The sequence below is a fragment of the Ruditapes philippinarum genome, unplaced genomic scaffold, assembly GCF_026571515.1.
Source record: "Ruditapes philippinarum isolate M1 unplaced genomic scaffold, ASM2657151v2 ctg1919_1_1_1_1, whole genome shotgun sequence".
Classification (NCBI taxonomy): Eukaryota; Metazoa; Mollusca; class Bivalvia; order Venerida; family Veneridae; genus Ruditapes; species Ruditapes philippinarum.
In genome coordinates, this window is record NW_026863336.1 from 1 (window position 1) to 247,512 (window position 247,512).

At 33.1% G+C, this 247,512-nt stretch overlaps 3 protein-coding genes across 9 annotated transcripts; 2 read left to right on the top strand and 1 right to left on the bottom strand.

Annotated features, from left to right (window-relative positions):
* Window positions 1-4,964: 4,964 nt before the first annotated feature.
* Window positions 4,965-27,805, top strand: LOC132721861 (protein FAM135B-like; the record flags this gene model as incomplete). Its single annotated transcript, XM_060706231.1, is given in 16 exon segments — window positions 4,965-5,104; window positions 7,820-7,890; window positions 8,493-8,669; window positions 9,728-9,821; window positions 11,096-11,243; window positions 13,728-13,933; window positions 15,227-15,300; window positions 16,053-16,210; window positions 17,354-19,040; window positions 19,620-19,673; window positions 22,917-23,032; window positions 23,732-23,921; window positions 24,427-24,578; window positions 25,426-25,536; window positions 26,714-26,830; window positions 27,296-27,805. Coding segments are annotated over 16 exon segments (3,701 nt in total), but the record flags the coding sequence as incomplete, so codon positions are not given.
* Window positions 27,806-39,158: 11,353 nt separating this feature from the next.
* On the bottom strand, window positions 39,159-189,176 carry LOC132721862 (neuronal calcium sensor 2-like). 7 transcript variants are annotated; one of them, XM_060706236.1, is made up of 5 exons: window positions 189,152-189,176; window positions 97,305-97,396; window positions 59,403-59,550; window positions 56,350-56,622; window positions 39,159-48,128 (listed from the first exon to the last, which is right to left on the bottom strand). In XM_060706236.1, the coding sequence occupies exons 3-5, from the start codon at window positions 59,511-59,513 to the stop codon at window positions 47,928-47,930; spliced, it is 585 nt and encodes a 194-aa protein (XP_060562219.1). In that variant the 5' UTR covers window positions 59,514-59,550; window positions 97,305-97,396; window positions 189,152-189,176; the 3' UTR covers window positions 39,159-47,927. The 7 variants fall into 7 exon arrangements, with proteins under 7 accessions (XP_060562219.1, XP_060562215.1, XP_060562216.1 ...); XM_060706232.1 differs by lacking the exon at window positions 189,152-189,176 and adding an exon at window positions 164,684-164,843; XM_060706233.1 differs by lacking the exon at window positions 189,152-189,176 and adding an exon at window positions 151,954-152,238.
* A 51,049-nt stretch (window positions 189,177-240,225) lies between these two features.
* Window positions 240,226-242,391, top strand: LOC132721860 (vesicular inhibitory amino acid transporter-like). The gene is given in 6 exon segments (XM_060706229.1): window positions 240,226-240,480; window positions 240,888-240,914; window positions 240,917-240,945; window positions 241,159-241,221; window positions 241,615-242,086; window positions 242,089-242,391. Coding segments are annotated over 6 exon segments (1,149 nt in total).
* The last annotated feature ends 5,121 nt before the right edge of the window (window positions 242,392-247,512 follow it).

Genomic DNA, 247,512 nt, shown 5'->3' on the forward strand with positions numbered 1-247,512 from the left:
CCCCCCAAACCCCCTATGGCTTAGTGGTTAAGAAGTGTTGACTATCTCACTACTGTGGGTACAAATCCCACTAGTGACAAGATTTCTTCTTGCGAGGAAGCTTATAATCCAGCTGGTTTAATTCAGAGGGTTGGTTAGGTCGTCTTATATACATGAAATAATGCATGAAAGGGCATATCAGAACTTGCGCCTACCTTTCACACACTGGTAAAATTACCAAATGTCTTCATAATTCATAAACAGGTGCCAGTGAACATTATAGCCTGTACACCAGTTACATGTCCATATTGAGTAGAAGACCTCTATTGATTTTTAGGTCACAAGGTCATGGTCACTGAAAACACTTAAAACTGAAAACAGTTTCCGCTCAGTAATTTAAGTACAGTAAACTCCGCTTATAACGATATTCAGGGGACATACAAAACTTTATCGATATATCCGAATATCGTTACAACCGAATTTCTGTACGGTGTGTAGCTTACTGACGATGCACTGCATCGTTCAACATGTATAAGCAGTAGCATTATATACTAGACATGTGACAATCGTGTACTTACGACAAAACTTTATTCTTTTTATGCATATCAATGTTGAATGCATAAAAAATCAGTTGCAACATCAAATAAAACACAAAACTGACATAAACCGAAAGTAATATGTACACAGGTACTGGTAACCTTACATTGGCTTAAATTTATACACTGGAAAAAAAAAACGTCAAAATTAAATTGCTTTTTTAACTATTTACACTCATGGGTAAATCTTGTTGAAGTTTTGTTCATGTACAAAGACATTCACTGTCGGAAAAAATCAGTTAATTTTGTCTGCTTTTTGGCTTTCCCTATTTCAACTGAAAATTCTCAAGTTCATGTAAACATCCGAAAACAGAATCACACGAATCAGACTTAGAAAGAACAAAGCGTCTGCAAGTGTCTATAGCATTAAGAAACTCATTCATGGTGGGTGGGGGCTCATCAACAGTCTCAGAGTCACTCTCTTCGTCACTCTGCGACAGGGTTTTAGCGGGTTTCAATTTTTGCTGTACCTCCGCTATTATATCGCTATCGGACTTCTGCTCAACGGAGACAACATTCTCATCGGCATTTATGTAATCATCAAAAGAAATGTTTTTGTCTATGTCACTGAATACTCTAAGGCGATGCCAATTCAGCCAGCGGAGTGTCATCGTCCTCGAACTCGTCTGTGTCAGACGAATCGGAAACATGCCCCTGCGGGGTCGCATTAATTTCATGCTGTGCTTGATTCATAAATCCAGCCTTTCTAAAACAATTCTGGATACACGTCGGTGTTACATCTTTCCATGCCGCATAAAACCATTGTATGGCTTTTAGAATGTTAATCTGTTTATCGATATGTTTGTCTAGACATGAAAATAATATGGTCAAGGACACGTGACCTGTAATGCCTTTTGAATGAAAAGATAATCCTTGATCACAGGGCTGTAACTTAGATGTAGTGTTAGGTGGAAAAAACAACAGTTTTACAGCTTTTAATCCCTCGATTTTCGGATGGGCCGGCAATTATCAACAAACAATAGAATAGATCTTTTCTCACGTGTCATACGTTTTGTCAAGTTTTTTCACCCAACTGATAAATATTTCTGAGTTCATCCAAGCACGACGATTAGCTTCGTAATCTACCGGCAAACTTTTAACATTTTTAAAACATCTAGGATTTTTGAATTTCCCGATTATCAAAAAGTTTAAGTTTATCAGAACCGTCCATATTTGCGCCGATAAGCACTGTGATTCTGTCCTTGCTTTGGTTGCCTCCAAAACATTTTGTTCCTTTACCTCTAGTGTTTTATTTGGGTCATTTTATAAAAAACGCCAGTTTCATCGATATTGTAGACATTTTTTGGTTCATAGTCCTTGATCAAACTTGGAAGTTTTGACTGCATCCAATTTTCAGTTTGTGAATTATCGACGGAAGCACCTTCACCGGATAATGTTTTGCTCGATATGCCATGACGATTTTTGAATCTTTCAATAAATCCGTTTGTTGCCTGAAAATTTTCCATGCCCAGCTCACATGCCAGAGAATTAGCCTTTCGTGTAAGCAATAGGTCCATCAATAGGCACATTTTGGGATCGTACAGTCTTAAACCACTCAAACAGCGCCATTTCAATGTCTCTATTGCATGACGCATTCGTTTACGGGCTGGGCTGAACGACGTAGTCTCGTATGCATTGATGACAGAATTTTTTTTTTCCAGATTGAACTTAATGTGTTTTGTTTTAATTCCAAAAATCGTTTGCAATGTCCTGTTTTTTACGTTTACCAAGATTAATCTCTTGAATTAATTTATATTTAGTTTTCAATATCCAAATTTTTTTCTTTTTCGTTTTTCTGACATGTTCACTGTTTTAGCTACTTGTACATGTATAACTTATTTACAACGAAAATTGTTATTGAAAGGAAACAATAAAAGGACAAACCATGCTTTTATTTTTTGAGATGAATTCACCTGTATGAGAACAAAACGGTAGTTACGTACGCACAGAACATGTTCCGCGTCATTGTATTTAATCGAGCAGATATTTATGCATTAAAACAAGCGGACCGAGACCGCTCTTCCACAACAAACTTGTGCAGCAAATTATCGTTTTAAGAGGTAATATATGTGCGTTGGGGTTGAAAATCCACATCGATATATCCGAAATATCGATACATGCGATATCGATATATGCGAGGATGCTTCCGTTAGGTTATTATGGAAGTTGGCAGGGACCAAGACAAACGTATCGATATAACCGATATATCATTACAAGCGATATCGATACAGTTGGAGTTTACTGTATTGGTACTTTGTCATGATCTTCTATATAGAAAGTTAAATGATCTCAATATTACGGTGAAACAGATATTTAAATCTTCTCGGAAAATAAACATTGAACTCTGAATTCTCGACTGCAATATTTGTATTAACTTGTTCTATTTTCTGGGAGAAAGGTTTCTACAGGATAAGGTTACTGGAGTAAAATGTATCTTGTTTATTGTGAAAGTGAGATACTGTTTCAGTAATGAGTATCATGTTATCTCATTGTTAAGTCTGAGATATTATTTTTTCTCTGAGATTCATAAAAATAATTGGTGTCATAAAGTTAATATCCCTTGAAATGATATGAAAATTTTTATTTTTTTTATCTATTGTTTTAAAAAGTTGAATGATTTTAATGGAGACATGGAAAATAATTTATGATGTGTAATATACAAATATGAAAATGTGTCCCACATATTAAAACATGTCTTGAAATATGAAATTTGTGATAGTTTTAATTGTAATATGTTAAATAAAAAAAGATTACTGAGTTTATGTTAATATGTTATATATGGTAAAAAGAAGGCAGGGGTAGACAAGAATTTTTTTTTATTATTTCATCTTCATACTTGGCCACAACAACCCTTGGGACAAGACCTTCAAGTACACCAGACTAACCTTGACTTTCATTCATAAATGACCTTGACCTTTAAGGTCAAATGTCTGAATTTTGCTTGATTTTTACAGCTAAGTAGCTTATTATTAATGATAATTAATAATTAAAGGTGGTAAAATAGAATTAATATGAATAGGGCCTAAAGGGGGTATTAACTAAAAAAAGACTTGAACATAGCAAACTGCAGTCATAGTCACAGTCTTAATGTTAGTGATATGATACTGTATCGTGATACAACCAAGATATGAGCCGTGTCATGACAAAACCAACATAATGGGTTTGCGACCAGCATGGATCCAGACCAGCCTGCGCATCCGTGCAGTCTGATCAGGATCCATGCTGTTCGCTTACAAACCCTATTACAAGTAGAGAAGCTGATAGCGAACAGCATGGATCCTGGTCAGACTGCGCGAATGCGCAGGCTGGTCTGGATCCATGCTGGTCGCAAACCCATTACGTTGGTTTTGTCGTGACGCGGCTCAATTATTATTACAATATCATGATACATTTTCAGCATCAATATACCCAACTCTATAAGTCATGCTGTCTTACCAGATAACAGAATCTATCCTGTTGTTCTCATTGCTTTAGTTACTAAGTTTGATATATTGATCTTTGAATTTTTACAATCAATAAAGGTTTTGTCCATATATCATGGCAGACAAGTCCATTTTATAATAAAAGTGTTGTCAGACTTATCAATGAATGATATAGGTCTTTTTTAGAGGTATTAATTATACCCCCAAAACGAAGTTTGGGGGTGGGGGGTATATAGGAGTCACTCGGTGGTCGGTCTGTCCGTCCACCCGTCTGTTGCATTTTCCTTTTCCGGAGCATAACTTGAAGACTAATGGTTGGAATTCAATACAACTCAATACAATGGTCAAGCACAATAAGGGGAAGTGCAGTGCTCAAGAACCATTACTCTATCTAAAGTAATTACAGAGTTATTTCCCTTTGTTACTAGTAACTTCTTTTCTGTTACTAGTAACTTCCTCATTTCCGAAGCAGTCTTGTGGGGTATTAATCACATTTAGTTACAGTTCTAGTTTAATATTATTTAAGGAACATACTTATTAGGACCATAACTAACTAACAGAATTAATAGAAAATTATAGATACGTGCATGAGCCTGAGTTGCAGTCAGAATGACTTATTTTAGTTGCATCAATTGTCAATAAATTTAGATGGTATATCTACTTTAGCGACTAGTAACTAATTTAAATGCATAGTTATGACCCATGATAAAAAGATTTTTTTTGAACTTAATGAAGAAACCTGAATTATACAGGTATGTGATTATAACAAGTAGTAAACATTTATTCATAAGTGCTGAGGTAATGCATGAAAAGAAGTTGTTCATACTTTAGATTATATTCAGGCATGTGAAAGATCTTAGAGCGAGAGAATCAGGTAAGTTGAGTTAGTCCCTGACAGGAGTTATACATAAATAGCTAGCCCTATTGACAGTTAATGGTACAATATTTTCCTGGTGTTTTTCTTCAGGTGATGACAACGAAATTCCCGCACATGTGATAAATGATTGGGCCGTCAGTCGGACATTCCAGATACTGTACCGTAGTGAAGATATTGCCATTAATGATGTGATATTATACAGGTTCCATACACTGGTTAACAGTGCTCATGTAAGTAATAATTAATAGAGAATGTATTTTGAGGCTTCGACACCTTCCCGAGGCAGTAAAATTGACTGACGTTGGAAATTCAGAAATGGTCCCATTCTGCACAATCAATCAGATTGTATAATCTACTAAATGTCCGGCACTTTAAGTTTGGAAATATCTACTATTCTTGAATAAAAACAATACCTCCACTTTGACCTTGAACTGCAGAGACCGAGGGATGTCCGTGGTTTAGTCCTTGACTTCAAAGCACCAGTGTCTCTCACCGCTGTAGGTTCAAGCTATGCAAGTGCTGTCCAATTCTACATGTAAGACTATACAGCTAGCTTAAGGAATTTCAGTGGTTCTACTCAGGTGGGTGTTTATGCATGAAATAATGGACAGTGGGGCACCTGAGGTCTTCCTCCACCAGTAAAGCTAGAAAGTCGCCATATGACATATACTATGTTGGTGCAACGTAAAACCCAACCAAAACAAAAAAGCTTGCTACTCAGGTGCCCACTTGTCCTTGTAGTCATGTACAGTAGAGCAAATTTACATGTTCGGCTTGCCTGTTTAAAAGCTCAAAAATTATCGGAGAAATTGACTTTAAATGCAGATATTTAGTCTTCCCCTTCCCCACACCCCTGCAGAAATGTTCTCTTCCCCCACCCCCTCCAAGTGTAATGTAATACTCCTGTTTTAATACAAAACCTGAGTTTCTAGTTTCTCTCAGATCTATACATGTTTTATTCTTGCGTTTAAGGAGGTGATAAAATTGAACGTCTATTAATTTAACCCATGCAAAAGTAATATTGCTTTTAATTACTTCAAACTATTGAACACTGTAAAATTTCAACTGTTTTGTTTCCTATAAAACGAAGTGTCACCTTGTGAAATGTTGATTTATTGATGTAAAAGAGAATAAAGGATTGGGATTTTGTGCGCAGAATGCACGCATTTCAGATATGATAGGAAGCCAGTATTGCAGGAATGAATATTGATATTGAACTCATAAACATATGGTCGTAAATTCTTAATTAATGTTTAATCTATATTTCATTACTCAATTGCTATTGAATGCAATATTGTAAGGATTTTCTTGGTTTTTAGCTCGACAATTCGCAGAATATTCGAGCTAATGCAGTCATTTATTTGTTGGCATCGGCATCCCTGTGGTTAAATTTTTAACGTGTAAAGTGGTATCTCCATAACTACTAAAGTGAATGGATTAAAGCTCCACACACTTGTTCTCTTTATTTATGTTACATGATTGGCACAAGTCCCATAACTCTGATTTGCTTTTTTGCATAATTATGCCCCTTTTTCAGCTTTTTGCATGTAAGCTGGTATCTTCATAACTACTGAAGGGTTTGTGCCTTTTTTTTGTGACATTATTTTATGCATTCATAATAATCAAGCAGTGATTTAGTCGATAAAACATCTTAATAACAAGCCTTTGTACCTTTTTGGGACAATTTTATGTATTCAAATAGGTAAGCATTATTATACACTATGACACACCCTTGTGATAACTTTTTCAAATTGACAAGCATCTCTGTCCTCCAACAGCTCTTGTTCGATAATGCACTAATTTTGTGATATGTTTAATGTGTTTCATACATTGATCAAGCACAAATTCAAAATTCAGTTTGTTTGAAATTTATTACATTCTTTTCATTGAGTACTGTATTTGTTATAAACCATGTTTTAGTGCTTTAAAGGCCCAAAATCCCTCAGATATTTTTATTTCTCAAAAGCTTTTTTATTTTTGGTATACTTTTATAGTTTCCAAAATGTTACTCACTACACCATTTTTTTCATCTGCTGCTTTTTGGCAGCTTGTACAGTTTCAGTGATTTAGTATTTTGTATGGAAGTTAAAAGACAAGTTTGTTTACATTTTGCTACTTTAATGACACATTATTTTACATTTATCGCTACTCTCTTCAGGTTACAAGCAATTAACTTGCTCTAAAATCATTATTTAAGCATTAAAAAATTCATGTTTCCCCATTTTAAAGAAGTAAAAACCTATTTGTTTTTGGGGCATAATGTGCCTTTAATTTTAACACACATGTTTAACTCTTTATAACCTTGTTAGATATCTTAAAAATAAATTTGCTCATCTTTCAATCTAGAAGAAAACCATTCATCATTTTAAAGAAAATTACAAAATATGTGCTGACTGTTTAGGGAACAGTGCAGACCATGATCAGACAGCACAAGGCATAGATGTGACAGAAGTCAGTTAAAACATATTAAAAGAATTATTATTAATAAATATAAAGTTGGTTTTACATTTAAGTTCAAATTATATTTCACGCTGAATACTAACTGCTATATTTTCATGTATGGCCACACCATTTGTGAAAATATAGCATCTGGTACTCATTCAGTAAAATATATTTTAGTATTTGGCCGAGTGGTTAAGGTCGTTGACTTCAAACCACTTGCCCCTCACCGCTGTGGGTTGGAATCCTGATAAGGACTTTGAATTCTTTCATGTGATGAAGCTATCCAGCTAGCTTATGGAACATCTGTGGTTCTACTCTGAGGTACCCATTCGTGCCTGAAATAATGCACAGAAGGGCACCTGAGGTCTTCCTCCACCAGTAAAGCTGGAACATTGCCATATGACCTATACTGTGTTGGTGTGACGTAAAACCCAATAAAACAAAACAAACAAAAACTGCAACAAAACAAACAAACTTACAGTAATGTATTTTAATTATTACAGTTAGAAGATGAAATATCCAAGTTAGAGATACAGCTGATGGTGGAATTGTGGTTCTCAGAGGAACAAAATGGGTAGGTCTATAATTTTACCATTCTGTATTGTCTATACAGCACTGTAATTTGAGACACATGTATGCATGGTAATTTTGCTGGGCTTTGGATTACTCATTTGTGGCTTATTTACACTTAATAATCTCAAAACAAAACTTTGCTGTGAGTTTGAGGTTGTTGACCTCAAATCACTTGCTCCTCACCACTGTGAGTACAAATCCCACTAGGGACTTTGGATTCCTTCATGTTGGGAAAGTACCCAGCCAGGTTACAGGATGTCTGTGGTTCCACTCAGCTGCCTGTGGCTGAAATAATGCACTTAGGAGCACCAGAGGTCTTCCTCCACCAATGAAGCTGGAAAATTGCCATATGACTTATTCTTGTTGCTGCAACCTAAAATGCAATAACAACCTTAGAAACCTTTTGTCAAGGGGCTGTTGTAATGGTGGTTCTCAATGATTTCAAAGAATTTTATAAAAATGTGTTTTTTTTACCTTTGTTAATCAATTTCAGGATCATATTTAATAATTTTGTTTCATGCAAATGGTCTCCTCTTGTATTTTTGATTACATTTGTACCAAATAGATTTGGCAAGTTGTATATGTTAGTTTTATTTATTTTAGGACAGGAGCGGTGCTTGCAAAGGCTGAATGTGCCAGTCAGAGGCAGTTAAACCTTCATATCAACCCAACTAAAGGTTTACACCATCATGTACCACTACTGTTTGATTACTTCCATTTATGTTGTGTAGAACTGACTGTACATGGTACACTTATTGCCATACATCAACCATTTCTTAGGTTTGTATCTTCTTAGTTACGTAGGGAGCCCCTCCTATCACAACTGTCCCAATGCTTGTACATTGCCACAAGGGACGTCCGTGGCCGAGTGGTTAAGGTTGGTGACTTCAAGCCACTTGCCCTCATCGCTTTGGGTTCAAATCCCGACAGGGACATCGGATTCCATCATTTGAGGAAGCTATCCAGCTAGCCTAGGGAATGTTGGTGGTTCTACTCAGGTGCCCATTCATGCCTGAAATAATGCACGGAAGGGCATCTGAGGTCTTCCTCCACCAGTAAAGCTGTAACGTCGCCATATGACCTATTCTGTGCCGGTTTGACGTAAAACCCAATTAAACAAACAAACAAAAAACATCGCCAAGTAACTGTAAAGGTAGTAAGATGTGTGACTGATCTAATGGTATATTATGAGTGAACAGATGAAAGTCAGAATAAGTTGACATTTGCCATAATTCCTTTCAATTTTATAATTTACATGGCATGAACTAACTCACTTGGCCCAAGGAAATTTCTATACATATCCACCACACTTTACCTGTAACATTCAATTGATAAAAAGAGTAGGGCAGTCTTTTATATCTAAGGCAAATTTATATTTTTACCCTTTTTATTGTAAACATTTTCCAATATCAACTGTTGGTCAATCACCATTATCACATTCATTCTTTTAAAATATATATTTAATTTAGCTCAACTTGACAATGAGAAAAAGAGCATAATGTCACTATTCAGACTGTTGATAATTTTATCTAGTACAAGTAGAGTTATGGCCCTTGTACTAGTCAAAGTTACATATTAGACATTAACCTATTGTTAGGTGAACCAAATTTCCATAAAGTTTCAATGTCCTGACAGTCATTTAAAAATAAAAAGCAAGTCAAATGATCAATGACTGAATTTTTCATAAATTTCAATGATGGTCTATGAATTGATTAAAATTTAAAATAATCATGTAAAACAATGAAAAATCTATGATATTTTAGTTATAATTTCATGTGTTTCATGTGCAAAATAAAATAGTTTCTGTTTACATGTATCACTATTTTTGTATTTTTCAGTGTACCTAAGCAGCCAAAAACAGCTTGGTCAAGCAGAAATCCAGAGTTATCTACCATAGAGACTGTGTATTTTGGTGACAGACAAATCTCTAGTGTAAGTCTTGAATAAATGAATATATGAGCCACGCCATGACAAAACCAGCATAATGCGTTTGCGACCAGCATGGATCCAGACCAGCCTGCGCCAGTCATGACGCCGCTGATGCTGTTCGCTTACAAATCCTATAACAAGTAGAGAAACTGATAGAGAACAGCATGGATCCTGATCAGACTGCACGGATGCGCAGGCTGGTCTGGATCCATGCTGGTCGCAAATGCACTATGTTGGTTTTGTCATGACGCGGCTCAATTATATATGTCAATGGTTAAAATGCCAGTGATGAGCTTGTCATTAAATGTCACCAGGATATAGATTTTGACCAGATTTAATGATGTTTGATGTTTTGGTTAATTCTGCATACCTCCAGATGAGCCAGATTATTTCAGTAAAAACAAACCTGATAAAAATGTACTCAGATTTTAGGAAAAGTAAAAAAATGATTAAAGATTTAAGTAATAATTATAATGTTATGTGAAATTAATGATTGATTTTTCAGTATTTATAACCATATTTCTACTGTGTTACTGACACAGTAAAGGCTATTTGCGAATATTTTTACCTCATTTTGGTAATTTACTTGAGTTATGTGTAAATTACTTCCCTTTGGTTTCATCAGAATATTTTACCTAAATACATTTTCAAAATTTTCATGAAAATAAGAATAAGTCTGGAGGCTTGCTGTTTTAAGAGCATCTAAATTGTTTTATTGGCACGAGAAATTCAAAGCATAACAAATCAAGTTATGTTATAAAAAAAAAAAAACAACGAAAAAAAAAAAGAAGATTGAAAGGGTTTGATGATCCCCCATAGGTACAAGTACTGTGGTACTTAATTTTCTATCAAATTATAAAAAGAAAAAAAAAGAAAACGCAAAACAATTTGTTTCTTATTTTACACTACACATGGGTACCAAAGTTTAAGTCTATTATTTATGGGAATAATATGTTGGTCAATTTTCATGTTTCAAATCCTCTATCTTTCTGTTATTCTTAAGAATATACTTAAATGGCATTGGAATGTGTATAGTGAACACGCCACATTTCATATTTTCAATGGATTCTTTGTTTATGTTAATCATACATGTAATGTATATAGGATGTAACAGTGTTCAAAGTGGTGTGGTAACAGTCCTATGTACACACTCGGTAAACAATAATTTTAAACAGAATTTTTTGTGTATACACGAACATGCGTCAGACTTGTATTCATAAGGAGATGTAACAGTTTAGCACCAATTAATGAAGGAATATATAAATAATTTATTTCAGGACCCAGAGAAATGTTTGCCCATCAATTTACATGCAGCTTGGCAGATGCACCATAGAATATGTAACTTACTGTTGTCAGCATATGAAAGTCTCCAAAGTACCTTTGAGTATTACCTCAGTGATATTTGCGGATCTCACTCCAAACTTGGTATGTCCTTTATATACTAGAACTCCCAGCTATTTTATTGACAAAATTCAGGTAGGATAAACCAGTGGTGGGGCAATATCGTGGCCGTATTGCCGGGTTTGCCCCACAGCTACTGTAGGGAAAAGTAAAAAATTTTTAAAAGAATTTACGTTTATAATATCATACAGTAATTTAAAAATCTTTTTTTTGATAAAAAGGGACAAAGTAAAAAATAAAATTTTCAGGCTGGCAGCAAATTTTTGTTTTTTTTTAATGATATTTTATCAGCACTTTAGGTATGGAAATATATGGAAGTTATTCATAAAAGTGTTCCATCATATTATGTTGAATCATGCAAAATACAGCTTTTTCAAGATTAAAATATTTTGTTGTATTTTGGCAGTACAGGATAGTCCAGTTTGCTAAATCAATGGCAATTTGAATAAACTTACACCTTTTGGTAAAAATACCTTCACCTCATGTTAACACAGTTCAAGAAGAGACCGGGTAAAAACAATTCAAACTTCATTGCAACTAAGTTACTTGAAACATTGCAAAACAGCTGTGTAAAACCTCAGTCACACTAGAGCTTACGATTACTTGCGACCACCGACGACTTGTAAAACTGACGATCATAAGCAACTGTCTGCAACCAAAACCATTTTTGCATAGATAAATTTACTTCTGCGCCTATCGTAAGACAAGTCATCATTGACAATCGCACGACAGGTCATAAGCAAACATACAATGGTCTCAAGATTGTGTGGGATTACTTACGACTACCTGTGACCTGTCATGCGATCACCTACGACTTGTCCTACGACCATCGCACGATAACTCGAGGTTACTCAAGATTATCAGTGACTAGTGGCAATTTGTAAAGACTGTCGTAAGATTGTCGCACTTCCGAACGACCATCGTGCGACAGCCTAAGACCTTATAAGATCACTAGCGACCTGTTTGATCGCAAGGAGGTTGTTGTGCAAGCTCAAAAACCTCTCTACGACTGAAATTGGTCGTGGGACCTAAATAAGATAACCTGCGACTGTCAAAGATCACCGATGACCGTCATAAGACGTTTTAAAGATTGTCTGCGACCAGAGGTTACTGGTGATCGTGAACTGGTCTTCACTGGTCGTAAGCTCTAATGTGACTGGGGCTTAAAACAACTATACAGGGACATTTGACCCCTGACATGAAGTCTTATGGTCATTTGTCTCTCACCACTGATTCAGAAATTATGTGGGATCAGTAGTCTGTCACTTGCATTAAAACTGGTTAAGCTGGTGGACCGACTGCCGAGATATGGCCAAAAACGTGTTGAAATTGGATAAAAAAGCGTACAGGAAACAAACAAACAAATACAACTGAAATAATCTTATTAATGTTTGTTGAGAGAGACTGCTATTTGTTTTTCTGTCTTAAGTTTGATAGCAAGTATCCTAGGTAGTAGATTTCATGAATTTAAAGGCACATTTTGCCTCAAAAACAAATAAAGTTTTATTTCATTAGGAAGGGCAAACATTAATGTTATTTAAGAAATAATATATCCCAAACAGTGATTTTATTGCTCAATAACATCACTGTTTGGAATTCGGATGCGAGGAATTATATCACGAGGGCGTATCACGAGTGATATAATGATGCTTATCCGAACGACAAATAGTGATGTGATCAAGCAATAAAATCACCGATTTGGATATATTATTTCGTTTCTATCACAACATCAACAAATAAATGCTGCCGTACCTGATACTTAGCTAAATTGCGCCTGATTTGTTTCCATGCTTACTTTTTTGCGTCAAATTTCTAATGGTTACGTCATGTGTATAATGATTAAGTCACATGTTTAAAAGTTGAACGTCAAACTGTGATTTTATAGCATAATAACACACACTTTCGGTTCACCTATGTTCAATTGGGGAAAATGTGGGTTGTGTTAGAATATTAAATATTTAGATAATGATTTAGAGAATGCTAGTTGCTTGCTTCCTGAAGAAAGTAGCAATAAATGTGAAATAATTTGAGATAAAGGTATCAAAATGTAAAAAATGTAGTATTTCGATATACATACAAAATACTAATTCGCTATAACTGTACTTATTGCCAAAAAGCAGCAGATGAAAAAAAAATGGTTCAGGTAATTGCCCAATGATTAACTTTTTGGATAATGTCAAAGTATACGAAAAGTGAAATAAGAATAAAAGCATTTCTGAGGCATAATGGGCCTTTAACCATACTTTATATTTGAGCCCTGTCACGACAAAACCAAAATAGTGGGTTTGCGACCAGCATTGATCCAGTGTAGCCTCCGCAACCGCGCAGTCTGATAAGGATCCATACTGTTCCCTTACCAACCTTATTGCAAGTAGAGAAACTGATAGCAAACAGTATGGATCCTGATCAGACTGCGCGGATGTGCAGGCTGGTCTGGATCCATGCTGGTCGCAAACGCATTATGTTGGTTTTGTCATGGCGCGGCTTATTTTGTTTTACTATCTACAGAACATATAGACTGTCACCAGAAACTACAGAAGATTATGGACAGTATAAGATTGATAGATAATGAGGAAGATCTGATACAAAATGGAACAAGGGACATAACTCAGTTGTGTGCAGCTAATGTGATACTATGGACCCAGTTTTTAGAGACTGTTACACTTGATCAGGGCATTATTTTCCATCTAGCCAAAGAGCATCACAGTATACGGGTATACAACTGTTGTACTTTTCGATGTGTTTGTTTGTTTATAAAACTGCACATTTCATTTGTAACTTTGCTTTTGAGTGGATAATAGTGACGTTGATATAGTTTTACATACATAGCTGCTGTCAATTTATGAAGAAATTACATCTTTGCTTTTAAAACAGGAAGTTTGCTATATTTTGTTATAAAGATTTTTCACATGTTATATGACCGTATGTAAATATTTGTTTGAAATATAACCCTCTTCACTATTCAAAAAATGTTTATATAGGGCCATATAACTTGTCAAAAATCCTTATAACTAATAATATATACTTGAGCCTCTAGGCAAATGTAATTATGCAAACAATTGTTTATATACGGCCATAAAATCTGAAAAGAATGTTTATGACAAATTTTTAAAACAGGGAACTTGCTTTATTTTGGGGATAGAAAATATTTATTCATAAAAGGAGTCGTGTATATAGTTAACGAAATCATCAGGATTATCCAATGAAAAACAATGTTACAAGCGTACAGCATTATGAACATATATGTGTTAACTACAAAATATGATTGCTATTTTGAATGATATTAAGTTAGTTATATTTAATTTAGTTTGATTGTGAATCAAGTTCTTGCAACTTATTATTAATTATTTTGAGTTTTCCTTCTGGAACTTACCACTAAGGAAATGTATTAAAGTTCATTAAGAGAGGAAATTTATAATATTTAACTTATTATATGAAACAAAAACAACAAAATAACCAATTTGCTTATGACCGAATGATATTGATTGCTTTTGTTCATCACAATTTATTAGTTAAGTACACCAAGTGGAAGTCATATTTATGTAGAATGAGTAATTTTGTTTCTAGATATGTTATAATGACAGGGCATATCAGTAACGCACAAATGCCTTATTCTGATGTGTTTGTATCGCGAAAAAAATTGATTGCGAAATAAATTGTATTCTCAAAAGCTGGCAATGCGAGTGTGATTACAACTTTAGGCAATCAATGAGAGTGCTACTGTCAGGCAGAATGATGGCAACCATGTAATTAATTTCCCATTCTGTAAAATGCATGATATTAAGCGTATCTGTTAAAAAAAACAAAAGCAATTATTTTTCTGCTGAATAAGCATATGAATGTATAACATCAATATACATTTGTGATGTAATTAATAGAGCAGTATGAAACATTGATCTGGGTATATGTTTTTTGCTCAGTTGAAAATGATGATATTTTCATGACGATATTTTCATCAGAAATCATCATATATATATGATAACAGAATGTATTGTTTATATTTGTAGGTGAAGAGACTAGCTGAGGGGTTCTTTATGCATGAATATCCAAAGAATGAATGTTTATCTTGTTATGAACCTAGGTAAGAAGACTTTATTAATTGTATATAACTTGCTGTATTTCTTTAATGGAATTTCCTTGCTGTCAATTTGGAATTTAAGGGAATTCAATATTAATAATTTAAAAATAATGAGTTATAAACAGTATAGAACCTGGTCAGACTGCTTGGATCAGCTGGCTGGCCTAGTTTTATACTGGTGGCAAAGGTTTATCACTTGCGGTTCCAGCAGGACAAATTTTACTTGGTCTTGTCATTTCAAAGTGGGTCATAGACAAGGAGTGCATCCATGTAAGGAAGCTATCCAGACAGTTTACAGGAAGAGTTTGTGGTTATTATAGTGCCTGAAATAATACACAAAGGTGGCACCTGAGGTCTACCTCCACTAATAAAGCTAAAATGTCACCATGTTTGCTTTACAGTTTTAAAATGACCTAAAACAAAATTTACCAAAGTGACTCGTTCTATAATGGAAGGTCTTAATACAATATCGGTAGCATTTATATATGGAAGTTGTTGGTATGTGTGAGATACAAGATCCGATGATACATATTTTCATATTGCAAATTATAAATTGTTCTAGAACAGAATATTACTATTCATCATATTGCAATGTTCATACTGAATATGAAAGAAAGTCATGAACGGGAAATTATACATAGCAAAATCGCATGAAATAGGCAAGCCACAGCCAGGATTACAAAATATGATTTCTATTTTGTATGTTAATTTAGTCAGTTATATGTAATTTATATATAACCATGATAATGTTTCAGTTACCATGGACACAGTGATTTAGCGGCAATGGTACGTAGTTCGATGTATCTACAGATGCTACCACCACTTGATCTGGAATGTTTGGAACTGGACGGTGATCAAACATCACTACCTGTCATATTTGAAGATATCTATTTTGATCAGGCTTCGAATTCAGGTATATCCATCCACTTTATAAATGTTTTGTTTATTTTACTTTGTCCTGTATTCTAAGATTTGACTTACCTCATTTTATAACCTTGTACCAACTCATTGTTTTTAGGTTTAATAATCTTATGTTCACAATTATAACGTTTGGCGCGGTATGGCCAGTTATGTGTCAATGTGCCGTTAAACCCAAACCAACAAACTAATTGTTTTACTTTTTGCATTATTGGGTAGTTTTGGTTAAACTGCTTTTGAATCATCAGTTCAAGGTCTGTCTTTTGTTTGCCTACCTTTTTTCTGTGATATTTGTAGACAGTTTTGTTAGGCTAGCATTAGAATTTCATCTCAGGTGCCCTCTTATGCCAGAAATAATGCAAGGAGGTGCACCTAAGGTCTTCCTCTACCAGTAAAGCTGGAAAGTTGCCATAGTTATGACAATGTCAATGTGTTGTAAAGCCCAATATAAACAAATAAGAAAGTAGCTTTTCAAAATTATAAAACATGTTTTTGAGAAAGAAAAAAAAAAACAAAACAAACAACAACATGTATTACATATTCATATAAAAAGTAAGTTCTAGTACATTATAGTCCATAATTGTAGTGCATTTGACTGCTTTGGATTTGGAGCAGTCATATTAAAAAAAAAGGGATTTCAATAACAAAATACAAAACCTGAGCTACTAACAGTAAAGGGTAAAATCAGATTGCACAGATGTGCTGGAAGTCTAGCCAGGCCCCTGTCTTTATGGCACAGGTTAGGAAAGTTTAGAAGCTGGTTTGTTCATCAGAAATTTTCTAGTGATGCTGTCAATATTAATCAACATTTGTTGGTGTTTTACAGAGGTCAGAATTAGTTTAAATTTTATTTATTTGATAAATTGTACATATACAAGACATAATAAGTAAGTATTTACATTTTACAACAAAACAAGACTGGAAAGAAAAACACATTTAAATTGTTAAATCCTCTCTTGTGAAGGTAAAATTTTTAAAAATAAATTTAAAAAAACATTATATTAAGATGTAAACTGGTGCGAAAATATTAAAGTATCAATTATGATTATCAGGGTAAAAGCATCGAATAACAAGGTTTTTAATTGATATAAAGTAAGAAGAATGGCTAACTGTTAGTAACCCTTGTATCACATTTCAGATGATAACAAAAGGAGCTCAAGAGCCAGTTCTATATCCCCAAATTTCACACAGAAACATTCTCCGGAAATACGACATAAACAGAAGCGTAACTTCATTAAGAATATTCGACCCGATACTTTTAAACGTCCGTCATCCTTCAATCTCAAGGAAGCTGAAGAAGCTGCAGCTAAGTCTAGAGGTCCTAAAGACGTTACTCTTGTTGGATATCGTAAAACAGTGGCGTCGCCAAACGTTCACAGCAGGATGATTGAGGACGAGACTAATCTTGGAACGTTTAGTCCGCTAACCTCTACATCCTATACACCACAAGTGCCTGGCTCAATGTCTAATTCCGTGTCGTTACCTACACTTGAGCGAGCAGAATGGAGTCGAAACAGTGACGGAACTTTACCGGAGTATATGAAAGTTGCCAGACGATCATTACGGAAACAAAGAAAAAAGAAATCTTCATTGATAACGGTGGATTTTGTAGGAGGTTCAGATCCAGAAATGAGTATTGATGAAGAAAATTCAGAGGAATCTGAAGTTCCACGTCGGTTAAAAAGAGCATTAACTGATCCGGTAAGGCATTCAAGTGTTAGAAGTACTTCAAATGAAACTGGTGCAGACTCTAATATTGCTAGTGATGATACTGCAGATGGGAATAGTAAAACAAGTATTCATAAAGATATAGTTGAATCTCATTTAGCTAGGAAAGAAAAAGAAAATACGAATGAGCAGGATTTAGTGAAAAAACAGCTTGACTTTAAAGATGAAATGCACAGAAATTTATCCTATTGTCTAACTCAGGCTTTAGGAGAAGACGGTTTACATGACAGTGATAAAAGTGATGATGAAACGTGTATACAAAATGGTTACGATGAATTTCTTGAGGAAGAATTAAGACAAAGAGCGCGGCATTCTGGTCATTCACATTATGAAGACAGTATTAATTCAGATAATAATCATGACAGTGATACTGTTGAAAGAAAGGGAGATAATTCTGAATCTGCTGATGAAAATGTTCATAGTTCGGGTCATCAGGGTCTTACGGTTAGGGATATTCTCAAAAACAATGTTTTGCAATTGACTTCCCCGGGTGCTAGATCTGACACAGAAAATAGGGGAGATTCTCAAGTAATGTTAAATGGGGATGCGGATTCTCATTTAGACATTCTTAGTATTAGTGAAGTTAATATTACTAAAGATTCTGCAAGGTCAGAAGAGGGTTCAATAGGCGGTACAAGTCGACAGTCTGTAGCTAGGGCTGAATTGACTGGTACCGCTGACTCAGGAGTTGTTATGACTGGTTCCCAGACTACTTTAACTTCTAAAAATAGCTCAACTGTTGAAATTGTTTCAGAACACGATCATAGTTTTGAGAATGAGGCTGAAGTGACAGTTATTGAACTTCTTCGAGAAGAGTATAAGAAAACACCGATAATTACAGGTCCGGATTTAGATAAAAGTATTTCCGATTTTAGTGATTCTGGGGTTTCAGTAATGTCACACAAAAATCACAAAGCTTCGAGCGATTCAAATTTACTTCAGTCCGTAGAAACACTCGATATATCAGACGGCATGGACACTAAAAAAACACCCGATGTAATGGTTACGTCGGCGTCTTTTCCCGACATCACTAAACTATCTGAGGCGGTTAAGGATCGCCCTAAACTTGTTGATAAAGTGGGACATAGTACAGTAAAGTGAGTTTGTCTTTTTTTTTCTTCTTCTTCAGAAGTGGTATATTTTAAATAAGTAATAAATTCATTTGAATTTTTTGAATTGGTTTAAACATTTTTTATTCGCCATATACAAGAACAAATTTTACATAACATTTACAATCTATACAAAAAATGGATAAGACGGAAGCCTTTTGTATGTTAGGTTAATTTCAACACTTAGTACATAAATGAGCCGCGTCTCAACAAAACCAACATAATGGGTTTGCGAACAGGATAGATCCAGACCAGCCTGCACATCCACGCAGTCTGATCAGGATCCATGCTGTTCGCTATCAGTTTCTCTACTTGTTATAGAGTTTGTAAGCGAACAGCATGGATCCTGATCAGACTGCGCGGATGCTTAGGCTGGTCTGGATCCATGCTGGTCGCAAACCCATTATGTTGGTTTTGTCGTGACGCGGCTCAAATGTTAAACCTTCAGTGCATTTCCCCACAATATAACTATTGTTTCAAATTTCAACATTTCTGTAGAAAGAATTGTGACAATGTTAGATAATGTATTGTAGATTTATTACTTTAATTTTTGTTCATTTGCTATAGTTTCATTACAATGAGGGAAAATCTGAAGTCTCGGATGAAGTATCAGGGACATCTGTAAAAGGTTTTTGGAAATTTCTTATATCATTTTTTTTTCAAATTACTCTCCCAAAAGTAAGCTTTCCTTTTTGGGTTTATAGAAATCACAGAAAAAATAAAATTAAAAAAAACTACTGATTATCTTTTTAAAAAAATTATAAAATTATCATTTTAAATTACAGGGAATTTTTTTGGTGTTTTTTTTGTTTTTTTTTCATTTTAGTGGAAATTGACTTAACAAAAGTTTGTTTTTAGAGTGTGTGAGAAAGTATTTTTTATGCATGGGCAGATAATTCTGGCAACTGTAGTAAATAAGATTTGCATATTTTATTATTTATATTAGTCACGATTGTATTCTTGATGTAACTGATGTCATTTTCTGTGAATACACAATAATTATATTTTAAGTATGATGTAATTTGTTTAGGCTTTTGCTGCAGGCCCTCTCTGGCCTAAAGGTTAAGGTCACTGACTTCAAATCACTTGGCCCTCACCACTATTGGTTCAAATTCTGTCAGGGACTTTGATTTCTTTATTGTGAGGAAAATGTCTAGCTAAGTTACAGAAGGTCAGTGGTTCTACTTGGCTTCTGACTTTTGCCAGAATTGCCCAGAAATAATGCACAATGTGGCACCTGGAAATCTAGAAAGTTGCCAAAGGACCTTTCCACAGTCTGTGTGTATTAAAAGTCCAGATAAAAAGATTTTGCTTCTTCTGGTCAAATAAAGGTTCTTGCCAGTATATTGTATATAACAGACATATAGAAATAGTTTTCACAATGATTGTAAACCAGTTTACTTATTTATGAAGTAAATTTATAGATAGAAGCATGTTTGGACAATTCATTTCTTTACTCTTTCCCTCATTGACAGTGTTGAATGGATTTTAACTTTGAAACTAATTTTAATGCTAAAATAAAGTTGGTAACTGTGTTTTAAAAATTGGTTGAACTGCATAGACAAAGGCTTTGCAGGTTAACCTAGACTTATACTTATGAAAAGTGCATGTTTTTGTTGTTCTTTGTTTTTGTTTTTTTCATAAATAATAAATAATATGCAAGAAATATTTTATTTTGAGCATGTTTTATACTGATATTTTTTTTACAAAATGTTAATAAGTAGAGTGTATTTTGATAATAGATTCTTTAGGTAAGTGTTTGCTGCTTTTTTTTTGTTGGTAAAAATAGAATAAATAATTTGTATAATTGACAATATTATAGCTTTAAAATATCAGGAATTCCTAGCTATAAAACTAATGCCATATAGATTTTTATATAACCTGGGATATGTTAATATATGAGGTGCAGTGATTTAAAGTGTTTATCTAATCAGAAACTTACTTTTTCCGTATAAATTGTAGTAAGGAAGGTTCATGGGAAAACTTATCTTTTCATTACAGTTTAATTTTAGAATTTTATTTGTAGGTAACTAACTCCACATAGAAATAAGTATAAATCTAGTATAAAAGCATTCTACAAAGATGTGTGAATGAAATATTCAGTGATATCGTGTGAATGAAATATTCATTTATTTTCTATTCCACTCCATGTCAGCATTTGATATTCATATGCATTTGCAAAAAAAGTAGGGAAAATCAGAATTCCTAAAGAATGCCCAAAATGGGCAGTATTGAAAATGTTTCGGGTTCGGTTTGATTGAGCCTGTTTAGTGAGTATGAAATTCTGTAAAAATTTAAAGTATGGTCCTAAAGTAAAATATATATGAGCCGTGTCATGACAAAACCGACATAATGGGTTTGCGACCAGCATGAATCCAGACCAGCTTGCGCATCCGCGCAGTCTGATCAGGATCCATGCTGTTCGCTATCAGTTTCTCTACTTGTTATAGACTTTGTAAGCGAACAGCATGGATCCTGATCAGCCTGCACGGATGCGCAGGCTGGTCTGGATCCATGCTGGTCGCAAACCCATTATGTTGGTTTTGTCGTGACACGGCTCATATGTATCCCAATATGTAGTCAGTGTCAGCCTTACATACTAAGTTAGGTGTAAATTATTTTACATGAATAAGTTAGGTGTTACTTATTTTACATAGGAAATTTTTTTAATTTTTACTATGATTAAATGGTAAGTAAACGAAAATTAATGGATCAAAATGAATTTTAATTTTTGTAGCTTAATAGAAGAAGGGTAGGTAGATTCCACATTTGACTAGCACTTCGTTATATATCATATACATGTATATAATCAACAAATAGTGTGTGTGTGCGTGATACCTCTGAAAGCATGGAAAGTGAAATAGGGGTTTATAAACACATTGTTCAAAGAAATGAAATGTTAAAGTCAAAACATGAACTTGCTTACAGGATAATTAAGTTTCCTAAGAAAACAAAAATTCAAGCAAAATAAATTGATTTCAAAAGGCAAATGTAATAACTTAACTGTATAGGTAAACAGAGCAGAAATAGAGTTATTTACGTTTTTGTCTCTGTCTGAATCTAGGTCTCTAGCTCCCACATGGCGGAGGGACAAGGGATATAGTTTTGCTTTTGTCCGTCATTTTTTGGATACATGTAATAAATGTGTCTGTCTTTTGTTAGAAACAGGTTAAGAATGTGTTAAGTAATTTCTTAGTTTTTCAGGAGTTTTTGCACCTGAACTGAACACAATTTAATTCTTTAAATTGGGTCCAAATATTATTTGGAAGGGGATATCATGTTTATGTCTTGAATTTGAATAGAAAAAGAGAAGAGAAAAAAATCCATTTAAGATCATCAGGAATTTTTTTTATATAAAATAATAATCAGATTTTAAAGTTACTTAGATTTAAAGGTGAGGTGCTGATCTTTATTAGTATGTGTTTGATTTTACTATTTTCTATGGTGGTACTTGATTTTAGTGTTTGTTTTCTATCACTGAGAATATATTCTGTATGTTTGACGTGTTTTTCTTACCGAGTGATTTTTTTTCCTATACCATGTACTCATTTGTGATCTTAATTTTGTCCATTTATCTTTTTCAGTCTTATATTTTAATGTATTTTAAATGTTATTTTAATATTGTTTCGGTTTAAATCTACTCACAACTTATTTCCTTTGTCTCTATAGCATGATATATTGTAAACTGAATTTGTTCAATCTATTTTTGAGAGGTAGCCAATTTGCAAAAGATATGTCAGATTTTAACTCTTACATCATATGCACATAATTTCAGCTTTTATGATACCAACAGACAATATTTTTTCTATACATTATTTATGTGGTAAAAGGTTTGTTTGATCAAGTTGGCATTGTTTGTTATTATTACAGTGAATTCCCGACATTAGCATCACAGATTCCGTATTTTCATGTCCCAGATACTACGGAGGATGAAAATCAAGATGGCTGCCATATGATTGTTTGTGTACATGGACTTGATGGTAGGAACTCTTTCTTATTACATTGCTATTTATTTATTCATTTGCAGAATTTTAAGTCACTCACATGCTTTATGAAAATCATACAGCATTTTTCCAGCTTTACAAGCACAGCAAAGGTTGTCACTCGTTGCAATATTTTCATGTTCAAGCAGGCAGCAGCTTGCCGGATAGCTTCTTGACATGAAAAACATGAAAAAATTACAAAGTCCCTGGCAGGATTCTAGTAATTGGATGTGAGAGGCAAATGATTTAACATTAGGAAATTTAAGCATTTGCCAATGAACGTATCCCCCACCTCCCCCTCCTCCTCCTGAGTTACATAGATAAAATGTTTACATGTATAAGGAAAACCGTTTGATCCTAAAATGTTTACATTAGTAAATTATATGCAACAATGTGATAAGAAATTATGGTTCTAATACTAAGTTTTGTTATGTTTTATCTTCATGATCATTGATAAGAATACAGAAAATTGTATCCATTGATACTTTAGTCATTGATTTTTATCTATGTATTCAAATAAGAACATTTAACAAAGGAATTTTTTATGGTTAAATCATATTTTATGGAATTATGAATATATTAATATTTTTCACTGACCTCAAACGTTTGTGAATCAATAAAATATCTTAGGACTTGTTATAAAATTGTTAACAATTTTTATGAAAATGGTCTTTTACTGTCTGGAATTTCTTGTAGGAAACAGTGCCGATCTACGACTAGTAAAGACGTACATGGAGATGGCGTTGCCGGGATACAGACTGGAGTTTCTGATGTCAGAGAGGAACCAGACGGATACGTTCGCCGACTTTGAGGTTATGACACAGAGGCTGGTCAATGAAGTATTACATCATATAGAGATGTATTCATTAAAAGTGGCTAAACTAAGGTAATACAAACTGCTGTTTTCTAGTCAGTAAAATTTGGTTGAACCATACACTCATAATAAAAGGCATGTAGGTCTGTAGAGGCCAGTCATCTGTAATTGGACAAAGATTTTTGTGGGAATCTTGGCATCATTATGATCTTTTCAGTGTTGAGTGTGACTTTAAACCAAACTAAAAAGAACAAGAAATATGTTTTGATGATGCTGTCAATCAGTAAATAAATCACTGAGTTAGCTATGCCTGTTATATTTTATTGTAAGATAATGTTAAAATTGCTTTGCTGTAATGTAAATATGAAAAGATGTTGCAAATGTGTATGAATATATCAACCTTTAGGTATGAAAGAATAAACAGTATCATTGTATTATGAGGAAAATTCCTGTTTACATTGCAGTGAATTTGTTCTTAATGTAATGTCTGTAATAGCATAAATATCTTCTGGGGAAAATGCTTTTTGGAGAGAAAATCAATACAATATTTAAAAAAACAAAACTTTTTTTGTTTCAGTTTTATTGGTCATTCCCTGGGTACAATCATTATTCGGTCAGCACTGACCAATGTAGAGATGATACCACTGTTACCTAAACTTTACACCTTCCTCTCACTGTCAGGACCACATCTAGGTACTCTCTACAACAACAGTGGACTTGTTAACATGGGTTTGTACTATAAACTCTATATTTTTCATAACCCTTATTTAACTTGAACATATTGAAAGGACTTTTTTAGACTTATCCAGATTTTGAAGTTTTTGGAATGTATTTCAGTATTGAAGTAAATCATTCTGGAAACATTTGAATAATAATTATCAACTTCACAAAAAACAACAACAGAAACTCCATGATAAAGAGGAGTTTATCCCCTCAAAATGTTGGAGGTTTAAACTTTGTGAACTTGATAATTAGTATTGAAGTAATAACTTATGAGAGAACAGTACAAATGTAGTCAGACATGGTAGTCAGTCATAGACATAATCAACCATTGTAGTTGTCAAGAATTCCAGTTGTCAGCCAAAATAGTCAAACATAGTAGTCAACCATAGTACTCAGTCACCGCAGTGCTTACTAAACAAGTCTATTTACTGGTGTAAAAGACATAAATTACCTTTGCAAAAAGTAATGGTTAAGGGTAATTTAGGAATATGTCAATCATTTTTTTAAGGAAATCTGTTACTTTACTAGCATTACCTGAAATATTGTGTGTACTTGGGGGGTGGGGGGATCTTCCTATTGTATGAAAATTGTAAATATGTCAAATGACCTTGTTTTATTTTTAATCTATCTTATATACAATGTAGTTTCAATAATATAGTTTCAAACATATTCATTTGTAGAACAGTTATAGAGTAATGAAAGTGCAAGATAATTTGCCACATAAGAAGGTGTGAGAGATACCATTCTTAAATAATCTCCATTGAATACATGTACATGGTGCAATCAAATCTTTGCTGTCTTGGCATATCTCTATTTCAGAATTTAGCAGACAGTTTATGTAATTCTTATTCAGGTATGTGGTTTATGCAGAAATGGAAGAAGTCTGGCTCCCTGCTTCAGTTGTCCCTAAAAGATGGTGTAGATCCTAGACAGTCATTTCTGTTTAAACTGAGCCAGAAACCAGGTGAGATGTTGTTCTTTTGTTGTGTCTCTAACTGAATTATCCACAAAATGAAACAGTATATTATATACAGAAGTTTTATATCATGGCACGAAACATATTTGAGCCGCGTCACGACAAAAGCAACATAGTGGGTTTGCGACCAGCATGGATCCAGACCAGCCTGCGCCTCCGCGCAGTCTGATCAGGATCCATGCTGTTCGCTTACAAACCCTATAACATGTAGAGAAACTGATAGCGAACAGCATGAATCCTGATCAGACTGTGTGGATGCGCAGGCTGGTCTGGATCCATGCTGGTCGCAACACATTACGTTGGTTTTGTCATGGCGCGGCTCATTTATTGTACAACAATATGATGGAGAATAATATTCATTATGTAAGTTACTTCTGTTTGACAGTTGCATTGCAGCAGTTGACATGTGGAAAAAAATGGTTTATAATAGTACATTAGCCATGATAACTCATGATAAATTTTTCATAAGAAAAACATAATTTGGCACCAGACCATATCATATACTTAAATACATTGAATAGTGTTGAAAGTAGAACTGTCATGACAAGTTGAAGATGATGGATGAATTGGTTTAAAGTTAGATCTAGTCACCCAGTATTATAAAATGATTAAAAAAACAACTAATAATAAAGCCATTGTCTCATAAAGATTTTATAAAATGAATTATAAGAATTAGAAATTCCTGTATTGTCCTTACAGATATAAAACTACTTAAGAATCTTAAGAAGTTGTTAGCAGAAAGTCTTGTATTGTCCTTATAGATATAACACTATTTGAAAACATTAAGAAGTAACCGATTTTACATACTGGTTTCATAATGTATTTAAAATCTAAATTTTATAAACACACTGTGCAGTGGAAAACGGACATTTCATCTTTATCAGAAATCTTTTCATAATTCTAGTTTTAACTGCCTGATATTGTGTAGGTTTCAATTTATTTTATTACATTTTCAGGCTTATGACTTTAATTTAGATTGATTCAACAGTAGAATCTATGAAAACAAGTCCCTATGGATAAATATCAGCTTCAAAAATTGAATTGTCCCGGATTTATTTCGCATTATCTCAGAATTTCATTTCTGTTGAGTTACTCTGTGGGAATAATAATCTTAAAGTGTCTATACAGGAAGAAATAAACAGCACGATTTTGTTCTTATTTTCAGGTTTGGAATTTTTTTGTCATGTGTTACTCGTGGGTTCCTCTCAGGATAGATATGTTCCTTACCATTCCTCTAGAATAGAAATGTGTAAAGCTGCCCAAAGGGAGAGCACTGGACTTGGTATAAGTTTTTAGTTAATACAGAGTTATCTTAACAAAATAGTTTCCCCTTGGAAATATGACCTTGAAAAAGCATGTCCTTTGAAATTGTTATTGGTTTTTAGATTTTTTTATCATATCTTTGAATTCAACATAATTGAATATCATATTAAATCACTTGTGTATAATTTCTGTGCAATGTTATTTTATTTAGTTTTTAATGTTTAGTCAAAAATTTTGGAGAATTCGTATTTTAGTGCAATATTATGATATTAAGTTACTGTAAAATATTAGCAAAGTTGTTTGGTTTTTGAATCTTGAAAAACAGAAAAAGCTCTTGAGGAAGCTTTTAACATAAGGGAATCACAAAATTATGCCTATCTAGTGATTCATATCTGTGATAGTTTTTAGAAGAAAAAAAAACAACGAAAAACAAAAAAAAAAAACCCTAAAATATCAACTCAATTCTATGGTATTTCATTTTCAGGATCTGTGTATGCTGAAATGGTGGCAAATATTTTACAGCCGATAGTGAATAATCCAAAGTGTAAACTAATTCGTTATGACATATTTCACGCTCTACCTAGCACGGCAAACACGATTATTGGAAGAGCGGCCCATATAGCTGTTCTAGACTCGGAAATCTTCATCGAGAAATTCCTCATGGTGTGTGGACTGAAATATTTCAAATAGAATCAAAGTATCTAATAGTTAAGGTATTTTCGCATTGGTGTTAAGGACATAAAAACAACAACAAAAAAAAAACAACATTTAATCAATTGACTTTACAGGATAATCAGTAGAAATTGTTGACACATGTGCAAACTTAGTTTTATTGTTGAAAATACATTTTCAGATGTATTCATCCCACTGTGTCATAAAGGCATTTAGTTATCTTCAAATGGTCCTTAGGGAGATATTTGATAGATATACATGTTGATATATAAGTCATATTGTGTGGCCAATGAAGTCAGTCAGTCAATTCCTAGATTATTGACATTTTTGTGCCCCCACGTTAGTGGCGGGCATTTAGATTTACCCTTGTCCGTCCGTCCTTCCGTCCGTCCGTCCGTCCGTCCTTCCGTCCTTCCGTCCGTCCGTCCGTTCACTTTTGTGTCGCACGTAACTCAAAAAGTATTTGACCTAGAGTCATGAAACTTTACAGGAATGTAGATCAGCATGTGTAGTTGTGCCCCTGGGTATTTTGGTCGGGATATTTTTAGTATTTTCAGAGTTATTGCCCTTGACTTAGTAAAATTTTGCAATTTTCAACTTGTGTCGCATGTAACTCCAAAAGTATTTGACCTACAGTCATGAAACTTTACAGGAATGTTGATCAGCATGTGTAGTTGTGCACCTGGGTATTTTCGTCTGGATATTGTTAGTATTTTCAGAGTTATTGCCCTTGACTTAGTAAAATTTTGCAATTTTCAACTTGTGTCGCATGTAACTCAAAAAGTATTTGACCTAGAGTCATGAAACTTTACAGGAATGTTGATCAGCATGTGTAGTTGTGCACCTGGGTATTTTCGTGTGCATATTTTTAGTATTTTTAGAGTTATTGCCCTTGACTTAGTAAAATTTGGCAATTTTTAACTTGTGTCGCACATAACTCAAAAAGTATTTGACCTAGAGTCATGAAACTTTACAGGAATGTTGATCAGCATGTGTAGTTGTGCACCTGGGTATTTTCATCTGGATATTGTTAGTATTTTCAGAGTTATTGCCCTTGACTTAGTAAAATTTGGCAATTTTCAACATGTGTCGCACATAACTCAAAAAGTATTTGACCTAGAGTCATGTAACTTTACAGGAATATTGATCAGCATGTGCAGTTGTGCACCAGGCATTTTCATCTGGATTTATTTAGTATTTTTAGAGTTATTGCCCTTCACGTAGAAAATTTTTGCAATTTTCAACTTGTGTCGCAAGTTTCTCAAAAAGGATTTGACATACTAAGTCAATAAACCTGATGGGCAGGTTGCACAGCATATTTTAGATCTGCACCTGGGGTTTGGCTTGTGGATTTATCCAGTATTTGTAGAGTTATTTCCCTTGACTTAGTAAAAAGATTGACAGAACAGTGTCGCGGTGGGGGCACCCGTGTCCTATGGACACATTTCTAGTTTATATATATTTAGACGGCTACAAATTGTTATGTCTGATTTACATGACCCCTCCTTAATCAGATATATTCAAAAATTTAAAAAATCAGTACTCATTTTAGTTGGAATAGTAACTTAGATTGTAAGAGTTGTATGCTGATTTAACAGTAGGAAGGGAAATTAACAAAAGTACTGGAACTGTGTTCAGTTGAAAACAAAAGTAACCCTTGTCAGCTTATTTTATTCTGTGTTTTATCAAAGGAATTAGAAAATGACAATCATCTTTGATAAAATGTCTTTAAAAGAATAAATAAAAACTTCTTTAAAATGTTGTACATGTCTATGGATGTTAACACTGACCTTTTTCAAAAGTCTTTCATTCATAAATTACTTCCATGTCTTTAAAAAATATGTCTAACTTATGTCTATGTCAATATATATTGTACTATGACAAAGATTTTATCATTTTTAGGTCAGCAATGACTGTATCTATATTTGACCTTGTCAATGTGAAAGTATGACCTATTTATGTCACTTTTGTTCATAGGCCACAACCTTGACCTTCTTCTGATCAGGCAATGCAATGACCACATGACCATATTTTGAAAAGGTCATGACCTTGACATTTTTACAAAAAAGTGATGTCATGTAAAGATGACCTTGAGAGATCAAAGGTCATGACCTTGGTATAATTTCATAATTGTTTAAGGTGGAAATTAGTGATATAGTTTGTATTTTAATATATATATCATAAAAGATCATCTTTACATTAAACATGTATCGTTTATATTTAATTTCTATTAATTGCTGCAATATTTAAATATATAAATCCTGCTGTATATAGGAACTTTGTAAACTGAAGTGTGGTTTTTAGGTTTTTGTTTTTTTTAGGTGTAAATTTAATGTATTGATTAATTTATTGGTTTTGTCATAAATGTATGTACATGTTTATACACCAGCTAATGTTAGAATAAATATGAGTGTTAGATGAAATTGTTTTAGCTGTGTCCATATTTGTGGATTGTGAAAGTTTAAAACTTACAGATATTTACACTCAATCGTGAACAATTTCTTCTCTGTTTTTTCCCTGCTTGCTCAGTTTTCATTATTTGTACTCATTTTTTTTACCAGATGATTCCTAACAAATAATATCTGATAAAATTGATTAAGTTTAAAAACGTTATTTGGATTTTGGAGCTATTTTTAGTGTTCACATTTGAGCAATTTCATTTCTGTTAAAGATAGTGAGAATGTAAAACTTGATAACAATTATAATTATTATCAGAATGGTATGTAAATCTTGCATGTTGAAAAATTTTAATAAGTTGTTTCTTAACTCATTTAGATATTTTTTAGAAGTTTAGGGGGTGGGGTAAGGGTGAGGAGTGGAGATTTAAGGTTGACTTGTAGCAAGTTATCTTAACAGTATCAATAAAAGCACAAAAATTTAATGTTTGTACCTTTGAAACATTGTCAATGAGTCATCTGTAGAAGAATTCCTACACAAAAACATTTGCAGAAAATTCATTCCTTTTTCACCACAAAAACATAAAGCACTGTTTCTTTTCTTCCATTTTATATAAACTTGTTTATTCTTCCATTTCATATAAACTTGTTATTGAGTAATTTGTGAGCTCAGGAGGGCATTTTTGTTTCTATGTTTGTTTACACTTCTTGGCAGGGCCTTTCATGTTTGTTTTCCAAAACACATCATTTATTTATTTGTTTATTTATTCTTTTTTACTTTTCTCAGTTTGATAAATTTCTTTCTTATTTAATAGTGTGACTTGTATCATTTTAACTTTCATCATTCCAGCATTAGTGTTTATGTTTTCTTGTGTACACTACATGTCAGTCTGTACATTTCATGTCAGTCTGTACACTACAAGTCTGTCTGTACACTACAGGTCAGTCTGTACACAACAGGTCATTCTGTACACTACTGGTCAGTCTGTACACTACAGGTCAGTCTGTACACTACAGGGCAGTCTGTACAACACAGGACAGTCTGTACACTTCATGTCAGTCTGTACACGACATGTCATTCTGTACACTACAGGTCTGTCTGTACACTACAGGTCTGTCTATACACTACATGTCAGTCTGTACACTACATGTCAGTCTGTACACTACATGTCAGTCTGTACGCTACAGGGCAGTCTGTACACTACAGAGTAGTCTGTACACTAAAGGTCTGTCTGTACACTACAGGCAGTCTGTACACTACAGGTCAGTCTGTACATACAGGGCAGTCTGTTCACTACAGGGCTGTCTGTACACTACAGGGCAGTCTGTACATTACAGGTCAGTCTGTACACTACAGGGCAGTCTGTACACTACAGGACAGTCTGTACACTACAAGTCTGTCTGTACAATACAGGTCAGTCTGTACACTACAGGGCAGTCTGTACACTACAGGGCAGTCTGTACACTACAAGGCAGTCTGTACACTACAGGAGAGTCTGTACACTGCAGGTCTGTCTGTACACTACAAGTCTCTCTGTATGCTACAGGTCAGTGTCGGTCAATGTTTTTACTTAAGTTGTCAATTTTGTATTTGAATTGTGATTTGATTACTTTAAGCAGAGTTACAGCCCTTTCTAAATGAAACAATAATACATTTAAAGACAGACTTTTGAGGTATTTATTTATTTTGGATTATAATACATTAACAAGGATATTTCTTACATATAGCAACATACAATAAACCATGCTATGATATACTTTACTTTTTCTCATTACTCCAGAGTACATTATTTACTGATTCCTGTACACATGATTGGCCAAAGGGTGATACCTATTGTTGATAAGAAATGATGGCAGTTTTGATGCCAGATTAACATCTTGCATCCATTTTATCCCCTTTGTTTTTCAATTTGAATATATAGGGTGACAATATTATAACACTTGTTTAATTTAAGATATTTAGCAGTCTCTGCAGTCTAATCATGGGGTACACTAACTTTTCTTTTATCAGACATTCTCCTTAAACTGGATAAATGGTCTTGACCAGATTGAAAGATGGACGAGTCCATTTAGGATATTTAGTGTGGTCAGGAAAAAAACATTCGTAAATTTGATCTGGTTATCTCGACCAAACTTAATAAAGCTTTATGTCAATTACAGTACAAAATCTCATATGTATTATATCTTAATTAAAGAATTGTTTCCCCTGTTATCATTTATATACAATATATATATTAATGCATAAATGGGTTGTTTATTAATTTATCTATGTTTTATTTATTCTGCATGTTCTTTTGTTTGTTTTTATAGACATTTGTATTCAGCCTTGTTTACTTATTATTTTGATAACATGTTTTTGTTTTGTATTTTACCTATAACTTAAATAAAGGTGATAAAATTAACACTTAATTTATAGGGTATATAAAGGTGTATTTTTTTGAAATTGTTTTGATTATTTCTGAAAATATTGTTCGTTTTCTCTATAACAACTTTTGGTATTAATATCAACATACAAATTAATGATAGGCTTGGTGGTATTTTATATTAAAGGGACTCTACTGATCTTTTTTTACATGACAGGACTGGAAATATTTTTTTGAGATTAATGTTCCATTTGATGTAGGTCTAGACCAATAACTTATGTGCAAAATTCAGACCAATCACTTGCTTCGTTTTCCAGAATAATTATTCCAAATGTGGAAAATGACCTGGAATTCAAAAACTGTGCATGGTAGCCACATACAATCTGTTTTGTAGTTGGGAGGGGTTTTTAAGCTGAGAATAACTTTGTTACAATGATTTACACTAGAGATTATAGAATACAGTAACAATAACCAGAAAGAGATCTGTATATCCATATTTTATCATTCCATATTGCTCCTGCCTAGTAAAGTCTTTCTCTTCTGATATGAAATAAAACCCTTGTCACTTTCTTAGACTTCTTTTGTGTAGTTATAGCCCTTTGACTTCATTAATAGTGCATACTTTTGTGTGGTTGGGTTCCTGTAGGAATATGATGAGAATTTCAGAGAATCAGTAGTGTTATGTGATATATTTACAGTCAAACCTGTGTTAAAGACCACATATAAATACAGATAACCCTGCAAATAAAGGCCACTTTTTGATAACCCTTCTTCGAAATATTGGAATAAAAAAACCTCCAAATAAAGACCATTTGTCTAGGAAGACCATTTTAGTGTCCCTCACAGGTGGTCTCTGTACAGAGGTTTTTAGTTGTCATAATCCCAGTAATACAGAATTTTTATGTGAAAATATTTGCCTGCAGACGGCAACTGATATACCCATGCAGCCAGTGCAGACCAAGATCAGCCGGCACATCTATGCCATCTGATCATGGTCTGCACTGTTTGCTTTTCAGTCAGTATGCATTTCGGAAATTTTACCCTAAAATTGATGAATGGTTTTGTCGGGATTGAAAGACGGACAAGTCCATTTAAGATAATTAGGGAGGTAAGGTTTAATTATGACATTAAATTTCTGCTGTTTATGAAGGATAGAATTGTTAGTACAAATTTTGATATGATTTATTCTCATTTGATAGGAACGTATTTAAATCATTTGTCTCAAAAATAATTCTTTGTTTTATGAGTGTATGTTAAATATAAGATTGGTATGAAGAACTTGGTTTATTTGCAAGAATTGAACCATTTTTTCAGCACTTGTTTAAAATTTCTCACCTTTGTTTTTTTGAGCATATTTAAGATTTAATTAACTTTGTAGATTTGTTGATACTTTGTTTTAACAAATTGTATCTGCAGTCATTTTGAGATTAAAATATTTCTGGAATAATAAGTTGTTTAAGAATAAGATATTTATAAAAGGGGAAAAAATGTAATCCTTTATATGCAACCACATCTATTGTTTGACCTTGACCTCTAAACAATCATGGCCATTTAAGGTCAAATTTTCAGAATTTTAGAATTTAACAATGATTAATTTTTTAAAGTAATATTTTTGTGATATTAAAGGTCTGTAATGTTTTTTCTGGCTTGCATAAGTTTGATCAATTTGAAAATAATAAAAGCTGTGGACAGTGAAATGAAAATATTGTTATTTGTTTAACAAGTATTGTTATGTCTTTCTTTAATGAGAAAAGAAATCCCCCTTTTTAAAGAAATACTTATCTTTTATAACAAGAATAAAGTGCAATTTTGTGACGTTTTTGAAAGTAGATGATCCCAATCTTTTACTGTGGTTCTATTTTTTCTATGTGCAATTATTTTCAACTTCGTGATGTTAGAGTACAAATAAATTTAGTTATTTTTTTCCAGTATATAGATATAGATTGCTTGCATGCAATATTAGATTAATTTTTGTAGATATTTTTGTTTGCTGTAAACTGGAATAAGTTATATGGTACTTAAGTTGTGAACTACTTATATTTTGGTATACCCTGATTTGATATACATTTTAGCTATATTTTATATACATGGAATGTTTGTTAAGATTTTTGTAGCTTGTGATTACTAAACATTTAGTATGATTTTTTAAGGTAAAGGGCATTTTCTGGCATTTAGTATGAAAATTCAGTTTGAGAAGATTGTGTGCAAGATAATTAAAGTCTTACACTAAATATTAAAGACTTACACTAAATTGTAAAAGCCAGATGAAATAAATTTTAAGAAGTCAGATAAATTAAAGACTTACACTAGATTGTAAGAAGTCTTATACTAAATTGTAAGGAGCCAGATAAATTAAAGACTTACACTAGATTGTAAGAAGTCTTGCACTAAATTGTAAGGAGCCAGATAAATTAAAAGACTTACACTAGATTGAAAGAATTAAATCAGATAAATTAAAGACTTACACTAGATTGAAAGAAGTCAGATAAATTAGAGACTTACACTAGATTGTAAGAAGTCTTGCACTAAATTGTAAGGAGCCAGATAAATTAAAGACTTACACTAGATTGTAAGAAGTCTTGCACTAAATTGTAAGGAGCCAGATAAATTAAAGACTTACACTAGATTGAAAGAAATCAGATAAATTAAAGACTTACACTAGATTGAAAGAAGTCAGATAAATTAGAAACTTACACTAGATTGAAAGAAATCAGATAAATTAAAGACTTACACTAGATTGAAAGAAATCAGATAAATTAAAGACTTACACTTGATTGAAAGAAGTCAGATAAATTAGAGACTTACACTAGATTGAAAGAAATCAGATAAATTAAAGACTTACACTAGATTGAAAGAAATCAGATAAATTAAAGACTTACACTAGATTGAAAGAAATCAGATAAATTAAAGACTTACACTAGATTGAAAGAAGTCAGATAAATTAAAGACTTACACTAAATTGTAAGAAGTCAGATAAATTAAAGACTTACACTAGATTGAAAGAAGTCAGATAAATTAGAGACTTACACTGAAGTGTAGGAAGTCAGATAATTTTAAGACTTACACTAAATAATAAGAAGTCAGATAAATTAAAGACTTACACTAAATTGTAAGGAGCCAGATAAATTGAAGACTTACACTAAATTGTAAAAAAACCCAAAAAAACAACAGATAAATTAAAGACTTACCGTGAGATACATCTGAATTGTAAGAGGCCATCATATACAATGAATATATTATCAATATATATATACCATACTATATTATTCAGACCAGAAATTATTTTGGATGGAAAAAAATACTACATGTATACAATAGATCTATAGTATTATAGATGTCAAAGACTCTTATTTTAATTTTGCTATTGAATACTTGGATCACTTTTTACCTAAGCTGAGTCACAATTAGTGTAGTACATGGGAGTTTCCCTTTCAAATGACACTATTACACTAAAACTACTTTTCTTTTATTGCTTTTTTTGTTTTGTAAAAGAATCTGGTAGAAAATTCTTCTTGAGAGACTTTCTACATAGATCAGTTTAATATTTTCTGTCAACTGGCAACAAATTGTTCTGGCACTAAGTCTCAACATAATTGCCAATTAAAAATGTTAAAACAGTTAAAGAAGAAAGTTAAGTGCAAAGATACTGGTTTAATTTTCAAAACTGTACTAATTGTTTTTACAAAGTGCCGACTTCTTGGCATAAAAAATTGCAATCAATTAGCTTTATAGGTTTGGGTTTTGCTTTTTTAATTTTGTTTGTTGATAGTTGCAGAGCAAGCTTTCCTTCGTGGGTTGTAACACAAATATTGTAGTTAACTCTTAAGTTCACTGTGTTAATAATATAGTGCAATAAAACCTCGGAAATTGGGAACTTGTGATTTCTTGAAAAGGGATGGAACTGTTTTACTTTTTTGATTGTTTTTTTTTTTTTAGGGCAGTGACTATTTATTGTATCATCTTAAGGGATGGGTTGATTTCAACTAATAGACTGGAAGGTCAAAATAATTTTCTAGATTTGTGGGGGATTTTTTTCTTTTTAGATGGTTAAAAACTTTTTTATTAGGAATATTCATTATTCCTTTGAATGGAAAAAATGTTTTACTTTCTTTCACAAATTGTTTTTTATTTTAACCATTTGGATAGTTTGCACTATATTTACTTTCACAATTGAAGATCAGAATGTTTTCATATTAAACCATTTTTGTAATGCAGTGGAAAAAGAAAACACTAAAATTTACACATAGTATTGTAATTTAAAAATATCTGTTGCTTTATTATGTAATGGTGCAAGTACCAATATTATGAACTGGTGCAAGTACAGCATTATATACTGGTGAAAGTACGATAATATATTCCAGTGCAAGTATGGTATTATGTACTGGTGCAAGTGTGGTATTATGTACTGGTGCAAGTACGGTATTTTGTACTGGTGCAAGTACGGTATTTTGTACTGGTGCAAGTACGGTATTATGTACTGGTGCAAGTATGGTATTATGTACTGGTGCAAGTACGGTATTTTGTACTGGTGCAAGTACGGTATTATGTACTGGTGCAAGTACGGTATTTTGTACTGGTGCAAGTACGGTATTATATACTGGTGAAAGTACGATAATATATTCCAGTGCAAGTATGGTATTATGTACTGGTGCAAGTGTGGTATTATGTACTGGTGCAAGTATGGTATTATGTACTGGTGCAAGTACGGTATTATGTACTGGTGCAAGTATGGTATTATGTACTGGTGCAAGTATGGTATTATGTACTGGTGCAAGTACGGTATTTTGTACTGGTGCAAGTATGGTATTATGTACTGGTGCAAGTACGGTATTATGTACTGTGCAAGTATGGTATTATGTACTGGTGCAAGTATGGTATTATGTACTGGTGCAAGTACGGTATTTTGTACTGGTGCAAGTACGGTATTATGTACTGGTGCAAGTATGGTATTATGTACTGGTGCAAGTATGGTATTATGTACTGGTGCAAGTATGGTATTATGTACTGGTGCAAGTACGGTATTATGTACTGGTGCAAGTACGGTATGATGTACTGGTGCAAGTATGGTATTTTGTAGTGGTGCAAGTACCGTATTTTGTACTGGTGCAAGTATGGTATTATGTACTGGTGCAAGTACGGTATTATGTACTGATGCAAGTACTGTATTATGTACTGGTGCAAGTACGGTATTATGTACTGGTGCAAGTATGGTATTATGTACTGGTGCAAGTACGGTATTATGTACTGGTGCAAGTATGGTATTATGTTCTGGTGCAAGTATGGTATTATGTACTGGTGCAAGTACAGTATAATGTACTGGTGCAAGTATGGTATTATGTACTGGTGCAAGTACAGTATAATGTACCGGTGCAAGTATGGTATTATGTACTGGTGCAAGTACGGTATTTTGTACTGGTGCAAGTATGGTATTATGTACTGGTGCAAGTACGGTATTATGTACTGGTGCAAGTATGGTATTATGTACTGGTGCAAGTACGGTATTATGTACTGGTGCAAGTACGATATTATGTACTGGTGCAAGTACGGTATTATGTACTGCTGCAAGTGCCGATATTAAGTACCGGTTATAGTACAGTATAATGTACCTAATGTACCGGTGCAAGTACAGTATTAATGTACCGGCAAAAGTACATATTATGTATTGATGCAAGTACGATAGAATGTACTATGGAAGTACAGTATTATGTACCTGCAAAAGTACGGTATTATGTACCATGGAAGTATGGTAATGTTCTGGTGCAAGTATTGACCAGTCTTTTTTTGGAAGTTTGTCTTTTGTGAGTTTGTTTTCCGTGGGGTGTCATTGTTAAATGTGCTAGAGTTTTGACATATCTATAACAAATATTGCATGCATATTTTATAGTTTTGTTAAGTGGTATACTTGTTTACAATAAAATCTAATAAAATGATTTACTATAACAAAATATTCATACAGTTTTGTATGTGTTCTCCCAGCAATTCACTTATATGGACTGGCATTAAATAAAGCCACTGCAGATTTCTTTTATCACTCCACTCTCCAGTGATTTGTGATGCAGCGTCCAAATTTATTTTCAAACAGTAATTATGCTACTGATTGCAGATTTTGATAAAATATTCAGAAATTTGTTTGTACATGAATAACAGAACCTTTGCAGAGAAAAGTTCTCATAACTTCAACTGAACACGATTCTAGCCAAAAACACAGAAGGAACAGAATCAATGTAGATCATTTACTGCGAGCCTATACAATGCAATGTGTATGGGTTATTGTGATGCCAAGCACCTTATATTACTGATCAACATCTCATAACTATATTATTAGTTTTGTATTATTTTCTTGAACTCATAATATGAAAATGCCTTTCTTATACAATAGAAAACTTGTTTCTTCTTTACCCAATTTTATTGGCATGGAGTTTCTAGATGTCAAGGTCAAACTTCATCTCCAATCTTCATTACATTTTGCTGATTGTATTAGATTCTCCTGACAATTATAGCAAGTGTTTCTGGACTAAAGGTTATTTGGGTAATCTATAAAAGGTCAAAGATTATCTATCCATGTGAACCTTTGTAACAAGTCATCATCAAGGAAGTGGGATTCAATGAAAAATAGGTTTTCTAGACTCGCTCCTCTGAATCATTATTATAAGAAGTATTTTCAGGTCATATGGCAACTTTTAAGCTTGTAATCTGGCTGAAGGCATCAGGTGGTCCTTGAAGACAGTGACTTTTATGAATGCTGTAACTTTCCAGCCAGTAATTTTTTACAAAAGGTCAGAGGTTACGGAAGGATACAACAAAAGTAAAAGTTGGCAAGATCGCTTGGCCATGAAGACTCGAAATAAAGGGGCGATACAGCTTGGCCAAAGAAACTCGGAATAAAGGACGGCTACATTAAGAACAAACACAGTAATGATATTATAGAATGAAATTTTCTATTGCTATACAGACTTACATGTAATAAGTGTACCCAGGAAGTGTGTGATGAAACATTTAATAATTTCACAAATTTCTTTTACATACATTTACAATATCTTTCCTATACTGATGAAAAAAATCTAGGCAACATTTTGAAAATAGAATAAAAAATGCCAAAAAAGCTGAAATTGACAAATAAATGCAAGCTATTTTGTTTCTGAATCAGATTTTTACAAATTAGTAGTATAATTAATATATAAATTCAAATTTAATACTTTTATTCAACGAGAAAAAAAAAATCATATTAATTTTTTTCCAGAGCTCTCAAAAATGATTGAATTATTATTTTTATGATTTCTTATTTTCTCACTCAGTCATGCCGTGTGCCCTAAAAAACGACAACAAAATAAAAGTGACACAAAAAAGCAGCACTACAGATTCGGACTTTTGACCTTTGACCTAATAAATATCTCAGTCTACATGGAAACTATATATGGATATAATTTTGTTATGCTTAAAATCTATCAACACTTTCATATACATACAGATCTTGTGTTTCCTTTCATAAAAACATTTTTGTTGAAAATTTCATGGCGTCATTTTACATACATGTATGCTTATCAAATCACTGTTGTGATAGTTGTACAGTGATTTTTTTTCTTCAAATGTTTTGTTCTTAATAAACTGTAAGAAAAATTTAATATCTAAGTACAATGTAATCACATATAAACATACATACTTAAAAATGCAAGTAGAAAACTTTCTAACAATTCTTAATTTCATTGTTTCTTAATAAATATGATGATTTACATCTAAAGATTATGATTTATAAAACAAAATCACCATTTGCACGAGGCATCACTCAAAGTGTAACTCCTAAAATTTATACTATGATTCTCTTTAAAACATGCCTGAAATAACCTTTTTTTTCCCCTAAACTTTTATTTTCAATGTAAATGAATTGATAGATCATGATTACTGAAATGTTTCCCCTGCACTAGCATCACAAGATGCATCTTAATGAACCTAAATGAACCAATTCAAACCAAATAGAAAAGGTATGTAATGGTCCCCTTCTTGTCTTAGATCCGCATGTAGTTTGGCTCACATTCATGATGGTTTAAATGTCTACTTCTCAAACTTTGGTGTAAATTCATTAAATTTTCAAATTTCCAAAAAATTATGATAATAATAAAAATGTTCCGAATATCTGACAATAATGTTTCCAGAGGATAATATTTCCAGATGAACTTTGATAAAAATGAATGGTTGTTATGAAATTTTGACCCAAGTTTTCATGAAAATCTTCAACAAATACTGGTAAACAAAAGTTAGAATTTGGCATATTTGGACACTGACAAATACTGACCGTGAAAATGACGTTAAAATTGATTCTATTCAATCTACTTATTATTCAGCGATTCTTTTAAAATGATCTAAATATTTTATTCTGATTTTCATTGAAAGTTCACTTATTAAAATGTAATATGAAATATTTGATGTACAATTTCTATTGAAATTACAACAAGAACTACAAGTGCCTCTTAAACATTACTCATATTGTTATTCAAGTTATAATATTGTAAAGTGTAGATATTACCTTTTTCAAAAATATATTTCACAATGTATGCAAAGAATATTTTCTTTATTTTAAAGGGACTCCACTGAGGTTTTTGACAAAACAGGACTGGAATAATTTTTTGATTGTTTCATTTGATGCAAGTCTAGACGTACAAAATTTGACCAGAAGTTTTTCCAGAATATTCATTCTACTTGTGAAAAATCAGTGTTGCAACCTTTTACAATCAAATTGGGCTAATAATAGCACAAAAATACAATTTTGAAATTATTTCTGAGAATATTTCCTAATTATCTGTTGCATTACCTTGCTGTTTTAATGCCCCAGTTGATCTATGTAAGAAATTCCAATTTTATGTTTTTATGCTTTTGGACCTCAGTGGAGTTCCTTTAAAATAAAATGATGATGTAACTTTTTTGTATTTTGTATAATTTAATGTCCATCTTTACAATGTAATTTTCACACTAACTGAAACACACTGTTATGCAAGTTCGCAAAATAAAATAAGATACTAAAAATACACGTATATAAAGATATCTTGCTTAAAATAAACTTAACATAGTGGAATTATGACGATTCATTGGCAAAAAAAATCTTTTCCTATGTACAAAAAGATTAAGTATAACAGTAAAGCGATAACTTGACATGCATTTGACTATCTCAATAAATGACCAACCAGGCAAGAATTAGTTCTTAATAACAGTTCAAAATGTATTTCGATTTAAGCAACTATTTTGACTTGATTGAATAACTAATTAATTTTTCAAAAAACTAAGATAATGACACTGAAAAATAAATTGAATCATTTTAGGATAGCCATTTCCAATTATTTTTACACATTATTAAGTTGCTAAGTAACAATTAATAACAACAATATTTATAACAAGCTTAACAACACACAATAAAAAAATTTACTGGATAAAAAATCGAAAGAAAAACGAAAAAATTAATATTTAACTAGTAGCTTAGCCAAATTGAATACTTTCATACTTTCACTAAAATCCAAATTGTCACATTTTACTTATACCTTCAAATATACCACCAGATAATTAAAAAAAATGTTTAAAAGGTCACTTTTAATCAAAATTATTCCATTCGCAAGAAATAGATGTAAATGTAAGTGATAATAAAGCTTGTGATACAAAGATGTGGATTCAAGCAAAAAAAGAAAAGAAAAGTAGGTCATAATTATATAAAGTGAGTACAACTTTCATTCTGAGAACCAGTCAAAAACAACAAAAAAAACCCAAAAAACATACACCATACTGTTGTTACTTTAAAGTTCAGTACTTCTGTGATAAATAGAGACTATATTTATTGAACGAGTTGAATAAAATCATTTTATGCGAGCCTTTGGCCAGTATAATATTGTTTTATTCAACAAGTTCAATAAATTTAGACTAAGTATTGAATCTACACGAATATAATATTTATTTATCAAATTTATTTGGTATTTAGCTATGATAAACAATGGTAGTTAAACTTTGTAGCTATAGTTTGTTCCAGTGGTTAACTAACTGTCACCATATACTGAGAATTATCCACAAGATTCACAAGTTACCTTACTGGCTGATGTTCTCGGCAAAGCTGGGTTTGTAGCCATGATACAAGATGAACTTTACTAAACAGCTATGAATAACAGCAATATAATCACTTCAAAGCTTTGATCAATTTTGAAAATAATAATCATAGCTATGACGAGTGTTATTCCATAGCTATAACCAGGAAAGTAACTTCATAGCTATAACCATAAATTTAACCATATAACCATAATTTACATAGTTGTAAATTACCATAAAGTAACTTTATAGCTATGAATAACAATGAATCACTTTGTAGCTATGATTAATGAGAAAATTTTCTTCATGGTTATGTTTCACCAAAGATCTACATCATAGCCATATATTAATAAACATGGCACTTGCTTGTCTGCTATGAATGATAGTTTTATCTACACGCCTTTCGTTTTTTACTCGAAGTACTGTACCGACAAAGTAACAATAGTTTATATGTATGTCAACACTTTTACACAGGTCACATTTGTTACCCCATAAAAATCACATTGAACAGCGACATGAGCATTGAAAATTCTGCATATGATTGTAAAAACAATAATACATATAATATAAAAGAACAAACAATTGTTCCAAATTGTGAAGAATACAAAATAGGTATAACACAATGCTTTGTGAACCTATGTGCCATGTACAACACATTATGTGGAAAAAATGCTTTTATACAACATTGGTTTTGAAACTGGTCACGGTGAAACTAATGTCTAAGGAACACTAAACTGGTTTTCTAAATGCTTAAACAATACTTCAAACTAGCTATTGCAAAAATGATACAGACTGGAATCGTTTGGTTCGGTTTCAAAATGGCTGACCCTTAACATGCTGAATTTGTATAATGGACTTGCCCTGCTTTGAATTTGGAACAGTCCATTCAAAATTTGAGATTTCAATTTCAATATACAGAAAATTGGGCTACCCGCAGTATTGGGCCTGGTCAGACAGCACAGAATGCACCGTACAGGCTGGCCTGGCTCTATACTGGTGGTAGGGGCTAATTTACTTACAGTTCCAGCAGATTAACTGTTGGTTATCTAGGTTGGAATTAAATGGATTATGAAATGGTTTAATAAATGCCGATGGGTAGTAAAAATGTGAGCCAAAATGTTAGTTTCTTGTAGAAAAATGGTGGGTACTTGTGATAAATTTTATGGAAAATTTGAATTACATGTATATAACTAATATAGTGAATAAATCTGAATAAATAATACAGCTAAAGAATCTGGCAATTTATACCTTGTTTTCTAAAACATTTGTGTACAGATTTGCCATTTTTACAGAAAATAAACTATTTCAGGTCATGTGAAACTTTCAAATTGTGACTATCTTATCTGGAAAATACTTGTTCAAACCGGTTCAATTGAAGGCAATTGTTCCGACATGGTTCACTAAATATTCTTTTATTCAACTACATATTGGAAAAACTTCAATTTTGGAGACAAAATTTTGCATTAAATGGTCATAAAACTGAAAATTCCAGGGTCTATACAAAAACAGACAGTATTTATTGTGAATTATTACTTTATTGTATAGATGATGTCTATACACAGATCTCTTAACAGGAAGTATTGTACGCTGTCAACTTTATCGGGTACAGTCTAATTTCAGACCAAATCCTATGTACTTAGTCATCCTCCAAAACTCTTTTCATCAAAACATGTCATGGAATGCAATGATCTATTAACTTTTCTCAGGGGGGGAATTTTTTTTTTCCAAAATAAGGAATATTATTCACTGCATTATTAATTCTTGTCACAATAAGCTCACCCACCATCAAAGAAAAAAAGATCTCAAAATGCTACTTGTCCAAAAAAAATGTCTATTTTCTGTTGCCAGTCAATATCAATTTGTACTTAACTTCAATTTTGTCTTGCATTTTATTTACCTACATAACTGATTAAAATACATTTTTCGTCTGCAGTCATTTCTTTGTGAAAATATTTCATGAACCTTCCTTCTATTAACTAAAACTTCCTCGACTCGACAAAATAATATCAAGTAGTTCTCACACAGTTAATTAAAATACATCATCATTTCTAATATTTGTTTACAAAACATAATATTTAATAATATTTCATCATAAATAAAACAAGATTGCATTTGATAAAAATGCTATGCCACCGCATGGTTCAAATTTCATAGCTGTACACCAAAGGACAAGAAAGTAGGTCACATCATCAAAATCTAGGTCACCTGATATCAAAGTTCAATTTTACAACTAAAACTGTGCACATGGTCAAAATGTCATTGCTGTACATCAAAGGACAAGAAAGTAGGTCACTGTCCCCTTGGGCAAGGCATAATTTTGACCCAAGGGTTTAATTCAAAACAATTTTGATACAGGTCCACCAAACAACATTTCAAGTCAAATATCTAAGCTATAGCTTTCTCCCATTCAGAAAACATTTGTTTTATTTTCTGTTTTTACTATGTGTACATAATGAGAATCACTGCCTCCGGGCAGGGCCAATTTTGACACCAGGGGAAAATTTTGAACAACTTTGGTAGAGGACCTATAAATGATATTATATATCAAACATCAAAGCTCTATGCCTTGTACCTTCAGACAAAAATATTTTTTATTTTTTCACTATATGTACATAATGAAAATCAATGACCCCCCGGGCGGAACCAATTTTGACCCCAGGGCTATAATTTGAACAATCTTGCCAGAGGTTCACTACACAATGTTTCATGCAAAATATCTTAACTCTAGCCTTGTAAATTTAGAGAAGATGATTTTTTAAGTTTGTACTATATACATATAAGGAAAACCTATGGCCACCAGGGGGCGGGGCTAATTTTGACACAAGAGGCAAAATTTGAATAAATTTTGTAGAGTACCTTCAGATGATATAATTTAACAAATATTAAAGCTCTAAGCCTTGTACCTTCAGACAATAAGATTTATTTATTTTTTTACTATATGTATATATTGAAATCAATGACCCCAAGGGCGGGGGCAATTTTGACCCCAGGGCTATAATTTGAACAATCTTGCTAGAGGTTACTACACAATGTTTCATGCAAAATATCTAACCTCTAGCATTTGTCAATTGCTAGATGAATTTTTTTTGAAGTTTTTACTATTACTATAAGTTTTTACTATATACATATAAGGAAAACCAATGACCCCCGGGGCGGGGCCGATTTTGACCCCAGGGCTATAATTTGAACAATCTGGGTAGAGGTCTACCAGACAATGCCTTACGCAAAATATATAAGCTCTAGGCCTTTTGGGTCTTTACAAGAAGGTGTTTTAAGTTTTTACTATATGTACATATAGTGAAATTCAATGACCCCGGGGCGGGGCCGATTTTGACCCAAGGGCTATAATTTGAACAATCTTGGTAAGGGTCTACCAGAAGATGCCTTATGCAAAATATCTAAGCTCTAGGCCTTTTGGGTTTTTACAAGAAGGTATTTTAAGTTTTCACTATATGTACGGGGCGGGGCCGATTTTGACCCAAGGGCTATAATTTGAACAATCTTGGTAAGGGTCTACCAGAAGATGCCTTATGCAAAATATCTAAGCTCTAGGCCTTTTGGGTTTTTACAAGAAGGTATTTTAAGTTTTTACTATATGTACATAGTGAAAATCAATGACCCTCGGGGCGGGGCCAATTTTGACCCCAGGGCTATAATTTGAACAATCTTGTTAGAGGTCTACCAGACAATGCCTTATGCAAAATATCTAAGCTCTAGGCCTTTTGGGTCTTTACAAGAAGATTTTTTAAATTTATTCTTATAATTCCTTTTGGTTGCCATGGCAACCAGATTTCTGCATGGAATGAAATTCTTTGAACAACTTTGGAAGCCCTTCACCCAAGGAACAATCCTGCCAAGTTTGGTTGAAATTGGACTAGTGGTTTTTCACAAGAAGATTTTTTAAGTTCACTATATAATCTATATAACACACACACAAACACACACACAAACACACACACACACACACACACAGGTGAATCGCTATATGCCACCGCATCGCAGATGCTGCGGTGGCATAAAAACATCTGTATACTATAATATTTTTATTTAAATATCAATATTAATTGACACATGTTAAAATGAAATTAAATTTTCCCATATATTTCCATAATGTCATCTTGTAATCCAATTGTGAGGCCATAATAAAATGAAATTCGTGTTCAATACTAACTTAGCAAAATTTCGATAATCATAATTTTCACTGATTTATTCAAATCACAAATAAAATGTCACCGAAAATCATTTGAGAGGAAATGACGTTAGTAGGAATGAGGTTACAGGTTGATGGAATGTCTGCCTACACTATCTGCTGCCAATTAGGAAAGTAATTATAACTTTTTTTTAACAAATTCAGAAATGTTAGTAAAAATTTAAAGTATAATTTTGTTGATCTTTCTGGAAATCATGCACCCATTTTGTTTTGAAAAAAAGTAGCATAATGAGTTATTGCCCTTGAATATTAATATTTCAAATATTAGTATTTCAAATAACTGAAATTTATGTTCACAACAACAGTTCCACGCAAAACAGAAAAATTTTACTGCAGGTGTATATCTGTAATTATAAAATTGGTTTTCAACAGGTATTAAGCAATAAAAATGTTACAGCAAGAAACTAAAAATTTAGGGGAAAGAGAAAAAAAACAGAACACAACTGGTATTATGAAGTAGGACACAACATGATGAAATTTTACTGGTATGGGTAATTTTATCTTCAAAAAGCTTCCTTACTTATTTTTTATTATATTATAAAAAAAAATATTTGATAAAAAAAATTGTATGGATTGATAAATAAGAATTGTTTTTACATCTATTTTAAGCAAGTAGAAAAATGGGAAAAAATGGAGAAAAAATGTGCAAAATGGTGAAACTATTCACAAATGAAATAATATGGCATGATTCAAAAAATTACAATTTAATCATAATCCTAGGAATGTGGGATTTAATGGCAAATACATGTTCTTGGAAATTAAAACATCTCCTAAATAAGCTTCAAACATGACCTTGATCTTTGATTAATGTATATTTACACTTAAAAAGTTTTGGTAATTGGGTTTACAATAGTAGTTATACATTATGCCCAATTCCCAATCACAGTTTCAAACCAGTCTAAACTTTTGGTTCTTTAAAATTCTTTTACCTTATTAAATATGAACACACAAAAAATAAAACCCATGCCAGTCAGAGACCTGAAAAATCTGTACTGAATGACCATGGAATATATCCTGACCTGCTATAAATAACTGTTTCAAGTATTCTGTCAGTTCTCATAGACCTCATAAAACGTAGATGCTCTTTTATTGCATTTTGTCACACAACAATTCTCAAATCTTGCAGAAATAGAACAGAAATCCATTTTCTGGTCCGCATGTACTTTTCCTATCTTTACATTGAAGAGTAAACAAGGGACATAAAAATGTACCTTCTTAGTAACGCCTTTCATTTTCCAAACATCAATACAAAACTATTAAAAAAGGGTATTTTCTTATTTAATCAACTCTATTATTCTTGCAAAGTTCTCATTTTACATTCTGCATATCCGTCTGCTAAAGTATGTCCAAGATTTAAAAAGAACACAAATGTATAAAAATGAAAGAATGAACATGAGATATAAGTGTTTATAAAGTTTATTCCTGGTTACAACCCCCGGCGTCTGCTGTCAACATCTGGTATAGGAACTGGTCTTTCATGCATCCATCAACAAACTCGGAACGCGTTAAGACACCATCATTGTTAACATCCATCTTGGCAAAGATTTTGGTCGTTCGATCCTCGGGGCTGTCAGTATCTTGGTTGGTCAAGGCATTTCCCAACATGGAATATATGGCCTAAAAAACAACATGAAATAATAAAATTGATTGTTGATTCATACAGAATTATAATATCTATTCTCTTACAAACAAATTCTATACAATCAAGTCATGATGGTGAATGCTATTCCACTACATTATTATGCTAAAGACAACCAAAGAGGAACAAAACTTGGACAAGTTTTATGCTAAAGACAACCAAAGAGGAACAAAACTTGGACAAGTTTATCATTCTGCAGTTGTGGAAAGTTTATACTGATACAGACATACATTCTCACAAACTAAAATTTTTTTTTATTGTACTCCAGCTTAACCAAGTGACAAAATATGGGGTTAGTCACAACCAGTGACAAATATGAGATAAGACCATGCTCCAGCCTAAACCAGTGACATTTGGCATAAGACCACACACCAGGCTTAAACCAGGGACAAATTAATTTGGGGTAATACCAAGATATTTAAACAATCAAGATTTTTCTCCCATTTAAATGATAAAGTTAAGCCAGACTAATTAAAGCATGTAATTTTAAATGGAAATGTTCAATCTTCAAATGTCTGGGCAATCAATATTAAACCATCTTTAATTTTCTACTTTGATTGGTTGAAATTCTGCACTGATTTGATTTTAACCAATGAGAGTTCCTTTCTCAAATTCACATACAAATATGTGCATTTTTTTTACCATTATGCCAATAACTTTTGACGTTGTCGTTTTAAAAAATGCATTTCAGACCTTAAAAAATCTTCTTTTCTGCATATTCTGGATTAGCAATTCTTTTATGTTGGCTTGGATTATTAATGTAAATGAGCTTAAAATATCTTTCATCAAAATCTTGACACTCAAGGACATTAATAACATCTAAACATTTTGTCTCTAAAACATTTGCACTTTATCTTGTACCTCAAGATCTTAAAGTGCAGTTTTAAAATTAAAATTTCACCAAAAGTGCTGATCGTTTACACAACATGTTTGAGAAGCATTTCAAACTAAAACCCCTCAATTCAATTACATGTTTAAAGAAACAGTTTTAAACATTCAGGATTAATCAAAAGTTGTCTTAACTGTAATGAGTACAAGTAGTATGTTGTAACTTTCCGCAAGGTAATAAACATAGGCGATAAACGTAACATGATAATTGTATTACAGCAGACGTCTTTTTTGTCTCTTAATGGATCGGAACTAGGGCGATATTTTCACTTCCAAGACAAGAGCAGTGTAAACATTCATCTAAAGGGACCCCAATTCCAAAGAAATATTGACCCAAGTGTGAAATTTCCATCATATAATAAAAGCAAAGTGATTGATTGCAAACAAAATCGCAAGTGAAATGATATTCTGTACATTCTCGCTGACTTGACGGGGAACAATTAGATCAGTTTATTTTTGGCAAAGCTGTACAGATTATGATGGTAAGATGACAATGTGCTTATTTGGCAAACTGTTTACTCTAGGGCGATAAAAGGCTTGAAAATGATATGTAAGCTTATATAACAGTCTGTGTTATATATGATTATGAAGTACAAGTCAACAGTTAGATTTCAATAGCTTATATAGAAGACAGATGAACATGAAAACCTTAAGGAACGCAAAACACTTCAAAATTGAAAATGTGCCTGTGCATGGTAATTGCTAGCTTGTAACACTGGTTTAAGTGGAACTCCACGACAAACAAATATGAAATAGTGTTTATAATTTAGAATTTAAGATAGAAATTAAAGATCTCTAGAAAAGTCTGAATTTTAACAACAATATATAAAGATAATTGATATTTAATAATATCATGTTTTGTAATTATACAAAACAACAACATGAGGAATGTCAAGATGGTGCCTATACAAAAAGAAAGCCCAAAAACAATTTAAGGCCAAGATTATCTAAAAATAGAACTGGGAGGAGCAAATTTCCAATGGTGTCCGACTTTTACAATATTTTTGACAGGAGACACTTAATTCAAATTAACTCATGAAAAAAACACAAAGTGTCTTCAAGTACACATTGCTTTATGTACTTGATCATTAAGTACATGTATTTTCACAAGAATATCAAAAGTTAATCAGGCAACAGGTATATTACAAACATTAAAACAATGATCTACGTAATAGAAAGAGCACCGAAACACGAGGCTATCTGATTTGTACGAGGGGGCGTAGCCCATGAGTATAAATCAGATTGCCGAGTGTTTTGGTGTTCTTTCTCTTTTGTATCATAGTCAAACATGACAGCACGTTCCCTGTTGTCATAATACGAAACCCCAGAAAAAATGAACCAATGAACGAGCATCTGAATATGACATTTCTGCCCCTTTCCCTTTCTCTGCCGTCACAATATGTAAACCCCAGCAAAAATGAACCAATCAACTGGCATTATCTGGAGTGCGGGTAACTGATACCTGCACTCCAGCTACCGCACTGTGCATGTATATGTATACGATTTAACTCTGACATTTTTTCAACAGAAAGGTCCCCAAACTATGATACAATTGATTGAAATCAAAACAAACAAAAAAATCAAATTCTCGACAAAAAAAACTTAATCATAATGATAAAAAAACTGATTAAATGTTGAACATATACTATCGTCAACTTTATGAGAATTTTTTTTTCCTATTCCTTTGAAATAAACAGAGAAAAAAAAACACCTTAAATTCTCACAAACAAGGCCATTAGATGATGTACAGACTCGTTAAATGTTATTCGGTTAAGTTTTAGTACTATCTAACAAATCTGTAGAACATAAAACAATGAGCTTTAATAGCTCTGGAAAACCCTATCAGTTACTAATGACATCTCTAATGGAAAGACAGAACAGACAAATAAAGTTGCTGGTCTCCAGGGAGACGGCTGCCTAACAACCACCCTTTGCTTGATTTATTATCGACAACCATCTATCACATAAAACATCAAATGTTTTATTTTTAGAAAACTCTAGTTCATTTTCTGCAAATAAAAAAGAACTATGTACATTTTTAACAGAAAGATGCTACATAGGCATTTTATTTGACACGTTTTAATTCCCATTAACTCCAAAAAAGGAAATCTTATTAATTAATGATGTTTCCAAGTAAATATTCCTAAATGTAGATATCTTCACCAGGAATGCCTTATAAGCAGTGATGCACAAAGGTCAGATACCTTTAAAAAGACTTGTTTTAAGAAGAGCTAAACCTACCATATTATGAAAAATATATACCAAACTGTTCAAACCGTCCTAAATCAGAAATATATACCAATCAGACATAAGTTATATAGCTGGTATTTACCAAGCTGTCCGAACTGATCTATATGAGAAAATATATACCAATCAGACATGTAAAATAGCTGGTATATACTAAGCTGTCCGAACTGATCTATATAAGAAAATATATACCAATCAGACATGTTAAATAGCTGGTATATACCAAGCTATCTGAACTTACCTATATGAGAAAATATATACCAATCAGACATATTGAATAGCTGGTATATACCAAACTGTCTGAACTGATCTAATTCAGAAATCAGAAATATATACCAATCTGTAAAGACTTTACTAAGTTGTCCGAACTGACCTTCATGAGAAAATATATACCAATCTGACATGATAAATATCCGGTTGGAACTGACATAATTCAGAAATATATACCAATCTGAGATAACAAATACATTGCTAGTCAGCAACGATAAATACATACCAAGCTATTGATCAGAAATGACCTTATCGACTTAATGAGAATCAGATACATATCTGCAATGACATAATTATATATGCCGTCAAAACCCACACAATACATACACTTTTGGGTATTATAAGTGAGTGGGACTGATAATGATTCAGTGAATGTCCTTGCAAGGTTTTGTGTTACGGACACAATCATCATATATAATATACCAAAAATATTTCCATCAACTAATTGCTCTTTAGAGTTTATGACATATAACCCTTTTCCAATCAATAGACAACATCTACAACAATCCTTGGGGACACATTCTCTGCTTTTTCCCCAACTTAAGGCTCCACTTGTCACATGATATCATTATATGTGGGTTAATAAACAGCCCTTGAAATATGACTTACAAAATAAACAAGCAATTTACAATGTTCCCCAACCTGATTTTACTGCCAAGACTTTTTTCACGCAGTAATTTAGTTTCAGAATTGATGGATGTCACATCGAACATATATAGACAAACCCTGTCATAATACACTTAAAATGCTGATTTTTAAAAAGAGAAATCAGCGAAACAGATTTCAATGAACAATTAGTTAATCACTTATCTGCCAATGTGGCCAATTAACAATCTTCCATATCTGCCCTTGGAGACCACTTTACCACATATCTACCCTGGGTAGCCAGTTAACCACTTATCTCCCCATCGAAGCCAGTTAACCACTTATCTGCCCTTGGATGCCAGTTAACCACATATATACCATTGATAGCCAATTAACCACATATCTACCCTTGGTAGGCAGTTAACCATCTGCCACCAGAGACCTGTTAACCACTCATCTGTCCCTAAGGGACCAGTTAATTAATCACTTCTCTACCATCAAATACCAGTTAACCACTTATCTAATGCATAGACTAGTTAACCACTTATACATATATGTGCTCTCAGAGAGCAGTTAACCACTTGCTGACCAAAAAAAAGTTTTTGAAAAGAAAAATGTGACTGAAAGAAGTAACCTAGCCTTACTTTAAATTCATTCCATATTTTCCATTTACAGCAACCCATTCAAAGAAAATGTATATAAACTTTATGGAAATGAGCAGGAACTTTAAAAGATTTTCAAAATGTTATTTTGTACTGAAAATTGACTTAAGACTTATCATATAACACTAAATAAAACTGAAAATTTGCAAAATGTAGAAATCTTGAATATATGAGAAAATCAATATTTTAGGTAAAGCTATTCTTCAGTATTTAACAAGAATTGCTTCCAAACAGCTGTTTCTAAGGTAAGTTAACATGAATTGATAATTCTGAAAGTTTTCTTCAATACTAAACAAACAAGAATCAAACAAGAGCTGTCCGAGGAGTGATCTCAGTGCAAGATAGTAAACTGGTTACAGCATGGGTAGTATTGAAGTTATGACCATAAATGAAAACTTTACCAGAAAGCCAGAAAAGATTCACCAAATAAATTTACCAAATGACAATATCTCTGCATTTTCTTCCATTTTTTTTTAACCCAGTTTAGTGAAAATTAACTCAAAGTTTTCTTCCAATAATTGTTTTTAACCCAATTTAGAAACAAGAGCTGTCGGTAGGACAGCAACGCTCGACTATTCTTAGTGCTTGATAGTAAAAAAAAAATGCTTGATACAGTTAACTCCTCCTGTTTACAGGTTGCGGTCATGATGGTGAACAAGTGTGCAAAGTTTCAAAGCCATATGTCAATGGACTTTGAAAATATTTGAACTATTACAAAAACTTTAACGTAAATTCTAAGTCGAAAAAGGGGCATAATTCTGTCAAAATGCTTGATACAGTTACCTCCTCCTGTCTACAGATTGGGGTCATGATGGTGAACAAGTATTCAAAGTTTCAAAGCCATATGTCAATGGACTTTGAAAATATTTGAACTATTACAAAAACTTTAACATAAGTGGTTACGCGGACGCCGACGCTCGGGTGACTACAATAGCTCTACTTATTCTTATCGAATAGTCGAGCTAAAAATTAACCCAAAGTCTGAATAAGTAACCAAATGTCCACAATATAGAATCAAAGCACAGAAGGCGCTGAATTTGTTTGGGTCTCAGAATGCAAGAAAGGTGCAGGTTGTGAGATTATATGTATAGTGCCACCAATGCTTTCCAGCGTTTTAATTGTAGTAAATTGGCTATAAGACTTATTGCAACACTGATATGCAATCCAATGTTTATTTGACTTAAACAATTTGAAAAACAAATGAGTTGCCTTTACTGGGATTTGAACTCCAGACCTCTCGCTTTATAGGCGAGCGCAAAAACCCTTCAGCCACGGTGAATATATGTGGACGGCCTGAAGAAAACCTTATTATTCTAAATTAGGGCTTGTAACGACTTTAACTGTTGTTTAACACAGATGTAAATAATCCTGGAGCTTACTATAAGCATGTATATTTATAAAGAATCAAAGGGATGCAAGTTCTGTGGTATTTTCTGATCTTTGCAATCTTAATCGTACTGTATATCTGTATGCATTTTCCTGTATAAGTTTATTTTTATGTATTATAATTCATTTTGCAAGGCACCAGAGTTTGATACATACGGAATTCTGCATAACAAGAGATGCATCAAAAATTATTTATGTTCATTTTTTACGACAGTCACACTTTATCCTTGCATATCATGGCTACTTCCTTAACAAAGACACTTAAAAAAGAATTTAAAAAAAAAGTTTCCTCGACTTGGTTTTGAACTCCAGACCTCTCAATCCTGAAGCGAGCGCGTTACCCCTGCACCACGGAGGTGTTATACAAATAACACCTGAATAACATCAAGTCATTCTAGATTTAGAACTTCCATTGCATTTCGGGTTTGTTATCCTTATTAATTTCGAGGTATTTTGTTCAGGATAAACCTGTTGTTTGAAATTGAAGTAAATAATTTAGCGAAAATCTTCTCGCCCAAACAGTCCGACATGTAGAATCTATATATTCCACTACTCGGTTTGTGTAGTATTCGGTAATAGACATCGCTAAAAATAGTATTTTCATTGATAAAATCATATTTCATCCGCGTAATTTGTGATTGTGCATTTATTGACAATTCTATTAGCCAACGCTATTTTTAAACTTTGAATGCGTTGTTATTTGTTGGATACTTGTAACAAAATAAAAAATATATTTCTTTCTTTTAAATCGCTAGTTTTAAGCTGTTTTGAGAACTACTTGTTGTTAGGTTTGTTGTGAACTTCTGTGTCAGAGATTGAATGTCCGCTTTGTATTTACTTAATTTCGATCAGAAAATACAATAAAACAATATTAGAAATCTTCGACCATTCGGGAATTATTTTGCTTGAACATTAATTCGCCTGTCTTTGACCATCTTTACGCAGTGATCTCCCCTGAATTTTTCGGCGTTAGTGTACATATAAAGGGAAGTAACCGCTTCAAAAAAGTGGACTACTTTCGGCGTTTGCAATTAAGAACATTAGACTCTGAAATTTCGCTACCATTATTTGTTTGGTCTGACGACCCAAACAAATAAAAATAAAATTTTATGTTTTAAAAAAATTGTTTTGGACATAAAAGGGCGCAGGCTGTTGTGCTTTTATTATCAGGATTTTAGAAAATCCTACGGCTCTGTAAAATGATGTATTTCCCCGACTAAGAAGCTAAGAAATACAAAACATATTTTTTTCTGATTTTCAATGCCACGAATTCTTACGAGATAAGCTGTAGTTTTGCGAGGAAATTAAAACATTCTCAGGGAGGTCAAAATGATTGACACTTAACATAGAAATCTCTTCCTATAATTGTATAAAAGGCAAATGATAAAATCAATCAAACATTACGGAAAAAATGGCATGACCACTTTACTCTTTACAGAAAGTTTCCTGGCACTAATGCTCAATTGCCCAAAAGGGCTTAAATGACTGAAAAGATAGGAAAGAAGAAAATGACAGTTTGTAAATATAAAACAGGTTTACGACTTGTTGAACAATTTGTTTAATAATGTCAAAGATATTATGGTAAGTGGAAAAGACAATTTCGATACAATAACAGAACCTTCTTCAAAAGAAAATCAACTTAAAATAATTGATTTTAATTGGGTTACTCTATTTCAAGTGCAGTCCTATTTACCAAAGAGCATCAAAATCAATAACTTTAACATTAAAACCACAAACTGAAGGAAAAACAAAAAGCAACCTGGTATAAATGCTACTAAGTATAAGGAAAGTATATACATTGTACAATGATGGCCTGATATGGTATTGTTTAAAAGGTGTACATGTGTAAATAAGCAATTAATAGGTATGAAATACAGCCAGAAAAGTTTCCGTAACCAGAAAGAAATAAAACATTTATGAAGTAATAGGTTAACTCATAATGTGTTTAAAATATGAAGAAAATACTGTGATATAATAAAAGTTAAGAAAACAATACGTTAAACAAAGTTGAAAATAATGTCCATCAGAGATTCGATACCTTAACTGTTTCATGGACGATCATTTAAAGTAATAAACAATACAAAACCTCTCATTTTTAATCTTTAACGAACTTACAAATGAAATGCTCAAAGAAACACAATAATGGCATCACAATACTTACTTTAATAATTTCAACCATTTCGTTCTTTTCTATAGTTCCGTTTCCGTCGATGTCGTACATGGCAAAGGCCCAGTTGAGTTTCTGAGAAGGATTACCCCCTGATGTGATATTTATAGCTAATAGGAACTCTTTGAAGTCTATTTTACCACTATTGTCTTTGTCAAAAGATCGAAACACATGTTCACAAAACTGGTCGGGATTTCCCGCAGGAAAAAATGTGGAATACACTTCTAAGAATTTCGTCTTTGATAAAAGGCCGTCTGGGCAATCTCGCTGTGAAACAAGAAAGAAAATTGTCTTTGTAAAATGATAATCATAAAACAAATAATTTTCTGAACCACATTAGGACCAAAAAAACAAATGATACTCTTTTCTATTAAACATTTGTTAAGCATTATGTATATATTATAGCATGTTTGTTGGGGTTTTTTTTTAAATGTATTTTTTCACTAATAAATTTCTTTAAATGGCCATAATATTATTGACATCTTATCATACACAAGAAAATTTTTAAAAAATGTAAAGAATTGACCCGTCATAATGCAAATTTGATAATTTTTCTTTTATTAAAAATAAAGTTATTAAATATTTTGTGTGAAAGTAAGTAGAGAACAGCTAGCAAACTCGCTCTATTTTTCACCAATTTTTATTTTTTTGATTTTTGATTTTTTAATAAATTTCACAATTGAATATTACTCCTACTTTTAATACAATAAATGAAAGTAAGGTACAGTTAGAGCTGGTACTGACAGAAAAATCTACGCATTTCTTCAGAAATGTTGTTTATACATTGTTTATTTATTAAACAAATGCAAAAATATGTTGACATATTTTACTTATTTTCTTGTTCATGAATTAAATATAGTTTTCATTATTTTATACCAAATCCTTTTTTTATTGAACATGTTACACAAATAACAAAATCAGATAATCTTTTTCTAATTTTTTTTTTCTTTAATATGAATGACAGCATAGCAGAAGGACAGTTAAATTATGACAGAAGATACTAGCAAAAGATACAAAAGCAGGAGAAACAAGCAAAAGTTACAAAATCAGAAAATACAAAAGCAGACAATACAAAAGCCAAAGATACAAAAGCAGACAATACAAAGCCAAAGATATAAAAGCAGAAGACATAAAGGCAGAATATGCTAGCAAATAATACAAAAGATATGAAAGCAGAGGATGCTAGCAGAAGATACAAAGTAGAAAATACTAGCAGAAGATATAAAAACAGAAGATACAAATTTAAAGCAGAAGATACAAAAACAGAAGATACAAAAACAGAAGATACTAGCAAAAATACAAAAGCAGAAGATACAAAAGCAGAAGATACTAGCAGGAGATACAAAAGCAGAAGATATTAGCAGAAGATACAAATGCAAAAGATACAAATGCAGAAGATACTAGGAAAGGATACAAAGCAGAAAATACAAAAACAGAAGATACAAAAGCAGAAAATACAAAAGCAGAAGATACAAAAACAGAAGATACTAGCAGAAGATACAAAGCAGATGATACAAAAGCAAAAGATACAAAATTAATGCAGAAGATACTAGGAGAGGATACAAAAGCAGAGGACACTAGCAGAAAATACAGAAGATATAAAAGCAAAAGGTATAAGAAGCCATGGGAGGCATAAATTGCTGTCTATATTATATTGTTGTCCTGAGATTACTGTTCTCCAATAATTTAAAGAAATCTCTTTATTTAATTTAGCATTGGTAAATACAAAATATATTTGTCAGGTTGTGACTTATCCATCCTGTCTTGGATTGAACAATTGTTGTTTTTTTCATGGATTTTTTCTGGTAGATTTTTGATATTCTGTGCTTTATGATGTTATACAGTACAATCTCTGCAGAACAACACCTTTTAGGGTTGTTGCATAGAAGTGTTGCTCTAGATAGGTTAAATTCATAGTGGAATCATACTCATTGCGGAAGTTAAATTCATTGTTGTACTGTGGGAAAGTTCTAGAAGAGGTTATTGCTTTATAGAGGGTCACACTACAGAGGTTGCACTGTAAAAAGTCATTTAGGTCAATTCTTGCATAATCTTATAAGGAGGGAAAAAAATAAATTAGAATTTTAGATCTTATACAATTTGTATGAATAGAAAATAAATCAAACACAGTTCTTCTCAGGCTGAATTGATGAAATGGGTATACAGAACAGGTTCCACATAAGATGCTATCATTGATTAGATTTTTAATATGCTAAAAGTATAAATCAAAAGAAGGCTTTATATGGCTTGCTTGAAGATATGAATACAGAACAAGTTCTAACTTTGATGTCCGATTACACTATCTTAATAACATCAAATCTGACGAAAACAAAACAAGAGAATAAATTTCCATGATTTAACTTACATTTGACTTCATGACATTAAATAAGACTATTTATAGCAAAGTAATAAACCAACTACAAGAATGTCCTTGAAATTTAATAATTCCATTTAAACTACTCCAAATAAATTCATTCAGATTTAAGGTTACTTTTATAAACTTTCTAAAATCTTCATGCCTCCAGATGAGCCAAAATATTTAAAGAAAATCGATCTTAAGAATAGTGTTACTTTAAGAATAGTGTACTGAGATTTTAAAAAATGTAAAAAGATTAAAGATATAAGTAATAATTTCAATGTTATGTGCCATAAATGACCAATTTTGCAGCATTTTTTTTACCTTTTTCTACTGCGTTATTGACTAACATGGTAGGGCTATTTTTGCATAATTAGACCTCTTTTCGGTAAATAAAATGGGTTTTAAGTGCCATTTGTATGTTTAAATTATTTTCTTTGTTAACTTTACCATATTTTACTTTTTATTACATTTTTAAAATTTTCATGAAAATTAGCAGGAATTAATTAAGGGTAAGTAAATGATAAGTAATGAACCATAGTACTCAGCAGAGCCTGTCTTACTTCTGTTCATTTTGACAAGTTTTTAAATAAATTGCTCCAGATTGAACATTGAAAAGTTCGGAAGTCAAAGCTGACCAACTCCTGGTGATACAACAAATTAAATAGTGTAACATCATTCTGTGACTTACCATAAAGCCCCTGTACCAGTCTTTAATCTCATTCTTGGAGAATTTTGTATTTTGTGTGAGAAAATCTAGATCTTCCTTTGGAAGCTTCTTTTTTGAAGATTTGTTTCCCATTTTGTTATTTTACTATCTGTCTTAATTAGCTTTCTACCTGAAAATAGAAAAGTGGAACAATACTGAAAAAGCTGTAAATATAGGGGAAACAACCCTGGAAAAAAACTGTACAAAGGGGAGTAACTGTGAAATATACAACCTGAAATTTTAAAGGGGAATGATTCTGCAAAACATTTAAAATGAGAATAACTCAGAAAACAGTTAGTTTCTTCTAATACTTAAAGGGGGAACAACTCTGAAAATGGTAAACTTGGGAAAATACTGAAACATAGTAATTTAATTAGATTCTACCTAAAATTATAAAGAAAAGACAACTCTTAGATAAAGCTTAGAAATATAAAAGGGTAACAACCTTTAAAAAAAGAAATGTACATTCAGACAAGCACTTATAATATACACACATACACATATGCTTGTTTCAGCTTGCTTCATGTCAGAAAATAGTCAGGATATGTGATGACATTGAGACAATAAACATAATTCATCTTCCTTTGCACAATAAAATCGGTCTAGACAACCCCTGATCACTTTAACTCATTTTCTAAAAAGCATTTTCTGCGATGACAATGGCTGTATAATTGATATTACATATATAAAAACAGCTTCGATAATTATCACATGATCCCAACCCTGATAACAAATAGCAATAATAACACTAAACCTATATTTCACACAAAAATATCAAATTTCCATGCACGCATATCAAAGAGCTTAAAGCATTATTATGCGTTTTAAAATCAACATTTATTCTTAACCAGAGATGTTATCTGAATTTTAAAATCGCTTTATACAAGTATTATAATGTATTAAGTCTCTATCAAGTATTTCCAACAAATAATTTCAGTATATTTCAGTAATAAACATCGGAATTATGACAGTTGATATTGTAAAATCGTAAAATATTTTTTAAAAATGCGTCCTCGATCAATATATTCCGGCAGGGAGAACTTCCGTCATTTGTGTTTTAATGCGATGTTTGACATTACCAATGCTGCTATGATGTATCAGGCTGCTCAGATTATAAGTGCGTTGTACTCCATCTTGACGAGCTTGTAAGAAGAATGAGGCATGAAATTTTCTCGCTTTTATAATTATACGAGTCAATATTACAAGAAAACTGTGTAAACTGGTGTAAATATACCTTTGATAAAGTGTTGAAGTAAATGTCAAGTGTTTAAGAAAAAGTTATAAACAGTACTGAAGTAAAGTTATTAAACAGTATAAATGGACTGATTTAATAATTAAAGCACTCCACGTCATTTTTTTGTCTCAAAACAGCCTTACAATTGTTGCAAGCATATTCTAAAAATCATTCAAAGATAATCCCTAATAACAGTTGCCAGAGCACACAGAGATAAATTAATACCTTAACAATCATTTCCAGACCCACATAGATAAATACCTTATCAATCATTGCATGACCCACAGAGATAAATACCTTAACAATCATTGCAAGAACCACAGAGATAAATACCTTAACAATCATTGCATGACCCACAGAGATAAATACCTTAACAATCATTGCAAGACCCACAGAGATAAATACCTTAACAATTATTGCAAGACCCACAGAGATAAATACCTTAACAATCATTGCAAGACCAACAGAGATAAATACCTTAACAATCATTGCAAGACCCACAGAGATAAATACCTTAACAATCATTGCAAGACCCACAGAGATAAATACCTTAACAATCATTGCAAGACCCACAGAGATAAATACCTTAACAATCATTGCATGACCCACAGAGATAAATACCTTAACAATCATTGCATGACCCACAGAGATAAACACCTTAACAATTATTGCATGACCCACAGAGATAAATACCTAACAATCATTGTAAGACCCACAGAGATAAATGCCTTAACAATCATTGCAAGACCCACAGAGATAAATACCTAACAATCATTATAAGACCCACAGAGATAAATACCTTAACAATCATTGTAAGACCCACAGAGATAAATACCTAACAATCATTGCAAGAACCACAGAGATAAATACCTTAACAATCATTGCAAGACCCACAGAGATAAATACCTTAACAATCATTGCAAGACCCACAGAGATAAATACCTTAACAATCATTGTAAGACCCACAGAGATAAATACCTTAACAATCATTGTAAGACCCACAGAGATAAATACCTAACAATCATTGTAAGACCCACAGAGATAAATACCTAACAATCATTGTAAGAACCACAGAGATAAATACCTTAACAATCATTGCAAGACCCACAGAGATAAATACCTTAACAATTATTGCAAGAACCACAAACATAAATACCTTAACAATCATTGTAAGACCCACAGAGATAAATACCTTAACAATCATTGTAAGAACCACAGAGATAAATACCTTAACAATCATTGCAAGACCAACAGAGATAAATACCCTAACAATCGTTGTAATACCCACAGAGATAAATACCTTAACAATCATTGCAAGACCCACAGATATATTTCTCTTTTTGACTAAAATTAAACTAAAAATTTATATACAAACAAATTACCAACCAAACAATAGCCAAACAATAAGTATAATACATATTTAAGCATCATTTAACGGATATGCAACACGTGGCTTGTGAAGATGGTAATTAAAGCTGGCATGACAGCTTCTAATCAAATACACTTTAATTAATATTTAATTATGTTTGCATATTTTCAATCATAAAACTGAGGATAAATTATTAATTGTGATAGGTAAATAATTACACACAGAGATTAAGCACATATGGTTGTACATAATCTAACAACATTGCCCTCAGATATGTTAAGGTGCCAATAACTACTTCAGTGTGTGTGTGTGTGTGTGTGTGTGTGTGTGTGTGTGTGTGTGTGTGTGTGTGTGTGTGTGCCACATGCATGTGTAGGGTCTTATTAAGCTTGCACTGATCTTTATGTGTTTGTGGGGGGGGGGGGGGGGGAGTGGTGGGTCTTGCACTGACCCTAATGTGTGTGTGGGGGAAGACTGGTGGGTCTTGCACTGATCTATATGTGTGTGTGGGGAAGACTGGTGGGTCTTGCACTGATCTATATGTGTGTGTGGGGGGGGGGGGAGTGGTGGGTCTTGCACTGATCTATATGTGTGTGGGGAGAGGGGAGTAGAAGGTCTTGCACTGATCTGCATGTGTGTTTGGGGGGGGGGGGGAAGAGAATGGTTGGTCTTGCACGGATCTGTATGTGTGGGGGAAGTGGGACAGTAGTTGGTCTTGCATTTATCTGTATCTGATCTGTATGTGTATGGGGGGGGGGGAATGATTAACTGATTAAACAAGGGATGACGGCACACTTTCATCATTAACTTGAATAAAGCATCATAAGTAATTCTTATAAGATCATTCTAGAAACATTACTCCCATACATCTCTTATGCAACTTTTCTATTGAACTAATTTAAATATGAAAATGTGAATATGAAAAAATCTTAGCGCAGCCAAAAATAAGAGTCACTCTGGCCAGAAGGCACAGGTTTTAGAGATGTTTCTGCTTAATATCAAATTTAGCAACGATGTAGGAGGCTTTTCATCTTTGTCTGCAAAAGCTTTCACTTTTTCTACTCTTTAACTAAATGAATTTAAAATATTTAAAATGATGTAGTACCGACAAATCGTTATGACATCATCATAGAATGCAGGTAACATGGCTACTGCGTTCTTTCAACAACACAATTTCATGACATTGTCACATTGAAAGATTACAACAAAACATATTTCCTACCATAACTTTAAACAAATTATACAGAAGTATTGCCATGGCAATGGCACTAAATGTGTATTATAAAATGTCACTGCTCATTTTACTCTGGGAAATTTATTCTCGGAGGACCAATGTAGACCTGATACAGTGCTAAATACGAGTTTAGAATGTTAGACAAATATGAACCCATAATCAGTAGCGGCATAAATTTTGTAACCATCCTAGTCTTGCATTGTATTCATACACTGTTGAAGGGTTCCTTTGGGTTGTGATTCAACTTCATCAATTATTTATTCTTTAATCAGTTTGAGTGGATTCTGCCAGCTGCCGGCATTTATACAAGTTCCTGACGATTTACCGATTCAAACTTTGACACTATATTTTTATAATTATAGTTATATAAAGTAATATGGTTGAATGAAAATATAATTAGCATTAATGAAATTGTCAAGCGGGATATATTTCTGCATCCTAATTACCATAATTAGATTTCTATATCATAATTATATCATAATGTTAAAAGTGTAACTTTCAACTCTGTTGAGAGACCACTGAAGTATTTAACCCTTATACCACTCTCAATATCTTAAATGAACTTGTCCATGTTTCATTCTGGACAAAACCATTCATCATTTTTAGGGAAATTTTATATGTTTCATTCTGGACAAAACCATTTGTCATTTTTAGGGAAATTTTATATGTTTCATTCTGGACAAAACCATTCGTAAATTTTAGGGAAATTTTATATGTTTCATTCTGGATAAAACCATTCGTCATTTTTAGGGAAATTTTATATGTTTCATTCTGGACAAAACCATTCGTCATTTTTAGGGAAAATTTCAAAATTAGTTAAGTAAAGCAAACAGTGCAGACGGTCGTTCTTGTCGGGCACTGGTTGCATGTGGGTAGAATCTTCTGTTATAACAGGGAAAGTTTAATGCTCCCAGGATATAATGGAAAACCCTCATCTGCCGAGTTCCGGACAACATTTTATTGAAAGGAGGACAAGCCCATTACTAAAACTAAGAATTTCTTTAATATTAAAATATACAAATTAAAATTATAATCGTGCCCTGTCTTAACAAAACATAAGCTAATTATAATACAAACATGAAAAAATGTTAGAATCGTAATCTTTTATTTAAACCATCAAACAAAAGGGGATATAATTATGTCTCGTATGAAAATTTCTACCAGATGATATTTCCCGAATCAATTTGCTACCACCACGACATTTCGATATCTCATGTCAGGATTATTTCTTAAAATGACGAAAATACAATGTAAGTTTATTTCATAACACCTGCGTCCAAGTTTCTATAAATGTTCACAAGTTGAAAAACCTTCCTCTCCTTATTCAGATCACCTCTTAAAATAAAAGTATAAAGTTAGGCCAAGAAAAAAGAATGTTTGTTTCTCATTTTTTTAACAATCTGCTGTTGGTACAAAAAACTTTTGAATGCCTATTATAATAGCAATTCATTCAAAGAGACAATATGCTTATTTTTTCGTTGTCGAGTTGAGTTGAATTGGTAATATATTTCAAAAGATTGACTATTAAAATGGCTACTGACCATTAATTGATAATGAAAAATGTGTATGATACAATATAAAAACTACCTAAATTTTAACAACAAATATCTTAAAGAAGATACTCGGATGAGGTAAAACTGCTTTTACTTGCATAGGTTACTAATAAGAGTTTTGTAATAATTTTTAATCTTTAGATCTAGGAAACAATGCAAGATATAAGTGTTTCCTTAAGTGTGTCTTAAACTTGTTCATGTACATATTTATATATGCTTTATTTGTAAATTGCTTATTTGGAGAAACTTCACAGATCTCAAATATATATTTGTTTGGCCTGTATTTTTTTAAGACGTTATTACAAGCTTTTGCAAGTGTTCAAGTATTATATATAAACTGCCTTGTACAGACATCCTAATTTAACTTTCAAAACACGTGTCATTAAATAATGCAAAATATTTTATTGTTTGAATTTGGAATTTATGCTAAATGCGCAGACAACATATTTTCACACATTTTAAAGTAAAGACAAGAACTCCTCATTTCATTTTAACAAACAAAACACTTTGTGTCATTTCCACCGACCACTTACAAGTCTACACCCTTTATTTGGCATATTTCTTAGTCAAGGGCCATAACTCAACTCTTTATTATTTCAGAAATTTAAGAAAGATGAATTTTTATCAGATATACGTGCATATAAACACCAAAATGTGCTCTTTTTCTGATGTTTTGGATGCTATAAGCGTAACAGACCTCTTGAAGGGAGACTGACACAACAGTTAAAATTAATATGAAAAATTCTGCCGGTTCGGTTTGATGGAGTCATAAACGCTTTGGGACACGTTAAGCGCCATTTGTAACAACTTTTTTTCACATTAAATATTTCTGGCTGATCTTTGTTATTACACTTAAAGGCATTTAATTATCTATATCACATCCTGTATATCATGAAAACGAGCTTTCTATTTCAGACAAGAGCTGTGTAAATTCGCAGCTGCAGTGCCAAATATGAAAACGTCATGCAAGAAATAATGCAACTATCAATGTTCCTTTATTTTTTAAAGCTTGCGAACACATTTTAGGAGGCTGCTCTCGTGTCATTTCATCTTTATACCAGAATTTTCATTCTGTTCAGAGGCAACGGTTTGTTAGAAATGCATATTAAGCATTAATAAGACATTACTATATTAATCAAACAGCTCTCGGCAGTATGTACAGGCATTACATGATATTCTGGCATTTTGCATGATGAAGAAATGATCGGAAAATTTACACGTTAATGAGTTTTATTAAAGAGATGAATATTGATGTGGTACATACAGTTGTATTAATATGCTATCCTTGCAGATATGTTGTCTAAAATACAACGTCTCGTCTGATTAGCCGATTTATGATCAAATTTAGAAATTAACCAATGGAAGATCATGTGACTCTTTTTTTTTTTTCCTCAATCATCACTAAAAATTGTATTACTTTGAAAACTGTTAATCAATTTCTATCACCCTTTAATTCATTCATTTTTCATTTGTTTGTCCATTCATTCATTCATTCATTCACTGGCTTATTCATTCAATTATTTGTGTAAACATTCTGATATGGCAATTGTTATGGACATATTGTGCAATAGTACACTGAGGTGTTCCTTAAAACAAGTGTTTCTTTATACTTGAATTTCCTGTTCCATTTGAGAAATGCCTACTGTCAATTTTAAGAAACTATCCAGCTAGCTTACAGAACATTGGTGGCTCTACTCAGATGCCAGTTTGTGCAAAGGGACACTTAAGGTCTGCTGGAAAGTTGCCATAATTCATGACCTTTACAGCATTGGTGTGAAACCCGACCAAAAACGAAAAAGAAAAATATTAAGATTGCTGACCAGTAATCACTTAAGTCACTTCAACAACTTTGTCTTTAAATTCTACATATGAGCCGCGTCACGACAAAACCAACATAGTGCGTTTGCGACCAGTCTGATCAGGATCCATGCTGCTCGCATACCAACTCTATTACAAGTAGAGAAACTGATAGCGAACAGCATGGATCCTGATCAGACTGCGCGGATGCGCAGGCTGGTCTGGATCCATGCTGGTCGCAAACCCATTATGTTGGTTTTGTGGTGACGAGGCTCATATAAAGTTCTAGGATAAGGAAGCTAAACTTTAATAAATATACAACTCTCTCGACAAACAGTATCCAACACCGTGTCTGTAAAACCAAATTTAAATAATGGGCGAAAAAGACTTAACTGTAGCATTACACATTTTATCAAAATTTTTCATACTTTGACAAATTTTCATGGGTATACCCTCTCAGTAAATAATGAGTATGTATATAGAAACTAATCAGTTGTTCTAATTTGTCTGAATTTACGCCACACTATGACACTGTCCGACCATCATCTATAATTCAGTTTTCAATTTACCTGGGACACAGTCTGTTGTCTACGGTGATAATTGCTATGTGCTGAACCAGTCCATTTTTGGATCGTAATTATAGTGTGCTGTTTAAGGGTCTTCCCACGTTAGATGTGAGGACTAACAGCCCGTTTGTTATCCTAGAATGTTGTAAATTCATTCCAATACCAAATAGGTTTATCTTCTGATAAGTGTAATAGTTAAAGACAATATGTGAATATTTATTTACAGAAGATATACATGTAATGATGTAATTAAGTAACGTCTTTAAGAAATTACGCTTATAAGTTTGTTTTTTCCACAATTTCAAAGTGAGACAAGATATTTTTGTTTTTTTGGTTTGGTTTTACAGAGCACTAACATAATTTAGGTCATATGGCGTAAAAAACAGAAAAGATGATTTTGGCTAACCTCTGATGTTACAAACTTAATCAAGCAACACAAGTGGTCAAAACCACCTGACCAGCTGGAAAGACTCCAGTTTTTTTAACTCTAACAATAAGTTGCCTCTAACGATTGGTCAATATTTAATTTTTCGCTTACTATATATAAAATACATCAAAATTTAAATAAAAAGCTTTTGAGAAAATTAAAATAAAAGAATTTCTGAGGCATAATGGGCCTTTAATATTGTTACCGAAAAACGACGACAACAAAAATACGATTGTCTTTAAGGAATGGAGACATGACATTGTCTGGTAAGCTAAACGGAAATCTGCCAAGACAATTGCTCTAAATTTCAGTTTGTATGAAGACAATCGGAAACGTCCCGTCTCCAAAACATTCAATCTGCTGCCATTCTTGACTAAAATAGGTCCATCTTTCCATGTAAGATCTTATCTGCAGACAGAAATGGTTAAATTAATCATCGGACCAGGAACAATGAGAAGTAAAAAAAATGTCGCAAATTCAATTGACTTTATTTGCGACCATTGTCAAAAGATCATTACTTAAATGTTCAAGAAATTGCATCTTTTCAGAGTACCCTTAAGTTATACTAGGATATGAATTAAAAAAAGAAATTGTGTGACTGAAGAGTGCATTATGGGTCTCTTTGACTAAAAGATAAGAAAATCGTATATTACAAATGTCTGAAAAAATAGTGAATAAATAATAATAGAGTTAGTTTTTATTGGTATTGTTTGTTTTGCCCCTGCTATTTCATCTAAATATTATTATATTGATGTGAAACAGTGTCACTGGATTTTGAGCATTTAAAAACATCACTTTATTTTCCAATCTTGTTTGTTTCATTTTGTTTGGTTTTACAGTGCCCCAACACAATTTAGGTCATATGGCGCCAACATAGGAAAGATGGTTTTGGCTTAAATCTCAGGTGTTTTGAACTTAAAGCAGCACCAGTGGTCAAAACCCCCTTACCTGTTGATGCTTAGACTCCAGTAATTTGATCCCATTAATTTAGTGGTTTCTTACAATCGCGCACGGATAAACAGTGGCTGCAATTCCGAGACCTCAAGCCTTAAAGGCAAAGTCCCATCAAAGAGGAGGACTTTTTCCCCATCTAAACCAGCAAAATGCAACAATTATATGTAATGACAGAGCAAATGTCAACATAGACAATTTTTTCATTGTCTATAATGGGAAATTCTTCTGTTTCTAATAAAATACATTTCAGTAACCCTTGGTAACAGGGATAAAATTGCTGAAAAACTTTGATGAATGATCATTCAGACATATTAATCATTGCTGTCTAGATTGATCAGAACTATAATGGCAGTAAGTTGAATTGACAATTAAATAAACCATTGTCATATCATATAAAATAAATATGATCAATAAATATTGCACAGTCTCTATTATTAAACAATCGGGAATAGATGTTATCCGGAACTCGGCAAATGTGGGTTTTTCCCCAGCTAATCTGAAGGTACAAACAAAGTTTACCGTTATGGTTTCACTTGCACTACCGCACTTGCACTACCGGTCACAACAGATAAGTCAACCTATGGCACTTATTTTCGAAACTGTAACAGTTTTTTTTTACTGTAAAAGTTTGTTTGTACCTACGGATAAGCTGGGAAAAAAACGAAATATTTTTAATTCCAGAAGACTATTTGACAATAAAACAAGAATTTTCTTTCCCGCATATATAACTAATGTTTCTGTAGTTCCACATAAGCTCTAAAAGTTCATCTGGCATGAGGGAGGGGGGTCGGGGGGAAGGGGGTGCCAGAAGAGTTGAGTGCTCCTAAACTATGTCTTTTTGATGCATTCAATAATAATAACGTAAGATGACATCATTTTGTTGTTAATGAATAATTGTAAATTCATACGCTAGTTCGTAGTTTCTTGTCTTGTTATAATATGTGCCAGGTTTTAGGCAGATAATCACAAATAATTCAAAGTGTTTTAAGTGAAATTGAAATTTAGGAAAATAATGTTCCCGAAGTTTCATGTACTAATTGCGAATTACAAATCATAAGAATTTTTTTCCTTTCTTGGGGTTTAATTTCTGTATTCAGTGTAAGCAGATAAGTGTTTTGCATTTTAATGTTTCAAGGTTGCTAAAATAAAAGGCTCTTAAAACACACCATCTAAGATGTTTCTGCACAATTGCCGATTATTTGATCATAAGAACACTTTCATACAGACATTTCATCTTAAATCTTCTTACTCAATTACCTCAAATTTCTTCTTTTAAGATTTGGAGAAATTTTCTTCATTATTTTTGGGTTATCTCAATCAACATTTCACTATTACAACTTTTTGAATCCTATCTCTGACAAAAATTGATCCAACTTGAACAATGGAATCCTATTTTTCAAGGAAAACTTTTTAGAAACCATGTATTAGACATAATTACAGTTTAAGATCCTCAGAATTCCTTGGGGATCTATTTATCATGATCGTGAAATAGTGGTAACACCTACTTTTGCTGTCTTTAACTGACATTTATGAGGCAGCAGTCTACAATTCCATATATCACAAGAGCAGCTGCAAAATATAGCCATAGAAGAAACGAAAAAAAAAATGAAATTGTCCCGAAAACTTAACAATATACAATCTCGCTCATTTCCAACAATAAGCAATGCCCTTCAAGTTCAATATAGAGACTTGAAGAGGCCGAGTAAAAAGCAATAAGATTTTCCTCTTTTTTGGCAGATACATGATCACTGTTAAAGCGGACAAACTCCAGCAGAGTTAAAGCAGCTTTCAGCTTTTCTGAATGTTAAATACATGTATGTTATTTTTAGATAAATCGTTTCTTATAATATTGTCTAATCAAAAGATGAAATTTAATGACAATAAAGTAAGGAAATGCCTTGATACCTCAAATCTACTGGACCACTCTCTATATTTAAATTAGTAAAGCGGCCAATTTGTTTTTGGATCTTCTATTTTTAGAAACGAAAATCACTGACAGTTACAGGATGCCATTTTGAAGAATGCTTAACAGTGGTACGATGCATTTTTCCAAGATAAAATTACTGAAATACTTGGTTTGACACAACACAGAATTATTTTTCAAATAGAAAATAAAAGCTGAAGGCCGCTTTAAGTAAATTGTCAAAAAAATCAAACATATGAAAGCCTTAAGGCCATATTGAGAATTCCAGCTTTGCTCATTTTATAGAAAAAAAAAGCTTTGGTGACTTTCAGCGCATTATTTCAGGCTCCTAAAAGAAAACTAGTGACTTTTTCAAAAGCTATAAGCTCAATTTTTTTCTCTTATAAAACATTTCAATGTAATATCCTCGATTTTGTATGAAACAAAGTCAATACATTTAAGATGATTTTACCATGAAATAATTCAAGGTACTAAACTAGAATTTTTTTCATGGAGCATTTTTATAGAGTACAACTCAAAATCGATAATTTTCATAAAATGTCAAAAATTCACATACAATTTTACAGGAACACGTGACCTGTCAAAAGGACATCTACTTAAAACTAAACGTTACCTTATTTTGTTAATTTACTTATTTCATGGCATTGAGAACAAAAGATGGTCAGGAAAAAAAATATGCAGACGGCATTAAAAATCAATACATAATATCATAATGTTATGCACAGAACACTGGTATGACAGTGAAATATAGATAAATAATTCTCTATTTTGTTTGAATCGTTGATAAACTCGATATTTGTCGTCAGATACTGATACAGCATCAACATGCTAAATGGACCGAATTAATGAAAACTAGTTTTCTTCCTAAAAAATGTGGCTGTTAATTGTACATATTTAAAAATGGTTTTAATTCAATAATACTAAACAGTTTATACATATAGTAATACGTACATAAAATTTGACAGACAACTTGTGAAACACCAAATTGAACTATCAATTTTTTCGCGCTGTTAAAGAAATTATCGCTGTATATACAGTTCACAGACAAAATATTTGATTTTCTGGGTCGGTCATGTTTGAATAGATATACAACAAACATACAGATTCTCAATTCTCCCGAAGTCTGATGGGGTAGCCCTATCAATAATTCATACTCCCCGTGAATGATGAACTTAATTTCACCTAGAAACTTTCTTTCCTGTTCTTCTCATCAACGCTTTCTTTTTTTGCGTATGCTCATTTCGATGGTGCCGTAGTTAGCTTTTTCGATTGATTAAAAAATTATACACACTTAGACGCCAGGAAAATAAATAACATCAATAAGTTAACTGTTTTGGAGAAATTTACCGTAAAGGCCATGAAAATACATATTTTCTATTTTCACTAATATATATTTGCGCTCTGAGTGAATAACGTTCACATGTCATATGGTTGGCATGCAAGGCTTTATTATTATTAAATTTTGCAAGTATTCTGATTTTGAAGTGCCAATATTGGTTTATATAAGTATTTGTTAGTTAATTTAGCACTGCTACACCGATATATGTAATTTGGTACTGCTGTACCTTTTAGTTGCAGGGTTGCTTCCCTTGCTTTTCAGTTTGCCATTTAAATCATTAAAAGTTAAATTCAGAATAATGTTGTTTGTTGGAGTTTCCTTCCTTTAACAAAAATTGACGATTCAAAAACGAATGTGAAATAAATAACAAAAACATTTTGTAACTTTTGATACAAAAGTCTTGTGCTAAAAGAAATGTATTTTATCGATTAATTAATTTGAGTTAACGAGAAAATATGCGTTCTGCTAACAACAAAATAAAACAAAAGAAAAACAGTTCTTATTGCTATCAGATATGTATCACAAATATAAATATGATTATGATTGAATACAGTATACTCCATCATTGACATAATCGTAACTATAATAAAGCATCTTACCGAAGAAAAAGCCTTATACCAAGATTTATATATAATATATAATATACAACTCTTACAGGAACAGAAATAAATACGCGAATTCGCACAAAGTTTCTGTTAATGTGCTAAATCAGTTCGAGTTAGACATTCTGCTTTGCAAGTCCTTGGTGTGGCACAGACTTAGTCTTTCAATTATGATTAGACTCAATGCGTTACTTTAAAAGTCATTTCACCTTAATTACAGATTCACTAAGATTATATTATAAGTTTGCATGTATGTAAGTAAGTTAATACTAAGTGCAGAAGCACCAGGACACTCTTAATATTAACGACACTCATAAACTACTTGTTACAAGAAATTAAGACACCTCAAATTTAAACTACTTGACACTCTAAATCAAGAGATACTCATATAAACATAAACAAGTTGATACTATAAATTGCTAGACACTCGTAAACTTGTAAACATTTAAATGACACTCGTATAAACATAAACATTTTGATACTAAAAATTGCAGGACACTCGTATGAAGGTATACATTTCAATACTATAAATTGCAAGACACTCGGAAGATATACTGAAAAACTAAAATATAATTATACAAAATACTTATGAATTCTAATAAGGACATAGTTACACTCAATAGTAAATGCGTTCAAATACAAAATGTTATAATTAACATAATATTACTACCTAAAAGGAGTAATCAACATACTAAAACGGAAATAAACTTTTACCTACGTTCGTCAATAACGATCACTTTATAAAATCAGTTCCGATGGAGTATAAACATCACAGATTTATCTATGAAATTTACTTCCTAAATAAACCGTCACATTAAATACCATGGCACATTCTAACGTAATATCCAGTATAAGTACTGAATATAAAACATGCATCAAAAGCTCGGAAACAGAAAACTTTATGTATTATTCATTGCGTTCTCTCCACAATGACTTAATGAGACTGCCTAAATATTCTTAATTAGTCCCTAGTGAAATGTCGAGTGCATTAGCGTAACAAATTTTATTTCTGTGCCGTTTATTTATGACAATTAAACAAAAACCGTGTAATGAGCAATAGTATAAAAGAAAACCTTTAATGAACTCCAGTCTGCCATTGAGAAATGTTGTTTTTTTCTTATTCAAATTATAGGGACTACATCGTGAATTCCTAATTTCACTAAAGAAAATGCTTACTCGACATTTTCTTGAATACCAAACTCGTCATACTAATATGGTTTAATATAATTAACTCTTAAAGGAACTCCACCTACAACTATAAAATTTGAAAGTCTTCCACACATCAGCTGGAGCTCTTAAAACAAGAAGATATGCGAAAGATATGAAGAAATAAATTGAAAAATCGTATTTTTGTGCTATTCTTAGAAATGTATTGCAACACTTTTCAATTTTGGCCACTTTTCACAATTAGAATAATTATTCTGGGAAAACTGAGCGAGTGAATGATGTGAAGTTTTGCGCACAAGTTATTTGTGTAGACCAGTACATCAAATGGAACATTCATCGCGAAAAAATATTTCCAGTTCCTACAAGTCAAAAAACCTCAGTGGAGTCCCTTTAACTTCCTGGTGGCACATGTAATGCAACCAGTCATTTGAACTGTTTTCTATTCAGTTAGTACATATTTTTTAATTTTTGCTAATAAAGATGAATGATTTGCCATATTTAGAATGGTACAATATAAGGGTATGTAGCTGTATTCATAAATAACATAACAAATTAATTAACTAATAAATTAATTGCAGAACTACTGCATCACTTGCTAGGTTATGTTCTGTACTTTACTTTATTCTTCTCTTTATAAAACACACAAGCATGTAAGTGTCCAGTCAGATTGCATTAGTAGTAAAAGAGTAGTAATCCTGACAAATCTTGAAAACTCTGACACAAATCACTGAACCAGAAAATCTGTAGTTTTTGAGGAAAAGTGACTGGACAAGTTTTGTGACAGACAGATGAAGGGGAAGTGATCCCTATATGTCTGATCCCTATATGTCGCCGCTACCCTATTGTAGGCAACACAAAAATAGTATTTTTCAAATGAAAGAACAAAGCTGAAACTTATACTTATGTCAGTTAAAATTGAATGTAACATTTTTCTATATTGGATTAGAACTTTTAAAACAGATTTGTAACTGCACAAATATTATAACAAAATTAATATACAGCCCCTCATTTACAGATAATTTGCAACCTTAATGTTCTTATTCACCTGCCAATCTATATTTTTCAGATTAAAAAGTTATCTCTTATTCACATGAGAATGTCATGGCCTTGATACAATAGTTTATCATTACCCCCATCAATATTTCTACAATTTCACACTGGTATCTCAATTAAAGACCAACCAGAACTTTCTTATGTTGTATTGATCTTAATATTTCTAAATGCTTATTGTAAATTTTAGAAACTAGAAATAGTCGTCTCCAAGCGATACAGATGACATCACATTCCACTGGTTTGCAAATTTATGGATAAACAGCATGACAGACAAAAGCAAATTTTAATACCATTCCACCCCTCCCCCGTCCCTGGGTGCCCCACCCTCAAAGCAATAATTATTGCTGTTATTTTAAATATCTTGTTTAAATTCAACAGGCTTCACTCACATACCCACACAATCATGTTTTGTATGATTATATTTACAATATATTTTCATGAAACTAAGTTATATCTGTGTGAGGTCACCTGAATAACATTTACATTTTCTGTATATCTCTGTAAAAAAAACTCAATCTTAGTTACTGAGTTAACAATATTCTCAGATCTGAGCTGAGATTATGACTTTAAGAACGTCAATGAAAGCCAGACCTGTACTATGAAAATAAAGTTTCTTATACATGAAATATTAAAAGTTGGTAGCGAAGTTGGTAGTGCCGGGTCTTTAAATCATATATTCTGCTTATCAATATATGCAATCATATTGCCTCTACAGTATCAGAATTTCTGCAAGATAATCAATTCTGTAACCACAGAGTAAAAGCCTTAATTTCCATCAAAATAGATAAATCAATCGTATCTCTTTATCAAGGTCTTTTCATACTTTAACCACCAATTTTATAATCTGCAACTATATGACACAAAATGCCTTAAGAGAGCTATATATATTCTGGAGCTTTTTTAGCTTATTTTTAAAAATATTTCTGAACAATTATTCAAATGTTTCAAAATGAAATAAACATAACCAGAAACCAACACGTCTAAATGTATTTATATCATGAAATATATTACTGAAACCAACACACCCAACAATGTTACACTAAAACTAACACACCCAAATGTATTATACTGAAACCATTTTACACACCCACATGTATTCTACTGAAATCCAACACAGCCAAATGTATTAAACTGAACCCAACGCCCAAATATGTTACACTGAAACCAACACACCCAAATATGTTATACCAAACCCAACACTTCCAAATATGTTATACTGAATCCAACACACCCAAATGTTATACTGAATCCAACACACCCAGATGTTATACTGAATCCAACACACCCAAATGTTATACTGAATCCAACACACCCAGATGTTATACTGAATCCAACACACCCAGATGTTATACTGAATCCAACACACCCAGATGTTATACTGAAACCAACACACCTAAATATGTTATACTGAATCCAACACACCCAGATGTTATACTGAAACCAACACACCCAGATGTTATACTGAATCCAACACACCCAGATGTTATACTGAAACCAACACACCTAAATATGTTATACTGAAACCAACACACCCAGATGTTATACTGAATCCAACACACCTAAATATGTTATACTGAATCCAACACACCCAGATGTTATACTGAAACCAACACACCTAAATATGTTATACTGAATCCAACACACCTAAATATGTTATACTGAATCCAACACACCCAGATGTTATACTGAAACCAAAACACCCAGATGTTATACTGAATCCAACACACCCAGATGTTATACTGAAACCAACACACCTAAATATGTTATACTGAATCCAACACACCTAAATATGTTATACTGAATCCAACACACCCAGATGTTATACTGTAACCAAAACACCCAGATGTTATACTGAATCCAACACACCCAGATGTTATACTGAACCCAACACACCCAGATGTTATACTGAAACCAACACACCTAAATATGTTATACTGAAACCAACACAACCAAATATGTTATACTGAATCCAACACACCGAGATGTTATACTGAATCCAACACACCCAGATGTTATACTGAAACCAACACACCTAAATATGTTATACTGAACCCAACACACCCAAATATGTTATACTGAATCCAACACACCCAGATGTTATACTGAAACCAACACACCCAGATGTTATACTGAATCCAACACACCCAGATGTTATACTGAAACCAACACACCCAGATGGATGTTATACTGAATCCAACACATCCAGATGTTATACTGAAACCAACACACCCAGATGTTATACTGAAACCAACACACCCAGATGTTATACTGAAACCAACACACCTAAATATGTTATACTGAACCCAACACACCCAAATATGTTATACTGAAACCAACACACCCAAATATGTTATACTGAAACCAACACACCCAAATATGTTATACTGAAACCAACACACCCAAATATGTTATACTGAAACCAACACACCAAAATATGTTATACTGAACCCAACACACCTAAATATGTTATACTGAAACCAACACACTTAAATATGTTATACTGAAACCAACACACCTTAATGTGTTAATTACTGAAACAAACACACCCAAAATTAATGTAACCATTCACACCCAAATATGAACCCAGCACATCCAATTAAGTTATACTGAAACAAACACACCCAAAATTTAATGTATTATACTGAAATCAACACATCCAATGTGTTATACTGAAACCAACACATCCAAATGTGTCAAAGAGGAATCAAAGAAACAACAAGAAATGTGTTCCACTGTTGTGTCAGTCTACTGAGAGGCATTAAGGCAAATCTATATGCCCCTCGATCCTCTCTTCTAGTAAAATGGTGCATCATTTTCAGCAGTCATTCAATTGAAACCTATATAATGTTATATAAAGTATTAGATTCTATTTCCTAGTAAATTCAATCCAAATCTGACCCAGACTCAGCTTATCTGGTCTTGTAGGCACCTTAACCTGTCTGGTTAAACAATTTAGTGTCACCTAACCTGTCTAGGTCAACAATTTAGTGTCACCAGACCTAAACAAAAGGTTCTCAACAGACAATCTTTTTCAGATTACAGAAGATATAAGCAAAACTTGATATCTTCCGAAGCCAAACAAGATTTTATCCATTTAGCATTGGTACGAAATCTATCAAAAGGATTTCTTGGCACAGACTGTGTTACAAGCTTTTATGGAATTGACAACTTGTAGGCAGATGGCCAGTCAAGGCATTATCGGAACATTTACACCTTCAGTTGCATTATGAAAACGTAGGACCAAACGTATTTATGAGTCTGAACTTTACTTTGCTACCGCTTTCAACTCAATCAGTCTTTCTCCGGTCTTTAAATTAATGAATAATCAACAAAATGGGAAAAAAGCTTTCAAAATTTTCTGAAATATTCCGATTGGCATATCAATCAACAATAAAAACCAGATTTTAAAATTTCTCAAGAATTTTTTTTAACCATGATTGATTTATATACATTGTTAAAAGCAGCTGTCTATAATGTTCCACAGTAATTTATTGAATATCTTAATTGTATAGTTATTCTGTAATTTAATAGTTCCAGGAAATTGATTATATTATTTAGAATACCTAAAGGTATTATCATTTTTCATCACATCAAACATTACTCTTTTAATTAACTGGGAATGTACAGTACAAAATTTGGTGTATTTTTAAGTAAAGGGAGGTTACAAAATCAAATTAAGTCAGATGTCAATAGTACAAATGGTGCTTTTTAAGCAAAGGGAGGCAACTTAAAAATGTTAATCATTCTATTACTATTATTGCATATTTTAATTGTATCATTAATTTGTAATTCAATAATTCCAGGAAATTGAAAACATTATTTAAAATACCTAGAAGAATTTTTTTTTTTCATCATATCAAATTTTACTCTTTCAATTAACTGGGAATGTACAGTACAAATTTTGCAAAATGATGTAAATAGTGCAAATGGTGATTATTTAGCAAAGGGATGCAACTTAAACTTTAATCATTCTATTACTATTTGTTGGGCTTATTTTCTTTTCCTCTTATTGATATTAAATATACAAATTAATGGAAATAATACATATAGGTACAAAAGTTCCAATTTAGAAACTTATCTTCAGTTTTTGAAAATAACAAAAATGACACAAGTTCGACTTGGTGTCAATGGAGTTCATTGCTTTTGTCAAGTGCAATGATTGACCTGGAAAAAATGTAATTCTAATCATGTATAATTAAAGATACTTGGCAGACCAATTTTCAGTACAAAGCCTAAAATCTGCTTGGATTTGATTCCAATTTATTTCCTGACAAGACCATCACTGGAGAACCAAAGAATCTGGAATGATCTACCAGAAAACTATGCAATATCATGAAAATATTTATCACAACCAAGCGTGCCATAAATACATTGTACAATAGAATATGTTCTGAATTTTTACCACATTTTTAAACTGAAGCCCAGACAGAAAAATAAAAGAATTCAAATTTTGCTTTTTCTTGGGAATGTACTTGTATTCAATTCAATTAGTTTCTCTTAATTTGATTGTACGCTACAATGAATTAGAGAATTTTGTAAGAGTTAAAGCTAGACAAAATGGCCAATCGAACATGATTCCTTTTGTAGACAACAATACAATTAATGATTATTCAAAGACCTCAGTTCCTGAGAACATGAATCAAGTGCATCCAGGCATATTTTACTTGCAGAAGACGCTTTTCTTTTCTGCATCTAATTCTTATTGAATGTTGAATAATCCTTATTGAATTTTAGGAATGTCTACTTCAAAAACTATACATCATGGAAGGTTAGCATTTAGTCTCATATAACAATCCTCTGATCTACTATTTTATTATCTTTTTATGAATCTTTTTACTCTTATAGGAAACCTATAATGCTAATTGCATTAACAAATAATTCAAAATGTACCAGTTCTTGCTGAACAATGATGAAATTATAACTGACAGGTCTGCATTAAATTTTCATTCCCTGGATACATTTTTACCCCTTAAGTAACTATTCTTGTTAAACTTCCTACAAATCAATGGATTGAATCAGAATAAGTTCTTCGACTTAAGCCATAAAAGTTATTGCTTCAAATTTTTTTCCAATCAAAACCACCCCATAATCTGCATCGGTTATAAGTTAAAGTTCCTGTTTCAATTTAAAAATCAATCAAACACAGATAAATCAAATCACAGTATGTCAGTAGCTCTCCGTATTGTAACCGTAATCAATCGTAGTAGTCCTGGTATATCCGTAGCGATCCTTGACAATTTTTGAACATGCACAAAAATTTGCTACGGAAAAATCAACCGTAGCGTATCCCTGCTAGTCCGTATTAAAACGTACCGATACTTACTGGTCCGTACGAAAACCGTACTAGTCCGTACTGATTCGTAGCCCACCAACTTGTCAAGGATTTCGACGGTTTGGTACGGATAACCTACGTTTAAGCTACGGCTTTAATACGGATTAATACGGAAAGGCACGATCGTAATACGTTGTACTACGGAGAAGCAGGGATTAGCACGGTCTTATACGGTTTATTGCGTTGCAACACGGACTTGTACGGTCCACCACTGTTTAGAACGGATGAATTAAGTATCATGTACTTTCCAAGGGTACTACCTTCTTGTTAAAAACAGACATATTTGCGGGAACATTCAATAAATGATAATTGCCATTTACTGGCTGCAATTTTATATTGAAATGGCTCAGAATGCGCAGGCAGTGGTCGAGTTGCTAGATGACATGCATAGAGGTAAAATATATTAATATCGTACTACAATTCTTAAGTAATAGAGTAATAACATTTAATGTTACACATTTTACAAACATTGGATCGTAAAATTTGAGTAAATATGTACATAAAACGAAGTGTCTCATAAGCCTTGGATACTGACCCTTGAGTTATAAGAAGATTAATTAACAAGCTTTTTACATATTTTTAAAACATAAACATTCACGATAATAAATATTATTGTAAAAAAACGGCACATTTTAAAATTAAAAGAGAAGCAGTTTTGATCAACACCTTTTTTAATGATTACTAGTCCATATCTAATCAGGTAAGAGAGGACAGGCAAGATGGTGGACTGGAGATGGGCTTTTACGAAGACCCCTTCATGTTTAGTATGAAGGTCTCATGGCCGAACTTGTTGAGGACCCAGCGTCCTTCAAGAAATTCACTTTTATCGGACCTGATGTGTCTCGGGGGTCAGACGCGATCAGGCCGAATCCTCTCCGCCGAAATCATTAAACTCTGCAATTCGTTTTCCAGGTGTTCTTTTCTTGTGGGGCATTTATGCAAGAGATTGTGGACGGATGTATTAGGTCCGTATAGATCCGTGGCAATTCGTTCTTCTCCGTATCAATTCGTTCTTCTCCGTATCAGACCGTACTTATTCGTACTAACCCGTGCTTATACCGTAGCAGACCGTAGTGTATCCGTAGTGCGTCCGTCCTAATTCGTGTCGCTCCGCATCAAACCGTGTCGGTCCGTAACAATCCGTGTCTCTCCGGTGGATTTTGGTGGTAAATCCGTCGGACTCCGTACTTATACTGTTGTGTGTCCGTACTGGAACCGTAGCGGACTACGGAATTTCACATTTCCGTAGTAATCCGTGAACGATTAGACCGTAGCTCTTCCGTGGCATTATCCGTGAATATGTGACCGGGGCTTAATCAATCTCTGTAACCATTGAAACACTTTCTCCCAAAGATCATTTATGAAGATGAATGGAACAATGTAAGAGTGTAAATCAATATTGTATGGTTAACTGCACCTAACAGAGACATTTCAATTATATATATGACACCCTACGACTTATCATACAGCACTAATAACAACGTGTAATATTATACAATCAATAGGTTTTAAATTATTAGATAAAAGTGTGTCTGCTGAACTCAGTATAGCTGGTTCGATCCTCAGACAAGGCGTTATTTCTCCGTGACAATTAATCTTGGGCATCAAGTCTAATGATCATTTGACTTTCACTGCTGATTAAGAATTTTTTAAATCATTTGTGATAAGTAGTCAGTTACTTTCATAGAATTTAGTTATCTAGAAAAGCCGGTTACATGTATCAACAACAGCGATATGACAAAAAATGTGTGTTAAAATCAGCAAACAAACAAACATAAGATAATAGCATTACTGTATTTCCTGATTTCTTATATGATCAGTCAGACATTCCTCTATTATGACGGATTAACATGGAACAGTCAAATCTTAAATCTTAGTTCTTAAACAAGAGTTGTCAGACCTTTCCTAATGCAAAAGCCTTGCAAAAAATCGTTCAAGTCAACAACCAGTCACAGTGCCAGTATAGGACACAACCAGCCTGCATCTGATATCCTTAGAATTGATAATGAACTGCCCCAAATATGGAAGCTGGACTGTTTAAAAATTCAGCTGGTTGAGAGTTAAAGCAGGAAAACTTGTCATGTGACCTAAATACTTGTGTAGGTGTACTTAACGAAATAAATTCATAAACCGTATCCTTGGGCCATGGAATTCAACAGTAGAACAAACTATAAAATGATATTCAGCAAGAAGTGCAATGATACAACTTTGCAATATTTCTCAACAAAACAACTGCCAGAAGATTATTCAGCCCTGAAGTGTTTTAATCTTACACATCAACTAGCAAGAAATCAGGCACAAAAATGTTTATTTGAAGGAAATATCACAGTCTTCCAACACATAAAACAACCCAAAAATGTTGCTTTTATGAATAATTAAACATGGTAATATCATGTGAAACGAATAACGACATAAGGCGGAAAGTGGGATCACATCTCATCAGATCAATCTGAAAGTTGCGAATGTCATAATTTTATCGGAGATGGATTTCTTACTGAGAAAAACATGCGTGAGCGTCACAAAGAATTTTAAACAATGAATGGGATCCTCAGCCCACGCCACTACACACTGACACACACTTATACATATTTCGTCTAAGTACGCCTTTAATTCTTGCCTGCAGCCGATCCTTAGTCTACTGGGTGGCAAGTGAATATACAAATACAACTAGTGACTGGTCTAACATGCTGTCACTGTTCCCTATTTAGTCAGTACTGATGTTTTCAAATTTTCCCTAAAAATGATGAATGGTTTTGTCCACACTAAAAGATGGACTAGTCCATTTACGATATTTAGAGTGATTAGGGTTAATAATACCATGCCTTTGAAATTATCAACAGGACAGTTCCATTATTTTTTGTAACAAAGCATTAAAAGCAGGACAAATCCATTTGACATAAATTCAGCATTGTAATAGTCATGTCGTTTAAAATAAAGGTCTATATCACTACTTTCTAAAACAATTATATAGAAGTTTATTTATAGCTTTAAGATTAAAATACAGTTTCCTTGAAAGACAAGTTAAGTAGTAAGAAAGTTAAATGGCATTATATCCAAAATTTCGCAACAAAATATACGTTATATTGATTTCCGTCCCAAACATTCGTAATTCCTCAGGAGAACACGAAACTAGCAATCAGACCAACTTCTGGGACCCTAAATCTTTGCCACGTTTCCTGCTTTATCAAATATATTTGACAAGTTCAGCTCCAAAATGAGGAAGTTTTTCCAGTATTCTTTTACAATCCCCATAAGTAATGGTAGCTTTTCTCAGATTTTCTATTTTCTCTACAACAATTCGAAGAATTCTGACGAGAGAACATTGCAATGCATTGAATGATTTTCAATTCATGTAATTGATGACATTACTTCAATAATAAGTTTGAAATATTTAAACCTTTTGCCTTCTAGCGTCAACTAATTCTGGGCATGCGTCCAGTGCAGACCAAGATAAAATTGCACATAAAATGCCGTCTGCACTGTTTGCTATTCAGTAAGTACATATTTGAAAATTTCCCTAAACATTATGAATGGTATTTAATGAATTTGTCCAAATCGAAAGATGAACATGTTCATAAAGATATGTTGCCTAAAAAGGATGAATATGACAGTAAATTGTGAAGAAAGATCTCAAATTTGCAAGTTTGAGACTTTGGGTCAAATGTTGAGAACGGTTATGCCTTTAAAATCTATATGTTGTTAAAAAAGGACTACTTCATTAAACATGTCTTATTATAAGGATAATTGCTTTTTTCAGCCGGACACTGTGTGATTTCTAATTGACTTCCTGTGAAATACACAGAGGAGAACTGAATAAAAGAAGAGTTTTCATTGGTCATTTTAAACCTTTATCTTAATGAAAAACTCCCCAAGAGTGAAAGTTAAGAGTGCCCATTGATCCTGCGAATTGTTAAATACTTGCTCATGGTGCGGGACTGATAAAATATGTAAATAACCTATATTGATATGATTAATCGAACATCGTTTTTTAATTATTTCCTTTCATGAATGATTTTTCAATCAAAGGTTCACAGGTTTATTTCTACAATTCAATTCACTATAATTCAACCTTTAATAATAATTGCAGTATTGAAGTTAAATAATTCAGCGATATGTCCGAAGATGGAGTGTAATAACACAAGCGTTCATGTACATGAGGAAATATTTAGTTTTCATTTCTGTTGTTGATATTACATAACAACAGGGTATTCTTTTTTTCAAGCATTTTAAATTCTACAGGCTTCAAAATTATTAAATTTTTAAATTAGTGCTGCAGTTCCAATATCAATCAATTACGATTCAGAAATAATGCCAAACTGACTTAGAAATGAACACAATACTATCTACCACAACTAAGTACCTTTAAAGTACCTTTTTCAACAATACTTCTTGTTAATCAGATTTTTTTCCCAAATATTTGTGTTATTTTTCATTCCTGTTGTTTTTTTTTCTCTGAAAGTTCAAATTTTCCATGTAAATTATCTAGAACTATTGTCGGAATAAATAAATCTGATCAATAGTTAAAATTGTGAACAGAAAGGAAGTTCAGAAATATAGAAATTCAGTGTTTTTTAGTGTGTGGAAAATGACAAATAAACTCATTTAAAGTTTCTCAGTAAACATATTTATTAAACATGTTAAACTAGTAATTTTTTTTTACAAAATTTCAACAGGGAAAGTGGAGTAAATGTGTGGTTTTCAACCTAGCATGGGTTCAAGTCTTTTCACGAACAAAAAATGACACTGGCCCTGGTAACTTTCAAGAAGTAGACTTAAACAGTGGTTTAAAAAAGATTCCAAGTTATACAGTGTTCAGGCAATAAACACTGTTCCAAGTTTTTTGGCAGCTTTTGGAAATATTTTTAATTGAAATTGGTAAAGAAAAGGTTATTTTGGATTGGGAATGAGGCCTTATATATATAGGCCCCTGGTGATAGTGCAGAATTTCCCCGATATATTTCTAAAACAATACTGCAATACTATGGGCCTTTCATGACAAAGGTTACGTTTTGTTCATAACAAGGTCAACCACAAGTCATGAGACGCGCCACGACAAAACCAGCGGTCTAATCAGGATCCATGCTGTTCGCTTACCAACCCTATTACATATAGAGAAACTGATAGCGAACAGCATGGATCCTGATCAGACTGCGCTGATGCGCAGGCTGGTCTGGATCCATGCTGGTTGCAAACGCACTATGTTGGTTTTGTCGTGATGCGGCTCATATAGTTTTAGATGAAAGTCTAAATATTTTATATTATTTTTCCACTAAAGAAGATGTCAACTTTTTAATTATTTTTTCTTTATGTCTAAAAAGCTGGAAATTGAATGACATCATTTTGTCAATCAGGGTTTTCATGATTTCATAATTTTCTCTTATTATTTCACTTTAAATAATGTCTTTTTAATCTTGATATAATTTCATTTGTAAGAGTTCATTTCGCCAGTTAAACATTTTTTTCTTTCTAAATATCACTAACTGAAAATGAAATAATCTCTAAGCTCTGGCAATCAACGTTTTCAAACTAATTCATCTTGCTTTGGGTTTGAGGCTATAGAAAAAACATATCAACACATCATTTAAAGTGTTGAAACAATTCAATGACAATCCTACAAAAGTAATTTGCACAAATCTTTCAGAAAATCGTCTCAAACCATTTATATTCCTCTTATAATGAATGCAATGGATTTAATTCCATTTTCTGTGAGATTTTTTCAATGCTATTTTCTTTAATTTCATCACGAAAAACACCAAATAGAAACAAGAGGACTATTTCAGCGTAACATAGTTCAAGATTTCCGTTAAAAGCTTCTGCCTTTATAATAATTCCTATCATTATTTTGTAACATTAACATTTCCAAAAAAATAATCATGTTTTTAAGCTATAATTATCCCAGTATCCCAACAGTTTTTGCTCTCATTTTAAGTATGGACTACCATTTTCCCCATGAGAGAATTATTTACTGAAACATTAAAAATTTTAAGAGAAAAAAAAAGAATTCAAAACACAATATAGTTTCTTAGAAAATTTTAATAATCATTTTAGATGAATGTAAAAGTACACTATTATATGATTCTGAAATTATTTCCTTTGTGAGACTTTGCTCTGTTTTGTGTTTAATTTTATAAGTTCAATTAAGATATATCTGGTTTATTACACCTAAAAAAACTGTTAGTCTAATTGCCAATTTATTGGGATAATTGACAGTTTAATAATAATAATACTTGATTTTATTTAATCAAAAAAGGTAATCTTTTCTTTGTGTGTGTATGTGTGCAAGCGCGCGCATGTGTATTTTAATAATAACAAGGAGTATGAATCAAAGGTCCAGCCCCCTTGTGGCTGCATGAGGGGCTGCCTCAAAGAAGCTCCCTTGTGGTTGAGGGGTGACGCCTTAAGGGGACATCAGAATTGCAGCCACTATTTATCCAATCATGATTGTAAGGGGCAAATAAATGAATGCGAATTACTGAAGTCTATGTATCACTTTGCTCTAACACTCAGGTTAGGTGGTTTTGACAACTGGACTGTTGCTGCAAGTTTGTAACACCCAAGGTTAGCCAAAGCCATCTTTCCTCTTTCCTGTTTCGGCACCATTTCATATGAGCAATGATGAGAATCGTTGAGTAAAAGTCCATGCTAGAGTTATTGGTCTTGATCAGTTACCTAAAAATCTTCAACAGGTTAAAATTCTAACACTTATACAGCCAACCTTTAAGCTGTTTAAGGTCCCATTTTTTCATATATTTTTTCATTTCTCAAAAGCTTTTTATTTTTTGTGTCCTTAAAAGATTACTCATTGGCCAATTACCTTTACTACCTTTTGCTTCTGTTTAATTTTGGCAATAAGTAAAAAATATAGTGATATTTTGAATGGATATCTAAATATGAGCCGCGTCACAACAAAACCAACATAATGCGTTTGCGACCAGCATGGATCCAGACCAGCCTGCGCATCCGCGCAGTCTGATCAGGATCCATGCTGTTCGCTATCAGTTTCTCTACTAATGTAATAGGGTTGGTAAATGAACAGCATGGATCCTGATCAGACTGCGCAGGCTGGTCTGGATCCATGCTGGTCGCAAACCCATTATGTTGGTTTTGTCATGACGCGGCTCATATTACTTTGTTTACATTTTGCTACAATGACAAATAATTACACATTCAGCAAAACTTACTTCAGGTGATAAGTATTTTAAATGCTCTATAACCACTATTGAAACCTTAAAAAACTCATGCTTGCCTATTAAGAAGAATTTGATTCTGTGGCATAATGTGCCTTTAAATAATTTTTTTCTCTTACATATAAGTCTATTACAAAATCTTTCTACAAATTACAAACCAAACAATCAATTTCCAATTAAAACTGTAATTAATATAAGTATATAAAATATAAATGATATATAAAAAATAAATGAATATACAACAAACTTACCAGTAAATAATGTAAGTTATGATATAACACCGCTATAAATCCTATAACAGAACAAAATGACCAACACAAATGTCCCTATTTATCTAAAATTACCATCAATAATTACAATATGCCGACAAATTAAGCTACATTAACTCCTAGTAAACGTTGGGAATAAAATAATTTCCTCTACCTACCCTAACTGATAATATCATTATCTTACATTCCATGCCATTCATGGCAGCAATTAAAGCAACAACAACAAAAAACTACTTTTCTCGCCCCTTCGAGCAAATTCTTTCAAACTTCATTACTTGAATAGACATCATTGATTTTGAGAATAAAACTTCTTAATTAACCTCCAGGCTACAGTTGACAAAAGACCAGACAATTTCTCACACATATGTTTGTGTTACATTATGTTGAAATATTTGTGCTCTATTTACCAATTGTTTCTGAAAGAAAACAGTAGGGATCTATCTATGCAGTGGTATTTAAAGAAAATAGTCTAATGGTTAACAATGGAATGTGAAAATTCTTTTGTGTTTTAGAGAGCCCTTGATAAAAACATTGCTTTCTTTGACATTATGTAATGTAATTGTTATACAATTATAAAGAAAAAATCCCAATTTTGTTTTTTGATGAAATCTTTATTTTTTTCTGTGATTTTGATGAAATCTTTAATTTTTTTCTGCAATTTTGATCAAATCATTATTTTTTTCCACAATTTTGATGAAATCTTTATTTTCTGCAATTTTAAAGTAATCTATATTTTTCTGTTATTTTGAAGAAATCTTGATTATTTTTCCGCAATTTTGATAAAATCTTTATTTTCTTGAATTTATGAAACTAAAAATTCTTTTTTAATAATCCAAAAAAAAAAATCAAACTTTACAACCTGTCTCCCTTTTATTAAAATTATCAAAATATGCAGCATTTTGAAATATACATTATTTTTGGCTTGCAACAGTTTCTCATTTAAATACTATACATACATTGTACTTGCACACTTCAGTATTGCTACATAATTATTTGGACTATAGTTAAATTAATAACAATGGAAATAAATCTCATACATTTTTCCTTCTAACTAATGCTGCCCTCACACATAAACCACGACCTTACTGCGACCTGAAAACTAGTAAAATAGCATTTTTCTTTCGAAAATCGTTGGTTTTCTTTCAAATTTCCAAATTTCTCTCGCAGACGGTCCGGGGCTCTGCAGTCTTGTGTTAAGTACGTTTTCTCTATGTCCTCAATACGACCCTTCTACGTCCATGGCGTTTCCACAGCGACTGTATTGCGTCCCCAAGGCGACCCCACGGCGATCATCGGCGACCCAGCTGCGACTGTGCTATGTTCTCTGCGTCCTTACGGCGACTCTACGACGACTATTGCGTTTGTCCGGCGACTGTCCTGCGACTGTACGACGACCCTACTACGTTCTTGCTACGTCTATAAAAAAAAATACTTTTTACCAGTAAATTTCATTCTGAGTCTGACCTTCAACGAGTGAAGACGTATATTTAATTAGTATTAAGTTAAATCATCCATATTATTCCAAAGATGAGAGGCGGACGAGGCAAAAGAGCGAGGGTCTCTAAAGTGCTACAAGTTGACCCAGTCGCCGCTTCAGATATGCAGTTTGGTAGTGGTTCACAGTGTGTAGAAATCGCGGCTTCATCCACTGGCGGAGACGCATACAAACAGTCTTCTAGCCTAAGCTCAGGTACAAGACGGCTGTAGTGGCCGAACAGTTCTCTCCGTACTTCCCCTAGCCATGGCCTCACCCAACATCGTCTCCGCCTGGCCCTTCTCCTTTGTCTAAGCACACTTAAAACAAGCTGATGGTCAATATCATGTTGCTCCTGAACAAGAATCATGTATTGAGCCAGTATTACATTATCCATTTTCACACACCGATGTTAAAGCACTGACTGCTGAAAGCGAACTGAAATTCTAGATTTTTAAGCAAAAGTCTAATGAAAATGGTAATCGTACTAGGGTCGCACTAGAAACGCAGTGCAGCCGTACAAAGGTCGCCATAGTCGCAGTACAATCGCCGTAGAGTCGCAATGGACGCAGAAGGGACGCACTAAGGACGTAGTAAGATCGCAGAATTTTTCTTATTTTCTGTTCTAACAGCACTGAAGTCGCACCAAGAACGCCAAGGATGTAGTAAGGACGTGGTAAGGACGCAATAGTCGCAGCAAGGACGCAGTAGCGTCGCCAAAGGTTTCCGAGCAATTTCTTGTAATTTCATCGGTGACTCTACGGCGTCCTTAGTACGAGTGTACTACGTCTATTGCGTTCTTATTGCGTCCTTACTACGATGCTGCTGCGACTATGGCGACTCCACTGCGATCCCACGGCGACCTAACCAGGACTCAGCAAGAACGCAGACTTTCTGCGACTGTTTTGTGCATGTCCAAAATAGTCGCCAACGGTCTGCGACCTTGTGCGTCCTTGGGTTCCTCGCTACGACCTCGCTGCGTCCCTGCTGCGTCCATGGCGACTGTGCTGCGTCCTTGGTCGTAGCAAGGTCGCAGTAAGGACGCAGTAAGGTCGCGAGGTATGTGTGAGGGCAGTATAAGTAGGATTGTTTTTCAATTTCATGTATCACTACATTATAATTATAATCATGTACTAAATGTGACAAAATAAACAAGTTTTTCAATTAAAATATAAATGTGAAAAAAATAAACAAGTTTTTCAAAAAAATGAAAATATCACCATTTTTAAGGCTAAATGGGCCTTTAAATAATTAAATCAATAAAAAACAAAAAAACAAGTACATTGGTTAAACATTTTTAATCCTTTTTAAATTTAAATTGTGTCACTGTAACACACACAGGCCTACAGCAAAGTTAATTTATTATTTATATGCTAATTTATAACGCATACTGACTGTTAATTTCCTTAAATATGAAAAAATTCGACATAAAACTTATGTAAAAGAAATCATAACAAGTACATAATATACTGAAGTAGTGAAGTCAGCACTTTCTGTTATAAGCCTAGAATATCTTAATAATGTTGACTTATTTGTTTGTTTGTATGATTGGGTTTTATGTCACGCCGACACGAATCCCGGACAATCCCCCTCCCGGACGATTCCCCTTCCATATTATTTTCACAACCCGGACATTTCCCCTCTCGTTATTTTAATAGGGTGGACTTTTCCCCTCCCGTTAATTTTATAGGACGGACAATTCCCCTCCCGTTATTTTAGCAGAGCGGACAATTCCCCTCCCGTTTTTTCACAGAGCGAAACGTGACATTATACGGCCCTAAATCATAGCCGCCACTGCGTATAAAAAAATCTTTAACCATTCTTATTAAAGATAACAGTTTTTACTCTTAACAACAAATTGTTAAAGATCGGAACTTTTAAGAATCATTATTTCACAAAAGTGACATTATACCGCCTTTAATCTATAATAATAATAATAAAAAAAAAATAAAAAAATTTGACATTGCCGCCGCTGCTTAAGATAAACAAACTGTCAATAAAAAAATCTTTAATCAATGCTGCCCTTAATTAAACATGTCCTTGATTGCAAAACCAATTATTTATAATTATTTTACCGCTGCAGAAATGTATTGACGAAATAAAGATTATCTTAACAAAAAAAATGCGTTTTGTTTTGTTTATATTCATGTCAATATAGAAAAGCAAAATGTATTTAAAGTCAATTGAAAATACCTTTCAAATAAACAATATTATAACGTATGTATGTTCAACAGCCATGGGAGGGAAATTGTCCGCTCTGACAACAGCCGGAGGGGAATTGTCCGCTCTGCTAAAATAACGGGAGGGGAATTGTCCGTCCTATAAAATTAACGGGAGGGGAATTGTCCGCCGTAAAAAAATAACTGGAGGGGAAATGTCCGGGTTATGAAAAAACATTCAAATTAACTGGGAGGGGAATCGTCCGGCAGGGGAATTGTCCGGATACCCGCCGACACAGTATATGTCATATGGCGACATTCCAGCTATACTGGTGGAAAAGACCTCAGATGCACTTCTGTGCATTATTTCAGGCACGAACAGGCACCTGAGTAGAATGACCGACATTCCGTAAGCTAGCTGGATAGCTTCCTCAAAGTCCCTGTCAGAGATTAGAACCCACAGCGATGAGGGTCAGGTGGTTTGGACCACTCGGCCACAGACTCTCCAATATAGACTTAAAAGAATTTATAACCAAATATAAATGCACTGACTGTGTTTTTAGTTTCAATTTAATTATAAATTTATATGACTATAATTATGCAATTCTTTATAAATCATTTCATTTTTTTCATTCTCAGAATGTGACTTTTTCAACATACGTTTAATTTAATCAAATATATACATTGTAAAACTGAAAAATGAGATCTGCCAACTCACAATTGCCTAAGTGAATTTTTCTACAGTAATTTTTTCAAGAAATTGTTTTGCTGAACCTTACAGACAAATTCAAAACTCATTAATTTCATCTTTATAAGGTTTCCAATCCACTATTGAATAAAAGTTATGTTCCAAGGAAATTGCAGTCTTGGGCAAAAATTACAGAACATTATTCCAATAAATTTCATAGCAAATCTTAATCAAACAGTCTTGAATAATTTTTTAAAATTTCATTCGGAACTTCCCATATACAACCATTAACGATTATTGAACCCAGGAAATTAAATCCATATTAAAAACAATGAAGGCTTCATGGAATCTCAACGAAAGAAAACAGGAAACAATTTGAAGGTAATAAAATGGCATAAGAAAGTACCTGCCAGGTGCCATTACTCATTTAAGTCACCTGTAATTCTGCTATAAACACAAAAGCTGTCCTGTTTGCTCAATAGGTAGAGACTGTTGGACTGTAAATCGGACAACCCGGGTTCGATTCCCGGATGGTGCAGGTCACTTTCATTGTGATTGATTATGAAATCATTTCTACAGTCATTCACACTGTACCAGAGACTGCTCTGGCATGTACAGAAATTTCAGTTCCTTGCAAAAGTGAAGGCAACGTTAAATAACTGGTAAACTGATTGACATTCTGCCCAGAAATGGTGCTGTGGCTGAACTGTGCTCTAGTAAATTCAATGTGGCTTATTGCAATGATCTGGAGAGAAAACTACCAATCCCACCACCAATGTTTTAAAATATTTTCATTTAACCAACAAAATTGCTTACATTCAAAATAACAAGCAAAAAGCAGAACTTTAAAACTTACTATCTAAATTTAGCATAGAGGTAAAATCAAAATTTATCTGAATGGAAAGGGTGGAAAATAATTAAACCAAAATTTTGCCCAAATTTGAAAATAAACCTATTTCTTCGATGTTTTTACCATTTCATAATACTGTACAATTAACTTTAAATCAGTTAGCCAATGATTCCAACAAAATTTTTTGCATTTATTTCAATTTATACGAGACAAATCGATCAATAAATAAAAGCTAGATTCTTATGTTTCCGGCACCTAATGAGCGCTTATTTATTCAATTGTGCGAGAATTTCACTTAACGAGACTTTCATAACCGGTGAACATTAATACTGCACCGCTGGTTTCAGATATTGGTTTTTGTAGAAAAACGTTACAAATAATACACGCTGCCACTGGGTACTGTTTGTAGAAGAAAACTACAAAATTTGACGAGTTTTTATGATTTATACTTTCAGAAATCTTTTTCATTGCTAACGTTTTTTTTTTGTAAAGAACTTGGCACTACGGTCCTTTGCTAAATCCCATAGAAAATTAATAATAGCATCAGTTTTAAAAGGAGTTAGTAAGACTTTTACGTTAAATGAAAGCAACTTATTACTTACATTGGAAGAAAAAATACGTGATCAATTATTTTATCTTTTGAAAATCATGTCTAAATTTCCAACAACCTGTGAAATACCACGAGACTGATAAAAGCCAAGATAAAACCTTGACAATCAAAATGCCCCCTTTTCATATCATTATGAAATATTGCAATTAAGTTTCTCAGCTTCTAAATGTAAAGCTTTATTTTGTGTAGATATTATAAGATTATGTTGTAACTATTAGGTAACATTTAAAATAAAAATGCCTGCAGGTGGTCAAATCAACTAGGTCTGTATTCATAGCAAAAAATTTAATTTGCTGGAGGGTTAGAAAATAATCTACATTGAAGGTAAATTAACAACAAACCTGTATCTGGCATTGAAGTAACTTCAATGATATAGATAAATTATTAGAAGATTCCCCTCAATTCATTGAGCTTCATTAACAGGTAACCAGAGTAGAACCAAAAATTCTTTTGACCTGGCAGAACAGTTTCCAAAATATAACAACCCTAAGCAAGAACCAAACTCCCAGCTACAACCTTAACAGATTGTGATTTATTTAATGATTCTATAACAAATATTGCAACAGAGGTCAACTGTCAAGATTTTAGTTATGCATTAGTCTTTTGTAACATCATCATCACCTTCTTATCAGCCCTAGGATTACTTGGACCTAGCTTGGACTTGGGGAGCAACAGTAAATCCGCTACCGCATTATTCTAAGCTTCTTAACTTAATGTCATGGCAAGTCGTTACGTTGGTATAATTGATATTTAGCAGTTAAATAGGCAATTTTATTGACATTACTAATATTTTGATAATTTAAATGGTATAGAACAATATTAAAACAATTGTTTTATCCAATAATGCACAAGAATTAATGAAGGAAAGGGTATTTGCAAATGAAAAATAAAATTATATCAACATGTTATGTTATTCTGGTTAGATTTCATAACGGTTCTGATCTAAAATCAGATGAAAATCAAAAATGTCAAAATGCCACTTAGCCAGAACTAGAGTAAAGCTAGTGTTACAAATGTCTTGTGCAAAATCTACATTTAATGAAAAATGTCTTTGGATTTGCCTTGAACTATCTTTTAATGGCATCCTCTGCAGAAATTGCACTTTCATTTCGATTCAGAAATGAATCACACATAATAAACATGGGTATAACAATGTCTTCACCCTATGTTATTTGTTTGTGAAGCAGACGAGAAAAATTTTGTATTTCCCATAATGCACCTGCTGCAACAAGAGTGCAACGACAAGAAAATAAATCATCTGAATCCGGACATAAGCTGACATTTAAAAGTTGGCAAGACATAATTATGGCTAAAGGAAAACAAAATACATTAAAACCCGTGTTGAAGACCACCTCCAAATAAAGATCACCCTGAAAAGAAGGGCCACTCTTTAACAAATATTTATTGATTGAAATAATAATACAGAGAAACCCCCAAATATAGACCACTTGTACACAAAGGTCATGTTCAGTCCCTTCTGTAGATGGCTTTTGTTCACAGGTTTGACTATATGTAGAAATAAACAAAACTGTAAGACTGTCATGAGAAAATGTCACCAAAGAAGTATGACTGAGGCCATAGATGACAAGTAAATGTTATGAAAAAAGTTCATACAGAGCTGAAGAAAAAAATGGAGAAAAACGCTAAAAAAATTCTCGAATCTCTTGTCTTATTTCAACGGCAACAACCATTTGTTTTCTAACATTCTTCACAATTTAGCGTCTTCATACCTCACAGCAGTACTAGGATAGTGTCGGAGACAACTGGAGGTGTCGTAACTCACAACGATCAAGTATCTTAAACATCTTTCTGTCTCCTCTAAACATCGCCTTCCCACAAATCATAACACGCAAAAAACGGCTTTGGTTTCATACAGACTTTTAAGCTTTTAGGATGTCACTTTAAACAAGAAAAAAACAGTTTGCACAGATTTTAAAACAATTTCATTGAGATAACTTTGCCTTTGCAATCCAATAATATAAGAACCGAACAAATTTTCTGGAAATACAAGACATGGTGTACAGGAAGATCTACTGATATTAGAATATGGGTCGTAAATGATTTAAGACTTAATGTCTCAAGGATTCTCTTAAAAAATTGGTCTTGTCTACAGACCTAGTAACCAGATAACTGCTGAGATGACCCTGTAAATCTGTTAACTGATATATGTATTTATAAATCCCACAAAAATAAAAAAAAATATCGGCACTTTTTGTAGTATAATTTTTGATGTAGTTTTCATGACACTCTATCTGTTTTGTCCGTCATTGTCTGCAAAGATAGATTTAACCTTAACACCTACATGTTATGACATTGACTTTCAAATTCAAATTTGCAGCAAACGGGACATTTTTCCAAGAACTTTCTTATATGAATTGATTAAGATGCATTATTTGTGTTACACCAAAACTTGCATCATGCCTTATTGATTTCTCACATAGTTGAGGACATACAAAAGATAAACAAATTCCGAGGACATACCAAAAATAAACAAATTCTAACAAAAACTTTGAATAAAAATTAAACCGCTCTAAATTTATACCATTTTTGTTTGACAAACAGATGGTCCCTACCTAGATTTTTATCAACAAACTTCCGTTTTGTCCTATTGTAACAAAAACAAAGTAACAGAATTCTTTTTATTCTGGCATAAAAAAAACACAACACGTTATTTGTTATCTAAACTGGATTCTGTTAGGAAATTACTTTCTCCCCGTATCTGATTATGGAATATTTAATGAAAGGTTTTGAGCATGTTGGAATATTTTATCAAATATCTTGTGTCAATGAAACATTAATATGTCACGAAACACTGAATCATAAATGATCCATATTTCTATAGAGGTTTTCTAAGCTTTCGTGTAGAGATGTTATGATTGGTAATAAATATGGTTGCAAATAATATTTCAGCTAAATTAGACATTTCTTATCAATACAAGGGCTGTATCTCCATCTCCACACATACCCAGTCACCCACCAACACACATATACAAATGTATAAAATTCTTAGCTTATTTGGTCAATTGTATAAGACATTTTATTATTCGAACTCTACCATCAGACTTACCACTTGTTAAACATAGTTCAATATTTTCTAATTTTAACTACAGTCACAACTGTGCATAAAGGCCATCTAAAAGAGAGATGGATTTTATAAACAAGTAGTCTTTATTTGGAGATTACTCTGTTGTATTTTTATGTTTGTTTGTTGGATTGGGTTTTACGTCACACTGACACAGTATAGGTCATATGGCGACGTTCCAGCTTTACTGGTGGAGGAAGACCTTTGTGTTTTTATCAATACAGGTTTGTCAGAGTGAATTTTAATTACTGGGTGGTCTTTACTTGGAGGTGGTCTTTAAAACAGGTTTGACTGTAATTTTTATGACATTTACAAAAGTTATGTATATTCACAGTCTGGAACAATCTAAAAGTAGTTCCCAGTTACTAACAAACAATTCTATTCCTTAACCGACTATGCTGATTTTTCACCATTCTGGCATTTCTTTGACATATAATGGACAGCCTACTTAGCAAGAAGGCTATGTTAATGTTCACACTATATGACCTATCACGGTATATATGAGATATACCTAATCTGGGTCAAATAAAGCTTTTCAACAACTTCTATAAAACTACTGACATCTGAAACACAACTTAAGAATTAATAAACAACTGGCAGTACAAAATAAATTAAATAAAATGTCCTGTAAGAATTATTTCAATTCATTTATTTGTCACAATTCATCATTCAGGATCTGTTGCAAACATAAGCATCTCATTGGCTCATTCGAATCACACTGATTTAAAATGGACCAATGATTGAGCTGCAAATGGATGGTAGATGTAGATTTTTTATTAGCAGTTCAACGACAGACAAAAAGATGTAAAAATTAACATGTCTTCAAATCGATGACTGTGAAAGTTGTAGGAAGTTTGGCCCATTCTCACAAACTGACGGGGGAATGGATCAGGTACGTCACCCATAGCTATGCAAGGAACAAACATTTCATACTTTCCTTCAAACAATTTCACAAAATCATCTACAAATAATAGATAGTAAAAAAGTAAAAACTAGTTAAAAGAAATGACATACCTAGACTACTAGTGGTTATCAACGTCACAAAATATTGTCTTGTGTAAAGTAAGACATCCACAGCATGTATATCTTAGATCCTTACGTCTATTCTGAAAGAATAAAAAAAAGCAAGTCATTTACCACATTATGCCTTTTATAAACATCAAAATGCTAAAAAGAATTTAAATATTAAACAGATTTATTCTAAAGATTATACAAATCTTGAGAACTTCACACGAGAGTAAATTATTAAGTCATTACATAACCCATATTGTCCTGGCACAGGTAAAGTTAAATTTGTGGTGAAGGAAAGAACAATATCACCATCATGTTTGTTGTTTGTTTCATTTTACGCCTTTTCCCAACAGTATTTCAGTCATATAGGCGGGTAGTTTCCTAACCATTGTTCCTGGACAGTTACACCAGTACTAGACTACCTTCCTCCATGCTAAACTACCAAAGCATCTCCAGGGGATCGAACCCACACCAGACAGGTAACTGGATTAGAAGTCACCGACTCTAACCCCTCGATCACCATCATAGATGTGGCCAACATTTTACAAGATTGACCTTTCACTTCATGTTTTTATTATACGATTCCCAAATCATTAGAATGACTTGAAATCTTATACATAATGATGTCACACAAAAACTAAAAAAATGTGACAAGGACTTCAAACTTGCAAATCATAGCTCCAATTATTACTATAGGTGCCAAACGCTTTTAAAACCAAGCTACATTGCAACATAATGTTTACGTCTTGAGCCAAGTTTTCTTCACAGGCAGCTTTATTTACCAGTGTCTCTACGTCGTAAAAATACACACACGACAGCGTAAGATTGTCAATTATAATGACAGTATCAACTAACTGTACACACAACGGAATAAAACCGTTTTCTTTTACAGCTTTATTCTTTATTCATCAATACTAATCTTGTATTCATACGCTCTTTTATCTCTTCATTTCACAGAATGGAGACTGTGTCCCAAGATGATTTGATATTATCACTATTTTACAAATAAAAGCATAGAACCAGACTTGCTTTAGAGATAATGATGAAAATTACAAAATGTGAAATATTCATGAAATTGAATTTGTCAAGCCTTACTAAGGAAAATGATTAATTTGAAAACACAAAGAACGAGAATATTAAAATAAAATTCCTTCCTTCCTTCCTTCCATTACTTATGACTACATAATTATAATTAAATAAATCTTTCTTTCTTTCTTTATATCTATCTTTCTTTCTTTCTTTCTTTCTGACTATCTATAATCAAAGAAATCTTTCTTTCTTTTTCTAGTGACTAAACAATTATTATAAATAAAAAAACCTTTCTTTTATAACTTTCTTTCTTTTATTTGTGACATATATATTATGAAGTAAATCTCAATTTTAATGTTCAGTATTGCTGAAATTGACAAATTGCAACTTAAATTGGCTTCCTGAAAAATCAAGTCAATAAGAAAAAGCTCTAAATGATTACAAACAATTCTTTCCTACAAAAAATTCTTCAAGTTTTCAGACAACTGTAACAAGTCTCATTCTAAAAGAGGAAAGTAAAAAATTGCTTTTCTGAGTTGAAAAATAAGTATCAGTCAACTTGAAGTAAAATGAAGTGATATTTTATAGAAGTTGGCTCGAGGTGAAATCAAGCAATTGATAGTTCCAATAATGTTATGTTTAAATCTAAAATCCTGTTAGCAGTTGCCGAAAAATTGAGAGCTGAAACAAAATTAATGTTTCTCTCAATACATTCTTTATAACTAATTAGGGGACATAACTCTTGAACAGAACGGTCCGACCATGACCTGTAAATTGGAAGCGTATTTAATGTTCCTACAAAGTTTCATTGAAATCCAGTCAGTAGTTGCAGAGAATATCATGGAAATAAAATTCAGACTGATGGATGGACAAAAACAACACTTGAGAGAAAAACCAACAAGTTGAGTTATTTTAGTAATCCGCCATCAATAGAAATGGGAGGGAGTATTGTTTTGGTATCCAAGCATAAATCAAATCTGTCTATTTATGACAAAGTTATGGCAATTTTATCAAAATTCCATAATTTTAAGGTCAAGGTCATTTCAAGGTTGTCACAAATTATTCAACATATCATTTTAGTAAAGTGTTGTTTTGTCCAAGCATTTATCAAATCTGGTTTACAAAATTAAAGCCAATTAAAAATAAGCAAAATTCAATAATTTGACCTTTAAGGTCAAGATCAGTAAAAGGATCAAGGTAAGATTCAACTCTAAACTCCTTACAGGTGCTCTTCCAAGTGTTGTTATAACCAAGTACAACGACAATCAATTTATTGATAACAAAGTTACAGCCAATAGTAACAAATTTCCAGCAAACAACAACAATCTGATCTATTCAGGGGCCATAACTCTGTTTTAAATGGTCTGAATGGAACATATGCTCATATGGTTTCCAAGTTTGATCCAAGATGCAGTAGCCGAGAAATAGTGCAGAAATAAAGGTTTCACCATATTCTTACTGCAAAACTAATCAGGGGCCATATTTTTACTAAGTGTTGAATGGTCCAACCAGGACATTCGGAGGATATGCACATCTCCTATTGATTTCAATGGTTCCTATGATGATGGGCATAATACTATTTTTGCTTATCAAGGTTCAGGTAAATTTTTCAAATGTATGTACACCAAGCTGGTGGTCACTAATTTCATGATAATCCTAAATTCTAACTGGCAGAGGACAATTATTGATAAATATAGAGCTAGACAATGTCAACACCATATCAACTAACACTTTCAGAGAAATTGGTAATTACTGGAGAACTATCCAGGAAAGCCGTTCCGGTGGACCTACAGCCAGGATATGACCAAACGACACGTTACCCAGGTAACTAAAACATAGAAATATGGACTTACCTGAGAATTAAATATATCCTGTTTAACACAAAAGAACTTCTGTATATTAGATTTGAATTATTTAAATCCGGTTATTTAATGTCATAAAAAAAAATCCATTTAAAATAAAATCTTTTTGTGATTTAAGATTATTCTTGGATAGCTGGACAATAATTCGTACTTGAGGAAAACCTATTGAATCATTTAACACTTTTCCGATTTTTATCATAAAACGTGCATTTTATCTAAATGAGGCACAATGGTGATATTTCAAGCATATAAAATGCAGAAGATAACTGCACCAACTGTTATGAAATACCTGTTAAACCGCAAAGTTATAAACTAATTCAACTTCATAGGATTGCCAACTTAAATTTATATATTATCTTAAAACAAAATCATCATTAAAATATATTTTAACAACTGTAAATCTAAAAATGATATAATTTATTTATAAAAAACAACATCAACGACAACAAAATACTTGTTATTGACACCGGAGTATCTTACTATTATTATTATTATGGTTTCTTTAATAAAAACATTCTGTTGTTCAAAAATATACTTGTTACTTTATGACTGCAAGTTTTCTTTTTTTCTTCTTTTTGGAATCCTTAAAAAATCCTTTACCTAATTTGACATTTTATCAAATTTATTTTGAAAAAGATCAGAAAAATGTAGAAATGAAATTATTACACATTTTTCTCCAGGGTTTATGGAAAGCAATGCCATGAGAGATATAAAATATTAAAATTTGCCTAGTATTGCAACTGTTTTTCTTTCAATGTCAATTTCTTTCGTAAATTGTTTTACCACAGTCCCTAAAGTAATATCAAAATATACAATGACATCATTTATTCTGACAATATCTTTTTTTTTCAGAAGAAAATTTGACAATATCTTTTTTAAAGGAAACATTTTGACATAATTATTGTCATTCAAAATGATCAAATAAAAAATTTAAATTAAAATTTTCTTTAAAATTTAAATATTCTGAGTTCAAAGCCCTAAAAATTGCTTAAATCTTATATTTTAAAAAAAAAAAATTTTCCTGCAGAAAAACAATATTCTCTTTAAGTTTCAGCCGCATCTTGGTGTATTTCCTGACCAAAGGTTTAGGTTTCTGCCAAGGTGTACAGCAAGCTCGTGATAACAAATTCTAACCATTGGACCAGTAGAGATCAAAATCCATGTCTTCAGATCATAAATTATGCACTGTTTGTTACTCAGCAGGTAGTGAATAAAATTCTCCCAAAATGTGATGAATGGTTTTGCCCATATTGAAATTTGGACATGTCCAAACATAGAGAGCAAGGGATGGGGGTTCTTCCTATACTATATAAAACAGATGGTAAATTTTCATATTACTGGGACAGTTTTAAGAATGACCTCAGCTAAAACCACCCATAGCTATTTTTCCAAAATTTCTTCCAATATCAACACCCAGACATAAGGGAGGACATTGTTTTCTCCATATTCTATAGACATATGGGAGGGCATTGTTTCCTCCATATTCTATTTTGGTCATCTTGCATATTTCAGTATCAACTATGGATTACAATTATGACAGACTGATGTGAACATTTTGGTGAAGGGACTTCAGACCAGATGATTTCCATGACCTAGGTAACTTCCATGACAAAATTAACCTCCATAACCCAGATGATTTCCATGACCGACAAAGATGATCTCCATGACCTAGATATACTCCATGACCCAGATGTACTCCATGACCCAGATGTACTCCATGACCTAGATATACTCCATGACCCAGATGACCTCCATGACCCAGATGACCTCCATGACCCAGATTGATCTCTAAATACAATTCATAATGACAGTCATGCAAATGAAATTAATAACCACTAATTTCTGCCTTTCACAACTCCTCCCAGTTATTTCCCGGACTTCGCACTTAATTTGTAACTTGCATTAGAAATGTTTTGTTTCTATCTAGTGTCTAGAAAATCTGTTTTTGCTGCTTCAATGTGTATATTTTATCTTAAAGTAATTTGAAACTCATAAATAACTTCCAAAAGCCTGTATTAAAACAGATTTACTTCTGCCACACTTATCTTCCAGATCCTCAGACCAGAATCAAGTTATCAATTTCAAAAAAAAAAGAAGATATGTAACTATCTAGCACTGTACCTAAAATTTTCTCTAAAATACTCTGTGGTAATCAATACCTAACTGTGCTTAATTTATAATTTAACATGCGCTTCCAAAAGCAATTACGTCTCATTAAAACCTTTGTAATACTATGATATAAATTTATGAGTTCTTAAATACTGAAATTTCTTTTTGAAGCAATATCTAGCTCTGCAAACCTCTGACATTATTATAAAGAAATACAAAGATTATGAAAGAATTATTTTAATAAACTTCAAAAAGAAATTTCATACTGCTTTATGGTAAAAACCTGTTTCCAGATAAAATCATCTTGTGAGCTGACACATTCCGGGTACCATGCTGACATATGCCGGGTACCAAAGTTCCACATCTGTCAGGTATTAATTGATTCTTGTTAATAAACAATTTAAATGTGAAATAACACATACTGTTTACCTGTTTCACATTTTCACTAATTGAGGTAACACATGGTAAAACACCTCTGTCTAAACATGTTTTTCATTTTTATTGAATATCAGCAAGACTTTGCTATATGTTTTTGCATGGGCTGGACTGGCCTTAAAATGAAATAAAGTATTGCATTGTATTGTGTTGTTAAAAAGAATACCAAACGGTAATCCATAGGTGATCATTAATCACATATGGATTTGGTTCCATGATTAACAAGAAGGGGGCCAATTTGAAGTTTCTTTCTGTATATTTAATCCAGTGTTAAGCCTCTTCACAGAAGCTATTGCCATCCTTTTCCAAATCTCTCCCGAGGCATGCAAGTTGCAGAAAAGGCACAAAGCAGGTCAAGGTCAAGTCATCTTAAGTGTCAGGGAAGATTGGTTGACCTGACGGGAATAACTCAGGTGGGCGGGGTTATGGTAGGGTCATTGTTATAAAACATTGATGACCTTGAAAGTATTGTCAAAATTCATTACCATCGACAAACAAATATAATTTGAAGAAGATGTCCTGAATGTGGCTACAATCAGGAGAACGAAATGGTTGTCGACATATAGTTAATTCGGGCGCCAAGTATAAATATAACAAAAACAACAACTAACCATTGTTATATTAACCTTGACCCTGCTAAAAACAGAAAGGGATTACCACCAATAAAGAGCCAGACTGGCCAGCATAATTAACCTAGGATTTGAACCCATTGATTTGAGACCTGTAACATATTTTTGTCACCAAAGCACAACTGGTGGTGGTGATGGTAATTTACCCTACGGATCATGGCAGTAAGCCACTCTGAGCCAAATCAATAAAACTGTACACTACCAAAGCATGCAGACAAAGAACATTCTTCAAAATCAAATATTTATAAGAAAAAAAAAGTTATGGAAGGACTTTTAACAGTCAGTAGAATCTGAATAGAATTATTGACTGCAGACAACCTGGTTTAGTTTGCTATATCATACTGGTTAATAGATACAAACTATTGAAGCTTAAAGGTTTTTGCTCATCTTAATCACTATTGCAGACTTCTCACATTTTTGTTGCTTTTTTTTTTCTTTCGCAAATTATGTTTCCGTTTTGCAACCACTTTGCACCATGGAGTAAATTGCCAATTAACAACCAATCAGAGGTTCAGTGGCAATGATATTTGAAACAACTCTTATCGGAACAAATATTTAGAAATTGCTTTGAAATGTGTAGCAACTGATAATATGTAACTAATTAAAAGATCATCAACAAAGTGTTTAAGATAAAGTGTTTTGAGTGATTAACTAATTAGAAGCCATTCCAACAATCAGTGGCTGCAATATGTTTTAGTGATTCAACCAAATTCATGAGGCCATTTTTATTAAAGATAATGCCCGACAGCACTTCCCTTGCATTCATTTTTATCACATACCCGTGCCGATTTTGGGACTCTGTAAAAATGGTATTGCACGGCCGTGCATATATTTTGCTGTGACGTCATTTGTGTTATACAAACAGTGTGGTGATGAGGAAAATGTAAGCGTTATACTATAGTCATGCCAATGAACAATGATTCTTCAGCATTTATTTTGGGTAAGTGATAAATAGAATATTATATACGTGCAAGTTCATTACTGAATTTACAGAACTCGTTGAATAAAATAAAATTTTGCTGGCCAGAGGCGCGCATATAAATATAATCTATTCAACTCGTTCAATAAATTCAGTATGGAACCTACACTCATTAGAGGATATTGCTCAACATATTTATTCTGAAATAGATGCTATCCTTAACTCAGCAAATGTGGGTTTTTCAAAGCCAATCCCCACCCCCTATCCGGTACAAACAAACTTTTATCATTATAGCATCACGGTGCTCTACCTGTGTCACAAAAGATTTGTCAACTTTTTGTGCTTATTTTTTGAAGCTGTAACTGTAAAAGTTTGTTTAAATAAATAATTTGATAATTACAAAACAATAAACCTGTACAAATCGAATTTTTTTAATCGTCTTCAAAATTATGCTTTACATGTGTCATTCTAAAAATAATTCAAATTAAAAATACATACTTTATCTCCTTTTGTATTCAAATATTTTTCTTTTTACTGAGTCAAATGAACTTCAAATTAAATCACATCATGTTAATGTTTATTCCATATAATTCTCAAGGGAACTATCCACAAAATAGAGATTTAGAACTTAACCAAATTATCCTTCACTGTTTTTTCTTTTAATCTGCGCTAATCTTTCTGGAAACTTAGAAACACAATTTAAATCAAAAATTTTAAACCAAACAGATATGCAATTTTAATCTTTTAATCCTCATTATAAAATCTCCACGGAAGCTCCTGGACAAAAAAAAACGAAAATAAAATTAAACAAAATCATGTCTCAACTCCCTAACAACACAGATTTACAAGATATTTTAAAGCCAGTAATTTAATAGAACACCAATAAAATGCCAGGAAAAACATTTCCCTATGATATATCTACAATTATCTGGATCATTTCAATCAAACACACTGCCTCAAAATGTAATGCTGCCAATTTTACTACCTAGGAAATAATTCATATGGGTATTACATGAACTTTTTTCACTAAGTAAATCACTCATTTAAATGTAGAAAAACTTCAACAAATGTCATACATTCAAGGTATAAATTTTTTTTATGTTTTGGTACTGACCCTGAACAATTTAGAGCTCTTTCTCACTTATATTACATTGAATATATATTTTCTTTCTATTTTCCTTTGGAAATAAAACACAGAAAATATCTATATGTATATAGTTTAGAATATATATAACATTTTGTTCCCTTTGAATGTCAAAACTGTAAATAAAATCCCAGCATGACAGAGAGCCACATTAGTGTGCAAACCAAGAAATTATGAAAAGTGCACAAAATTTACCTTAATTTTAGAGAAGGAAAAATAATTATGAATTCAAATCATAAGCATTATTTGGTTAAACTCCTTTAACAGTTTAAAAATAAATTGAAATCATATTAAGCATTATTTGGTTAAACACCTTTAAAACAGTTTACAGTTTAAAGCAAAACTACAATCAATTATTTCAGTTTAAAGAAAATACAATTACTCCAATTTTATATACACTTCTAATCCTTTTAATGTGATGATCAGTAATTAGCAAAATTCGTTAAGTTCTTTTACTTGTATATAAATTAAAATAATGTCCAGTCGCGTAAACTCTCGCATAAACTCAACACACAGTTTTAATTTGTCTTCAACCTGTAATTACCTCATGTTAATGTTCGCCTTCAACAAAATAAAATAGCGCAGCAACTTATAACCTATACAAGTTCAAATCTTATATATACATGTAGAGAAGAAAAACCTGTAAAACCAGTCTTGATGTGGTGAAATTCTAATTTTTGTTCACAAAATAATTCATCCCCTAAAAAACCACTAAATTCACATATATTTTCTATTTGATGCTGCATATTTCAGGGATTATAAAATGATAATAAATGGCAATTTTTTTTTTAGTTTTGTTTTAAAATTGTCACACCAACATAGTATAGGTCATATTCCAGCGACATTCAAGCTAAATTACTGGTGGAGGAATACCTCAGGTGCCCATCTGTACATTATTTCAGGTACAAACAGGCATCTGAGTAGAACCACAGTGACAGACATTATGTTAGATAGCTGGACAGCTTTCTCACATGAAGAGTATGGGAGGACGCTTGAGGGGCTCAAACCTACAGCGGTGAGAGGCAAGTGGTTTAAATTGAAGCTGCATATGTCAGGAATTACAAAAGAATTATAAATGGCAAATCAAAATGCCAGTATACAGTAAAAATTGCCATATAGATATTTGCAGCCTCAATACAACCAAATTTACTTGTCTGTATTTTACGCCAATTTTAAAACATTTTTGGTCGTAGCTTGGTGGTCAATCCACATTACCGGCTTTCTGTGGAAAGCTAACCAGTAATTACCTATTTCTCCACAAGTTTGTTTGTTTTATTGGGTTTTACGTCACACGGACACAGTATAAGTCATTTGGCGACGTTCCAGCTTTACTGGTGGAGGAAGACCTCAGGTCCCCTTCCGTGCATTATTTCAGGCACAAACGGGCACCTGAGCAGAACCAAAGACGTTCTGTAAGCTCGCTGGATAGCTTCCTCACATGAAAGAATCCAAAGTCCCTGGCGAGATTCGAACCCACAGCGTTGGGGCGCAAGTGGTTTGAAGTCAACGACCTTAACCACTCGACCACAGACGCCCCTTCTCCACAAGTGACCGACTTACTTATCCTGCATGATTTTTGAATCAGCCCAAGAAGCAAGTGACCGTTACGCCCAATGTCTGCGATCAATTGTCACAGAGAAATTACGCTTTGCTTGAGGATTGAACTAGCTACCCTTGGATAACTAATCCATTACTTTACCTATTGAACTAAGCGGACGGACTAAAAATATACAACAACAGATTACTATTTATCAGTAGTAGATATGATATTATTTGTATAATTTATATTTGTTTGGATAAACTGTCCAAACCTGGCATAAAAAGTGACACATTATGAATATAATACATTCACCAGTCAATAATAAGTAAAAAGTTCCAGCAAATTTTTTTCGAACAAGTAAAAAGATGATCAATATGAAATGATAGTACCCGTCTGCAAACTAGCGCTCTTTATATTTCGCTCTTTATATTTCACCTCGGCATCCATTGTAAAATTGCAATTCATATTTATACAGTAATGATAATAACAAATTGACAATATTCTCATGAATTGTGTACACTCGGAAATATAATCATGCTACCATAGACAAGGGAATTGACAGAATAGCACTCAATCAATATCAATATTGTTAACTTGTTTACTTTATGCTATAACCTCCTGATTTCCTTAAATGGTCTCATCCGGCTTCCATTTTTGGACCTGTCCATTATCAAAAATGGGGATATCGAGATGAAAATTTAAAGTTACTCAGCAGACAGCGGGGAGCCTGGTCCGACTGCAAGAATGTGCAGACTGGCATGGCTCTAAACTAGTGAAAAGGCTAATCTAATAATTTCTGGGTAGAACTAATGAAAATGAAAAATGGTCAAAAATCTCTCAATAAAAACTGTACACCAACAAGTCTGCAAGTGAAATACCAAAGGTTTCCAATTTCTTCAATGTTAAATTGTTCTTATAGAATATATGACAATTAATGTCAAAGAAACCAGTATTTATAGGCAAAAAAATTCAGCATTCATTTCTTAAGATGTTGGCTCACATGCATCTAGCCATGCATATTGTATTTCAATTTATGAAAGTGACTGTAATATAAATAAAACTGTTCCCTGAATGTTTTTCTTTTTTGTTTTTCTTTTTGATTTTTTGCTTAAATGCCTAATGAAACAGCAACAATTCTATAATCAATATAAACATTGATTTATGATGTAATAATAATAATGCATTCTTTATAAAGAAATAATTTTAAGTACTTTCAAAGTCTATAGTGGTCTGGGGGGTCTTTGCGGGTTCAATCCTTTATGTATTCTACATACAAATATCATTAATATTAGTTCATCACTCGTTTTGCTTACTAGAATTTTCTGCAGTAGAAAAATGTTAGTACTGAATATAGAAACCAAATCCAGTTTTTATTTAAAAATGTAATAAAAAACACGTTTCAACTCAAAAGCCAAAAATCTTCATTAGGTAAATTTGCTCTAGAATGAGATACTCTTGTTACATTAAACAATGACAAGTTATCACCCAAGAGCAGCAAATATAATTTTTATTGAATTCAAGAATTCAACCGCAACACCAAGACTCAACGCCATTAACTGACATGAACGCATGGTATAGCGCTGTAATATCATGGTCCATTGATAAATACAGACCATGAACAGTTGTCGGACATGTTTCCTACATTCCATCATTATACTAGACCATGTCTTCATTTATCAAAGCTGACATTAATACATTAATTTATGAATTACTTTCTCATTGTTTTGTTGTGCATATCAGTATAATGTAGTGTTTCCATAAATATGATGTACTATCATCTATAAATAGAACATATGTACAGACTACCGAACATTGCTTCAGTGCATGGGGAGAAACATGGTGTCTTCAGCTAACAGGTTACCATTATGGTTTGTCAGTGTTAACCCATTACTGTCAAGTAACCAGTTCCGGTACGGGACCCGAGTTCCGAGTTCTTCAATGCCCATTTCATTGAAATATTTCTTACATTTGAATTTTTTGTTTATAAGACAATGTAACTTGTGTCTACCCATCTGTTGGCAGCTCATTTTCTAATGAATTGCCGGTTTTCTAGAAAAACAACATTGAATGAGTCTGAACAGGGCCTTTGCCGGAATTAGACCACTGATAGTGTAACCTGCTAAATTCCTTAGATGGACCTCAATTAAAATTGTCTGATACCTATTTCAGAGATATCAAGATAAAAGTTAGTCAGCTAACAGTAGATTGAGAACCTGGTCAGACTGTATGAATGTGCAGGCTGGCCTGCGCAGGATGGCTGGACTATATAATGGTGGCAAAGGCTAATCACTTTCAGCTTTGCAGTACAAGGATAAAATCTCAATCCACATTTACATCTATCATCATCAACTCCCTTAATAAAATCCAGGGCCTCTGTTTTCTGTTTTACCTTTACAAGTGAGGAGATTATAGGTTGGAACAATTCTATTCTGAGACCAGCAGACTCCTTGGAATAAAAACAAACTTGGCACAAATTTTCTATTGCTTAACAGCATTTCTTTTCATCAAATTTAATGCATCTGAAGAGATTCAAACCTAATATAGTTTAAGTAACAAAAGACACACAGGTCTGTCCTGACATACAGCACCAAAGTTCAGATGCCATACATACCGTGGCTGAGTGGTTAACATGTCAGACTTAGTAATCTAAAGATTGCTAGCTGAGGGGTTCAAACCCAGTGTAAGGGGCAAGCCGTTGTTTTCGAGAGAAAGAAATTTTACACTCATTGCTCAGTACTGGTTGGTTTCAGGAATGGATTTCAGAGTGTTTCCATAAGCTTATAGCTTCCAAAACAATTGAACTAAAATAAATAAGTATAAACTAAATAGAAAAAGAAAAGAAATAAGTCAATAGATTCATTTAATATGTACCATAAGTAGCCTTATGAGAAGTTATAAATTCCAGACATATAATTTTTGTGTGTTATTGTATAATAAATAAATTAGTATGAATAATTACATATGACAGTTCCTGACAGAAGGTGACATTGATTAACTGGGCAAGAATCTACTCATCTCAAAGGAAAAGTATTTTTGGTAGATACTAGATTACTGTCAAAAGTATAATGTAGTTTGTAAAATAATATAATGTAGTTTGTAGAATAATACTTCTATGTAGTCAGCTATATTTATGTAAAAAATAAACTAATTCAATTCAACAAGACAAATATATATGTACAATTAAAAATGCCAACGTAACATACCCAAATTAGGAAAGGGAAATGAACATCAAATGTATCAAATATCAATATTGTTGCAAAAACAAATAAAACATTTCCTAAATATCCACTTTATTTAATATATGAGATTAGGGTTCATGCTCACTGATCTTTTATAATTCCTATAAGACCTGCTGTATACAGACATTATTACTAACAGTAATACGTAATAAAACAGTCATTGCATCACAACATTTCTTCCGCTGTTATTTTCCTTTGATTTTTCAGTTTTCTTCCAAACATCAATTCAATCGTTTCTCATCTTTTGATGAGAATGGCATTTTTCGGCTCTTAGTTACCAAAGCAAACAAATGCAATTTTCACATCTAGTTATTCATGGCAACAAAAAAAACTTGAAATTTTGAGATGTGGCTGACTTATTCTATTAACTCCAATAGCCTTGAAACAACAAAAAAACTGGTTTTCTTGTTGAAACGAATTGGAAATCAAAGTCAAGGGAGACACGATGATTCTACTTCACAATATTTGTTGTTACGCTGTTTTCTCTGCATGTAACTATATATAAGCATTTCTAAAAAGCAAAATCGCAGCTTTTTCTAACTTCAAAACCTCTTTTTCTTAAAAACTTAGTTTTTCTCGGAGCAAATCTCTAACTTTCCTAAAACGAACGATACTAAGAGCAATACCTCAGCAAACCTCAGCTTTCCTAAATATACATTATGTTACCTTCACCAAAACATCAGCTTTTCTAAGCTTTTCAAGAAGAAAACATCTGAGCTTAAATTACTATATTGTATTTCAGGCTCTTAGTAATGCTTTTTCCGATACTTTCTATTTAGTATGATACCTGGCATAATGTAAGCATTGAGTATACCCTTTGACAATCACTAAGGTACTTCCAGCTTCATGCTCAATGTAGTTTAACTTATTTTTATCACTTCTCGTTATTTATTAGCATGGAAATAGATATTAATTTTTATGCATGATAGTATAATAATGTTATCGTTCAGATGCTTTGCAATTAAATTATTAATCACATAGGGCTATCGCCATATTTGTGATTATATTCCTAAGCATTTGAACTGGTACCACGCACTATTCTACAACAATGCACTCAAAATTAATATCTATATCTTAATTTAACAAAACATGTTAGTATTTCATTATTAATGAAATAAAAGTTTGAAAAATCTCAGAAATTATACAACTATGTAAGCGAATAACCTTACGCGAAAGTCCCCGATGGAAAACTACAGAAATGACATAATTATAAATATTTGTCACACACCATTTACGCTTTTCTAAGTTCATTATTTTATGGTGGCACGAAGCTAATACTATCACTTCCGAATGAGAGAGCACACTATCACTTCTATAGGAAGAACACACTCGGAGAAAAACTGGATAGAAAATATAGAGAGAAAGTCTGCTAATTTCTGTACTATGACCTACAGAGAGCAATATTTCAATCACAGTTACTGTCTCGCAAAATGTAGTTATAACCTCTGATAGAAATAACAATAGATTATTTTCTCTGGTCTGATTGTTTAATGAAAACACAAATAATTGTACAGGACTTGATATAGTGGTATTAAACCTAATCTTTTAGGCAGCTTTTCCGATGAAAAGTGATACGTGTCTCGTTAGAAAAGGTGACAATCGCGACCCTACGACTGAAGGGTTACAGTCATTGACTATCAATTGTTTACACCTTGCTGCTAAGAGATCAAGTCCCCTCAGAGGCATTGAGAGAGTATAAAAAGTTCGGTGAAAAAAATCTTACTTGTTGCCTCATCCACTCAAATCAGGTAACAGGAAGGGAACCTAGGGGTCTTCCATCACTCAACAAAATAACCATCAAAATAATTTTGTTTTTATATTTGTTTGCTTGTTTGTTTGTTTATCTGTTTTTTTACCAGTTTTAACAAATTTTGGGTCATATTTCAGTCAGTCAACCAACACCAGTTTTACTGGATAACTAACCAACACCTGAGTTTTACTGGATAACTAACCAACACCAGTTTTACTGGATAACTAACTAACACCAGTTTTCTTGGATAACTAACCAGTAACTATCAATTTCTCTTCAAATGACTTCTTTCTAATCCGAAATGATTTCTGAAGCAGCAGTGAGACAAATGATCACTATAGATTCAATGTGCGAGATGAACGGCCTCGGAAAATTTTGCTTTATCAGATACTCGAACCAATGACTGACCTAGATTACAAAATCAAATGCACTCGGAGCTTTTTGGAATGGACTAATAATCAAATTCTTTCCAAATTACTTGGGGTTTTTATCCTGGATCAGGCTCCAAAATGAACCCAATCATGGTCTAATTGAATTAATTAAAAACAGTAGTTCAATCCCACATAAGAATGGTATACATCATCTCATAGTCTAAATACTGAACATTATTTACATTAATTTTGAAAGTACAAAATGACTAAATGCAAAATACCGGTGAAAAAAATGAATTAAAATATATGCCCCCTTTGAATTTTAAGACAATTTTAATAAGGTAAATTAGCCCCATTAGGACATTTTGAAAATTAAACCAGTTTATGAAGCAGACTGGTTCCAATTTAGAACTTTCAAAAAAAACAAGATGGCGCCCTGAAGTCACAAATATCTCAGTGTAAACACATTTGTCTTAACCTGCCCTTCCTAGGCAATTAAATCTTCTAAAGCAATCTAGATAATCAATTTAATTTTAGAAAATGACACTCAATGTTTGTGTAATTGTTGTAAAAAGCTGAACTTAAATGCAACATCAACAGATTTACAGAAATATTTGGAAGATAAAATGGAGTCAAACAGGGAGACTGTTCTATATTCAATAAAAGCTTTCAAGTAACATGGAAAATACATTTAAAAGACCCAGTAAAGATGCTTAAATCTAATGTATTAAAACTCTGACATTTTCATTTACTGTTGTAAAGTTTTCTTAAAAATGGGTTATAACTGAAATTATATTCACAAAGCTTGTAAATTCACTTAATGCAACCTCATTTCCTATGCCAGCAGGACAAAAAGTTTTATTTATTGACTGGAATGGAGCCTTTGAATTCCTATAAAAACTTAAAAGACTTTTTTCCCCCTTTTTGGTTTAACTGGAGTATTTCTGAAAGTAATAAACTCATCAAGTATTCAAATTAAAGGGGGTCGTGGGGGGGGGGGCAACAATTAAACGATTAAAAGTAACTTGTAACCATAGTGATACTTTTGTTGTCAATGATGCCCTTATGTTCCTTATTACATTATTGTCCTGACAATTGACCTTGCCCTTGAACTTTGATATCTATTTACATTAAATAATAAAATCTTACTCTAAACAATCTAAGGATTGGACTAGCAATTGTAGGAATACTAGCTGTGTGGGTTCAATCCCCATCAAAGACATGCTGTTGTTTCAAGGAAAGAGGAAGAAACATTACACTATTTGCATTTTACTGGTTGGTTCCACGAAAAGATGTGAAAATGTATACAGCTTCCTACACAGTCAAACTAAAATATATTCTGTATAAAGTAAAAAAATTATTATGTTTAAAGCTGCACGCCTCCAGATGAGCCAAAATATTTCAAGAAAATAAATATTGAAAAAAAAATGTACTAAAATTTTAAGAAAGGTAAAAACTTTCAAAGTAAGGTAATATTAAAAATGTTACGTCCGGTTTTTAAGACTGATTTTCAGTATTTTATCACCATATTTCTACTGTGTTACTAACGCAGTAAGGGCTGTTTTTGCATTTGTTGATCACCTATTGGTTATTTTTTTGGATTGTAAATGCCAATTGCAATGTATAAAATACTTTATTAGTTCACCTCAAAATATTTTACTCTAAAAAGCATTTCCAAAATTTTCATGAAAATAAACATGAATATGGAGGCATTCTGCTTTAAGGTATCAAATGTAACATGTCTATCATTACAAAAAATTTACTTTAAATGGCAAGTTATTTATAACTGCAGACAAAAAATAATTATGTAGATACAACTCACTTAAGTGAATCATCAAGACAAAAAAAATCATGTAAATTTGTTTTAATTAACAACAATTACTTATATGAAATATGATCATTTTCAGTAATTACTTTGAAAGGTTAAGTTGAAAGATAAATATGTTTACATCTTAAGAGTCTAAATTCTCATTAAAGTTTGAGAGATAAATGACCTTATTTATCTTAAACATGCATTTAATAAATTTATGTATTCCTTTCTGAAATTATATATGAAATATCATGTAAACATTTTCTATGAAATGGAGTTCTCTTACACACAAAAGTACACTTACGATTTTAAATTTTTCCTCCCAGCACACTATGTCTTTAACATGGTATTCTTCTTCAATATTATTTACAATACAGAATTTACATAAATGATACTGTCTGGGAGTACAGAAGTCTCTGTCAAATTTTCTTGTTGAACAGTGTCACAATTGGGAAGGGAATTGGGTGAAATTTTAAAAGAGAGCACTGGGATTGGTGTCTAACCTAGTTAACTTGAATAAGAGAGGATTGGTGTTTGTTGCTTACTATGTTGTTGTATTGTAAATAAAAAGGATTGTCTGTCAACACATGGTCAGCTGACGCACAATTAGGTGTATACTTTTATATACTTAGTACTTACTTATTCATGAAGTATAATTTGGATACAGTATTTTTGTGATAATTCATTAGGATGAAGATTTTCTGCAAAATAGTATTTCATGCTCATAACATCAAAGGTAGACCCATAGACCAGCCACTTCAGCTGGCATGTCCATACGTACACTTTAAACTGAGAATCACAATACTGCAGCTTAGCTTTTAGAACCAATTTTGTAATTTTAATTTCGTAATTATATTACCCAAATTCAGCATGCTTTTATTAACCCAGCATGTTAACCAGACAGACTCTTTATAGAGATATTATTTTATTCAATTACATCTCAAGGAGGTTATTGGCCCTTGTGAATACATTTTGCCAGTTTAGAATTTTCCTGATTTATCTCTAACAATCATGCCATCTCTATTTAATACTTTAAAGAAATAAGAATCATTTTTAAAATGAAAGTATCGTAATTCTGATCTTACAAAGTCCAGTCATCCTATACTGTCACTATCCAAATTCAGGAGAATAAAAAAGGGTTCAAGATCCTTTAATATTTAGCTTACAGGGAGCAACTGCATATACTCCCATACAACCAGTGCAGACCAAGATCAGCTGGGACATCCATGCTGTCTAATATGGTCTGCACTGTTAGCCGTTTAGTCAGTACATATTTTTTGAAATTTTCCTTAAATATTATTTGTCCCAATTGAAAAGACAAGTCTTCTTAAGATATTGCTTGGTAACAGTTTATTCTAATTTTTTTTTAAAGGGGGGGGGGGGGGTTGTGTTTTGTGTTGTACCAACACAGAATAGGTCATATGTGAATATCCAGCTTTACTGACGGAGGGTAACCTCAAGTGCCCTTCCATACTTTATTTGGCATGAACGGGCACCTGAGTAGACCGTAAGCTAGCTGGATAGCTTCCTCACATGAAAGAATCCAAAGTCTCTGTTGGGATTCAAACCCACGGTGGTGAAGGGCAAGTGGTTTGAAAAGTTTAACTGGCTGATAACTGTTAAATCTTAATATTTCAAGACTGAAAATTTTTTAAACTACTAAATTCAAAGCAATATTGGCTATATACCATTATGCATAAATTCATCTGGGTAGGAGTCATAACTTGAAGAAATCCATCTAGTCCCGATAATGAAATTAAAAAAATAAATCAAGAAGCTGGTGATACAATGAATGTTAAACAATTTAAAAATATTTTATGAATATCTATATTCCTTTGATCTTTTATGGGGTGTCTTTTTCTAAGTATTAGCTTATCTTGACAAGATAGGAAAGCACTAGGGAGCAATTATTTTAAATGCAAATATTAATGCATTTTCATTTTCTTCTCTGATAAAGTTATGTAATAATGCAAGAATAATCTGACTTTCAATCATTTCTCACACTATGTAAAAACATAAATGCTAAAATTTGCAAAGATGTGCAGAAATTTATTTTCTGTAAAACATCATTTTCAGCAAATCGGACACTGTATTATTTTGAAGTTCAGAGGTGAATGTAACATTTATCTGCCTAGTGGATGTTGAGAGGTGGCAGCGTGGCCAAGTGGTTAACACGTCAGACAAGTAATCTATGGATTGCTGGCTGAGAGGGTTCAAACCCCGTCAGGGGCAGGCTGTTGTATCCTTGAGCAAGAATCTTTACACTCCTAAATTGCTAAGAACTGGTTAGTTCCATGAACAGATTCAATAAGTGTTTCAATAAGCCTATAGCTTCCAACATAATCAAAATGAAATAAATTCGTACATTAAATATCCTTTGAGAATTCCAAAAACCAATGTAAAAATCTCTCATGCACGATTCCATAGAGCCTGATTTCAACTATCATTACATATTGAATTTGCGTCTGCTCTTCCGCCTTTAAGCACATATTTGCATCTTTTAGTAAGTGATTCATAATGATTCTTACACTATTCAAAAATGACCAGTATGTGGATAGTCTAGACTACAAATTGAATATTCACTTCCTAACTGTTTTATACTATAATTATAATGCTAATAATAATAAATCTCAGGAAACAATTTCTGAAGGCCATAAATACAACACAAAATAGACACAATCAAATCACAGGATTTCCATGCTTTGATCTTTCCTAGCATTTGTTTGCTTTTGCGCAATTCTTTTAATTTTTTATTGCAATTATGATCATAATGGCTTTCCATAGTTACTTACTTACACCTTGTCATGTTTAAAAAATTTAAAATGTGTTTCTGCTCCATTTAAAGGAACGGTAGGTAAGTATAGAGGTTAGAATTTCTTTTTATATTTTTCATAAATACTTATTTTTATATGTTAATTGTACAGAAAAAGTTTTGAAAAAGAGGAAAGGCAAACAAATCGTTAACACTAACAAGAGCTGTCGGTAGGACAGCACGCTCGACTATTCTAAGTGCTTGATAGTAAAAGAGCCTTGATATTGTTAAATTTTTTTAGTTCACAAAAGGGCTAATTTTTTTTTATAAATTCATGTTATAGCCCTTAGAGAGAGTCTAATTATACAGTATTGGCTTGACTTTTCGGAAAGGTTTAATGTCACAAGGGTGTTTTTATTGAGTATAATAATACTAATTACCTACATGAATACATAAATTTGACAAGAAAAGGTACAAAGCTTGTTATTTAAGATGTTTTATCAAGTAAATCACTGCTTTATTATTATGAATGCATAAAATTGTCCCCAAAAAAAGGCACAAACCCTTCAGTAGTTATTGACGATAAAAACAGCTTACAAGCAAAACTTTACCATGAATTTCTAAGTTGAAAAGGGGGAGCAAAAATCAGCCTAAATGCAAGATAGAATTATGGATCTTTGTCAGTGACCTACAATTATGACCCTAAATGCATATGTGAAGTTTTAAATAAATATCTTTAATAGTTATTGAGATATGTAAAACTTGCATGTAAACATTAAACCAAGAGACTAAGTAGAAAAGGGGATTATGAATCAGCCTTTAATGCAAGATAGAGTTAGGAACTTGGTCAGTGACATACAATTATAACCCTCCAATTGTGACCCTAAGTGCATGTGTAAAGTTTCAAGTAAATATCTTTGAAGACCTTTAACCTTTAACCAAAATTTTCAAAGGGGCAAATAATTCTGCAAATATTGCAGGCAGAGTAATGCAATTTTGCAAACTGATAAACATTGTTACTATAAAAAAGTATTTTAAAATTTCAATTGAATATCTCAAGCAATAATTGAGATATTTGACTTTACAAAAAAACTTTAACCAAAATTTCTAAGTTCCAAAGGGGCATAATTCTGTCAATATTGTAGGCCAGAGTTATCCAACTTGTCAATCTGATGTACCTTGTTACTATAAAATAAGTATTGTAAGTTTCACATTGAATATCTCAAGCAATAATTGAGAATATTTGACTTTACAAAAAAACTTTAACCAAAATTTCTAAGTTAAAAAGGGGCATAATTCTGCCAATTATTGTAGGCACCCCCCCTGAGTTATCCAACTTGTTAATCTTGATGTTACCTTGTTACTATAAATAAGTATTGTAAGTTTCAATTGAAATCTCAAGCAATAATTGAAGATATTTGACTTTACAAAAAACTTTAACCAAAATTTCTAAGTTAAAAAGGGGCATAATTCTGTCAATATTGTAGGCAGAGTTATCAAACTTGTCAATCTGATGCACCTTGTTACTATAAATAAGTATTGTAAGTTTCAATTGAATATCTCAAGTAATAATTGAGATATTTGACTTTACAAAAAACTTTAACCAACGCAGACGCCGACGCGGACGCTGACGCCGACGCGGACGCCGGGGCGACTACAATAGCTCTCATATTTCTTCGAAATCGGATACACAAACAAAATACATGTGCTTTAACTGACTCGCACTTGACAATCTAAGAACCGGGTATGGCGAGACCGAACATTTTGGCTCGTCTTCCTAAAAAAGGGACAGCATAGCTTATAATGAGTAACATTATCTCCAATATTTCAGACCAAGCACTTCAATGTGCACTTTGAAAAATACTTACACTCTATCACTTGCAGAACATAACTTTAATGAAGATTTAAAGTTTTTTTCTCAGGGAAAAGCCAAGTACATTATTCACCCCCCCACCCCCGCCCCATTCCATATGAATTTTCTTCTAGCATGGGTAAAACTAACCGATTCACACCAGTCTGATATGCAAGAATAACTTGCATGGATTGGGCTGAACTAATAAGCTTACACTTATTGAGTGAAATAGTGTAAATTAGCTCTAAACTAATACCAGTGGTAAATGTAAATCTACAGTAGTGGTAAAATGTAAATCTACAGTAGTGGTAAATGTTAAACTACAGTAGTGGTAAATGTTAATCTTCACTACTCAATCACTATGTCTTAACATCTTTTTGGTTCATCTTAACACCTAAAATGTTACAGTCATTGTGTTACTGTTTCATTTTGCTAATGAAATTCTTCAAGATAAGACAAATTTGTCAAACTGCCGAGTTTTTTTTCTGGACACTGATTCCTATAAATCACCAATCCCCATTAGAAGAAGCCTACAATAATCTGTCACTCTTTTCATATAGAAAATCAGTGGAAACAAGCCCGAAAACTAGCTGAGAAAACAATTACAGTCTGATAGGAAACATCTATCTTCCCTCGCTCGCGTACAAATCAATGCTAGTGCGTTACCGTGACATCGGCTAGATTATTTTCTGCAAATACATAACATTGATACATTACAAACTAACAGTGCTTTTCTAAATGTGGCGTCTACACCGAGACGTGTTTTGTTGTTGTTGTTTTATTTTTAATTCAATTTACATGATCGGACCCACGAAGAAAAAGATGTCCAAAGTTCCAATCACTCAAACGCTTTCCGATTATTAATCAAATTATGGACCCCTTCACCTATCAATATATTTTCATCACTGAGATATATTCCTGCTCCCCTGACCTCTGTTTGTCCTAGGCTAATATAGAAAATGATGTCTTTTTTTTTTTGTCTTTCGCTGCGGAAACATTGTAAATATTTGCTCAGTGTGCTTTCATAGTCAATATTGTATTGTATTGAATTTGTGGCGTTTTTTGCTTTTGTGTTTTCAAAATAAATTACAGATATTTCTCGGACACTGGAACAGCCGAGAGTGCGACTGCAATAATAAAAGCATCCCCTCTGTAAATTGCTCTGTAAAATACATAAATAGAAAAAAATAATCCCATAATTCTTAATGTAGACTGTTTACTGTCAATAGAAAACCAAAGATTTTTGTAAAAACAATTAACGTCTGAAAGAAGTCATTTATTTCCTGTTCTCCTTTAAACCTTGTTACCATGACAACATGAGAATAATTCCTACATTCACATATTTAAACCAAAAAATAACATGTTACATGTGCGCCCCTCGTCATGGAATCACATCTGCTTTAATGCAATTAAACAGAGCGATTGAGTGCAGCTGTAATACCCTTCGACAATACCAGGCTCCTCAAATACTTTGAAATCACTAGTCTAAATTAATATTATCTAAAAACCATTCTCGTCTTTTAATCTTTCACTGCTCAAATGGCCTAAACTAACAATTTTTTGTTACTTGAACCAAATGGTTCACTTTCTACTAGACATAAATAATGTCTTGATACTTGCACTGACTCCAAGACATTTCATAGCGTTTATCTGAATTAGAAAAGGGTTTGTTTCAGTTTTATAACTACATCATTTGTACTTTTCGCTAAGATAAGAATTATAACAGTGAATACTCTATTGTGAAAGTACTCAAAAAAATTCTCTGCAAGAAGAAAGAGTAATTCCTTATGCAAAACGCCTAAATATTTGTTTTTATAAAACTTCAAAAATTTTTCAAGAAATGAAACAATTTCTGGAAGAACATTCCCTTTAAGCCTATTGGGGTCTTGATATATAGGAAAAAACAGCTAAATGAATAAAACTTCTGTTTCCGTGCATAAAATACGCTTGAAGAAGGCTAAACCCCGCTTTTCTCCGTATTTGTACATTTCGACGAAAATTGAAAAATTGAATTGGGCACAAGGTTCGACCAAAAAACAAGATACGTTCCTTGTCATTGCTGGTTATTTATAATTTACATAAAACGTAAAGTCAAGAGTTGTTTGGTCTGAGCTGTGCCCTTTCGAAAATTTATATTTCCTCCCGTTGTGTCCTGTGCAAAAAAGCCAAATCGAATGCACTAGAAGATCAAAGATTTACATGCTGTATTTTTATAATCTTTACTTGTTTTGCGGTCAAGCATGAGATCGAAGCAATTACATTATCCCAAATAAAATCCAGTCTCCTTTTCTGTACATGTTTTTGTCAACTATTGAATGAAAAGTAAAATCCCACCGATGAGACAACGAGACGATCAACAACAACAAACGCCATTGTTTACACACTGCTTTACTTGGAAGCAAATCTACTTACTACTGGTATGAGTACGCTGAACAGGTTTTTAAAACAGTTCAATAGTGTGCTTTCTTGTCTTAATTTTGTGAGCATTTATCCAGATCTAGGAATGTATTCAGTCCCAAGTTACTTTGTGATTAACAGTGACAGAGAGGTTCAAAAGTAAGTATAACTTTATCACATGCAAATTGTCCGAAATCTTTGTTTCGTCTGCAGATAAAAAGTCGAACATTATCCAAGTAGAACTCAGTATTAAATAGTTAGAAAAAGTGTGAAGGTAATGAATATATTATTCAGGTTCAATTGTCAGAATAACAAAACTGAAATATGTGTCGAAAGAGATAGAATACTATTTAAAGCGCATCCAATCCGTTTCACTTTATTTAGTCACGTATCGGACTTTAAGTAGTAATTGTAAAACATTTTGATTCCATTGTGGCGATGCGTAGTGGTCTAAGTCCAGGCGCATGCATATTTTATATATCACTCGATCAGATCCGCTAGTGGTTCGACCCCTGAACAAGGTTATTTTTTTTTTTAATTTTTTTTTTTCGTGAATTATTTAAATGACAGATTATTATTTAAATAATTGTTCATTAAATAAGTGAAAAAAAATTAAGTATTAAAGCAGAGTTTATTATTAAAAATCATTATTTATTTCATGAGTGAAAAAAAATAATTAAATCTTAAAGTTTATGTTAGTTATAAACAAAATACAAGAGGATATAACTTTATTTTCTGTCAAAAATCATTGATGTACTAGTATTTTCAGAGATGCCTGGATCGGGTCCCAAGTTTTAAATGCTGTGCAGTGTGCAAGAAAAGAACTAAACCAAAAGAAAGAAACACATAAGCACCTATAAGAAAATAAATCTTCAAACGTTATTTTGTTGAATGTTATGATCAATGAACATATTTCTGTAACAAATTGTTAATCATAAAATACTAATGCATTAGAAGTATCATCTCTTACAGAAAACGAAGCACACCATTCAGACCAGATTATGTTCCATCTGTTTCAACCCTTCTCAATCAAAAGGAACCAAAAACCGACCAGTCCGCCAATCCGTTCACATAAATAAAAAACTACCAGTAAACACACATTCAAAGATTTCTAGTCTGCAAGAGACCAGGGGCCAAAAATTAGTTGTCTGTCTTCAAGGCCAGATTCAATGTGTTATAGAAAGCAACGTACTCATAACCGCTTTGTCAGGGGCTGTCCATTAACATCACATCAAGGCCCTGCTTTGTTCATCTCTAGAGAATGTGCCCCGATAATTATAAACGCTTCTATAACAGATCATTCTGTCCTAAAACTTATATAATACTAATTTTAGAGTATGATATTGCTGCTTGAGCAAACATAAACAAATTGAATTTGACTTCTTAAACGAGTAGTAATATGAAAAGCTTAACAGGCTTTCTAACGTTCTCCAGTTTGATGACGTGTTTTCGTCATGTTGCCGACAAAATTAAACTTCCATCACGTTCTTCCAAACAACTCTAGGAATTTCCTCGCTGAAGATGAAATCGGCTTGTTTCTAATAAGCCATTTGTCTACATCTATTTGAATTAGCAATCAAGTGTCGAGATAGCGATTGTGCCACAAAACATGCCGATGACGAAGAGGCAATTGGGTGCCGCTTATATTTGGTTTTGAAGCATCAACAAGGGAACGGAGAGATCAACCATCACATCTAGACCGTTACAAGTCCTCCTTTTTGATCGCAAATGATGGGAAAGTTAATTTTATGTTCTTGATGAGACTTAATTTTTATCCATAAAGAATAATTTAGCTTTCTACAGACTGCAATACTTCTTAACATTTCAAATTGGCGTCCATTATTGAATGCCCATTGGTTTGTCCACAACAATCCGATACTTTTAAAGTGAAGGCCCTTATTGCTGATTCAAAAGAACAAATGGACGCCTTCTATCCTGAATCATATGTATGAAAACAAATACTGAAGAGATAAGGACTTTATTCAGCGAGAGAATTTTTTGTTTCGATAGAAGGTTTCCTGTGATTCTCTTGAATCTTTTACAAGATTTAGGCATTAGGGTGGAAGTGCCTTCATTCTTTATCGCAAGGGGCAAAAAAACCAGATTGACTTTGCGATTGAGCAAACAGATTGAGTAAAATTTTGTAACCATTAGGTATTTCGATTTTGAAAATATGTACTTTAAAATAAATGTTATTTAAATCTTCAATTTTATAAAGTAAAGACTGTATTAACTTAAATCTACATCGATAACAAGTTTATTTCTAAGTGCTTAATGGTTGTTAAAAGCAATGACTGCTTACCAAGTTATATTGATAATCGTTAAGATTTGATTTCCATTAATATATTATAACTAGATATAAAAATGTTGTTGGTCTACTGGTAATGAATGTATTTGACCATTTTAAAGCAATACTTGGGTTCTATGCTTTTAAAGAATTTCACTATATTATGAGCATGATAGCAAACTGAATAACCCAGTTATGTGTTCTTCGTCTTTACAGATTCGCTGGTTGTAGAAATCGGCAAATCCCGGATCTAAAGAGTTGGAATAATTTAATCATGTTCTCCCAACTAATCAATTCCATAACATTGGTCGACTACAAAATAGTTTGGCGCATAATGCAACAGTATTCTTAAACCACTTGCAAAAATGCCGCCTGAAGTAGTGATGGACCATTCACGTTTGCTCAACAGAATGCGTCATTACATCAAAACGCAAACATATTGAAATCTTATTGAAGATATAATCATTGAAAAGAACGATCATCTTTATGAAACTGTGGACTACTCGATCATTGTCAAAATTTTCCAAGTTTAACAGTAGAACAGTTTGAGACGTTGACGGTATGTCTATATCAACTTATAAGTCATCAAGCTTATATACCAAGGAAATTCAGATGGAAACTGTGAAATCCAAGTCCCACAAGATGATCTGATTTGATCCGGGTACGGACTCCAAAGTGCATTCACGTCTATCCAGGAATATCTGTTATACGGAATTTAAGATTTTCTGCTGCAGATATTGTGAAGCTTGGTATTAGCAAATTCGTCTGGAGAACGTGTTTGGTATAATCTCACATTAGTTGCCTCTGTTGTACTATGGTATTTAAGTTACGCAAGGCATTTACCAATGTCAGAAGTTTTGCGTGTACACAATCTGGGGGAGAGTATGCTTCAGATGCCTGGCAAAATCACCAGAGACTATAGATGAAACTGAAACTCTGAGTACTAGACGTGTAGTGTTTTTGAAGAATAAGTGACTTCAAAAACTTTTTGTTGTTTCACATCTGCGCTTATTTTCGCAGGGGCTCTGCAACAATTAAACTGCAGTGAAAGTACTGAATTGTAATATTATTCTTTTCACAAATGGATTTGTTTAAAACTAGTCGAGAAGTACGAAATTACATCCTTGAAGTAATAATTAACATTGACTTACTTATTGATTAAAATATTACTGCTCTTTTTGTAACCATTTACTATTAGAAACGTTATTTGATCATAAAAAACACAAATTAACAAACGGTGAACATGATTCGTCTTATCAACATCAGCAAACGTTTGCCCCTGATATACTGATTATCTTATATATATAAGCTAATAATAATAGAAAGTTCATAAACTCAAATTGATAATGATAGTACTAACCAAATCTGAATGATATACTTTGTTATTGATTAAGTATTTACATATATTATACTTGTTTTTATATGAGGCGTCACAACAAACCAACATCAGGGTTTTGCGACCAAACATGCTCCAGACCAGCCTGCGACAATCCCCGCCGCATCTGAGTCATGATCCATGCTGTTCGCTATTAAGTTTCTCTCACTGTAATTAGCTTAAGCGAACAGCATGGATCCCTTGGATCAGATTCTGCGCGATGCGACAGAGTGTTCCCTTAGTTCCTTCTTGTTTTGTCTGTCTTGATCGCAAAACTTTTGCGCTATGTTGGTTTTTGTCAGTGACGTCGGCTCCAATATGTCTTTAAGAGAATAGTACCAGTAATTATACAACAATACGGCTTTCACTAACATTATACTGACCAATCATCATCCTGACGAAGCGTAAGGCTACTCGTGCTAATTGTCTGTTTGATTGTTTCGGGCTGACTGGCGATTAGTAAAAATGCTTAAGTAGTTGTTTTTGAGTTATTTTCTTATTTAATATAACTTCAATTGTAACGTTGGAAATCAATAATTGTTTAAATCATCAAACAATCTTTTAAAATGCATGAAAATTTAACTGGCATTCACTTTATAAGTTCACGTGCGCTTTTTTTTTTATTTTCTCACCGTTGTCAACATTATAATAGTCCTCGGTCAGGCGTTAAATTTTTTTTAGACCGCTGAAGTCACAGTGAATAGTATACACTGTAAAAGGCCCCTTTATGTACCCGAAATGCAATACTTTCATTTTTATTTCTCAAAATATTTTTTTAGTTTCCAAACAAGTTACTCATTGATCCTTCTCTTCTGTTACTTTCAGCCAATAAATTAAGTACATATATAATAACTTAGTAATTTTTATGGAAGTCAAAATATTACTTGTTTCATTACTGTTTTCATTGCTACACTAATGACATATTAGTACATTTACCGGTCCTTTTGTTTATGTAACAAGCAATCTTACATGCTCTAAACCATTATTTGAAAACGTATTAAAACATCTTTGATCTTTTTAAAAAAAAAAGGTTAATATTATTCATTTCTGAGTCATACTGTACCTTTAAAAAGCCGCTGACACAACATATTCATGTAAGGCATGATATTGATAAGACAAAATAGATAGAATAATACCATAGATACCATATAGATACCATGGACAGGTGAAATACTTCATATCTTGACAATCGCTTTACATAATATTGATTTGTTAGTGTTTCATTACCTCAATACTTAGTATTCGTTTTTTTGAAACATAAAGGCTAGTCATAAGTTATTATGAAAATAATCAAGGTTGTTGCTGTATTTGAGAAGAGACAAGTTAAGATTTTTTAAATGTTATGATGCAATGAGAGTTGTAAATAAAATATTGGTTGTGTCCTAAACATGCTGTAATTTTTTATTTGATATTTTTCTAGATATTTGAATATTGATAGTTTTAAGTGGCAAAATGCAATGATTTTGTTACTGCGTTATTTAGAATGTCTTGAATGTTAAAATATGTTTAACTTTTTACTCTAAACTTTTTCGGCCTTTTCCGTCATTCTTCGGATAAGACTACGTTATTTATGAAACAATTGTTCGACATGTTCCGATTGATGTAATATCTGTGTCTGCATCTAAAGTGATTCTATGTTTGCTTAAAAAGAAGTTTAAGCTAATTGTGTATTTTATTATATTTAACTTGTACTGACTATATATTTAAAAAAAACACATTAAAGTTTATTGCCGTAAAACTATTTATATGCAGAAGACTTATACATGTAAATTCTATTGCAAAGTTTTTTGAAAATCTTTGTGGTCGTTAAATGTAAATTGATTTTTCTACAGAATAAAAGATGGACACTATCCATGCAATAGTTTCATGCAGCAGTAATTTGAATGTCACACTGTTATAAAGTATGCTAGATTGTTTTATTTTGTATGACCGGCATCTTTGTTATTTTTGTTTCGTTTCGTTTATATTCTGTATTCAATTTGTTAGATGATGAAACATGTCAGTTTACGTAGCTGTTACACTAAGTAAATGATTCAGTGTGTAACATAACTTTATCACATAACACATGCCGCTTTTGCTGTTACATTTAAAATTAGTATTGCACGGCAGGGTATATATTTTGACGTGTCGTCTTTGCGTTATACGATCATAGCGTAAAGACGCATGAAATGTTTTGCGTTACACTATAAGTGCGTCAATGAAAAAAGTATTACTCTTTTTAATGTAAACAATTTTTATCTTTGACATGTGACAATTTAAATACATTATTATGACATAAACATGTAAATAAATTATTCATTTAATACCTCCAGTCATTGAAAATATATTACGTAAACTGGACGAGTTTGTTTTCATTTATGTTTCACTCATTTTAAAGTGAATATTGTGTTTTTATAATATTGTAGTAAATAAAGAAGCAAATTCTTTTTCTCTCCATAACTAAAAAGAGATTTGTGAGTCATATACCAGCGTTTCACATTCCAGAAATATCAATATGACTAGGCGTCGTTATTGACGTTGCATATTTGACGCAAAAATACGCTTACATATGGGTCAAGGTATGACCAAAAAATTTACAAAATTGAAAAATTAACAAAAATCAACAAAAACCTACTTGGGACATATTCTTATGTCATATGCTCAAGTTTTATCGAAATTAAAAATTGGGCCGATTTTCACCATATTTGAACATACTCCTTTGTCAACTTGGCAATCTGCATTCTCTTAACAAAAATCTGTGCTCAAAGTTTTAATATTCAATGACGATCTAGAAGATCACATTCTGCATGATATTGTATTACAGCCATCAATAAATTCAAGGAGAGAAACATTATGCACTTACAGAAGATGTCTGAATGAAAATATTGGTTTAATGTGTCAACAAGATATGCCCACATATCTTAATCCATCAATGTTCCGGAAACTGCTGTCTAGAATAATCTAAGTATAAAATAATCTCCAATCTATCAAAATAATCTCTAAGTCTGCATTGTAAGTTAGACAGGAAGGAATATTATGTTTATGATCTTTTAACATGTACTCAGTCCAAAGGACCTTTACTCTGTCATGTGCACCTTATTATTGGTGCAGCAGGCCAATGCTTTGTCTAATGTCTCTTTAAATGTGCAATGGGCTTGAACACTGTCCTATGCCCAATGGAACATTGGACCTTTACTTTGCCCAATAGACCTTTACATGTACAATGTACCCTGCCAAATGCACCTTTGCTCTTATTTGGATGGCCTTGTCGGAAGTACTTTTGCTTAAGACAAGGGCCTTTCCTCCGTTATATGAACCTTTGCATTGAGCTATGGACCTAGACTTCATCTTATGGGCTTTGTTCTGTGGCCATTGACTCTGTCAAACATTTTTTTCTATAATCAACACTGTCTATAAATGCCATCTCTTATTCAATTATTTTATTTGCTTGTTTGTTAAGTTGGCTTTATCACCCAGAGCATAACTGTATTAGAAAGAATTACTTGTCTAGTCAAGTGTTTCTGATCATAATCAAAATGCTTATTTCATCAAAGCTGATGGAAGCATAAAGTAAACAAAAAACCCCAGACCCATGAAAGCTAAAAATTGTTGGGTTTTTTCTTGGATTTTTTTTTCAAAAGCTTTTTATTTTTGATGTCCTGATACAGTTTCCAACATATTACTTATTGGAAATTTAGCTAAGTTCCTTTGTGTTTTTGAAATTAGTACAGTTAATTATAGTACTCAATCATCTTTTTCTATGGAGTCCAATATACATGTACCACTTTGCCTTTGTAAGAAATTGTATCACATTTAATGCTGTAATTACTTTAGGTGTAAAAGTATCTAAAATGTTCTTAAATCATCATTTCAAAGTTATACACGCATGATTGCCTTCTCTACAAAATGGAGAAAAAAATATTTCTGAGGCTTAATGCGCCTTTTTAAAAATTATTTCTTCTTTTTAAAAATAATCTCCAAGCAAAAAAAGTTCATCTTAAAACAATTTTGCCTTTCACTAAATTTCGCATTGCATGAAAATGATGAATATGAACGCAGGGACACTCATATGATTGCAGAAGACTTAATTTTATAAACAAATTTTACTACAAATTATTGCATTATTGGGCATATAAATTATTGCATGCTCCCTAATCTGGGCATATAAATTATTGCATTCTCCCTAAGTTTGGGCATATAAATTATTGCATTCTCCCTAAGTTTGGGCATATAAATTATTGCATTCTCCCTTATGTTTGGGCATATAAATTATTGCATTCTCCCTAAGTTTGGGCATATAAATTATTGCATTCTCCCTAAGTTTGGGCATATAATTATTGCATTCTCCCTAAGTTTGGGCATATAAATTATTGCATTCTCCCTTATGTTTGGGCATATTAATTATTGCATTCTCCCTAAGTTTGGGCATATAATTATTGCATTCTCCCTAAGTCTCGGCATATAAATTATCGCATTCTCCCTTATATTTGGGCATATAAATTATTGCATTCTCCCTTATATTTGGGCATTCTCCATAAAAAGGGCATATAAATAATTGCATTCTTCCTTATGTTTGGGCATATTAATTATTGCATTCTCCCAAATTAGGGCATATAAATTATTGTATTCACCCCAAGTTAGGGCATTTAATGATTACAATCCTGTTTCTCTATCCTTTGAATTGTCTGCATATTTCCTATTCCACAAGCTATAACCTATTTATATCCAATATCCTGCCATCTAATCTGGTATTTATTCCATATTCAATATTCCCATGACAACCATTGACATGCAATTGAAAGGTCGTATCAAAGGTCATACCAAGCCATTAGCTAGGTCAAATCTTCTGGAAATGATTGTCTCTGACCAACATTGTTAATCTTGAAATTTACATTTGCAACATAACAACTTGCCCAGCTTTAAATGTGTTACAGTGTACAGTCCGGTTGAGGGTGGGGTGGGGGTGGTGGTGGTAGGTAGTTGTGGGTGAACTTACTACACTTGCCTGGTTCTATTTTGGTGGCATAAGCCTTAATATTGATGCTTTTACTCAAAGACTTTATTGGGATTCAGAATTCATTTAATTGTATGATCAGCTTTTTATTTGCAGACGTTTCTAAATTTCTAAACACTATGTTTATGTTTTAATTTCCAGTTTTGTTTAAGCTGGTACTATGAGAATGACACTGCTTTCATTTAACAAGGCAAGACTGATCCAGGCCTACCAATGAATAGACTCAACCAAACTGAGCCTGATTCTTTTTCTATTTACATGCACACCTTATTCTTAGGGCTCAAGGAGTTATGACAATTATTGTGCTGCTCTCTCTAACCTTATAATGCTATATTCTAATAATGGACTTGTCAAGCTATGAATTGTTAATGAGCAGGTTTCTGAAAATCAAAATCTGAAATTGTGCAGTCAACAATAAAGACCTTGCGGTCATACCGCAAAGATGATCGGGGTAGCATAAGCCTAGCTCTCTAATAGTAGCATAGGAAAGCAATAAATGTTATCTGGAACTCGGCTTATATGGGTTTTTTTTTGTTGTTGTTTTTTTCCAAGGTAATCCCCCAGAACAAAAAAAAATTACCGTAATAACTTCACGGTGCACTTCCAGTCTCAATAGATTACATTTTTTTTTTCGAAACTGTAACTGTAAAAGTTTGTTTGTACTCCAGGATAAGCTGGGAGAAACCCAAAATATTTTTAATTCCGGAAAATTCTATTTTTACCAATAATATTCAAGGTTTCCAAATACCCTAAAATACCTCAAGACGTCTAAACAATATTGTGATTAAAAGGCTTGGAAAAGCAGTCAATGGAAAAAAAGACACCAAAAACTGCTGAGTGAGACGATTGAAAGAGCAAGTGGGCGCCTTAAACGAAAAACCAATTTTTACATCTTTGCACTTGGTTAACTCGATACTGAATAAATCTTCTTAAACAATTTTCAGTTTTTGTTTCCATTTCGACACTACCCATACATTTCGCCATTTAATATCATAATATTTACGAAAAATTAATATTATCGTTTACAAAATATGAAAGAAGGCATTCATTTAAGAACGAGGGCTTTGAACAGTAATCTCGTTTGAAAGCAAAAAAGTCGCGTATTTGTATTGATTGTGATTTGTAATGAAAACCTAGAACGCTAGTTTAGGCTCAAAAACGTTGAAAATCGTGCCATGGAAGAGATGTATTTTGAGAGTTAATTAAATCCAGGAACCTAATAACATTCCCTTCTAAAAGCTGTCTCAGGGTAGACAAGTTCGATCAAATTAAAGAAATACTGAGGATATAAAATGATCAGAATCGTTTACGATATCTGCAGATCCCCGTGTAACTAGGTATCGGCAAATAATTCCTAAAACGTGAAAAAGAAATATTCATCATGCAAATGACTGCATATCACTGCTGACATATGAAATCAAGACTCCAGATTATTTTTTCATCTGAACAGAGGACAAAAGTCCTTGAAATAGAAGATTTGACTGACTTATATTAAATAGAAAAAAAATTTTTTTTTCCCGCTGATAAAAAATTTGTCGTAATTTTCAAAAAATTTTTTTTGATTCGGTGTACGTATATGAAAATCTAGGATTTAAAGGGTAACTCTTAGGTAACCCTTACATACAAGTTAAAATATTAAAAAAATTTGTCCAAAAAACCACTTATTTTGGAAGGGAAAAATTTATGATAGATTGGCGAATCGTGCCTGATTTTAGCCTGGTAGAATAGTTTTGGGGCCAACATCTCAATTTAAAAATACATGCAATTAAAGTGATTTAAAGAAATTTCTTTTTCCATAAAACCCCCCACTTTAACGCTGCTTGTTGATGCATTGTTTGTTTGTTTAAAGATATTGTTTTAAGATATGTTTAGTGCAAAACGGTTTTGATTTTCTCATTTCTGATATTATTTTTAGAATCATCTTAATTAATAAATACCCTCAACAAGATAACAATTTGACATCTGAGAAGGACTTAAACTCGTGCTTTTCATTAACCATTTTCAACAGGATTATTTTGCTCATTCAGAAGCTCATCCATCATAAGTGCATGGATACCACTGAAAAGCACTATACAGTCCTACCAGTGTTCAAGACCACCTCTGAACCAGAGCATCCATCAGTGGAAGTTTCGTAGTCATTTACTCCTGATTTTGGCTTTTGACTTCCAAAAATACTTTTCCTTCTTAACCTATATAATATGACTTCCAATGTCAGACATTTTCAGTCAATGATTTCCAAATTTTGGAACATAATGGAAGCCCTGCTTCAATAATCTGAATGAAGATAACCCTGCAAAAAAGGCCACTTTCTGATAACCCTTCCTTGATAAAATAAAATAGTTACCTCCAAATAAAGACCACTTGTCTGTAAAGATCATTATTTGTTTCCCCCTAGGGCAACCTTTGTTGTACTAGTATAAGTTCTTACAATTTTCAATTTAATTCTGAGTATAGTCCTTTATTATCCTATGCAGATTTTTACATATTTTTCTTACTTGGTCTCTGTAACACTTTCAAATTTAATATTTTTAGGCTTTTTGACCTCAGTGGAGCTCTTTTAAAACTTGTTTTAATATTTCATTTCAAGTATTTCCAGGAATAAATTGAAAAATTTCCTGACTGAGATGCAATTAAGTAATCTGATCTCTTATAAACAAGATATGTTTGTAAAACATGTATGCCCCCTATTGGCAGCCAATTAGTCATGTGATCAGGTTATTATGCATGACTTCTGACCCAGTGAACAAACAATTAATAAGGGTTATCTAGTATCTACTGGTCATGACTAGTCACAAGGTAATAATTATTGTGACCCCATAGGTTGTGTGCAGCAATTTAAGTTATTACAAATCTTACCAAATAATATATGCATAAATTTTATGAATAATGTAGGCCTCATTAATGACAGCCAAGTTGTTATATTACATAAGACTTTCAAATGTGAATACCAAAAGCATTTTAGTTCAATATAAAAATATCAACCAAGGCAACTTGAATTGTTGAGTTATTGGTCAAAAACAGTCATTAAGTTCCAGGTAAATATGACATTGACCCCTTGACCCCAAAATCAATAGGGGTCATCTACTGGTCATGACCAATCATCATACAAAGTTTGAAGTTCCTAGGCCTAAGCGTTTTTTAGTTATTGATCGGAAACCATTTTTACCTACAAGGTCAATGTGACCTTGGACCCCTTGACCCCAAAATCAATAGGGGTCATCTGCTGGCAATGACCAATCATCATACCAAGTTTGAAGTTTCTAGGCCTAAGCGTTCTTTAGTTATTGATCAGAAACCATTTTTACTTACAAGGTCAATGTGACCTTGACCTTTGACCCCTTGATCCCAAAATCAATAGGGGTCTTCTGCTGGTCATGGCCAATCACCATACCAAGTTTGAAGTTCCTAGGCCAAAGCATTCTTTAGTTATTGATCAGAAACCGTTTTTACTTACAAGGTCAATGTGACCTTGACCTTTGACCCCTTGATCCCAAAATCAATAGGGGTCTTCTGCTGGTCATGACCAATCACCATACCAAGTTTGAAGTTCTTAGGCCTAAGCGTTCTTTAGTTATTGATCAGAAACCGTTTTTACTTACAAGGTCAATGTGACCTTGACCTTTGGCACCTTGACCCAAAACTCAATAGGGGTCATCTGCTGGTCACGACCAATCACCATACCATGTTTGAAGTTCCTAGGCCTAAGCTTTTTTAGTTAATTGATCAGAAACCGTTTTTACCTACAAGGTCAATGTGACCTTGACCTTTGACCCCTTGACCCCAAAATCAATAGGTCATTTGCTGGTCATGACCAATCACCATACCAAGTTTGAAGTTCCTAGGCCTAAGGGTTCTTTAGTTATTGATCGGAAACCGTTTTACCTACAAGGTCAATGTGACCTTGACCTTTGACCCCTTGACCCCAAAATCAATAGGGGTCATCTGCTGGTCATAACCAATCACCATACCAAGTTTGAAGTTGCTAGGCCTAAGGGTTCTTTAGTTATTGATCTGAAACCGTTTTTACCTAAGGGGTCAATGTGGCCTTGACCTTTGACTCCTTGACCCCAAAATCAATAGGGGTCATCTGCTGGTCATGACCAATCACCATACCAAGTTTGAAGTTCCTAGGCCTAAGGGTTCTTTAGTTATTGATCGGAAACCGTTTTTACCTAAGAGGTCAATGTGACCTTGACCTTTGACCCCTTGACCCCAAAATCAATAGGGGTCATCTACTGATCATGGCCAACCACCATACCAAGTTTGAAGTCCCTAGGCCTAAGCGTTCTTTAGTTATTGATCGGAAACCGTTTTTACCTACAAGGTCAATGTGACCTTGACCTTTGACCCCTTGACCCCAAAATCAATAGGGGTCATCTGCTGGTCAAAACCAATCACCATACCAAGTTTGAAGTTCCTAGGCCTAAGGGTTCTTTAGTTATTGATCGGAAACCGTTTTACCTACAAGGTCAATATGACCTTGACCTTTGACCCCTTGACCCCAAAATCAATAGGGGTCATCTACTGATCATGACCAATCACCGTACCAAGTTTGAAGTTCCTAGGCCTTGAGGTTCTTAAGTTATTGATCGGAAACCGTTTTTGCTTACAAGGTCAATATGACCTTGACCTTTGACCCCTTGACCCCAAAATCAATAGGGGTCATCTACTGGTCATGACCAATCAGCATACCAAGTTTGAAGTTCCTAGGCCTAAGGGTTCTTTAGTTATCACTCGGAAACCATTTGGTCTACGGACCGACAGACCGACGGACCGACAGACCGACGGACCGACAAGTGCAAAGCAATATACCCCCTCTTCTTCGAAGTGGGGGCATAATAATAATAAAAGTTATCTGATATTTTATATCATAAAGGGTTTTTTATTTTTCATAAATGACAAAAAGTTCTCTGAATCATAAGACCTTGATATTGTTTACCTGTAACCATAGATACTTGGATATTGTTTAGCTATAACCATAGAACATATGAGATTAAAATTTTTAGAAATTATTGAAACAAGAGATACACCTACATTGTACTATATTTGCTGACAGTCACATTCTTCGCTAAATATTCCAGAAACAATCCTTTACATACAGACTTACATTACACCAAGCCTGTGGCAAGCTTAAAAACATTCTTCAGCCAAGATTCTTTTCATTATAATGCTAAAAAAACTTTGAAAATAAGCAATGTCGTATTATGGATGTGTCATATTAAGAAATTGACATTACATTATAGCATTGGTGAAGTTTGTTCATAATGCTGCTGTTTTTTTTTTAACACGTTTTTTGGGTCATACCTCCTTGGTCAATCAACCGAATCAGTTTTCCTGGTTTAACCTAATCATTAATTACCAATTTCTCCAGACAAAAACCCAACTTTTTTCTCTATTCTATAGAAACAACAATAAAAACATTATGTCAAGTTCAACGTAATAAAAAAATGATATTGTACAATCTGAACTAAAATTATGACAACTAGTTTCTTCCATACTTGCTTAGCTTGTACCACACTATTTTACTATAATGAACTTACTCTACTCAGCTAAACTGTGTTTCATTCGGTTTTATTCACTTACAAAAACAGCTGAACACTTTACGACATCCTAATTTAATTCAGACCTAATACGGAAATAAAAAGACGGGAACTATGGCTTAACAACAGATGCCTGTTTTCCCTGAAAGATAAAAAAAACCTTGCCTGATACTGCTAGAATCAATAGTAAAACATCTCCATTTTAACAAATAACGAGAAATAAAATGGCCATGAAAAACAATAAAAGTCTTCTGCTTTCCTAAATAGGTCCAATCATGTCAGTACTGAAGCCTTGATATTCTCAAAAACATTATTGCATAAATAGGAACAAAAATGTTTTGACTTATCAAATTTTCTTAGGTTATTGCCGTGTTCATGTATTTTGCTAGAACCAGAACAAACTTGAATAATTATCAATACTTTGGGAAGAAAGGAATGTCATGGCCTGACTATTTATCAACAATTAATGTCTATGAAAATAAAAGCATCAAACATCAAACATTTGATTCACATTTACTCATTTCTTCCAAACAAGAGTTGTGTGTATTAAGACAACATGCTCCACTAAACTTGGTGCTTCACAATAAGAAAAGGGGCATGACTCTTGTTATTGGACCTACGCTCACCCGGAACAAGTTGTCAGCTTGGAGCAGTAACGTGTTAGCTTCTATTGAATTATATAAGGAGTTAACCCATTACTGCACTATGGTGACAAAGTGTGTGAAATTTCAAGTCATACTCTTCAGTACTTGTTTTGGAGATAAACCAACATGCATGCAAAACTCACTGAAGCGCGACAGTGATGCCAACACTGACATTAGCTCAATTACTCTCCCTATTCTTTGGAAAGTCCGGATTAAAATCAGTCATAATCGACAGTTTGAAAAAGCTACATAGTTGACAGTATAAAAATAATATCATATTCAAGTTTGATGTACATTTATTCAATTTTATCCTAAATACAAGTATAATTACGAAATTTGAAGTTCATGGATTTACAGCTGTTTTGCTATAATTGTTTAATCTGAAAGTAATTAAAATAAAAGTGCATGAATAGAAAATAATAATAGTCTATAAGATTTAATGCCAAACAAACAATTAAATTCTTATAGGAGTCAATTACAAAATAGGGAGTCTAGTCTTTCTACGTATACAGCTTTGACTATGAAACAAAAGATCTTCAGCTTGAGCCCTTAAGCCCTTCAATGTGGTCATGCCAATGCTTTTCTTTCGTCCCCACGCCAACCCCCAACCCCCCTCCCCACCATAAATAGTACACAAACTGCTCAGTACAAATTTATCTTTACCCTGACCAAAAAAATTTAATTAGAATTTAATGAAGCATTACAAAAATTGCGTACATATAGTGTAACGGGAACAAATATTAAAATACTGTAATTAATTATTCATAATTATGAAATCTTGCTATAGGCAGACTCAAAATTGTTACAATCAAAGGCAAATTCATTATCAATATAATAATTATGTACTATTGTTCAAAGTCGTAAGAAATTTTACGATACAATAACTTTACTCTCATCAATGTTACATCGCCCATCAGTTTTACATCAAGCTTCAGCTGACACAGATCTCATCCTGTTATGCTCTGATACATTTACAACTAAATTTGAAATAATTTCGCAAATGCTTTCCGCTTTGTTTTTGTCAAGTAATTAAGTCTAAAAGAACAGAAAAACGTTGTGATTGTGAGAGAAACACTGCTTTTTATAGTCCCATTATCAAAATTGTTCCACTGTTTTAGAAAGACATTTCTTTGAAAAAGCAAAAACCATATTCTCTTCTGCTCTCTCAGCTTCAAAGAATTTAAGAGATTGAAATATCCCCCCCCCTCTCCTCCCCGATGCCATAATGAAAAAAACAAACAAGAGAACCGCATGCACGATGTAAATGCCCATTTGTTAAAAATTCAATATAAATGCCCATTTGTTAAAAATTCAATGTCAACGCCCATTTGTTAAAAATTCAATATAAACGCCCATTCGTTAAAAAAGTTAAAAAAGGGGCATAACTCCAAAAATATTGCCTCCAGAATTATGCCCCTTCTTTTACAACTACATGATAGTTTTGTCATGATAAAAAAGTATTCTAAGATTCACGTTGTTACCTTTTAAAATGTTTGAATAATGGGCTACATTAAAGTTTCTGAACAATGACACTGACAACAACAACAACAACAACACAGCGATCATGTCAGCCGCCTTTTTTTGAAAACAGACAAGCTGAATATGTTGACACTGTTAAAAGTGTAATAATGACCATGATAAATATATATATCTTTCCATAATTTATTTTACACCAAATCTAAAGTTGACAATATACAAAAATCAAGCCTTTTATTTCATAGACTTAACATAGACAAAAATCATAACTGATTATTAACAATGTGAATATAATATTATTTCATATAATTTACATTGACAACATAATTATCTCACCTGATCTTTCAAAAAAAATCCTTTTAGTTAAAAGTATGTTAACTGTATCCTTTTATTCGCAAAGTAAATGAATTCTGGAAAAAAACTCGCCTAGAACTGATTGTTCAAACTTTTGCTAGAACCCTTTCTTTACCGAATAAACAAATACTTACAATTCGACTTTGACATAAAAGTAAACAATGTATTTTAAACAATCAGAATTTTATTTTATTTCCAAGAAATAGTTTGTTATCTTGTCACATGGTTGTCTAGACACTATCCCATCTGTTTGTTGAGTCACAATATAATAGTCTTATCTTTAAATTACATTTGATCAGATTGACAGTTAACATGCACAGTCACTACAGTTCAATAATTGTTTCTTTAAAGGCCCATTATTTCTCTATTTTTAATCAAAATAATAGAGCATTGACTACTTCTCCTGCATTTTAATTTCAACCTATTTCTTCTAATTATTGCTCTCTCTCCCAAATTATAGCTCCCCCACCTCTTGGAATAGGGAGTGCCGATTATAATTTTTCCCGAACTTGGTGTGACTTACACCCCCGTTCACACAAAACTGCGACTTTAGGACTATCATGCCGATCAAGCCACGATCTGAAAAAGTATTGGATCGGGGCCGATCGGTGTCGAAATCGAGCAATTTGGCAAATTTTGGTCTTCATTACAACTGTGCTATGATGTTCCTACATCCAACGCGCTGCTGACACGCTTAAACTACGATGTTACGCTGACAGATGCTGACCAAAATATACGTGGCGAGAGCATAGAGCTTTCCGATCATGAAGTCGCTACCGCGATCATACTGCACTACGTTTTTCCTGCGATTTGCCACCATTGGGCACTTTTTTGGCCACACTTTGATAGTAGTAGAAGCGGCGTCTATGTGTGAACGGGGGAGGTTGGTTACATAGTACACTGTCTTAAAGTTTTTGCTTCTGAAAAGGCCAATAATTTTTTTTTTTTATTTCTTTTTTTTTTCCTGCTTTTTTTTTTAAATACACATTATTGATCCAAACAGGGTATCATTGAATTCAAATCTTTAACACATAAATAAAGCTATACATTCAGACCATAGACTTTATACTTTCTAAAATTGTTTCAAATACAGTCGGCATTGTACGTGCGTCCACCTTTATTGAGCGACTTTTTTATTAAGCGGCCACATAAAATCCCTCCCGATGATTTTTACTATATAAGTTAATTCTATTTAACGACGATTTTATATCGCGGCCAGCGGCCACTAAATGTCCGCCCAAATGTACAAAATTCAGTGTTAAAGTATCTATTAAACGGCCGTGACAAACAATCGTCCCTACGGACATTCTCACCTGTGTAATTAGCGAGTAGGTTTGAACAAACAAATATTTTTCATGGTCATTGGTCTTAAAGTATTTATTAAACGGCCGTCAATTAGACCGTCACAAATAATTGTCGTTTAAAAACGAAATTAATAACAATTGCAATCGTTTCAAAATCGGAAAGAAAGAAACAGTTTTCCGATAGTAATATTTATTGTGACATATTTTGTCAGAGCAATAACGTATCGCAACACCGCATTGGCACAGTTTTGTATTGTGCTCAGAGTGACCTCCCTTCCAGAAAATCATCAAAAATTACGTCGGAACGAGGAGGAAATCGTGCATGGAATTGAGTCTGAGTAAATAGCAAATGCCATCGTTTGTAGTAAAAATAAAATCGTGAAACGTAGTGGACTAAACACTACAGCCTTTCATTGCTGATGGTGTAGATCTAGGTGCTCATCTGATGCTTTATAAAATACATGTAGTACCCAATAATTATGACCCTTCGACAAAAAAGAATAAATAAAAAAATATATAATGAAAATCTAAGATCTCTCAAACTTTAATGTTTTGAAATCGGGGTAGTGTGAAAACTTATTGCTGAAAAAATAAAGAACTTTCAAACTCATTGCATGAAAAATTATCTAGAGGTCTGGCTGATGATTTGAAAGTATGTTCAGCAGGAGATGTGTATAGATGTGTATGACCATATTAATAATATATGACAATATGCTTTGTTTCAAGGTCAAAATGACCTGTTAATAGTATGATGAGCGTAGATCACATTTGTACACAAATATCTACTAAAAAAACAAACACATATTGATGACTTTTTTAAACAAAAGGCATAAATGTAATTATGAAACTGTAATACATAATGATTATATAATATTGTACAGTTTTTGTTTTTATAAAAAGATGTTATTATATCTATGACTTGTAATATAAAAAAGTCTCGAATTTTCCAGAATTCTATTGAGAGACCACTTTATTAAGAGACCACTTTTTGGCAGTCCCTTGAGTGGTCTCTTAATACAATGTCGACTGTACTGCATTTCTGGCAAAGATCTAATGGAATATTTAACGAAATTCTTTGCAAAATGTTCCATGTCTGGGATTTCAAAACAAAATGATTAAAGCATGTCCATGTAATAATTTACCATTACAAGAAGTTACAAAATCATTGCAAAATCCAAGACATGAAAAGCATTAATAAATACCAATGAAAATATTAAAAATAAACATGCTGAGACAATATCTTCCCTATGGTTACAATTACTTCTGCAAATGTTTGGTTTCATACTTACATTTAAATTGTTTAATTGTTAATATAATAAATATAATTTTCACTTTTGAAAATCTTTCACATTGTGTTGTTATTTTATTTGAAAAATTTATATTCAATGATATACGAAAATCTTCTAGTAGATATTATTTTTTTCATCGGTTTATGGCGACTTTCCAGCTTTACTGATGGAGGATCTCTGCATAAGCGCGCACCTTTAAAGGGAGACAAAGGCAACATTTTATGAGCGCACACCTTTAAAGGGAGACAAAGGCAAAATTTTCATTTCTTTAATAGTTTTGAATTTTTCATTCATTATTCTGTAAATGTCCTTAAAATGGATACACTAGAGAAGTCAAAGGAACAAAACTTTTCTCCATATAAAGAATAAAATGGTGGTTTCTTATCTTGACCCCCTTGGGTCAGGTTGTGCTGGACATTTTAGAAATGTCATTATAGCGTGATTTGAGTTCATTAATTAAGTTGCGTAAAGTATTAAATCTGGTCAAAATGGCATAGACAAGGCACCATCACCACTGAAGTGCATTTATACTAAATAATGTTATTAACACATTGAATAATTTTGCACTTTCACATCCAAATGCTGCATTGAACTACTTAAAAAACATCATGGGCCTTTAAAGCATCAAAGATTAGAAAGCTTCCGTTAGCTGACTCAAGGTTAATACGTTCAATATAAATTGATGTCTTAATTGATTAAATTGAATATTCTGAAGATTCTCTCAGCTATTTGGATTATTTTCTATTCAACTAATAACAGCATCAAAGGAGATGTAAACAATGATGAAAAATATAAACTTCAGAAAAGCATTAGCCTGTCCTTTTATTTTCAAAGTCTGGATCATTACTTCAAAGAAAACCTGGAATAACTTTTAGAACTACTTTTTTTGGTCTCAAGCTTAAAAAAATTAAAGTAAGTGACAAGGCTCCTGGGAAACCATTGGATTATATTAATGGTCTGAAAGATTAAATGTCTTAATCAAATGGGTGTTATTAATTGAAGTGTCTGAAATAAAATTTTCACCAAATTACGACTGATTGGTAAGATTTCACAAATTTGAATTTCGAACGCAGACTGTGTAAAAGGTCAAACCTAATTAAGATGTTTCAAAAAAAGGGTAGAGGCCAAGGGTAATGATGCAGACTATAGCAGTGTAACTAGACAGCGTGAGACTTTTTCGACATTTGCATTTCATCTCTTATAATTCGCTCTGATTAAAAGTTAAGAAATAATACAAAGAATTTCAGAAAACAAGGCTCAATCGAGGCTGATCATGACACAAATTCTTGCGACTGTACTAATTTTAAGTCTTGTTTACTTCTTAGAACTGTAACCAGTACTGGGGTCTATATAATCTTTAATTGTGACCCTGACACCTAAGTCACTCAGTTGTCACTCCCCTTGGACCAAACAGATGCCATTAATTGTTCATTGGTCAAGCACCTTTGTCCTGGCATTAGGTTACAAAAAGTTGGCCAATTTAATTCTCAAAGGCCAAATTCCATATTATTTTTTCCCTGATGACTTAATCATAAACTTTGCTTGACCCTCTATTTTATGCAAATGCTCTTTAATTGGCATGCATAAATGATGAAGGTACAAATTAATAATGTCTAAATCCCATAATAACACAGGTTAATAAATAATTATCATAATTCATCATTGAGATAACAATCCTATGGTATTTCGGAACACTGACCTTTCTGGCATGTCACAAAAGAGGAAAAAACACTTGTTTCTGCATAAAAAATAATTGAGTGGGAATTGGGACTATAGATTTTCACCTAGTTTATGATATATCATAATAAGTAACATATGTACTGACAACTTATCATTCATCAATATTGTTTGGCAATATTGACCCGCAAATGATTAATTGTCGGGAGTTTTTTTCGTTAGTTTCTGCAAATTATTACAATTTACCAATTGATTTTACTGATAGTATATCAATAAATACTTACGGCCCAATGACTTAGTGATAAGTATGATGGCATGACAATCAGAGTTGCAAGTTCAAACCCTCGACAAACTATTTTTTAAAGACTTCTTTCACAAAATACTTTTTAAAATTATATGCAACATTAGTGGATGAATAATTTGTTTCATTTCTGGTATCTTTTTTAAATTTCAGATTTGATACATACAAGCATATGTAATTTTCATAATTCAAATATGTTAAGTCAAACATTATGTGAAACTTGAACTGGTATATATATACAGATTTGAATACCCGAGTATTTAGGCATGCATTTTTGTTATCAACATACAATTAACTTTAAATCTTCTCTGTTGTTTCAATTCTGATTGTATATTATGTTGTACACTTTCTTGACATATATATTGAATTCTATTTTATATCTTCCCATGCCATATGTTCTTATGGAATTCGAAAAAATAATTTATCAATTTATCATAAAAGCCCAAACTGACATATTCCATTTACAATTTTTATCCCATAAATTGCTTAACTAAAAATTAACACTAATTTGATCAATATCTGAACAATAAATAAATATTAAAATGTTGTGTTTATTTCAACAATCGCTCAACCAAACAACACCTTTTTTGCAGTTTAATGTTGATCATATCACCTTTAATTACGTAGCCAGATGCTTGAATATTTAATCATCTTAAAATTGGCTGATATCGTTACCATTAAACTTTTACGCAACACAATATTAATGATGACATTTACTCATGCAATAATATTGTCATTTTTATTTTCATTTTCACTGATGTATAACCAATTGTATATACAACCTGATAATTTACCTTTACGCATAGTTAGTTTAAATGTTTAACCACATGCATTTATAGACAAATCATATCGTACATGTCATTATTATTAACTTGCAAATGGTATAAATGTAATCTAACATCTATGCTTTAGCACTTAGACAGGTAAATGGTGAAATTTTTATTTTGAGAACATCCAATACAAGTTTTGTGATTTTTATATTTTAAGTTTTTAACCCTTATAGCCTATAGCTGCTGCTGGCATCAACAGATCCTACCAAGGTGACCACTGCAGAACAAGATCAGCCAACACATCCATGCAATCTTACCATCCATAAGTCTGCACTCTTCACTATTTAGTCAGTACATATTTTAAAGATGGTGAATGACTAAAATTTCCCAAGATTGAAAGATTGGCAAATCTTAAAAAACAAGCAAAATATTTTTTTTTAAGACATTTGACTTTAAAGGTCAAGGTATGTCTGGTCTACTTGAAGGTCTTGTCCAAAGGCTTCTAATGTGGCCAAGTATGAAGAAAACTTAAAAAGTAATGATCAAGGTAAAAGTATGCGGATGGAAGATCATAATAAAAAAAAAAAAATAGCATGGTAAAAGTTTAAAAAGCTCTTTCCCTTTGGATATTTCAGTCATGAAATACAAATCATATTGCATACCATGTTAACAAGTAATAAATATGTCTTGTTTGATTTTTACTCCAATCAAAATACAATAACACTTGATCTCTTTCCTTTTGTTTTCATGTGAGGTATTAACTTAATATGTACAAATACAATTATCAATACTTCATATTATTGGTTTATAATATTAGATGTTTCCGGGGAGTATTATACTTCAAATTCTGTCAGACAGTAAATTAATATTTGTATAATTACAAGTAGCTCTTAAAATCAATGATTCTTCATTCCATACAGAATGCTTTAAAAAATCTTACAGGTAAAGTCCCGTTTAATGTTCGTAACCTCATTAAATATCTTATCAAATGGATTTGCCTACTGATTTTCTATTTCAACAAAACTGTTAATGTTATTTAGGGACAATTCCAAAAAATATTTGAGCCACGTCATGACAAAACCAACATAATGGGTTTGCGACCAGCATGGATCCAGACCAGCCTGCGCATCCGCGCAGTCTGATCAGGATCCATGCTGTTCGCTATCAGTTTCTCTACTTGTTATAGGGTTGGTAAGCGAACAGCATGGATCTTGATCAGATTGCGTGGATGCGCAGGCTGGTCTGGATCCATGCTAGTCGCAAACCCACTATATTGGTTTTGTTGTGACGCGGCTCATTTATTGACTGAATAGTGAATACACTGCAGACCATTATCAGACATAACAGTTGTGCAGGCTGATCACGGTTGGCACTGGTGGCATTGGTAGAATCTGTTGACGCTAGCAGATTAAAAGTTAACAATTATTTCTTCAAACAATCTTATGTCAGATTATGTTTTCAAACAAGAGCTGTCAGGACAGTGTGCTTGACTATTCTCAGTGCTTGTGCGTTAAACAAGAGCCTCCATGATGTAGAATTTTCTCCATAATTCTGTCTTATTCCATGTTAGAGTGATATGGTTCTTGGTCAGTGACCTCTCACTATGCTCTAAAATGAGTGTGTGAAGTTTCAACATATTCCCCTTCAGTACTTTTGGAAATTAGCAACTTGCATGAAAAAACTTAACCAAAATGTGACACCGACGTTGACGCCTTGATGAGTACAATAGCACTCTCTATTACTTGAATAGTCACGCTAAAAATTCTAGTGACAGACTGAGTACTCAAGCTATTGTCAAATAATCGTATCAATTCCTTCTGGGTACTTGATTATCAGCCATTACATTTGATTATGCTTCGAAAGAAAGAGTTGATTGACTGTATAAAGTTAATTTAATAAATGCAAGATTCCCTGTAAAGAAAACTGTAATTGAGCCGTGTCACGACAAAACCAACATAATGGGTTTGCGACCAGCATGGATCCAAACCAGCCTGCGCATCCGCGCAGTCTGATCAGGATCCATGCTGTTCGCTTACCAACCCTTTTACAAGTCGAGAACTGATAGGGAACAGCATGGATCCTGATCAGACTGCGCGGATGCGCAGGCTGGTCTGGATCCATGCTGGTCGCAAACCCATTATGTTGGTTTTATCGTGACACGGCTCAAATATCTGTTGAAGTCTGAGTCACCAATAGAAGACAGCTTCTAGTCTTTATGCACTGAAAGATTTATCCAGTTATTCAAGTATACTGTGATTATGGTGCTACAAGTATGTAGTATGTCATTTCTAGAGGTGCAAAAATTTATCAGTATACAAGCATATTGTGATACAATTTGTCAATCAATACCTACTGTAGTTTTTTCTTTTAGTAAGTCCTTGAACCAGCTCTTCTTAACAAATTCCTTTTAATACAGGTCATTGCCACATGCCGTTTGATGTACTCTTAAACCAATAAGGCTTGCGTGCACATGAATTTTTCTTTTCATCTTACAACAAATACGATGCACCGATCGCCTTGTAACGAAACCTTTGCGTAAACAGGTTGATCTATCATTACATAATCTTACTACTAACAATTGTTATTTGTAACTACTTTACAGTAAAGCTTCTGCAATATAAACAAGAACAACTGAAATTATTTTCATTATGTCTTGTTATTTTTGACATTTTCCCCCAAGTCCTGGTAGAGTGCCTTTACTTCTGCATGTCTAATCCCATTTTCCGACTTGGAAATCTATGAGAACAGACAAAACTTGCGAAAGCGTTCCCGTGGCGATCGTTCTTAAAACAGCCATCACAGAAACTAAATAAATATTTTACAGCAATATCAAAAAATATTCTCTTTGAGGGCAAATAATACTGTGGGCATAACTAAGACAAAGTGATTTTGTCTGTTAATTGTTCAGTCGAGTTTTTTTTTGTTGTTGTTGTTTTCCTTGGTGTTTTGTTTTACTGGTTTTTATATAGCATTAAGTAGATAATTAACACCAAACTTGCTGGAACAAAAAGCGAGTAATTTTTGCCACCAGCCTGTATATCATCTATGCCATCTTATTGAAATCCCTTTAACTTTTGAATGGACTGTTCCAAATTCAAAGCTGGGCAAGTCCATTATGTAAATTCAGCTGAGTTAGGGATGACAGCTTATTAAGGCATGTGAGCACAGCTAGTGCAACATCATGATAAAATCTTATGATCCATTAATTTAGGAGCACCTTCTCAAAAATTCTTACAATACATAACACTAGGATTATGGTGTTCAATATACAAGAAATAATGATTCAATCAAAATGTTGTTCTTCATTATAAACCTCAAAATTTATTTGATAGGATATCTTTCTCTTAATGTCAAGGTCATTTGGTGGTTTTCCAGCTTTACTGATGGAGGACAAACTCAGAACCTGAGGTGCCCCTCCCAGAATTTTTGCACACCAAATGAAGAATTGGTGACTTAGCTAGGTACAAGCAGGCTCAAAGTCCCTGGCTGGAAGCAAACAAACTGTGAAAAGGGGGGCACACAATTTAGTTATCTCAGTTTCTATGGAGTAAAAGATAAACACCCTAGAAATATCAACAGATGTTAATCTCCTTTTGCTTTTAGTGATGATCTCATAACTGAAATTCTTAATGCATATTGTAAACATATGAAAGCTTTTTTGTTGATCTTAAATCATAATTAAAAGTGCAAATCAATTTTCCTATCTGCTTAGAATAAACAGAAACTTGTTGATTTATTGCAATAATGATATAATGAAGTGCAATCCTACCTGTGAAAACAATTACTTAAGCATGATTTGTGAAAATACACTGTTCATGTAAATAGAGAGCTGCCATGAAAGTAAATAGACAACATGTCCATTCTAGAATATCAATGTAAACTACAGAACTTGTAGAAGTGTGGGATATCTTTGCTCAAGCCAACAATTTTCCAAAAATTTTCATAGGGTTACCCCCACCCCACCACCCCCAACTCCAAGTAGTCTGTCAGTTTGAATGGGCACTAAGTGGGGGAATAGGGGTCCTCATATAACTTGGTCATGGCGGTTAATGTAAATAAAGATCTCTTGTTTCTTCCCACTGATGATAAAGATGTCTTTACAATTGTTTTTATTGCATTCATGTGAAGACTGTTGTGAACATAATGTGTAAACAGCGGACCACTTGACTGTAATTAGATAGCAGTGAACAAATTGATTGTAATTTGACAGCAGTGGACAACTTGATTGTAATTAGATTAGCATGGACCTCTTGATTGTAATAAGATAACAGTGAACAAATTGATTGTTATTAGATAGCAGTGGATAACTTGATTGTAATTAGATAGCAGTGGACAAATTTATTGTAATTAGATAGCAGTGAACAACTTGATTGTAATTAGATAACAGTGAACAAATTGATTGTAATTAGATAGCAGTGGACAACTTGATTGTAATTAGATAGCAGTGGACAACTTGATTGTAATTAGATAGCAGTGGACAACTTGATTGTAATTAGATAGCAGTGGATAACTTGATTGTAATTAGATAGCAGTGGACAACTAGATTTTAATGTGTTAACAGTGAACAACTTGGTTGTATTTAGTTAACAGAAGACACATAACATTGCTATAGGCTTATAAAGAGATAATAATTTTAATGATGAAATATTAATGACATCAAATAGACACTGAATTTACTTCGGAATAAAAACAAACATTGGAACACAAAATATTCTCACATACCAATAAAACACTGTTTACAGTAAAACTTTATGACCATGTCCCATTAAATAATGAATTGATTTTGGAAATGTGGATCTGCATGCAGGATTTTTACAATAAATATTATTTCAATTCTAATGGGATGTACAGATACAATCAATTTATGTAATCTACCATGTTGACACAATGGCATGATGGCATGATCTAATTATGTTTTTGTTGATTAGATACAGTGTGATTACTTTTCATTTATTTTCATCATGTCAAAATTGTTGCATTGAGATAAATTATACAAAGATAAAATCAAGGCATCAAAAATGGTTAATGACGTATAATAATTACAATCTATTGAATTCACCTGTGATCATTACCTTTTTTCTCAGAAGAAAAGGTTGAAATGTAATTGTATCACTAACAGATTCAAAAGGGGGGGGGGGGGGACATCACTCCTCCTCCCCCCTAAGTGACCCTTTTATATATGCAATGAAATATTTGTGACCATACAAGTAGTACATACAAGTAGACCACTGAATCAATGCCCCGTTAATTTCTATGCTATGAAATCCCTTTTTTCATATATATCAAGAATGATAGATGTCAACAAAACACCATTTCTATCTAATAATACAATGATCGTTACTTCTAAACCTTAAACATATAGCATCAAGCCAATGGTTCATCAGACCATCAGGATCAATGCTCTTTAACAGTTAAAAGTGGAAACAAAATTTTGATTAATTGTTCCTGCAAGAAAGGAAGCTATAATTGGGATATACCATGGGGAAGTAAAATGGAATTTACCAAAGTAAAGCAAAATGGGAAATACTGAGGGGGAAGCTAATTGGATATGCCAAGGCATAGCAAAATTCAAAATACTGGGGGAAGCAAAAATTGAACATACTGAGGGGAAGCTAAGGGGATATACCAAGGGGAAGCAAAATGGGATATACTGGGGGAAGCAAAATGGGTAATACTGAGGGGAAGCTAATGGGAAATACTGAGGGGAGTTAGCTAAATGGGAAATACTGGGGGGAAGCAAGTGAAATACTGGGGGAGCAAAATGGGAAAAATTGGGGGAAAGCAAAATGGGAATTCTGGGGGAGCAAAATGGGAAATCCTCGGGGAAGCAAAAAAAATGGGAAATTCTGAGGGGAAGCTAATGGAATATGCCAAGTGGAAGCAAAATGGCAAATACTGGGTGGAAGCAAAATGGGAAATACCAAGGGGAAGCAAAATGGGATATTAAAAGAGGATGCAAAATGGGAAATAATTAGTGAAAGTTAAATGTAGTATACCAAGGGGAAGCAAAATGTGACATCTTAACTGAGAGAGAGCAAAAATGGGACATACTGAAGGGGAGCAAAACTGGATATACCGGATTGCGTAGTGAGAGGCCAGTAATCTGATGTCATCAAACCACTCAGCCATAGAAACCCCTCGAAGTATAAAGTATCAACAGATGGACAGACATGCTGATTCATAGTCAGTATGAAAGAGCAAAGAATTATGACCGTACAAGATTTCTTTTAAGTGCATGCAATAAAAAAACAGGTGCTGGCATCACAGAAATCTGGATTGATTTGATTAATTTGTAACATCATGTAATGCAAACATTATTAATTCTCTGATGGTTGATACCACAGATAAAGGACCGAGAAAAAAGAACGAAATAATAAATAATGCATAGAGTTGTCTGATTACGTCATGTACACTGAGACTGAGACTATATCTTTTGGGTTTGAGGTTATAAAATTTGAAACTGGAAACCAACGTGTATGATTGGTTGAGGAAACAAAGGAATAATTCACAAACTGACAGATCAGTAAAAGTATCATGGTCTCCATTTTTACTAATTTGTAACTTAGTATTGTAATCACATATAAGATCATACAAATAATTATTGTTATTAAACAAACACAAATTTAGTGTGGGTAGGCAAAGTCAATTTAGTGTGGGTTGGGTGTAAGGTTGTTAAAATTTACATAACATCTTTCTATATTTCGTATAACAGGACACAAAATGATTTTCTTTTAAATTCAATGGAAATCCTCCTCAGTTATAATAATGAATAATAGAATATTAAATTTGTACTCTTTCTTCAACATCTCTTAACTCTAACCCAAAAGTTATAAGATACAAGTACAAATATTGCAATTTCTTCAGAACTTAAAAAGAAAAAAAATCAATGCAGAGTTGTAGCCCTTGACTGCATCACTCTTCTGATGACATAAGCTATACACGAGTACCAAATGTTTACACATGCGATTTAGCCCAAAAGGGAAATAAATATGTGAAAAGACAAATTTGCAAGAGTTATTGCCCTTATTCTAATAATCTTATAAAATGCGATTTAGCCCAAAGGGAAATAAATATGTCAAAAGACAAATTGCAAGAGTTAGTGCCCTTATTTTGATAATCTTATAAATAAATAGTGTCGAACAATGAAAAGTGACAAAGAATTGTGTACAAATTATTCTTTTTCTAAAGAATAAGGCAAGCTAAAGACCCTACCAGTCATGCTTATACAACTAGTTATTAGAATATGCAAATTTAGAACACTGATATAAAGTAACTTAATTGGTTATCTAATCTACATACTGCCATTTCCAAACTGAAAGTACATTTTACTGAAAACTAAGAGTGAACATTATGGAAAGATGAGAGAAAATATAACAATAAACCACACAAAACATTCTTTTATACTAGTAATGCCCCCAGCTTTCTCATAAGTTTTGTTCTTATTCCTTATGCAGCACCAAAATAATTCCATGTTGTAGGCGGAAAGTTTTTATAAAGTCTATGCATTACTTATTTATAAGACGGGGAAGGAGTTTCCAGGAAACATCAGCTTAACTCCCACAATGTAGAAATTTATCTTAGCATTATCTCAAGCTCATTTAGAAAAATCTTAATTGATCCTGATGCTTTTATTTCCATCTCTTCCAAAAGAAAGTTAATATAATAATATATTAGCAGGTTATTCATGGTTTCCTTTTTGGAGAGTATTTATTTTCTTTAACATTTCTTCAAGTTTGGTTGTTCTGGGAGTTTTATGTGTTTTAATATCTCGAGATTTTAATCAGGTACTACCAAAAGTGCGCCAGTTATGTGGGATTTCCTCCTTCTAATTAAAAAACTGATAATGAAGAATGGTTTGATTTAAAATATCTAATTTTCTAATAAAAAAACGTTATGCTAAAAAGCTTTCAGAAGGAGGGAAAAAGGAGGAACAAAACAGTGGAGAAGACAAAAAAAATCCAGTCAATAATAATGGAGGCAAATTTAGCCTACAAGCCCTAATGAACTTCTATATTCCTTTTTGTAAAGATTCACAATTATCTATCAGAGTATGCAAGAAAAAGATAATTTATATCAAAGTATAATGATTATTTTTACATCCATTCATTACAACACTCTTCCTACACACAGGTTATATTTAGGGCTTTGATTTATAATATACGGTTTCTTCATGTTTTCAGGACAAAATGCTTTTGTTTCTGAACAAACAAATATAATAAGATAGTACATAGCAAAATAAATACAAAACTGACATAGCAAATTATGACACCCAACAGTCACTACAGTTTTCTCAGTATTGCATACAAGCAGTTTTTAAAAGCAATAAACTTCTGACAATAAAATCTATTTTTATTTTAATGACTACTGATTCACCAAGCTGAACACACTTAAAATTGATACGATATTACCACAATTGAAGGTTAAGATAACATCCGAGTTTCGGTACATGTAATTAACAGTTTTTCATTTTACAGATAGTTATAAGAAAGGAAAAAAATCATAGTTACGATATATGAAAAGTTGTATGAAATAGAATACCATCAAAAATGTCCTTTCACTTTCACAAAATTTGCTATTTTAACTACAATACTACCAAATATGTTTACACCCACTTATATCATTACCACAACAGGATCTGAACATTATGATTGTGGTTTAATAAAAAGTAACCTTGCTTGTCCAGGTAAATCGGTCATGTCATATAAACATAATTAAGTCATTAGGGTTAAGTACAAAAAAAAAGACGGCTATAAATTTCCAACCCCCACCCCTCCTCCCTAAAACAGTATTAATCTGCAACTTACCTTATTAACAGAATGAAACTTTCCTCGCAATTTGATTACAGGATGAAAATATCCAATATTATTTTCAAATAGAGAGAGATCTATTTTATCAAGACCCGACACAGCGCAGAAATGGTCAGTGGTTGCGATACCCCGATAAATTCCAGTAAATAACCAAGCCGTGAATCAAGTACGTATAAATAACACACAAATAATGATGTATCAAGTCCTCCTTAAATAATTAATGCGACACTAAGTTTCAAGTATTTTCACATATTCATCTAGCAAGAAATAAACTCATACAAACCACTTGATATATTGTATACTGTATATATATATAAATATCTGGAGGTAGAGAAAATCAGTGGTCCGTGAACAATTTCATTTGTCATCCACTCTCTCTCTCACATCACAAGTTTTCACAATTAAACAAAAGCTAGTTTCGTATAATTATTTATAACAAACCCTACACTCTTAAGTCAGTATTACAGAACATTTTAACAACATCAATTTAATTTGTTGTTTCTTAAGAAAACAAAGAAAAAACAACAATATAAATGTCACTTTAGGACTTTTTATACATGTACACAATTATCAAAACTGAAAAAAAACTCCCAATTTTCTTTAAAAAGATTTATTCAAAATATAAAAATTAATATTTCTTTTTAAATATATATCCAATTAATAATTTATTAAACACAACATTAAATATTTCACAATTAAAAGCCTACTTTAATAATTCCAAAAAAGAAATGTACTAGTAATATTTTTAGATAATTCACAAATAATCCAATTTTTTTTCTTCTCAATTTTCTTGCCTTTGAAAAAAAAGAGAAGAAATTAATCCAATATTTATATAGTGAAGGTATATATACACAGAATGCTATTGGAGTGATAAAGAAAAGATATACATCAACAATACAAGTTACCTGGTTTACAAAGATGTTCAACAATTTCTCCTGCAAGGTCTGTCTGTTCTATTAGTTTTTACCCTCAAACCAAAGAAATAGAGCATATGAATAGTTTATAATTAAATCTTGGATTTTTTTTAAGAAAAGAATTCCAGCAACCTTCAAATTTTAGGACTCAAAAGAAAAAAAAAGGGAGGACAAGGAGTCAGGTAATTTTAAGGACTGACTGTCAAGAGCTACCTTCTAAGGTAAATGGGACATATCCAGCAAGCATAATCAAAAGGGAAAAAAATTCAGTTAAAGTCAATTTTAGAATTATGGGTCTTGTTTTAAGTGGCCTACCCTTATAGGACAAATGAAAGTCTAGGTTTGAATTACCAATATCCGATTAGTATAGGATATCGACCGAGTACGAGGTCTTTCCTAAACAGAAAGATCGATGTACGAGGCCGATATCCAACTTACACACCGTTAAACTATTGGCTTGAGCTGCATTTGATGTAATGCACAAAGATTACTTTTAACACAGCGCATATACAAGTAAGCTTTTATTAACGTTCGGTTTAAATATATAATTTGCATTTAACTCTGCTTTCCCTTTAAAATAATGATAAAAAAGCTAAGTGTGTAATTTGTCAATAATAAAGTCAATGGGTCTGTAATGGAAGGTATGTAAAAGAATGAATAATTATGTTGATAGTATTTCGTATCAGACATTGTTGTTTCTAGGACATTTGCTGCCGGACAGTTTCCCCCTCGGACGTTTGCTTCCTGTTTTTTTGCTATGGCGACTTGTCATATGTCAGAGGGCATCTCTTGTATAAATTTTAAGTATGTAATTTAACAATGGAAACGTTCTATTTTATTTATTTATGGATGTTATTTTGTTTTCACAAATTTGCGCGAAAGTTTGTGTATTGAAGCACAACGGAATTTTGACAATAGGAGATGAAGTTTGGTATCAATTTAACAATGGAATATTTCAACTTTTTTAAAACGGGGGGTTGGGGGGGGGGGCAAATGTACGCCCCTTCCAAGGATATGAAGGGGGCAAATGTCCACCACAGCAAACTTCCGAGGGGGCAAATGTCCGGATACCCAGGAGACTACGAAAGACTTGCATATGAATATTGTTGTCTGAGATACATGATCCGATATTATATTTTATATAGCAGATTATAAATTGTTATCGAATAAAACATGATCGGTCAGCATATAAATTTGTATACTAAATCACCTATAACTTTATTAACATTTCTTTTAATCAAGAATTGATTTAGTAATACAGTTTTACCGTTTCTATCGGTATTTGAAATTATAATGGGAGATGTGCCCATTATAGACCAATCCACTTTAAGTACTTGTATATGCATGATACTATATAGCAAGTTTTGGAGTATATCTATACAAAATTCTTTTAACCCTTTACCACATATATACGCGAAACAACGCACTTTCGACCCCCCCCCCCCTTTTTGGGCCTCAAATAGTGAAAAAATGTCCTATTTGGGCCCTAAACATAAGTTTACATAACAGTGGGTTGCTGCGGTTTCCAATGCAAAGTATATTCAAATGGGCGTTATTTTAATCACAAATTCGTGTGAAACAAACATATTCTCGTTATATTTTTTCGATATGAATTTTCGGTACAATTTTTATGTACTTTGGATTTTCTAGAACGTTTAAGATGTTTTAAATGAATTTGAAGCGTCTATTTTTGTTACATTGTGAACTTAATGACAGAAGATCCGCTTACATTAATATTACTTTGAAAAACTTTGATACCCTGTCCATAATTTTATTCAAATATTTGATATAGGGATGTTGGAATAATTGCTAAGTGCATTCATTAAACATCCAGATTTTGTAAGTCATAGACAGGAATGTTATGACAATCATATACATTTTATTTTCATTTTCTATTGCATATCATGTTGTCTTTGTATGCGCATAGGCAGGTCTATTTTTTCACGTGTTTTTCATGACCGGGTCTGTTTGACTAGAGCAGACCTGTGCACGTGCAAAAAATAGACCTCATAACAGACTTTCTTTTGTTTAACAGATCTATCCGAAAAATATAGACCTGTGACAAACAATAGAGGAGGTGTGTAATTTGAGTAATCGTAACAGCCCTTGACAAAAGATACCCCCCTGGTTCATGAGTGCAACACTACTTCTCATGGTAAAAAATAAAGTAAAAAAAAAATTTAAAAAAAATAAAGGTAGGAGGAATCAAATTTGAGATCTTTATTCAGAGGATTGAGGTTGGCCTTTACTTCAAAAGATAAAAGTCTAAAACAAAGAGAACTTTTTGGGGGTTACGAGTGTGAAAAGTTCATAAGTTCAACCCCTTAAAGGCATGAAATACTTACTGAAAAAAATTATACATTCATAAATCTTATCCTTATGATTTGAATTAACCTGCCGTGAAAACATTTTTCAGAATTTCACACCTAATAAGCAGTCAACCTGTACCCCTAAACGACACTTTGGGACAAACATGACCACCTATGTCATGTAAGTTTTACATATATGCCAATGATTTTGAATCCTTTCACCCCCTTTTTAACACAGACTTTTCACGAACAAACTATCTGACAATTTGAGGGTCAAACTGTTGTAAGTTATTCTTTATTTCATAAATTAAGCTACTGTAGTATTGCCGTCAACCCTGAAATTACTTACACACAAGATGCTTGGAATCTTATAAAGACATTTCAACTCAACACAACCTACTTAATACCATTATGCCCCCTATTCATATAATTCAATTGCTAAAAATCACAAAGTAGAGATGTAGGTGATTACTTGCTGCAGTGATGCTCCGGAATTCGGCATAATGTGAGTTTTTCCCATCTTATCTTGTGTTTCAAAGAAAATTTTACTGTTACAACTTGGTGAATTTATCAATAATTAAGTGCAACATTTTATCTGCAACATGAAGCTGTAACAGTAAAAGTTTGTTTGTACCCCTGTATTAGATGGGGGAAAACCCACGTTTGCTGAGTTTGGGATTACATCCATTAAACAAACAGTCACAAATCGTACTTGACCATGTGAAATTCATGCAAAAAGTAGCATAATTTATGTTATAAAAACAAGTTGTCAATCCAGATAAAGTTATTAATTTTTGGTTGGCTTTTACCGAAAAGGTCATATATATAATACATGTATATGGCTGCTGGTACCTGACAGACCCTCTTTAGAATATTTCAGGTCAGACCTGAAAGTTCATAACTTGATTTGGATATTGCATACTTTGTATGAAAGAGGTAGAATACAAATAAATTGTTTACTCTTGCCTCTGCCTCTTTTGCAGAGGACAAGACTGGTCTCTTAAACCCATATCTGAAACACATTAGTTCATAACTGGTTAACTCCTATTACATTGAGAAGAACTTAAACCGTTGCTGCACTAAGGTGTTGAAATATTTTTTTTTTTTTTGCAGTCAGCCAGTATCTTCAATCTTGCTGTCAACCTAAAGACATCAGTGGTTCAACATTCGCAGACACAATTAGGCCAACAGATTTATCTCACTGTTTGATCTTGGCATGAACATTGCAACTGTATGATAGTTTCAGTGATTACACAAGATTCATTTCGTTTTTAATCTGAAAATTTCTAATGTCTAGAATTTGAAGCTTTCATTTAACCAGTCTGTGAAAATTTTAGTTTTTTCACTAAAGTTCGTGGAAATTTAAGTTTTGATTACAGTTGGTGGAAAACAACTAGACAATCTTTAACACATCTTTTCCCATGTTGAATCGCAGTAATTTCTTGTAATTCATTAAATGGAGTTTACTTTTGTTATATGCAAATACAAAGAGTATAAGTCCAGTTGCGCTTGTTTTTGCAGGTTATTAGAATTGTTCAATTGATCAGTAAAAAGTTGTTGCTTAAGCATATGGTAAATATCCAACTGAGTGCTGGCAGTTTGGCCAGTCAGAGTAGTTATTTACCCACGTTGGTTCAAACACAGTCAAAGTCAAGCTGTTGTTTCATGGGATTTTTTTTGTTGTTGAGTTATTTTATGTTGCACCAACGCATATAAATCATTACTCTTGAATTGTGAATATTTTTCCTTTTCGTACATTTTAGTCGAAGTAGATTTTCTTTTTGGTTCATCTAGAGGCATGCAACTTTAAGTCTGTATAATTTAATTTAAACCAAACAAGGTCATGTTTCTATCTTACTATAATAATTAAACTCTGACTGTTGTAGATAAAATGAAAATGAGGCACAAAACCAGTTTTTCAAGAAAGTTTGGTCGTATAAGTAATATATGTATAAACCATGAACATTTCATAAAAAGTCACTCTGAAAAAGAAGACATTCAATTTTGCATGACATTTATTATCAAAAAATCTCATGAAACTTGCTACTTAAATATACTGCGAAACAATTTGTTAAATCAAAGGGCTGCAAGCTCTGTGGTATTTTCTGATGTTTGCAATCAAAATCATACTGACTATCTGTATGTATTTTCCTGTACAAGTTTATTTTTATATACTATAATTCATCTTATGCAGCGACTGCGTTTAGATTTTTTACTATAACAGTTTGAGATTGATACATATGGAATTTTGCATGACTAGAGTTGCATCAAAAAATCATTTTTCATTTTTTATGACAGCCTCTCACACCCTAAACGAGCGTGCTACCTCTGCACCACGCTGAAGTAATACGTATGTAGCGTGAATAAAAACAAATACATTGTAATTCTAAATTGAGAATTTCCATTTCGTGTTTGTAATCCTTATTAATTTCGAGGTATTTTGTTCACGATAAACCTGTTGTTTAACACTGATGAAAATAATTTAGCGAAAATCTTCTCGCCAAAACAGTCCGACATGTATATATTCCACTACTCGACAGTCAGATTTATTTGTGTACTACGCTCTGGAGTATTCGGTAATCGACATAGCTAAAAATAGCATTTTCATTGATTAAGCTTTACGGAAATAGCCGAACATTTTTCATTGGGTAAAAAAGATATTCATCCGCGAAATTTGTGATTGTAACCTCATATTTCTATTGACTAATCTAAACTTTTAATGCACTGTAATTCGTTAAATGCCTACATTAAAAATTATTCTTTCTTTTAAATTGCTGGTTTTTAAACAGTTTTGAGTGAGAAGTACTTTGCGTTGTTATATATGAGGTCTGTTAGGAAATTTTGTGTTAGACCGTGGATGTTAGCTTTGTATTTACTGATCTTGCGATCAGAAAATACAAAAATACTATGAGGGAATAGTTATTGGCGACGCCGGTGAGCGGCGTCGTCTATTATGGAACGCTTTTTATTTTTGCCTATGGAAGGAGCTGTTATTATTAGCAGTTAATTTCATGTTGTGTTAATTAGTTTTATTTTGATTCGTAAAAATCAAGTAAACAAATGTGTTGTTATATTTGTATTTAATAACTTTATGTAAAAAGCATGTGCATTGTGATATTATTTTCCCGAAATTGCAGGTTAAGTTTAACAGCTTGTCCCTTAGTTTTAATGACAATACTAAAACCCGGATTTCGAATATCGTTGTGGTCTAGATTGAGGCCGTATCAGTTCATTCATTCATTTATACATTTTCAAAATTTTCCTACAAGAAGAAAGTTCACCTGCAATTGAGTATAAGGATAGGTAATGGAACTGTTGTAAACGATTATCCTATTGATATTATCCTTATTACATTTATCTGTTGCGCAGAATGGTTGTTTTTACAAAGTGTACCAGTATCCGGATGTTGAAAGCTATCCGATTTTCTGCAATTACTGCTGACACATGGCCATCTATTTTTTTATGAATACTTCACCATTAATTTGCATGGCTTGATAAAACTGAACCTGCAGCATTTCATAATTTTGCTGTTTAGGGTGTTCTTTTGGGTTTCAGGTTTTCTTTATTTTAAGGGGAAGTAACTCATGTTTACTAAATTATTTGTCCTTTTCTGTCTATCTAAGGTATTACTTATAATACTATTTTTGTTGTATATAATTCACCAGTTGTAAGGTCATCAAAAGCATGTTAATGTTAGGATTTCATATTTATTTAATATAAACTGGGAATTATTAATGTTATGTGCATACATGTATATCTTAGACAGTAGTATATTGATATGTTGAGACTTATAATTTTTCTGCATTTAAAGAGATACAGTTATGTCATTATTATTAAAGGGATGAGACTTTCATTTAAAGTTATAAATGATAAAACATGTATTGATTGAAAATGTCCTTAAACTTGGATCAAGCAATATAATTAATAAAGTCTCAAAAAATCATATTCTGAATAGTTATTCTATTTTTTTTCTAACATGTGCATAGTTTGAAAAGGACAGCTTCTGTCTTATCTATTTGTAATGAAGGGACACCGGTCTCAACCTCCAGGCACGAGTATCAGACCTTGGAAGAAAAAATATGGCCAGATTGATAAAAAAACCTGTGTTCATCTTAAAAGTGTCAACAACCAAAATAAAATGTAAATAATGACCCCCTTTAAAAATATACTTCAAGTTGATAGTATATTTTTAAAGGGGATCATTATTTACATTTTTTGTTTTGGTTTTTATAAACACAGTTTTTTTATCAATCTGGTCATCTGGTCATATTTTTTCTTCCCAGGTCCGATACTCGTGCCTGTGATTATATGCTGATGACTCAGGAATCCTTGTGTCTCATAAAATAAATCTGAAGAAATTCTTTCTAATAGCATGAGTCTTATAAGATAGCTTAATTGACTATAAATTGTCTTTGCATCTTGGCAAGACAGAGTCTATTCTTTTTTGGTTTCAGTTTCAGCTTAAACTGGCCCTAGCCTCCAGGTCACATGTAATGGTACTGCTATAAAGTACATATCTTTTATATAGGTGCAAATCTGGATCAAATTCTTTTGGCGTCGCCCTTTGATGCTTTGCATCAATGCTTTTCTTGTTATACTATTAAAGTAGCAAGATTCTTTAATATAGCCTTCTTATTTTTTTCCTCCAAAATATTTAACAACATAAAATTTATTCCTTTTTTTTTCCTCCCTTCCCATTACCTTTATATAAACATTCATGCTATAATGTCCCAGATTTTAGGGACTGTCCAAGAAATCAGGTGACTGTCCAGGAAGTATCCCAGAGAAGATTTATGTCCCGTTTAAAATGGAAACCGAAACTTTAAACAAAAAGGTTGCAGCTTATTTGAATCTCTTTACTTCCTGACAATTAAACCAGAACTGGTGTCATATGAGGAATCATGGTGACCGCAACAGGGCTTGAACGGGACATGATCCCTCAGTTGTGAGGTCAAAGCTCAATCACTCAAACAGAACAAAAACAGAACAGGTGAGATAATATTATCACCATTAAAACAGCAAAATAAGAAAACCACCTTTCCACATTCTCAATCATGGGGGGTCCATAAAGAATTTATTTCATTGCTTAGAGTGCTAAGAGTCTAAAAGTTATAGATAAAGCATTTATTCTAGAATGATTGCTTGAATTTCAGGCAGCGGATGATTGAGATTAAACTAATGTCTAATGCATTAACAGATTTACAAACGAGAAACAGGGAAAGTAAACAATACATCCATTTGAAAAACAATAATGTTTATACATACTTTAGCGAATAATAATAATCTTATCTCATTATTTACTAACATTGTTTACACGAAAAAGGCAATGAAAAAATATACCTATAAAAGTGTTTCCCCTGTAAAAGCAAAAGAACTTAATATTGTACCAATTCTACGTCCAAAATCCAGTTCTTCCGAGATTTTTTTGGCAAACTTTGGCGACTCTCACGTAATGAAAAAATCTCTACTAACTAAATTATACGTCTTAAGCCTCGAAATAACTTGACAGTTTGTGGCTTAAAAACGATATAAAAGGATAATGTCACGCCCATGAAAACAGATAAAACATCTCCGGTTGGATAGCATCTATATGTACTTTTAATTTTTCTGAATACCATATAAGGAGGTTGTTGCCCAAGGGGGGTAATTGGGGACAATTTTAAAACCATCGTAAAAAGCAGAAGAACCAGTATACCCAGTTTTTTCATTGCTATAAGCAACATGGTGATATCTGCAGCAGACGTATACCATTATCTTGATGAAATCTTTTTTTATCTTGGTTGCATAATTTAATTACATTAGCCGACCTTAAATTGCATTGTACTACAACTGTTTCGGGAGTTTTTTTCCGACTCAATGTTCGATTTAATTCAAATTTTAGAATATAAAATTGGACATTTATATAGATAAGAAGGATATAATATAGAGTATGAATAAATGAAAATTAGCATTAATTTGGAGGCATGCTGCTTTAAAAAGGAATTTATAGGACTGATTCATCATATATACCCCATCATCCTTATTTTAATTATACATTCAAAAAAATGTGGCTACTTTAATAAGTAAGATTAAACATGCTGATTTTGTTTGGCCCAATGAAAAAATGAAACTAAAAAAAATCAAATTTGGTTTAAGGTCTTTTAAACAGCAAACACCCTGATATAAATTACCCAAAGAAAGTTCAACAGTTACCCTCAGGCCATAATACTAGTTTAGCTGGACAATTTAACAAATAAATAAAGAAATTATTCAAGTAACAACACCGTATGAAAATATACATTTTATCTCTTTATATAGCCAGCAGCTATTTTACACCATTCACACAATATAAAGTGTGGTATGCATCTTTCAAGTAGATAATTATACGACTCTTAAAATTTGTAAAAATATCACAACTGCTTTAATAAAACTTTATGTTAATTACACCGTCTCAATATGGACTTGTACTTGACATAACCTTATACTTGATGTGTACTTGTACATGCAATTATTCTTGACTTAGACTTATACTTGTGATATGGACTTGTACCTGATATGGACTTGATATAGACTTGTACTCAATATAGATTTGTACTTGATATGGATTTGTACTTGATATGGGCATGGACTTGATATAGACTTGTACTTGATATAGATTTGTATGTGATATGGGCTTGTACTTGATAGGGACTTAATTGTACTTGATATGGACTTGTTCTTGCTATGGACTTGTACTCCATATGGACTTGTAAATTTTATATAGACTTATACTTGAAATGGACTTATATGGACTTGTAATTGATATGGACATGTACTTGACATGGACTTCACTTGATATAGACTTATACTTGATATAGACTTGTACTTGATATGGACTTGTACTTGATATGGATTGTACTTGATATGGACTTATATTTGATATAGACTTGACCTTGATATAGACTTGTACTTGATATGGACTAATGTACTTGATATGGACTTGATATAGATTTCATAATTTTCCCTAAAACTGATAAATGGTTTTGTCCAGAATAAAAAATAGGAAAGCCCATTTAAAATATTAAGGGTGGTTAGGGATAAAAAAAAAACAAAGTTACCATCACAGTTGCACCATGCAATATCAAGTAATCAACACAATATAATTATTACCAACATATTTACCAAGTTGTTACTACATATATAAAATGATTGTTTGTACCCTGGATTAGATTTGGGACAGTTCAGGAGCATCTCTATAGGATCAATGATCATCAAAATAACTAGGGCCAACTAAAGATCTAAATCATACCTATATACATGATATATCAAAATGCATTTGACATCTCATCATGATTTAATGACATGTCATGTGTATTTGGACCTAGATTTATACAAATTAATAATTAATTGAATAGTTAATTAGATCTTAATCACCTAGATTATCAATAATTAACTAAAGGTCCATTCACCTATAAATAAATAATATCTAATTAGAATGTGAAACAGTATAAACTTGAATTAATCATGAGGTTTCTTCATTGATTAAGAATAATTCTACATACAAACATACTGTCTATATTATAGACTCATATATAGAACAATTACCTCCTTTGATTAAAGACTCCTTAAAAGTGATCAAAAGCTCCTCAACAGGTGAACAAAAGCCCCTCAACAGCGTGAACAAAAGCCCCTCAACCAAAAATGGAAAAATGACCAAAGCCCTTTAATGGATGCACAATTTAAGCCCCTCAACCAAAAATGGAAAAATGACTAAAGCCCCTTAATGGGTGCAAAATTTAAGCCCCTCAACCAAAAATGGAAAAATGACAAAAGCCCCTTAATGGGTGCACAAAAGCCCTGCAATAAAAACAATCTTTTGGTTTGCCACAATTTAAATATAATGATACAATTTTCAAGAACTAAATATCTTCATCTCTTGTTAATTAATTAACTCATTCCTAAAGTTATTAATTAAATCAACTAATTAATTTGATCAAAATCATTTCATGTTGTGCAAAAAGGCACACATTTCTCTATGCAGTTCAATTAACATGCTAATTATTTACAACAACATTATTAAGATATCTTACCTGCGTTTCCGGGAGTTTTCATGTAGCCATAAAAGGCAAAATAAGTAAATTATTCTGATTCAAGGGCAGATAACTCAAAAACAAAAACGGTGACCCCCAATCTTTTTTTTTTTCGCTTAAAATGTTTCTGTCATCATATTCTAACAACATGCCAAGTTTAAAGAAATTCTATTGAACAGTTTTAATTCTGCCTATATATGTCTACAAAGTATATGAAAACTCCCGAAAACATCTTCAAATTAGTTTTTAATTAAAAAAAAAAACACCTCGTTTTTCAAATGCTATAATTTTATAACTAGGTAGCTTTTTACATGTTTTTTTCCCAATTAAGAAAAGGATCAGACTTCAGATCATACAGTACCTTGCAATTAATACCAATTAAGCCAGTGAAAACCAATATGTGAAGCCAAAAAAACAAATTAAACCTTATATTTAATTCAATTATGTTTAATGACTCATAAATTCAATACCACCATCATAATTCTTTGATGTTATATTACATCAATTAACAATAAAAATCATACACTATATCAAAATTGAACAACATGCATATTGTATAAAGGAAACACAGTGCAATAAAAATACAAGAAAGTGGTTTGGGTGTCACCCTCTCACCCCTGGGGTCGTGGGTTCTGGCCCAACTGGAGTCAAGACTGCATGTTACCTCATATGACAACCAGACTCAATAGATACTAAAAATTTGTCATCTTAGTGCAATAATGGGTTTAGAACTCCTTTTAAATTTAAGAATAAGTTAACCCGTTACCCCACTAGGGTGACAAAATAAGATCACAATCGGGTTTAAATAAATACATAATTATAATGTTTTGACTACCTGACAACCTGAAGAAAACAAAGCATTAAAAAATAACTTATATCATGTTTTATTTACAATCAAGCTTATATAAATACAAGTCATGTACTTTTTTGACTTACTTGAAAAAACAAAGCAATAAAAAAATAACTTGGATATTTGAAAATGGCAATATATATTTTTTTACTATTTTTTTTTTTCTGTATGTGTCACAATATCTATTTATTACATTCTAATACACACATTTGAGAAAATACTTTTTTAAATGACTCTTTCAAAGGCAATATTTTGGATTTTTTTTTACTTACATGTCATGTCAAACACAGTTCAATCAAAACAATTTTCAAAGAAATCAATTGTAAAAACCAGCAAAAAAAATCTTAACCACAGCTTCATTCTGATATAAAATTTTACTTTTAAATTGGAAAAAAAATTGAAATACTGATGTTTTAAATTAAATTCCTGATCAGAAAAATATATAATTATGTATTTATAAAATATAAGTTCAAAACTTGACACATGCGCATGTTCATAGAATTATATTTTCTGTAAAAGAAATTAATAAAATAATTTGATTTCAGAAATAAAAACACATATACATAAAACTTTTTTCTAAAAATTACCACAACATTTCAAACTTACCAGATATAATCACAGGGTTTAGTGCCCGAATATTACGTTTTAATATTTTTTAGTTCGAAAAAAAATTAACAAAAGGGAAACAATTAATAACGAGTTAATTCCGTCACGCTAATATAACGGTCGTCTGATCACTCAGGATCTCACACATCTTTGCCGATGTTACACGAATGACAAGTATTCAATTTCTACGTAGTTTTGATCAATAGCCGTCTTTCGCATCCACTCGTGGAACTCTCTACGCCACTATCGAGCTAATGGCTACATTTGATAGCCGACTATTCAATACTGTCTTCGATGCTCCTCCATATAATCTGATCCATTTTACTTATTTCTTTTGTTATTTTCCCCTAAATCTTTCATGAGCATAAACTGTCCGTGCTTTTCTTCTTTATTAGGAATGATAGACATAATTGTCCCAAATTGTTTCCGTTAAATTGATATAAAAGTACAGCAAAAATAAATATTTGGCTCAATTTGTACGCAGTAAAATGGTTTTAATGGAAAGAAAATAAATTTGATCGAAAAATCTATACGGATATTCAATTCTATTTGCTTTATGAATATTTACAAGTTTAGTGCCAAATTTTTTTTTATGAAAATAAGCTTTTTACCTTCCTTCCTCCACCACTGTTTCAAGTGGAGAAGTTGACTGTCACCTGAAGTAAAACATGATGGTCCTAGTACAGATTTCAGTAATATTTATTTGGTAAAACCCTGTATTAAATTATTGTGAAGAAAAACTAACAAATGTAAATTTAAATAATGCAGACTTCTAATGCATATTTTGCAATTTATTATATTTGGTTTTAAATACTAGCTGTAGAGGCATACAAGTAAGGTAACTCAAAGCAGAAACCTGTATATAGTTATCTATGTTCAAAATAGCATATCCACCAAGACACCAGGAGACACCAAGATATAGTAATCTAGGTATAAGAGGGCATTAGGGTATAGCCACCTAGACACAAGTAGACACCTAGATATAGTAATCTAGGTATAAGAGGGCATTAGGGTATAGCCACCTAGACACAAGCAGACACCTAGATATAGTAATCTAGGTATAAGAGGGCATTAGGGTATAGCCACCTAGACACAAGTAGACACCTAGATATAGTAATCTAGGTATAAGAGGGCATTAGGGTATAGCCACCTAGACACAAGCAGACACCTAGATATAGTAATCTAGCTATAAGAGGGCATTAGGGTATAGCCACCTAGACACAAGTAGACACCTAGATATAGTAATCTAGGTATAAGAGGGCATTAGGGTATAGCCACCTAGACACAAGCAGACACCTAGATATAGTAATCTAGGTATAAGAGGGCATCAAGGTATAGCCACCTAGACACAGGCAGACACCTAGATATAGTAATCTAGGTATAAGAAGGCATCAGGGTATAGCCACCTAGACACAAGCAGACACCTAGATATAGTAATCTAGGTATAAGAGGGCATCAGGGTATAGCCACCTAGACACAAGCAGACACCTAGATATAGTAATCTAGGTATAAGAGGGCATCAGGGTATAGCCACCTAGACACAAGTAGACACCTGGATATAGTAATCTAGGTATAAGAGGGCATTAGGGTATAGCCACCTAGACACAAGCAGACACCTAGATATAGTAATCTAGGTATAAGAGGGCATCAGGGTATAGCCACCTAGACACAAGCAGACACCTAGATATAGTAATCTAGGTATAAGAGGGCATCAGGGTATAGCCACCTAGACACAAGCAGACACCTAGATATAGTAATCTAGGTATAAGAGGGCATTAGGGTATAGCCACCTAGACACCAGGAGACACCCAGATATAGTAATCTAGGTATAAGAGGGCATCAGGGTGTAGCTACCTAGACACAAGCAGACACCTGGAGATAGTAATCTAGGTATAAGAGGGCATCAAGGTATAGCCACCTAGACACAAGCAGACACCTAGATATAGTAATCTAGCTATAAGAGGGCATCAAGGTTTAGCCACCTAGACACAAACAGACACCTAGATATAGTAATCTAGGTATAAGAGGGCATCAGGGTGAAGCTCGTAACCTAGACACAAGCAGACACCTGGAGATAGTAATCTAGGTATAAGAGGGCATCTGAGTATTGCCATCTAGACCCAAGCAGACACCTGTATATAGTAATCTAGGTATAAGAGGGCATCTGAGTATTGCCATCTAGACACAAGCAGACACCTGTATATAGTAATCTAGGTATAAGAGGGCATCTGAGTATTGCCATCTAGACCCAAGCAGACACCTGTATATAGTAATTTAGGTATAAGAGGGCATCTGAGTATTGCCATCTAGACCCAAGCAGACACCTGTATATAGTAATCTAGGTATAAGAGGGCATCTGAGTATTGCCATCTAGACACAAGCAGACACCTAGATATAGTAATCTAGGTATAAGAGGGCATCAGGGTATAGCCACCTAGACACAAGCACAGTCACACCTGGACATAGTAATCTAGCTATAAGAGGGCATCAAGGTATAGCCACCTAGACACAAGCAGACACCTATATATAGTAATCTAGGTATAAGAGGGCATCAGGGTATAGCCACCTAGACACAAGCAGACACCTGGAGATAGTAATCTAGGTATAAGAGGGCATCAGGGTGTAGCTACCTAGACACAAGCAGACACCTGGAGATAGTAATCTAGGTATAAGAGGGCATCAAGGTATAGCCACCTAGACACAAGCAGACACCTAGATATAGTAATCTAGCTATAAGAGGGCATCAAGGTATAGCCACCTAGACACAAACAGACACCTAGATATAGTAATCTAGGTATAAGAGGGCATTAGGGTATAGCCACCTAGACACAAGTAGACACCTAGATATAGTAATCTAGGTATAAGAGGGCATTAGGGTATAGCCACCTAGACACAGGCAGACACCTAGATATAGTAATCTAGGTATAAGAAGGCATCAGCGTGTAGCTACCTAGACACAAGCAGACACCTGGAGATAGTAATCTAGGTATAAGAGGGCATCAGGGTGTAGCTACCTAGACACAAGCAGACACCTAGATATAGTAATCTAGGTATAAGAGGGCATCAGGGGTATAGCCACCTAGACACAAGCAGACACCTGGATATAGTAATCTAGGTATAAGAGGGCATCTGAGTATTGCCATCTAGACACAAGCAGACACCTAGATATAGTAATCTAGGTATAAGAGGGCATCAGGGTGTAGCTACCTAGACACAAGCAGACACCTGTATAAAGTAATCTAGGTATAAGAGGGCATCTGAGGGTATAGCCATCTAGACACAAGCAGACACCTGGATTTAGTAATCTAGGTATAAGAGGGCATCTGAGTATTGCCATCTAGACACAAGCAGACACCTGTATAAAGTAATCTAGGTATAAGAGGGCATCTGAGTATTGCCATGTAGACACAAGCAGACACCTGTATAAAGTAATCTAGGTATAAGAGGGCATCTGAGGGTATAGCTACCTAGACACAAGCAGACACCTCGATATAGTTATCTAGGTATAAGAGGGCATCTGAGGGTATAGCTACCTAGACACAAGCAGACACCTGGATATAGTAATAAAGCAGACAAGGCAGGTATAAGAGGGCATCTGAGTATTGCCATCTAGACACAAGCAGACACTTGGATAAAGTAATCAAGCAGACAAGGCAGGTATAAGAGGGCATCTAAGGGTATAGCTACCTAGACATAAGAAGACACCTGGAGATAGTAATCTAGGTATAAGAAGACATCAGGGTTTAAGTACCTAGATACAAGCAGACACCTGGAGATAGTAATCTAGGTATAAGAGGGCATCTGAGTATTGCCATCTAGACACAAGCAGACACCTAGATATAGTAATCAAGGTATAAGAGGGCATCAGGGTGTAGCTACCTAGACACAAACAGACACCTGTATAAAGTAATCTAGGTATAAGAGGGCATCTGAGGGTATAGCCATCTAGACACAAGCAGACACCTGGATTTAGTAATCTAGGTATAAGAGGGCATCCGAGTATTGCCATCTAGACACAAGCAGACACCTGTATAAAGTAATCTAGGTATAAGAGGGCATACTGAGTATTGCCATGTAGACACAAGCAGACACCTGTATAAAGTAATCTAGGTATAAGAGGGCATCTGAGTATTGCCATCTAGACACAAGCAGACACCTGTATAAAGTAATCTAGGTATAAGAGGGCATCTGAGGGTATAGCTACCTAGACACAAGCAGACACCTCGATATAGTTATCTAGGTATAAGAGGGCATCTGAGGGTATAGCTACCTAGACACAAGCAGACACCTGGATATAGTAATAAAGCAGACAAGGCAGGTATAAGAGGGCATCTGAGTATTGCCATCTAGACACAAGCAGACACCTGGATAAAGTAATCAAGCAGACAAGGCAGGTATAAGAGGGCATCTAAGGGTATAGCTACCTAGACATAAGAAGACACCTGGAGATAGTAAACTAGGTATAAGGGGACATTAGGGTATAGCCACCTAGACACAAGCATAGACCTGGAGATAGTAATCTAGGTATAAGAGGGCATCAGGGTATAGCCATCTAGACACAAGCAGACACCTGGATTTAGTAATCTAGGTAAAAGAAGGCACCATGATTAAGCCACCTAGACACAAGCAGATGCATTATGCCATTTAGTTATTTGCGTCCCTGAACATTTGCAAATTATTATAAAATTATACCACTTGAAATTTGCCCAACTTGAAAAAGCTGGAAATTTTCAAAGCAGGAACCTGGGTATGGTTATTCAAGTTAAAAGTTCATTATATCTCAGATATGCTGTCACTTTTATTTTTCAAAAAAATTTTATTGTTGGTATATTGTTACAGTTTACATGAAGTATCTTCTGCTTCTTTTGTTCAGTTGGCAATAGGAGAGATTTACCACCACGTCACTGATAACTGCTATGTGGACTACGTATACACACAATCTTAGAAGGTCGTACAAACAACGTGTAAACAATGATAGCATTTTCTGTAAAGTAAACATAAGATGATGTTCCTGGGGCAAAGTTTTAAAGATCAGAATTATCTGAACATTATATTTTTTGTAATATTCAAAATGAAGAAAAAAATACAAAACTATTTTCTAAATAGTATTGATATATTTTATATATAAGATAAGTGTGATGTTATAAAGGGTTTAATTTTTGCTAAACATCTACATGTACTTTAATTTTTATGTCTATATCAATCTTGAAACAACTCGCTACATGTGTTCTATGAATTATCATTTTTATGTGAAATATGCCTGGTAATTGCTCAGTTTTGTTTCATTTTCATTTTCCCTTTTTTCACCCTGTCAATGTAAATTAATATGTTTTATGATTCAAGGGTATTATATTTCAGCCATTGTTAAATGTATGCTTTTAAAAGACCCAAAACTGAGTGTTGTTAACATAAATATAATTTTAATCTTTATGCTTAATTCATGTTCAGTTTTAAGTATTTAGCAAGTCAAAGTGACATTATGCTCATATTTTCATTGTCAATTTGAGCTGAATTGACTTTATATTTCAAAAGATTGACTGTTAAAATGGTGTTTGACCGACAGGTGATATTTGAAAATGTTTGGGATAAATTTAATTTATTTAAAAAGTTGACAAAATCCCCAGTTAAACATGTTTATAGCAGCCAATATAAAAAAGAAAAGGCAACATAATTACTCAAAATAGTCATGTGTCACATATGTGGTTGGAAAAAACAATCTGGGATCAGGTAGATATGATAATGACCTCCGTGAATTTATTTCAGAATACTGGTACACCTCTAAAACAATATCATACTTATAAGCTAGGCATTATATATTTGATGTAGTTAACTAATTATAACTTTTTTTAAGGCCACATATTATAACAAAAATATCTAAACAATGTCTTTATAATTGTTCGAATATTTCTTTTGCATACAGTTTTTATAATTGTTTGAAGATTTCTTTTCCCTACAGTTTTATTTATTTTCAATAAAAAATAAATAAATAGGAAATATGAGATAAGAAAGATTGTTTTGTTTATATAATTTTGTAGTCAGTACCTTTAAAAGTACAATAGAATTGCATCGTTTCTTACAATAATTAAACATATTTCCCCAGTCACTTTGCAAGCTTAATGTTAATGCTTTACTTAAATTATTTTCAATCACCTGTTTTATTCGCGATGAATTAAGTTTACGATGAATTAAGTGTACGTTATTTTTTTGCTGATTTAAAAAATGATAACATTTTCTTGACAATATTTCTAAGCAAGTTTGTTTCACATATGTCTTTATTGTAAATAAATAGTTACTCAACATATTGTTAATCTTTTCTTTATTCATGAACCATTTAACTGATATTTTCTTGAATTTATGATAATACAATCATTTTCTATTCGGGGACTAATGATGCTTTAGCATCAAAACCTCTACTTTATTGAAACAGAGCTCATATTTATTTCTTAATAGACATACACACCATAGTTTTCTTATGTAAAATGACTAGGTAGTACAACAAGAGCTGTCAGAAGGACAGCGCGCTCGACTTTTTTAGTGCTTGCCTATAAAACAAAACTTTGACAGTTAAGGGCACACAAGACTTTAACTAGGAATTTCTAAGTACAAATCAAGAAACATTTTCACAGAGTTATCTTCTCTTGCTTACAGATAGGTCTCATGATGGCACATAAGAACTCCAACTTCCAAAGTAATATCTCAAATGGTTAAGTCAACAAGTGGACAAGAATGAAAATTTTAACTGAGTTTCTAAGTCAAAAAGGGCCATAATTCAAATAAAATCCTTAACAGAATTACCTTCTCCTGCCCATGTTTTGGGACCATGATGGTAAACAAGTATTCCAACTTTCAATTTAATATCTCAACCAGTTCAGTCAAAAAGTTGACTGGTACAAAAAAGTTAACCAAGATTCTAAGTCGATAAAAGGCCTTAATTTTTAAAACAAATCCCTGACAGAGTTACCTTCTCTTGCGTACAGATGGGGGTAATGATGTGAAATAGCATTAAAAGTTTCAAAGCAATATCTCAAAGGGTTAAGGCAATAAGTGGATTTTACCCATATTCAATGTATTTTCTAAGTCAAAAAGGGGCATAATTCTGTCAAAAACCTTGACAGAGTTATGTCCTCTTGTCTGTTGATGAAGGTCGTGATGGTAAACAAGTATGGTCAGTTTCAAAGCAATACCTCCAATGGTTTTGAAATAAAGTGAGGTGGTACAAAAAACTTAACCAAGCTCAATACACTTTCTAAGTCAAAAAAGGGCCATAATTCTGTCAAAAACCTTGACAGAGTTATGTACTCCTGTCTGTAGATGGAGGTTATGATGGTGAACAAGTATGGTAAGTTTCAAAGCCATACTTGTAATACTTCTGAAATAAAGTGGGGTGGTACGAAAAACTTAACCAAGGTGTGACGCCGACGCCGACGCTAACGCTAACGCCGACGCCGACGCCGGGGCGAGTAGGATAGCTCCCCTTTTCATAGAAAAGTCGAGCTAAAAAGGATGTACGACCAGCAACGGTTGCTATGGTCAGTGCTTATCAGCAATTCTATTTTTAGAATATTGGCCACTGGTAAATCTCTCCTATTGGTATAATTATTGTGAATCAGTATTTTGTGTGGAAGTCAAAATACTACCTCGTTTATATTTTACTACTTTTATGACAAATAATTTCAGTCAGATCTGTTTAATCAGCTGATAAGCATCTAGCATGCTCTGAAACTACTATTCAAATGATACAAACCTCAGGTCTGCCCTTTTTAACAGAAATAAATATTAATTAGTTTCTGAGGCATGATGTGCCTTTTAGCACATATAGTTACCCAGCAGCAGCTTTAGCTGAGTCTATCCCATACATGTACTATCAAACAAAACAATAATTATGTTTCCAATTGACTACAAATACCGTCAATGTTAATTTAACATTGTCTCAGTAGAAAAAAACTTGTAAATTCAAACTGGCTGCAAAACTGTCTTATATTTCATTTATATGTTTTGAACTATGTTAATTAATTATATGTCAATCTATTACATGTATATAGCAATACTTGACCTGTCGTATAACAATATTCGTAAAGCAGACGTATTTTGACTTGTTGAATGTGCAGCACTCCTATTATCAAGTTATTATATTAAGTAGATATTGCCTGGAATTGTCGAGTCATGTTGATATAATTGATTGGCTATCTACTATATTTGATTACATTAGGCAGATGACAGACAATGTTAGACTTTACAGGGCATTTTTACCCCATCGCCAGGGGCAGAAATAAGGTCCAATCCCCAATCTATTATACCATTTTCCCTAATCTAAAGGGAAAAAATAAATAAAAATGCCAATTCCTGTCCAAAAAAAAAACTGTTGCAACTTTAGAGAAAAATAATAAATATGACTTGTTTACTACAGTACAGATAACGAGGAATATGCAAAATCCTCCGAGGATCGAGGAAAACACTCGCAACTCCGGGAGAGTATTTGTCCATAAAAACGAGTGACTCCACGTGAGAAACGTGTGATGAGAGTGACTCCGAGACGAAAATAAAAGCGCGTGACTCCGAGAGAGAATTACCGCGTAACTCCGTTTCGGTGTCAAGCTGGTGTAAATAAATGCAAGTGCAATCTCATTTTATATTTAATTTAATTCTTTAGATTACCATTCGAAAATAAAGATGATTTTTACGGTTGTTGTTTTCAATTTACCCTGAAACAGTTGAAAGGTACATTTGATTAGAAAAAAAACACTATCGTAAGCGTCATCAGTTCTCAAGTTTATTTTTATCCCGATTAATTGGGTCAGTAGCAATAACCACAGGAACCCGAAATTCTATCAAAAACAAAAAACAATTTAAAAAATCCATATAATAACGGCCTAACTTTTTTTTATATACTTCTTTAAGAAATGAATTAATTATATAAACTTCTTAATCTTAAATGTTTCTAAATGCATCAAATACCGATTACGTGCCGTTCTATTTTATTTCAGGAGCCAAATATTGTGTTGTGTGTTTTTTTTTCAATGTGGAAAATGAGTATCGATCTTCATAATATTTTAATCATTGATAACATGTGCACATCAAAAAAATTGACTTTCCCAACTTTTATATTGGTTTGTATGGTTTTAAAAATTGTCATGATGTGCATGTACGTTTCTTCATAATCCATTGTTTACATGTATTTTAGTTACGTGTCAACCTGCCACATCCGCCGTTTTAATTAAAAGACACTTGATTTATATAAAATTTTTGAGAATTAACATTAACTTATTCGTTTCTAAATAAAGCTGCATAAAAATTAGTAATATATTGTTGTAATTTTATTCCAAGAATATCTCTGAAAATCTGTCGTCTCATTCTGTTATCAAAGTCATATGTAGATGTATGTTGATATTGGAATCAAAAGTAAATTGTCTTGTGATGATCATTAATAAATTAAGATTTTTGTTTTCTATTTCAGGCATTATGGAGGAATTCAAGAGTTATAAGAGGTGTTAACAAGTTGACAGAGGCCGTTCAACTTACCTAGCGCACTGCTCCCGTAATTCATTCACCTGTAATCAACATTACAAGGATTGACAAAAAATAAAAACAGCAAAGAATAAAATGATCATTTTATTTGTCTTTTTGTTTGATTTGTTTATGGTTTGTACATCATCTATATCATGTCATTTTATAAAAATAAAAAACAGTTTTGACAAAGATTAAACTTCTTCCGATTTCACGTACATGTACTGACTACTGTTCATAGACGATAAAACTATATTTTTATAATAGCATATGAACATATTTGATCATCACAGCAAGCGGGCATGCATTGTATATGTACGTATGTGGATTGAAAAAGACTGCCATGCCTTTAAAAAATCACTGCCAATCTCAATGTTCTTGTTTTATGATTCATGGTTTTATTTTTGAGACAACGTATGCAGCGCCTGTTGTTTTCCCCCTGCAAACATCGGTAGAATTTCATAAATGAATTCCTTAATGCTGTCCTTTCTTGTGCTGCCAACATCGGTAGAATTGCCTAGCAGATCGAACTTCTTAACTCTGTTCTATATTGTTCTGAAAGCAATAGTAAAATAAATTTAAACATTAAAGTTAAAAGCAGGACTGTACATGCCGACATAGGGTGTCGCTGTTTTTACTAGTGCATTGTATGGAATGATGTATTATATCTGGTATTTCACGGATTTTTTATCAACCAACAATTAAAAGGAGACGTACATGTACTTCACATGCAAAAAAGCTCATCTATATTTTCTTATTTTAGAATACTAAATTAAATAGGTATTTGACACTGAGCGTTACGGGAATTGCAGGAAATCATCGGTTATTCTTTCCTTTAATTAATTAATGAATCAAGTGTGTCTACTTTCGTTTTCACTTGTGATACTTTACATCAACGAAGAATTTTCAACAACATTGTTATTTTGAATGAATAATACATGCGTTGAAGGATTTTATTTTAGAGTTAGAGCATTATATTAATTAATAAATAAATAAAGCATACGTGTACCAAATCAGTCTTATTTTATCGGAGTCACTCTTTTTGACTTGGAGATTCACGGAGTCCCGCGGACAAAATTGTCACTCGCTTTTGTCTCAGTCACTCTTTTTCACCCGAGAAATTAATAATCCACTCGGAGTCACGCTTTATGAGATTACTCGATACTCGCAGAAATTTGCATATTCCTCGATATCTGTACTGTAAATGATTTGACAGGTTTTTCTCCAAGATAAATTAACTGTAGTTTTAAACCATTTAAAAAATGTTAAGTCCATATAATGCAATATATTTTCACATTTGCTCTGCAGCCTTTTCCAAAAACAGATGGAAAAGGCTTTGCTTTAAATGACATAAAATAAAAATGTGATACAAAATAAAAATGTGATACAAGATAAAAATGTATAAGATCTTGCTGATTTTATCAAATAACATGTAACAATGTTATCAGAACAAAAAGCTCTTACTATGCATTTGAAGTTTTTTGTAATAATGTTATAATGCTATTACAAACAGAAGATACATTTTGTATTATTGTTTTATATAATGTAATGTTAGGATGTACAGCAACTTTGTAAATATACAAACACCTTTATTTTTTATTGTTTGATTAATACCGAGGGAGTGTTATAAATTAATCTCACTAAAGTTCAGATTTACTTATTAATAAGTTATTTCTTTTATGTAGATCTAATTACCACCATTTGTTGCGCCTTCATTGTGATTTGGATTTCCCGAGAAAGCCATTTTTAGCCATGCAATCAAAACGTCCTTTACAGATAGGCATTAGACAAAGTATCAAAATATTGTTGTTGCTGGAATTAGTAAAACATATTGTTGATTTTTCTTTTAGGAAAAAAAAATGTTTACAAATGAAATGGTAAAATAGACTTTAAATAAAATAAACTGTTTTGCCACCTGCCGGCTATAATGGACATTGCAATCCTTGTTCTTGAAATTGTTAAAATTACCTACTCAGTATTTGTTTTCCAGAGGTTAAAATTACACACTGCATTGCTTTAAAAATTGTGTAAGCTCAATGATGATTGGCTACTGGAAAGGCCACAAGAAGGTGACAACCAACTGATTGCAGACAGATCCTAATGCAGAGCATTAACTAGTAGCTGACTTTAATCAGATTGGTTATAAATTTTCTTTAATTGGAAGACTTATGTATTATAAATATTTTGTAGAACTTTTTAACATTTCACAAATAAACAATACAATAGCTTTTGCTTTTTTATCTTGTTTTTCAGATGCAATATGTATTGCAATACTGTTTGATCCTTAACAATATATCATAAAACATCCTGTTAAAATGTTATTAAAATATCGGGTTACAATATTAATTACCACAAGTAAATATAATGAGATATTGTTAATTTAAAATTGAACATTATTATTAAAGCAGCATGCCTCCAGATACCTGCCAATTTTCATAAAAAATTTGAAAATGTATTAAAATTAAAATTTTGTGAAGTGAACAAAGAAAATAATTTACACATTGCAACTGCAGTAAGGGGCAAGATGTCTGATGTCAACCAACCTTAACCACTCAGCCATGGACATAATGTCATTAGCATTAAGTTGAAACCAATGCGACCAGTGCAGACCAAGATCACAGTTCTACATCATGTTTGCTATTTCTGAAATTTTCCCTAAAATTTTCCCTAAAATGACCAATGGTATTGCCCAGATTAAAGACTGAAAGAGTCCATTTAAGATATACAGCAAAGATTGCTACTATAACTTCAAGGAACAAATTATCTTCATCAACTTAGACTGATTCTGTATTTAAATAATTACTATAACATCTTATGGGATCACCTTGTGGGATCACCTTGATCAAGTTTATTACCATGCTGTTATGTTGTTTCAATACAAAGATCTCACGAGACCTTGTCAATTCAACTTAACATCAGGCTATTATTTTATTACATGGAGCAGATGTCTGATCTTGTTGATTTGATCTTGTTGATTTGATCTTGTTGATTTGATCTTCTTGATTTGACTGACTGTACTGTCATAATAAAATTATATTATGCAGTAAATGTTAAATCTTTAAACACCTTGACAGATATAAATCTTGTTGATTTTATCGAATATCTAGTAAGAATGTTACATCAAAGTATAGACTTTATCTTCTACAGACTGGACAACTTACATCATGTTGATTTTATCCGCATTGTCAACTTTGTTTGATTTTCACTAAATGGGCTCAAAGTGAAAGTAGGCCTACCGTATTTACATATACTAGTCAAAGCTAATTTACAATGTAAAATGATAAACCAATTTGCAGAAACACTTCAAAGGCTTTGCATTTAAGATTAATATACAAAAAAAAAGAAAAATATAACAAATGGATTTTTTTTTACCTTAAAGTGCTAAATTTCTGAAGACTGAGTGCAATATGTAGTAAGATTTTATGCACAGTTCATGAAAATGGCAAAATCAAGTTTAAGTCTGTCGTATTGCAGACAGATGCTATTTTTGCAACATTGACACAAATACCATGAAATTTTAGCATATTCAAGGTAAATATTCTTTTTTTTCTTATAATTTCCAATTTTATGCATTAAGTCATTAATACATAGCCTCTGAAGTGTTTTTGCAAATTTTTCATCATTTTATATTCTGTAATTTATCATTATGAAAATTCACCTACTTTCACTTTGGACCAACTCAGTGAAAATCAAACATGGTTGACAATGCAGAATCCCTAAAACCCTTAACCTGCGGATTTTCCCAGCTTTCAATTAGGAAAGTTCATTACAAAGGTTTAGGGATCACTTCACTTTGTTTCCAGAATTTTGAATATCGAAATACAAAACTTGATCTACCAACCATATAGACTGAAAGGCTGTGTAGACTACAGTGCCCGGCTCAATACTGGTGGCAAATGCTTTTCACATTCATTTCCAGCAGGTTCAGAGTTTATATTTCAAGAACATATCTTCAGATAAAAATATTTGATTCTTAGATTCTATATATACAAGATGAATTTATTACTCTGTAAAATGTGAAGATTCTTTGAATGATATTTTTATGATGCTATTGATATTTGTTGTTGGTTTTATAGTCATGTATTTTTTCCCCAACAAGCTCTGTTTTTTTTAGTTGTTTAATAATAATTTGAGTTTATATCCTAATATCAAAGTCTATTTAGTTTAATTTTATTTTCGTCTGTCATGTTTTTAACTTTGTTACCTTTGATCTTAGCAGTAACATAGTCTTGAAAAGTACAGGTTGGTCTACATTAAATTGGATTTTAATTGTTATCTATCTAGAACCGAAAAAGATTACAACCACTGGCACCATCATCCGGTTAGCTCAATAGGTAGAGCGTTGGACTGTGAATTGGGCGATACGGGTTCGATTCCCAGGCGGTGCAGGTAACTTTCATAGAAAGTGAAGGCAACTTAAGTACTGGTAAACTAATTGACAACTTGCTCAGTAATCATCAGATGCGATGGCTGGACTGTTTTCTGGTAATATCAATGTGATTTACTACCAATTGATCCAGAGTGAAAACTACAAACACTACCACTATCACACTTTTTTTTTTTTGAGGCCCCAACTGGGTAACCCCGTTTATTTACCCCGTAATAGGTATGTGAGGGTCGGGGCCATCCCTCTGATACCTTACATGATATCTACATAATATTAAAATCATCTAATCTAACCACTATCACACTTAACCATTAATATTACACTTCCGCAAGCCAGTTTTCTAACATTTAAGGACTTTTTAATATTATTGGTAGGACACCATCATAAAGTAGAAGACAGCAAAATAATTAAGTATCAAGTGTTCAAACTACATGTACTTGGTCACCAGGGAAACATAAATGAAAAGTGGCAATTGATTAGTAAGTAAAGCCTTTTATTTTAATGAAGGTTATACATATACATTCGGTTTCCCAATCTTCCGTTCTTCCATATGGACCTCAAAAGACTTGACTGACAATAAAATTTGCAGCATCATCATGAAAAATCTCTTTTTGTCCATGTATCATAAATATGAAACAAAACATTCATATAAAACTTGTAATGATTCGAACAGACTGCAGCACTTGTCAGGCATTGTCAGGGACAGTTGGAAATAATTGGATTTCACACCTGTCTTGTTATAATATAGTCTTGTCAAGAAAGGTTTAACATTCTACTAACTCTTCTGTAGAAAAAAGAAGCATTTATTGCCTAATAATATCTACTAATGGGCAATTATATGCATTTTTCATCACCAAAGTTATCTGAAGTTGTAAAATTAACAGCAACATTTGCTCCTCAAACAGTTTTCTGCCTGCTGTCTATACTGAGAAGACAGGTGAAATAGTGAATTATTTATCTATTGAACACTTTTTTTCTAGCAGATATTTCTGCAGACTTAGGCATACAGAACTGCATGATGCTCTATTCTTTATGTACTTGCAACTTTTGACCAAAATTTAAGGGAGAACAATTTCTGATACTCATGATTCAAGAGATGGTCGAGACTATTTTAAACTTGTCAGTAAATGCCCTTATTCTTAAAAAACCCATCATAAATATCAAGTCTAGTTCTATCTATTGTAAATGAAAGTGTTTTTGATTTTCCTTTTTGAAAGCTTACCTAGATGGTATTAGATACACATACATTGGCAAGCTTACCTATAAATAGGTATTTAATACACATACATCGACAAGCTTACCTAGATAGGTATAAGATACACATACATTGGAAAGCTTACCTAAATGGGTATTAGATACATATAATCATTGGCAAGGTTACCTAAATGGGTATTAATTAAACATACATTGGAAAGCTTACCTAAATGGGTATTTGATACACATACACTGGCAAGCTTACCTAAATGGGTATTTGATACACATACACTGGCAAGCTTACCTAAATGGGTATTTGATACACATACACTGGCAAGCTTTACCTAAATGGGTATTTGATACACTGGCAAGCTTACTTACCTAAATAGGTATTTGATACACATACATTGGAAAGCTTACCTAAATGGGTATTTGATACACATACACTGGCAAGCTTACCTAAATGGGTATTTGATACACATACATTGGAAAGCTTACCTAAATGGGTATTTGATACACATACATTGGCAAGCTTACCTAAATGGGTATTTGATACACATACACTGGCAAGCTTACCTAAATGGGTATTTGATACACATACATTGGCAAGCTTACCTAAATGGGTATTTGATACACATACATTGGCAAGCTTACCTAAATGGGTATTTGATACACATACATTGGCAAGCTTACCTAAATGGGTATTTGATACACATACATTGGCAAGCTTACCTAAATTGGTATTTGATACACATACACTGGCAAGATTGTAAAAAACAACAACACAAGAGCTGTCGGTAGGACAACATGCTGCTTGATAGCAAAACAAGAGCCAGGATAATGTAGAATTTTTTAAAGTCAAAAGGTCCATAATTATGCTAAAAAGCATGTTAGTTACAGACCTTAGACAGTGTTCACCTCTGAAGTAATTGTGTGAAGTTTCAACACAATTCCAGAAGTATTTTTGGAGATGCAAATTTGAACACAAAAACTTACCCAAAGTGTGATTGCGACGGAGACGCACCTGGGTAAAAGTTGAGCTTCTAATGAAATAATCAATATTCTCTATTCAATTTGAGATTTCTTTTTGTAATGGGACTTCTCCACAAATTTGGTTTATAATTTGTATTTTTTCATTGGACAAGAGCAAAAAAAACTGACCAATCAAACAGAAGTTTATGTTCAAATGAATCTGACAGAGAAGCAACTCTTGACAAACTTGTCAATAACTTCTTTTTTAGTTGACATCATGTAACAATTTAATTATGAATATCTGATTAATCATCCCATTACTCCTGTATCTTTTAGTACTTTAATTTCTAGGTTAAAGCTGATTAATTCATGCTTGATAAACAAGGTTAATAAAGAATAAATCTTGTTAACTGTCCAGATTATAGTTATTCAGATGACTTTCCCATTGTGACCAATTTGTATCAAATGTGTCCAATGTCTAACATTGTAGAAAACAGAATCTTGATTGGATTTTTTTCCACTCGGGAATTGTTTGTCTCCATTCATATTTATAGTGTTTTTCTTTATGTACTATGTGTTTTTTTTTTTTTAAAAGTTTATTTGCATGACTGAATGTGGATAGTTCAATAAATGCCATTCAAAATATATACCAAGCTACTTTCTGTATTAAAACCGATTCATATATTTGAAATTTCAGTAAATACTTAAATATCATACAGTATCAACAGTCAAGGTTTTGTTTGTGCTGGGAAATTAATTAGCGTGAGAAAACCCATATTTGCCTAGTTCCGGATAACATTTATTGACCATTTAAATACAGGAAATACACCTGTATCAAGCAACCACCTATTGTAAGGGGTCAGTTTTCCCATGTCCCTTTGACTGCTGGTTAAACAGGTTTTACTGTATGTGTTTAATGGTTAATACAGTTGGTGTCAATGTCTAGCCCCCCCAAAAATTTTCTGCATTACTTTGAAGTAATGATTTCTCTGGAATGTAAATTTTTTATTTTTTTATTTTTTTTTACTATCTAGAACATTATTTCAAATTCACAAGAAAATCAACATAAATCTGGAACATATTCTGCATTAACATGGCTTACTTTATAGCTCATTTAATAGCTGCTTACATACAGATCACAGTGCCATTTATAACAAACTATGATTAATCACGAAAACGATCACGAAAATGTTCCAAAAATAATCTTCCAATTATCAGCATATTTATCTATATTTAATTGATGCTACAAGAAATTTGTGTCAGTAAGTTGTACCTGCATGTCATTTCCAATTAGTAACAAGGTAACCTGTAATCATAGTTAAAGCAGGATCGTTAAATTAAGAACTAATTATAGACATAATTTATCACTCTTTGCTCTTGATCTGCTATCATGTTAACATAGGTAACCAATTAATTAAGCACAAGTTTCCTTGTCAGGTCTCTTTATATATAATACAATGTTCCTGAGTCAGGAACAAACTTCCATGTGCTTCGTTAGAATAGATATTTATTGTTCCTACTTTTAAAAGCTCAATTGGGATTAAGAACTCTGAAAAATATACATGTATATGGATTTGGGAGAAGAATGCTTTTATTATTATTTTTTTTGGGGGGGGGGGGGGGGGTTATAAGTCACACCAAGCAGTATACATCAAATGGCGACCTTCCAGCTTTTAACTCTGTACATTATTTAAGTCACAAACGGGTACCTGATTGGAGCAGACGCTTTGTAATTAAATTAGCTACATAGCTTTCTCACATGTATAATCAGACAACGCTTGCATGACACGAACTTAGAGCGGTGATCGACAAGTGGTTTTGAAGTCTGACCATAACCACTCGGCCACTGACATCCCCAGGAGAGGAAAGAAGACGTATTTGTATCCCAAACTCCATGAAACGACTGCCTTGCAGGACTATACAAGAATTATGTAGATTCCTGGATTATTAAAGCGGCATAATTTGCTTATTCTCAAACAATCAACTTAATATAATGCTTCTACCACCAATAAAAAGCATTATAACTTGACGCAAAATCACCGTACATGAAAATATTCACGATATGAATTCCCAGGTGTCCACGATGTGTGTTTTAATCAATTAACATCATTTTGTCCTATCTGTGTAATCATTTAGACATGATCTATAATGACTCCATTAATAATATACTCTTTCATCTATAACGGATATTGTAATAATATAAATTTTGTGTAATTCATCAACAAAAAACGTTAAGTTCTTGATGTTATTTATTTTCTGATACAGCACCATTTTACATATGAATGTTAAATCATGTTATGATATAACATAACATAACGTAATTTGAATTTTATTAAACAAGAACATTTTTGAATTGATATCGGCTGCCAAATGATGTAGCATAAAGTACCTTAGAGGGTCATTATGATGCAAAACGGTTGTGTTACTATAACCGTGAGATATTTTTGTTTATATTATTTTATGCAATATTTTGGTCATTCTTTTAAATATATAAGAATAACAATCTTAGGATTCAAGTGAAAAACATTAATTACAGTTATCGAAATTACAGTTCTGAATACATCATAGAAGTGATGTGACTCAGAAGTGCTGTATACAAAAATTGAATATGAAAAATATTACAATGGGCAATATCTAGTACGAAAAAAATATCAACAAAAGGCAATAACTCAAAAATTATGCAAAGCAAAATAATTTTGGTTCTTGGAATATGTATTTTCCTCCTATAGTTCTAGCATTTAAAGCAGTTTCAAGTTGATATCTCTTATAAAGTAAAAAGCATGAAAAATTACAAAAGGGCAGTCACTAAAAAATTATACCTTATTAATATTAAAAATTATACCCAGACAAAAATTCAGTATGAAAAAAAAAAAATTAAAGGGCAAAATCTGAAAAATTTTGCAAAAGAGAGCACTGCATTTTTTCTCCATTGTTTTCTACTGAATTAGTAGTTGTAGGTCTATGCTTTTCAGCAAGCTTTTTATTCATACAGTTTCCAAAAAGTTGCTTACTAACTGGAAAAGGGAAATATGTACAGATTGTTTAAAGATCAAAAATGTCAAAAAAAAAAAACCTCCATCACTTTATGAATAATTTTATAATGTTTATTTTGTTTTTACTTTGTACTATAAGATAAGAACCAGTTTAAAATGCATCATTTTGTTTCGGTAAAGATTAATTTCCATGTCTGAACTCCTTGTTAAACAAGTGTATTCACATGACAAAAAATAAATTCTATGCGCATCATTTAATACTGTTGAAATTACATATTTGTTTAGAATCGCTTTAAAATAAGAGGAAGACAGAATCCAACACGTCAAAATTGAAAATGTTGCAGGCTTGGTTTGATTGAGTCTGTTCATGAACAGCACTGGAAAGTGCAAGTCACCATCCACGTCCCCCCCCCACTCCCAGCACCTGCCCAAGCAGAACACGAAGTCACATGGACACTGTGAAGGTCATGTACTTGACCTCAGGACTGGCTCCCTTTCATGAATTATTACAGGTACAAGCTGGTACCCGAGTAGAACCACCATCCTTCCATATGATAGCTAGCACATGAAGAAAACCATATTGACAGACAGAATGTTAACCCATTAATATAAACAACCATTGACCACTTTGCCACTGCGGTGCTTGTTAAAGTTACTTGTTTATTTTCTAGCTAACATTTTTTATATGAAATAAATAATTGAACCCTGGAATAAAATATACTATATGCTTATTTTCTAGAACAACAAATAAATAACAAGTAATGAAATGACATCATTTACTACATTTTTTATATGAAAATAACTGAGCCCTGGAATAACAATATTTTTTAGAGGATTTTCTAGAACAACAAATTAATAACACATCATTTACTTCAGAAGATTATCCTATTAGATCAGTACATTTTTCTATATGATATTAATAACTGAACCATGGATTGAAATATTACTTTATATATATATTTTCTAGAACAACAAATTAATAACAAATGACATCATTTTCTACGGAAGATTAACCAATCAGATCACTATATAATAACACATAGAATTACTCTCAATCACCTTGAAAACTACCAGTATTTTAACCCAATAGGAAATCACCTTTAATGAAAAAAGAATAAGAGCACGAATTCCCAAAAGTCTACATTGTCAATAAAAAAACATAATCAATTACCATTGTATGGAACTATCTGATAATCATTTAGACAAGTTGTGAAAAGGCCACATTAATAATATATTATATCAATTCCCTATACATGAAATGTTTTGAGTAATATTATTGACAAATACAACAGACCTTAGCTTTATTTATGTTCTGATACAGGAAAGGTAAAACATTATATGGATCGAAAAATCTTTTCAGAGCCACTAGTCCTGCACAAGTGGCTCCAAATTTCTACTCATTCTGAATGCTTTGCTACTCGTCCTGTATTTTTGCCACCATTTTTAAGATCAACTTCGCCGATGCAATAGTTACTTGCCGATGCAAAAGACTGCTAAAGACTCTCATAATCAATCTTTTAATTTAATTAAATATAACAAACCAAAACAGGAAACAAAGCTTGTGCTTTAGGTTATGTATAAATCGCGCACTTTATACAGCATTGTCAGACACATTCCAGTCACACCCGTATAAAAGTGTATACAATGTGTTCAGAGCTTTATAAAATGCACAAATATTTGTTTGTTTGTTTGTTTTGGGTTTTACGTCACATCGACACAGTATAGGTCACGACGTTCCAGCTTTTACTGGTGGAGGAAGACCTCAGGTGCCTTTCCGTGCATTATTTCAGGCACGACTGGGCATCTGAGTAGAACCACCGACGTTCCGTAAGCTAGCTGGATAGCTCCCTCACATGAAAGGATCCAAAGTCCCCGACGGGATTCGAACACAGCGGTGAGGGGCAAAATGCGCAAATTATACATAAACCTAAAACTCAAGCTTTGTTTCCGGTTTTCCATTCGTTAAATGTAAACAAACTGATTTTGAGAATTCTAGCTTTCTATTACATTGGCAAATTTCCGCTTGTCCTGCTGGACGATCGTACAACAATTTTGTACTTGTCCTGCATCGATGTCTACTCGTAAACACGAGAGGACAAGTGGAATTTTCGAACCCTGTTATTTGATACAGCATGGTTAAGATTTTAATCATCAATTGCAATTGTGTGGGAAAGCATGGTCAAATATTTAAACTATTCATTGTATGGCAAAGCATGGTTTATGGCATGCATGTTTTACAATTAAACTGTTCATTGTGTGGTAAAGCATTGTTTACAATATATTATGGTCAGTTGTGTGACATAGCTAATTGAGAGTATAACGTTTGAATGAAGAAGTATTTAAGCAAGATCATCATTCATCTTAAACTCGTGAAATCTTATAAATCTTCGAGAACATATTCTGTAAAATATCAAATTCTTAAAAGAACGCCTGCCCTTGCCTGTTTTGGCCTTGTAGAGAATTAAATATCATTCTAAAACTTATTCAAGTTGGAACTGACATTTCTACGATGATGACATTTGAATACATCATTATGTTATACATTTCACGTGTCCCGCGGGACCGAACTGATTCAATGAGACAAGTATCGCAGCAGGTTTCTAAAATCAGGAACCAGCAAATTTTCCCCCACTCATTCATCATTATCAAATCTATAGCAGAAACTATCTGTCAAACGCGGGTAGGAAGCAGTTAAAAAAAATTCTCGTCTCACACAGGAATACGGTGATTTTGAACACAGAAATAGATTTATATACTAGACTTCTACAGCTTTGATTTTGCAAAAAATACGACAAAATATTATCCAAAACGACGTTTCAACAACATCGCATTTTTGTTATCATTTGTCATTTGAGCTGCGCCACTACAAAACCAACATAATGGGTTTGCGACCAGCATGGATCAAGACCAGCCTGGGCATCCGCACAGTCTGATCAGGATCCATGCTGTTCTCTATCAGTTTCTCTACTTGTAACTAAGGGTTTGTAAGCGAACAGCATGGATCCTGATCAGACTGCGCGGATGCGCAGACTGGTCTGGATCCATGCTGGTCGCAAACCCATTATGTTGGTTTTGTCATGACACGGCTCATTTGTTATTTCATAAAAAGAAACATACAATTGATTGGAGACTCTCTTAAAAACATGTAAAACATAGATTTTTACTTTTTTTATGAATATACAGAAAATATTGTTACTTGTACAAGAGCCCAGATTGAACCAGGTGATGCTCCCTGAATCGATTTTGGACAGAGAAAAGTACATCTCTTGTACTTTCAGAGTTATGTCCCTGGACAAAGTTCAAAGTCTAATAATTCCAAATTCCACCTCAAAGCCCTCTACCACTGTGTGAAGTTTAAACAAATTATCTTTAAGGGTTTTTAAGTTATGCTCTGGACAAGACAAGGGACCAAGAGACGGACAGATGGACAAGACTGCGACTATATGCTCTCCCTTTGGGAAACATAATAAAACTATGTACAGTAGAACTTCTATGAGTCGAACTTCGATTAGTCGATTTTCTCAATGTGTCGAAGAAAAATGAAAGTCCCGATTTTTACCCCTATATATTCCTTATAAAAACCTATTTATGAGTCGAGATTTTATGTGTCGAATTTTTCGATGTGTCGAAGTTTTTTCGTGGTCCATATAAAGTAAATCTAGTGCAATTTACCACAAATAAGTCGAAGTCGGTCGATTATTTTGACACCTTCGATCTCGAGACATTTTTCACACCTTATCTTGCTGCAAAGACAATTGCCAATCAACTTGTGCGACAGGTGTTAATTACACAGCCGTGTGTTCAAACAGCCTTTGTTTGCGATAAAATGTGTGATAAAATGCTTAAATCGTTTCTATTTTAATAGCTGTAGTGGTATTTGAGAACTACTTTCATTTGAAAACATGATCCGTATCCCGGTGTCGCGTGAGAATAACACGCGAAATATTTACTATAACTGGTTTAGTTATAGTCCTTTCGTATCGTTACGCCTTTTGTAACTCTATTTGTATACGTCAACGGGTAGTCCAAATAATTGGCCGTGAAATAAGTTATTTAACATGCTATATTTATCATTATAAAATGTAAAATATCAGATTTATGATGGAAAAACATGAAATAGGTTTCGTTATAGATCTTGTAATTAGAACTTGTCACGGGTCGAAATTTTGTCATTGAATTGAGAGTAATTCATGAGTCGAAGTCCCGTTGTGTCGAAGTTTTTTACGCAAGTCCCTTCAACTTCGACTTACCGAAGTTCTACTGTATTTCAACATCCTGATGCAACATATAACATTATTTTGTATAAATACTAAACATTTCATCCTAATTGAATGAAACAGTAAATTCAGATAAATGAAATATAATTCTTTATCACATAACCGTGCTGTTTTTACGACTCCGTAAATATGGTATTGCACAGCCATGCATATATTTTGATGTGACGTCATTTGCGTTTTACAAACATAGCGTTAATATGCGCAAAATGTTAGCATTACATTATAGGCACATCCATGAAAAATGGTTCTTTTTCACTTCAAATGGTCTTTATTTTTGATATATGAACAGAGGCTCGCATAATATAATTTTATTCAACTCGTTCAATAAATTCAGTATTAAACTCATACAATATCCTTTATTTATAAATACAAAAATATCATCACAGTCTTCGATTATGAATAATTAATTACACTTTTATCAGTTTTTTGAAATGTAATTTAATCATCAAAACAAACAATGCCATGTTATGGTTGAGCACAATTGTGTTGTAAAAAATTGACTCAATAGTCTGTGTTGTTACTTAAGTTTAAAAGCAGGCGAACTTTTCACTAACATTCCGTAAGTTTAGCTTATTTTTTTACGTAAATTTGGACTTCATAAACATTAAATTACGTTAGTTGCGTTTCACTAAACAGAATGTGCAATTTACGCCAGCAATAAGTGAGCGTAACTTTACGTTTAAACCTACGCAAAAGCGTAGCTAAGAAAGTTTAGTGAAACGCAAATAAATACGTAAGTTCTGCTTACTCAAAAAGTTACGTTCAAACTCGAGTTACGATAACCCAAGTACGTTAGTGACACACACCCCAGGTGTTCACAGATTTGAATATTTAGCCCCATGTGGTTATATATTGATGCACTTGAATCTTTCTGTTCTGAGCAAAAGTGCAAAAACACAACATCCCAAGCCTTACACATAAATTCACATCAGCAAATCTTATTACAAAATAATGTGCATAATATATGCTAGGGACACATATTTAACATATAAAACCTACTTATTTTGCGTTTTATTTTTGCGTCTGCTTATGCCATTTTTTTACAGCGTAATATTGAATGCAAATCATGTCATTCCCAGACATATAAACAAAGGTAAAGTATGAAAACAGTACGAAGGTAAAAACATCAGCTTTTACCTACCTTATTATCATTCCTTACTGTCAGTGTTCAATCAAAGAAAATGCTTTCATCTGGCTTCTTTATGTCAATATACAAAGTGAGATATTCTGTACATTCAAACCCTTAAAAACAAGAAGAAAGAAGAGCACATTACTAAATTTTCCTCTGTTGCCAAAATAACAATAAGAATTTTGTATAGTATAATTTATGTTGCTTATTTAAATCACAATTTTTAAGCAGACTGCTTATTAATTACTTACTTATATGCCAACTAACAGACAGCAAAACATACTAATAACTTTATTTGTGCTATTTAATAGGCAATAATTTCAGGAATATGCCATAGGAAAACCAGTGCCTTCTGACCAAGTTTTATGATGCTTCCTTCATTTCATAGCTTTATGATGTTTCCTTCATTTCATAGTTTTATGGTGGTTCCTTCATTTCATAGTTTTATGGTGCTTCCTTCATTTCATAGTTTTATGATGTTTCCTTCATTTCAAAGTTTTATGGTGCTTCCTTCATTTCAAAGTTTTATGATGATTCCTTCATTTCATAGTTTTATGATGTTTCCTTCATTTCAAAGTTTTATGGTGCTTCCTTCATTTCAAAGTTTTATGATGATTCCTTCATTTCATAGTTTTATGATGTTTCCTTCATTTGATAATGATATTCTTGAAATTCAGAAAAATAAATGTTCGTTCTAAATATCTGGTGTAAAGTTTCTAGCTTATTAGGAAGCACTAAGGTTTGAGCCTCCGCTAGATTACTAGTCCAAAGGGTTTACCACTCTGCCACGCTGCCAAATGATAATCTTATAATTCTGTCATTAATATTTTGTAGACAAATTTAGAACAATTTGATTTAATCATATTATTTAAAGACCACCATGAATCCATACCATTTAAAGAAAGCACCAATAAAGACTAGTTATTTATTTTGTTACTAAAGAAACAGTTTTAATATTTGAACATTTAAATTACATTGTGAAGACCACTACAGGATGTTTTTGGTATGGTCATTAATGTTTAAATGACCCGCACTAATACAGGTGACAATACCCTCTGGACATTGTCAATCACACTTTACATCTTTATTTATGATCAACCCAAAGATTTTAAAGCTCATCAAAATATTTTGCTTTGGCTTTAACAAAAAAAAGATGTCAGTTTAGTTTCTTAACAACTTTAGAACTCTAGAATATGACCCCAAACCATATTTGAACAGTCACTATATTTGACTTACTCAGTTGCTTGGTCGGTCACTCAGTCAGGTCCGGTCAGGTCAGGTCAAGTGAGTTAGTGGGTGGGTTGGTTAGTGGATGAATGAGTGAGTGAGTGAGCGAGTTGGTGAGTGAGCGGGTAGGTGGGTGAGTGAATGAGTGAGTCACTGAGTGAGATGGTGAGTGAGCAAGTGAGTCACTGAGTGAGTGAATGAGTGAGTCACTGAGTGAGTGAGCGGTCTGATATGGTGCTGTCAAATCCGGTTTGATCAAATTAAAAATCATTCTGAGAGGTTTCTATGGGAAACTTTTTAAATATATTTTTGGACAGTTAGCCCTTCACATGCTGAAATAGAAAAATTATTAGCCTTTGCCACCAGTATTTAGACCACTCAGGTCAGCCTGCACATCCTTCTAATCTGACCTGAGGCTGGTAGCTTAATTTATGTATTTTGATGAATAAATGCTTTAAAATATCAATGAATTTAAAGCAGGACATTTTTATTCCATAACACTTTTTAAGCATAAGCACTTATACAAATTAAGTAGCAATTACAGGATTATGATATTTGTTACTGAAGGTTTACAAACAACTTTGTTGATTATTTAAAATTTATTTGCTTTCTGTATAATTATGTAAACATGATAATTATTTATTTGTATGTTTTTCATAATAAATTTTATTATTTTGTTTTACAGTTTCTTGCTGACTCAGACTTTTCTTTCTACTCACATCTGGCTTATTTTGGTACAAAGTTGACAAAATTAATATAGCATTTGAGATTAAACATTTCTTAACCATTGTCTCAGGCAAATATAAGTCTACGAAAAAATAAGACTACAAAAAAAATAGAAATGAACCTAAAACAAAAAGAATGGCAGCAGAAGAAACTTCAGTCTGGAAGGAAAGAGGTAATCAGTCAAAACAGTAATTTACATCAGTACAATCAACATATGAGCCGTGTCACGACAAAACCAACATAATGGGTTTGCGACCAGCATGGATCCATGCTGTTCGCTATCAGTTTCTTTACTTGTTATAGGGTTTGTAAGCGAACAGCATGGATCCTGATCAGACTGCGCGGATGCTCAGGCTGGTCTATATCCATGCTGGTCGCAAACCCATTATGTTGGTTTTGTCGTGACACGGCTCATACAATCTTAGATATGCTTTCAACATGCTTCTGTTTGTCAATTAACAACAAAGAAAACAAATGTTTGCTTGATTTCTGAGGAATAGTGGTAATGTTTTATAATGTCTGACATGGTAACAACATTCTTCCTGTAGTTATAAATGATCTAACAAGATACAGATTTATTGTTATTATACTGTTCTGTTATTCTGTTATGCAATCAGAATATTCATCAAAAACCTAACAAAAACATATCAATACAAACTATTCTAATGGGACCATTCAAATAAAGGTTATGATATTCATATATAGGTCTAACATCATTTGCTTAATCAATTTTTTGTTTGCAACCTTGCCTAAATTTGCTCTTTAAAGTACATTTTGAGCTTCTACACTGTTTTAGTTTTGTTTGTTTTTTACTTTATCAATTTATGTTATATTACAAAAAAATGACAAGAGAGAAAACTAGAAATGTGTCCATAGGGCAACTGTGCCCAAAATTAATTTGCTGACATGGAGGCATATTTCCATACTGATACAAATTTAATAAAGGTCAGAAAGTATGGTTACAAGTGATATATAATAGTATCATAACTAATAAGTTTCACAAACCTGTGACCTTGACCTAATTACCTAAAAATCAAAAGTGGTCTCCTACTTACTGTGGGCAAAGACAATCCTAAGCAACTTTAAATTTCACAAACCTAGGGGAAACTTGTTTTTTATTAAACAAGCATTTCACATATCACTGTGACCTTGACCTAATTACCTAAAAATCAAAAGGAGTCTCCTACTGGCCGTGGGCAAAGACAATCCTTAGCAACTTTCAAGATCTCAGCTTTATTCCTTCTGAAGTGATTGATAAGACAAAGACTTTACATAAAGTGCCACTGTGACCTTGACCTTTAACATAATGACCTCAAATCAATATGACAAACCTAGTACTATAGGTAATAGGGTTCTCTAGTTTATGGGATGGACAAGCCTTTAATGTTCAATGACACTGTGACCTTACCCTTTGGCTAACTAAACTTAAAATCAATAGGGGTATTTATTAGCTGTGGCTGAACGTTCAGGCCATACCATTTTCTAGCTACCCTTTTTGCCAAAATGTATTTGCCACATTTTCAATTTTGCTGTTTTAGGCATTCTTTAGGGATTCTCTTTTTTTTTCTTTTTTTTTCAGGTTTGTGACCCTTTGCCACCAGGAAAATAACTACATAATTGGTAAGCAGCCCTTTTGACAAATGACCTTGTCTTATTCTTATACTAGGATTAATATCGGCAATGTTATCGCCATGTTCTATATTTAGTATTTCAAATAAAGTTGTCTGCTCACCTTAAGGAGACTTGAAATGTCATTCTATTGGTTATTCTATTTGGAAAATGATCTTTACATCACCATGACATTTGAATAAATCATAAATGCATAGATCTTATTTCTCCCATAGGAATTACATCATGTGAAGTGATTTAATGGCTAAGCATTAAACCTTAAAAACCAGTAAATCCTGACATTTCAATAAATGCATCATAAAACAATATTTCAAGAGAACTTTTCGCACAAGTTTGGCAGCCAAATATGATCGAGTTAAATATTTTTCACAATATATAAACAAGTCTACTTCTTGTTATCGCAAGAAATGTTCAAATTATAATCTCTAGGCCTGCAAATAAGGTACAATGAGCGGAAGTAACATGTGCTTGTAATCGCAAGACAGGGTACTCATTGAATTCTAGAGGCTCGCAAGACAGGGTACAGTGATTTTGTTTATCTAGCATGAGTTTGGTAAGAAGAAGGGCAGACTTTAATGCTTTATGCTAAGTATGTTCAATTCTATTTGGCACTGTTGAATGGAATCCTTCAATAATTATGGTTAACAAGGGGGTCATCTCACAACATTTTCACTTCATATATGGCTACACAGGGGGTCATCTCAAAACATTATCTATTCAAGTGAAATACCTTATGATCATGAAATCTGCAAGACAGTGACTATATGCTAATTCTATTAACAATACCCAATACTAAGATATAAATGAATTAATACCTAACTGATATAATAATTTCTGACATTTATTGGAAAATATCTATGGCCTAGAAGTACAGCGTCTACGAAGTATGCAAATGTTTACTGTTTTTGGACCTTGTCATACTAACTGTTATTGCTGCCAATTTCACAATATGTGTAAAAACTGAATCTTAACAAATTAAAGGGCGTTCCTGGCCAAGTGGTTAAGGTCATTCTTCAGATTACTTGCCCCTTACCATTGTCGGGTTGAATCCCATCAGGGATTGTTTGCATCCCGCATAATATGGTGTTACCATGGTTTTGTCCAAATTGAAAGATAGACAAGTCCATTTTAGACATTCAGCAGACGTAAAGGTCAATGTCACTTAAAACGTTCCAAAGATGAAACTAATTACTAATAACTCAAACAACAGCCTTAAAGTTTTACGGACCTCAAATGGGTGAGTGAAAGAATTAATATATATTCTGATGTTCCATAACTTGTTGTAAACAACAATTATACATAAATTATACTGCAATTAGTAATCTGCTGCTGTTTAATGATTTCTATGAGGAGAAGTTGGTATTACACGTTAGTAACATAACATCAAACAAACATAACTGGAGACTCAACAGACTGGAGACCTCTTGTGCTCTCAGAGTGTATGATTTCAAGCCATGATTAGTCATCCAATGAGTTCAACCACTGACTTCCTGTTATGTATAGAGGGATCATAAACTTGATCCTCATCTCACATAAAAGAATTCATACTTTGGGACTCAAACCCACATTTTGTGAGCTGCTATTTTGTTCAGTTTAATCATAATTATCAATTTATTTATTATAAGCTAAATAATGAAGAAAGCCTTCAGCTTTTTTGAACTCTCAAGTCAGCTTCCTGAAACTAACCAGTACATGCAGTCATTTTAAGGTTCAAACCCATGGTCTTTGAATTTGAAGGCAGATACCTTAACCACTTAGCCAAAGCTCCTTTTCATTATGATTGGTATCAGCTTTTAAGATATATAACGGGGAAAAAGAACTATCATTTTAAGTAGGCATAGAACTAAGACTAGAAATGTGTCCATAGGACACGGATGCCCCCACATGCAACTGTTCTGTCAATCTTATGGTCAAATATTTTTTGGACTACATGTGCCACAAGTTGAAAACTAAAAATCAACAAAGGGCCATAATTCTGTAAAATTTGGTGGCAGCAAAAATTCCTTCCTTTACTACCATCTACACATTAAGGTTGTAAATCCCTGGAAGTTTAAGCAAAATCTGCCATCCGGTTTAAGAGGAGTTACGTTCACAAAATTTCTACAAAGTATATAATGAAAAAATCAACAAAGGGCCATAATTCTGTTAAATTTGGTTGCAGCAAAAATTCCTTCCTTTACTGCCATCTACACATTAAGGTTGTTCATCCCTGGAAGTTTAAGCAAAATCTGCCATCCGGTTTAAGAAGAGTTGCATTCACAAAATTTCTACATAGTATATAGTGAAAAAATCATCAAAGGGCCATAATTCTGTAAAATTTGGTCGCAGCAAAAATTCCTTCCTTTACTAACATCTACACCTTAAGGTTGTTCATCCCTGTAAGTTTAAGCAAAATCTGCCATCCGGTTTAAGAGGAGTTGCGTTCACAAAATTTCTACATAGTATATAGTGAAAAAATCAACAAAGGGCCATAATTCTGTTAAATTTGGTTGCAACAAAAATTCCATCCTTTACTACCATCCACACATTAAGGTTGTAAATCCCTGGAAGTTTAAGCAAAATCTGCCAACAGGTTTAAGAGGAGTTGCGTTCACAAAATTTCTACATAGTATCTAGTGAAAAAATCAACAAAGGGCCATAATTCTGTAAAATTTGGTCGCAGCGAAAATTCCTTCCTTTACTACCATCTACACATTAAGGTTGTTCATCCCTGTAAGTTTAAGCAAAATCTGCCATCGGGTTTAAGAGGAGTTGCGTTCACAAGATTTCGGGACGTCCGGACGGATGGACGGACTGACTGACTGACGGACGGACGGACGGACAAGTGCAACGCTATATGCTCCCACATTGTGGGGGCATAAAAACTAACTTTTCATAGAAATTTATACTTTTTCTACAACTCTTTCCTAACAATGAATAGTGGCACAATAAAGGCAAACACTATACCACTTTTAAGTGTCACACCCCTCATAATAACACCATTACAAGTGATATTATACAATCATATCTGACAAAAAATTCAGAAAGGAAATTCCCAGTTGTCATAACAATAAAACAGAATCAATTGATGTTGTTTTTATCTACATCCCCAGACTTTTGTTCAGTCATTCATGACTATGCTAGTTTAGCAAGATTCTATGGAAATCAATTTGGGAAATGTCTGTTATCAAACTTCTCTCCATCAAACAATATTAAATATGCATCAGAAGACCTTATTAGGGGGGAAAAATTCATAAGATTATTTTCCTGCTCACACTTGAGCAATACATTATATGCGACACACCATATATAATATTCTTGCATAAAAACTGCACACGCAGGTTTTATACATCAACGGAGAAGAAAACACGCATTAAAACATAAATTCATAGGAGCACTTTCATGACAGCTTAAACATAAGCTGTATCTTTTAAAACCTTTCTAACTGATATGTTCTATGCACAAATAGACTAACTTTGGATTTTTTTTTTGGGGGGGGGGGGGTCAGGGGGGGGGTTTGGTTTCTGCTAATCTGGGGATACAAATAAAACTTTCACTGTTACAGCTTTGAAATATGCGCATCTATTGTAAACGGTAGTCCTTCATGAAGCAATTATGGTAAAAGTTTGTATTGGAGGAAAATCTTGGGAAAGCCCACATATGCCTAGTTATGGATAACGTCTATTGCAAGAGTGCCTTATTAATACCTAAAATTATCAATTTAAATAATATTATCAGGATATCAAATATTTATCTTTCAGAATTAAGCACACCGTAAAATTCCTATTAAATGGGGGGTTTAATCATTTTCCAAGGGGGAAGCGGGTATTATTACACAGCATTTCCTAAATACAAAAATCATTATAAATACGTTAAGTTTCTTACTTAATAATGTTAAAAAGTGTTAAGTTTTAAAGTTTATAAGATACATTTTTGTGTTTACTATAAAATAAAAGTGTTTCTTCTGGGGATTTGAATAAAAATTATGGATCAGCACTGAATTTTTCCTAACCTGGGGGATCGGGGGGATTTATTAGGGGAGGGGCGTTTAATAAGAATTTTACGGTAGTTACACTGATCAAATCAAACTGGATCAAATCCTTATCACTTCAAGATAGATAAATAATTTCAATAGAAAACATACACATGCACAAAAAACTAGACAGAACATAGATAGGAGAAAAATTTTCAAGTTGAATGATCTGTCAATGATCTAGACAATCCAAGATACAAATTACTGTATTTGTCTTGAAACAGTTTCAAATGCAAGCTTGCATTTTAAAATTTTTGTAATGCTTTCTTTAGACTTTACAAGACTCGGGTGTCTCTTTGTCTAGGTGCCTACCTGTGTAAGACTGAGAAGCTTTTAAGGTCTCCTTTCACTTGTTACTTGCAAAACTCTCAACACCCCCCCCCCCAAAAAAAAAAACAACAAAAAAACAACAACAACAAAACATGACAGACATGTAACAATAATTACAAATTATTTTAGTCTTTATGAATTTTTCAACGGAAAAATAAGCATATTTGCAATTTAGAAGCAGGCCCTTGCTTTATTTCATACAAGCAACATTAATTTGAAGTTGAAATAAAAAGAATTTTAAGAATGTTGAATATCTAAATTTACAAATACTTCTTCTTTGGAAACTGATATAATCCTTGTAATTTCTTGCATCTTTTAACCTTTAGCCTGCTGGCAGCAAATAATTATTATGCACCCATCTGTGCCATCTGATCATGGTCTGCACTGTTTCCTATTCAGTCAGTAAACTTTTTTTTTAAATTTCCCTTTAAAAGATAAATGATTTTGTCCACATTGAAAGATGGTTTTTTGTTTGTTTTGGGTTTTACGTCACACAGACACAGTATATGTCATATCGCGACGTTCCAGCTTTACTGGTGGAGGAAGACCTCAAGTGCCCCTCCGTGCATTATTTCAGGCACAAACAGGCACCGGAGTAGAACCACCGACGTTCCGTAAGCTAGCTGGATAGCTTCCTCACATGAAAGAATCCAAAGTCCCTGCAGGGATTCGAACCCACAGCGGTGAGGGGCAAGTGGTTTGAAGTCAACGACCTTAACCACTCGGCCATGCACGCCCCTAAAAGTAACGTGCCCTGGGTGAGGAACAAACTCATGACCTTCACATTTTTGAAAGATGGAAAATTCCATTTAAGATATGCATTGTGCAGATCTAAATTTCATAAAAGAAATAACAGGAGCACCACAAGCAGACATATCGCTTGTTTGTTAAAATAACCATTTTCGACAAAAATATTAAATTAAAAAGGGACATAAGTCCAAAAATATAGCTTTCAAAATCATGCACTGCACCTACTCAAGATCAAAGCAAGTATTCCAAGTTTTTCATACTGGTAGAATAATTGGCTTGTATCACACACCCGTGCCGATTTTGCGACTCCGTAAAAATGGTATTGCACGGCCGTGCATATATTTTGGCGTGACGTTAATAGCGTTATACAAACATAGTGTAAAGAGCGCTAAATGTTAGGGTTATACAATATTTGCGCGTCAATGAAAAAATGACTCTTTATTTCGCTTTAAACGGTCTTTATTTTGGGTATGTGATAAATAGAATATTAAATTCGTGTAAATTCATTACTGAATTTATTGCACTCGTTAAATAAAATAAAATTATATTCAACTTGTGCAATAAATTCAGTATGGAACTTATAAATTCAGTATGGAACTTACACTCATTCAATATCCTCTATATATTAAAGTTTTTGCATTACAACAAGCACAACCATGACATTGCATGACAGCAATCATAGTAGATGGATTTTTTTTTTTGGAAACAGATGTGCTAATAATAGAAATGTATACATGTATAAATGCTTGCCACAAGAACAATGTGGATAGTATAAAGAAAAGTCACACATTCTTTGTACTTTACTTTACTAAAATATCTATCTCTGGAAATGATATAATTCTCCATTCAAGGTTGCTTTACAACATTTTCCTAAATTTGTTTACTATTTACGTTCATATGACAATTAACCATGTCTTACATACTTATTCTTCTTCTTGAAAATTGAACAATAAAGAATCATTAATTGTACAGTACATCTTCACATGACATTACAAATGTATTTTCAATTGAGTAATATCTAAATATAGAAATATCTTAAATGAAACAGAAATAGATATACTTTAAATAAAAGTACATATCCATATTTTATTCCTGTAAGTCATTATAGGTTTAATTATTCTGTACCAATTTATCCTTGACAATATAAGTTATGGTATTATTTGTAGAAATAAATTACGACTTAAATATATAACTACTAGTACATATACAGAAGTGACCTTGACCTACATTAAAAAACAACAATCAAAGTGTGCAATTAACAATATACTTTAGTGTCATTTAACCCTTTCCCCCATGAGCATTTTGTGGAAAATGGCCGTTTTCACTGAAAAGCCTCCTGTTACAAGTTCAAACTGCTATGAAACTATGAAAAATGCTTCAATACTAATCAAACTTGGCACAAATGTTGACTGGACCATTGCCTTTGTAACGACATGCTCAGTCTTAAATTTCCTGTTACCATGGCAACGAGGGGGCATCTCAAAATTGCCCAAAAATCACTATTTTGCCTCGATTTTTTCCATCAAAATTTATTTCAAAGTGCTGCAACTTCTCAAGGGATTGAGATAGAGTCAAAGGCTTTTCAGCGTTGGTTACACGTTACATTATGATCGACCTGGGGTCATTTTTAGCCTCTCACAAGTCCAAAATTTTCTTGGCGATGAGGGGGACTCCGCCCCCCTTCAAACCCCCCTAACAGAAGGGGGCACATCCCCCTTCTGGCAACCCCCTGATGTATCTTTTGGATGGGGGGCGGCGCCGAAAAAGTGCTCAATTTTTTTAGCAACATTTCTCAAACGAAAACATGTGTTTGGGGCCCAAATAGGACATTTTTTCACTCTTTGAGGCCTAAAAAGGGGGGGGGGTCGAAAGTGCGTTGTTTCGCGTATATATGGGGTAAAGGGTTAACAAAAAATAATGAAAAACTTTGAAATCACCTAAAAACTAGTTTTTCCATGTTAACATGTGGTCTTTCACCTAATTTTGGTGAAAAATTGTTGTTTTGTAACATTTATAATTTTTTTAGTTAACCCTTTCCCCCATGAGCATATTGTGGAAAATGGCCGTTTTCACTGAAAAGCCTCCTGTTACAAGTTCAAAATGCTATGAAACTATGAAAAATGCTTCAATACTAATCAAACTTGGCACAAATGTTGACTGGACCATTGCCTTTGTAACGACATGCTCAGTCTTAAATTTCCTGTTACCATGGCAACGAGGGGGCATCTCAAAATTGCCAAAAATCACTATTTTGCCTCGATTTTTTCCATCAAAATTTATTTCAAAGTGCTGCAACTTCTCAAGGGATTGAGATAGAGTCAAAGGCTTTTCAGCGTTGGTTACACGTTACATTATAATCGACCTGGGGTCATTTTTAGCCTCTCACAAGTCCAAAATTTTCTTGGCGATGAGGGGGACTCCGCCCCCCTTCAAACCCCCCTAACAGAAGGGGGCACATCCCCCTTCTGGCAACCCCCTGATGTATCTTTTGGATGGGGGGCGGCGCCGAAAAAGTGCTCAATTTTTTTAGCAACATTTCTCAAAGGAAAACATGTGTTTGGGGCCCAAATAGGACATTTTTTCACTCCCTGAGGCCTAAAAAAAGGGGGGGGGGTCGAAAGTGCGTTGTTTCGCGTATATATGAGGTAAAGGGTTAACAAAAAAAGATGAAAAACTTTGAAATCACCTAAAAACTAGTTTTTCAATGTTAATATGTGGTCTTTCACCTAATTTTGGTGAAAAATTGTGGTTTTGTAACTTTTTTTTTTTTTTAGTTAACCCTTTCCCCCATGAGCATATTGTGAAAAATGGCCGTTTTCACTGAAAAGCCTCCTGTTACAAGTTCAAACTGCTATGAAACTATGAAAAATGCTTCAATACTAATCAAACTTGGCACAAATGTTGACTGGACCATTGCCTTTGTAACGACATGCTCAGTCTTAAATTTCCTGTTACCATGGCAACGAGGGGGCATCTCAAAATTGCCAAAAATCACTATTTTGCCTCGATTTTTTCCATCAAAATTTATTTCAAAGTGCTGCAACTTCTCAAGGGATTGAGATAGAGTCAAAGGCTTTTCAGCGTTGGTTACACGTTACATTATAATCGACCTGGGGTCATTTTTAGCCTCTCACAAGTCCAAAATTTTCTTGGCGATGAGGGGGACTCCGCCCCCCTTCAAACCCCCCTAACAGAAGGGGGCACATCCCCCTTCTGGCAACCCCCTGATGTATCTTTTGGATGGGGGGCCGCGCCGAAAAAGTGCTCAATTTTTTTAGCAACATTTCTCAAACGAAAACATGTGTTTGGGGCCCAAATAGGACATTTTTTCACTCTTTGAGGCCTAAAAAAGGGGGGGGGGGGTCGAAAGTGCGTTGTTTCGCGTATATATGGGGTAAAGGGTTAACAAAAAATAATGAAAAACTTTGAAATCACCTAAAAACTAGTTTTTCCATGTTAACATGTGGTCTTTCACCTAATTTTGGTGAAAAATTGTTGTTTTGTAACATTTATAATTTTTTTAGTTAACCCTTTCCCCCATGAGCATTTTGTGGAAAATGGCCGTTTTCACTGAAAAGCCTCCTGTTACAAGTTCAAACTGCTATGAAACTATGAAAAATGCTTCAATACTAATCAAACTTGGCACAAATGTTGACTGGACCATTGCCTTTGTAACGACATGCTCAGTCTTAAATTTCCTGTTACCATGGCAACGAGGGGGCATCTCAAAATTGCCCAAAATCACTATTTTGCCTCGATTTTTTCCATCAAAATTTATTTCAAAGTGCTGCAACTTCTCAAGGGATTGAGATAGAGGCAAAGGCTTTTCAGCGTTGGTTACACGTTACATTATGATCGACCTGGGGTCATTTTTAGCCTCTCACAAGTCCAAAATTTTCTTGGCGATGAGGGGGACTCCGCCCCCCTTCAAACCCCCCTAACAGAAGGGGGCACATCCCCCTTCTGGCAACCCCCTGATGTATCTTTTGGATGGGGGGCCGCGCCGAAAAAGTGCTCAATTTTTTTAGCAACATTTCTCAAACGAAAACATGTGTTTGGGGCCCAAATAGGACATTTTTTCACTCTTTGAGGCCTAAAAAGGGGGGGGGGGGTCGAAAGTGCGTTGTTTCGCGTATATATGGGGTAAAGGGTTAAGTAAATGAAAAATAAAAAATAATGAAAAAAAAACTTACAAGAATATGTCAAAGAATTCATTATATTTTTGGAAAAACATCATTTTTGGTTTTTCATAAAATTTAATGTACTATGAACCATCATTTGGCATTAATATAAAATACTGCTATATTCCTTTTATTTATTTCTTACTTGCACAAATCCTTTGTCTAGCCAGAACATAACACAATAATAAGCAATTATTTCCACTCATAAGTACATTTGCAGTGGTTTTCTCACATTATTGGGAAGAGGCCCTAGCCTGTTCATTTTGGGGAAATTAACGCTAAAATTGCTAATTTTGAAGAAAAATTCAAAATGTTTTGAAAACTGCATGATTTTAAAGAAAATTTTGATTAGAAACACTGGTCTTTAATAGGCCTCTGTTATATAAGGTGAAAAAATCACTTATTTGGCATGGAGTCATACATCTTGGAGATTTAAATTTGTTCTTATTATAGAATACCTTTAATTATGTAGATCAGAAATTACTTGTTGTTTTTTTTTTGTATGAAGAAAAACAATTCCTGTACACAAAATATCATCCAACATTATTTGGTATAAATATTAAACATTTCATCCTAAATGAATGAAACAGTAAATTCAGATAAATGAAATATATTTCTTTATAAATACATAAATATCAGTCTTAGATTATGAATAATTAATTATACCTTTAACAGTTTTTTGAAATGTAAATAAATCATCAAAACAAACACACATCTTCCAACAAGCAATTAAAAAGATATTGCCAACAAATGATTCCAACAAGTTTTAAGGGATTTATTTCATTGCTTAATGTATTCTGAAAGCCTTACACATAATTAGCATCAGCACATTTTATTACAAAATAATGTACATAATATATGCTAGTGACACATATCTAACATATAAAACCTACTTATTTTGTGCTTACAATTTGCTTCTGCTTATGCCATTTTTTTTAACAGCATAATATTGCATGCAGTCTGGAAGGAAAGAGGTAATCAGTCAAAACAGTAATTGACATCAGTACTTTCATACCTTGGAATCAACATACAATCTCAGATATGCTTTCAACATGCTTCTGTTTGTCAATTAACAACAAATAAAAAAAATGTTTGCTTGATTTCTGAGGATTAGTGGTAATGTTTTACAATGTCTGACATGGTAACAACATTCTTCCTGTAGTTATAAATGATCTAACAACATACAGATTTATTGTTATTATACTCTTCTGTTATTCTGTTATGCAATCAGAATATTCATCAAAAACCTATCAAAAACATATCAATACAAACTATTCAAATGGGACCATTCAAATAAAGGTTATGATATTCATATATAGGTCTAACATTATTTGGTAAATCATTTTTTTGTTTGCAACCTTGCCTGAATTTGCTCTTTAAAGTGCATTTTGAGCTTCTACACTGTTTTTGTTTTTTGCCCAAAATTAATTTGCTGTCATGGAGGCAAATTTCTATACTGATGCAAATTTAATAAAGGTCAGACATTATTGTTATAAGTGATATTTATATAATAATAGTATCATAACTAATAAGTTACACAAACCTTTTGAGAAACCCATTTTTTGATAAGACAAGCATTTCAACTGTCACTGTGACCTTGACCTAATTACCTCAAAATCAGAAGTGCTCTCCTACTGGCTGTGGGCAAAGACCATCCTAAGCAACTTTTAATTTCACAAACCTACGGGGAAACTTGTTTTTTATTAAACAAGCATTTCAACTGTCACTGTGACCTTGACCTTATTACCTCAAAATCAAAAGTGGTCTCCTACTGGCTGGGGGCAAAAGACAATCCTTAGCAACTTGGAAGATCTCGGCTTTATTCCGTCTGAAGTGATTGATAGGACAAGGACTTTACATAAAGTGCCACTGTGACCTTGACCTTTAACATAATGACCTCAAATCAATATGACAAACCTAGTACTATAGGTAATAGGGTTCTCTAGTTTATGGAAAGGAATTATGCCTTTAATGTTCAATGACACTGTGACCTTACCCTTTGGTTAACTTAACTTAAAATCAATAGGGGTATTTTTTAGTTGTGGCCAAATCTGTAGGCCATAACATTTCTAGCTACCCTTTTTGCCAAAATGTATTTGCACCATTTTCAATTTTGCTGTTTTGGGCATTCTTTAGGGATTCTCTTTTTTTTTTTCGGGTTTGTGACCCTTTGCCACCAGAAAAATAACTACATAATTGGTAAGCAGCCCTTTTGACAAATTACCTTGTCTAATTCTTATACTAGGATTTATATGGGCAATGATATCTGCAATGTTATCACCATGTTCTATATTTAGTATTTCAAATTAAATAGTCTGCTCACCTTAAGGAGACTTAAAATGTCATTCTATTGGTTATTCTATTTGGAAAATGATCTTTACATCATCATGACATTTGAATAAATCATAAATGCATAGATCTTATTTCTCCCATTGGAATTACATCATGACATTTGTGAAGTCATTTACTGGCTGAGCATTAAACCTTAAAAACCAGTAAATCCTGACATTTCAATAAATGCATCATAAAACAATATTTCAAGAGAACTTTTCGCACAAGTTTGGCAGCCAAATATGTGGAGTTTATTTGAGAGAAATAGTTTTCACAGTATATAAACAAGTCTACTTCCTGTTATCGCAAGATAGGTTCAAATTAAAATCTCTAGGCTAGCAAATAAGGTACATTTGTACAATGAGCGGAAATAACATGTGCTCGTAATCGCAAGACAGGTTCTACAGGCCTGCAAGACGAGGTGCAGTGATTTTGTTTATCTAGCATGAGTTTGGTAAGAAGGGCAGACTATAATGCTTCATGCTAAGTATATTCAATTCTATCTGGCACTGTTGAAGAATCCTTCAATATGGTTAACAAGGGGGTCATTTCACAACATTTTAACTTCATATATGGCTACCCAGGGGGTTATCTCAAAACATTATCTATTCAAGTGAAATACCTTATGATCATGAAATCTGCAAGACAGTGACTATATGCTAATTCTATTAACAATACCCAATACTAAGATATAAATGAATTAATACCTAACTGATATAATAATTTCTGACATTTATTGGAAAATATCTATGGCTTAGAAGTACAGCGTCTGTGGAGTATGCAAATGTTTACTGTTTTTGGACCTTGTCATACTAACTGCTATTAGTGCCAATTTCACAATATGTGTAAAAACTGAATCTTTACAAATTAAAGGGCGTCCCTGGCCAAGAGATTAAAGTCATTCTTCAGATTACTTGCCCCTTACCATTGTCGGGTTGAATCCCGCCAGGGATTGTTTGAATCCTGCATAATTGTTGCCATGGTTTTGTCCAAATTGAAAGATAGACAAGTCCATTTTAGACATTCAGCAGTGGTAAAGGTCAATGTCACTTAAAAAGTTCCGAAGATGAAACTAATTACTAATAACTCAAACAACAGTCTTAAAGTTTTACGGACCTCAAATGGGTGAGTAAAAGAATTAATATATATTCTGATGTTCCATAACTTGTTGTACATAAATTATACTGCAATTAGTAATCTGTTGCTGTTTAATGATATCTATGAGGAGAAGTTGTTATTTATTTGTGGAACAACATGTTATTAACATAACATCAAACAAACATAACTGGAGAGGAGACCTCTTGTGCTCTCTGTGTATGATTTCAATGCATAATTAGTCATCAGAGTTCAACCAATGACCTCCTGTTATGTGTATAGAGGGATGATAAACTTGATCCTCAACTCACATAAAAGAATTCATATTATGGGACTCAAACCCACATCTGTGAGCTGTTTTTTTTGTTCAGTTTAATCATAATTATTTATTTATCTATTTATTATAAGCTAAATAATGAAGATGGTTTCAGCTTTTTTTGAACTCTCATGTCCGGTTCCTGAAACTAACCAGTACAGCATTGTCATTTCAAGGCTCAAACCTGTGAAAGATCTCTTGCTTGGGAGGCAGACATCTTAACCACTTAAGCAAAGCTCCATTTCATTATGATTGGTATCAGCTTTTAAGAATATGACGGGGAAAAAGAACTATCAAAGTAGGCATAGAACTAAACAAAACAAACTTTTCATAGAAATTTATACTTTTTCTACAACTCTTTCCTAACAATGAATAGTGGCACAATAAAGGCAAACACTATACCACTTTTAAGTGTCACACCCCTCACCAATAACACCATTACAAGTGATATTATACAATCATATCTGACAAAAATTCAGAAAGGAAATTCCCAGTTGTCATAACAATAAAACAGAATCAATTGATGTTGTTTTTATCTACATCCCCAGACTTTGTTCAGTCATTCATGACTACGCTAGTTTAGCAAGATTCTATGGAAATCAATTTGGGAAATGTCTGTTATCAAACTTCTCTCCATCAAACAATATTAAATATGCATCAGAAGACCTTATTAGGGGGGGGAAAATTCATAAGATTATTTTCCTGCTCACACTTGAGCAATACATTATATGCGACACACCATATATAATATTCTTGCATAAAAACTGCATGCACACGCAGGTTTATACATCAACGGAGAAGAAAACACACATTAACACATAAATTCATAGGAGCACGTTCATGACAGCTTAAACATAAGCTGTATCTTTTAAAACCTTTCTAACTGATATGTTCTATGCACAAATAGACTAACTTTGGAATTTTTTTTTTTTTATTTGGGGGGGATGGTGGGGGGTTTGGTTCCTGCTAATCTGGGGATACAAGTAAAACTTTTACTGTTACAGCTTTGAAATATGCGCATCTATTGTAAACGGTAGTCCTTCATGAAGCTATTATGGTAAAAGTTTGTATTGGAGGAAAATCTTGGGAAAGCCCACATTTGCCTAGTTCAAATAACATCTATTACAACAGTGTCTTATTAATACCTAAAATTATCAATTTAGATTATAATATTATCAGGATATCAAATATTTATCTCTCAAAATTCCTATTAAAAGGGGGGGGGTTTAATCATTTTCCAAGGGGGAAGTGGGTATTATTACACAGTATTTCCTAAATACAAAAATCATTATAAATACGTTTGCGGTGTTATTAAGTTTTCTTACTTAATAATGTTAAAAAGTGTTAAGTTTTAAAGTTTATAAGATACATTTTTGTGTTTACTATAAAATAAATGGTTTCTTCTGAAGGATTTGAATAAAATTATAGATCAGAACTGAATTTTTCCTAACCTGGGGGATCGGGGGGGGGGCTTTATTAGGAGAGGGGCGTTTAATAAGAATTTTATGGTAGTTACACTGATCAAATCAAACTGGATCAAATCCTTATCACTTCAAGATAGATAAATAATTTCAATACAAAAACATACACAGGCACAAAAAACTAGACAGAACATAGACAGGGCTGGGAATCAAAACTGCGTCGTATCCTACAAAATGTAAACAAACGCCGCCATCTTGGGACGAAAAATGTATGTTTTTGTTTATAACTCTTTTTGTTGGAAATGACTGAAAACCAGATATATGTATTAACACGCTACACTATTTTCCGCTTCGTTCGGTATATGTTGCTTAGACAACTATTTTGTAAAACAAAAGTTATAGCGAACTTGCAACTCGAAGCGGAGCAGAATTTTTATGAAATTGTGTGGATACGACACAGTTCATATTGCTTTATCTATCGATTCTCCTTCAAATAAATTATATACTCGTTTTCAGAGTTCACCATAAACTTCAAAACATGATTTTGCATCATTTACTAAATTTTCATTAAAAAGAGGTGTTTATTTTCCAAGAAAATAATGATTTTACGAAATGATACGACGCAGTTGAAAATAAAATATGATACGACGCAGTTGTATTTTCATTGCAGACTGCATATTGGTTTTAAACTGTTTAAATTATGTACTAGGTATGTTAATAACGTCCAACAACATTTCTTGTTTACAACTTTATTCAAAAGCTGAGGTCACTCATTGGTTTCATAAAAATGGAAATGTAATACAATTCTATTAAGGCTGCGTTTTTCGGTCGCATTTAAGTACCCATCATAAGCATCTACACATTCCGAAAAGCTGTATCAAATGCAATATACATTGAAACACGTGATCGCACTCCCATATGTCAACGTGTTCCAGTGTTGCCTTAGCATGCTTCTAAAATTGTTCCCGTGAGTTCGAAATGGGAGTGATTACTATTTTTGATACAAAAATCAATATTCCAGTGTAACCTCTCCTGGACCCTGTACTAGTATTAATCAGGAATGACCTTGTTTTGTTTTTTGTTTTTTTTTAAAGAGAAAGAATTACAAATTTTGAAAAGGTCTCTTGCTATCGGAAGAGAGCTATGCGCAAATTGCATGCCTACCTTTGTTACTTGTAATTAGCAATAATTTTCGTCAATTCCGTTATTACTTATGTCTTTTACGTGCCGATTTTATTGTATTCATTTTCTTATAATAATCAGTGAGAACAGATGAGCTTTAATATTTGAAACTGAACATTGAATTTTTAAAATTATATTATAAATGGTTAAGCTACAAGATATTTTTGCAAGTAGGTTATGCGTTCCGTTTAGTCATTTTATGTTCAGCGCCGCGGAACTTTACCTCTAATTTTGTCGTATTGCATTTCTTTATCGCCGATGAGGAAAGGTCTACGGAATGTATTTTCTATATTTGTATCATTTTTCTCCATTAAAAACCTTAAATTTTCAAAATCGAGTTACATAATTATGATACAACTACAGATTATTTTGTAAAGAATGTGTCCGTTTTGCAAAGGTATTTTACGCCGATTTTGATACAGATATAGGCAGACATGATCTTTCAACAGTATTGAAGAAGTTTTCACAATATTGAACAGAAAATTTAGGTCAGATTATCGCATCAAATTTTCAATAGACTAGAGACATGGCATCTTAACATACCTTCATTCTAAAGTGTGATTTTTATTTGAGAAAACTTAAACAAAGGTTTTCAGCAAATGACTTTACAGAGGATTACCCCCTGTTTACATTGAAAATTTCTCTACTAGTCATACCGAAATAAGAAATTTAAATGTTATTCTCTTTATAATTAATTCAAATATTTATAATCTTAAAACTTCACGCCAGAAGTTAATAAAAAAGCTGCTTATTTGTACAGCTGACGTTAACACATTTTGTTGAAAAAACAAATCCGACAGGTGTGTCCGACCGTGGCCAAGCTGTTTATGTTTACTGAATTCAAATCACTTGAATTGACCTGCTATGAATTCGAAAACTACCAGGGACTTTTTATTCTTTCGTGTGGAAAACCTATCAAGCTAGTTTCAAAATGTCGATGGTTCTCTGCAGGTGCAACATTTTGCCTGAAACAATGCACAAAGGAGCACCTGAGGTCCTCGCCCCTAGTAAAGCTAATGTATTGTATAGAGTGACAGTTTGAAAAGAAACCACAAAAAAGCAGTCATTACCAAGAACATGCAGAACCACAGTTAACTTAGAGCGTAGCTAGCCAACATGAATTCAAGTTAATAGATTTCTATATTTTTTTGCGAAAAAGAATTAGGGATAATATTGAACATACCGGAAAATATAAGACATTATTTCAGATATTATGATCAGTTAGGTAACATGTTCATGTTTAACTGAAAAGTAGCAATATAAACTTTCAAATTAAATGTTATATTGGACATGACACAATTTATTCTAAATAATCAAAAGCAACAGAACATTGCTGTACACCGCAAATGATCTGGATTTTTTTATCTAGCGCAAGTGATTATTCCATAAAATAGAAATATATTGTCAAAATTATCCCTGTTGAAAAGACTGCCAAAAATACAACTGCGTCGTATCATATTTTATTTTCAACTGCGTCGTATCATTTCGTAAAAATCATTATTTTCAAAGAAAATAAACATCTCTTTTTAATGAAATTTTAGTAAATGATGCAAAATCATGTTTTGAAGTTTATGGTGAACTCTGAAACAAATAAATAATTGATTTGAAGGAAAAAAAGATAGATAAAGCAATATGAACTGCGTCGTATCCACACATTTTCATAAAAATTCTGCTCCGCTTCGAGATGCAAGTTCGCTATAACTTTTGTTTTACAAAATAGTTGTGCAAGCAACATATACCGAACGAAGCGGAAAATAGTGTAGCGTGTTAATAGATATATCTGGTTTTCAGTCATTTCCAACAAAAAAAGTTATAAACAAAAACATACATTTTTCGTTCCAAGATGGCGGCGTTTGTTTACATTTTGTAGGATACGACGCAGTTTTGATTCCCAGCCCTGATAGATAGGAGAAAATTTTTCAAGTTGAATGATCTGTCAATGATCTAGACAATCCAAAATACTGTATTTGTCTTGAAACAGTTTCAAATGCAAGCTTGCATTTTAAAAATTTTGTAATGCTTTCTTTATTCCTCACAAAACTCAGGTTTCTCTTTATTTAGGTGCCTACCTGTGTAAGACTGAGAAGCTTTTAAGGTCTCCTTTCACTTGTAACTTGCAAAAACTCTCTCACACCCCCCCCCCCCCCCCCCCCCCCCCCCCCCAAAAAAAAAAATTAAGACATGACAGACATGCAACAATAATTAACAAATTCTTTTAGTATTTAATAATTTTTCAACTATTAAGGAAAAATAAGCATATTTGCAATTTAAAAGCAGGCCCCTGCTTTTTTTCATACAAGCAACATTATTTTAAAGTTGAAATAAAAAGAATTTTAAGAATGTTGAATATCTAAATTTACAAATACTTCTTCTTTGGAAACTAATGTAACCCTTATTATTTCTTGCATCATTTAACCTTAAGACTGCTGGCAGCAAATAATTATGCACCCATCTGTGCCGTCTGATCATGGTCTGCACTGTTTTCTATTCAGTCATAAAACTTTTTTTTTTTAATTTCTCTTTAAAAGATTAATGATTTTGTCCAGATTGAAAGATGGAAAATTCCATTTAAGATATGCATTGTGCAGATCTAAATTTCATAAAAGAAATAACAAGAGCACCACATGCAGTGCTATCGCTTGTCTGTTAAAATAACCTTTTCTGACAAAAATTCTTCGTTAAAAAAGGGGCATAACTCCAAAAATATAGCTTTCAAAATCATGCACTGCACCTACTCAAGATAAGCAAGTGTTCCAAGTTTTTCATACTGGTTACATTTAAAATGTTAGAATAATTGGCTTTATCAGACACCAGTGCCGATTTTGCGACTCCGTAAAAATGGTATTGCACGGCCGTGCATATATTTTGACGTGACGTCAATAGCATTATACAAACATAGTATAAAGAGCGCTAAATGTTAGCGTTATACAATAGGCGCGTCAATGAAAGAATGACTCTTTATTTCACTTTAAACAGTCTTTATTTTGGGTATGTGATAAATAGAATATTAAATTTGTTTAAGTTCATTACTGAATTTATTGTACTCGTTAAATAAAATCAAATTATATTCAACTCGTGCAATAAATTCAGTATGGAACTTACACTCATTCAATATCCTCTATATATTAAAGTTTTTGCATGACAACAAGCAAAACGATGACGTTGCATGACAGCAATCATAGTAGATGAGCTTTATTTTTGGAAACAGATGTGCTAATAATAGAATTGATACATGTATAAATGCTTGCCACAAGAACAAAGTATAAAGAAAAGTCACACATTCTTTGTACTTTACTATATTAAAATATCTATCTCAGGAAATCATGTAATTCTCCATTCAAGGTTGCTTTACAACATTTTCCTAAATTTGTTTACTATTTACGTTCATATGACATAACCATGTCTTACATACTTATTATTCTTTTTCTTGAAAATTGAACAATAAAGAATCATTTATTGTACAGTACTTCTTCACATGACATTACAAATGTATTTTCAATTGAGTAATATCTAAATATAGAAATATCTTAAATGAAACAGAAATAGAAATACTCTAAATAAAAGTACATATCCATATTTTATTTCTGTAAGTCATTAGAGGTTTTATTCTGTACCAATTTATCCTTGACAATATAAGTTATGGTATTATTTATAGAAATAAATTACGACTTGAATATAACTACTAGTACATTATACAGAAGTGACCTTGACCTAAATTAAAGAACAACTGTGCAATTAACAATATACTTTAGTGTCATTTAAGTAAATCAAAATGAAAAAAAAATAATGAAAAAAAAATACAAGAATATGTCAAAGAATTCATTATTTTTTTGTGAAAAACATCATTTTTGGAATTACATAAATGTACTATAAACCATCATTTGGCCTTTAATATAAAATACTGCTATATATATTCCTTTTATTTATTTCTTACTAGGACAAATCCTTTGTCTAGCTATAATAAGCAATTATTTCCACTCATAAGTACATTTGCAGTGGTTTTCTCACATTATTGGGTAGAGGCCCTACCTAGTCTGTCCATTTTGGGGACTGTCAATTATTGCTAAAATTGCTAATTTTGAAGAAAAAGAGCTGATGTGAGTTCAAAATGTTTTGGAAAACTGCATGATTTTAAAGAAAATTTTGATTAGGAACAGGTGTTTAATAGGCCTCTGTTATATAAGGTGAAAAATCACTAATTTGGCACGGAGTGGCATAGCAACTGTGTGGGCCACCAGAATATAGTATGATACAATATTTTAATAATAGTGATTAACAGATACATACAATGTCATTTGATTGTGTATCATAATAATGTATGACACTATACAATATACAACCACACCCCTCCCATTTCCTTTCTCATCAATAACACTTATGTATAAATAGCAATCAAATTTATAATTTTATGATTTTTAATCTGTAAATAATGAAAATAAAGATCTCTACTTGGTAAGAAAATGAAACAACATCCCACTCATTTCCTTTCCTATCAATTACAATAGAAACACTTATGTGTAATAGTAATCAATTTCAACATTTTTGGATTTTTGCTCCATAAGTACATAAATGTTTTATGTGTACATCAAAATTAAGTATTAATCAAAAATGGTCTAAAAATAAAATGTTGATAATACCATAATTAATTGCTCAACAAAAAAGTAATGATCAGATAATCTTTTAAACAAAAGATCATGTTAACTCAGACACAATATAACTTTCAATATTTCACTAAAAAGAGTTTACAAAATATTATATCTTTCTTTCTCATTACTGAACTTTTTATGCAAATGGGTAAATTACACTAAAGGAATATTAAAGCAAGTTGCCAAAAAGATAGGGCAAGGCATTGTTTCCTTAAGCAAGGAACTTTAAGCTCGTTCCTTGGTTCTCAGGTTGGTTTCAGGAATGGATTTGAGAGAGTGGCTATAAGCTTATAGCTTCCTTCACAATCAAATTATAATCAAATTATGTTTAAACTAAACTAAGATATTATGATCAAACTCATGCATTATACATTTGAATTGAGGGTTTTATCTTTATCTGAGGCAACAGATGAGCCAAGGGTCAAGGGGGATATTTTAATCTACAGAACGAAAATACAACCAATTTTTACAGCATTTCAATCGCCAATCTGTCAATACTGAAGTAACCCTGGCATTAATACTCCTACCAATTTGCAAACAAAAATTTAAAACAAAAGGATGACACTGAAGCCGATGCCTGTGTGAGTACAATAGTTCTTCCTATTCTCCTAATAGTTGAGCTAAAAATAGATTTGAACTTAAGTCTCTGATACATTCTTTAAGCATGTCTACTCTTTAGCATTTTTAACTATATATTGAGAAGAGAAAAAAAATAGTTGGCAGTTTCATAATTATCCATGCAACAAAATATGAGAAAAAGTTTTAAATTGAGCCAACAAAACATTAGGAAAAAGCTCTTAGCTCTTCAATTAGAAGGAAGAAATTTGTGTATTAATGGAAATAATATTACTCCAATCCTCGGAGGAGTATTTAGACTTCTTTACAGATTTGTCATAAACAAAAACTCATATCCATAATTTAGCAGTAAATGTATAATCTCTGAAACAAACTCATGAATAGATTAAATATCAGTCTCTTTCAGAATAACCCCTCAGAAAAACAAGAGTTTCTAGAAGATGTTTTGCTGCCCAATGTTAACAATAAATCATATTTTTCCAGATTTTTTGTCTAGTATGGTAAATGAATTAGACAATGGCATGCAATAGTATTCTAATACTTTTCTTCTCTTTGTAGAAATATCTTTCAAATTTTCAAGACCCCATACATCATTCGTATGAATGCTGTTCAGATTTTGTTACAAACTGTTAACAACATTCCATTATATTTGTTTCTACCTTAGATATATCAATTGCAGTATGGTCTGAATAAATAATAAAACAACCCCAAAAAAAATCTGTAATTTTGATAAGATAATTGCCTTAGTTGAACTTGAGAAACCACTGAAATAAGGTCAATTTGTAAACATCAATTCATCATTTATTTCAGCAGTTATAGATCTACGAAATTAATATGAAATAGACCAATCAGCCTGCAACAGCTGATGTAATCATACCTTCAGACACTTACAATGCCATAAAAGGCAGAAAGACCAGCCAACATTTGCAGACAGATACAGGCACCTATGATTCCATAGAAAGGCAGAAAAACCAGCCAACATTTGCAGACAGATTCAAGCACCTATGATTCCATAGAAAGGCAGAAAGACCAGCCAACATTTGCAGACAGATACAGGCACCTATGATTCCATAGAAAAGCAGAAAGACCAGCCAACATTTGCAGACAGATACAGGCACCTATGATTCCATAGAAAGGCAGAAAAACCAGCAGACATTTGCAGACAGATACAGGCACCTATGATTCCATAGAAAGGCAGAAAGACCAGCCAACATTTGCTGACAGATACAGGCACCTATGATTCCATAGAAAGGCAGAAAGACCAGCCAACATTTGCAGACAGATACAGGCACCTATGATTCCATAGAAAGGCAGAAAGACCAGCCAACATATGCAGACAGATACAGGCACCTATGATTCCATAGAAAGGCAGAAAGACCAGCCAACATTTGCTGACAGATACAGGCACCTATGATTCCATAAAAGGCAAAAAGACCAGCCAACATTTGCAGACAGATACAGGCACCTATGATTCCATAGAAAGGCAGAAAGGGTACCAGCCAACATTTTCAGACAGATACAAGCACCTATGATTCCATAGAAAGGCAGAAAGACCAGCCAACATTTGCTGACAGATACAAGCACCTATGATTCCATAGAAAGGCAGAAAGACCAGCCAACATTTGCTGACAGATACAGGCACCTATGATTCCATAGAAAGGCAGAAAGACCAGCCAACATTTGCAGACAGATACAGGCACCTATGATTCCATAGAAAGGCAGAAAGACCAGCCAACATTTGCAGACAGATACAGGCACCTATGATTCCATAGAAAGGCAGGAATACCGACACACCCACATACAAAAGGAAGAGTGAAAGACCAGCCAACACTTGGAGACATACCCACAATGTCCTAGGAAGAAGTGATCAACACAGCTTGACTAAGTTAGTCCATGCAAGATAGCAAGAAAAAAGGCATTTTTTATAGAAATCAATATGATCTCCTTCAATACATTTTGCCTCTTTATACTACATAAATCTGTATACCATTGACTCTTATATGTTATTGAACCCTGAACATAACTTGGGAGATATACTGTATATATATATTTGTTTTTCTAAATTTCTAGAAATTACCACCAGACATAAGTTACAAGTAAGAAATCTCCCTGCCATTAAAAGCAGCTGTTGTTCAGAATAAATATGTCAGAAAAAACACTGTGCCTTCCAAAATTAACAAACTTAACAATACAATCTTTGAAATTAGAGGCTTTTTTTAGGTTAATTGGATAAAACAAATTGTTATGTCATCAATATACAAGACATAAAGTCTGTTAATTTAGCTTATCTGTTTACCTTGGTGAAGTGACATTATGCTAATATTTTCATAGTCAAGGTGAGCTTAATTGACTTTTTTTCAAAAGATTGACTGTCAAAATGGTGTTTGACCAACAGTTGATATTGGAAAATGTTTAGGATAAAATTATAAATCTGCCTAAAATTTAAAAAGACTGCCCCACTCTTTTTATAAACTAAGCATTATAGGTAAATTCTAATGGCTATTTACAGAAATTCCGTTTGGATCTGTGAGTTATTTACTGTTTATGTGAACTTAATTAAATTAAAAGGAATTATGGCAAAATGAAAACTTATTTAGATCTTCACCCATTCACTCACTATATACTCTTGGATGGGCATAATGTCACTTTGAGATAAGGTTAGTGTTAGATTTAATTTTGTGAAACTTGCTCGAAAGGCCATGACAGGAAGTCAATGAAAACTGGCCTCGAGGTTATAAAACTTTTTTCTGATCTCAATTTAAAATGTCTGTATTTTCATTGGTTAATGTATATTATGTGCTGGTTCCTGACCAATCAAATACAAGAGACCGGTGTATGAGCCGAAAAAAGTCTTTATAACCTATGACACTGGTTAAAAGCTTTAATATTATCTTTACTTAGTTTTGTTCTACATGAACTCAGTTTTTATGAAGGAATGTTTTTAAATTATACAGTTATCCCTAAAAGAACTCTGCAACACTACGTTATTGCCCTATAAGCTTTGATTGAATTTTTTCTGACCATGACAGTCTCAGCAAATGTTTTGTTATTGTTGTTAATGATTTAAATAAATTTGTCAGGTTTCTAAATTTTTACCTGCCTATACTTGCCAAAAACAGGAGACCCTTACTGTAACCTATTGAAATTTGCTTTGGAAAAATGAAATAATTTTATGTAATATTTCATATAATATTTATTATGAGTTCTGCTTTGAATTTCTGGGAGTAAAATCATTCACAAAGGGGAATATCTATATATAGATGTAACTAAAAATATAAGAAAGTTAAATTCACTTTTTCAGCTGTTATTTAATTTGAAACACATATATTTCTTTATCAAACAAAATGATATACTGCCAGCTGTAAAAGGCCTCTTTTAAGGGGTTCTCTCCATGTCCATTGGGCAAAAATTACCTGAAATTCCTCTTACAAGCGAAATTAAAGATAAAATTCCTCCAACTACAGGTATAGGTATTGTCCTCACTAAACAGAAAGTCCCAGAGCTTTGCCGATTGCTGCCAGTGCATCTGTGCCACCTGATTATGGTCTACACTGTTCACTATTCAGTACAGTTGATATTTTTTATATTTTTCTCTCAAAATGATTTATGGTTTTGTCCAGCTTTGAAGGACAATTCCATTTATGATACTTTATACCCCGGTCACATATTCACGGAAAAAGCCTACGGAAGAGCCACGGATTAATTCCGGCATCGTCCGTAGTTACCCGTACTGGTCAGTAGCTCTCCGTATTGTAACCGTGATCAATCATAGTAGTCCTTGTATATCCGTAGCGATCCTTGACATTTTTGAACATGCACAAACATTTGCTCCGGAAAAACCAACCGTAGCGTATCCCTATTAGTCCGTATTAAACCGTACTGATATGTATTGGTCCGTACGAAAACCGTACTAGTCCGTACTGATTCGTAGGCCCCAGCTTGTCCACGGTTTGGAACAAAGAACTACGTATTTGTACGGTTACCCTACGTATAAGCTACGGTTTTAATACGGATTAACACGGCATTATCGCGGAAAGCCACGATCGTAATACGCTGTACTACGGAGAGGCAAGGATTAGCACGGTCTTATACGGTTTATTGCATTGCATCACGAAACGGTACGGAATGGTACGGTCCACCACTGTTTAGTATAAATTAAGTATCATGTACTTTTTCAAATGTACAAATACCACCTGCTTGTTAAAATAGATATGTGTTTGAGCATTCAATAAATGATAATTGCCATTAACTGGCTGCAAATGTATATTGATATGGCTCAGAATACGGAGGCAGTGGTCGAGCTGCTTGATGACATGCATAGAGGTAAAAAAAAATGTTAATATCGTACAACAATGCATAAGTAATATACATGTAGTAACATATAAACATTGAATTGTGAAATTGGAGTAAATATGTACATAAAACGAAGTGTCTCATAAGCCTCGGACGCTGGCCCTTGAGTGATACTAAGATTAATTAACAAGCATTTTATGTATTCTTACACGATAATTAATGTAATTGTAAATGAACAGCACATTTTAAAATCAAAAGAGAAACAGTATTGATCAACATTTTTCATTAATGATTACTAGTCAATATCTAATCAGGTAAGAGAAGACAGAGGTGATGGTTGACTAGAGATGGGCTTTTACGAAGACCCCTTCATGTTTAGTATGAGGCTCTTATGGCCGAACTTGTTGAGGATCCGGCGTCCTTCAAGAAATTCTCTATAATCGGACCTGATATGTCTCAGGGGTGGCCGCGATGAGGCCGAATCCTTTCCGCCAAAATCATTGAACTCTGCAATTCATTTTCTAGGTGTTCTTTTCTTGTGAGACATTGATCATGCAAGAGGTTGTGGACGGATATAATATGTCCGTATAGATCCGTGGCAATTCGTTCTTCTCCGTATCAATTCGTTCTTCTCCGTATCAGACCGTACTTATTCGTACTAACCCGTGCTTATACCGTAGCAGACCGTAGTGTATCCGTAGTGCGTCCGTCCTGATTCGTGTCGCTCCGTATCAAACCGTGTCGGTCCGTAACAATCCTTGTCTCTCCCGGGGCTTTTGGTGGTAAATCCGTCGAACTCCGCACTCATACCGTTGTGTGTCTGTGCTGGAACCGTAGCGGACTACGGAATTTCACATTTCCGTAGTAATCCATGAACAATTAGACCGTAGCTCTTCCGTGGCATTATCCGTGAATATGTGACCGGGGCATAACATGGTAGGTACAATCACCTGCTTAGACTAATACATGTAATAGATAAAGTAAATAATGAAAGGAGGAAAATTGTGTATTATTTATCTTGTATTGATCAGAATTTGATAAAAGACTGAACAAAAACAAACAACATTTGACAGAATAACAAATGATTTCCCAGGAATTTCTAGTAAATGGGGATAACATTAAAATAAACAATTTTACCTAAATATACAGTTTTGATTTAAAAAGTACAGACAGGCAAATCTCTTTTAACAAAACATGAAAGAAAATAATGCATCAGACATAAATGATAATGCATTGGCAAGATAACAATTTAGGACTATTTAGTCTTCTTTTTCACTTTGGATTCTAAGTTTATTGTCATACCAAGAGTGCCAATTTCTAACAGAATACATACATCACAAATGCTCAGTCTAATAAAACTGATATTTACATTAAAATCTCAGAATTCAAAATGATCAATATTCACATTTTCATTATCTTATTGACCTTGGACCTCTGCATGCAATGTTGGCCAAAAGGACCTGAATTTTGCATACAGCATTTTAGTCAGATAATGTTGAACATTTCTGCCAAGTTAAATAACTATTCCTTAATGTATACAAAAGTTGCATTATAGTCATTATAGTTAAGTGTTTTGTTTTCTCTGATCTCTAAGTTTGACCTTTGACCTAGAAATTTCGTAATGTGTGTAACACTACATTTCAAGATGTGCAATGGTTAACATTAATGCTGAAGAAATGCAAGGTACAGATCTTAACAAATTTACATCTATGTTGACCTTGACCCTGCTTATATTAATCTGACTACTGCTGGCAATACTCAAGGATTTTGAGACACTTGTGATATAACTGACCATAAACTTATCCATACACACACTTTCATATTTTTTACTTGACCTTTCACCTCTATGTAAAAAAAACCTTGACCTTGCATGGCCAAAGGGGCCTGAACTTTGTGTGCAACACTGTAGCTCATACTTTTGAACATTTGTGCAGTTATATTAATTTTCAGAAAAGTGTTTTCCTTGTGACACTGATTTTTTTTACTTAGGGACCTACAGGTAGTTCACGTGAGTGACACAGCTTCTCAATGTTGTGGACATTTGTAAATCCCTTCATACTTGTATAAGATATGCTTTGGACATTACTGGATGCCGAATGGGACCTATTAATCCTATTTTATCATATATAATTTGATGAATATGTAAGTATATATTCAACTCCATTTTTAGTTATATTTTCTTAGAAAAAGCAGAGCTATTGTCTTGACCCACTTGTTGGCCTTGGCATTGGTTAACCTTTTTGGTTAAGTTTTCATTTAGGGATACAAATTATGTTTATGGTCAATAAACTTTATGACTTTGAAACTTATCATGGTTGAATCTTTATTTACTCTGTCTGCCACACTTTTTTTTGGATCAAAATGTCAGGGTCTGTGCTGCAAGGATGCACCAGCTGCTGATCTTTGTCTGCACTGGTTGCATGGGTAGAATCTGTTGACAGCACTAATTCTGCCTTTAGACAATCATAAATACCAAGTACAATCAGCCCAGAGTATCTGTCATCTAAACTATCATAAAGTTCTCAGAAATTTTGTGTGCTTAATGATTATCTCCCACTAGGTATATGTTAATGATGGTAACTAGTGATTAACCAATCACCTGCCTAGACTAATAGTAGATATAGTGAATAATGAAATGAGGAAAACAATGCATTATTTATCTTGTATTGATCCAACGTGAAAATTGGTTTCTTAGATAAAAGACTGAAAAAATTTTCAGACACAAATGTTGTTAACATCTGCAGTAGTTCTCCATGCACATTTCCTTGCAAACAGCTGGTCAATAACTTGGATTATGCACTTTGTTCAAAATTTAAGACATTTTATAACACTTAAGTCTCTGCAATTATCATAGACATGTCACCGCTCAGAAATGTTGACTATTTAAGGGAGAAGGTGTGTAAGCAGCCGGATAGCTCAGTTGGTATAGCTGCGATACAATATTCCGAGGGTCCCGGGTTTGAGTCTCCATCAGACTGCACATTTATCTCAGTCTGTGACAGATAATTGTCAAAGCAATAAAAGAATATATATGTATACTATGATAAAGTTGGGGATTTATGTTGGGGGGTAGTGGTCAGTAAAGGGGGTGGGGGAGGGTCAAAAGAAGGTAAGTCTAAATAACAATCTTTTGAACATAATTGGTCACTTTTCAGCTATATTGGTTATATATAAAGAGATATTGTATGTCCAGTCAATTACATTATTAATGAACAATCAGACAGGTGTTTAACAACCATTGACTTCGTGATTAACTGGAAATGCACAAAAAACAAAGAAATACACAGTTGGCAATAGAAACATATTAAACCTAATGATTTCTTATCTTTACCACTGTATTGTTTATCAATACCCTAGACAGACAAACAGACAAATAGCTGCCGCCATAAAATTTTACGATGCCAATCATTCTTTTCAAAAAGCATTGAAATGTAGATAAGAAATAAACAGCAATAGAAGTGTCCCTTACCAGTCTCTGAAAATAGATTTTGCAACAAAGTAACAGATGAAATTGTTTGAAGTTGATAATGGTAGCTGTTACAGAAGAAACATTTATAAATGACTGTAACAAGAATACAGCAAACTGGCAAAAATTTGCAGACTACTTAAAGATCCTGTAACTCAATTTTATTATGGTTTTATATCATAAATATGATGCTCAAATGAAGATTTATCAATATTGTAAGTTTTGTAAAGATATTACTGAATTTACATTTCATGTAAATAATGGGAGGTAATAAGAAATTTATTTTCAATAAAGTCTATAAGCTAAATTTTTCAATAAGAAATGAATGCATACATTTTAATGATTACTTATAGCACGTTTAAACATTTTCAGCACATATTTAACATATTCTTGGATGTTTGAAAATTGTTTTATTTGCATAATTATGTACATAATTATAATTATATAATTTCACTTAGTGTGGTTAACCACTTTGATCACAACATACAGTATCTTTAACTGATTCTGTAGTTTATCAGCAGCCGGAGACGTCCGCAAAAAATTATAGAGTTAAAAAATCAATAAAATCAAAACTTTTCAAAAAACATTCGTGGTAAGTCTACATATTTTTAAAGGCTAAATTTATCCCCTGTTCAAGTGTTATTATTTTTCAGCAGGATTTACCAAGTAAGTACGTTAAAATTCGTAATTTTAGAGAAACAAATTAAAGGAATGGTCTCTGCATGACAGCATTTTTAGTTTATTGTTGGAAATGTATCCATCCATGAGCATAGATTTATTTGCATCAAGAACAAATTACAAACTTCCTTCATATGTATCTAGGTATCCCGATCATCAAGCAATCGCAATTGATGCATTTAGCATAGTCTGGAGCAATGAATTATATTATATGTTTCCTCCTTTCAGTCTGTTACCAAAACTACTACAGAAGGTGGAAGAAAACAAAGCAAAGGCAATTCTAATAGCGCCAATCTGGCCAACACAAAACTGGTGGCCGAACCTATTGAATCTCATATGCGGCCCTTGTCATCTTCTACCAAGTCCACAAACGATTCTGACACTTCATCACAAACCCCATATACAACATCCGCTAAAAAAGATGAGACTAGGGGTTTTTTGCATATCCGGAGAGTCCTGCGATCACAAGGAGTACCTAAACGGGCTCGAACACTCATCCTTAGCTCATGGAGAAATTCCACAAAACAACAGTATGACAGATATATTGAAAAATGGATACATTTTTGTGGATCATCGCAAAATCCCCTTAAGCCCAGTATCAACAAAGTATTAAGTTTTCTTTCAATCTTATTCGATCAAGGACTAGGTTACAGTTCGTTAAATACTGCTAGGTCAGCAATAAGCACTTTTTTAAAAATATGTTCAAATGTAGATATCCATGAAAATAGTCATATTATTAGATTCATGAAAGGTTGTTTCTTGGAAAGACCAACAGTACCGAAATATGCGTGTATTTGGGATGTTAATATTGTGCTGTCTTATTTAGAATCAGCGGAGACCGTATCTTTACTTCAGTTATCAAGGAAATTGTGTATGCTTTATCTCTTAGTGTCGGCGCAACGTTGTCAAACATTACATATGCTTAAAATCACAGACCTTACTTTTGGGCTGAATAATGATTATGTAGTTATTAATACAACATCAATTCTAAAAACCACCAAGCCAGGAAACATACTAAAACCAATGAAAATTACTAAATACCACAATTGTTCGGTTTGTTTTGTTGGAACATTGCAAGATTATTTAACAAGAACTGCTGTATTAAGAAATGGTGAAATGTTGATCATCAGCACACAAAAGCCCCACAAAGGGGTATCACGTAGCACAATTAGTCGCTGGATCAAAACTGTTATGGTAAATGCCAGTTTAGAGGAACAATATGGTCCACACAGTACACGCTCAGCATCTACCTCTAAAGCAAAGAGTTGCGGGGTAGATATAAACACTATTATTAAAACGGCGGGCTGGACAAATGCAAAAACATTTGCAACTTTCTATGACAAGAATATAACACCATCAAAAACTGTTCAGGAAGCGGTGATGTCAAATGTGTCTTAGACTTTAACAGACATTTGGAGTGATATAAGAAATTGAACATTATTTTAACATTAGAATTACAATATAAAACATTAATTAATTACTAGTATTCACTGTCAAAATGACAGCTATTTTATCATTGGAATTACAGTAAATTTAAATGTATGTTAATGAGTACATCTTAGAAATATTAGTTAGAAATAAGCAAATATGTTGTTGTATTTCATTTTATGGATATCAAAACTACTGTATTCCTAGAAAAGATTTCGCGCATTTTAAGTTAGCGGTTTTCGCGGTAGGCATGATTCCGCGAATCTTTATAGCCGCGAATATGTCACTTATAACAAATCCGCGAACATTTCTAGCTTCAATCAAATATATCATAAAAAGTGCAGAATATATATATTATAATCTACTTACACAAAACAACATATAAACACATGTGTTATAGAAATGTGTAAAGAATTATTTATGTATGTTATTGATACTAGTTTGCACGTTGAAAAAAAATCAATTATTAGTAATTAACATGCTTATTGGCGTTATTTGCTAGTCACGGCATTCACAAACGCATTTACAATTTGCGAACATGGAATGACTTGGATTTTATTTGCTTGGAGTAGGTGTAATCCTTTGTTAAAAGTACAATAGCGATCAAGGGCTACATTGATAAACAGTTGTTATAATGAAAGCTATATACAGTCCGATAATGTGTAAAAATGTGTAAAAAAATACGTATCGACATTTTGAAGATAAAGTCAGTTATGATTCAAATGAGAATCAAAGCTAACGGGTCTGACTAAATCTTACTTAATAACATAATGAAAAAGGTATGGAAATATGAATTTGTTCACGGAACAACCGACCTTGTTCGACTAGTCAATAGATGAAAATGTATCGAGTAACGTTGCGCTTTAGGCGCGACTTGTCAAGAAAAAAAATAATTAAAAGCACCCAACAGGCAAGGTCATGCATAAAAACGTAGCCTCCAAAAACTGTAATTTAGGCCGTAGCGACTTAACATTCGCGGAATTCGCGGTTACTACATTTCCGCGAAAGTTTGTCTCCGCGAAAATGCCGACGTTGTGAAAAACGCGAAATATTGTATCCGCGAACATTTCTAGGAATACAGTATCTCTAAAGTCTCTGTGGGGCCCATTAAAGGAGATATGCAGGAGATGAAATTGAATAATTAACCGAGACTTACCTTAGTAAGGTGAAGGTTGATTGTAATTTCATCGACTGCAATCTCCTTTAAGGGCTCACACACCCTGCCCTTCCCACCCAATGAAAAATTTAAGTTCTGATATCCACAATAAAATTTTTTGTCACATTCTGTGACAATATTTTATTGTCCATTAACTCTAAAGACTGATCTGGCTGCGGTAGCTGCGTCATCTCTGTGTGAGCCCTTAAAGGAGATTGCAGTCGATGAAATTACAATCAACCTTCACCTTACTAAGGTAAGTCTCGGTTAATTATTCAATTATTCTATTTGTTTTACCGAGCCATTTCAGGGACAAGTACTGAAGCCCTGTGAGTAATTATATCTATATATTTTGCGTTGCAAAATTGCTTAAATGGAAAAATAATTGTTATTAAATACACAGTGTATGTTACCTTTCGAAACCTCCTTTCAGGCTCTTTTGGCATAGTTTTTTGATTTGTGCGACATTGTTTTAATGTCAACTGAAGCCTAACACATACAGTCATCTGTACAGTAGATGCAACATAGCTCAATTGGCCATAACGTTTAAGTTCTAGCTTCTAGATGGCAGTGTGCGTTTTAATAAATTATTATTTTGTTTAATTAGGTTTTAGTCAATAGGTTTATTAAATGTGATTTAACTAATACGATTGTTATTAAGGAAAATCTTGCCTAGTCACGCCATCACCTCTTATGGTGGTGGTCCTTTTTTGCCAGGACTAAGAGGCATTTATGATTTGAGAAAGATTAAATGAGCCGCGCCATGACAAAACCAACATAGTGTGTTTGCGACCAGCATGGGTCCAGATCAGCCTGCGCATCCGCACAGTCTGATCAGGATCCATGCTGTTCGCTTACCAACCCTATTACAAGTAGAGAAACTGATAGGGAACAGCATGGATCCTGATCAGACTGCGCGGATGCACAGGCTGGTCTGGATCCATGCTGGTAGCAAACGCACTATGTTGGTTTTGTCATGATGCGGCTCTAATATATTTTTCTTGAAATTGTGAAGTTTTAGCATTATTTTCTTTTAAATATTTGAAAGAAAAAGCAATATTGACAAAAACAGTGAAATTTAATTATTAAACTTATCTTAATTCAAATGATGTCAACATTTATTTATCTTATGTCCTTAGAATGGAATGCTTTACAGTTGACATTTTTATCTCAAGGTACAATCAACTCTGAGCTCAGTTGCTTCACTTCTCAGGTCCATTTACTGATTCACCATAATTGGGAAAACTGTTTGATACAGTCACTTTATGTGTGTTTTTATGGAAGAAACAATTATTTGATTGACAATGATACTGGGCATTCTGCATTGTTATTAAAAGGTTCCATGCGATATATCTATCTAATCAAGCAGGCATAATGGATTACCACTTATGGAATATGTTCTGATGCCTGGACCACATATGGTTTTATTAATCCCAGGTCAAAAGATGGTCATGCAGGCAAAGGGGAAACTATGGTCAGAGGTGAAACTCACCCTAATTATATTACATTTTATATCAGAATAAACCGTATTTGAAACAGTAAAGATAAGTAAGTCCTATGACATTTTGACTGTGTCATAATGAAATTTTGCAAACGGAAACTGAGACTAATGTCTAATACATATACTTCTTGTTAAATAACCATTGTTAACTCAAATTTTTCAGGCTTGGAGAAGAAAAAAAAAAGAGAACAAAGCAAGGGGATGTTCACAGAATGCAACCCCCAACAAAACCCAGTCACACCAGCAGGGCACCCAGAAGGCACCAAACCAAAAATGGGAGAGGACTCAAGGGCGGTGAAAGGAGGGGAGGAACATGTAAGAAATGAAAGAAGAAAACATGAGACCTGCCATGTGCAATAGCAAGAAAATGTGTCATATCCAATTTATTTAAACTCATGCTAACCGGTCAACAACCCAAATAAGAAACTTAACCTGAAGGGCATATAGATATGAAAAGGTGATAATCTTTTATATGAAAAAAATTAGCATAACTAAGTACTTTTTATGTAAATGCCAAGTAAAGTATTGTGTATATTGACTGCTTTTTTATTTCGTCTTCTTTGATGTTTCTGTTTAGTAATTAACTGCACCTATCTTACATTTCCATCAAAGTCAAGGTCATTTATAAGTCAAGGTCATTCATAAGTCAAGAAGGAAGGACTGACGGACGGACGTGCGCCCGGACGGACGGACAAGTGCAACGCTATATGCTCCCACATTGTGGGGGCATAAAAAAAGCTACATTGGTAACACATTTCAATTATTTTATAAACATTAACATTCTATTTATTATTTCAGGCATGAGCAGGCACCCAAGAAGAAGAAAACCTAATTTTTCTTCAGCTAGCAAGAAAGCTTCCTTACAAAGTAACTCCTGTGAGAATTGAATACCTAATAAGGAAAAAGGTGGAACCATCAATGCTAAAAGATACTGTTTATTCATTAAAACTTCATAATGTTATCACTATTCAAGAATATTTCAATAAAAACTTTTCTCACAAAGAAATTTTTATTTTGTTGGGTTTTACGTGCAATTAATGACTGATTTTGCAGCATTTATCACAATATTTTTATTGTGCGACTAATGCAGTAAGGGCAATTTTTGCATACTTAAACCTATTTTCGGTAGATTTCAAGTGCTGTTTTTTAATGTGTAAATTTAACTTTCGTTGTTCACATGACAATATTTTACTTTTTAACAGTTTTACATTCAAAAGATTTTCATGAAAATTATCATGAATCTGGAGGCATGCTGCTTTACAAAATCTGAATAAACTGAATACACAAACCATTCCCAAGTTGAGATTTTTGTCATTCTTCTAGGTGGATCTCATTGTTTATAAATCTTAATTTGATAGTTTCAGTGTGAAATTCCTCAGCTGCTCTTGTTGTTTATTCCACCCACACCTCTGTAACATCTGTATACAAATAAAATACTGAAAATTACATTTCATCATGGCTGCCTAGTGTGTTTCAATAAATAATATACAGTAGAACTTCTATGAGTCGAACTTCGATTAGTCGATTTTCTCGATGTGTTGAAGAAAAATGAAAGTCCCGACTTTTCCCCCTATATGTTCCTTATAAAAACCTATTTATAAGTCGAGATTTTATGTGTCGAATTTTTCGATGTGTCGAAGTTTTTTCGTGGACCGTATAAAGTAAATCTAGTGCACTTTACCACAAATAAGTCGAAGTCGATAATTTTGACACCTTCGATCTCGAGACATTTTTCACACCTTATCTGGCTGCGTAGACGATTTCCAATCAACTTGTGTGACAAGTGTTTATTACACAGTCGTGTGTACAAACAGCCTTTGTTTGCGATAAACTGTGTGATAAAATGCTTTAATCGTTTCTATTTTAATATTTGAAAGTGAACAGCAAGAACTACTTTCATTTGAAAACATCCTTGACCCGGTGTCGCGTGAGAATACGTGAGAATAACACGTGAATTATTTACTATAAGCTGGTTTAGTTATCGCCCTTTCGTACTGTTACGCCTTTTGTAACTCTACTGTATACGTCAAAGGGAAGTCTAAAAAATAAGCCGTGAAAAACGTTATTTAACATGCTATATTTATCATTGTTAAATGTAAATATCAGATTAATGATGGAAAAACATGAAAAAAGTTTCGTTATAGATCTTATAATTAGGATTAGTAACGGGTCGAAATTTTGCCATGGAATTGAGAGCGATTCACGAGTCGAAGTCCCGATGTGTCGAAGGTTTTACGTAAGTCCCTTCAACTTCGACTTACCGAAGTTCTACTGTATTCCAATTCTTATATTTTATCATTTCATTTGGTATGAAAACAAAAAGTTACATGACTTTTGTCCTATCAGAGAATATCTTTGGCTGACATTGGCTGAGCTTTTAAAGGCCCATTATCCCAATCAAACTTTTGACAAAATTCCTATACTTTGTATCAAATTTAGGCAATCATCCAAAAAAAAAGGTAATTTTCTGATTATGAGCAAATAAGTTCACCCAACTGATATGAGTCATTTTCTATTGCATGCATATTTTCTATAAGTCAGATATTGAGCCATTAAAGGCCCATTATTCCAATTGAATCTTTTACCCAACTTTTTGACAAAATTCCTATATTTTATACTAAATCTAGGCATTCATTCCAAAAAGGTAAGTTACAATTTTGAACAAAACAGTCAATCCAAATGATATGGGTCATTTTCTAATGCATGGACATTTTCAATAAGACAGGTAGGTATAAAAAACAACATCAAAACAAAAAGTTAAGGACATAAAAGCCATATTGAAATAAAAGCTTCCAAACTTTATAAATCAAACAAACAGGAAAAAGCTAAATGTTCAATGCCAATATCTCCACAACAGCTTACAGACATTGCAAAGTCTTCTGTTTCAATTTGGTTTATTCTCATAATGTGCTCTTATCCAACTGAAAACAATTGTGTCTGTGTAGAAAATATAAATCCTCATATTGTATTTCCTTTGCACTGACATTCGTGTTAAAAGAATTGCCTATTATTTCACACCATTTTATGCTGTTTCAATTCCTGCGAGACATAATTTAGCTGTTCTTTATGAGACCTAAGGAAATACAAGACCAGTAAAAAACTAAATGTCTGCCTCCGAGGTAGATAACTGGAAATGTTGATTATACATGTACATCAAAATAAGATATTTTTCCTTTTGTAAAAGTACTGCATAATGTTGTCTAATGGGGGACAGTAGTGGATTATCTTCCCTTGATAAAAACCGAGGTTAACCAAAATGTAAGTAGGTCCAAATATTTGGAATCCTTTGCTTTTATCGTTGAGTTTTATATAAGACAGGTTGATATGTCTTAATCAATTATTTACACATGCATCAACAAATATGTATACCATAAGAAAAAAATGTTTCATTTATGTCAACAGATTCTACATCTTATCGCAATATCTAATCTGAATATTACAAATGATCATAATAAACCCTAATTAATTTAGTTTGCTACAAAGAGATAGGCGATAAAGTCCGAGTAATCCAATAGCTTAGGACCTATCTATTTATAGGGAGTACTCAGGGGAGGTTATTCACTACTGTCCCCCATTGTGACCAAGAAGTTGTAACAATAGAATTGGGCCATTACCAAATTACAATGAAAAGTTGAAATGAAATTAACCGAAAGAACCTTTCGCTAAAGAACAAAAAGAGGGCATCAATAGTTGAGTAGTTAAGGTCATTGACTTCGAACCACTTGCCCCTCACCGTTGTGGGTTCTGCTGGGAACTTAGTATTCTTTCATGTGATGAAGCTATCCAGCTACCTCATGGAACAATTCAGTGGTTCTACTCCATGTACTCAGGTGCCTTTACGTCAGGTGCCTGTTTGTGCCTAAAATATTGTACGGAGGGGCACCTGAGGACTTCCTCCACTAGTAAAGCTGGAAAGTTGCTAAATATATGACCTTATTTTTTTTTTTTACATTTTCCACATAGCAATAAATGTCTCTAGAATTTGCGAAGAATGTTCTTAGCAGGAAAGTTTTATTTTTCAGCACGCATCTCACAGACATTGCAGGATCTCCTGTTTAATTCAAATGATTGTTAAATTGTGTTTTTATTGGTCTGAAAACTATTGTATCTGTGGAGAAAATATAAATCCTGATATTGCATTTCCTCTGCACTGATATTTATGTTAAAAGAATTTTGAACACAATTTTCTAGTTGTTTTGATTTTTTTTTTTTAAAAGCTGCAATTCTATCTTTTTTCTTTACCAGACCTTAAGACAAATGGAGACTTATCAATTTCATGATGTTATTCACCTAACCCAGAGACCTTTTTTTCCTATATTTTACAGCTGAATAAAGGCTGTTTCCCCTTACCCAAAACAGGTAAATTTTCCCCTAAAAACGATATATTTTCCCCTGAAATTCTCTGTGCACATTCTTCATCTTCATGCACATCCCTTTGCTTGAACTGACACTGTCTGGTCTAAGCAAATACATGCTGTTGTTAAATTGTATTTCATTGATGGAACTTTGCATGATACCTTTATTAGGAAGACGGACAAAACCCCGCATGTCAAAATCCCACACCTTACAATTTTATAGAGTGGACAAAACTCCACACATGAATTTTATAGAGTGGACAAAACCCCACACTTTTTATTACTATTATGTATAGACCTTTGACTGACAATTTAATAAGAGAATAATTGTTGACACTTTGAATAATTAATGCTAATTAAGATTGATGAATGTTTACCCTTTGATTTTTATGTACCAGTTTGTAATATTTGAATGCTTATCCTTTGATTTTATTCAACAGTTTGTAATATTTGTATAGCCTATAATACTCTATTATCATTTAATCATATTGTTTAATTTGCCTTGTTGTTATTACACAAAGTGTTTGCTATGTTCTAAGTGTATGCCTTGTTTTAATTAGGGATGTCATTTGGAGCGGATATCGGAATACATCCTGATGTTTGGATCATTTTTTTATTCTTAGTCGGCTGATATGACGTAATCATTTTTCACTACCTTTTTTAAAATGTGATGATGTCGTTTAACTTCCTTTTTAATTGAATGTTACATATCAAAACTTTCGGTATTGGTCTTATTTTTGATAAATAGAATTTGACCGTTATCGATAAATTTGGTGCTTATAATTATGGTACTTACGATTTCAATTGAAATGGAATTCATTGCCGATTATAATAACAAGACATACCCTTGCATATTTACCATTAAATTAAAACTTTTAGTGAAACAAGGATTACTGATCTTAGATCTTCATCTCAATAACTTTAGTTTTCCATCATACCTTTTATTTGATTATAAGCAGTTCTGTAAGGCATTAAATACCTAGATATCTACCCTCTACTCTATGTCTACAATCAGCACTCTATTATTACCTGTCAAAAAAGAAATTCCAAAGCCATCATATTTTTTTTACTGCATTATAATTCCAGACATTTTACGGATTATCAATTTTCCAAACATGCTGCCAAATCTAATGCACTTTCAGTGTAGAAAATCTCACCTTCAGTATTTTTAATTGGATCTTCAAAACATACTGTTAAAGACTACCAAAGATTCATTTTTAGAGTCGAAAATTTTAACATTATTCAATGCAAAGTTCAGGAATTCTTTATGCACCCTCTACTAAACTTCAAAGAGCACATATAACTTTTATAATAATCTGTAAGCTTGAAGATTTAACTTTGACAACTTGTAAACTTGAGGACCCTGTAAACTCAATGACTTTTCTAACACACACTTTAAACTTGAGGACAGACTTATCCGACACAACCTGCAAACTTGAACACCTTGTATTCTCAAGGACTTAACCTAGCTAACCCTGTAAATTTGAGGTTTTCCCTTTCACACTATGTAAACTTAAGGACAGACTTATACTCACTCACTCAGGACACACAACCTATAAACTTGAGGTCTTCCCTTTTAACACTATGTAAACTCAAGGACATCTTACCAAATACCTGTAAACTTGACGGCCTCTTAAATGAACCCTGTAGTGTAAACTTGAAATTGTGTTTATTTCTATACATTATCTTATTACAACACATTGACTGAGAGTTCATACATGAATAAGAACATGTTTTGATGGGTCTTTAAGGAATAGTAGTTATCTAGATGTAATGTTCTGTCTGAATTCAATCATTAGACAAGGTATCATTACAGAGTACTGTTTTCTCATCATTTAACAGGTTGGTATTGATATCTAACACACAGTGCCAGAACCCTGCAGGGACTGCTGATACAGTAAAGTAAAACATGTGAAAAGCATGATTTTTACATGCTGTCAAGTAGTGTCTTTGTATGTCTCAGTAGATACCCTGGTAAATATATTGGTGTTTTTGTTTCTTTGTAAGAAATTAAGCGTTTTCATAATGACCTTTGGCCGAAGGCTAAGCCCAATAACAAGGCCATTTTGAAAACACTTAATTATTGACAATTTTATTAATTAACTACACATAATGTAAAAATAGTTAAGTACTTAGTGAACAAAAAAAAAAAAACTTAAGTGAAATTCCGTTGTTGTGAGGTATTGCAAATAAGAATTTTGTTTTTAAAAATAATTAATTAAAAGAGTTGTCACTGTTATTTTATACTTTTACCTCATGTATATCTGTTACTTAAACAATCCACCTAGAAAGTTAAAAGGTAATACTTTATATGAATTTGATGGTGATTTTAAGTATGGGCCCTCAATTTTCTCAAATGACACCCCTTTTATGGGCCCAAAGGGCCCCCTTGGAATTCATTCTAAATTGAACACTGGATCTCCTTACATACTCTGTTTAGCAAGTGCCAATCCTTATTAATGCCTTCCTGCTTTTTTGCAATAGGACATTTATAATTATATAAAAAAGAACTATTGTTTGAAGGGTGTTAGTTTTGATTACAATATGAAAACTGAGCACATACAAGAAAATGCTTAGTCATGTTAAACCGGAAAACATGGCTGACCAGACTCTTTACTTGCAGATAAGCCAGCATCCTTTTTTGACAATTACAGTCATAATTATACATCAGTAATGTAACAGCAGGAGTGACGGTGCTGTCAAACTGCACATACATTTCGGACATTTGACGTGAATGTATGGATTTATGTTTCATATAATATAAGTCCTTTGGGTCATGCAAAATACTTTCTTCATTTTCCTGTACTAAGATGCATAGTCAGGTGCCACAATTTATAAATGAAACTCATCTAGAACAAAGTTTACTTAAGTGGACAGATAGAAGGATGGATGATGGCATAATCTATACAAAATATACAAGCTGATTCTCAACTGACTTTTCTTTGTCTTTGAAGGGAGACACAGGCAAAATTTTCATTTCTTAGTTTTGGTTTTTTCATTCAATATTCTGTAAATGCCCTCAAAATTAATACATTAGACAGTCAAAGGAACAAAACTTTTCTCCATATAAAGAATAAAATTGTGGTTTCCTAACTTAACCTGTGTGGGTCAGGTTTAGAGGGCTAGGATTTCACAATAGTTGTCATAGTGAACTCTGGAAACGTTAAAGTCATATGTCAAATGGATGACTTGTTTCAATCCTACAATATCCACAATATCTGTTATTGTAACTTCAAGGGTTTATTCAAGTCACACGACTTGTTTTAAAACTATTCGGTGATTTTATTGGTGTCTAAATTTTGTTCAATATAAATAGACATATTTACGCTTCAAACCAAAAAAATATGTAGAATTTAAACAGAAATTCATGTTGGAACTTTAAGAAATGTCATATTTACGTGATTTCAGTACATAAGATCATTTTGATAGTTTTGTCATAATTTTGCCTGAATATCCCTTTAAATTGTGATTTCTTACTCAATATTTCTGCCTTAAAATTTTATGCAAAAAAAAACACACAAGCTTTTATAAGTGCCTGATCTCAACACACAGCAGACATCATATGGTGACTTTCCAGCTTACCTGGTGGAAGACCTTAGGTGCCCCTTCAATGCAATATTTCTTGCACAAGTGGGTACCGGAGAAGTACCACCGGTGTTTGGTAACCTAGCTGGACATCTTCCTCACATAAAGGATTTAAAGTCCATCAGGTAGGATTTGAACCTACAGCTGTGAGGGCCAAGTGGTTTTAATACAGTCGTTAGGGGCAAGTGGTTTTAAGTCAATGACATTAACCACTTGGCCTATAAGTACTTGAGAGTGGAATAAGAACATGTCTTAAAAAGCTTAAGTTGAAAGTGAAAACAGGACTAGTCTGTTAGATAAGTCAAGTATAGTCAAGTATATAAAAACAATATCTGAAAGAGTTTTTCTAGCACCAGTGTAAACACTAGATAATCCTGTCTGATATGCAAGAAAGTAATCTTAACTTTTTCAAAAGTCTGTTTGAAGGTTTCTGATAGTGCTAAATCAATAGTTTCTGATATTGTTATATCAATAATCTTAGATAATCTGAATATCAGAATGAATTTTTATTCTGATCAGTAGATGACAGTAAAAATTTACTCCAGGATACCTTTAATAGAGAAATTCATACCGCTTTTATCTATATCATCTATTTCATTCACAACTTAATTAATCTTTTCTCTCACAATGTACCACACTAGAAGTCTGAAAGGTCATTCAGGGTAATGACATAAATCTTTCCTGGTTATTGTTCATGTACAAAACACTTGTGAAATTCTACAAATTTACAGGTGTATTTTGTCTACTGCTTTATCTGGGAAAAAGTGATTGATGATAAACATATAAACAATAAGGAGTTACCCATCAATTAACAGGTCGATTAACAGGTATGCCAACTTGATCATGATAAACATCATACCATAGTACTTGATCAACTTCTGATCAAAAGGAAGACCAAGACAAAATCAAGACAGATTTTATGAATAAATTCTCAATACAGTCAAACCTTAATAGTATAAACAGAGCCATCCAAAGGTGAGACTGAACATGACCTTTATAGACAAGTGGGTTTTCTTTAGAGGTTACTTAGATCTATCTAATCAATGGGTGGTCATTACTCACAGGGTAATCTTTATTCAGGTTTGACTGTATTTTTTTTTTCAAAGAAGAAAGCAAACCAGAATGTTGAAATAACTTGAGGCCAAACAAATTTGAAACACATGTCACAGTTACCCACCAAATTGGTGCTGGTAGAAACAGGGGAAATAAACAAATTTTTTACTGTCCAGCTTTTCTGGGGAATTACCTGAAACATTAAAATTTGAGGATTTTTAAAACTATCATTACAAGGCACTTTCCTTGAACAATTAAATTTGTCTCATATGTTGAAAGATTTTTTAGAAGCTGTTTGGAATTTATTTTTTCTTTAAATTTGCTATCAAAATTTCAGCATGAAGCAATCAGAGCACAAATTTTTCTTCAAATATTTTTTAAACTATATTGAAAGGTACTAAAACTTTTCTTAATTTCTGATATTTCAATAGATTTTATTTATTTACATATCTAGCTATTTATATTTAAAGATCAACAAATAAATCAAATTAACTGTGCTTTTGAACCTCTTAAGCTATGCAGCAATTGTATTTGTACATGACTCAATGTTAATTTTTTAAAAACAAGACAGTATAAGGGAGATAACTCAATTTTAGATATGCATAAAAATAAAGCAGTTGTTACCTCCCATTTATTTCCCCTATTACAATAGTCTGCCCTTTTTTCAGCTCAGCTAATGCCTTGGCTCAATTTTATAAGATAAAAGTTATTCTAAATTTAAAATTCAAACCTTATTAAAGGCACCCTCAGAATACATTTCATTTTTTTTAGAATGGGGTAATATGTTTGATAATGTTGTAATAATACATAAAGAACATGTGAGATGCTGATCGTCTAAAGAAAAAAGTGCTGAATATCAAATGATTTGTCATACTGTTACAGGTAGCAAAATGAAACAAAGAGGTATTTTTACTTCCATACAAAATGCTAAAACACTACATACATTTATATATAATTCTACTAATTGCCAGAACAAAATGTCAGTTATATGGCCAATTTTTTAAAACTGTGACAATGTGACAGTAAAAACTAAAAAGCTTTTGAAAAATAAATAGCATTCTTGTGCTTACTGAGCATTTATCATTATCTATCAAATCCAGACGGATGCATGGACACACATACACCAAACTTCACCAAAATAGACAACAAAGTCAAGCTAACCACCAGGGGCTTGACGAAAACTAACTCCTGATTGGGTGTTTTGATAAAAGCCTTTATAGAGCTATAAAAGCTTAATTAAGACTTAAGAAAATTCTATTTAGAAGTAAAGAAACCTAACTAGGATTTTTTTATCTCCCCAGTAAGGTCTTGGTAACCTCTACCTAGTAACTCCTAATTAAGAGTAAATTATCCATAATAATCCTAATAAGGCTTCTTCTAATTCTGATTAGGAGTTTGTAAGTCCCATAAAGGAGTTAGGAGTGATTGTGTTCTAAATAAGAGTTTTTAAAGCCATAATTAGGCTTTCATAACTCCTACATGGGGAGTTTAAACAAGAGGGCCATGATGGCCCTAGATCGCTCACCTGATTTATCAAACTCATCCAAACAATTACCTAGACAAGCATTCTGACCAAGTCTCATGACAGGTGAGTCAAAAATGTGACCACTACAGTGTTAACAAGGATTATCCATATTTGAGCAGTGCGACCTAGTTTTTTACCCAGGTGACACATATTCAAACTTGACCTAGAAATCATCAAAACAAACTTTTAGACCAATTTCAAGGATACTTGGATCAAAACAGTAGCAACTAGAGTGTTAACAAGATTTTTCTATTTTTAGCTCCGGTGACCTAGTTCCACATGCGATTTCGAACTCATCCAAGCAATTACCTATACAAGCATCCTGACCAAGTTTGATGATAACTGAGTCGAAAATGTGACCACTAGAATGTTAACAAGGTTTTTCCATATTTGGGCGGTGTGACCTAGTTTTTTTCATCCAAGATGACCAATGTACGAACTTGACTTAGAAATCATCAAAACAAACTTTCAGACCAATTAACAGAATATTTGGATCACAACAGTAGCCACTAGAGTGTTAACAAGATTTTTCTATTTTTAGCTCCAGTGACCTACTTTTTCATCCGAGATGACCCATGTTCAATTTCTTCCCAGCAATGACCTAGACAAGTTTCCTGACCAAGTTTGATGACAATTGAGTCAAAATTGTGACCACTAGAGTGTTAACAAGGTTTTTCTATTTTTAGCTCCTGTGACCTAGTTTTTCATCCGAGATGACCCATGTTCGAACTCATCCGAGCTATCACCTAGACAAGCATCTTGATCAAGTTTGATGATGATTGATGCAAAAATGTGACCACTAGAGTGTTAACAAGGTTTTTCTATTTTTAGCTCCGGTGACCTACTTTTTCATCCGAGATGACCCATGTTCACACTCATCCGAGCTATCAACTAGATAAGCATCCTAACCAAGTTTGATGATGATTGATGCAAAAATGTGACCCCTAGAGTGTTAACAAGGTTTTTCTATTTTTAGCTCCAGTGACCTACTTTTTCATCCGAGATGACCCATGTTCGAACTCATCCAAGCTATCACCTAGACAAGCATCTTGACCAAGTTTGATGATGATTGATGCAAAAATGTGACCGCTAGAGTGTTAACAAGGTTTTTCTATTTTTAGCTCCGGTGACCTACTTTTTCATCCGAGATGACCCATGTTCGAACTCATCCGAGCTATCAACTAGATAAGCATCCTGACCAAGTTTGATGATGATTGATGCAAAAATGTGACCGCTAGAGTGTTAACAAGGTTTTTCTATTTTTAGCTCCAGTGACCTACTTTTTCATCCGAGATGACCCATGTTCGAACTCATCCGAGCTATCACCTAGACAAGCATCTTGACCAAGTTTGATGATGATTGATGCAAAAATGTGACCGCTAGAGTGTTAACAAGGTTTTTCTATTTTTAGCTCCGGTGACCTACTTTTTCATCCGAGATGACCCATGTTCGAACTCATCCGAGCTATCACCTAGACAAACATCCTGACCAAGTTTGATGATGATTGAGGCAAAAATGTGACCTCTAGAGTGTTAACAAGGTTTTTCTATTTTTAGCTCTTGTGACCTAGTTTCTCATCCGAGATGACCCATGTTCGAACTCATCCGAGCTATCAACTAGATAAGCATCCTGACCAAGTTTGATGATGATTGAGGCAAAAATGTGACCGCTAGAGTGTTAACAACTAAATGTGAACGGACGACGGACGGACGACGGACGACGGACAATCATCGATCCTAAAAGCTCACCCTGAGCATGCTCAGGTGAGCTAAAAACCTAATTATCATGCATCGATAACTCCTATGATAACTCCTATGTAATAACTTCTAATTAAGAGTTACTGAGTCCTACTTTGGCTTTTTATCTTCTTATGAGGAGTTTAAAAGAGCTATAAAGGAGTAAGGACTGACAATGTCTTAAACAGGGGTTTATGATGTCATAATAAGGTTTATGATGTCATAATAAGGCTTTCACATCTCCATATGAGTTGATGAAGGCCTAATTAGGAGATTTAAAATTAAAATGAAGCCTGAAGTCCTTATTAGGACTTAAACTCCTAAATGAAAGTTTCTTGGTTCTAATTACAGCTAAATAGTGCTAATTTGGAATAAGTCCTATCTTACTAGGATTAAAACACATGATAAGTCTTATCTATTAAGTAGGAGTTACTATTAGCCCTTAGGTAATTTATACTTTTAACATCAATTTAAAGACTTGGCTTAAGGCGCTTTCGTATTCAACTTCATTTGACACTCAAATGAAACAACATTTTATTAATTATGTAAACTTGCTGCAAAACATTAGTTTATACACCGACTTGCGTTTTAAATGATATAAACATTTGAAAGGGAGATACAATTTAAAATAATGCATAACATACCTGTACAGTAAACAATAGATGAGATTTATTCGAAATCATGAAGACGAGCATAAAAACAAGCATCTGTTTTGCAGCCATGCACGGTAACATTGCGACTTATTTACATTTCAAGCTTCAAAGAGCGCCGACATCCTTGGAAACCCTCTTAACAACGACGATTTTTACATATTCATGCGTCAATCATGTTAGCGTCTGTCACGTAACTCCGCCCAGCTAAAGAACCAAGTTCCCGTGTCGAATGACGTCACATACTAATTAAAAGAGTCGATAACTTTCTCAGTTCTAATTGGTTATTGGTTAGTTCGGAGTTTATACCTGGTCAAATACTGCATCAATCAATTCGTTAATTAATAAACCTATTCATTCATTCATTCATTCATTAATTAATTCATTCAATCAATCAATCAATCAATCAATCAATCAATCAATCAATCAATCAATCAATCAATCAATTAATCAATCAGTCAACCAACCAACCAATCAATCAATCACGGCTTTAATTACATGAAAGCTGTGATTAAATCAATCTGAAAATAAGTTATTGTATAATTATGCTCTATACATGACTTGTATATTTTAAAATTGATAACATTATCGTTAATAAGAACATAAAAGTCTAAACAAAATATGTCCAGTGTATAATTATAATACAAGAGAAAGAAAAGAAAAGTTGCCAAATTTTACGCATCCTTTGACGAGAAACAAATTAGGCATGTACGCAACATCAGACAAGAACCTCTGGAAGACTCGGAGTTTATTTGCAGTTGAGCTTTTATATTAAATCTGTCGCGTGAAGAATTGCTTGTTTATTAAGATATCTTCAATTTTCGTCAAGTAGCTGTCGATTTAATTAAAGAATAAACGGCTTGTATTGGACCAGCTTCTTGTTTTCTACGTCAATATTATAAAGTCTAGCAGAATTGTTAGGTTTGTTCAGATGACGTTTACAAATAAATCCTCGCTTTTGCTAAATGTTTCCACACATTGGAACAGCTGTGCTACAGATGAATACGGACTTTAAAATATTTAAGGTTTTTGTCAAGTTAAATGCATACCATTTCTAACTTATTGCTCTGTTGATAAACTTGCAAAGACATGCAAATTAAATTAAACTGTTTAGGAATAAGTGTTTCTTAACTATTTTTACCACTATTTTGATTTGATGGACAAGAGAAAAGTCGTCTGAAATAATCTGTGTATTATTCTAAACAGTTTAACAGTTTGAAATTTTCAAAGTTTAAAAAATGAATTTAAGAGGCGTTTTGCCATTGTCTATCGGATATGTCAAGTCTTTTTGCGGATGTTGCGATGGCAACGATGAAGAAAAAATAAGCTTCGCAAAGTACGAGCGCTTTGATGACGATGACCAAGAAATGCAAGCTGCCAGCGAATGGGAAACGCTTGATGAAAAGTCTTTGGATGCAAAGGAAATGAATCTGGAACCCGGTAACACAATCACGGAATGGCAAGCGGGTTGGAACGTCACTAATGCAATTCAGGTTTTTCTTAAATCAACTAATAGTAATTGAAAAAAAAGCGTTGGTGTTTAATCAATTCAAATTCAACGCTGTATACATACAATTTATTAATATCAATTTTCTTTTAATGGTAAATGGGGAAAACTCCAGTATGTCTTGTTAAAGTGAAAAAAACTAACTGTTTTTATATGTTATTAATACAAAAATATAAATGGGGAATTTTGATTACAAAATAATTTTCTTCTTTAAAGGGACTTCGGGTTTCTTGTTAAGCTCACTTAGATTAATTTTAAGAAAACAAACTGGAAAAATCTGTTATTACATTTGTACCTGGATGTTAAACTTGAAAAATACACAGTTCTTTCTTCTTATCGCTGATTACATATAATGAGTTTACTAACACTATATCAAGTATGCATTTTTTTCAGGGCATGGTTCATTGTCAGTTTCCGCATATATGACTGTACTTCAAGGAGGCTATTGGGGGCAATAATCGCCATGGTTTTAGGAAGAGTAGCTTCACATATGCTGTTTACACGGGCAAAAATCCTTGTCACGAGTGCCTGTTACGATTAGGAAGACGAGATATATATACAGGGAAGAGTAGTTCGGAATAGGTTCGGTGTACGGTTATAGTAGCAGTTATGTTTGTTAGTATTGCGTGGAAGAGTGGTCCTCGGAAAGAGGATATTGGAGGTAAATCTTAGTGAACTGTGCACAGATTATTGAGCTTCTGATGACATGTATATTGTATGTACTTTTGTTTTTTCTAGTGGCGGTGATCTTCTCGATGGAAGCTTTTCCCGGATTAAATTGATTAAATTCTGTGCGTCCATGGAAATGTTGTTACCTATAGGTAGCTTGTTTCTTTCTGCTGTTCATGTGCATTCTTAGACGAGACCTTTTGAAAAGATGTATCTTCTGGTAGTGACCAGTTTTTGTGTGGCACTGTTTAGCTCACAATGGCTTATCAAATGAGATTGGTAGATCATAATAATTATCTGTTTGACACGGTGGAGTCGGAATGGAAATGGGTCGGAAGATGTATTTATCAGGCTAAGAAATAGATTAGTTTATGGACATTCTGCTCGCCAGAGAAAATCTCCTTAGGGATAATAGATGTTGGTCAGTGGTGTTACATACGATTTGTCACAGATTTTCTTCTCGTTTGCAACTTAGAAGGAAATTCTTGTGCAATCTTGTAGTAAAAAGTTTTATGTTTGCTTTGGAATGCACGCTTAACGGCACGCTTCAGGGTCCGTCACTCTTTTTAAGAAGGCATTATATTATTCCGTACATACACTGGGCGGTCTTTCCTTCTCTCTTCCTCGAACATGGGGAGTGTCGCACGCAAGAAGTGATTACAAACAATTTACCAACACAGACATTTAAAATTATTGTAAATATCATTTTAGTAGCCAAGGCATTGTTGTCTTATCCACTGCCATACTTTGCGGCAGTTGATTTGATGGAAACCGCTATGTTCCAAGGACGGGGTATTTCTGTCTTTCCTTCTTGTTTGAACGAGAAGAAAGAACTAAAAATATGGGCAGTGGCATTAAGATTCGGTTTAGTTCTGTTTACTATGTTTCTCGCAATTGGAATACCATATTTTGCTCTCTTGATTGTCGCTTAATTGGGAGGTAGTTCACCAACGCGGTACAAATGCATGCTAATGCGTTTTTGTTTTTTGGCCATGTCCATTTCCATCTACGTTTAAGATGGTATCGGATGAAGTGGTACGAGAAAACTGCAGATATAATTATCATTTTGCTTGGTTTGGTGTTTGGAAGTATCGGGATATATTACTCTGCGCATGCGCTGGCACAGGCGGTGCATGGGTTACCAACCGATCCGTACAAGACACACATGCCAGTAGCACCAAAGCTAGTGAAAGTTACCGAATCAAAGAACGACAAAGTCGGTTTGTAAACATGTCCTCAATCAAATTTAGCGAGTGACTAAAAATACAGTTGGATTTTGGCGATACATATTAAAGAATATATCACCCTTCATTATGTAGGGTGGATATCGCCGAGAGAAATGAAAACAAAAGAAAATAGTTGTAAATCGCACACTCAGTCTTATTGCGACATATTGTGGCAAGTGCATAAATATTCTGTGACACAGAACCACCCTCCCGCTCAGCACCGGGTTTAATGATCTGTTATTCCAACATTAAAAGGAGGCTTGGAAGAAAGCTTAAGTGCAGTGCAAAATTAAACTGTTATTCTGATGCATCAGCGCCATATTCAAAGACGCATAATTGATTACATATTGTATATGATTTAAATATTATCGGTCATATCTATACAAATATTTCATTGCTAATTGCATGATAATTTATGCTTGATAATAACTGCAAGGTCTTGGTTTGTTAGTTTGTTGTCCCATTTTAAGTGGAATGTCAATGTAGTCAAATATTACATTTTTCACATTGTATTCGCTACCATGATATTTCTTTTCACGAACTAAACTCATTCACATTGAGTTGACAAAGCGTTCTTGAGAGCTATGCGCAAAACGAAAAGATGCGTTAAGTATAAAAAGAATTGTTGTGTATGTTTTGTCGTTGTTTTATTTTGTAATCAAAAACAATTATTATTTACAATTAACAGAAAAAAGATACTGGGATATGTATTGGAAAGCACTGATCTAATAAATACACGCATTGTAATTATCTTAATTCAATTTAAAATTATCACATATACATTAAAATATTTAATATCACAGAGGTTATTTGGAATGGATAAATGAGATCACCAATAAATCAGCATTATTTAAATTAACATTAGAAATATGCTACAACATTTACATCGTCGGTGTCTTCACTTTCTTGTCTAGATCTATTTACTTCGCCACTATTCGGTTTACTATCATCTTCAATTTGGTATCCATAATTAAAATAAGACCCTTCCGTTTCACTATCTATGACAACAGAAGTGTCAGTTTCTAATGAATGAGCGACTTCTTCTTTACAGTTTTCAAGTGTATTGTTTATTGCTTCCATAAAGCTGTTTCTACGTAAAACGACGTCTCTTCTTGGAATTGATCCTCCATCGCTAGTGTCATTTAATGAGTCATGAAAACGATCATTCCAGCTGCGTAACATATTAGTTGAATCACCCTTAGATTCCCGAGAGATATCTGTAACGTTTGTACTATCTAATTCACTTTCACTAGTTACGGTTAACGTGAATTTATCTATATCAAAACTTGCGTTTGATGTAACAGAGTCTAGTCTAGATGTATTACAAGTTGAATCAAAAGTGTCGATTAGGAGACTTTGAAAGCCGTCTTTGCTGTCTAATTCTGTTGTTGTGTCACTAGTAACTGTTAATGTAAACTCATCAATGTCACGAATTGTATCTGATGCATTAGTTGTTCTAGACGACATCGAAGCGTGGTCATCACTGATTGTATTTTCGAGGTCTATGGCCGTTGTATAACTGGTCTGATCAGAACTGAAATTTTCACTCGAATGTGAATTCACTGGACGATTCCATTTCTGTAGATATTCGCTTGTCGGTTGGCTGATAACTGGTATTTCATTTTTCGCTTCTATGTTTGATAGCCTGTTTACTTTATTTAAGTTACTTTGCCTTTGTTTCCGAGATCTGTACGGTAGACTGTATGATTTGGTATTTCGACCAGGACGAACAATATCACTTTCTGTTTTTATATATGAAAAGCTGGTGAACGAAGGAGTGTACATTTGTGTAAGGAACTTTCACTTATTCGTGCTAAAACTTTTCTTCACTTACATTGTTTACTTTAGATGCATTGTCATCATCTATTGAGATAGCTGAAAAATCAACCCATTCATGAACTTCATGATAGTAAACAGAGTCATTAAAGTCATTTGTTTCATGGCTATTGCTGGCAATTGTTATCGTCACACTTTTTCATGACTTGAACATGGCTCTACCTCATTTGTTTTCATCTAACATTTCTAGTCTGACATCGAAGCTGATCAACTATTAAGCACTGCTATCAAGGACATCGCAATGTCTCCGTCAGTGTAGTCCTTATCTAAAGTTTTCACACTAACGCATCAGGTGTCTCGTTGTCGATTTCTTTAAATCACATTTTCAGTGTCTGTTTCTGTAAGAATATCAATCATGTCAACTGTATTGTAGCAGTTACTTATACCCAGGCATCAAAGTTTGTTTCATTTCCTTGTTTTTCAGCAGTGTGAGTTTCGATGACATCATCTAGGTTTGGAAATGAAACATTTCCAGTTTGCTATTTCTTGTAACTTCAATGTTGTTTCTTGAAAACTATCGGAGAGAGGGCAAAACCGGTACTTTCGTTCAAAACATCTGGTGCGATATATTTATCGTCTTTCATTGCTTGTTCCAGTCGTTCATTGAATAGAGAACAATTTAAGTTTCTCTCAATACGATATGCTTTGAAAGGATGGTTAAAGGGGGTGGAAAAATTTTGACAAAGTCTTAGCCCCGGGGATCTTTTCTCAATGTCGGTTACAGTTTTTACGTTTTCTACACTTTTTAAGGGGGTTGAAATGAAACCCCTTCCCGCACGTCCCGAATAAAACTGAGAATTGCTTTATTGATGCGGCTTTCCACCACTTCTCAAATTTATCTGTAAAAGTAAACACGTACAATTATATCCGGCTTAGTGAAAGGATATTTAAAATATACACTAAACTCATATCTCATATAAAGTTTACAGTAAGCCCGAATCAAAATGTATGTAATTATACCAGACACTAAATGATTGCACTTCACATAAAACGTATGAAGTAAAACGGTAGGTGCTACAGCAAACTAAAAAGGAGATAAAATTGCACTTTGTGCTCAATGAACTAATAATGCACGTAGCCAATTATTATTATTGTTGTAGTGTATAAATCAGAATTGTAAATATAAATGTTGTGCATCGGTATATCAATTACAGAATTTACATGTTCATTTGCATAGATATAGACTGTCACTATAACACAATGATCTTGCTTATGAATATCGTAGTGATTTATTGTAAACATTTGCTTATATTGGAATAAAAATGTTTATATCCCATATGCTTGTTTCTCCATTATAACATTATATATTGACATGATTCAAATGGTATTTCAAAATGCATCACTTACTTGATTTAACTTCGTTATTTTCTGATACGGATTCTAAATCATTAATATTTCTTGACGTTTTCCCCTGCAAAAACAAACACAATTCTTTATAAATTATGTAATTGATGTTAATTAATTCGAAAATGTTTCCGCCATTTTTCTTGTTTTACGACATGACGTCAATTTTATTTCCATATAATGGTGACCTTTTGTGGCCACCCTCGGCAATATTGTAACTGATTTGTAAAGAATACATAGGTTAACTTTGATGTTTATTGATAATGATTCTATTCTATAGGTTAATCACAATATAAAGCAATGTAACAGCACTTCAGGCCATTGTTGGTAATGAAGTAAAGAAACAATTTTTCGTCATTTTACGACATAGTTTAGCAGACATTAGATGTCGTAAAGTCACCAGTATACGAATCTTTATGACGTTAAATGTGCTAAATTGGATTTGTTTATGGAAATACTTGAAATAAAGAAAATTGACTGTAAATAAACATTTCATCGATTCTACACTCACATTTATAAGTAATAAAACGCCCACTTTTCGGCAGTCAATTTTTTTTCTCTTCAGTTTTCTGTTGCCACTGAATTGACGGATTTTACTCTAATAAATCAAATGTAACCACAAATAAATGATGAATAATATAGTTAAAATTGTAGTATGCGACTGTTTATGTACATACATACCATGTGAACCATGCAACAAAACGTTAACGTGGATAAAACATGCAAATTGAAAACAAAACATGCGAACAAACAAGATATTAAAACGAGTCAACAAAATAAAGAATGTTACAAAAGGGATAAAAACAAGGCATGCATAAAATACTGATAAAAGTTCAAAAAGTGTAAATAATGTAAAAACGTGACATAAGTTACATAATTCTAGTGTGATTGAAGGATAAAATTAATACAAGAAGTTGATGAAAAAGGTTAGTTTTTATCATCTATCACTTGGGGATTTTTTTAATGTCAAATTTCTGTCTTGTAACTCTTTTCTTTACGATATTGATATAACACAGTTTGTCCATATTTAGCATGCGTAGCAAGGCTATATATTTTTTTAAACTGGAAACAAGTCGGCTGCCACAAGCGCGCGCTAGTTTGCTCGTACAGACTTAAATTTCTGTAATAAAGACATTCAGAATATCACAATTTTTTCAAACTGTAATTTTGCTCCAGATATTTGACACTAAATCATGAACGTTTCATCCACTTTATCTTTTGGTTTGGATTTTTCGTTAACTCCTTTCGTCTGCAAAACATTATCACTCAATGTGACTTTGTAATTAAAATGCACGGAACGCTCGTGTCCGTCTGTAAGATACTGCTTCGAAATATTTTGTCCATGTCCGTTACTAACATCAGGAAATCGAGGAGCGTCCAGAATTGTTGTGTTAGAAATATCCAGAATGTCGTCTGCATTATTCACTTCCGGTCCCGGACTTTTAGTAGCATGCATATTGTATAAAGAAGGGGTTAGTTTATGATTGGCGGTGTAAGGAAAACGTGCTTGTTTGACTTTATAACAAACCTTTTTATATCTCCGGAAAAGAAGAGCTGATATTATAATTGCTATGACAATAACTCCTATAGCGGCGACAACTCCTCCTGCTATATAAGCAGTTTCGTGTGATTTACCTCCCTTTGATGGTTCGTCCTGGGGTATGCCTGCAACGAGAAAGAAATCTACATCTATATAAAATGTACAGAATATTCTACTGAGCTATCACATTTTTTCATTCTTAAAAGTTATAAATTTTTGCTACATGCCGTTTACAAATTATTTGTTTGAATGTTGAAAAAGAACACATCCAAAATACATGTTATTGTATGAAAGAAATATGTTGGTATATTTCCTTTCATGCTCAAAATAATAGCGAAACAGTAAAAAGCCTTTAAAAGAAGCAGCATACTATTTTGTTCCGGAAAGCTTTATTGCGTTTTTC

Coding starts and splice junctions, on each gene's coding strand:
- LOC132721862 (XM_060706236.1), bottom strand. CDS start 59,513: ATGGGAAACAAATCTTCAAAAAAGAAGCTTCCAAAGGAAGATCTAGAT. Junction 56,623..59,402: donor ACTGGTACAGGGGCTTTATG/GTAAGTCACAGA, acceptor CTTGTTTCACAG/CGAGATTGCCCAGACGGCCT. Junction 48,129..56,349: donor AAATGGTTGAAATTATTAAA/GTAAGTATTGTG, acceptor GTTGTTTTTTAG/GCCATATATTCCATGTTGGG.